The following is a 220,821-nucleotide window of genomic DNA, read 5'->3' on the forward strand; positions in this document are numbered from 1 at the left end:
ATCCAGCCACATCTCCTGTAGGCACCATTAAAATGGGAGATCTAACTCCCCAAATCCATACAGAATAGCTCAGTTTTTACTGCTGTGTGGAAAGACGTTACTTTCTGTGCCAGGCTAGAATTGGGGGGGGGGGCAGGGGAAGGTGATTCAATAAGGTGGGGGCTAGAACTGAGATGTGATGGGTTAGACCCTAAAATCTGCAGGCATAGTTTTTGCTCTACTACTGTTCTACTGCTTTTCCCCTGCGCCTAAGGTCTGGTCACACACACACACACACACACACACACACACACGGGTTTCTTCTTTCTCTGAATCGTGCACATATTTCAAATGCGTACGTGTGAATACATACATGCAGCAGGTGTCCAAAGCTATGAAAAGAGTATCAGACATTTCATATACAAGATCCTTTACTATCCATGTGCATACGCTGGCTGAAGATTGGAGAAACATGTGAACTAGTCCCATACTATCTGCAAAGACTGAGAGTGGAGATAAAAGGAATAAACTATCCAGTGCTCAGCACTCAATCGTGGTACCTGCTTCCACAGTAATGAAGGCCAAAGAGAGTTAGAAATGCATATGCTAGAAACGTTTTTGTCAGTCACCATCTTTTCAGCTCTCAGATCAATTCCAGAAAGATTGAAACTTGAGTGCAGATAAATGAATTTCTGGCAAAAATCCTTAAATTTTCATGGCACACTCATAAATTGGAACTGTAACATCCCTCATCTCTAAATGGGGTATTTCTCTTATGTCTATTTTCTAATGTTTTTCTAAATATATTTCTGAAAATATTAAAACAGAAACCAAATGCAGTTGTATGAATTGTTTTGTTTTCACTTTAGATGCTCACTGCAGTTGAATTGGTCTGCCAGTCCAATCACAATAAAATTTTATGGAATTTGATTTGTGTTTGAACCTACTACAAGATAAATGTGTTTTTTTTTTAATATTGCAGTTTGGGGAATTGCAAAAAAAAAAATCTTGATTCTGCAATCTTAATATATATTGATTTTATGACTTGATTCTGAGTATACATAGCTCTATACACTATGAAATTCTGGATTCCTTTAAAATCAAGGAACAATTGAACTAGATAATCAACTACATTACTCTGGACAGCTAGCAAAGTAAGCAATTGTACCAGATAAGGATGCAGGAAAATGGAATTCTCCTTGGGAATTGAATAGCTAAATGAATTGCGCCATTTTATTTCTATAATAAACCTTTTTCTAATGGCACTTCCAGGGCATATGAGCCTTGTATCAAGTGGAGTAACTATTATATTATTATGGTTGGTCACACAGTCAGCCAGATGTTTAGACTGGATTTGGCATTTTTATCCACCTATCGAATCCTTCCAAAGGACCTGGGATAGGCAGATGTTGTCTGATGGTGTTAAAGGTATCGTTGCAGGACATAAGCTGCTCCAAGTAAAGCTGCCTTTTGTAATTGAGTGATGGGGATTTTGTCAATGCCGATGGTGTTCAAGTGGGCTCCAGATGTTTTGGGATTGCACCCAAGGCACCTATTACTATTGGGACCATCTTTGCTTTCTTTTGCTACAGTCATTCTATTTCTATTTGCCGGTCTTTGCATTTTTGTAATAATAATAATAATAATAATAATAATAATAATAATAATAATAATAATATTATTATTATTATTATTATTATTATTATTATTATTATTATTTTACTTCTGGTCCTCTGAGTTAGTAACTTGTCAAAGGCCACCTAATAGGCTTCCTAAGGAAGCAGAGGGCTGAACTCCTGATCCAAGTTGAGCATCTAGATGTTGGCAAACTGATATTCTCCTGAAGTTTTCAACTATAATTCCACAGTCTCCAGCCAGCATGGTCAGTGATCATGGACTGAGAGAGATGTAGGCCAAAGCGTCAGGAGGACACTGCTTTGTACTGAGGGCCATATTTAAAGTAAAGTTGTACTACAGATAAAGAATCTATTTGGAAGACTGTACGTAAGAATACCTAAGCGCCGAAAACGAAAATGAAGGTCTAATTCGGTGCATACAGATTGGCACATAGAGGAAGAGGGCAGGGACAGGAGGGCGGGGCCAGAGGACAGAAGGATGTCTCTTTTCCCCAGAAGACAGTGAGCGAGTTTGGTTAGCTGCACTTCCAACTGTTGCTGTACAAAAGATGAAGAAGCATGTGCAACTTCTCTAGAATGTGCCTTGGAATATAAAGATGTTTCAAATAATTAAGATGCAAATAATTGTTTTTCTGCCCTACCCAATTTAATGACTTAAGCATAGTAAGCAAAACAGATCTAGCCATGCCCATTTTCAATTTTATAGCCTCATTTTGAAGAGCCTTTTTCTGGTGCTCTTGAGGCTGTTTCTTTCTTAGAAATGGATTCGTACAATAGATTAACATAAGGCATCTTTTCAAGGATCAGGATCTAACATTTTTCAAAGGCTGTTTCATGAAGAGCTTGACTGTCTCTTCTTCCCTCCATCAAAATGAATAAATATGCATCATTCTGATTTGACAAGAGGGTTGGTTTTTGCAAACACTGTTTAAGGGATGCCACTGTTGATATTTTTACATTAATATACATTATTGATCTCTACAGGGCTGTGAAAATGTAGGAGTTGCTTAGTTTAGGTGGCAGGAAGTAGGTATCTTTACAGGTAACTCTTGGAGATTTCATTGTGAAACAGAACATTTGAATAACGTCTTCCCATTTTTAATTTCCAATTCATTGTTGTAAAGCTGCAGAAGATGCAGGCACTGGTTCTCAGTGCTAAGGCTCAGTTTCAGAATATGTGAAATTGGTTTCTGAGCTGGTGCAGAGTGCATTTCCCCCTACCATCAAATAAGGGAGCCCTTATCAGCCAACCCTACCATACAGCAGAATGAGGCAGTTACCAAATGCCAGGAGGCTGCAAGATGGTGTTTGGTTAATGGTGCCATCCTCAAGCTGTGAGGTAATGGCAACATTAACAGTTCATGTGGGGTACTATCAATCTGTCATGGATGAGGATCTCATAGGCCAAGCACTCTGCCAGTGTTTCTAAATGTCTGGAGACTGCAAACCACCAAGCCATTTTTAAAACATGGAACAATCATCATCATCTTTTTTTAAACAAAGAAAATACAAATGGAATATTGAACAAAACATGTTTTAATAGCACCCTTCAGTTTTCATTCCATTTAAAACATCAGGTATAAATCTTAATGGGATGTAAGATATGCATATGCACATGAGACGTATTTCATTATTGTCTGAAATAAGATTTATTAAAGAAAGAGTCGGTTTAACACCCAGACGTTTTCAATATTTGGGACTGCTTGATATGACTGCTTTCCCAAAGAGATGTTGGAGGAAAAGGCAGGACCTTCACTATAGCTTCACTAAATCTCCTATTTTCTGTCACTGTTGATCCAATATTCTTACCATGATTAATGGGATTCCCCTACCCCGAACAATTACAGTGTGACTTCTGAAGAGAGATCTGCCAATATTTCTTCTTCATTCATTCACAGATTTTTTTTTCATTTTTTTGAAGAGATGAAAGCCCACCCAAAATTTTCTCTAGGATCTTTGTATCAACTGGCAGAACACCTTCAAGCAGGCAGAGGAACACTGGTGTTCCATGAGACAAGGTTTAAGGAATCCTGTGCTACACTGGCTTCTCCCTGGACCCAAGAGGCCTTTTGAAGTCACACAATTCCACGTTTCATCCATTTCTTGACATGCCTTCCCCTAATAAACTCGATGATGACTCGATACAAGTCAGAATGGTGGACTCCATCCTTTGCTGTATCTCTGGGGCAGTAGAAGAGGCTGTCTTGTTACCAGCATGGAAGAGGCATCAAATTGCTAGTTCAGGCACCTTTTCTCTCAGCATTTCATTCTTGGATGTGCTCTCATCTTAGTCTCTATCCCAGGCTATTTTCTGTTAGACCTGGATCAGGAGTGTCTGTGCGGGGTGGGGGGGGACCACAACCATGCAATTGAAGCTCTAGATTTTATTACATGCATCATGGTGTCTTTGATCGCATGGTTGTGGTCACCATCTTGACTTTTTTGACACCCCTTCCTCATTCTTTCCCTGTTGGAGAATTATCAGCCAGTTTCCAATCTTCCCTTTTGGGGAAGGCAGTAGAAAAGGTGGCTGGACAACAGTTACAGAGGATCTTGGTGGAAATGGATTATCTGGACCCGTTTCAGCCTGGCTTCAGGCCAGGGAATGGTACAGAGACAGCACTGGTCGCGCTCGTGGATTACCTTTGGTGGAGCCGGGATGTGGGTGGTGCACCCATCTTAGTGCTCCTTATCTCTCAGCAGCTTTCGATACTGTCGACCACATTATCCTTCTGGACAGGCTGCGGGGGTTAGGAGTGAGAAGCACTGTGCTCCAGTAGTTCTCCTCTCTCCTCCAGGGTCGGTTCCAGTCAGTGTTGACGGGACGGGGGGAGAGATCAGGTCCACGGCCCCTCACATGTGAGTGCCTCAGGGCTCGATGCTCTTCCCTCTCCTGTTCAACATCTACATGAAACCACTGGGTGAGGTCATCCGCCAGTTCAGGGTGCAGTATTATCAGTACACTGATGATACCCAGCTCTGCGTCTCAACCCCAAGCTGCTCAACCCCGAAGCTGTTAATGTATTGACCCAGTGTCTGGAGGCTGTTCAGGTCTGGATAGGGCAGGACAGAATTCAGCTCACTCCTAACCAGACTGAGTCGCTGTGGCTGTTCGGACCCTCTGGGTCAGGGATGTTACCATTCTCGGTTTTGGATGGGGCTGCAATCCCCCATTCAAGACTGGTGCACAACTTGGGGGCCCTTCTGGACTTGCAGCTACCGCTCGAAGAGCAGGTGGTGGCTGTGGCCAGGAGGGCCTTTGTCCAGGTTCATCTTGTGCACCAGTTGCGCCCTTTCCTCGACAGTCACTCATGCCGTGGTCACCTCACAACTGGATTACCGCAATGCACTCTACATGGGGCTGCCCTCGAAGACCACCTGGAAGATATGGCTGGTTCAAAATGCAGTGGTGCGAGCAGTAGCGGGCACCTCTTGGTGTGCCTATGTTTCACCACTGCTATGGGAGCTGCGTTGGCTGCCAGTCGGCTTTCGAGTATAATTCAAGGGCCTGGATATCTGAGCGATTGCTTATGTCCAATCCAGCAGAGTGGGTGCGCTCCAGGTCCCCTCCATTAAACATTGCCATCTTGTGGGTCGTAGGAAGTGTGCCTTCTCTGTTGTGGCCCCCACCCTCTGGAACAGCATCCTCCAGAGATCAGGATCGTGCCCTCTCTCCTGGGGTCTGGAAAGCTTGAAAACCTGGCTGTGGTCCCAGGCCGGGGGTTGATGTCATTTGTTCAGTGGCTCCTGTTTTGTTTGGTTGATTTTGCTGTCTATTAGAATATTTTAGCCTGGGCTGTCGATTTGATGTAATGTTTTTAGCTGTTTTTATGTTTTCTCTAGTTTTGTACACCACCCAGAGTCCTCTGGAGTTGGGCGGCCAATAAATTTAAATAATAATGATTCACCACAGAATATTCCGACAAACCAAGGATGAAGAGAAGGCTTTTTTAAAGGAAAGAAGTACTGAGTGTAAGATTTTCTCCCTGTGATTTATGGGGCAATCCATGTAAGTGTTGTTCTATCCTTAGCAAAGAAATGTATGTCTGTGTTTGGTACACTTCATTTTGAAAAGTTAACTAGATTTTCAAGCACTATTACTGGACAAAGTAAATAGTTGTAAATGTAGTCCCTGGAATATTACCAGATTGCAGCAGTTAAATAATTTTATGTGGAAATCTTAAAAATACTGTGTTTTCAAATGTTTTCATTACTGTGTGAAAATTCTTTTGGGGGAGCCAAACTTTGCAGTCTCTAAATTCCCCATTAAAGTAAATATGTATGTATAATATTAATAGAGTAAGCCATGGAGAACAGAAAATATGCCATTTTTGATTTCAGTGGGAGGGACAAGAGATGGCAGTGTGGGTGGGTGGGGACAAGGATCAGCAGATTTTAAGAACTTTTGAATCCAGTGAAGATGAAATAATGAAGAAACATTGCATTTTTAGAGTATTTGTAATTGCAAGATATGTGCAAACATATGTACAAAAGACATTCTAACACAATGGGTTTTGCACCTTTGACTAGTATTTCTAACATACAGACTCTCTTATTTTCAACCAAGCTTTTCAATATGTGATTTATCATGCAAAATCCATGTTTTGGAGACATAATCAAAATTGATCTAAAATATAATGGAGGAGGGAGGAGGAAGAGGATGCACAGGATTTCTACTATGATACCAATGACAAAATACCCTCTGTACTGAGTGACAAATCAGAAAGACTTCAGTTCAGGAGTTTCCTGAATTGTTTCTGCCCAAAATTCATTTGACCAGGGAGTTAGAATCTGGCCAAAGAGTCAGACTTGGGCAATTCTGCACTGCAGCCTAAGCTGCTTGCCTCCCATGCTGCTCCTTGCTGTTTCTTAAGCCAACTTCAGACATTCCAGTCTAGATCACAGTGGGCTGACAACAGGGCTGGGCTGCTGCTCAGTCTGGACCACGGCCATGGCAAGACCTGCTTGGTCATTCTTGCCCTTCCCATCTATTCGGGGAAGACAAGCCTTGCCGGCTAACTCCTGTATGGATGGTCTACTAGTGCCTGCCTTTTCCTCCTAGGGACGTCCCCTTCTCTCTAGTCCCCATGCCTTTCCCTTGCTTTCCCAGATGTTTACACACATGGATGCCTCCATACACACCCTGTCCACATTATCTCCTTTGACATCAAATCAGACCTTTTCTTCTTCTTTTTCCCTGTGTGGTACCATTATTGCTCTGATGCTACAATAATCAAAGTATAGTAATAAGGGAACATATTGTTTTTTTCATTTCAATATTCCCCTGTAGAAAGGAAACTTTGTGCCAAGGAAGAATTGATCATCCAGTTTCAAAGAAATGAAGTAGCAATGTTCCTACATTGCAACTTAAAGATGTGGGTGGGTGGGAGTAAATAAATACATGGAAGGGAATAGTTTGGCAGGAAGTGGGAAAGCAAAGGGGTCATGCTTTACCCAGCCTGGGTGAAAGCCAAAAGATACCCACTGGTAGATGGGTTGTATGGAGCATGAGCTTCTAGAATTGAGGATATTCATGAACATAATCATTGGATCAATTTCAGTACTATGAAAAAGCAGCAACAGCTGACCAGTAGAGAGCATGCAGCCAAGCAGCCCAGGAGGAAATGGCTGTCCAGGGTAGGGACCAGCTGCTGGAGGGGAAGTGGTATGCCAGGCACCAAAGCCAATCAGAGTTGTTCTGTGCCAGCACTCAGGAAGTGGTGAGAGTTGGGGCTGCTATTTGAATGGAATGAACTACAGGTAGTCCTTGGGTTACAACGGCAATTGGGACCGGAATTGCTGTTGCTAAGCAACATGGTCATAAAGCATGACATCATGTGACTGCATTGTTCCAACAGTCCTGGTTGCCATCATTAAGTGAGGACCACATGGGTCATTAAGCAAGGATTTCATGTGCTGTGACTTCTGACTTCCTGCTGGTTTCCCCATTGACTTTCCTTGTGGGAAGCCTGCAGGGAACGTCAGAAATTGTGATCACTATGACCAAGGCTCGTTGTGATGTTGTAATCATGAGCCAGGCACTGAGTGCCCAGATTGAGATCATGTGGCCACGGGGATGCTGCAATGTTCGGAACTCTGAGGACTGGTTGTAAGTCCCCCTCGTTCAGCACTGTTGTAAGTTTGAACAGTTGCTGAATGAATGGTTGTAACCTGAGGACCACCTGTAGAATGGAATGAAGTGCTGGAGACCAACTGCTTTGAAGGGATCTCCAGTGAAAAGACAGCAATTGTGAATTGAAGCTGGAAACCACAGGCATAGGGTGCACTTGCATGGGCTGGAAATGGGAGAAGGACATCATCATCTATTCCTGCACTCAGGAAGTGGTGAGAGGCCCGTACTGGCCAAGCAGGAGATCTGCCCTTTTTTCTTGCATACTTTTGGTTACCTGATGCTCATGTCCTGCACTCTCTGACCATCCTTCCCCACTCAGACAAAGACTAGATGGAAGGAGGCCATTCCTGCCTCCTGTCCTACATTCCAATAAAAGTTGTGCATTTCATAGGGCACAACAGGAGTTGCTGGAAGAAACCACCTTTATACTGTGGAGAATTCAGAATTTGATAATGTCTTGTCTTCTCCTGCACTGAGATGAAGGTGGATGGATGGCAGATGTACGGTTCAGAGAAGATGAGTTATTTGAGGCCCTGCAGATGAGGAGACCTGGTGGTTACATTTGGCTCCAGTTGAGAGATCTACAATCCCTACATCAATTATCTTATGCACACCACTGAGGCTTCATTTTCCCCTTTCCCAGTTCAGAGATTAAAAATACCTAGGTTTGCAACTTAGCTCTAACTATCAAGTATGCATTATTTGAAGGTTGCAAGGACAGAGTCTAGTTGGTCAGCATCAGATGCTAAATATATTATTTCTGAAAACCCAGATATATTTCCTTTAATGTTACAACACAGTAAATAAATTACAAGGATTATTTTCTTTGTGCTTGGACGAATTTTGCCCTCTCACCCAATCACAACTATTTAGGCAACCTTCCTTAAGCCCTGCTGAGACTGACAAAGGTCCTGCAATTGTTACAGCCAAAGGGCAGCCTTACTTGGGAATCATGGCCAGCTCTAGCCTAATGCAGAGTGACACAGCTGTCCCAAGTGGGAAAAGCTGATGATGGAGAGGAGAAACAGCTTGATATGTCCTTTTAGGGAAGCCTGTTGCTTAGATAAGTATTTTAGGATTGCACTCTGACTTGGAGCAAAGGCAGAATCCAGTCTAGTTTGGGTGGATTTTTCCTAGATGGGCAAATGACTCTAATTGGCTCTGTCCCAATTCAAATGGAGCAGAATTTTGGCAGTACATGAAATCAATCAATCAATCTAGGTCCCCATGTCTCATTCGAGAGCTCCATGCTAGTGAAAATGGCATTGCCATGACACATGGCAACTACTTTTAAAAAGATTTATTTTAGCCTCTACAGAAATGTTAATAAGTTGCCTGCCTGGAAAAGAGGGTTTAAAAAAGGCACTTGGCTGTTTCACAGTGGCTCTGTCAGGTAAATAATCGAGGACCAAAACACAATTCCTTGAGAGGGACTTTTAAAAAAAATGTTACAGGGAGAAACCTCCCAAAAACCACTAATCTCTCTCTCCTGAATCCCCCTCTGGAGGTGAGCTGCGTGTCTTCCAGAGCCTTGAAATGTCTTAGGGGGTCTCCACACAGCTCTAAGTTTATGAGTGATTCTCTATATTATGCGTATGTGTGGGATTGATCTACAGGACAAAAACAATTCCCAGTCAGCCAGTACAATCAGAATCCATTATTAGTTTGAAAAACATCTTCAACAGCTTGAAAGTTTTCAGATGCAGGGAGTAGCGCAAGATGGTTTCTTCATGTCACATGAAATCCAAAGGTAGCATTTTGGCCCAATGCATTTCTCAGTGCCTGCCGATTCAAGGCTTAAAAATAAGACGGCACATTGCAAGGAACAGGTTTCTTGTCTGCAGACAGCTACTCTTTGTTTCTTTGGTATATCTCACAAAGGATACCAGGTCTTTTGAAGTCTTGCCAGATGCTTAAACAATGCAACTAATTAAGTAATCAACATGTTTAAAGAAGTGTGTGCATGTAGGGTTGGGGGGGGGGGGGAGAATCCTGAACATACTCCTGACATAAAATAAAATATTTTAAAACTTGGACATTTGGAAAACACTTAGGATATTCAATTTCTAGGCCTGTATTAATGATAGTTTAATCCCACTGAGTTTCAGCTATAACAGTTTAAGTACAAGTGCGTCGATATGAGTGCCCTTGAATTCTCAGCTTCTTGTTAATTGCTTACACAATAGAATTACAAATCAGCTAGTTTTTTTCCTTATGTAAAGAAACTCTAGTTGTGACAGATGAAATGGCTAATTTTTATGCCACACATTGACCTTTTAATGAATGGACTGCTTAATGTCTAGTCCACCTGTCCCCATACATATTTAAAACCTCATTAAAACATTAACACACATTCATAGAAACAAATCTTTCTGCTAGTTACATCAAGAATCAGCTATTTCTTCCACTATCCTTTCTCTTCTATCTATATTGTACATAAAGCCATACAATGGTTATGTTTTGCTATTTATTCCTGTGCTGGTACAGTTTGGAATTTGCCATACGCGGAAGACACTCAACTCATTTAATTCTAACATTTAAGAGTGGCATGGAATGTACCACACCAGCACTTGGAAGAAATTATGGGCTAGGTGAAGGTCAATAATTTGAAGGGCAACCCTGATGAGACAAAGGAATTTTGGTAGATGCTTCCTCTAACCAGGTTTTTCAAGCTGAAAGGAGATACACTTTCTAAGCAACATCATAACTGTGGATCTCTACTGGACCTTGACCCTGAATCTGAGAAGCGATGGGTAGGAATCATAGGGTTAGGGTCACTTTGTCATAAGCCTCAGACCACATTCAGTTTTTGTTAGTGGAAATGGTTTACTGGGAGTTGTACTTCATGTGGCAGCTGGCTTGCCTTGATAGATTTGGCTTCCCATGACTTTCCCACTCAGCTTCAGTTATTCATTCTCTGATGACTTCTAGACAAATTTGAGCACTGTGCTTTTGAAGACATCCTGGAAGCTTCAACTAGTTCACTATGCTCCTGGTTCAAAAGGGAGATTATCTTACATCTATGACAAAGCTATTCAAACTTGTTTAACAATAATCTCTACCTTGGTTGAGAGAGCTTGTCCCTTAGCCATGCCCCCTCTAGTTACCTGCCTGGATGAAATCTAAGACTAAATTATTCTTCTTTTGCTTAAGTGCATCACTGTCTATTGGTCAAAAGAGGCTCAACTGTCACTCAGAGGCATCTTACTTAACTAGCCAAAAGTCCTTTATTGTTGCTCCAGTGATTCTAGTGTTCCTTTCCACTCTGCCTCTGGAGTCTCTATCTAACTAAACCATCAAAGTCCAGTGCATGGAAAGCTGTGATATCAGGAATCTGAGTTTATTGAAAAGAGAGCAGCTACTCAGTATCAACATCTGTTAGATCAGCTTTCTGGTATAAGACATTTAATTTTGTGCACCTAACTTTGTCTTGTCACTTCTTTTTCTCAATAAATCTTGACATTTGGTTGATGGTTGAATAGTGGGAAGTCTTAGCATCTTTACAGGACCCTTCCTCCCTTTGCCTAAATGGTTTAATTTTGTTTATAAAACTGTGCCTAAAGGAGATGAGTAGAAATAGGCTCGTTTTCCCCATTCATTCATTCCTAGGTAGATCCACAACTCCAGGATCAGAAGAAATGGTGGGTTAGTAGTAGCTTAGTAGTTAGCCTATACTTATCCTAGCTTATCTTGCAAGGAGCTCAAGGAACAGATGGAAGAATGAACTTCTGCATGCACACAGAATTTATTTTGAAAATTTCATTCACTTTGTGTGCTTCTGGAAACAGTTCAAAGCACTTGTGTTTTCCTTTACAGTCATGCTCAGAAGGGTCGATTCATGTAGGCTCAGTGATATCAGTGAACCCTTCCCAGAGACTCCTTCCTTTAGAGGCTAGGGGAATGGTGACCAGAGCGAGTGTCTTTTCAGGGATGCTACCTTGGTGGAAGGCTTTATCCTGATGCCTATTTAGTTCTGATAGGATGTCTGGTGAAAGTGTTCCTCTTTTTCAAGGCTGATAAAAACTTGCAAAGGTCTACTCATTTTTAAGCTATAGTTTGTTTCCTCTGCCTCTCTGTCTGTCTCTTTCTGTCCGTATTGTGATGGCATTGCTTCTATTATGGATGATAATGTAAGTTATATTTTTTATTTTTTGTAAGCTAGTCCTTGGAAGACCAATTTGCATTCAAAGGCGGGGTTCAGATTTAAGCCATTCTTCTTATTATGGCGGCTACTCGTGTTTTGTAACGGACTGTCAAAGCATCAGGGCGGCAAGATCTGCAAGCTACAGTTTCTCAGACAAGGTGGGTACTTGACAGTTGAACTGCGTAGACTTTCCTAGAACTTGAAAGAAATTAAGCTCTTCCCCCCTTTTTAAAAACTTTCGTTTTTACATCTATACTTTAAAGTATTATTAACTTTAGATGCCTGACTTGTATGTTGAGCAAATCCTGCCTAGATGTCAAAGTGAAAAAAACAACTCTAATGAGTGGGGTTAAAAAAAAGAAGAAAAAAAAAGGCTGGCCCCATTAGTTTAAAGACACACGGAAACAGCCAGGGATGACAAACATGCATAAAATTCAAAACATGATGGAAAAGAGAACAGGCAGCTGAACCACATAAATCAGTGTTTTGAATCTTATTTCTCGGTGGGTATAATTGTACCTTAGTTTCTTATAATGATTTATTGAGGTAAATATTCTGTATGGTTTAACAGCTACAACTTCAAAGGGTCAGGCACACAGTCTCCCTTATTCATGAAGCAGCTGAAGACGGGGCTTGTGAATTAGCTTCTGTGTTCTGGGACTTGGCAAAGTTTGTTTTTGAGATTCTTATAAAGGATTCATATTGATGCAGCTATTCAGATGTGAAAAACACTGTGCTGTAATGGGCAAAATAGAAAACCTTTATTGTAATTCCTGTGGAAAAAAAAGTAAATAGATGGAAATAAATGATGCAGAATGGCTTTTACCAAAAATAGAGGAATGCCCCAAAGTTGTGTTTTTTTTTCCTCACTTTGGTTGATGGGTAATAGGAAGACAGTAAATTTCTCAGATTTTGAAAAGGAAAGAGGAACTGCATCTGTCTTTTTCAAAAAGGTTCAAAATGGAAGAAAGAAACGGAGCAAAGCTTTAAGGGATAAGATTTGCCAATTGCCTTGAATGCCAAACCACATTTTCCAGTGCTGTCTGACCAGAACAATCCAGCCATTAACCAATTAAAAAAAAAGTTGTCCATGAAATATTGACATGAAATATTGATGAAGAATTTTAACAATTCTTCATATGTTATTTAAGAAGTCTATTTTGCAAAATATATCTCCTTTTCTGCTTATAGTTACACTGCAGGGATGGCAGAAATGATTTGTGTTCCCATAATACCAACAGCCACTAAAGCCATGAAAATGCAACGAGATCCAGCAGGCAGCCTTGCTGTTGCCAATTGTTGTCAATTACCCAAGATGTACACGTGCTGATGGTTCAACGTTTCTTGAACCCCAGGAGTCTCTATGATGCTTCCTGGCACATCACTGTCCCGCTCCATCTGTCCAGAGTGCCACTGTGACTTCACCATTGCAAAAGATATGAAAGGCTGAGAAAATGCAGCATATGAGTTCCTTGCAAGGTCTCTTGGCAAATAGGCTGTGTGCTTCATTAGAAAAGGATGGCCTTGATTTGGAAAACTCACAAAAAAGGGGACCACTTTTTACATCCAATTTAATATTGCTCTGCTCTAGGGCTTAAATGTCAATGTCTGGAAGGTCATATCAGTGGCACGAGTTAGAATGCATTCTTGGATCAGCTTTTTGTAACAGGTCCTTCCTATAGATCCAATGAGGTTTAGATTCAGCAGTGTGATGCAGTGGAAGGAAAGCAAGGGAAACTCCCATTACATAAATAGAAGCCTTCTCATGTGACTTTGGGTGTAGCCTTAGCAATTAAAGTTATGCTCTGTAATTGTTCATTATGTTTATCCTGAGTCTATAGCCAATCAATTTTGGCGGACAAACTCAACATCTAGCAGGATGAAATAAGTTAGTTTCGCCCACTGCATTTTATACACTTTTAACACTTTAAGAGGAATGATATGGACATGTGTGATATAGACATGGAGTACACTAGATTGAGTCTTTTGTCATGGTCAGATCACTGGCTGGTCCACCTGAGACTTGCTGCTGTCCATTTCTTCCACACATGGATAGACTCATTAAGATGGTCCAACCCAGGAACTAAATGGATCTGGATGGATTCCAAAGGGTACTGGTGTTGGGGGTTCTCCCAACAATTTGTCTAGCAGTTTTGTTTGACACCTGGCTTAATCCTGGAATCAGGAAGTGGCCAGGGTGTTTGACATGATTTTTCCAACCAACCTTGGGATTGAGGTTCAGAACTACCAAGGAGAAAACCACACCCCCACCAACAATGGCAGGGCAAGCTACTGTATATAAACAGGAAGCAAACCCCACACTCACTAGCATTGATGATGTTACCTAGTCAGGTAATGAAACATCTGCAAGCAAACAACCAAGCTCAGAGAGCACCAAGGACTTCACAGTTCAACCCTGAGCTACAGATTTTTTTTTTTTTCTATTGGAACAACCTTTCTCTGTTGGATGGCTCTTGATTTACTAGGAGAAGTGTATGGAGAATGTGACAGGAGAATCACCTACAGAAAGATAAAAGTCAGTATGAAAGAGCACAGGTACAAACTCATGTTCAAGCCTAGACCATGACAATCAGAGCAGCAATAGATATCTTCAGAACAGGTTCCTGGATGAGAAAGAATGTCTGCCTCTCAAACTGAACTGGAATTTCATTCTCTGCCCTTCCCTGATTCATAACCAACATAGATGCTTTCCTGTCTCATTCTCCCTACACATACCCTGGAACTTGGGGAGAGGGTTACAGAATTGGATTGCCTGGCCAGGATGTTGGACTGTTGAACTTCCACCTTGTTTGGGACTTCTGAAAAGAAAGGGAAATTTCACTCTCTCCTGACTCTGTGATACAGAAAAAATGGGGTAGGGAGGTAGAAAGGAGAAAATCTCCAAGTTTCTCTAGGGACCCGGAAGAGAGAGGGGGACTACAAGTGGGAGATAATGTAAGAGCTCCTTTTCACATTGATAAAAAAAATCTAACAGTCATTTATTTTATTTATTAAGCAAATTTATATAGCCAACCATCACTCCAAAAATTGTTTTTTCCCTGACCAAATTGGTCAGCTCTGCCATTTAAACAAGCTTTGTCACTTTTATAATCTGATCGTCTGCTGTGGGTAACTCATTATTCTTCCATCTTTGTACATACAGTAATCTTGCCACAGTTACCATATACAGTACAATATTACATATACAGCAGGTTCGTAGGGGCCCTGGCTTTCGGTTGCTGCTGCTTAATGCCAGGTCGGTTAACAAGGCCCCCCTCATATGTGACTTGATCACTGAGGAGGGGGCAGACCTGGCATGTATTACCGAGACCTGGCTGGGCCCCAAGGAGGGGGTGCCCCTCTCAGAAATGTGCCCAGCTGGGTTCACGGTGTGGCACTAGCCGAGATGCCAGGGCAGGGGAGGAGGGGTGGCTGTTTTGATCCTGGAATCTCTAGTGGCCTTCAGGGGCATTGCTCCACAAGTTTCTGGCTCTGAGACACTGTTCAAAGCTAGTGGAGATGACAGTATTCCAGCTGAGTTATTTAAAATACTAAAAGATGATGGTGTTAAAGTGCTGCACTCAATATGCCAGCAAGTTTGGAAAACGCAACAGTGGCCACGGGATTGGAAAAGGTCAGTTTACGTTCCAATTCCAAAGAAGGGCAATGCCAAAGAATGCTCAAACTATCGCACAATTGCACTCATTTCACATGCTAGCAAGGTTATGCTCAAAATCCTACAAGCTAGGCTTCAGCAATACATGAACCGAGAACTACCGGATGTACAAGCTGGGTTTCGAAGAGGCAGAGGAACTAGAGATCAAATCGCCAACATTCGCTGGATAATGGAGAAAGCACGAGAGTTCCAGAAAAACATCTACTTCTGCTTCATTGACTATGCAAAAGCCTTTGATTGTGTGGATCACAACAAACTGTGGCAAATTCTTAAAGAGATGGGGGTACCAGACCACCTTACCTGTCTCCTGAGAAATCTGTATGCGGGCCAAGAAGCAACAGTCAGAACCGGTCATGGAACAACCGATTGGTTCAAAATAGGGAAAGGTGTACGACAAGGCTGTATACTGTCACCCTGCTTATTTAACCTATATGCAGAGTACATCATGAGAAATGCCAGGCTGGAAGAATCACAAGCTGGAATCAAGATTGCAGGGAGAATCATCAACAACCTCAGATATGCAGATGATACCACCCTAATGGCAGAAAGTGAAGAAGAACTAAAGAGCCTCTTGATGAGGGTGAAAGAGGAGAGTGCAAAAGCTGGCTTGAAACTCAACATTAAAAAAACTAAGATCATGGCATCTGGACCCATCAATTCCTGACAAATAGAAGGGGTAGAAATGGAAGCAGTAACAGACTTCATTTATTTGGGCTCCAAGATCACCGCAGACGGAGACTGCAGCCATGAAATTAAAAGACGCTTGCTCCTTGGGAGGAAAGCTATGGCAAACCTAGACAGCATATTAAAAAGCAGAGACGTCAACTTGCCAACAAAGATCCGCATAGTCAAAGCTATGGTTTTTCCAGTAGTAATGTATGGCTGTGAGAGCTGGACCATAAAAAAGGCCGAGCGCCGAAGAATTGATGCCTTTGAACTGTGGTGCTGGAGAAGACTCTTGAGAGTCCCCTGGACTGTTAGGAGGTCAAACCAGTCAATCTTAAAGGAAATTAACCCTGATTGTTCATTGGAAGGACTGATAATGAAGCTCAAGCTCAGATACTTTGGTCACCTAATGCGAAGAGAGATCTCTTTGGAGAAGACCCTGATGCTGGGAAAGATTGAAGGCAAAAGGAGAAGAGGACGGCAGAGGATGAGATGGTTAGATAGCATCACTGAAGCAATGAGCATGAAACTGAGCAAACTCAGGGAGGCAGTGAAGGACAGGAAGGCCTGGCGCAATATGGTTCATGGGGTCACGAAGAGTCGGACACGACTTAACGACTAAACAACAACAACAACAACAGAGTCCCCCATTGAGGGGAGATGGGCGGGGGAGAAATCCAACAAAATAAATAAATTAAATAAATAAATAAATAAATAAATATTAGTTTCCCATATTTCTTTTCTAGTTCAGCATACATAAAGCCCAATAAAAATAATTCTGGTTTCATCATAATATTAATCCGCACTATCTTTTGCATCACTGTATGAATTTGCACCCAAAATTCCTTTGCTTGTTCACAAGTCCACCATTCACAGAAAGAAGTCCCCTCTTCCTTTTTATACTTCCAACACTTATTTGATATTCCTTTGTATGATTTTCTGATTTCCACCAGGAGCTGTCAGGAATTATGGCAGTATAAAAATATAAACTATAAATCGATCAATAAATGTTCCCACTCAGCCAGCCAAGATTTTTAAGACTTAGGAGTTCCAAGTTCACAACAGCACATCCAGAGACTATGTCCCACTTTACTCAGTGCTACTTCTTTCCAAGGAATTAGGCAGTCTTGTTTTCAAAACTCTCCATAACAACACTGTAAAAGCTGGCATATTGACTTACTTCGGCATGTTGGACTTCTCTGTTTTAAATATTTGTGATTTTTATCAAAGGGGTTATAAGTTTTGCTCTTGCATTTTACGCTGCTTTCCTCATTTTCCCAGTTTATATTTTTGTCTACATTAGTTTTTAGGTTTATTTGTTGTAAGCCACTCAGAGGATTTTATTTGATGAGGTAGTATTCAAATGTGAGGGGTAAGGAAGTAAATGAACATATGCCTTTTACTAGAACCCAGAATTTCAGTCAGATGACTGGCAGATCAGCCCTGCTAACAACTTTGCCAAAATCATCCCAGAATAATAAGAACAATACTGAATGTGTTTCATTTTATACAAAATAATATTCTTTTCCCTACAATTATTTTTATATTAGCATTTGTACTGTAGCACTACTCAGCAGAAGCCTGTGGTACAGTATGTAAAAGAAACCACATAACTAAATTAATGTCACTACCTTTATAGCAAGGTAAAAATGGAGGATAGGAGTCTATTTTGATCCAAAGGCTAAACAGATTTTAGGCAAGGATGTCAGAAGACCTGCCAATGATGTAAAGTGGATATTGCTATAGCCCAAAGAGGTGTATGCATTCCACTGCAGGCCTGAGATCTCAGTACTCTTCCAGTGACACACACACAGAGAAACACTCACCCATCACCCAGTCCATCACAGTTACTGTAGTCCCCCTTCCCTTCCCCTCCCCTCCCACTTTCCCCTCCCAAATACATACACACTCTGGAAGACAGAAATCCAAACTAGAGGTTTCTTACATTATTCTATGATCCTTCTCAATAACAGGTTGATTTCACATTGTTTATCAGTAGCAAAACACTATGCAGAGAATGAAGTTTTGCCCTAAATTGAAATAATATGAAGGTCAAACTATTTAAAATTGCAAAAGCCCAATACCATTTAAAAAATCACTTGGTTCAAATCCTACTGCAAAAGACACCTATATGTGTCAGGGAGATAGAAGAGATTAATTGTGAAGTTAATAGAAAGAGATAAGAAATTCAGGTACTAATGGCTCATCCCTTCTAAGTATGGGAAGGGCTTAACGACATGATATAACATGTAACTATATAATTATTATTGTTGTTGTTGTTATTCAGAATAAGTACAGTATCTGGTATCCAATCTGGATCAAGAAGTTAATGGCTCACCAGAAGAGGGAAACTTACTTTGTTCACGCAAAGAGGTCTCACATGGGCTGAAAAGGTGGGGTTGCACATATTTGGAAGACATTGACCATGGACCACAATATGCTCCTTCGGAGGCAAGCAAGGGCAACAGCATCAGTAAAGGCAAGTGAGGAGAAGTACGGATAACCCATAATTAGATTGGATCTCCAGCAACTGCTTTCCTTTTGAAATCTGCAAATATCTTTCTGCTAAATCAGCCATTCAAATGGAGAAGCTCAGCAGACGTATGAACAATATGAGATTGGAAAAGTCAGCTTTGGATTGTGTTTAATATCATTATATTAATGGCTTTGTCCTAGTCAAACATTGAGGCAAGCTGGAGGTGCAGTGTAGGGAAGGGGAGCAAATCAGGTAACAAAACTGTTTTACAGTTCAATATCACCTTCCCAACTTTGCCTTTGTTGTACCTTTTAACAAATGCTGAGAAACTGTTCAACTGGAACCACAACATAATGCTTCACAATATCCACACCCCATTCATGTATATTCCACACTACACAAACTCCTTTACAGGGCTGGGCAGCAATACCTGGGCAACAAAAACCCAGACAACCCCTGGGCGACAGGAAAGAGATGCATGAAAGTCTAAGTGTAGTTGCTGTCTGGATTTTTGCAGTCCAGAAGCTGTAGCATTTATTTACTTATTTATTTATTTCCCCCTTTATTTTATAATAACAAGGAAAGAGAAAAACAAAAAAGAACAAAACACAAAGATACAATTGCAATTGCTTCCAAATAAATGGAAAAAAATACAACAGAAAAAAAAAAGAAAATATAAGGTACAGTATGTCATTACAATAAACAGTTACACTTCTATATATATATTTATCTAATGCAAATAGTATGCGAGTATGTGTGTGTGCGTGCATAATGCAATTATATAACTATTGTGCTTTTTCCTAACCTACTGTATTTTGTATAAATGAGCCATATTTCATTATACTTGTCCATACAAAGTCTACATCTTTAGGCAATCTGCTCATAGGTGACAAGTGTAATCAGGTCTTCAATCCATTGAAGAATCGGGCCATACATTTATCTTTCCAGTGTTGCAATATCAGTCTTTTGGCCATGGTAAGGGCACAGAGAATCCATTTATATTGTCCCGTTGTCAAATTCCACATACTAAGTATGTAGTTCAAGAGAATGTTATCCTCTGAAAAGTTTAGCTTTTGTTGCACAGTCACCTTTATATGGTCCCCTACTTTCTCCCCAAACTTAGAAAGTACAGGACACTGTAAACACATGTTTTAAAGAAGCATTATCCTTGTGCTTTCATCTCCAACAAAATGCTGTCTTAGGCAGTCCTTTAAATTCTAAATATAGCTGTAGCCTTACTCTTGCATTATTCTGTAATCATTGCATTTGAATTTAAAGTCTCTTCCACCCCAATTTGTAGAACCAATCTAATTGCTTGGATGTATCTTCCACAGTGATAGGTTTCCTAGTTACTGCATCTGAGCTATAGGGGGAAAGACATACTCTTTGATTATTCTATCCAGCTGCGTGCTGTATCTTGAGAAAGACCTTTCCCCTTCTGAATTCTCAGAGGGGACTAGAAAAGAAAGGCACATTATTTTATATATTTTCCAAGCAAATGCTAGCGGCTAGCTCCGTGATCCAGAGTAAACTCTCACCACACTTCGAAACGAGGAGCGACAGAAAAAAAAAAGAATTCAGCCCCTGAAAAAAGGAAGGGAAAAAAGCCCTAAATTTTCATTCAGGGACCAATCGCTGTTCAAATTTCCTCCCCGCCTAATTCTCTTTCAACCAACCACAAGTGACGGGAGCAGCGCGAGGAAGGGAGAAGGAAGACTGCCCAGTTTCATGCCACAGAGGTTTCTGGGAGTTGGAGTCTCTGCCTTTCCGAGATATTCTACCGCAAACGTTTCCCTACCGCTTAGCGAGAGAAGAACTACAACTCCCGAGAGCCCTCGGTGACCCGAGCAGCCGAATGTTTTTCTCTCGCGCTTGCGCTGTGCAAAACCTTGCAAGAAGGCGAGAAGGAAGCAGCAGCAGTGGCGGCAGGAGAAGGCGAGGCTGCGCGCAGGGCCAGAAAGTGGCCGTTCAAGGGAGCGTGGTCGGCCGGCGGCGGCGGCGAGATGAGCGCCACCAGGGAGTCCAAACCCGAGCACGGCCACGGCGTGAAGCGGGCGGCCTCCCCCGATGTGAATAAGGGCAGAGAGAAGTTGGGCGCTGCGGAGCGGGGAGTTCGAAGGGGGTCAGGACGGGAGGGGCTCTTGGGCCGGCGGTGGAAGAAAAGAGAACCCTCTCCCCACCATCTCTTCTTTCTGCCCCGCCTCTTACGTAGGAGGATTTTCTCCCCTTGAGGAGTGCGATAGTGGTGGCTCAGTAGTACATCTCACTCAACCCGCCCCTACAACTCCCATACTGGGCAGAAGCGGAGGACTACAGTTCCCATGCTGTGGGGGCAATTGTCAACCAATGCATCTGGATAATAGTGGATGCGAGGAGGATAGCCTAGGTGGCCCTTTCCTTGCACATGGTGCCTGAAGGAAGGCCCTGGGGAAGCTCCGCTTCTTCCACTGGGAAGAATGAGGTTTCTCCTGTGGATGGAGACCCCTTGGCCCCCTTCCAGGACTCTGGGCTTCTCAAGGCAGCTTATGATTCATAGTGATAACTCCAGGCATTGAAAAACGCTGAGCATCAGCCTCTCAGGAGCAAGGATGCAAGCAGCCACCGCCCGCAGTGTGGATAAGGGTTGGGAGAGGCTGGACAAAATCTAATGTTGAGTGACCTGAAAGCCACCCACACCCGTAGCATCGCTCTTTTGAAAAGCAGGATAAAAATATTTGTAATTAAATAGTATTCAAAACAATATGTTGGTAGAGCCAAAATAGAAAAGGGGGACATAGTGGAAATACAAATCCCTCTGCCAGAACAGGTTAGTCTTGCATATTGTGGAGAGTTGATAATAGATTTTCAATAGAAAAGTCTGAGTTGCAATATAAATATTTACAACAGATTATTTCTGTAGAATCCTCAGTCTCATGAAACTTGCTTTTCCAGACTTTGAGATGCTTAGAGGTACCGTCCCAGTTATCAGTTTATTTGACCGATGCAAATAATTTTTTTAATTTAACAATTTCCTTAATAAGATGGATTGATTATTTTTTCTCTGTTCCAATAGGAGAGAGTATTTGTAGCTCAGGGTTGAACTACTGAGTTCTTGGTATTCTCTGAACTTGGTTGTTTTCTTCCAGATGTTTCATTATCTGGCTAAGTAATATTAGTCCCCCTCACACTGATATTACCTATCCAGATAAAGAAACATCTGCAAGAAAACAATCAACCCAACAATTTTCTCTATTTTAGCTTTATTAGATGTATTTTCATGTGCACTAGTCATATGGATACTGGGCTTGCTAGCAATTCTGCTTCATGTAGAGGTAGCTAAGCCCTCCCATTTTTGAAGAGGTATTCCTAAGCATTTTATCATATTTATATTTCTCTAGTTTTGTAAAAGGGAATTTATATGTCTCTTGCATTATTTCCATATTTTGTGTTTGGAACTATAATCTGTATTAGTCATTGGAAGGTGTCAGCAGGAAGCTGTTGCCAGGCAGTACTAGCTTTGCTGTTTGAGATCTAATGATGCCTGCTAAAAGTATATGATCCAGAATTAGAATATTTTCCTTGAAACCCATGACAGAATTTTTTTTTGACTGGCATTCATGTGAAGTAGATAGGCAAGCATGGTGTAGCCATATGGAGCTTATTGCATGTTTATAGTTGTAATGAAAGTTGTACTATAAATATTTGTACTATCTGTATAATCTAACTGGTTGATTTTTTCCTTTAGTGTGGCTAAAGACTATCTTCTGTTTTTCAGCTTGGAGCTGGTAGCTGGGAGGCAGCCGACTTGGGTAATGAAGAAAGGAAACAAAAGTTCTTAAGGCTGATGGGTGCTGGGAAGGTAGGGTTTTAACTTTCAACCTAGCAGTGTCATGATTATACAAGGGATCTGTAGTGAACAACTTTCAAAGCAGATTAGCTTGATTTTATTCAAGAATGCAAGGCCTTGTGGCCCATGTAATTTAAAATATTACAGTCTACTAAGTAAACTTTCAAAAGTATGACATAAGCAAAAAGTTATGGCATAAGCTTCTGTGGGTCAGAATCTGGGTAGCTGTGTTAAATCTTGTTGTTGTTGTTCCTTTGGCAGTATTATTTTAATCACTAATTCAAAGTGTTGTGTCATTTCCCAAATAAGAAGTGGTACAAGACGAGAACATAGGAATATAAGCAGTGCCCTGCTGGATTGGACCTCTGGCCCACCTAGTCCAGCAGTCAGCCAAGTGCACAAGAAAGCCCGCTTGTCTCCCAGCAGATGACCTTCAGAGGCAGTCACACTGCCATCAAAGCTAATAGCTGCTGATCCCCATGACTTCCGTGCATTGGTCCAACACTTTTTTGAAGCCTGCCAAGCTGGTAACCAGCACCATATCTCGAAGCAGATATCAGTGGTCACAGAAATCTAAAGCTGAGTAAGATTTGGTTGGTCAGTGGCATATGAAAGTCTTCCTAGAGTTGCCTGATGCTTATTTGAAATATAATAACATAGTGATATTGATAAATACTGCTTTGGGGAAAATGGTCTGCAACCTTGAAAACCTGTGCCAGAATAAATCAGTCTACAATAGAAAAATAGAACTATTGTGTTGGAATAATAATTTCTGTTTTCTTCTAGAAAGAACACACTGGACGCCTTGTTATTGGAGACCATCGATCAACTTCTCATTTTAGAACAGGTCAGTTTAACCAAAGTGTTGAAGGGGAGTAAATGTTAATTCAACACTTACTTGAATTAAACATAGGTGTTTTCTAGGGAGGTCTCCCTTTGTGATTGACATACCCACAGGTTTTGTATAGGATTTGATATTTCTCATGCTCAAAGCCACTTTTTTGGCCACTAACTGCTGCTGGCTCTGCAGCATTCTTCTGAAGAACCATATTGCCCCATGTGTAATGTAGCAGTGTAAAACCAAAATAGTCTCTGGCTTATTGTACCCTGAAGTGTCATGGTTCTGTTTGTGCAAAAGGATATCAGAAGGTTCTGCTTATGGGTGACATCTTAGTTTTGCCCTCAAATATTATTATTTATTATTATTTCATTCAATGTATTATAGCTGCCCACTAAGTTAAAACAATTAAAAACATAGACAAAACAAAACAGCCTGCACTAAAAACAGCCATTAATCATAGCACAACACCGCCCCCCCTCCACACACACACACATTTAACCCCAGGCCTGGGACCAAAGCCTGGGTTTAACGGCTTTTTGAAACTCCAGGGGAGTGGGGGCCATCCGTATATCGGGGGGGATGCTGCTCCAGAGGGTGAGGGCCACAACAGAGAAGTCATGCTTCCTAGGTCCCACAAGATGGTAACATTTAATATAAAGAACATGGAGCATATACACTCTGCTCTGTATTGGGTGGACATAAACAATGGGAGAGAGGTGACCCTGTGCCATGAAGGAATAAGCTCTGTTGTGGGCTGGATAAATTCATGAGTGGATTCTTATGGCTCACTTAAGATTTTGTTGATAATGTTCATTAGGGATCCATATCTTCCTTCATCCCTGGAAGCAGAATTTTTCTGAGGATAACTTTTACAAAGTCCTTCCCAATCATCCTGTCCAAAACTTTTAATCCATAATTAATTACTCACAAGACATTTTGATTCACTTGAAGTGCTCCAATTCCAAAAAGTCTTATGTTCCTCCTTTTTTGTTGGAATTCAGGATTTGTTAGTTGACTGTATGGTAATCAGCATATGTAAACATATAGGGGAAGAAGACAAGAAAATGAATGATGAGCTGGAGACTCAGTTTCAGCAAAGTATGGACAGCACCATGTCGGGAAGGAATCGGCGGCATTGTGGACTTGGTTTCAGTGAGGTAATCTTCCTTTGACTGAGGCAGTGACTCAAGAAGTCTTTCTTTGGGGACCAGACACTGTGTAGCACATGTATTATATAATACCATTTATATTGGCTAGTGGTTAAAAAAGACAAACTTTCACAAGTGTAAGTGTACAGATCTGCTCATTCTTCATTGCATTACATAGCTAGTAGGTATCACCCTTCATAGCCAGCATTGTTTTTTTTTTTCCTGTAGATGGTGATATTAGGCTTCTGTTGCTGTAGCATAGAAGAGTTCTGTACTACTATAGTGGCTGTTTTTGAAGATCCAATGGGCTTGATTAGATACAAAATGAAATGCCATTGTGGTTTCATAACAGTGTAATGTGGAGAGTGAGAATGGGGATATAGTAATTAATTAAAAGCCACCTGATCAGATCAGGCTCATAAAAGAAAGCTTTTGGACTCATGCCCAAGTTTACTCTTGAGGTGATAAAGATTTTGGGGGGAAAAACCCCTTCCAAAATACTTAAAATACCCTGGTTGCGCCTGTGGTGTTTTTATTATTGGGTAGTACCAACTTTATCATGATACTTGTAAAAGCTTGACACTAACCAAAAGCCATTCTGTGTTGATTTTAATGGCTCCAAACATGCTGAAGTAGAAGTTGGCCTTGACTAGTTTAGAGCAGATGGCAGGGTTAGGTTTAAGGTTAGGGTTATCTCTGGCCAAGTTAGTTTCATCTGTTAATCAATCTGGTTAGACTGTTTTTTTCTCTAGCTGGTGATTTCAATTTTAATATATGTGGTACTGAAGTGAGTATGAGCTGGTGATCATCAGACCAGTCCAAAGCAGTCTCACGAGTATGCATGGGGAGCTATGGAGAAGACCTTGGGGAAGCCATCTGGATGCCATTTGGACAGCAACAGGTGCAGAAGAGGCCTGTGTTAAGGGATGGGGAAGTATTAGAGACTTAGATTGGCTCCCTCCCAATTCCCTGGAGTATAGGAGGGAGGAAGAGAAAACACAGGCTTCCAAGCTTCTGTCTCAATAGAGTTCTGGTCTTCCTGCAGAGTTAGTTTCCTGGTCTATCTGATAGGGCTGACAAACATACTTTATGTTAGGTATTTAAAAAAATATTCTCAAATGCTAATCTGGATGTTTGATACGCATTAAATGGTCACCTGTAGGTTATATGGCAAAAGATCAAAGCATGATGATAATACTTGATATTAAGAACAATACACTGATTTCTGAGGAAGAAGGCTGCTAAAAAACCTGGTAGGTAGGATATGCCAACAGGGTCCTTTGCTGAAAATGTAAAAGCCTCATTATTTTGCAAGGGGCATTTTATACACTTATTGGCTGGGTTATTGTACTGGGTTAAACCAATCTGAGGTTTGTTTGGTTTTAACGTGGTTTATAGCAGGAGATACAACTTCTTTTGGCTTGAGGGCTGCTGCATCAAGCTTGGTGTGACATAACAAGGGCTAGACTCCAAGAGTAAGCAGAGCTGGGGCCTGTTTTGAGCAGGGTAAGAAAGGGGTGCCAGCACACTACATAGCTCCCCAAGCAATAGGCGCTCAGGTTTATGACTTACATTGTGAAAACCCATCTAACTCTGGCTGATTCATTAAACTGTGGTTAAGTTGCAATTTACCATCCACAATATATCAACCAGGCTGCTGTTTCCGTAGGTATTGATATTGGAGCACAACCACAATTTGTCAGAAAGGGCTCTGTTCAAAAAACAGAACAAAAGAAGCTCTCAGAAACTGTTCTCTTAATCTGAATCTCTATTTTAGTTGGAGGAGGATAAAGGAGCACCAGAGGAGACACAAGATTCCCTGGAGCCAGAAAGTTCAGAAGACTCTGAAAGTGATTCTGACTCTGAGCAAGATGAAGTTGTGGAAGAGCCCCCATCTGCTGAAAAGCACAGCAATGCTGAAGACCCGCAAGCCAAGAAAGATGCAAAAAGCAGCTATAAAATGATGTTTGTTAAATCCAGTGGTACATAGCTGCAGAATGTAGCTAACTTTAGGCAAAGTAAGCCTTATGGTTACAGTGCAAAGTATTGGACTGCTTACAGCACAGACCTTCCCTTGGTGGTTTTAATAAGGCCTTTTAGAGAAAGGAGTGTTTGCATTCGCAGCACCACACCAAGAAGCTATTTTTATCAGCATGACTGCCCATTTTGTTTTGTAAAATATGAAAATAAAAACAAGTGGGGTATGTACTTAGTTCTCAACCTGCTTTTAGATTCTCTCTCCATATTCCATGAAGGCTATTGAATCTTTCTTAAGCTTGTTGAATGACTTACTGAAATGGTATTTAATGTCTTTATGGATGTCTTATTTTTTAAGGCAGATTTGTGTTGGGGTTTTGGATGGTATAATTATTAAAAAGTGAGAATTGGAGCTCCTTTGTTCTGCTTGTCATCCAAAAGAAACAGCATTTTAGGATATGTCCTGCATTACATTTTGCAACACCAGCCTTCTGTTAGATGCCTAGATAGTGTCTAGATAAGGAATGGCAGAGCAATCTTTTAATGAGGAGGGGAATCTCTTTAAAGAGGCATTTATGGGTGGTTTGCGTTATGCCTATATAGAAACTCTAAACAGGTATGATCTTATTAAAGAAAATCTTAACAAAATAAGTTGATTTTCTTTTCAGTCTTGAAAAGAAAAACTTAAGTATTGTAATGTAAGTTACCCCAGTTTTCTCAGAATTCATTAATTGGTAGGTTCATTAAAATCCATTGACTTTAATATGGTTTATCCAAGTTGTTTTTAAGTACTACATAAGAAAGCATACATTCTAGGGTGTGCACCTGTGTGTGTGTGTGTGTGTGTGTGTTACTTTGGTTACAGCAATTTCCTCAAAACTAATGCCCTTCAAATGTGGTGGGGCTATTATATATCTAGAAGGTGAAGAAGCCACACTATAGCATTTGTACTGCTTTTACTATGATTTACATAGTAATATATTTTTGCATAATAGTTCCAGCTGACCCGACCAATAACATTTCATATTGTTTACTACTGTAGTTCTTCTCAGCACCAGTCTATCATATCTATTCACTGTCTTGCATAAAATAAAATGGGATTCCTGCCCTCCATACCTAATGCTACATGACCACTTGAATTAGTTTAACACCATGATACTGTGTAGTAGACAAATTTGTATCTGACCCAAAAGGGATCCCTAATTTATTGTTCACTTAATGCTTATGCATACCTTCTGTGCTACTGTAGGTATTCTTTCCATCTTGGGTGCTCTTCTGTAGCACCCACAGCCCTTCCAAGATTTGCTTTCAAAATTTGATGGTGCAGTAAACCTTAGATAAGTATTAAGATCTGACTTGGAGGCTATTCTTTAGAAAGAATAGAGGGGAGGTAGTTGGAAGCTTGTGGTCAGAGGGAGTGAACAAATGGGAACATGGTCATTTTTGAGGAAGTGAGAGCATAGATCTGATCAATTGTGAATAAGAATTGTCTGGCTAATTGGATGAGGTTATGTGCTTTCTCTGGCTGAATTGGGTATGTTGGCTTGCTAATTGAGCAATGATCTGAGAAGAGTTTACAGCTACAGTTAACTCACTGATCACGTGACTAGTACTGGGGAGAATCTATTGCTCAGTGGCAGCAAGCACTCGACATGAGGTTGAGGAGAGGCATTGGGGAGCCATAACCAGAGCCAGCAAAAGGAGGTCAAAAAGGAACAGGATATAACAGCTAGTCTTAGCTTGATAATAATCTTAGCTGTAGCATAATCAACAGGTTTAGGATGCCACTCCTTGACAAAAGAGAAAAGCTATTTCCCCTTTAAATTGGAAAACGGCGGGTGGGGGGGGAGCCCCAAACCTTGCTGCTTCTATTTGCTACATACTGATTAATTCACTTGAAATTAGAGGACTTGCTGGAAATCTTGTATTACTTGAACATGCTTCCTAAGAAATCATATTAATTGGCTCTTTAAGAGGCTTGTTCTTTGGGATTATCATTCCTAGTCAAGGTTGCTTCAAGAAAATTCTGACAAAAGTGCAGCTTTGTCAGGAAGTTAAAAGGGGAAGAGTAAACTACTTCGAGAGACTAAGCATCAGGGCAAAATTAGTACTGTCTGAGGGAAGTATGAGCTCCAACTCATACTGTATGGGCTATCTTCTAAGGTAAACAATTCCTAAAGAGAAAGAAAACCAAATATTACTAATAATTGGTATGATGAAAGAAGGGAAGCAAGGGTTACCAGTTATTGCAAGTATCTGACTATTAGACATAAGTTGTGAGTTTCTGCTTGGTGCAATGAGCTCCTGACTCTGTTTCCTTGAAATCAAGGTAGCTACATTGCAGAAGCAGGATCTGATAGTTTAGTCTGACATCCAGAATGACAACTGCTTTCAGGTAGAAAGTCCTGGGGAAGGAGGGCATATTGAGGATGAGTCAAATGTTCCCAGAAAAGGGTCCAGTCTTTGAGTGAGGAGCCCACATCATCTTGAACCACAGATATTCCTCCAGGGGGGCAGAGATCCTTTGGTTGTGATCTTTAGAAATGCTGAGAAAAAAAATTGTGATAGGCATCTGAATCTTATGAATTGGTTGCCTGGGGCAAAAGTTGCATTCTTCATGCATCATCTAGATAAGGTACTAACAGTTCTGTTGAAGAAGCAGCATTCATGGTCCACATTAGCACCAGTGACATGAGGAAATGTAGCTGACCAGTCCTGGAAGCCAAATTTCAGAGGGTGCCAGGTAGCAATTGAAGCCCAGGACTGTCAAGCTAGCATTCTTAGAAATGTTACCTCTTCCATGTACAGGACCCTTAATGGATTGATGAGGCAGCATTGCTGGGAGAATGGGTTTAGATTTTTTAGGTACCTGAGAACTCTCTGAGACAGTCAAATATATACAAGAGAAACAGGCTCCTTTTAAACCAAAATGGAACCAGGCTGCTGATGCATACCCTTAAAAATGTGACTAAGCAGTTTTTAAACTGATCCCAGGGAGAAGCTGACAGGAGTTAGGCAACATCTGATTCAGAAGAATGTGGATGTTGCAGCAAATACTCTTAAGAGAATAGGACCAATGAGGGAAATGGATTAATGGATAAAATGATGACCAACAAGATTTTTAAAAGGATGTCATGAATAGGTATAGACTTTCTCAGGGAGGCAATTGGAACAACTAAATGAACTGAGGTAATGAAAAGATATTCTAGCATATCTTGAGAAACTACACAGTTAAAAATCAAATGGTCTTGGTGACATCTAACTGAATATTTTTGTGATCTCTTAGCAAAAACACTGGAAGGTAGCCAGCATGACACTGATTTTTAAAAGCAGAAGTTATGCAAAATCCAGAAAATTACAGGCTGGCCATCTTAATGTCTGTTCTGAGTGGATTTGTAGAAAGGATAGTAAATGTATAGAGCAACAAGCCATGTTGAAAGAAAATCAGTATGGATTCTGCAAGGGTAAATCCTGTCCACCAATCTTCTAGAGTGTTTTGTTAACTGGTTAAAAACCATAAACAGAATAGTAATAAATACTCAGCTTTCTCAATGGAGGGAAATATGAAGTAGAGTCCTCCAAGAATCCTAGTTGGGATCCGTAATTTTTAAGTTGTTCCTAAATGATCTTGATATGGGGTAAGCAGGGAGCTAGGCAAATTTGTGGATTATATCAAATTATTCAGGATGGTGAAAACTCATTTATGAAGAGCTCCAGAAGAATCTCTTAGATGGACAAACAGTCAACCAAACAGAAAATGGAGTTCAGTTGAAGTGGGTGTAAAATGATGTACACTGGGGGAAATCAACTTTACTATTATTTTGGGGTCATACTGAATAGCTTAATGAAGGTGCTTGGCAGCTACAAAAAAGGCAAATGTCATGCTAGGAATCATTAAGAAAGGGATTGAAAATAAACTCACTGACGCAGTAATGCCCTTATACATTCAATTCTGGAATACTGTACAGTTCTGGTCACAACATTTGAAAAAAATATACTAGAGCTGCAAAAAGTAAAAAAAGGAAAACAAAATATTTAGTAATCAAACACCTGCCTTATGAGACCAAGCTAGAACATTTAGTACTTAGAAAAAAAGGCAAGTTAAGAGGGGACATGATTGAGGTATATAAAACCCTGCATGGCAAGGAGAATATGGGCCCTCTCTGAAATCACTAGGGATGAGCCAATGAAACCAATAAGAAGGAGAATACTTCACACAGTATATAAGTATCCTGTGGAATTTATTACAGCAAGATGTGGTGATGGTCACTAACTTGAATGACTTTGGAATGGAGAAATCAATGGAGGAAAAGACTCAGTCACCAATTTATCTCTGAATCAAGGATAGCATGCCTCAAAATACCAGTTTCAAGGAACCAATGATGGGAAAGGTGTAGCCTTCCATCATCTGCTTGTCAGCATCCCAGAAACATCTGGGCTGATGAGAAACAAAATGCTGGGCTAGGAGGGGGCTTGACCTAATTCAGAAGACTCTACTTACATTCTCAGCCTTCCTGGAAGGGCAATTTAATAGAACATAAGAGGTGACATTTTAATATGGTGGCATCCAGATCTTGGAACTTCCCTACAGGGAAGTGTGCAAAGGGTCTACAAGTTTTAAAGCAAGTTTCAACAAATGTTCATGTTCAGTTGCTTTTTCCTTGCTAAACCATGGTTTAAAATTGAAGAACACTTACACTTTTCGTAAATTATGCTGCTGCTGTACATATTCATAACTGGCCAACCTTAAAAAAACAATCTGCTATGCTTTCAATTTTAAATGGTACTTTAGAAAACTATTAGGAGCCACCTAATAGCTGGGATACCTGATCAAACTGTCATTTTAGCAATATGATATGTCTATATGTCAAGGTCTATTTCTTAAATGTTCTCTTTGTGCAATCCTGTTTGGAGTGTCCTGATTCAGAAAAGGATTCATAAGGCTGGGAAGGGAGGGAGGAAGGGGGGGAGGGGGGATCTCTTCACAGAAATAATTGTGAAAACAGAAAAGCAATTATCAGGGAGATTAGGAGCCTGATTTTTTCCTGTCAAAATCGTTTTCATGTGTTGTTAGGGCTGTGCTTTTATATAGTAGAGCAGTCATGTGTGTCCTGTCCAGCTATGGTATGAAATGCCACAATATGCTTAGACTTCTCAACATTCTTAATATAAGAGGAAAAATCAATTAAAAAGGAAAAATAAAAGGAGTCTAACAGTCAAGGGAAAACATGTTCTGTTGCATTTCATTATGGGGGGAAAAAAATCTCTATGGCCCCAGAAAATAGGATCTCATCAGGTGTTGCTAAGAAAGGAGGCTCAAAAGTTTATTTCAGAAAGCCCAATTTTTAGGCCAGCATCAAAGGCCACAGGTCCTTCTAAGGCTATGGTTAGGGAATTCACATCAAAGATCATGTGCATGTTAGTTCTCATGTCAAGGAGGGCTGCTGGTGGAAATCTCTTGTGGATTTACTACAGTCCCCTGAAGAGATTAAATTATGCACTGAAGCTGCCTCTATAACATGGAGACAAAGAGAATCAATGCCACGGCTGGGTTTCCTAATCAAAGCTTGGCATCATTATTTGCTTTGAGGCCTTATGAAGCATCGGGAGAAAAGTAGCAAGCAAGTGCTCAGCAAAGATAGAAAGGCCAGGAGATGTGTTTGGTTTGAAGAAAGCAATCTCCTTTTATCAAACTTTCCCCCGAAACTTCAAGCCTTTGCACGTGGCATCCGAAGAGGAGTCATATCCTTCTCCACAAGGTTGTTGGTACGTGTTTCACAATCATGACAAGGATATATTTGAAAGAATTAACCTGAATTAAGCTGAGGTAATAGTTTTTCTCTAAAGTATACCACTTTCAATTGTTAAAGAACAAAGGTTTGACAAACATTTAAAGTGTAGTACTTCCATTTAAACATATTGAAATACAGGCCAGAAACTCTTACCACCAAATTTAATATACAGGACCACTGTTCTGCATAACCATAATCTTCTGGGTATAACAAAGTTTTCAGCAATTTGAAGTTTTTATAAATTCTACAGATACTGGGTTTCAATATTTTAGCAATGTTTACCACACATTCCCATATTTTCCTTTCTTTCTCCTGGGAGTAAGCAAATAGGATTACTTCCAGATTAAATCTATATGATTTGCAGGGTGAGAGTTGTTTTCTTTCAACAGAATAATCTAGTCACACATATCCCCATTTCTCCATACAAGAATTTTGTCTCAAAACTGTCTGTACTGTACTGGTATTTAAGGACATCATTAATTGAAATGCCAATTAAAATTGGAAATCAAGAGTTCATTTTTTTTCCAATTCAATTTATGATTAGATATTAGATACTTCAGAAGTTAAACATGTTTTCTGTTAGGATCTGTGTCTCCACCTATGCATTCATGTGATTTGATGCAATATAATGGTTTACTTTAAATGCGAAACAAAGTTTTCTACTGCAGATGTGAAGTCTTTTGCTTGCCATAGCTGAAACAAGTCCTGGAAAAAGCATGTAAAGCATGCTTTAGTGAAGATCACAATGCCGTGAATTGCGATATATTTCTCAGGTACCTTTCTAAATGATTGTTCTGAAACACCATGCTAATGCAGCACAGAGTAGAACAAAGTTCTCTCTCAAAGCATTATGTGACATTTTTATTTATTCCACAGGTCAAAAGGTTTCTTTCCCTTCCCCAGACCATGATTCTGCTGTAATGCCTTCATTTTTCCTCCTTCTCAGACTTACCTGTAGTTTAAAACATTCAAAGTGTGGTTCTGGCACAGAATACCTCAACAGGCTGTATTAAAAATGCCCTTTAAAAATTCCAAGGCTTTGAACTAAAAGAAATATCTCAAGAAGTTTTCATGGAAAGTTCATTGCAGTTGGTTCAATTCAGCCACACTTAGATGCACCTTTTCAAATAATAGAAAAAAGTGTAAAGAGGTCAGACCCAATCAATACACTTGTTCAAACAGAATTCCAGTCACTGTGATGTATGTACATTTTGTGCTCTTCCTTTGTACTGAACACTCTGAAGAAAGGTTACTTTTGCTCGTAGGCAGTAAAAGAGTGCGTCTTTTGAATGCACCTCACCAATAGCAAGGTTGATCAGGCAAAAGCACACCACAATTTTTCTGTGCCTTCTCTGGGCTTCTGATAACTGTGTAATTCACATGCACACGTGTCATTTGCAAATGCTTTAAAAGACAGAAAGACAGAAGTCAAGGATACTCAAGCCTCAAAAACATGTTTTCCTGATCTCTGAAGCTGCGCTTCTCTCTCAAGGGTAGCAACATTAATGCATATATAGGAAGCCATTTCTATGAGCTGTTGTTTATTCTGAAACTAGTATAGCTCATTACCCCTTTTAAAAAATCTTTCTCAGGACAGAAAGCTGTGTTAGACACAGGGGGTAACTCATTTGCCGTAAACGGCCTGACAGTGATTAAAGTCATGAATTAGTTTTCAGTCCTAAAGGGAATGTTAACAGTATACATCAAGTAAAAGTATACTTCATTGTTGCTAATAAATGGGGATAAGCAGCACCACATTCACAGTGCACCTTAATCTGAACCCAGGTTATATTCAGCTAGGAAAACACTACTGAACGTACCTGCAAATGGGGAAACTCAGATTGGGGATGGTAGTGAACATTTACCAGAAACATTTAATACACTCTGTTCTTCTGGCCCAGCCTAACAGCTGGGAGGATGAGAGTTAGGATTAATAAGAAAAATAGTTACAACATTGGTGTATATTTCTGAATCCTGTGGAACTTTTCCTAACCCAAAACCCTTGAGATAAATTGATGTTTGCACAAATTAAGCAAAAGCTACATCCAAGACAGATTTACTGTACTCAGAAGTTTTAATATACTGTCACATTACACTGCCATTAAGAAGTGCAATGTCTATAATATAAGGAATCAGTTGTCAGCTGGACATATTTGCCAAGAAACTCAGCAACTTACATAAGTTCTATGTTACGGCTATAGGAGATGTGGAGTAAAGTCCTATGGAAGGAAGGCAGAGAAAAACTGTGATGTAATTCATTGTGGATCTGAGAACCAGGGACAATATTTTGACAGTAAAAAACAAATGCAACTCATTTGGCGCCAAACTCTGAGGAACAAAGGATGGAAGTCCAAAGGCAGATCAAGTATAATGTTAATAGTTTAATATGTACATATATTTTGTCTTCAAATTGTTACATTTCATTTAAATTAAATTTTTCTTGCAAAATATGTCAACATTTTAATAAAGGAAAAAAGAGTATCATTTTGACAAAATGTTACGTGCTTGACACTGGCAGTATTCAATTAAAATATATTGTATTTTCTAAATACATTTATCAAGAATAGTTTCTAAATATAGTCAAAATAGAATACAAGTTTAAAAAATAATTTTCAACATAGTTACCATTTGATAAGAGACCTAAGTCAGGTAGAAATTGTATCTCTTGAATGAATGAAGGAAAGGAAAATAGAAACGAACGTTTCTCTTTGTGTAATTTTTCAGCTGCTTGAATAAGTATGTCCAATTACATTTCTTGACCAATCTTAAGGGAGAGAATTAGCAATGCAGGCTTGTATTTGCTTGTGTTAATATGTCAACACAAGCAAATAATAAGTCTAAGGGAAAAGTTAACACTATCATTCTTATGAATTTTTCTTTGAGAGACAATTTTGCTGTAAAAAAAACTATCTATGCTATCACTTGGGATAGGTGAATTTTGTCCAAAATAAACCTGGACGACACTCACTGACTTTTACAAGTGTCAAAACAAGATAATACTACTTCATTCAGACCTGGTTTAAATTTAATAGCATCTTCCTCAGATGGAACTGTATATGCCTCTCAAAGTATTAACTTTGCCCATTTATTATTGGATATTTGAATTTTCCACATTTGTTTTAATAATTCCACTCCAGTCTGAAACAAATAATTAGGGACTCGTTTCTACAAATAAATACATAATAGGTATGGTCTGTAATAGAGAAAGTGTTTTGTTCGTGTGAATACTTTCCTGGAAACATGTTTTCATTGAATGGCAGCCGCAAGGCAACAACACAAAGAGGTTTTTAAAGTACTTCAAACTCTCAAAATTAGTTTGCTGCGTCGTGTGCTCCTGTCAAAGAACAAAATCAAATCAAAGACAACATGCAGCTCTGCAAATCTTATTGTGAGAAGCCAGCACAGAAGTGATATCCTGAGGTATTTTTTTCCGCACAGTAATTCCTCACATATTACACTCCCTCTACATTGATACAACTCATTAAAACTCAAGGATACCATTAATGGCTATGATCATAAGGATGTATGGAAAATCATGAACACAGACTTTGCTACCTGCGAAATTCTGTTCTCCATACACAAATGTGGTTTTTCACAGTAGATTTTAGGAATTTACTTAATCTGTCAGTTTTTGCATTATACTAAACAATGTATCAACCAGTTGAAAAACTACATGTTTCATCTTTTATATAAAAGACTCCGCCAATTTTACTTTTGCCCCATTTAAAACTTTGAACAATTGCACATTGATAGTAGCTACCAGTATGGATCTCTGCATCATTTACAGCACAGCTAGGTGTGGTGTGGAGTTTTCCTCATAAAGATAGTCCAAGGACAGAGGCTTACATGTAGAAATAATGATGTTATAGGTCCGTTTTAAGGCAACAACATCTATTACACATAGGCAACCTGTGGCTGCTAGAAAACTACAATGTAATTTTGTGGTGAATATCCATATTTGCACCAACTCGCTAATTTCAATCCATACCTCATCGCGCAGACTGTGTTGGACCACAGGTAGTTGGGGAAAATAATTCTTGTATGGCCTATTATCACCAGGATTGCTATATAGGGGTGAAATTAACTTTCACTCCCAAATCGACTCAATTTGCATTGTTAACAGCAAGGAAATATTCTAGCATTTGGCAGCTGTTTCTCTACCATGACAAAGTGGTGGGAGGCTTTTATCTCATCTCCCTCTGTGATCTTCCCCACAATGCAATGGAGGAAAGAAAGAGTTTAAAACTTTTTCATGTCCCTAGAGTAATCTTAGTAAAGCTGCTTTTTGCCTGCTGATATTACTGGCAGGAATAGAGCACATCAGATCACAGTTGAGGAGCAGGATTAAATCCTTCCCCCCTTAAGAGTGAGATGTATGGGGGAAAGGGTGAGTGTGTCACTGCCCCATCACTTAGCATAGGCCCAAAGAGTCTTCCAGAGGCCAATCTTGTCTCCAACCCAAATGTGAGCCCACCTTGGCTTAAATCATAAATATTCCAAATGATTAGGATTTTTTAAATATATATTTAGTATAATAGAATACTGTAATAGAAAGCTGCAATTCATTGACAATTTAGTGCTTGTGTGTGGGGGCTCACTTCTGCAGTCAGTATGAACGAAATACTAGACAGCTGCCAGCCCACATTTTGAATATCACACACAAGCCTTCAAGTTAAAAAAAAAAATCATTAGCTGCTTTTATTAGCCTGCTTTTTGCCCAGGGCCCAAGAAGAGATATTGTACTTCAAATTTTAGCAGTCTGGGCCAAGAGCTCAATCAGCATAGTAAATTATAAATAGTGGACAATAAATCATTTTTTGCTGCTGCTGCAAACACTGATTATAAAGAAAATACATATTTGAGTAAAATGATAAATCAATCGTTGTATTGGTCACTTTAAATATTTCATTTTAAAGTGGGTGATCTAACCCCGCTTTGGATGCAGGACCCTTAGATAGAGCACTTCCTAGAGGGATCGATAAAGAACAGCCTTCTTCTGAACATGCACAGAGATGGACACTGCAGTCCTTTTTTCCAAAAAATGAGATTTTGTGCGTAACTTATGTCCTCCATGTGACAAATGTGATGAACGTGTGAAGCTTGAGTAACAGATCCAGACATATGTATCTTAGGCTCCCGCTCTAACAAACGGGAAAAGTGCTAGAGGAGAAATTGCATACCAGTTGCATTTACATTGGAATAGGGACTGGACTGCATCTTATATATTTCATTGCCCAGACTCAAAGTTGATACAAAAAAATGGATTTGCTTTTACAACAGGTGGACAGTGTTGTTAGATTAGTGCCGTCACGTATTCACAGGAAAGAGGTCTATAATTATTCACAATTATAATAGGCTTACAATTTATTTATTAAAATGGGTCCATCTTTTGCAAGTTTTATATCTGGGTTTGGTATTTGTATGAGATCCAGAATGATTGAAATGTTGATTGCTTCAATAAAATTGCATCTGATTGTTAAACAGTGGTTACAAAGCCATTATCCACTCTAAAAATATATATTAAAACTCACTGTATATCTGTGTAATGGTATAATGGTTTTCAAAAATTTCCTTTCTAAAAACAAAAATCCAAAGGAAATAATATGCATCTTCGTAGTATGCACCCAAACTTTTAAACATATGCAGCCCTTGGGTTTAACAACGAATCTAATACATATTCTGTTTCTAAAAATTCATTGTCATTTAGTCCAGCACACTAAACCTGTGAAATCGATGAACATCAGCAGGACCTGAATACGCCTGACCACGTGGTGAATTATGGCCACTGCACACATTTTATATAGTAAATTAAAAGTTCTGTTAATTTATCTGGTTTCTTTTCTTATACAAAGTTGTTCTTTTTTTTTTGTACAAACATTCTCTGTATTTATTTCTAAAACATGTTCAAATGAGAACAATTATGATAGAAGGCTAACATGGGGTTGCCTCTTCCTTCATCCTGGTTGCATCTGTTCATTAGATGATTGTTACTGGCACATTCCAGGAATCACTGTTCAGTTACTGCTTTGGCTAGCATAAAGAAAAACAGAATGCAGTTAGATATCATTGAAACAACTTTACTAAAAAGTGTGCATTTTTCAATAGCTATTAATAACTAGTAGTGCATATTTTGGACAGTGAATAGAAGAGGCTTAGGATGGGGCAAGCAGATTAGATCACCATACTGTTACTTGGTTGTAAAGTTCACTGCTTCCCCTCTTCAACTTTTTTACATACCTGATATGTTACAGACGCTCCCCCGGAAAACCCAAGAAACAAAACAATCTTAATCAAAAAAGAAATCTCCCAAGCATGTGCAGTTCACTCAATTATATCATAGCATTATCATGAATAAAACACAATATGCATCCGATATTCTAATGCAAAACACACACTGACTTGGGAATAAGCATCATTTTCTTTTAAAAAAAAGACAATATATTTTAAACACAGAATAACCTTATGAAACTATGTACAAACTTGGTTCACTGTCAGGGCAACCCCCCCCCCCAAGTGTGGCAGGATTTGTTTCTGTGAGTATGATTGCCATAACTATTCTTCAGTTTATGACTTACGAGAGGGAAATGAAGGCTCTTATTTCTGCTATCAAGTATAATATCTATTGTATTATTTAACATTTATTTTACATATTGACATATGTAATATTTAGTTAAATGTTATTTAATATTTTAGGTTTTTACAGTTTCCATGAGAGATGGCTTGCGGCAATTCCCATTTTTATGGAGTAATCTTCAGTAGGCGGGTACTGCTACCGCAAAACCGCCTCTACGCATTTCACCTTAAAATAACATCATGATAGGGAAGTCAAAACCACCTGCAATCTCAAAGCAGTTCTTGACAATTTCTGTAAGTTTAAAGGTACCTTGTAAGAGTTTTTATTTTTCTTAATTGAAGGAGTAAAGAATCTTTAGGTCACTAAAGTTTGCATGCAGTCATTACATTTACAGAGAGCTCCAACAATAGCAAAGCACATCATTAATGGCAAAACAGGCAGCAAGAGCAGTTAGTTCTTACTTTCAAGGTGTTTAGACAAATGTGTAGTGAAATCCATTGCTTAAGGGGAGTGGCTGAGGTACAGAAGGTGAGGGTGCTTTAGATGGGTAAGTCAATTGAGGAGCTAGAAGGGATCATACAAAGGAATTAGGCACCACAATTCTACTTCGTGTTTTTCTCTCTCACACACAGATATCTATATACAGCTTAATGGGCTTGACTACAAGATAGCAGGGCCAGTTGTAGTACAAATCGACATGTACTTTCTGTACTAAGAAAATAGTACAGAATAGTCCTACAATACGAAAAACTACCAAGCCATTTTTATTTTATTTGTTGTGCCTGCTTCAAAAAGGAAGCAATGAACCAGAATCTGCCATGGATATTAATTTGAAGTGCTGATTTACTTTTTGAGAAGGCTTTTGCAACAACCAATTTTTAATATAATATTAAAAAAAATCAAAGGAATCAGAGAGTATTTAATGACATCATAAAATAAATGTTGACAACTTGTGATTTTGTATTGTAACTCACAACAGAATTGAAACTGCAATTGAAATCAATTAATAAAATAGAAAATCAACTGGGCAGGCTATCGATAATACTGGCCCTGCTATATACAATGAACATATTGTACTGTATTAGTAACATTTTGAAAAATTAAAGTACAAAGGAAGCACCATTTAGCAATGACAACTTCACCTGCTATTTCTGTATATACCATTAGTTTCCAAGATGAAAAACTTAAGCTAAACATATCAAGCTCTAGGAGGATTGAAGTGACTAAATTTTTAAAAATAATTTGCCAAGTCCAAGCCAATGACCAGTTCTAAATCTTGGAACAGTGCAATCAGTCAAATTTCAATGTTTTATTTTTATGAGTTTTTCAGCATTCTGACTGAAAAGCCTGAATGTGTGAACAGAAAAATAGATGAGATGTTGTGCAAGATATAATGATAAAACAAAGGTCTCAGGGCAAAGAGAACTCAAGTAACTGTCTTCCGATGCATTGTTGATTCTTTTGGAAATAGCCCCACTGAAGGCAGAGGTAAGTAAAGCACCCCTCTACTCAGCCAAGGATTGCCTTCAGTATGAAGACAATCCACTAAGCACAGCAGTTCACAGAGCAGTAAGAGGAATAAACTGCTGACTAATATTCCGTCTTCAAACTTCTACCTAATATTTTGTTCAAATTGGAATCTCTACCATATTGACATCTGCAGATCTTTCTAAATTTTTGGACTTTAAAAATGTTCATTTAATCTTAATATATGATGTAGCAATGGCAGACTTGGTGTACAGAAAATTTTGTGTGGCATAGTATCATCTTTCCTACTCAGATAGGAGAAAACTATGCTCAGCACTAACTACTGATTAGTTCAACACATTCATTGAAATTCAAATCCAGCGGTTCAGGTCCACAATGGAAGCCATCCAGTTAGGACGTCTAAACATAACATAAAAAGTCATGTCTTAGGATTGGCCCTGGCGCCTACAGTAGCCCAGAAGAAAGCTATAAACGCACATTAGGTAGCAGTGTAACTAAGACAATGCATTGTCACAGCCATCGCTTTATAAAAAGAGCAATATACCTGCCACCTCTTTGCTCCGCTGAGAGGCTTCAGAAGCCAGTGCGTATGAGATGGTAATTATGCGTTCTTGCTCATGTAGTTGTGAATCTAAATTAGAAGAGTTGTACTTGTCCTGACTTGGGGGCTGCAGGTTGTGCATACTAGGGTAAACATGAAAAGAAAAGAAGAAAATAAATACTGCTGCACTTAGGCACATGAGGTACTCTTTGTCGCCACCACTTTCCAGTACATGCTCATCATGGAAAGAAAAAGACTTCAGGATTATCCTGCAATTAGGAATCTGGGGACGTATAATAATTCCGTTTTTAAAATGCATTTACATAATTAGTGTATTACCAATTACGAATACCCTCTGAGTATTAAAAATACAGATAAGCAAACAGAAAAATATCAAAATCAACAAATGTGTAAGCTAGCTACATACATACCATCAGCAGCAAAAAAATATTACCACAGCAAAAAGCTGAAACACGGAGGAGCTTAAGACAAATTTTAAGTGCCGTAAAAAGTAGAATGGCTTCTAAAGGGCCTTGCTGGGAAGGCTACCCCAGGTAAGTCACAGCCCAATGCTCTCTCCAGCAGGTATCTGCAGCAACGGAACGCCCCTAAGAAGCAGTTAGCCATTTGGACTAGAGCCAGAAAAGGTTCCCTGGATGAAACATCCAGCTGCAAAATGTGGACAGGGACCCAGTATTTTACAGGTCTATGTTTAAAACATACATAAACAAGCAAGACTTACTGTTCTAGTAGCCTCTTCCTACAAGATGGCTTGAAGCATAGAGCTGTTTATATGCACATAATATGGCTTTTCATAATTCCTAATGTTACAAAGAGAATTATGCCCAGAGCCTTACCTTGATTTGGTAAGAATATGCCTTATTTTTTCTGCCTTACGGTGTCTTGCTGCTAATTCTTCAGGAGTGAGCGGGTCTTCAGGCTCCATCTCAACGTAACGTTCTGGAATTGCAACCTTTTCCGGTTTTGACAACTGGGCATGGGGGAGTTTAAATAATTATAGATATTTACTATACTGCATACAAAACATTACATTTGTACATTCAAATACACAAAAGGGAGAAAAAAGAAGGGCGAAACAAACATTTTAATATTTCCGTACATTCACTGCAAGGTTCCTATGAAACGTGTTATATAAGAGTGCCTGTCAACCAACAGGATGGTTCTTGAGAAACAGGTATTTCTTCTCTGCTCATACTTCATATCTGCTCTAGAAGAATGGAAAACTCTCTGAAGTAGATATAAGGCGTGTGTATGTGGAAATGCAGAAGTAGGTGTACCTGCGTAACGTCATTAGTATACCACATTGTTTGTTTGTTTCTTCAGAATAACATTTATCAAAAAGTGAAGTATTGGTACTAAATATAGGGTTCTAGCTAAAATCCACTAAAAGGAAAAATGTATATAATATCTAAATTCAGATTTCCCTTGTGCCTTCATGTTATCACAGATATGCATTTTTTTTAAGGAATGCAGAAACAATACTAGTGGGAAAAACCTGAGGGAAATGCTTAGGTGTAATTACTGTATAAGGAATAGACTTTGAGAATTCAATTTAAGAAACAATTTCCCATACTTCCTGTTATCAAGAGACCTTTTCAAGAAATCTTCAGAGATTAAACCTCAGATATAATGCAACCTTAATTTGGAGAACAAAACCCAAACCCAAACGAACATATCTAGAATTAATGAAGTCATTTTATTTTATTTGATTTTTTGTTAATTTGTCTTAATCTGGCCATTTATTCAGAAAGGTATTTTTTGTTCTTTTGCTATTCTTCGATCTTTCAGTGAAATAAAATATTCTTCTTTTAGGCCACAAGATGGCTCTGTAGGTTTCGAAATATATTGTTGGGGGAGGGGGAACCCTAAAAAATCTGATTATATTCTGCCTGTGATTTCCTTCCTTCCATTTCTAAGACTCTCAGCAGTATGCAAAAATGGAGCGTAAAACAATCATGGAACAAGAAACAAATAATAATCAAAACAATCAGGATTCGATCTTAAACCTGAGTGACTCAAAAAATTATATGATGGTATCATCTCATAATAAGATTTAAAAAGCCTCCAGAAAACTCCTTTCCAAAAGGTTGTTTGTGTTGAGGCAAGTCTAATGTCTGCAGTAAAGTTGTTCCACAATGGAGAAATGCTTCTTGACTTCAGCTCCCCTGACTTCATGAAAGTGGGGAATCACAAGCAACTTTTCCTGGGATTTTCAAATCGGACAGGCCGATTCTGGTTGGAGGGTGCAATCCTGAATGTACCATGATATGAAGTCATACACAGCTTTATAGTATTTTAAATTATACCCAGAAGCCTACTGGCAACCAGTGCAGGGTCTGAAGCACATGTAGAATGTGCTCTTAGCATTTAATCCCAGTTAGCAAGTGGGCCCTGCATTTTGTACCAGGTGGTCTTTAAAGATAGCCCCCTGAAGAGCACATTGCTGCTGTCCATCTGGGAAACAAAAAGAGCAAGTATTACCACTGAGAGATTCTCCTCCTCCAGGTAAAGCCGCAACTGGCACACCAGCCAGTTGGGCAAAGGAGTGTTGGCCACAGCCTCCAGCTACCCTTGCTGCAGTAGCCCTGAATCTAGGAAGATCTGCAAGTGGCAGACCTGCTTCCTCAGGAGCGGTGCTACCCCTTTGACAGACAACACTGGAGCCTGCAAAGAACCTTGATGAACAGAGAGCAACTTGCTTTTGGTTGAGTTCTACAGTACTTGGGCCTGTTTCTTCCCATTACTGGAGAAAACAGTGCAACCTTTTATACATCACCATTTGGTAAAAGCTGTGATTGATAGCCTTTTTGTGTTTACTTTTAATCTATTTGCTCTATTTTATCAGTGCTGTAATATTGTAATAAACAGTGGTGTCCACAGGGGAGGCAAGAAGGGTCAGAATGATGCAAGCAGTGTCATGGTGCCATGATATAATCCACATCCTTTTCTGCACAAGGGAATGACACCCAAAGGGCATGATGCTGTTTGTGTCCTGATGAAAGCTGTGAAATCCTATTAACTCTACAAGATGCATGGGCCAATTGTCTCTAAAACCATGCATTCCTCCTCTGTAGATTCAAACTTTTTAGTCACTTTCCTAACATAGCTTTTATGCCACTAGACACATACCAAACAGAAAAGGGCCCTATACATGCCTCAGGAAACTCTCCTACTTTGCTTAAAGTGTAACCTTGTTGAAAGGTGTTGATTAACATTAAAGAACACAAACGGAGAGAAAATTAGTATGTAAAGCTTGGAAAATAGTGAATATAAGACTTTATATAAAATACCAACAACTAGCCTTACCTCTTTGCTAATATCCAAGTTATAATCTTCAGGCTCTAGATCTGTCTCTGTTACTGCAACAGGCTCGATTTTTAACCAATTATTGCCCATTTTTTGTTCTGTACATACTGCTCTTTCCAATAACTGCAAGTCAAATTCTTGCTCCCGCTTCCACTAGTAACAGACAGGAAACAATGACATGTTTGAACATTATGAGTAATAAATTATCAGCAAGCGTTGCCTCTCATTACCTCAACCTCTGAGTAACTAGAATGGAAACCAAGGGCTAGTGTAATATTTCTTCCTGGATTCTCACTTGATGGCTGCCCTGATGAAGGCTGCAACCTTTCCAACCAGCAGGGATTAATCTAATGTCAGGTCAAAACTGATAGCAGATTGGAGTTAGAGTCTGACTTTACATGTTAGGAATCAGAAAGAACTAGATTTATCTATATTCCATTGGAGTATTCCTTGGGGAAAGCTCTTCCCAAATCTGATATCTGATAAGGGAAATAGGCATCTATTTTGCCTGTGAGAGGCACACAACCCACAGTTCTTGAAAACTTTGGGTTAGATGCAGCCCCAAGATCTCCAAAAGTTATTATCACATTGTAATTCTTTAAGTGAATGAAACAGGAAGTAACTACATTTAATTGCAGTTAAACATAAACAAAATGAAATCATTTTTTTGCTTTGAGACTTCCGGGTGGAGAAAATGACAAACACACACATTTCTGAACATCAGAGATGCTGCTGAGGTGGAGATTGGCGGCTGGGCAGTGAGCCCAGGCCAGCAGAGCTTTAAGGACACTGGATTTGCTCAAGACTCCACTTTCTACTGCACGTTAGGATTATAAAAATTTTAAAAGTTACAGAGATCTTTCAAGAAACAGAGTAACTAAACCACCTGGTAAGTGTTCCTTCGACCCAGGGCAAGATTAAAGTAAAAAGTGAAGAAACAATGATAAGGATTTAAAAACAACTGAAAGCAAAAAGCTTGCCAAGAGTTTGAACTATGAAAGTTTAAAACAGATTAAGGGGACAGCCAAATTTGGAATATTGTTTATTTTAAAGTACTTTTGAATTAATTAAATAAATAATACATACCTCCATGGGAATAAGGACTCTTTAAATTTCCTAAGAGGGTTGATTGGCTGGCTTTGTTAAACAAACAGATAAGGGAAAATTGTGAAAAATCATGTGACCATAGAACTACGGGGTGCTGAATGGGACTAAAGGGTTAAGGACACAGACAAGGGGGGGGAGCCTCTCTTTTACTTTTTACTTTTCCTTTCTGGATTATAAATTAAAAGAGAGAAATGGCTACTACCAAGAAAGCAGTGAAAATCACAGGTGGGAGGAGAGGATCATTAACAAAGCAAATAAGAGAACAGAGGATTATGCCAGAGATTTTACAAAGGATGTTTGAAGAAATGGGGAAGAATGTGACAGCATCAATGACTGAATCTGTTAAGAGAGGTTCGCAAATATGGAAGAAAAGATGAATAAAAAAATTGAAGAGTCTGTAATACAAATGAGTGGAGAGGTTAACAAATTAAGGAAAAAATAGCAATTTTAGAAAATAAGACATAAATAATAAACAGAGATGAAAAAAAATCTAGATAATGTGGCACTACTGGAATTCTGCTTGAGATTTGTGAAGATACTAGGGAGAGGGTCACTGAATCCATAACAAAAATTTTTGGAGTGGGATGAAGATATGGATGCAGAAGTAGGCAAGTTGTACAGAATTAATACAAGATATGCAAAGCTAAAAAATGTATCAAGAAATATACTTGTGCACTTTGTCAGGAAGAAGACAAGAGACCAAGTTCTATAACATTTTAATACCAAGCTAAAGATTAATAATTCAGATGTACTTCTGTCAAAGAAATACTTATCAGAATACTATGTGAGAGAAAAGAATATACCTTCCTGACTGACAAACTTAAACAGAAAAAGATACCATTCCATTGGGACAAATGGGAAGAAGTGATTTTAATTTTTAAGGAGCAGAGGTTTTGACTTAACTCAATCCAAAAGCCAAGAGATTTTCTTGAAAGGTTTAAAGAAGAATTGGAGAGACGCAAGTGGGTCAAAAGAAAGGAGCTATAGAGCAAATACAGCAAGAGACTGAGGAAGAGACTACTACATTGGGCGCTACACGTATAGACTTTTCTAAGATCACAACATAAATTTGGATTTTAAATGCCTAACATGGAATATAAATGGGGCAAATGCTCTACAAAAAAAAAAGTATTTCACTATTTGAAAAAGTTAAAACAAGATTGATTTGTTTATAGGAAGCACATATAAGAAAAAAGGATAAACATATTTGATTTATACAAATTTGGGACAAGAATTTATCTCAGCAGGGACAAGTTAGAAGAATGGAGTTGTTTTGTATATAAACCCAGAAGTATGACCAAAACTGATATTGATATTTATGATTACGGTAGATATGTGGGAGTTGAAATTAATTTGAATGATACCAAGATTATGATACCGGGAATATATGCCCCAAACGATAACAAAGTCACAACATTTAAAGGACTTATGGAAAAACTGATAGACTTGCCCTATGAAAATCGGTGTTTATTGAGAGATTGGAATGGAGTAGTTTGCCCACAAAAAGATAGAACCTCTGTGAAAGGAATTAAAACAATGCAAGGCAAATTACCAAAAATATTTTTCAGAATGGGTAAATTTGAACTTATAGGTACATGGAGACATAAAAATGGTGACTCTAAAGAATATACTTACCTCCCTGAAAGACACAGATCTTTCTCAAGAATAAATATGTTTTGTCTAAAAATCTTGTTACATGTGTTAACAAAGTGGAGATATTGCCAAAGACATTTTCAGACCATAACCCAGTGACTTTACCATATAAGAGGAGAGTTAGAACTTATAGATGGAGGCTAAATGAAACTTTGCTACAAAAGGAATAAATATTGGAGGACAGTAAAAGAAATTGAAAGAATTTTTTGAAAACAATAAAGGCACTGATATAAGGCCAGTATGGGATAGAAGAAGGGGTAGAAATGGAAGCAGTAACAGACTTCATTTATTTGGGCTCCAAGATCACCGCAGATGGAGACTGCAGCCATGAAATTAAAAGACGCTTGCTCCTTGGGAGGAAAGCTATGGCAAGCCTAGATAGCATATTAAAAAGCAGAGACGTCACCTTGCCGACAAAGATCCGCATAGTCAAAGCTATGGTTTTTCCAGTAGTAATGTATGGCTGTGAGAGCTGGACCATAAAAAAGGCCGAGCGCCAAAGAATGGATGCCTTTGAACTGTGGTGCTGGAGAAGACTCTTGAGAGTCCCCTGGACTGCTAGGAGGTCAAACCAGTCAATCTTAAAGGAAATCAACCCTGACTGCTCACTGGAAGGATCGATAATGAAGCTCAAGCTCAGATATTTTGGTCACCTAATGCGAAGAGAGATCTCTTTGGAGAAGACCCTGATGCTGGGAAAGATTGAAGGCAAAAGGAGAAGAGGACGGCAGAGGATGAGATGGTTAGATAGCATCACTGAAGCAATGAGCATGAAACTGAGCAAACTCAGGGAGGCAGTGAAGGACAGGAAGGCCTGGCGCAATATGGTTCATGGGGTCACGAAGAGTCGGACACGACTTAACGACTAAACAACAACAAATGGGATACCAGTACAGCCTTTATGAGAGTGCAATTTATACAGCAAAACACCAAATTGAAAAGACAAAGACAAGAGAAGAAGTGAAAGATTTTAATGGAGATAAAGATGAAAGAGGAGGAAGTAAGGAGATCTCCAGGAAGGAAAAATGTCTCACAGCAAATTAAACTTTTACAACACCAGCTTTCTGTGTTAATGATAAGAGAAGTGGAAATAAAAATGAATTTTGCAAAACAAAAGAATTTTGAGACAGCAAATAAGCCAGGGAAGTGGTTGGCATATAAAATGAGAAAGGAAAGTGAGAAGAAAATGATTAAAATTCAAAATGGGAAAACTACAGTAACAGACAATGCAAGTATGCAAAGACCGTTCCATCAGTACTATACAAAATTACATAAAGGAAAAGAAATCTCTCCAGCAAAAGTGGATGAATACTTAAAGATTTTTTTTTTAACCAAAGATAAGGTGTGAACAAAAACAGATGGTGAATGGACCTGTAATAATAAGTGAAATCTGTGAGGCTATAAAAAAGATGAAAATAGGGAAAGCTCCTGGCCCAGGTGGACTGCCAGCCTCCTACTATAAACATTTGGAAGATGAACTTTTAGAACCCCTTCAGAAAATTATGAATTCTATTACCCACAATGGAGGAATGGTTGGTGAAGATGATAGAACTTGCAGAGATGGCAAAATTGACTTGCTTTATTAGGGGGAAAAAAGTAACTACATTTGTCAGTAGAACAAATGGAAACCCTTTATGGGATTTTTGCTGAAAACAGAAAAGAAATGAACTTGCAGTGTATGGGTTTGATGATTAGAAACTGTAGAATATAGAAAGAAGGGAGCCATGATGTAACTATATATAGAGAGGATAAAATATAAACGCATCTATAACTGCTGTAAAGAAGATTGGAAGCCACTTCTTTATCTCTCTCTTTTTTCTTTTTCTTCCTTTTCCCATCTTTTTCTTACTTATTTACTTATCACTTTTCTTTTTCTTTAAATTTGTATTGTTTTTACTCTGTAAAAAATCTCGATGAAAATTAATTGAAAAAAAAAAGATAAATTCTATTCTAGATAATGGAAGGATACCAGACAGTTGGACATGTGCAAACACAGCACTAATTCCTAAAGAAGGGCAAGACCCGACCTTACCAAAAAATTACCAACCAATATCTTTACTGAATATTGATGATAAAATATTTACAATTATTTTAGCTGAAAGGATGAAAAATGCCTTGCAAGGCGTTATCCATGAAGGTGAATGTGGCTTTTTGCCTAAAAGGCAACTAAAAGATAACATTACAGATATTATTAATATATTAGAATATCTGGAGCAGCATGATGAAAAATAAGCTGCACTGATGTTCCTGGATGTGGAGAAAGCATTTGATAATTTGAACTGGACTTTTCTGTTCAAAATTCTGGAAGATATGGACTGGGGAAAATTTTATCACTGGGTGAAATTGTTATATAGTTCACAAATGGCACAAATTATAGTTAATGGGGGATTGATCAAACCTTGTGGAATACAGAAAGGAACATGGCAAGGATGCCCACTTTCACTGTTGTTATTCATTCTGGCCCTCAAAGTTTTGAAGAGAGACATAAAACATGATGGGAGAATAACTGGGGTAAATTTTAAAAAGGAAGCATACAAACTAAGGGCATTTGCTGACAACTTGGTTTTAATTCTGGAAAATCTCATGGAACGAATAGAAATATTAATGGAAAAATTAAAGGAATTTGGTATATTAGCTGGAGTTAAATTAACAATGAGAAAACAAAGATGTTAAAAAAAAATATGAGGGTGGAAGATCAAAAAGAATTGATTGCAGAATCTGGTTTTCAGATTGAGAAAAAAGTAAAATACCTGGGTATTACTATGACTAATATGAATTGTATGTTATTTCAAAATAATTATGTTAAGGCATGGAATGAAATTAAGAAAGATATGTTAAGATGGGAAAAGGTATGGTTATCACTGGGAAGAATTCTATGGTAAAAATGAATGCATTACCTAGAATGATGTTTTTATTTCAAACAGTACCTGTTTTGACAACTGATGCACCTTTCAAGCAACGGTGAAAAGATATATTTAGGTTCATATGGCAAGGGAAGAAACCAAGGGTTAAATATAAAATGCTTCAAGCTGCAAAGGAAAGAGAATGACTATGACTGCCTGATTGTATTTTGCAGCCTGCTGTTTGGATTGGATGAAAGAGTCAGTGCTGTTGAGAAATAAGAGAATGATACAACCTGAGGTTTGGATGGCATGGCTTTTTATGGTACAATACAGTTAATGCAGATTTTAAAAACCAATATGTTAGAAGTGTCATATTAAGAATATGGAATAGATATAAACCCAGGCTGCGCCTGAAAATGCCTTTAATGGTTTCAGCACAAGAAGCATTTTCAAAAAAGAAATAGCAGGCAAAGAGAATGCTTAACATATCAAGATTTGTTAGCACACAAACATGGAAAACTTAAGATGAAGTCAAGAGAACAATTGACTGCAGAGGGATATTGTTTTCAATAGTTTTCATATGCACAATTAAGATAGAGATTTAATATAGATAAAAAAGTAACTGGAACTGAACATAAGATGAAATTTGATTTTTAGATTATATACAAATGATGAGCATGTGATTGCTAAAATGTATAAACTTCTGTTGAGATTTGAAACAGAAGAAGAAGTTAAAGAATGCATTAAAAAACGGTCTAAGAATTTTGGTTATGATATACACATGGACCAATGGGAGAGAATGTGGCTAAAAGGACTGAAATTCACATTGTGTTATAATTTAAGAGAGAACTTTAAAAAAATGATGTACTGTTGGTATATGACAGCAGAGAAATTATCTAATATGTATGAGGGTACTTCTAATCAATGTTGGAAATGTGAAAAACATGAAGGGGCATTTTACCATGCATGGTGGACTTAGTGGTTAAGGCACCAAGCTAGAAACCAGGAGACTAAGTTCTTAGGCATGAAAGCTGGCTGGGTAACTTTGGGCCAGTCACTCTCTCTCAGCCCAACTCACCTCACAGGGTTGTTGTTGTGGGGAAAATAGGAGGAGGAAGGAGTATTAGGTATATTCACCATCTTGTTATTTATAAAAATAGTAAATACAGGTTAAATAATTGATAAAAAAGCGAAATTACTATATGCACAGAGATGGAAAAACACCAAAACATTGACAATGGGGGAGTGGATTGTGAAGATGATGGAACTTGCAGAAATGGCAAAATTGACCTGTTTGATCAGGGATAGAACAATAAGTACTTTTATAAAAGACTGCAAATCTCTTATGGACTTCTTGCTGAAAATGGAAAAAAATGAATTGGTGATTTATGGATTTGCTGATTAAAAAGGGTTGAATATGGGAAGAAGGGAAGCATGTAATGTAATTGTAAAGAGAGAGGAGGGATCATAAATTTGTAACTGCTGTAAAGAAGATCGGAAGTCACTACTTCATACATCTTTTTTTTCTATCTGTACTGTTTCCTGCACTTTTTTTTAAATCTTTTTTCTATTTCTTAATTTTTCTTTATATATTTTCATGTTTATCTTTTACCTATCTTAAAATATCTCTCAATAAATAAATAAATAAATACATAAATAAATACATAAATAAATAAATAAATATTATGTTTCCTTTTTGTCCTGGACCTGCTCACAATTTTTTGGAGGGAACCTGAAGAATTGGGAGAAGAAACTTGAAGCTTTGTATACTTACTCTAAGAACAAGCTAGCTTACCTAAATGGCTGAGAATCGTGGAACAAGTAAAAAAATGGTAAAGAAATGCTGTGGAATATCCTTTTAAGATTTTGTTTTGTTTAGGTTTGCATATGTGTTTATTAGACCACATATGAGTTCACAGAAAGCACTGAAACACTTCGTCCCTACACCTCCTTTTAAGGATGGATTGGCCTGTTCACATAACATACTTCTGGGATGACATCTTACCAATCACTGTAAAAGCAAACTGTACCCCTTTGTCAGTCATGGCTAGATGTCATTTTTAAGTGCTGCAACAAAAGATGATAGCAGACACGCAAAATCACATCATTAAAAAGAAACATTTGAAAGAAAAGTCTTAAATCACTAAACACATTAAATAATAAAAAGGGAGTATGTCATCCTGAGGATTAATAAGGTGTGATCAGAAGGGAAAAAAGGAGCCAGTTTCCTATGACTGAAGGGAATGAATCAAGAGGCTCCAAACAACAAAACTCCTAGACTTAGCTTCCTCCATGCAACAAAACAAACTTAGCTGAAACTAAGTCCTAATGAAGCTGAAAGGGCAAATTTTCCAGTTAGAACTGGGAAGTAAGAGCTTTCTTGCAAGGACTCATTTAAAAAGGACTAATTAAATAACTGCTGGTTGTAGAAAGTGTTTAACTCCTGCAAGCCAACCATCTAGGGAAAAGATTCTGCTGTTATTCTATTAAACTTCTTATAAAAATTATGAAGCACATCAACATTTCAAACTGGCATTTTGGATTGTAGTTTTGCTTCATATATTATGTAGTTTAGAAAACTATCTGCTAAAATTAAATAATATATGTCTGTCACTATGTTTTACATTTCTTACTATTTACAAGCACTCCATGCTAGAAATACATTTTAGCTTTTTCAAGAAGGGTAGAACTTTAGCACAATGTAAACTGACAAATTTACAATTGTTTACAGAACCACTGAATAGCTTCAAAATATGACAGAAAGGAATTAATTTCAGAATTACCATAAATAACAAATATACATGAAATGTGTTGATTACTTCCAATTTTATATTACTGTACATTTTTTTATTAGAATAATCTAAGTTTCAGGTGTCCTATAAAGCCATTCTCCAACTAAGATATGCTAACTATACAACATTCATACAGAAATAAAGTATTTCATTTATTTACAAGTATTTCAAAGGTATCTTTTACTATAAAATAAAGGACAGCCTGAATGAAATATGAGGGATTTTTGACATATAAATTTGCAAATGTGTTAAATGTATTTTCCTCCTCAGCTGCATTATTTCAATCCAAAGGCTACAGAAAACATCCCCTATGGAGCTGGACCTCCGGGCATTGGGTTGTTCAAACAAATCTTCTATCATGATAACTTCTGAAATAGGTAAGTTTCAGAATATGTTTGTGATACAACAAATAGGCCTTTGTTCCAAAGCAAAAGAAAGCGTAGTCTCATGTCTGCATGGGTTAGAAAACGCATAATAGCTCTTGGGATCACAGTCTGTTACAACTGGATCATTTACACTCTCATTCAATAACATATATCTTGTAAAGCCAGACAACAATATCCTATCTACTTGGACATCCTGCCCCACTTGTCATGAAGGCATAGCACTCGAATGGCATTAATATTATTGTTTCACTGATCACATAAAAATGTGTTACTGCATAAGCTTTCATTTGCACAGTAGAAGACCTTTCCCCCCCAACTTTTTGATTCAACACACTCTGTATCATGAATATCCAAGAACAGAATTCCACTCAGGATTTTCCCACTGGATGAAAAAGGGGGAATTGATTTTGACTGTTTCCTCCTTTCTCATGTAGCCCACATTTACAGTACTGAGATTCCTTCTAGAACAATGCAGGAGACCCAGTGGAGCTTACCTTCTCCCACTTACTCCAGCCACAACCTCCCTTAAGTATCAGTCAAGGAACCCTTCTGTTTGCACAAAAGCTACCTTGTGGATCCAGTCTAAATTGTTTTGGAGAAAAATATATTATTCATGCACAAGCTCTTGGTTTTTCACTCAAAACATACCTATATTTGTATTTGTTAGGAATAGAAGCATTTGCTTAATTCGAAGGCAACTGGACAAATAAAAATTGCAGACTTTAAAAAGGAAGAGTTTCTGGGGAAAAGTTCAATCATCTTCACAGTTAAAGCACACTGTAACCAGATGTCTACTCAATATTCAAGCCAGGCCTGATTGCATCCATAAACATAATATAAAGCAATATTAATTCTACATGTTATATTAGAAGAAATACATGAATTCAGTATTGGGAAGCAATTTTATTGGTGTTGATACGGAGTCCTTTACATCAAAATTAAATGACAATCCAAATATTCTGCTCAATATTTTAATGTCATACTACATTTAAAAATTGATCTTTTAAAAAAATATCAGTGCACTGTATTAAAAGTAGATTTACACATACAATTTATGTAATGTTACAAATTGTGCAATCTAATTACATATTTCATTTTTACCATTTTGGCTGTTAAGTTATTGTCATGCTGTAAATTGTGCTTTCAAACATTACTTTTTGTGCACTGGAGCCCTTTGGATAAATGAGGATTTGTTTTTTTTCCTGGGCTGTGCTATTTTTATTTTTACAGCAAGAATGAAGACCAATATGGTATGAAAATGTTACATTGTTTCAACTGTTAAAATGTTATGAAATGTTTGCATTAGAAATAATTATAAGTTTAAGAGCCATATGGTTTTTTAAAAATCAGGTTCAAATTCTGCTACTTAAGTGATATAGCGGGGCTTTATTTTTCCTCATGTTTTAATACTATTTCTTAAAAAAAATAACTGCAAAGGTAAATATCTGAATGCACCAGTTTCCTTTAAGTGTTTACATGTATATTTATTAAGTTAATGGCTCATGAGTGCCTTGTAAATTAGTGCAACCAAACAACTATTTAAAATGGGAACACAAAGGTGAAAAGTCAATAACCGCCAACAAAAACAGAAATTTAACAAAAAGGATACTAAAATGCAATTAAGCCTGGCAGAAACTGAGTTTAGTTAGAAATAGTTTAAATAATTAGAAGCTAAAAAAAGCCATTATGTATGATGAGTGACTTTAAAAGCAAGAGATCTTGTGCAATGAATTAGGCAGGTGATGAGCATAATTCTAGTATGCCAAAAAGAGAAGACAAAACAGTGATTGTGTAAACTCTCAGTTTTAAAAACCCTAAATACGAAAAAGTCTTATTTAGACTGTGGCACTTTAAAGACTAACTTTCACAGATCATAGCCTATCTTACAAACAATGAGGGAAAAGAGTAACATTATTTGCTTATTTTTTTTTAAAAAAAGATGAGACCAGTAAGTTTCTTCCCTGTTCAAAGTGTTAGGCCTTTAAAGAATAGACTATGAATGAATGGGAGCCACATGGTGTTGTGGTGAAGGGGCTAGACTAGGAGTGACTCAGCTTGTAGTCCTTCCTTATAGGCATGGAAGCTGTCAGAGCGACGATGAGACAGACCCTTTCTCTCAGCCCTAGCCTGGGAAGTTGAAAAACATCTATCTCTTGTACATCCCACAGTGGACCAGCAGGTCAGACTATGCCCACAACCTTTAATGAAAAGGCCTTCATCCTCCAATGGATTGATTCAGGCTGATTATGTATCAATAAAAAGAGGGAGACAATCAAATCAATGTGAAACACTGTTGTTTATGACACAGTGTTCCGAGTTGGTTCTTACTTAAAACTGGGAATGGGGCTATCTTACAAGAAAACGAAGAAGCTTCCCACTAATGACTACCAAAAGGAAAGATCTTCTTTGAGGATGGTACATAAGAGAGATTCTATCTGAGAGCAATATTATCATGGAAACTAACAATATCAGCCATTATTTATCCATATAACTGTATCAAAAGGGCAGATAAGCCATTTGCACTTCCACAGACTCATTCTATTTTTTAAAAAATATTTACATTCAGAATAGTCATTTCTGAGGGCCAAACTAGCCTCAGTTTTGTACATGTGTGTGAGCACATAGAATTAGATGTCTTCTGATAGGGCATTATTAGAATGGTCAGATCCTGATTTCTCTCTGTCATGCATTTCTTATGTAAATAATCAAAACCTGATATACTGAATACATTCTCATATTTAATGTATTATTTAGCTTGATTCTTAGATAATTATGTATTTAATGAACTGGCCTCTAGCCCCCAAAAGCTTATCATAATAACTTTGTTGTTTTTGCGGTAACAGACTAATATAGCTACAGTACTTCCAATTTTTCACAATCCAAAAACATGGCCTACTACCTTTTAAACTCCTAGGGCTATTTTAAAAAGTAAAACTTATACTGATGTTTTTGTAGTAAAATTTTTCATGGTTATAACTGGATAGTATGTTATTTCAATTTTAAATTGACTTTTTTATTTTTTGTAACTCCAAATTATAAAAGATGGAAGCATGCTGTGGTTTGAGGACAGAACAGGAAATCAATCCCACTGAATTTATCTGAGATCATTCCCTTATTTAGGAAAACATCTTGGTAACCTAATCCTAAATTTTACTATCCAAAAAAAGGCTTGACAGCTAAGTGAAAATGGCACCTGCAGTAAGAGCTTCATTCACTGCATCCATCACAGACAGTGGCTGTTTCTACAACCAACAACACCGCCTCTTTTTGGCAATTAAAAATGCAGCCCTAGTAATTTTCCATGGAATTGTCTCTCCTGCATAAACAGGTAACTTCTATGGATTATGGCTATTTCTTGTAAATGAATTATGTTACCGTTGATGGAATATTCTTTTATATAAATATATTTATTGTATATGTAAAACAGCAATGATTGCAGTGGTAATGACTATTTGCTTAGTTGCCAAAAATGAATAATTGTCAGTTTATACTTAATTTGAAATTATTTTTCTCTAATTGAATGGAGAGCTTTGCTAGAATATTGTTCACACCTTAAACATAAATGATCAAGGGGCATTAGCAACTATATGACTCCATTAGATATGTTCCTATGTTTAATAGTTAATATATAAAATTTCTGAAAACCTAAAATGAGAAACCTATGAAGTCTTTATTTAACATAACCATAGGTACTATGATATATGAAATGGGAATTTTTTTTTAAACTCTGCTAATATTGTCTATTGGGCTCTTTCTTTTATGGTGCAATCAGAAAAAAAATCTACTTTCATAACCTAGCAAGAAAAAAATGCTAAGACCAACTCATTATCTACATTGAAAAATATTTTTTCCTTCTCACTATACTTTTCTTATGCCAATTTATTTCCGACTTCCTATGTTAAACTATCAGTATATATAGTTAAAAACCATTTTCTGTTATGCACACCCTAGTTACTGAAATAACACCATAATATAATTAAATAAGACAAGGTGACATGCACTCTCAAATAAAAGTGCTTACTAGAGAAGCTACAAATCGTTTTATCTAGTCCTGTTAAGGCATGTCTAACATACTGAGCCTATGTCTGCAGAACCAGGTTGGACGAATGATCGTGATGAGACAGAGTGTCTTTCTCCTTGACCAAGAGTTCTTTTGCGTTCACGAACTATTGCCTTTTGATGTCGCTTCATTCTTTCTAGTTGTTCCTCAGCACTCATTTTTCCTCTTTGGTGATCTCCAGAGTATAAACGTTCCAAGGCACTCTTTGGTCTCTCCTTGAAAATGACACAGAACATGTTCTTAATGAAAACTTTTAAAGAAGTTACTATAACTCCAAACTACTTTTACTAATTTACTATGAACAATATTGACACAGAACTAGGTTAGTGTAAGAAGCTGAAGATGACAGAACTATCCTTTCACTTTTTTCTTTCAATGCACACTGCCCACGAAAAACTGTCAGCTTTGTTTGTAAAGTGTATAGTTTGGAAAAATATCTGATCAAATTTCTAGGATGAAGGATATCAAATAGAAAAATTGGCTCTAATTTTCCTCTGGACAATGGACGCGCTTTGGATGATTTACAGGTACCTAATTTTTCAGAAGAATATACAATTAACAATTACATAACAGAAGCTGTAACCTAACCTAAAATGGGGTCTATATCCACAAACTTATCTTGAGCTGTGAATAAACCAAGATTTAAGGTGCTTCCAGACAGGTGGCTATTAGGGCTACTATTCAAATGGTATTATGCAGCGATTCTATCTTTCCCTCCTTAAGAAACTTATTTTTCTAACAAGAAGGAAGAGGGAAGTAGCAGTGGGAAAATATGGAAGAATGACAAATGGGAAGGAACAGTATCTGGATCCCCAAGCCCCATAAAAAGCTGTGAATGCGGCAGGGCAACTCTTAAAGCAAACATCATCTGAATGATCCATCTAGGTGAATAATTTTAAACTCCAATGGATTATCAAATACTAAACCAAAATGACATCTACTAAGTGTTGTTCAAAACAAGGGGCATCCTTAATTAAACATATGTTACCTTGGAAGCATCTCTACGAAGTGTTGAGTATGATGAAACTGTTGATGATGACTGATGGAGTCTGGAAGTTGAACCAGATAATCCTTTAAAAAAAGAAAAAGAAAACCCTACTTAGAAAAAAAGTGCAGTTGGTGTTTTTTAAAGCTAGGTTTTGTGATCAATTCAATTCAAGTAGCAAGATTAGAGGATTACAGAACTTTTTATTGTAAGAATATTAGTTTTGTGTTCCACTGATTAAACTTTAAATTAAGTCAAACAATGTGTCCAAAGAAGTTTGGAGGACAATGCTTGTCTTCTTAGTGCTTATCCACGTACTCTTTTTGGCTCAGCTCTGAGATGGGTTGTTTGTGGAGAACATGTGCTCACAATTAAGCCTCTACCTCAAGGCCAGCCTGCTACTGAGGCAGGCTAAGGCCAGATCAGCAAAATCCAGCAGGAAACTGGTGTTTTCCAGCAGAAAAGTAACCAGTCCTTCTCTATGCAAACTTTCTACGTTGCAGGGAAGAGAGTGCTTGGTGACCTACAGGATTTCAATTGGCCTGCTGCAGGACTGCTCTTCCCAACTGTGCTTCCTTGGCCATTTCTGCTTTGATGTTGGAAGACATTTGAGAGTCTTGCTGACACCTAATTATTTTGGGGGACTCTGGTAGGAACAGTGAGCTTGTGGAATATACAACATGCAATCACTATTGCTACCAGACATCTCTGCCACCTCCTGCTACAGTGATTCCTGCCTGCACCCTCCAGCGTTCCACTCCTGACCTCTGTGCTCCACAGCAGCAATAGCCAGAGAAGATATCTCCATTTCTGAGGTTCAGCAAGAGAAATGCTGTGGGAGAGTCATTTCCCAAGTAGTATATTTTCCTCCTGTCTCAAGGATGGGTGGGAAGCACATTGCAAGGGGCAGGGGAGACAGCCTTTACTCATTGCTACAATCATATTCTTCTTTCCTGAATTTTTTTATTAGGTTGGAATATGCCCTATTCCCACAGAAATATATTTGGCCCAATTGTAATATATGAATATGGCATATCCAAAGCAGAGAGGAATCTAAAATGATACAGGAATAAAGATCAAGTAGAGTGAACACAGGAATCAAAATATATATTATGAAAAGTTATGAAAATAAAATCTAATTGGAGCAAGGAAAAATTCCATCATGCAAGAGGATGTCACTGTATCTAATCCATTATTTTTCATTTTTCCTATTATTATTATTATTATTATTATTATTATTATTATTACAGGTAGTCCTTGCTTGGTGACCACAATTGGGATCAACAACTCTGTTGTTAACCGCTGTGGTCACTAAGCGAAAAAACACATGACTGTGACAGGCTTATGATGTCACTTCCCATTTTGTTGTTAAGTGAGTCACTGTCATTAAGTGAAACATCACATGACTGTGACTTGTGATTTTACTTCTGTATTTTCCATTAACTCTGCTTGAGCAAGCTGATTGGGAAGCACACAAATGGCAATCACATGACCACAGGATGCTGCAACAATTGTAAATGCAAGGATTGGTCACAAAGCTGTTTTCTTTTAGATCACTGTAACTTTGAATGGTTACTAAACAAGGCAGTCGGTAAGTGAGGACTGCATGTATTTAGATTTATTGCCCATGTTTCCTCCAGGAGCTCAAGGCAGCATATGTGGCACTCCAATTTCCCCCCACAATTACAAATAAAAGCAAGAAGTGTAGCATATACTAAATGTTGGACAGAGCATTATGAAAACTTTGTTTTGGGTAAACTTAGTGTAATGTAATTGATCATGCCAACTCAGTCTCAGAATGAGAACAAGCAGCTGAGAGCTTGAGACCCTGGTGAGTGAACAGGACAGCAAACAAGAATAAAGGAGCTTTGTGTGAGGTCCTGTGAGGGAGAGGAGCAGGAGGAGAAACAAGCTGATCTCCCACCTCTAGAGATTAAGCATCAAGGTGAATTTAATAACTGAGGGGGAAGGCTATGATTTCAAAGTCTGTAAAAATATAACATAGAGGCTAGTTTTTAGGTCAAACAGTTCCTAAAGACACCGATAATCAAATTTACTAACAACAAATAGTCTTAAGGTAGAAGGCCAGCTGGAGAGAGGATGTTTTCCAGCTTATTGCACAGTGTCAAATGTATAACTGTCTGCATGTGGGGCATAAATTGTGGGTATGTCCTCATTGCAACAAGTTCCTGGCTGTCAGGAAACAGGTTTGTTCCCTTGAAACCAAGGTGGCTGAGCTAGAGATGCTTAGAGAAGCAGAGAGGTTCACAGATAAGGCCTTTGAGGATGTGAGAATTTCATCCTACACCCAGGATGGTAGCTTCCTTCCTGTAAGGGAGAATGAGAATCTTGGGGAAGGTGGACATAATATTGAAGATGAAGCAAATACTGTATCTGTATCTGTAAGAGGGACCCAACTTTTGGATGATGAATCCACATACTCTTATACCATGAATACTTTTTTGGAAGTCAGAGTACTTTTAACTATGAGCAATTTGACTGATAGAAATGCAGAGATGGGCTTGTAATGATGTGTAGATTGCACAGTGTGAAGGTTGCACATGTCATGTTCCATTTAGATAAGTTACTACATAGTGCTAGGAAGGAGGCCACAGTCACAGCCCACACTACCACTAAAAACATTGTGAAATGTAGTTGGGCAATCTGAGAAGCCAAATTGAAGCTGTTGAGATTAAGATCCAGGACTGTCACTGTAGCAATTTTATGGCCAGATATTACTCAGGGTTCTCAGTGTGGATGAAACAATGGAGTTAGAGTACTTGACTGTGGATGAGAACATAGATTTAGTGGGTATAACAGAAACCTGGTGGAATGGAGAGAATCTGTTGTATATAGTAATTCTTGGATATATATACTCAACAAAAAGGACAAGAAAGGGTACAATGAGGAAGACATTGTTCTGCATACTAAAGAAGTATAAGGTGAGAAAACATTGGAAGACTGGACTCTTCCTCAGAATTACTCTGGGTGGTAATATTTGGCAATAAAAGTAAATTAAACCTAGGGAAATGTTATTGCCCATCTGACCAAAGTGCTAAAGATGATGTTAAGAAAGTCAAATCAGGGAGGCTTGTGAATCAGAAATTATTGTAATGGGGAACTTCAATTACCCTCACATGGACTTGGGACATTCAAGCTCAAGCAATTACAAAGAAACCAAATGTCTAGGTACCCTAAATGACTATCACTTAGAATAGGTAACCTTAAAACTGACCAGAGATGAGGAAACTCTAGAATTAATCCTAAATAGCGACTATGATCCAGTCACTAGATCTGATCAGTTGTTGTGAAAGTAGGTCTGATCAGTTGTTGTAAGACTATGTCTTAGAATGGGTAACCCTAAAACTGACCAGAGATGAGGAAACTCTAGAATTAAACCTCTAGTGACCATGATCTGGTCACTAGATCTAATCAGTTGTTGTGGAACCAACTGGAAGCAATAATTTTAATGCTATTACTTTAGCATGCACACAATTTGGAAACTGCCAGCAGGGTTCAACACAGTCTCAAATATGAGGGAGCTGATGAAAATGAGACTAAAAGAGAAGTCATGAGGACCAAATCTATCCCTAATGCCTGAAGGCTATTTAAGAACATAATAATCTATGGTCAACTAAAATGTATTCCACACTGTAAGAAATGATTAACCAAGCTACATGGATGGAAGTGGCATTGTTGACACTGCATATGTGGATTTTCCAAAACCTTTTGACAAATCCCTCACCAAGATTCCTGAATAAACCTAGTGTTCATGGGATTGCTAACTGGTTAAAAAACATAAAGCAAAGAATAGGAATAAATGGATGATTTGCACAATGAAGATAAAAAGCAGAGTTCCTCAATAGTTTTTATGTTGTTCATTAACAATCCTGGCTTAAGCAGTGTGCTAGGCAAATTGGCAGACAATACCAAATGATTCAGGGTGTTGAAAACTAAAAGCAAGTGTACTCTAGAAGGATTTGGTAGATGAATGATCTACCAAATGGCAGATATAGTTCAATTTAAGTAAACTTAAATGATGTATATGAAGGACAAAAAACCCTAACTACATGTATACAGAAAGAGGGTCTGAACATTGGTGCCTGTTATAGCATCATGGCGCAAGCCCTTTGTGCATGTGTAAAGTGTCAAACTGCCCTTTTTGTAAATGTGGACAAAAGGTGTGTGGCTTGCTTTGCAGTGCCATGATGCTGTTTCAGTCACCCACCCCCACCTGGCCTCCCAATGGTCACTGCTGGGTCTGAGCTGCCTCAGGAAAACCAGAAAAAAAAACCTTGGGGTCATAATGATAGCAAAATGAAGCAGTTGATTCAGCATGCAGCAGTTGCAAAAAAAGCAATTCCACGCTACGGATTATTAATAAAGTGGTTGAAAATAAAACTGCCAACACTGAAATGCCTTTATATAGTCTATGGTATGTGTACATATGGAGTACTGCGTCCATCATTTGTATGGTAGAACATGGAGCCTAGAGCTTGGGCCAGCTGTAAGCTTATACACTGGGAATGTGGCAGTCTCCTTTCTTATGTAGGTGCCATTCTAGTCCTGGTACAGTGTCCTTAGGCCTGCTTCCTGAAGCTCTTGGTGCTCTGGACCTTTAAAGGGTGTGGGTTGGGGGTGGCTAGCATCCTGGGGCACCTCTCTGGATGCCAGGACTGTTGAATTTCTACAAGTCTGGGCCACCTTTCCAGCGCTAGTAGTCTGGACCACTTAGTCCAGTGCCTGGGCTACTTGGAGGAATCTGTCAAAGTCTTCAGAGATACTGTATGGATGTCACCGCTCTCCACTGCTGACACTGCCCTACTTGCACAGCCACCACTCTGCCATCACATCTTCTCAGCCATTGCAGCCTTTTCTCTTCACAATGCTATGAATCCCTACCATTTGGACACCTTTTTAAAGAGCCAATCCAACAGATCAGCAAGGGCGGAGCCTTTAAAGGCAGAAGTTGGAGAATGGATGTGGGCATTTCTATCGCTGCATTTCCTTCCTTCCATACTACAGTATGTCATGTATCTGAGAGATCTAAATGTTTTATTCAATTCTTCATTGAACTGTATTCATTAAGGCTTTAATAGGAATCACTATACTTATGATAGCTCTCTGCTTCCTGGATGCTGTAATCTGAATTATAGGTAGTCCTCACTTAACAACCATTCATTCAGTGACTGTTCAAAATTATGACAGCACTAAAAAAATGGACTTACGATCCATGCCTGAAGATATGGCCGTTGTGGGGCCCCCACAGTCATGTGATCAAAATTCAGGTGCTTGGCAGCCCGCCCGCATGTATAACCACAGGGGCGCTGCAACTCCCCCCACCCACCTAACTCTCCCCCAACTATGCCCTTTCAGCTGCATTGCACAGTGGCACTCGGCGGTGGCAGCACCAGGACTGGGGCTGAAGTAGAGGCCTGAGGCTTCAGCAGTCTCAGCCAGCTGCCACCACCCCTAGGCCATCGTCCCATTCCTTCCCAAAGCCAGTGTGCCATTGCCCATTCCTTCCCAAAGACACATGTCCCATACCTTCTGCAAGCTGTGCCTCTCGTTCCTTCCCTAAGAGCCAGCATCCCGTTGTCCTGTTCCTTCCCAAGCTGTGCATCTCATACCTTCTGCAAGCCAGTGTCCCATTCTCACGATCCTTTGGAAACCTTCTGGCCTTCCCTAGGTCTTGCAAGAATGGGATGCTGGCTTTAAGGAAGGAACAAGAGGCGCCGCTTGCAGAAGGAATGGGACGCATGGCTTTGGGAAAGAACAGGATGACAGCTTTAGGAAAGGAACAAGAGGTGTGGCTTAGGGAACGGCGCGAAGCAGTGAAGGCCAGTGGTATTGGGTTTGAGGCGACATTGGGGCTGAAGTTGAGCCTGGGGGCAATGGCAGCTGGCTGAGAAGGCCTCGGGCCTCTATTCCAGCCTCAGCCCCGGTGCTGCCGCCAAGTACCGCTGAGCAGGGTGGCCAAAAGGGCATAGATGGGGAGGGAGATAGGTGGGGGGGGGCAGTTGCAGCACCCTTGCAGTCGTAAGCACTACTGGGCCAGGCTGGGGCGACTGAGGCTTCCAGGGACAGCTGTGACTTTGCGCCGTGCTGCAGCACCCCCCCCCCCAACTTGCATGTGGCCCACACTCCTTACCTGGGACTCTGTCCACTTAACGACCCATGATTCTTGATAAACCACGGCAGCTGAGAGTGCCAGGATTGTGATTGCTAAGTAAAGCGGTCACGTGATAATCTGCTTAATGTCCACATTACTCAGTGACCTAAATTCTGGTCCGAACTGTGGTCGTTAAGCGAGGACTACCTATACATGGCTTAGTGTTTCAGGAGTAGGATTTATGCATATGTGAATATATACACATACATATAATCGATTCTTCAAACCTTGCCCTTTTAAGATATATCTGGAGTTTCAACACAGCTATGTGTCAAATGATATTATCATTTGGAAATGCAAAACCATAATAGGTATACTCTTATAAAATACAGAAACATCAGTCTCTTCACTCACCTCTGCTAGGTAATGTTTGGTATCTACTGTCAGTACCAAGAAAACCAATGGAAGGTTGGCTCAGATCACCGCCTATTGTTACCAATTCAGGTTCACTCACATATGAGCGGAGTTCTACCTACATGGATAAATATACAATTAAACTAGATTGCAACATTTTTCATATACTGCCTCCCTGCAATCACAGCATATTGGATGGTTGTACTAGAACTACAGTAATGTTTGAACTATATAAATACAGTATAAAACCTGGGATTGAATGCTTACCCTGTAATCTCCATTTATATACTGTCCAAGTTCACGGTCTCGTTTTCTTTCATCAGATTGACGTTTGAGACCACGCACTGACGTGTGCCTTATTACAGTAGCTTCTTTAGGAAGAGGTGGAACAGCTGGTGGGTTATCATCAGGGCTATACAACTGTGGAAGAGGAGGTCTTGGTGGTGCTTCATCTTCCTGATATAGCATGAAAAAGGAAACATGTGTTCATTGCTCCATGTGGAAAATAACCAATGCCAATTCTCCTGCTTTACTCACAGAAAATAATATATATGAATTTAACCCCAATTTAATTCCTTCAAGAGTTTTTCCTGGGATTTCCTCAGTTATAAGTCATTTATAAGCAGATTAAATCAAAGCTTCAATTGATCACAATCAAGAACATTGTAAAGAAACCTACAATATGTCATTTATCTGATATAAGTCTTCATTACTTCATGTTCTACACACAAGGAAAACCATTACCATTCTCAGTGCTTTTTAGGCCACTAACTACAAGAGTGTGGAATTACGAAATTTACAACCTTTGGTTTTAATTTTACTGGTGACTGGATTGGAGGTTCAACTTTTTTCACTTGTTGAGATGGAGAGAACATTCTGGGCTGTGTATAAGGCTGAGAAAAAAGTCTGACTTCCAATGAGGGCTTGATAGGACTAGATGGTGGACTTCGCTGAGTAGAAAGTTTGCTGTCAGTTGACATGAGAGTAGATGATGATGAAGGCACTAGAGGCTTTGAAAATGAAGGCACTGTTTTTCGTTCTGCAAAGAATACACATCACATTCAGATGTAGCACAGAAAAACGAATAACTCTTATCTCCATAATAAACAGTATGACAGTAAATCTAAGATTTAGAAAAGCACTTTAAGATATAGTGAACTGTTTTTTAGAAATATGCAAATACATATAGCATTTACAACACCCTCTCTGAAACAAAAGGCATCAGCAGGTTATTATGTAGGAGAGTTAATGATAAAATACCAGAAACATTGTGATCAGGGAGAGGTAGCTTAGATTTTCATTGGAAACATTATGAATGTCAAAAAGTGGGCCAAAGAGTTCCTTCTGTGATATAGATATCATTAGCCTAAAATACAAGATGGAAGCACATATAGTAGCCTAAAATACAAGATGGAAGCACATATATACTAGATTTCATTCAAGATTCACTGCATTTGATAATATTTTGGTAGCTACATTTGTAATATCTGTATTAAGATTTCTTACCTGGATTCTTGATAGATTCAATGATGACTTTATAGTTGGACTTATTTGCACTTAGGCCAGCTGTAACATCTTCAATTCTCCATAAATCTTTTTGCATTTGAGTTTTCTCCTAATGAAAAGGTTGGGAGAGGGGAGAATGAAAATCAGTATTGATTATACAAATAGAAAATGGTCCTTCAAACAGGAGCTTTCTTTGCTAGAAAACAGCACACAACATAAATATTCTTACATTATTCAGCATTCTAGGAAAAATATATTTGCATATAATCTGTGTAATTTGCTTCTGAAAAGGTACAGAGAAGTAAAACGAATGGGAAGTCTGTCATGCTTGCTGGATTGGGGTTCTTTGTTGGTTGCTTAAAGAGAGAGAACAGAATAGGGCTGTTTATAGGATAAAATCCCTAAGAATTTATCATACCGTAGTTTAAAATATAAAATAAGGAACCAAACTATAAAACTAAACAGCATTCAACATAAACATCCCTAAAAACTCCCCAAATCAGATGCCATCAGCAGATTACGCTTCATTTGACAGCAATAAATTAACATAATACAGATTGAAACAAATAAGTGCTGAAAGCTACCTAAATGCTAGATCAAAGGAGACCATTCGTATTTCCCAGGAAAATTTCCTTGGCAACTCAAAGATGTCTGGCTGCCTCAGAAAAAAAAGGTCCTGTTTGTGATTTTTGCCATAGCATTCAATGGTTGGCCAGAGAATGGGACATCAGATGCTTATCATAAAGATTTGGTACATTTGCATGTACATAGGTAGTTCTGGCATACTGTGATATAATACGCATGTGAAGCTTTTTTTATTCTCTACAGGAAAAAAAAAATCTCTATTCCCATCAAGAATTAGATCTCCCAGTGAGATGAGATCTGACTAAACCTTCAAACAGTTTAGGGAACTGCAAAGTGAAAAGATTGAAAATAGCCTGACCTGAGAAAAACACGATCTATTCATCTGTTCTTGCAGAGTTTGCTTCAGCTGGCTCACATCTTTTTCCAATTTCAAATATTCATTCCAGGCATTTTCCATTTCCTATTGGCAAAGACAACAAACTTGCTGTTGCCCTTTTATAAGCAATAAAAAGCTATAAAGCTGCTGGTTAATATAAATATTTAAGCAAGTACTTTATGCAAGCGTAAACGCAATTAAAAGTACTTTAGGCTGTAATATATGCAGACAGCTCTTACTTCAGAGTAACTCTCATTAAAGTCAGAAGGCTATATTTTTATTTATATATATAAATAAAACAATGGCATATAACATAAATGCATAGCTTCCTTTTCAACATCTACATGATACCACCAGGTGAAGTCATCCACTGGTTTGGGGTTCAGTTTCATCAGTATGCTGATGATAGCCCATTATATTTTTCAACTCAAGGCTAGCCAAGTGAGGCTGCTGAGGTTCTGTCCCAGTGCCTGGAGGCTATGTAGGTTTGGATGGGGAGGAAACATCTCCAACTCAATCCTAGCAAGACAGAGTGGCTCTGGGTGTTTGGGCTACCCAGATCTGGGGATATTCCACCCTTGACCTTGGATGGGGTAGCAGTTACCCCTTCGAGGTTGGTGCGCAACCTAGGGGTCTTCCTGGACTCACGGCTCCTGCTTGGAGAGCAGGTGGCAGCTGTGACCAGGAAGTCTTTGCACATCTGGCGTGCCAGTTTCATCCTTTCCTAGATCAGGGGGCCCTTCAGACAGTCCCTCATGTCTTAGTCACCTCATGGCTTGACTACTGCTATGCGCTCTACATGAGGCTGCCCTTGAAGACCACCCGGAAGCTTCAACTGGTCCAGAATGCAGCATTGTAAGCAGTGATGGGCATGTCTTGGTATGCCCGTGTAACACCTCTGCTTCACGAGATGCACTGGTGGCCAGTTGGCTTTCGACTGTGATTCAAGGTGCTGGTTGTTATCTATAAAGCCCTACGTGGCATAGGACCTGGTTACTTGAAGGGCAGCCTATCTCCCATATATCTGCCCAGCCATTTCCATCTTGCAGGGCTGGCACGCTTCAGGTTTCTTCAATTAAACAATATCATCTATTAGGACCCTGGAAGTGTGCCTTCTCTTGTAGCAGCGTCTGCTTCTGGAATGAGGCTCCCCTGAGAACCAGAAGCTCCCACGCTGCTGCTGTTCAGAAGAGCGGTGAAGACCCAGCTCTTCACCCAGGCCTTTGGCAAGGGAGAGGGAGACCACTCCCTTCACTCCATCTGGTCTGTCGTGCTTGCCGTCTTTTATCTTTTATTGACCTTATTATAATTTCTTCATTTGATTGTTGTGAGTTGCCCAGAGCTGATGGGAGTCAGGCGGCATATAAGTTTAATTATTTTTATTATTTACATCTAAAGATAATCAAATATGAGCACAAGATAAACCTTAAAAGAACAGGATTCACTACTTGTTTTGAAAATCTAGGTTAAATACAGTTAGCTAAAGCATACTGCACGACAAAATAGTTTTGCACTTTGACTTTACATATCAAAGTCAAAAGTAACATAAACAATTAGAGAGCAGCAAAGTTCGGTATATCATCTTTTGAAGCCCAGCATCATATCAAGGAGGATTCCTTCAGAGAAGGCACAGATAAACCTAGAACCCCACTCTATAACTTCTAGGTCCCAGGATATAGATCTCCCATCAGCCTCTGATGCAAGGATGATTCACTTGCAACACTTCCTACCCTTTAGCCATGTAAGAGTATGAAATTAGTCAGCATTCAACTAAGCTGTGGCCACTGAAGGTCGAGCCCTTACAGTCTTTTAAACCTTCATTTGATATCTTTTCCCATATCAGATGAAGGTTTAAAAGACTGTCAATTCTAATAGGCTTGATGTGGAAATTATGACTGTATATTAAACCATATTCTACTTACTGTAGATACTTTGGATATTTCAGCCCGAATATGTATGAGATCTTCCTGCAAAAGTTTCTGTTGATATGAAATTTTTTCTGTGTGTTGTGGTTGGTCTTTGTATTGTTCCATCTGTCTATGTAACACTTCCAAGACAGATTCCAGCTGATCCTAAAGAAAGTATTTTAAAAGTTTTAAAAAATAAACTCTGTACAAGCAAAGTTTGAGGAAATTTTAGGAGACCCCCCCCTTTAATTTAGTGTTTTTAAAATGCTAATTTTCTACAACAAACATTAACATATCTATCTGTATGTCTGTCTGCCTCTCTCTCTCCATCCATCCATCCATCCATCCATCCATCCATCCATCCATCCATCCCAGGGTCCAAAGATCTTGGATTTTCCCAGGGTCCAAAGATCTTGGATTTTTCAGACCCAGTCTTGGATTTGGATATTCAAGTTGAGGGATTTTTGCTCAACTAGTCTTATCTCTGGAAAATGAAGATCTAGTCCACACTATATACATCACATCTCAATTAATTAGTTTTATATAGGGAGACTTTCCAAAGAGTATTGGTTCAGAATATAGTAATCAATTTGCTAATAGGGATGGAGTTTACAGTTTGTTTCTGGGTGCCATTTAAAGTATTTGTGAACAATTTAGAACATCTAGTACAAATCTTTCCTCTTACTACAGTAGTCTTCTGAGGTTGTTTTGTATGTTCTACAAACCCCAAAGATATGCTTAATTGAGACTATGAAGAAAGTTTTTCAATGGCTGCAACCCAGCTTGAAAATCCCTTCCAAAGATGATACTTGTCACTTCTTTATTAATACAATTTCAGAAACTGGCAAAGAATTTCTTTTTTAAATAAGTGTTTTGTATATAATTTTAATTTTTTACTGGCACTTTGTCTCTAATCATTGGATATTTTAATTATTTTATTGCTCTCATGCTTTTATTTTCTGCTGCTGTTTATGACCAGTATTTATGTAGAAAATACGTTCTTTATTCAAAAAACAACAACTGTAAGTTGTTTTGAACTTTTCAAAAGAAAGGGTGTAAATAATTTTAAACATTTATTGGGGGAATGTGTATCTTAATCTACTTTCTCCCAAATACAGTAGAAACAAGGAAAACTGTCAAAAGCAGTTTTCCTTAAAGGCCTGTTGCTGAAAAGAAATCAAAGATCAATTATTCAGTTGACATACCACAAAACAGTTCTTTTCAGAGCTGACATGTGATGGAAACAAATTTCTAAGATATCTGGAAATTGTAAAAATTAATCTGATATTGAAATTCCAATCATTTCATGTTGGTAAGGCTTTAAATCCTGTTTCTCTTCTAATTATATAATCAGGAACATGACACAGCCTGAAACATCTCTGTTGTCCTTGCAGTGAATCCCACCTTTCTGTCTTAAACTCAAACAGGTATGAGGAACCTTTTTTACTGGAACTAACATGGCGTTTAAAACGGCAAGACTAATGGCTTCATTTTATAAAGCTTATATAACTTTGATGCCTTATATATACCTATATAATTAATTAATGTGGATAGCAAACTTTTTAACTGCTATTTTAGCTAAAAGATTTCAATCAATTTTGTCAGATATTATTCATCCATCTCAATTTGGCTTTTTACATTCTAGAAAAGCTTTGGATAATATATGCTCACTTGTTGATTGAACAATAACACAAAATAATTTAAATTCCATGGAAATAATATCATTAGATGCTGAAAAGGCCTTTGATATAGTTCATATCAATTTCTTGAAACAGGTTATGATTAAATATGGATTTTCTACATTCTTTCTTAGATGGATGTCAATACATTATTCTTCACCTATTCACTTTATTGCTAGAGTTATTACAAATCAGATAATTTCTGAACCATTTGAACTAAAATGCAAGACTTGGCAAGGATGCCCCCCTCCTTTATTTATTATATTTATTTACTTAGCCTTAGAACCATTAGCAGTACAAATGAGATCATCTGATAAAAACGAAACAAAAACTATTCTCTTGAATGTAAGATTTTTCTTTATGCCAATGATATGTTGGTTGAGCTTAGCAATTGCACTTTCTCATTGCCCACTCTAATGAGTAAAATTTAGTCATATGGCTCATATTCTCGACATAAGATTAATTGGGGTAAATCTAATTTACTTCTTTTAGGGACAGATGTCTCATTGGAATGATGTACAGAGACAGGATTTATAGTTTCTGCTAAATTTCTTAAACACTTAGGGATTTATATTTATAAAGATATTTCAACATTTGGCCAAGTTAATGTGTCTACTGTGTTGGAGCAAATTGCACCAGAATTTGATAGGTAGTATAAGATACCTTTGACTTTGTGGAGTAAAATAAATTAATGTAAGTCCTAGGCTTTTATACAGTATGTTTTAAGAGTGATATCCATGTTTATTTCAAAAAATGTACTTTGATCAAATTGATAGGCTTTTGAGAAAATTTGGGAAGATAAAATGCCCAGAATCTCTCTTTCTAAATTGTCTTTGTCTATGACAAATGGTGGTTTTAATATATTTTAGTATCAATATTCTACTGGAAAGAAATTATTTTTGATAAATTGCCACTATGGGCTAAATTGGAAAGTCATTGTACTTACCCATTTAAATCTTGGCAGCTGTTAGGTACAAAGTTTACCAGGAGTAATTTAGTGTTTCCAACTTTGCTAGTGGTAAGATGTATGTGGGGCCTGTTAGGTGATAGGTTTAATTTTGATACAGAATCTCATAAATACTTAACTCTCTGGAATACTTCTACTCTTAAATTCGCTGCAAACATTTTACTGGAGAGAATGGGCACAAAAGGATATAATTACATTATATCATTTATTGTTTAATGATTACTTCAAATCTTTTCAGCCACTGCAACTATTCTAGTTTACTATCAGCTCAATACAGACCTGATGCTTTAGCAGCTTTTAAAATACCTCATATATTATTAATACTGAAGAATTTAATTTTAGAATCTAAACCTACTTTCTTCTGTCAAAAATTAAAGGAACAGTTCAAAATATCTATAACAAATATAGAAAATCTTGGAATCAAGAATTGGAAACTGGTCCTTCCAAACTAATGGACTCAAGTCTTGAAGAATACTAAGTTTATGTCCTATAATTTAAAGTTGAAATTAATCCACTAAAATATTGTTTTTCATATTTATTGGACACTATCTAGAATGTTTCATAAGGGATGGACTAATGATTACTTGGGTTGGTGATCATGTTCTTTTTTTATACTCCTTTTGGAGTAATGTTATACAATAAGTTGACAGAATTATTGAGAAAACTTTGGTTTCTAAAGACATGCATATTGCATTAAATTATATACCAACTACTTGGAATTTAACATGTTCTGAACAAAGATGGGTTTTTCATGCTCTAGGATTAGCAAGAAGAATAAACCTTAGGAGATGAAAAAATACTGTAACTCCAGATATAAAGAATTAGATTTTAGAGATGTGTGATCTAGCAATTTTTGAGAAAATTATATAGACTGTCAATCAGATAATGTCACATTATCTCGGTCTTTGAAAAAAATTCTTGAATAGGTTTGGTGAATATTGAAAGCAGAGTTTTCCTCTTTCAAAGATGTATAAAATCAGGTGCATGTTTGTTTGCACCTGACAAATAAAAAAAAGAGGCTTCAGATTCTGGATGTTATTATAAATATGTGCAACAATATTTCATATTATTATAAAACAAGGATAAAAGTTCCCATTTCTTTATGCTACAGCAACAGTGTACTTTCAGGCACAAAGGAAACAATGAGATATATAGTTTGGCCAAAATTAAGTGGGTGGGTGAGTTCACTCTAAAATACAATATGTTTTGTGGATATCAGAAATCCTGGATCCAAAATTCTCTGGATCACTACCAATCACTAGCCATTTCACTATTTTCATGATTTTGTTTCTTTTCTTTTTTTCATTTTAACAAATACTTGAAAGCACAACAAAGAAAAAAGAGCAAAAAAGAAATAGAAAAGAGATTTATAAGCTATATAAAATTGAGTAAGAATTTTCAAAGTAGCATTCTATTAGTGATGCATATAAAGGTGATCTTACATTTAATTTAGCGCGTAAGATCTTTAAAACCATTATTAAAATCAAATCAATATTCAGTAATTTACAGAAGCAATTAATATAAGAATTATCAATGAGAACAAAAAAAGTTGATATTTAGAATTTGTTTCATTCTATTATTTTTTACAAGCTTGAAAAAATGATCCAATTTAATTGTAGCATTTGCAATAATTTTTTTAATGTGAATTATCTATTTTGGCAATCATCACTGGTGCAACATACCAACAAAAAAGCAATTTTTTAACCCATTTTGTCTGAGTAATATTCACAGTATGTTTGATATTTATCTTCCATTGGTATTCCCACTGTGGCCTACAACTGCCCTGTTCAAATTCTGCTTCCATTTAATCATACAATCTTTAACTTGTTCAGTTTCTGAATCACATTTCAGTAACAACTTATAAATAAGTCTCAACAGGTTTTCCAAATGTTGTGTTATAAGCTTTCAAAATTCAGTCAGGTCTCTGAATGTTCCATTTTGTTCTTCTCATTCCTTTGGACAAAACCTATCTTTCTACTATGAAAGGCATTATATTTCCTAGTTAACAATAGAGAGGGATGAATCTGAAGAAAGAAAAACAAAACAGGATAACTCTAGAAATAAAAAAAAGTATTTAAAATGTTTGATTCAGAATAGCCAAATGATTAGCAATGTTATCTTGAAATCAGATAACACCAGATCATTCCAACTTGTCTGAAGTCCAGCTCTCTGCAAACTAGGAAGGTGGAAATGAGGACAGATATTCTGGCATCATTCAGGCATCTTCCTAGGCTTTTTTAAAATGTCTCCTTCCAGTTGGGAAGTTATTTAAAACAAACAACTGGTTTGTTTGTTTGTTTGTTTGTTTATTTATTTATTTATTTATTTTATGAGCCATGGTGGATCTTCAAATCCTTCAGAGGAAAAAAACCCCCATATTTACAAATTATTTTATTTTAATAATGTATTCTATTTTAAAGATAATAGTTGAGCACAATATCCAAAATAAGTAATTGTAATATTTTCAGTGATTTATATGGAGCAGAAGTGTACAGCCTGAGGCCCAAGACTGCATATAGACTCTACAAGCATTTGATAATGTTTAATATGACAGAAAAGAAAAATTAGGAAATACATAATCTGAATGTAATTACAATACTTACGTTTAGCTTGGAATACATTTTTAATGTAAAGATAATTACATTTAAAGATCGAATTCTGGCCCTACCTACTACATACTCAAAATATAAATGGGGCCTTCAGGCAGAAAAGATTGCATACCCCAGAAACAGAGTATTATAAAAATAAGATGTTGTAATGAACTCCAAAAATGATTACTTTATTTTCTTTAAGGGCTCTTATTTTGTCTTCTAGGTCTTGCAGAATCCTGTCTTGCTCACAGAAGACACTTAGTTTTACCTAGAAATAAGAATATATAAACACAAGGTTAAATTAATAAAACAGTGAGATTTTGCAAGGATCAGAAAGATGATACTTTACACTTACATCAATATCACTTTCTCCAATTTTGATGGGTTTTGCATGTCGTTCTTTTATTGTATCACGCCCTGTCATCTAAAATATAGAAAAAAGATTTAAAAGTAAAAACATGGAAGTCATAAGATGTTAGTAGCAAACAAAAGCATCCTTTCCTCTGCAAAAAAATGATTTTTTTTTCCTTTTAGGAATGATTTGGCACATTTTTCTGGAATAGCTAAATTCTTTAAATAAGTATATATACCTTTCTTTACCAATTAGTCCTGATCCAAAAATATGTTACAGGCAAACTCTAGGTTTAAGTGGTTCCTTTAAATTTGGCCGGGTTCAATATGGCATATACATACAACTTGTATTTGTAATATGCATTTGCATGCTCTGGGTTTTGTCTATTAGGGAATGCCATCTGGTGGGGCCCAGGAAGAAACCCTTTTCTGTTGTGGTGCCCGCCCTTTGAAACACCATCCTCCTGGAGATGAGATTGGCCCCAACGTACTGGCCTTTCATAAGGCCTTAAAAACATGATTTTGCCACTGGGCTTGGGGATCTGGGTGTGCGGTAGAGCCTGTACAGTGGTAATGTTGAGTGTTGTTCAGTGTTTTTATACCTTGGTTATGGATTGTGTTATATTGTTTTCTTATACGGTTTAATATTTTTTTAATGTTGCTTTTAATTGTGGTAAGCCACCCATGGTCATGTATTTGAGATGGGCAGCTATATAAATAAATATGTATGTATGTATGTATGTATGTATGTATGTATGTATGTATGAATGAATGAATGAATGAATGAATGAATGAATGAATGAATGAATGTAGCTAGTAGCTTGAATAAAATGTTATGGCTTTTTATGGTGCTAAACCTCTGTGCTATATTGGACTGAAAGGACTTGTCCATTGGGAACAGACACAATCCCTTCTGCATTGTGTGAACTTGCCATGGTACCATACCCTAAATTCCAGATGGAGGCCTTATATTTTACAGTATAGATATAAATAAGGTTAGGATGCTTCTTAAAGGATAAGGACTGAGCTCTAAAGAGCAAGACTACAGAAGACCATATACAAAAATATCCTCATAATTTTAGAGTTTGAGAGATATAAAAAAACTTATGAAGATTTGATTTTCAGAATCTTTCAAAACTTCTAAATCAATGTTGTCCAAACTTGGCCACTTTAAGATGGCTGGGGAATTCTGGGAGTTGAAGTCCACTCATCTTAAAGTGGCCAAGTTTGGACAACACTGTTCTAAATAAACTTTCTTTATGTGCATTTGGTGTTTTTTAGGGATCCCTTAAAATATCAAGAGAGGCTTGAATCTTTGTTGGACTCTTTTTAGCTACTACAATACTGAAGCTCTACTGCAGGTCCCACTTTCAGTAGCTACATGTGATCAGAAAAGGCCTTATAATATATTATAAAAATATACAAGGAAATATATCATCCTAGACTTGCACACACTGTTCTATACATTATCAGTAAAAAGTTGGGAATCATTGTGCAGTTCTTGTTTCCATTACAATTTTCTTGAGAATTTATGTGATTTACAGAAAAGTAAAACTCTTGGCAAAGTGGTGACCATATTATCATGTAATATTATTTTACATTAGTTTACAAGCCAAATGGCTTATATTAAAGTTGGTGCCTCTGTTGGAAATCCTTCTCACTTCCTGAGCATATGCAGTTGGGCAAAACTTACCTGCATTTTTCATGTACAGGACATACATATTACACTAACTTGCAGAATATTTCATTCTGATAACTTCACTGTTTTTTCTTTTACTTCTTAGCTAAACATTCCTGCCATATCTCAATTAAAATTATATAGAATTGGACCACATAAACTTATTCCAGAAACAAACCATCTTGTGGTAAACAAAGGATTTTAAAATGCTATTCATTCTTCAGGAAGCAGAAAAGAAATAGTTAAACATGGGCAGTGAGCTGGGAAATCATCAGTTCAAAATTTACCTCATCCATTAATTTGAGTCTTCGGAAATTACTACCTGTGAACTGCAACTATATAGCTGAATAGATATAACAATGCTGAACTCACCTGAGAAGTCTGTTGCAAATACTGAGATAATGTATGTAAAGTGCTTTGAACATTCAGAAACTGTTATTTAAAAACTAGTATTAATACTATTATTAGTTCTATTTACCATTCATGACTATCTGTCCCAGCTCCATCTTCAAGTTTCCATCATTGTAAACTGATAAAACGGAAGCCAGATTATCAAATACAGGAGGGCTTATTGCCTTTGGTAAATAACTAGACTGAGTGCTTTTCATTGTGATAAAGTACTGTTTTTAAAACTGTTGCTTAAAATATTTTGTAATTTTAAAACTTTCTAAATCAAGCAAAAATGGAAACATACATATTGACATAACAGAATATAATTGATATAACAAATGTGCAGGCAACAAAACCTTTCTGAAACCTAGGGATACGCATTAAATCAAAGGAAAAAATGCAATTATATCACATACTGAGACATGTAAAATTACGTCATTGTCAAGGCAGCAAAATTAAAGCATAAGAGCATGCTTTGTACTTCTGTAAAGCTAGAAATGGAATCACCACCACTAGCTCCCAACACATGAGAAAATGAAACCAAGCACTATCAGGCCAGCCAATAATATTGCAGAAAGCCTCCCCAAATCACACAACTTGCAGAAAGCTCTGGTGGTATATATGTGTCATGAGACACCTGTGAATGCTTAACTATTTCAACACGGAAGGCCACTTGAAAAGCAATGGAATGATTACATTTCTGTTACAGGCACTCTTACATTTATACTGGATAGTAACCCTTGCGCTGAGCTCTTTAGCACTTTGTAAACCATGTTGATCAGAGGTCCATTATTTTTTATCTGTTTCAGACAAAAATTACATATACATATCTTGTTACAGAGGAAAAGGTGGCATCAGAAGACTATGAAAACAGAGAAATCAGAATACGGTATGATTTTTATTAGCATCTTTTTTCTTTGCTACAGTTTCATGATGCATATCGTAAACTGGAGTGGCAAGAAGAAAGGGTAGGGAAGGACAAAAGGCTTATCCTATGCTGTTCATGAATGTTATGCTACAACCCTAAACTCATGTGGTGAACACACGTAAAAGACCTCTGACAAAGATACTGTACCAGAGTAAGTAGAAAGATCTACAGGTAGTCCCTGGGTTAAGAATGCCTGGGTTACAGATGACCCATAGTTAAGAATGGAGTCTACTATAGCAAAATTTGAGTTAAATACACAATGATTTGAGTTAAATACACAATGGTTCGAGTTCATTACAATACTACTTATACAGTATTATACAATAATACTGTTCTAGCTTACGTACAAATTCGACTTAAGGACAGACCTTGAGAACAGAACTTGTTCTTAAACAGGGTAGTACTTGTACTGAATTCTGAAACAGTTTTAAACCTGCTGAAATTTTACAAACCGTACTTCCTGTTTTTGGCTTTGACAATACTAGGATGATACAAGTTAAACTATACAATATAACTGTAAATGGAGCACCGGATACTGGATTATTCACACAAAAACAAATAGAGTTTAGGCAATCATACTCAATGTTCCCTATGTATATCCAAGGTAAACTGAAACAATGCAGAATAAGATAGAAATCTAAACTAAAGCATTCCAATCCAATGGATACACAGATTCTTGAAAGAAGTACCTGAATTTCTGCTCCACCCTTGGTGTGGTATGGGGATCTGCAAGCTACTTGACATCTAACTGAATCTTTTAGGATACCAGAAAGAAGACTCTGAAGTCTATTTTTCATTTTTATCTAACCCCTGAAAAGGATGAGCAGATTCACTCATCCTACATTATTATTCTGATACTTCTCTATCCCCTAGATTCTCAGTCCACTACAACTTTGGAATCTGAGAGCAAATTTTGAAGTTGGGTCCTAAAGTCATACAGAAAGCAAAGACAGTAAAATTTAAATCCAAATACCATTCCTGTATAAAAATATGTATTTTAGAAAAACAGTCATGTATTCAATTAAACCCATTTTAATAAAACCTGGGCTGCCAGGAGAAGGTGCTTCTTTTTACTCTGTAATTTAGTTTGCTTTTTCCTGGATGAAAACCAAGCAGAGTCATAAGCTTGCATAATTTCTGAAATATTTATCAGGATAATGAAGTCTTGTAGCTTTAATGCAGCACCTAGCCAACTCTCGTTCCTGCTGAAAAGCTAGAAAGGATCAGACCTGGTTGCCAAGAAAAATACACGGATGTTTCTATGAAACAACTGGAAGTTAACTTCTAGGAGATACTTCCTGTTTTCTTTTTGGTGAAATGGTATCTTAAAATCTGGAACAAAAATCTTGAGAGTTGGATTCCATTAAAAAAAAAAACCACATAATGTGGAGACCTTATTTTATCTAATATCATGACAGATTAAGATGTTATTTGATCTGTATGCAGAGGGACAGAAGTTCCTTTAAGATACCAGATTCACCGCCCTGAGAGCCCGATTAAATTTGTCCCTGAATACTGATACCCAAATTGCATCACATTTTTCATTTAAAAAATGTGCCATGTTATTTCCTCTTGGGCAAAAATTATCTTTTAACAGTAACCTATGTCTTGGCAACCTCCAGGATTATTTACTACAACGTGCTCAGTCTTGTTTTTATCTGAAACACATTCAAAAACTTCAAATGCTATAGGATATAGTAACAGATTGTTAATGGAAATTCTTTTTACTAAATATACCATTCTAATGTTTAAAGATCTTTATTGCCTTTCTGAATATTTCTGGGTACAATAAAAAATTCAAAATGTCCTAAACCAAGAAGCACTTTCTTTTTAATTTATGAAACAGCTCATTATGCTGAGATTCTGTGACAGATACTTTTGACTTAGTTTCTTATTATCTTTGCTAATACGTAGTTATCAACTGCTTTACTCATTTTGTACATTCCTTACTGTAGTTAAGGTTTGTGTGATGTTTAGTTATCCTCGCCCTCGCCCTCGCCTCATAAATCATACTGCTGAATTTCAGCAGCAAAACACAAAAATGTAGTAGCACTTGGCAAATAGGTGCATCAAAGCTCTGCACATCTTGGTTTCCTTTAAATTAATACCAGAATCCCCAAAAGAATAAATGGGCCAAGCAACTGACTGCTTTGCTACACCTTCCTCACCATGGCTCCTAGAAAAGGGAGGAAAAAATAGAATTCTCCCCAAAAAAGGAAGTTGCTAATTCCTCAACTAAATGAAAACCAGCAGGTGTTCTTTTCTATGCTTTGCTTAACATTATATATGCTCCACTTATTTTTTCCTCTGCTAATAAACAGATCCTGAAGTCAGGGCTTTGTTTTTGGCTTCCAATTATTGGCTTGCTTGGGAAAAGCAAAGCAAGGGTTCTGGTTTGCAGGTAAAGCTGAATAAACCACAGACGGGGCTCCCAATATCTTGTGACATCACCACTAAAATGCTTATATAATTATATAATTTTATAAATGATTATATAATTGCATCCTAATGCCAACACGTATCTAAGTTGCAGCAGTTGTGTGATGATGATGTTATCACACTTTTTCTAATTTGTTCTCCTGCCCTAGAAATATTCATGGGGGCGTCCTATTTTGTTTAGACATTCTACTGCTAGAAGGAATCAAGCAATTTGGTAGGCATGTTTAGGCACTACCTTCACATGTTCAATCTAACACAGAGTAGCAGAGAGCAGCTGCTCCTTTAACTTAACTGGTAAGTTAAGAAAGATGACTCTATAGTTATAGCACAATTGTCTGAAGTGGGGGATCCACACTAGACTGTATGCTAACACTAAATTTTAATTATAATTACATTTTTGCCCTCCTTAGGAAACTACAAATTTAATTTGTAAATTAAATTACACTAGATTGGATTTAGACAACTGCAAGTGGAATGCTTTCTCACTTTCTTTTGTAGTATTCTTTTTGTTTTTCTATCTAAAAAGCTGGTTTGAAAGGTGGAGGAACAGCTGAAGCGGAGAGTGACAAAAAAGCAGAAATTCATCCTCCTGGTAATTAGGGGAAGAACCTTCAAATTTTTGTATGGAACTTCCTGGATCTCACTGAAAGAAACAGACTAAATTTTGTTTTCATTTTACAATGTATATTTTATTTATAATTTATTCTAGCTATATACAAAAGAAACCTAATTAACACGTAGTTTATAAGTTGGCAGTATAACATATACACTAGGGAAGTATATATGGAAAAAATTAAAAAAGTAACATTATCAGAATGACATTTTATGTGGATATGTTTTACCTTCAGATCCAAATATTCAAGGTCCTTCTTTAGCTGGATGTAGGTATCGTCAGCCTGCAAACAGAAGTACATAACAATAGTAAAATATAATGTACTGCATAATTAGACTCTGTAACTGTTTATCAAATACCTCTAGAAGTTTCTGCAAAAATATACAGTACATATTTGACAGAGAGATCTGGAGTGCAAAAATACTGATGACCACTATAGGGCAGCAAAGACTTTGAGCTTTCTGTCTTTCTTTGCTGCTGTCTATAATCATCTGAGGTTTTGCAGCTCAGATCTGATAGACCTAGTATAAACGAAAACTATCCAACAAGGAAGAATAGTTTGTTCTTAGCTTTTCCAAACTGATAGGTATAGCTGAATGAGAAGCGAACAAGTGAATCAATGGAAGCAAACACTCAAAATATAAAGACTTGTTAGCTACAGAATTGGTTAACATGCAGTGCTACATAGATCTGTACATCTGAAATTATTTTAAAAACAAAGTCACTTTTAGGAGGTAGGTTTAATACCACACTACTTAAATTCATCATGTGATACCACAGTCATCATTTTTAGCCACATTCATGATTTAAAGCATGTACTTTCCTTCAGGGTAACTTTATAATATGAAACCAAAAGAACCGAATGGTTGTCTGAGCATATGAAAAATGGACAGTCTGGTGACTACTGCTATTGCTCATTAGCATCCTGTCATGGAGCCAAATAGACATTCGGTTCTGGTCAGATGATAAGCAGAAACTGAGAGAATGAGTTAACTTGGTTTCTGATAGGAAGGTTTTTCCCATAGGAGACTGAAAAGGTAAAAGGGGAAAGAATGTCTGTCATAGTGCCAAAATAGCACCAAGCCTGCTCCAAGAAAATATCCAAATTATATTCTGCATAGTTCCCAAAAGAAAGTAGGAATGGTACCCATATAAGTAATTAGCTAGGAAGCAGAATCTTCTTGGACATTTGCAGTGGGAAAAATTTAGTGAGGCTACACCTAGTCAAAAGCATACCTAGAATAGGTTTAAAGGCCATCATTAGTTTCAAATCCCAGGGCAGAGACTGAAAATCACTGTTGCTATTGTGAAAAAGTTGTTATATGAAGTAATTATTGGCGCTGACCTGCCAATATGTAGACAACAGGTAGCTAAAGGGCCTACACTGCAACACAAACAGGAAGAAAAAGGAGCAACAGCCATGGCTAGAACACGAACAAAAATATTCCAAAAGCAGGAGAAAGTGAGGGGTAAAGAAGCATTCTCTGAAATCTTCCCAAGTTCTCATTAGTTTAGGAAAGCATGGCTAAACTGAGCATCATCTGGAGTTTTCTGAACAGCATCACCTGAGATTCATAGATGGCGCAAACTATCCAACAGATGCAGTATCAAAACATCAAGTAGATTGTTCCTGGGAATTACAGAGTACTGTGGGCAGTTTATGCCTTTTTCCACCAAAGCAAAAGTCCTTTACAGATTTAACTAAGAAGAGTGACCCTAATAAAACTCACTGGATACCTGAATATAAAAAAGCTATCCCAAGAGATGGCAACAGGAAAATAGGAACTAGCTATACACAGGTTTGAAATGGGTGAGGCAGAGGAGAGGCTTTTATAGCAAAATGGGAGGTGAATATCAGAAACCTCCAAGAAACAGACCCTTCTTCAGCAAGTTGTGAATGGGCAGTGGCCAACAATGAAAATGAATGAGTAGTGGATGAATGGGTAGAACATCCTGTTTTTGTGAAAAAGAGGGGATCCCCTCTGAAAAAAAAAAGTGTAACGAGTTGTAGTTCCACAGAGTTTCAGACCAAACATTCTAAAACTTGCCCATGAAAACCCCTTTTGCAGGTCACATGGAGCAAGTGAAAACACTAATCAGGCCAGGAATCACTAAAAATGTAGAAACTCATTGTCTATCTGCCCAGAATATTAGGTGAAATCCAAGATTCCCATGAAAGAAATCCTTCTGTTTCCTGTTCCATTCTCCAGAACTGCCACAGGCATAGCTGGTCCCATGCCAAAGTCAGCTGAAGACAACAGTATATCCTGGTAATTTGTGATTATGCAATAAGGGACTCTGAGGCGATATTCTTGCTCACAGTCCTTAACATCCTTGGATGGACTGGGAGGTTAAATCAGATGCTGAAAAACAAGTTAAAGTATGCAAAAGCTGATGTCTGGCTTCTCTGTATATTCTTTATATATACAAAAGTGCTCCAGGCTTCCTTAGGATTCAGCACTTTTGAGCTGCTGTGTGGGAGAAACTTGATGTGGTGAAGGAAAGCAGGACCAATTTGAGATCCAAAGAATTTATTTGACTGCATTTTCACACAAAGAAAAAAGTATCAAACTTCCCAGAGTCACTTCCAACGAGATGGGCAGCGACAAATTTGATAAATAAATAAATAAATAAAACTGAAGTTGACACAGGACATACAAAAATGCTGGTTTAATATTAAGACCAGAAAGAAATTTCTTGAAATAAGAAGAAGGAAAAGGGGGCTCCTGAGTTGGCCAAGGAAAGTGGAGTCTTGAAAAACAGAAATAATGCTGATGGAGGAGGTGTAATGGCTGATAACTTACAATGGATCTAGACAGTGTTGGCTGTTGCAAACTTCTTGTTGGTTGTAGTACTGAGCAATGTTGGCTGGTGAACTAGAATAGGCTGGTTGCAGGTTTGAGGAGAGCCTGAGGCATGTCTCTTGAAATGGGAGTGGGAGTGGGAGGATCCAAAGACCTTCTAAAGACTGAGAGACCAGTGTGGGACAGAAACTACCCAGCTCAGAGGACTCTTGGGGGCAGCCAGAAGATGCAGACAGGAGATAGGCCAAATTCTACCAGTCAGAGCTGAGCCAATGCAGCCTAACAGGAGAGAATGCCAACTGGTATAATTAGTCTCTTATTTCTCTCCTCTGAGGAAATCTTTGTATTGGAAACTAAATTCTCCTATGTTCAGCTTTTACTTATTGTCTGTCTGGGTTTCTGTGTAGCTATGGGAGGGTAAGGAGCTATGGGTAAAAGCAGGTCATCACAATTTCTCTAAACCATTATACTTGATTGATGATTGTATCATTATATGACCAAATACATCATGCTGCTTTTTTATTCTTAGCATCAAATTGCAGGTCAGTTGAATCCGCATATGTAATTCATAAAGGAATGCTGCAAACTCATGATACCATGATATGCTGAAACCTAGGATATGAGCCATACTTATGAATACCAACCCCTACATTCCTGGTATCTTTCTCTGCTCTTTCCTCTACTAGCATTTTTGTTTCGTTTTAGTATGACCTTTTATGTATATGACTGAATCTGCTATCTTGATCTAAAATAAGCTAAATTCTTAGGCTGATTAAATTTGCTTGAAGCACAATTTCTTAACTTCAAAACATACTGTGTGGATTGTCACAAATTTAATTACGTGAGGCCTGTTGCAATCAAGATCATGACATTTTATTCTAAGTCACAACTGTATCATGACTACGTTCTACATCTTTTTTATCTGCACTCAATTGTGATTGACTCATCTGCTTATTTTATTATTTATTTTTATCTTAGACACACATATTTATATTAGAAAACAACACCTGATAGACAAAGTTCTATCATTTCAACTATTATTAGAAAACTAGGGAAGTACAGTTCTTAAGATATGATTCCAAAAAAGGGCTCCAAAGCATGTAGAATGGCAAATATAGCACTTTTCGATGCAGCTGCACAATCCTGGGAACAGACACAACTGTTTTAATGAGTTGCTGACAACTGTAACATCTGCATTCCTGTACAGTTCAAAGCATCTCTTTAGAATTGAATCTGAAGCATTGCACAGCTCTAAAAGTAATTATAAAAGATGGCTACCATTTTCTGTATAATTTTAGTCCAAACTTCAAACTGACATTCCTTGCTTAACATAAATAGCAACTATGTGAAACACCGGTGAAAACTTCTCTGTGTTTAATTGTAATTGGTCTGTGAACTAATGTATGCATGAAGAAATGACATAATTCTGAAATATATACCATATTTACCCAACAGGAAGAGGAAAGGTTTTTTCCAAATAGATATCTGTAAATTGGGTCATTTTACATTTCCTGATTCAGTTTCAACAACTTCAGTTTTTAAATTGTTGAAATCAAAGGAATGAAAAAGAGGCAAAAATCAGCAACCCCCAGGTACCTTTAAAGATTAGTCTGAAAATTTCCTTGCTGAATTCAAACCTTTTGTAAAGGTTATCCTTTTGTAAAGGATAAATAATGGGCTTCTCTTTTTCCCTTCATTATCCAGTTACCTCTTCACTTGCCTTACCTCTGTTAGTTTTGTTCCACCATTTTCCCTCCCCTCCCCTCTCCTGTACAGTTAACTCTTTTCTTCAGTTCTATTGCCATCCTAATTTTCTCTTTCATCTGCAAGGATAACACATGTATGCAAGAAAGAATGGTCGCTATATGCAGGTGTGGACCACTTAATTTTGCAAATATAATTTACAAAGGTAAATGTAAATTTTACGGTTTACAAATGCATATTTTACAAATATAGATGTAATTATTAATTCAATTAATATGCATGTTATTTTATTCAGTTATAATATCTATATACTGTAATGCTCCTAGGACAACTGGACTATGGCAGTTCACCACAATCCAATAAATCATATTTTTAAAAAATATGCCATATTACAAATACTATATATTGTCCCTGCCCTTTTTTTTGGAATGGGATTCTGGCAGAATAGTTGTGGGTGAGATAGATAATAGTACAAGAAAGAGAATCTGTGTGAGAGAGAATGGTTGATAACAGCAGGATAAGGATCAATTAATTTTGTAAATTTGGTGCCTTATCTTACCGACAATTATTTCTAATTAGAAGTTATGAGTTCAGTTAATATCGTTTTTTTGGAGCGTGGCTTCTGGCAGATACACGCATACATTCATGTATAGAAATGTGTCATATACACCCACCCATACACTGGGTAATGGCAATGGGAAATCTTTAAGATTAGCCTCAGCTAGAACTGGACACCCCAAATTGACCCAGTGAGGAAGCCAGATACTGTGCAGGATTTTGCCTGGGTGCATCATATGCATTTGTTCTGCCTACTCTTACTTTTGGTGGGATTGTCTACAAGTCAGTGTCATCATCCTTTCAGGTAAATACAATATATAACTCTGCTGGTATACATAGACCTTGTATCGTTATTAAAATATCTGACTGAAGGAGAGAAAAAAGCAAGATGTAATCAATGATGGTTTCCACTGTAAATGATCAGAATGGCTTACTTTTTTCAGTCAAAATTGATAAACTGCAAAATAATAACTTACTTTTTAAATAGGTTTCTTTTAGAACATAATGCAGCATTCACAAAAATAACATCAAAGCAAAATAATAGCCAAAATGCAATTACTCATATGCAACAGCGCCTGTAGTTTAAAAATGCTGATACTTATTTGCACGCAGGAGCAAAGTAAAATTATGAATGATCCAGGGACTTGAACATACTGAAGAATGGGCAAGAAAGCACAGACTCAAGCATGGCACCAGAGAAGCACTTGCAGAGTCACAGAACATCATATACAGCACAGATGGGCCAATTAGCAGCTGACCTGGTAAGTGGAATTAGTTGGCAAGTGCTGTAGTAATTGGGCGATTGTGTAATTTCGTATATGAGCCAACTTAGCCTGATGTCTCCTTAATCGAATGAGAAGCAATGTTAGCTCTTCAGGCTGCAGGTATTTGGACACATTGTAAAGAGGAAATTAGCAGTTTTCAGGGAGAGTCACCATAGTTAGAATTCTTTACTTAACGTGCCAAGAAAATATTTATTTGACATGATTGAGCAGTTATCTTATATTTTCCTACTTTTGCTTGAATGCTGCAACTTTATGTTAGAACACAGAGAAACAAAATAGGGCCTATCCCTCTCCCTTCTATTTACAGTTCTGCTTAAGAGTCCAGTGGCAATTAAAAAAGGGCTCCATTAATGACAGGAAATTCAAAGTACTTCATTCCATAAATATGATAAGAAAAATCAATAAAATTTCTTTTGGATTCAGACATCCTTAGGAGTTCTATTAGACTCAACTAGTACACAGACAAGGAAATATATAGAAAATGCTTACCGATTTCCCATGCAAACTTGGAGCACTTACAGTATGCGTCATATATCCCATTGTAGGCATGGAACGCCTATCTATGTGTGCTGAGTTCTGTATAAATTGAAAGGCAGCATTAAAGAGACATTTCAAGAAATATTTTTCTAATCTTTAACATTTTAGAGTTCCTAGCCACTATACTCTGAACTGATTTATACAACTTTCTCCCTAAGCAAAAAAATGTTTAATTTGCTAATTAAATTACACAACACATTATTTTACAATACATGCAATATTTACTGTCTTTGTACATAAACGTTATATCATTATACAAAGTGGCATGGCCGCTGATTTGTTGCATGGTATGTCTGTTTAAAAAACTTCAGTGGAAACCTTTTGCTTGATAACAAATATTTTTGATCTAATTGATTAAATCCTGATTCAATGAGCTACATTTCCAAAAGTTTACTCCTGGACAATTTATAACTCATGGACAACTATTGAAATAAATGAGATTAAGTACAACATGCTTATAATCAGTGACAACATTTGTTTCTCATTCAGATAACTTTAATCTACTGAGCAATTAAGCCCATATTCCATTTTTCTAAACCTATAATTAGCCACATGCTGAAAAGCATGGAATTTGACCTTGATAAAAACAGTGGCAGTAGATAACTCAAAGCGGTTGACGGTACCCAATTATCAGTTAATCCGCAGATTAAGAAACACTGTAATTTAATTCCATTAATATTACCTAACTGATTAGTAAACTAGAAAAACAATTACTTCAATTTACTCACTTTTAGAGTTTGGTTTCGAATCTTCCGTGGTGAACCAACAAAAGGGTCTATTGCTTGTCTCTCATCAGATGGTTTGACAGTAACCCTTTCTGCGGGAGTGTGTGGCCTTCGTGGTATAAAAACTTTAGGTGGTCCTGGTGGAGGTATGTCAGATGGGGAAGGGGGAACAGAAACTGAACGTGGAACTTCTAATGAACTTCTTCCCTTACTACAATCTGTAAAGTCTGGAGAACTGATATAAACAGGTGCAGTTGGGCTCCCGTGTTTAAATTGCTTTCTTTGTTGCCATTCATAGAGCTGCCATACAGTACCATCTTTGTTAGCTTTTCTCTCATCATGAGACATCTTCAGGTGGCTTACCCGGTCTTGAGCATATTTGTAGTCACTTGGCAAATCACGATTTGCAGGAGGTGAGCTTCCTGAAGGCTGCCTAGTATTCTTTGGCAAAGTATGATAATTTTCAGGAAAGGATACAGAATGGCTTGGTACTTGGCGAATAAGAGTCTGGTCAGATGCAAGACTGTGTAAGAAAATTGTTTTGTTAAGGATTAAGCAAATAAACTGTTGTTATTAAGCCAAACATTTGCAGAATTGAAGGTTAGAACAGATTTTGGCAAACAGATTCTTGTAAATTTTGGAATATAGATAACAATGGGTCAAAGTGTATAATCCATGGGAAACAATATTTATCAGAAGTCACTCCATTATTTAAAAAATATAACTACCTCAAATTTGTTAAGTCTCACCACAGTTTTGTATACAATCACCAGGAACACTTGCCACTAGGTGGTGGACTATACCATTCAACAAAGCATTTTATCAACTTAAGTTGAAAAAAAGAAATTTCAGAGTTTAGCTACTCAATCAGTATGTATACACGAAATTTAAGTGAGGAGAAAGAACTCTTATGTATATATAATCATTTATTTATATTGACCTTTTCCTGGGGAAGCTATTGGTAAAATATGATGTTCATCAAAAACAAAAGAGAATAACTGAAGTTGCTGTCCAAGTGTAAACATAATTTCACTACTTGACTTCACGACAGGGTGACTGTTTATGGTTCAAGACAAAAGGAATTAAAAGGTATGACAAGTCATAAACTCATATAGTCTAATCTTTTGCACAATTAGGAGATGGTTGACTTAATATGTCCAGAAACTCTCCTGGGTTTTCTATCATGTTTTCAGAGAAAAGCTTTGACTTTATGCAAAGTCAAGGAAGGCCTTGTAAAACCTAACCACAATCAATAGTATACATAATTAAGAGTGATAAGCATGACCTCTTGCCCAAAGTGAAGTTACAGAAGAGTACAAGTAAGAATGGACAAAAATTATTGATCGCCTCAATAAAGACAAAACTACACAAAGTCTACACAAGCTATAAATTAATCAGCCCTGACCCAGAGCCAAAATGGATTGAAGAGGTAAAAGATAATAAGGTTCATCCCGTTCTCTTCTTTCAATAGTTTCTCAATCTATGATGATAAGTTAGATAGGAGATTTTAAAACTTTCACAGTTCTGGTTTTTCAACTGGACCATTAGGCACTTCTTTCTCCCACCCAATTTTACAAGACTTCATAATATGGAAATCACTGTTCTTCTTTTTAGAAGGATTTGGTGAAAAAATGAACAATTAAATGTTGTATGAATATATAACATTTGAGCATTGAGATGGACTGGATTTACACTGGTCTGCACATTCTAATTCCTAAATTCCAAGAAATATTATTCAAGAACGAAAGAGCAGAGGTCTATAACCTGAAGCTTCACATAGCCCCACAGTGCTGCCCCCAAAGTTGCTGCTCCTTGTGGTTGAAGGGAGAATTATGAGATCAGGAAAATTAACTGGGCGAGTTAAGAAAAGTACCAAACCTCTATTTTAAAATAGTGAAGCACAGAACAAACAGTCCTATCTTACTAACCTTTTTGTGTCTCCTTTCTGGAATTTTACCCAATGTTCTATGTGAGCCATGTTACTTTTCTTTTGTGTCTCCTTATTTTGTGTTGATCTGGGAATAAAGCCTCTTTTATAGAAACTGATACCATTCTGCTCTACTGGACCTGTATTTAATGAACTGGGAAGCATTCCATTCTTCTCAAGAGTCTGAGTTGCTTGAGGCCGAGAGATACTTGACGCTGGATTCAGTGTTCCACCAGGTTCTAACAGATGTTTAGGTTTCTCCCATCTGGAATCCACAGCATTCTTCCTTACAGTGTAATGTTCATCATCTCTTGCTTTTTTCATTTCTTCATGTTTGCCATATGCAGAGCTTTCGGGTGATTTTCTGTAACCTCTTTTTGCATCAGCAGGTTCTAACTTTGTAACTTCTTTGCAGGCATCAATATGATTAGCTTGAGGGACAGCTTGGTGATCTGTTTTTCCTGTTTCTCTAAGAACAGAAAAACCCACAGGCACTAAAGTCAGCACAATATTTTGATTGTTAAAATTCACTTATGTTCTGAAGAGATTTTATAATTTAATTGAACAGTTTTTTGTTTTATTGCAGAGGTTGGCAATTCTTTCTGGCCCCAGGCCTTCCAGTTCCTCCTCACCTTTCAACTCCCTCTCAAAATCTCATGTAATTGACATTCTCATCCCAAAATAGGACTTTTAAAAAATGTTTACATTTAATTTAATTTTATATAAGTTTTAGAAGTCTCCTTTGTAATGTTGCCAATCCCAGTGCACTGGCTAACAGGAATCACCATGTACAACAATATTAACACAGAGTATTAGTACGATATACAACAGCATTTGCAAACAAAACATTTCTTTGCTATAATGCCATATAATTCCCCCATAATGGGGGAAATGCCATATAAATACAGCTTCCCGAATTTATTTTACACATATTTCTTTGTGATCTACAGTCTCCCAAAGACAGAAATCTAAAAGTGTAAATTATTAAAAATATTCAGTTACTATATTCTTTAAGATCTCTTGATATTTAAGATATTTTCATGATTTTGTACTAAAAAGTGCATATTTTAATTTGCATATTTATTGTTCATTCTAGTGACTAAAACAGCTTACCCAAATTGATGCCTCCAGGCATGATAAGACTAGAATAACTAGAAAGTTACAAAATGTAACCTTTCCTCTCAATTATTAAAATCTCTCTTTTTTTTTTTCCTTTGAGTAATTTTTGACTCCTGGCGATTGCCTAAATTAGTCTCTGCAGATTTCTTGGCAAGATTTTGGAAGGAGTTTGCCATTACCTCCATCCCAGGGCTGAGAGATATTGACTGGCCCAAAGTTGCCCAACTGGCTTCATGCCCAAGGTGGGACTAGAACTCACCGTCTCCCGGTTTCTAGCCCAGTGCCTTGACTTCTAAACAGGAAAGCTGTTTTCTCCTGGCCCATGCAATTATTAATTTGACCAGGAAGGAAACTGAATAAGGTTACTCAGTGTTGTTCCATCATTACTGTCATCAAAATGGCTGCTGTTACTGCTTACCTTCTGACTGATCATCTTAAAGGCAAGGCACTTTGGAGTATTGAGGAAAAGGCAGTCAGGACTAGAGAACCTATTATCCTAACATATTGCTTGCATGGAAATTTAATAAAATGTCAAGTAAAACAAAAAGTTTTTAAGATCCACTTAAAAATAATTCCTAAAGTGACCATCCCTACTTCCTTAGGGAGAAAATTATTTAAATAATTGCCACAAAATCTGCCATTTTAAGGACTGGGAGGATTAGCCTGAATAAACATACATCTACAGATTATCTATTTTTATACTTTATTTTAGCAAAAGGAGAATGTTTAGGCAATCAAAGAGGAATTAAAATGTGAATATACAGAGAACTTATTTTCCATCCAGTAAATAAAAAGTTCTTATTTTTCTGAAGTTACCTATCTATGATCCTGTGAAGGTTTCAGATAAAGGGGTTTTAAGTAGTAAGAAAAACTGAGATAATTCCTCTCCCTGCAGTATTTTCTTTTGCCAGATGAACATGCTTCTTACTAATTCACAGGACCTAGAATCCAGCAGTCTCTGGCATTCACATGGTTAGCATAAAGATAACATAGTATCTGAACTACAACAACTTAAAGCAGTGTTGTCCAGACTTGGCCACTTTAAGATGAGTGGACATCAACTCCCAGAATTCCCTAGCCAGCATGGCTGGCTGGGGAATTCTGGGAGTTGAAGTCCATTCATCTTAAAGTGGCCAAGTTTGGACAACACTGACTTAAAGCATCTATTTAAAACAATTTGTAAATGGCTTAACAGAGTTTTACATGATTGAAAATACATATATTTACTATTTATTTAAAAATCTATTAAATGCTTTATATAAACAGCTCTAATGGAAATATGTTTCTGATTCTGAAAGATTCCTAGAAAAAAAAAACTTTGAGGTGACATTCACCTTGGCAATACAATAAAAAGTTCACTCAAGTTCCTGCTATTCTACCACTAATCCCAAATTCAATCTTTGCTAATACTTGATACTTATTATTTTTATGATATGTACCTTTTAATAATTATCTCACATCATTAAAGAAATCCTTTCAGACACAGAAATTACCACACCGAAAAATTAAATTTAATATAATCTTAGCGCAAGAGAAAGGGGAGAAGTTTTTAATTACATGGAGACCTCTGTGAGGTTGTTTTACATTTATATTTAATTTACATTTACATTTAGCCTTCAAGTCTGTATTGACTCTTGGCGAGTGCCGGGACTAGTCCTTGCAGTTTTCTGCAAGATTTTCAGAATGGATATTATTATTGCTCATTATTGTAAATAAATGGGCACAGACTTCTTCAGGTGGCAGTGACGTCTAATACCTTAAAAGTTAAAGAGTGTTTTTTTTAAAAAAAGGCAAACAATGTTTTTATAACTATGACTGAAAATATATTGTTCATTTAAAATATACGGAAATACTTGAACTTGCCTCTTTGGTGAAAAATGTGTTTGCATAAGAGCAGCTTGATTCATAGCCTGGATCCAGCCATTCATATCTTCTTGAGTATCTGCACTAAAGTAGTATGTGCGCATCCCTGAATGCTCTGCCTGAGAGCCAATAACAGAACTCTTATTATAAATATAAGCCCTCATGCCTGTATGGACAGCCTGTAAAGAGAGAGACAGAGGCATTTTAGGCAACGTTAAAGAAGAAAAGATATGCAAGATTCCATGCTTACGAAAGCAGAGCAGCTGTTTCAAATGCCGCAGCATGGCAAAATGTTTTAAATAATCAGTATGGCCTCTGTTACAAAATATAAAGTGATACCATCAAAATCACTGCAGTACAGCACCTGCTGTTTCTATGTAATAGGACAAATTTGTGGGATTTTTTCATATAATTCTAATGATATTACAGCTTGTTTCTGGCTTTTGCATCAGTCATTTTAATATTTTATAACATTCCGCTTATCTCAAGGAAATGTATGGCAAAGATTACACTAATAGGCCAGCAGAATTTACATTTGTTCCTTCCTTGGCTGAAATTACACATATTAGATTGCTGTGTAAAGAATAATTTATTGAGGAGAAGAAGAAAACTAAAAATCTTACAATGCCATCAGTTTTCTTTTAGAATTAATATTCTTAAAGAGTTGTTTTCTGTTTTTATTAAAATGTAAAGCAAAATTATTTAAAAAACGGTTGCTAAATACTGAGATTGGTTATGACCAGCAATAGTTTGAATAAAATATTTTACTGTGCAATACAGTTTTAAAAAGCGATAGTCAGCACCCTTTGGATCAAGTCACATTTGGGGCAAGTACAAGCAATGGTTTCTTATTTCAGGGGGTTTACACACCATGCTGCCAACAGCCACAACATGCAGTGAAACACGAGGCAGAATACAGTATTTTGAGGGAATCAGAACAAGAGGGAAGATCATACAAACTAGTTCAAATTATGCTACTACATACAGTACATGCTACATTAACATAGACAAGGAAGGTAATTTAATGCCACAACTAAAACTGTCTTGTTGTGGAGGCATAAAGTAACACTACATCCAACACAGAGCCTTAGCATGAGGGGAAAAAGTGTGGATAAATAAATAAAGCTATCAAGTTGCAACTGGCAGAATTTACAGAGTTAAAATCCATGGCCAAAGGAACAATTTTTATCTTTTTGGCAAATTCCTAACAATAACTTTCAGGTTGCGCATATATACCTGAAAACAAAGAACTGAAAGCAGCTCATCATCTTGAAATACTTGTCAAGATACTCAGGCCCTGAGTGTTACTTCTCCTTCTACAGGCAAACATACACACTTTGTAGTATTAGCTCTAGAATTACCAGTTATCCAAGTAATGGTTGGAATGACCAACCCTAACCCTGACCATAGCTGATCTAATGAGCCATTTGCAGCTTCTATTAGTATCGATAAATAAATTATATCTGTTATCAGTTATGGGTTTTCTAAATTTTAAGATGGGTCATACAATCATACTAAAGATTGACTGAATCCTAATGTAGCACACTATTCCTCCAGAAGAGTGACCATAGGCCAGCCACAATACAGTTTTTCTTTGATAGTCAAATTAAAAATAGCAGCAAGTAGAACTTTGCCAATATCCACATTCGGTAGTAAAAGAAAGCTTACACAATTAGAGTAAGCAACACATGTCATGTTATCAGCAGACCCTGTCATTAGAAAGACTATCTCCAGCATGTGTAACTGATAGTGTAAAACAGCAATGTCTAAATATATGCCAGTTATCTCTTAGCAGCACACCAAACAAGCAACATGAAAAGCTATGATTGTAAGTGCAGAGGCAATCAGTGACAGCAAAACACACACTGTGAGCCATAAATTAGGATACATAATTCTAATTCACAACCATTTTTAAATACAGCACACACACATTCACAATAGGGATGAAAAAGTAATTATTTGGTACCTATTCATGCATTCAGATGCCCTTATTCTGGAAAGAGGGAGAAGGAAAGGCAGTCTCTTTCCCATATTGCACAGAAGAAGAAATGGAGAACAAACCCAGAGCACACATCAATAAGAACAAAACAAGGGCAAAGTTGAAAAAGTTAAAAAGATAGAAGTCTAAATCATTAATAGGAAGTTGATGTAAGTTCAAACCTTTAGAAACAGCCATTCACCCTTTTCACAAAATGCCTATATAGAACTTTAACTTCTCAGAAGTTCATTTAAAATACCACCCTCCACAATTTTTCTCATGCAAAAACCTGGAATTGAAAAAGAGCAGGATTGCTAATGCTGATTTTTTTCATACACAATAGAGGACACCAACTAATATTACTCATATTAGCCTATGTAATGTAGGCTCTAGGCTTTCTGGCTACTGAATAAAGAATAAATATTAGATTCTGGCAGAGAAAAAAGTTTATTTCAGATAGATAGGTAGATAGGTAGATAGGTAGATAGGTAGATAGATAGATAGATAGATAGATAGATAGATAGATAGATAGATAGATAGACAGACAGACAGACAGACAGACAGACAGACAGACAGAGACAGACAGACAGACAGACAGACAGACAGACAGACAGATTTAGCAGCCTGTTTTTGAAACTAGCTATACTTCTCAGGTATGGAATGAGTTTGGTAACTTACATTAAATCTGGGGGACAAGACTCTCTAATTTTTAAATGGAAAGCCTGTAGTCATCGGAAATAAGTTGTATGTTTCACTTCTAAGAAAGTACTACTAACATTATTTAATAACAAACTATGTATTGGAATATTATCCATGAAATAAAGCTGAAGTTTAACAGGATAAATAATTCTGAAAGTAGTATTTATGACACAATAAACATTTGGAAAGGAACTGCCTAATTTTTTATGAATAATGCAAAGTATTAAGCAGAAGTATTTGACTTCAAAGATGGAATAATTTAAATTAATACATAGACTGATTTGGATGCAACAATGGAAAATAAATTACGCTGAGCTCAGGACTTAGGATACAGAAAAGAGAAAGGCACTGCATAATGACAACCGATCTGACAGATTGCCTTTAAGGATTCATTCAGATACTACATTTTCCACCAAAGAAATGGGAAAACTATTTGTTTATTTTGCAATTTCTTCCTGTGAATAGCAAATTATAATGTATGAATATACTGTTATTATAATTCATTAGCCATATTCACACCTATATCACCACCAGGAGGGACTACTGCAATGTACTCTCCATTGGGTCACCTTTAAAGATTACTTGGAAACTGCAACTGGAGCAGAATGCAGCTCCCAGAGTGCTGGAGAGTGAAAGCTACTTCAGCTATATTATCCATACACTGTACTGTGGGCACTGCATAGGCTATCTATAGTCTCCAGGTACAGTTCAACGTGTTGATTTTGACTTTTAAAGCCCTCTACGGCTTGGCTTCTAGGTATCTGCAGGAATGCCTTTTTCAGGGAGCACCATTCCATCCAATGTGTTCATCCCAGCTAGGGATATTATCTGTACCCAGTATGTGAGAATTTACGCTGGTGGGGGCCCAAAAGTCAAGTTTCTCTGTTATGGCCTCTACCTCCTCTTAGAAATGAGACTTGTGTCAACAGTAACATACTTCCATAAAGTAGTGAAAACTGAGTTATTTTGTAGGGCATTGTAGCTACTGAGCTACTGAGTATTCACAGATACCAATGAAGGTGAGGTTTGGCCGTCCCCAGGTTAAGAACATCCGACTTATGGGCAACTCATATTTACAAATGGGCTGCCTACTACTAAAAATGGCAGATGGCATTCTCCTTCCTCGAGTCGACAAACTGCTGAAGCCACACAGTGTTTTCATGATCTGCAGAAGCCACACGTTTTTACTATACAGCCAATTTTCAGCAGTTCATTAAAACATTGTGTGGCTTCAACAGTTCATCACCTCAAAGAAGGAGAACGCTGTCTGCCATTTTTAGTAATAGGCAGCCTGTCCATAAGTACAGGTTCCAACTTACATACAAATTTGAGTTAAAGACAGATTTAGGAACAGAACTGGTTCTTAACCCAGGGACTACCTGTATACTGATATTGTCTTTTTTAAACTGTTTTTGTTTTCACTGACTGCTATATTTTTATTTATTCTAGTTTTTATTTTATTTATTTGGTAAATTTATTTAGCCGCCCATCTCACATACATAACTCTGAGCAGCGTACAAAGTTAAAAACACAAAAAACAATATAACAAAATAACCAAAAACGTAACAAAAATGTAAAAAAATTAAAAACCATTAGAAAAATCACATGAACTGCTGGAGAGCACACTCAATTTCCCTAGCAATACAGCCACTTTGCTGATCCCATACCCATGTTATGGGATCCCCAGGCCGGATGGCAAAGCCATATTTTCAGGCCCTTCTGGAAGGCCAGTAAGTCAGGGCCAATCTGAACTCAGGGGAGATGATGTTCCAGAGGGCAGGAGCTGTGGCAGAAAAGGCTCCCCTCCTGGGTCCCAAGAGATAACATTCCTTCATGGATGGAGCCCACAACATGCTCTTCATATGTTGTCATAATATGTCATCATAATATAAAAACCTAAAACCTATCATTTTGCAAGATCTGCCCAAAGATGTTTTAGGTTTTCTTTCAGTTGCAAGTTGTCCCAATGCACTGGAAGGTCAACTAACTTTTCTATGACAGCTTTTCCAGGAAATACAAAGACTATGTTGAAAAAAAGAGATTTTTCAGTTCTATTCTTTCCATTAAATATATACTATGAAGTGAGACCTATAATCTCTAAAAGTTAATGTATTCGGTTGCTTAAGAGAAATCATATATTTTGCAAATACTGAATTTACCTTAAAGGAATATTTGCGATTTATATGATCTTCAGGTCCCACCGGTGAAATTACATAACTAGGTAATGGTATGCTTCCAAGAACAGATTCTTCTCTGCTGTCTTTTGAATGAAAGAAATAATCAGATTAACTTCCATTTTTCAATTAAAACACAATATACTTACAGCAGTTAACTTGTGTGGTACAGAAACCTAAATCTGGTAGGTGAAGGACTTACCTGATTCATTAGGGACTGAGGGGACTGAGCAAAGACACATACACACGCTAGTTCCACCAGATGATCAGAAGTGCTAAATGTTCAGCAGACTCAAATGCTACATTCCAGCTGAGATAATGAGCATTATAAAAGCTGAGAAGCAGTTATAGTTTAGTGGGGAAGCACATGCTTGCATGCAGAAGGTCCTAGGTTCATTCTTTTGCATTTCCAACAAAAAGAGTCATCAACTGTGAGCTAGAACAAAATGTTATCTATCCCTGTATCAAGAAGATTCCAATTTCTGCCCACATTGCTAAATACTCTGCAAATACTCTGCAGTATATAATTCCATGTAAATTACTTCCTAACAATATCAAAGAATATAATCCAATATCCTGTTTCCAACAGTGACCAGATCATCCTGGAAAGCTTAAAGCAGAGAATAGAATTTCCCAGCCACTAGAACCTATAGAGGCTTATTTATCTTGGAATTGCCTCCCCTCCCTTAGTAATTTTCATACCAATTCAAGTTCTTTGAACATGTCAATATCTAAATGATTACATTGATAAGTTCTTGTAATTCATGTATATATTTTATTAAACTACTATCATCCACTTTTCAGACAAAATTGCAGAGCTAACATTAGAGAAATTATGTATGTATGAGGAACACAAACTGATGCGTTAATAGTCCACTTCACATCTGAACAAGAAGATCAAGGCCTTTGTATTTTTCAGATGGTTGTGATTATTCATTCTTCAATGAGACTGTGCAACATTGTTCCCAAGGTTAAAAGTATTCAAAACAAAAAAGAGTGCCAGTGAAGATGTGTGCCACACTTGAATAAATAAACAGTAATTCTTACTTTCTCACTGAGATTATATGTGATAATTGATCTGTCAGTGCAATATCAGAAATGCATGCATATAAAAAGTAAATGTCACTAAGGATAACCTTTCCTTAAATGCCATATTCATCCAAACAAACGACAAGCCTAAATTCAAAATGGGTAAGCCCCAATTAGGAATAGATGGAGAAAAAATTATAAACACAGCAAAAGTCTTGTGCGATGCTTGTGCAAAAATCTTGTGCCCACTTTGTTAACCTAGGTTTGCCAACTCTATGTGAAACCAGTCTTGGAGATTCCTTCCCCCAACAAATGTGGATACATGACATACCAGTTTACATGTATGCACATACAGAAGCATGTATCTATAGCTGTTAAAAGCCTCACTCCAAAAAAGGGGAAAGGCCAGAACAAAACCAGTATTAAATAAATTTAATTAAAATGAATTGTCTGAAAAATATGTTATCCTTTTCTAGCATTAATTAATCCACATCTGCATATACTAACTTTTCTTTCAAACCACTCTCACAAACAAAAATAATAAAATAATACACCTCATTTCTGTTTTTTCTGCAGGAAGAATAAAGAAGGAAAAATAGTGGAGATGAGGAATGGGGAAGGAATTGGGCTGGGCTGGGCTGGGCTGGGCTGGGCTGGGCTGGGCTGGGCAGAAAAGACTAAAGAAGGAAGTTTGTACCTTACAAAAAGTTAAATTCTGGGCTGGGCAGAAAAGACTAAAGAAGGAAGTTTGTACCTTACAAAAAGTTAAATTCACTAGGTAAGCAAATCTTCTCAAGCCATTCTTCAGGCTTACTTTTAACAACATTTGTATTCATTTGCACCTCTACTATTTTTAACAGCTGTTTTTCATTCTCAAGGAATGCAATGCAGCTTCCCAAATTAATTGATACTTATTTGAGGAAAAAGCTTCCTCTTCATTTGTGGTAAATATGGTAAGTGGGAGGTAGGCATAAATAAAAAGCAGATTTCTATTTTCTCCAGAGAAGATTACTTTTTCTATTTATTGAACTGCATATTGAACAGAAGCAATATGCAATTAGTTCTCAGTTGCAGAAATATTTCTAAGCAAAGATTTATATTCACTAACCTTTGTAATAAAATAAACAGTAATCTGCTAGAACAAACCATCTTCTTTTCCACAATCTCATTCCAGAGCTATCCTGAAAACACAAATGACAATAGATATCTGGCATACTTAGAATAAAATAAAAGTAATATCGCAGAAATGTACTATATACAGTCATTCCAAATGTATCTTTAATGTATGAAAATATGCTAAAAAAGAGTCAGCTATCATAGCATATCATTATCAAGCCCACTTCTGAATGTTTTTACAACTCTTACAGAAGGTAGGGAAAGTTAGGAATTAGCATAAAGTAAAGCTCAGTGGAAGAAGAGCAGTGTCTTAGCAGAGATGATTAATGCACAGATGGTAGGGATGGAGAAGACACTCCTATGACATGGTTTGTCCCACTATTGTTCCACTGTAGTTTCATATCCATAAATTTGTTAATATATCATTATGAATATCAGTATGGTTTAACAGCATGAATGCACTTCTTAATTATACAGTATATCCCAAAAGGGGAATTTATCACTATGAAGAATTTTGGATTTACCAACATGGGTACAATAAAAAAAGTTTATCCTTCAACATGGCCCCAAATTTACAGTTTTGGATCGATGATGTGTGTGAACTGAGTCTCTACTGGTGTCATAGAAAGATTGATCGGTAAGATTCAGTGTGATTAAGGTTTAATGATGTGTTTAAAAAGTGGGTTGAGTGACTTTCCTCATAGGTATTATGTTTTTCTCATTTCCTTTCTTATCTTTTCTTGTTTAGTTCATTTCTTCTTTTCTCTCCCTTTTCTTTGCAAATTAAAGCAATTTTTGAAAAAATGCATAATACTTACTTGCTTATGAAGCCAGCCTCTTACCACAACAGGGACATTAGGATTCCTCCTTATAGCCTGATCCCTTTTCCCAAAGCTATGAACTTTATTGCCAGATTTTATCAACTAAAAAGAAAACATACATAGGATAAGTACATACAAAATATATTTAGGATTATCCACAAAGAAACAACACTGGAAAAATACAAGAATTGATATTCTACTATTGATTATATATTTTACTCTGTTAGTTGCCTAAGTACAGTGGTACCTCGGGTTACGAACGCCTCTGCTTACGAACTTTTCAGGTTGCGACCAGCTCCAGCCGCAAAAATTTACCTCAGTTTGCGAACTCTGCCTCGGGGTACGAACCGGATCCGTGGCCATTTTCCGCCGTGCCACGTGGTCCGCGGCCATTTTTCCGCCCGTGCCACGTGGTCCGCGACCATTTTCCGCCCGTGCCACATGGTCTGCGGCCATTTTTCCGCCGGTGCCACGTGGTCCGCAGCCGTTTTTCCCCCCTGCCGCGTGGTCCGCGGCCATTTTTCCACCCTGCCACATGGTCCGCGGCTGTTTTTCCGCCCGTGCCATGTGGTCTGCGGCCATTTTTCCGCCCTGCCGTGCAGTCCGCGGCCATTTTTCCGCCCTGCCCCATGGTCCGCGGCCGTTTTTCCGCCCTTGACGCGTGGTCTGCGGACGCCGGAACAGAATAACGGTAATTACATTGAACCTTATGGGAAAATTTGCTTCGGGTTGCGAACAAATCGGGTTGCGACCAGAGTCATTGAACGGATTAAATTCGTAACCCGAGGTACCACTGTACTAACAAAATAATTAGCAGAAGTAATTTCACAACTTTTCAGTCCTCCAAATTCAGTTGCTTGATCTCTGCAGACTGGGTAAAAAGAAAACTGCAGTGCAGAACCATGGATCCTTGGGGCTACTGGGTGCCAGTAGGGTGTCTTTTCCACGTCTGTCATTTTTTGAGATGGAACATTTATTTTTCCCTCTCACAGCTGCTGGAATGTACACATTTAGAGCAATAAAAGAAAGGGAAACCAAAGTGAATTCTATTTCAAGTCTAAAGTGAAATATATTTAGCGATTCCTCCAAAATTTCACTGAGTTAAACCAAATCCAACTGATAATACCTCCTATCCAAATCCACACATAGAAAATTGTTTCGAAAGCTGAATCTTACTTCAGCCTAGTGAAACAATAACCTCTACTATACTTGAGAGAAATAAGCTAGTATGAACAATTCTACTGTCACTTCAAGCTCCCCATCTCTCTATTCCTGAGGTGCCTGCCTCAATGTCTTATGGTAGAACCAAAACCGATGTAAACAAAGTAGTTCCATATCAAGAGCATAAAGCAGGTACCTGAAACTATATTTTCTCATCAGCACCTGTAACGGTCAAAGTACAGTGGTACCTCTACTTAAGAACGCCCCTACTTACGAAATTTTCGAGATACGATCAGCTCCGGCCCCAAAAATTTACCTCTACTTACGAATTCGCCTCGACTTATGAGCCATTTTCCGCCGTTCCACGTGGTCCGCGGCCATTTTTCCGCCCGTTCCATGTGGTCCGCGGCCATTTTCCGCCCGTTCCACGTGGTCCGCGGCCATTTTTCCACTCCTGACACGTGGTCCGCGGCCATTTTTTCCGCCCTGCTGCGTGGTCAGCGGCCGTTTTTCCGCTCCTGACGCGTGGTCCGCGGACGCCAGAATGGATTAACGGTAATTACATTGAACCTTATGGGAAAATTTACTTCGACTTGCGACCAACTCGACTTGCGATCAGAGTCACGGAACAGATTAAGTTCGTAAGTAGAGGTACCACTGTATTCAGAACTTTTGTTTCACCCTAACCCCTACTGGTTGAATGTACTGGTTGGGCCAGTAGAACATTCCCAAGTGGATTTATGCTCATAAAAATTCCCATCAATGGCAGGGAGTCAACTTTCATCTTTTCCCCCTTCCCTCCAAAATTTCCTGAGCTCTGGACAACGTGTTGTGAGGCTAGGGAATCCCCTGAAACAATACGAGTGTGAGATGAGAATGAAAGTTGCAGGGGAATCAAACAAAATTCCTTTATCATTTTGCCAAAGGGATTCTCTGCTGCTCCTATCCATGAAAGGAAGTGCTCAGTATTTAGACCTCAATTAGTTTATTTTATTCTGAATTAGAGAAATAATTTATGATATGCTAAATTATGCTATAACACATTCATGAAAGAGCTGGGGGGTTTTTTAAGGAAAAAAGCTCTTAATATGGGGCTTCAAATTTCCCCCCTACATTTTGGCACATAAAGGCCAAAAGCGCCCTAGGGGATGTAAGATTAAAATATAAAAATATTCAATTTGTTATTTTGAAATGCCTATTTCTCTTGTATAATAGGACAGTTATTCTTATTTTTTGTACTACCTATTTTCATTAAAATATTTATACATTGGGGTATAAACAGTGTTTTCCTAGAAGTGTCTACATCAAACTTCCCTACATGTACGAGATGCCTGTAACATTACTGATTTGGAATTTTTTCATAAAGTTACAATGCCCAGTAGAGTAAACTGGGGCCTACCACCAAAGTATACTGTGCCCAGCTCTTTCATGAATGTGTTATAGCATAATTTAGCATATCATAAATTATTTCTCTAATTCAGAATAAAATAAACTAATTGAGGTCTAAATGCTGAGCACTTCCTTTCATGGATAGGAGCAGCAGAGAATCCCTTTGGCAAAATAATAAAGGAATTTTGTTTGATTCCCCTGAAACTTTCAAAGTACTTATTTTCTGTACTACCTATTTTCATTAAAATATTTATACATTGGGGTATAAACAGTGTTTTCCTAGAAGTGTCTACATCAAACTTCCCTACATGTACGAGATGCCTGTATCATTACTGATTTGGAATTTTTTCATAAAGTTACAATGCCCAGTAGAGTAAACTGGGGCCTACCACCAAAGTATACTGAATATTTTAAAGAAATGCTTATGATGGGTAAATACTACAATGTGTACTTAGGACAAAAATGAACAAAAACAAAAACAAAGAAAACCCTTAAGGACACAGAAAATACATAACATGGGAATGTCTAAACTCATCAATGGTACCTCTAGGGATTTAATACAGCATAGTTAGCACAATGCCCACAAATCCAGCTCATTCTCTTAATATTCTTCATTTTTCAAATTTCATTAAAAACTAAAATTTACCTTGGATCCATGTTTTGCATCTGTAGTGGATGTAGTTACTGCAGTAGATGTTTCACTGACCATACTTGAAGGTCTTTGGTTTATCTGATGCTTGGACATATGTGAATTATGCCTGAAAGAAAGAAATTACAATTTAATTCCTTGTTAGTCTTGCTTTTTAATCCTCACGTGTAACTGTGGAACTAGGATAAATTGGTGTTGCAAACTTTTCCATGCTTCTAGCTCATCAGTTCAATAAATAGTTCAAGCTAGATACAACATCTTTCATATAATTAAAAAAGATAAAATCTTCAAATCAAATTTGACTCCTATACCATGTAGCTTTCTTAGAAGCAATATAGTGGTTTGCTATTGGGTTCTTCCAGCATGTTTTTTCAGCTTCCCAATTTATCTTACAAACCTGGGATTCTCTGAAAGTCTCTTAATTCTCTTTATTTCTACATCCTAATCAGGCCTGGCCCTGTTGCACTTCCAAGGTCCAAAAAAGATTAGTCAGGTGGTGCTGTATAATTGCATACTTGGCTTTCAAAAAGGAAAGTATAGGCCTGGGAATCTTCCTCAGATTAGGTCTGCTACCAGGAACAAAGACTGCACCTTTTACACCAAAATCTAAATCTAGAATGAGGTCCACAATCTCCAAATTTACTTTCTAAAACTGTTTCTAGAATACAATAAATACAGTCTTATCAGTACACCAAACTTGGAAAGGAAAGCATGCTTTTTTGCTGCTACTTCTCCCATAGATTTCTATTCCAAAGCATATTTATCTGTAAGAGAAACTTGGCTGGAAAAGAAGGATGATCAGAAATACTCTGGGTAGATAAGACTAAGCCAGTTAAAAAAATGTTGAATATACATTTATTGTTCAAATAATTTATTCTCAACATGAGCTTTTATACTTATAATTTATAATCAGAAGTGAATTAAATATCTCCAGTTATCACTATTTTAAACCACTGCATAATGTATTAATCATTCTTCTACTACACACATTTTTAAGTATGATCATATTATCACTTATTTCTTATATGAGCTTATTATTTTTCAGAGGTTAAACTACTGTTGTAAATCTTCCTTCCCTCAAACATTTTCACTGATATGACAATTTGTCTATAAATATTTCATTACAGAACAAATCTAAAACCTGCGCCACCTACAGAAATGACAAAAAGTCCGACTTTGGTAATTAAGTATAGAATTTTATTTATTTAAAGGAAGATTCTAATTTTTACCATTCAGACATATAAGAAAATCGTATAATACAATATCCTGTCACTAACATAATAAAGTTATGTAAAGCAGAATAATCACTATCATAATCAAACTTAGTATATTTTATTCAGGGTTAGGAACCTGCTAAATATAATGTTAATTTTTATATTCAGGGAACACAACCAACTAATCTTTCAAATGGAATATTTGAAACTTTATACAGAAAAGGGCCAGGACATAAGGGAGGAAATTTTTAAATACTACTATTAAAATCTATAGCCTATTACAAATATATATCATCTATGTGCTAAGTGGCTCCTTGTCTTGGCTTGGACTGAAAGATAACTGAGAGAAACAATTTCCAACTGCTGCCAAAACAATTACATGGATGAGTACATGAAGTCACCAGGTCGATACATGAGATTTATTTATTATATTGATAAAGAACTGTAATCAAAATTTAATTTTAATAAGGGAGGGGAGAGGTTACGTTGTTTGTAACTGCTGTAAAGAAGATCGGAAGTCACTTCTTTATACAGTATATCTTTTCTTTTTGTTCTATTTATATTTCTTTTCACACATTTTTCTTACTTTCTCACTTCACATTATTCTTTCTTCTTTTCCTTATCTTTAATCTTTATATTATTTCATGTTTATTTTTTTATCTCTGAAAATTTTTAATGAAAATTACACACACACACACACACACACACAGAGTATGTATGTATGTATATGTATGTATGTATGTATGTGTATGTATGTATGTGTATGTATGTATGTGTATGTATATATATATATATATAAAAATCAACTTTACTTTTAATATGCTAAGCACAGCTATCATACACAACTACTTCCTTAAGATACAGCCATACTATTTTTCTCACAGTGCAAGAAAAGCACACTATGAAATTTAGAATACAGTATTTTAACACTTTAAATTTCAATATACAAATAGCATCTTCAGTGTGTATGTGTTTTGAGGGATATGTCCTATTTCAATGATTTAATCAAAAGCTTTCATCAAGCAGAATTTATATCAGTTCACTTTCTAGACACCACCATGAAACTACACAATGTATATAAACATAAAGTGACTACAGGTGGTCCCTGGGTTAAGAATGCCTGGGTTACAGACGAACCCATAGTTAAGAATGGAGCCTATTGTAGCAAAAATCAAGTTAAATACACAATAATTCAAGTTAAATACATAATGGTTTGAGTTCATTACACAATACTACTTATACCGTATTATACAACAGTACTGTTCTGGCTTACACACAAATTCAACTTAAGGACAGACCTTGGGAACGGAATGCGTTCTTAAACTGGGATTACCTGTACTACACATAAACATCCATGCTCCAACTTCTATCCGCACATGCTACAAAATCTACTGTTCACAGTTAAGCTCTACAATACAACTGTACTGTCCTGACTCATCTGACAAGAACACCCAAGTAAGGGATTTAAACTGAATTCTCAAGCTACAAACTCCATCAATGCATTTTTTTATAAAAAGATCAATAAAGCCATACTGATTCTCAGGAATAATCTACTGCAAAACAAATCCAGGAATCTACCCAACAAAAGAGCTCTTCTCAAAATATTCACCTGAAACCTAAATTACCTAGGTGAAAACATTCATGGACTGTGATCCAATGTTATATTAAATGCATTAACCTTCTATGCTTTTGTTGCAATATAGCAGGCCTACACAACATGCAGCCCACCAAGCAACCTTGTGTGGTCCACCAATGTTTTTTTAAAAAGTTGTTTAATCCACTTCCACTGCCCCAAAGGACGTGCTGCTGAGCACCTCCAGGCCTTGCTGCCACTGCCAGCTCCAATGATACCACTGCTCTGCTAGCTGCCTATCAGCTCATCGTCATGCCAGGTATTTCTTTGCAGCCTAAAATGACTTTTAATTTATCAATGTGGTCCTTTCCCCTCTACAAGTTGCGCAGGCCTGCAATATAGTAACACAGTAATATAGTATTGTGAAAGACAATTTTAATATCCCATCTGAACTGGATTCTATTCGTATTCATTCTATCAAAGTTTCTAGTCCCAATTGATTGACTGAATTTATTTATTTACTTATTTATAAGACTTACATGGCTGCCTATTTTATCCATGATAATCCTTGGTGGCTCACAATGATATTCAATAAAAACAGAATAAATATATCCAACAGAACTTCACCACAACATCGTATATCCCAATCATAGTACCACAACATCCCACCAACTCTACATTTACATTTGATTATGTGCCATGCACTTGATGTCAACTCTTACTGACCACACTGATAAGATTTTCTCCAGGATGATCTGTTCTCAGTTAGGTCTTCCAATGGTGTACCCATTACTGCTATAATTGAGTCTATTCACCTTGCTGGTCATCTTTTTTTCTTACCTGCACCCTTTCCAGCATTATACACTTCTCCAAAGAGCTGGGTCTTCACATAATGTGTCTGAAGTAGGATAATTTGAGCCCGGTCATGTGTGAGAACCCTGGGTTGATTTGTTTGGTGATCCATTGGTTTGTTTTCTTGGCTATCCAGGAGATATTCTCAGGAGTCTTCTCCAACACCAAAGTTCAAAAGTGTCAATACTCTTTCTATCCTGCTTCTTCGAAGTCCAACTTTAGCTTCCACAGATTGTCATAGGGAAAACCATTGTCTGCATTATTCTGATCTTTGTAGATTCCACATCATGGCATCTGAATATCTTTTCTAAAGCCTTCACTACTAATCTACCAAGTACTAGCTTGTGGCAGATTGCTGGTTCCTTTACTCTTGATAGTCAATCCTAAAAGGCAAAAGCTATCCACCAGTCCATTTTAAGGCTGGCTGCCATACCTATTTTCATTAATTTGGTCTTCTTTATATTCCATCTTAGTTCCACTTTTTCATTGTGCTCCTTGACTTTTATTACTATTGCTTGGGGATGTTTTCAGATATCAGAGTATTCTAGGATAGGTTATTCTAATTGTATTTAAGCAAGGTCAGGGATTGAGGGGACAGAAAAGTGGGCATGATTATGGGTAAAATAATCAAGATAATGTTATGTTCACAGACTTTTAGCTAAAACCAATAAAACACACACTGCCACAATGACCAAAAGTTGTTTAGTAATATACAATATTAGTTACTTAATTATAAATATATTATGGAATAATTTTTATTGTGGTAATTTCAGGCACCTTGTGTCACTAGTAATTAAGAAAGGAAAAAATCACTCAAGACACATAAATATGGCTTAAATATTTGAAAACCTGAATTCAGCAGCATGAGTAATGACTCAACTTTAGATAATAAATATTACAATTTTTATGGCAATATAGTTGTTTATATAACATTGTTTATATAAAAAGCAAAGTAAAAACAGCAAGAGGGAAAAATCCAAAATCTATATTAAGATAATTTCTTAGTAGTCCAATTGAGAATTTATAAAATAGTATCCAAGCATGAAACTGAGCAAACTCAGGGAGGCAGTGAAGGACAGGAAGGCCTGGTGCAATATGGTTCATGGGGTCACGAAGAGTCAGACATGACTTAACGACTGAACAACAATCCAAGCTTTTGAGTTTCCACAAATACTTCATCATGCAAAATCAGGAAAAATATTTGATGGAGAGCTTTTAGAAATTTTAAACTTCGCATGCTATTCTATAAATCCTTTATGAATAATAAAGGTATTGCTTTAATATGATTTGAGAACCCCAGCCTCCAAGGTCAACATGGCTACTTTGGCTTGATACTGAATTGAGAAAATAGTAATTTCAACTATTAAATTGGGATATCTTACACAAGAGCAGGAACTGAATCATCTGAGTTAATATTCCATCCCACTAGTAGGTAGCCCTAACTTTATTGACTCTTTTTATTTAGTACTTAATACTTTTTCCAGCTTTCTTAATGTTATCCACTTGATCTCCCTTTTACTTATTTTAGCTGCCGGGTTTAATACTTCCAAAATGAGGAAGCAACTTTCATTTTTTTTTCAAATATAATTTTTATTAACAATTGTAATTATAGTAGTAAAAACTAATACAAACTAAACTTAGAGAAAGAAGATAGAATGAAATAATAGAAAGTGCAAGAAAAAAGAAAAAGAAATAAGAAAGAGTATAATAAAGAAAATGAAAATAGTGACTTCCAATATGACACAAGTTTAAACAAATTTACTAACTCTTCACCCCCTATAAGGTTAAACAAATATCTCTTCCTCCCATATCCCATCCCTTAGCTATAAGCAAATCTATAAAACATAAACTTTTCAATCCTGGTGTCAGCAAAAACTCCATAAAGGGTTGCCAGAACATTGCAAAAAATGTCTTATTTTAACCTTGATCAAGTAAACCAACTTTACATTCCTTTCTTTTACTTCTAACAGTCTTAATATTTAATTCAATCAAATATTGTCATAGGATTTTATTTCTCTTCAAGTCTTCTTTATCCCATTGCACAGATTTTTTCACGGCTCTAACAAGCCTCTTTTGTAGATCCAATAAAAAAAATGTTTTCCAGGTCATTCTCTTGGTTTATCATTTGTATTTCCTTTTTAATTTTTAAAACTTTAGGCAGTTTTTTTTGTATATCCAGTAAAGTGTCCTTTTCCAAATCATTCTCTTGACCTGTCATTTGTAGTTCCACATTCTGTACTTTTTCTATCTTGTCAGATAAAATTTGTTCCACATCTGTCATTCCTTCATTTGTATCTTTTAGACACAGTCTATCCATAGAAGCAGACATCATTACTGACAGTGTTGATATTGTAATTACTAACTCCTGGCTCCATTCTTCAAAAATCTCCTTTAATATTTCTGTTATAATGTTTTGTGTCATTTTGTAAGTCCCAGTATTAATTGACATCAGGCATGTTTTTTTTTCTTCTGCTTAAAATCTTTAGTTCCCATCTAGAGTCCAGTTTCTAAAATCATCACTTATCTTTTGTTATGACTTGCAATAACCCGGATAGCCAAAATAAGTCTGTTTTCCACAAGAAGTTCTTTATTTTTTATAGTTAATTCCAAAATCTTATAGTAAAAGTCAATATTCCAAATTTATCTGGACCCTTAATCTAACTTTCGTAGATCAAAATCTTATTTAGCTTTTTGCTGTTTATTTCAGATTCTTTAAGTTCTTAAGCTTGTAATTTTTCTTTTGTTCAGAGTTGAAGATAAACTCACCAGATGAAGACTTGTCAAACCTGTCATTCTGAAGGTCTCTAATAGCTTTAAGATAGTTAATAGGCAATTTCTGAAAGTGATTGGAAAGTAACGTTTGTGAAGTTAGTATCCTTTAAAAGGGTCTGCCACGGTTACGAGCAAGATGGCTGACCCTGTCATCTCCCAGTGCTCAAACCCGCAGAAAACTGTTGTCCTGCAGTCTCCTCATGAGGAGCAGCCATATGGAGCACATATGGGTGATCTCCCATCCTCTCCTTATCTGGAGAGTTCCAAGGATCCAGTCTCCTCACCAGTTCCTTGGTCTTTGCCATGGTTGTCGGCTCTGCTTTTGCAGAGTTATCTTCAGTTCGCCATACCTCTCTCAGAAGTCCCAAAATTAGGAAGCAACTTTTGGTTTGCTCTTTCTTCCTAGAAAGCTTCAGTAGAGTTCTTGGGCAAATTAATGCAACTTCTTTCCTTGATAGATCCAATCTTCACAGATATGGACCACTTACAGAATCCATCTGAGACTATAGTTTTTTTTTTTCATTTCCTTTCTTTTCTGCTTTTTTAACTATCTTGTCTGATTAAAAAGTATCTGTCTTTCTCCAGGAAGATCTACCTACAGAAATTTGGGAAGGCACAGCAGCAGATGAACTATCCAATGGGAGGATGTGGTACTGTAGTCTGCATTCCAGAGTGAATCCCTGACATACAGTTGCTAAAGCATACCTGTCTGGACAGCATTTTCTTAAACCAGCTTAGAATCAAGCCAAGATGAACACAGGATAGGAACAGTGTAAATGAGAGGTGCAGGTATGCCCTAAGATGATCCAGCAGGAGAACTGTTATTTTACATTTTGTTCTTAAGTATTTTGGAGACTCAGAAGGAAAAAAACAGATTAAAAGGACAGTAACTTTGAAGATCAACAAGGATGCTCTGTCTTACTAACAGAAAAATGTTGCTACATTAAGTTAATTATTTTCTGCAGACTCGAGTCTTAACAAAATCAAATTTAACTAAATATATTTATTTAATAAACTTAAATTGGGTTTTATATAGTATAATAATATTCCTGAATGAAGATACTCTTATGTATTGAAATAAATGTTAATTTAAGAGTTTACTTTTGCCTTTTAAACCTATGCTGTATTACAAAATAAATATTACATTGCATTTTAAGAGTATAATTTGTAACAGAGTTTTCACTTAATTTGAATTTATTCTTTTTGTTGCAGGAAAATCCTATAGCTTTTAAAAACTCCTAATATGGAATGTACGTATCAACCACTACTGCTATTTTTCCAAATTAAAGTGCTCGTGCCATATTGCATTTTAAATCTTCAGACAACAGCACAGGTTGCAAAAGGAAAGATGAGACTTAAATTAGCAACACGACAAACAGAATTTTCCATTGAAGGTTATGGATGAATGAAGCCATGGGATACAACATATTGCTGCACTGAAATCTCACTAGTCTTATCTAGCTCAACACAGCCAAATAAAAGGTCTGACAAATGGGATGTCCAGAATGTTTCCATTGTTGTCACTGATACTCAATCAAAGAATACATGAAAACAGGCAGCTAAAACAATTATTGGGTCATTGTTCATTATTTCTTTTATAAAAGAGCAAACTATCAGAGGAAAGCAGCTAGTGAAACCATGACAATGAATGTCATGGCTTCACTCAAGATAGCAGAAGGTTAACTGTCATCTATTTTGAATTTAATGTGTTTTCAGCACTCAACAATTTTACTGATTGTATATTTTTTTTACACAATATTTATTTTTTCCACAATTACAAAGCATCTGATTAAAGGTATAAAACGTTTTTAAATATCCCAAATACAATACTGTAGACAAATAATACTGAAAGCAGGATGATATACTATAATGCTCATAACGCTTTCGAAGAGGTGATCTGATACATCTAATAAGTGCTATAACAGCTTTTGTTTCCTTCTGTTTGCATCTGAGGAAAATATTTTAATATATAAACAGTTGCATTTTATTAGATTTTTTTTAAATCCTGCCTTTATTATTTTTATAAATAACTCAAGGTAGCAAACATACCTCATACTCCTTCCTCCTCTTCTTTTCCCCACAACAACAACCCTGTGAAGTGGGTTGGGCTGAGAGAGAGTGACTGGCCCAAAGTCACCAGTCCAGCTTTCATGCCTAAGGTGGGACTAAAACTCACAGCATTTGCATCTATCCTTGTTTTGGCACAAATCAATATTCTGAAGACTGCCTTTTTTTTGCTAACTTCTGCACTTTTTGAAAAGGGGTATACAACCCTTTTCAGGCTGAAGGGTTTATCTGGCCTTTGAATAGCATGGTGAGAACTGCCTTGGGAGACCAGCAGGACAATGAACTAAGCAGGACTAGAACAAAAACCAAAATAGATTTCATTGTAATTCAATTAATTAAATAATATGTGTATTATTATTCCCTATGCATCTAATAATTTTCCCCTTGTCACATTACAAAATATAATTCAGCAACAGCTTTTTAATGGAGACAGTACCCTTATTTTTGGAGCCTGGAATGAAAGAACAGTACAATGGGAAAAAATTGTTCCATCAGTCATTGATAAGCAATTGGAATGAAATAACAGTAGACACTAATGGGCAGTTATAGAGTAGGCTTATAGAACTTCAGCTACTAATTGGAGGTTAAGAATAGTTACTAGATGTGTAAGACAAATCAATCTACTTACTCCTCTTGTAAAATAAACTCCACGTTTTCTGGGGAAAATTGACCAGTCACTGGATGTTTAAATGTTGTAGTTTGGTGGTTGTGGCTGAAAGGAAAATCAAAATCTAGTTCAATACCAATGTAAGCACAAATATCATAAAGTAACATTCTACAAAAATATTATTACATCTGAATGGCTTTTGCTTTGCATAGGTATGTTTCTTGCAATAAGCTAGAGAGATGAGATACCAGTAGTTTCTTGAATGTATTACAGATCTACTACTGTTTATTTAAGTCTGTAACAAGGATCCATTTGTTATGTTCCCACTTTTGATATTTAAGAAAACTAAGCAATGCGTATTTCCATATTCACTTTCAAATACACTGCTTTTGTTTTTAAAAGATTAAATTATTAACATTTGTATCTCCTAAATCTTTGTAGTTGCACTTGCTGCACCATGTGAGTGTCTTCACCCTATGGCTTCAGAGAATCCTCCCTTGTCCACAATTGGCCAGTAAATAAGGGCAAGACTTGGAGCAGCAGACAGTTCAGTGAGAGGGCAAAAAAGGCAAAGGCCACCATGCTGCAGGATGGAACAAACTGATGGGAGGGCAGGAAGAGCACCAGGCATCATAGTACCTTGACTGCTGGAGGGATAAGAAGGGCATATCTCAGAAGTACAAGGTAGGCCAAAGAGTGAATTCCTGCCAATGGGCAACCACCCCTTCCACAGTTCCAGTGAAAACACTGCAAAACACTCTATTTTTACTGTGTTTCTTCTGGAGCAATAGTTGAGCTGATTAACTTTCAAAATTAATTGGATCAGGACCAATGGAAACCCTGTGGCACTGCAGGGACATAGGAGTAGTTAAACCCATGTCTTGGACTTCATAAAGCAGATTTATATGAACAATGACAAGTACAGTCCCAGAGCACTTTAAAAAAGAAAGGAGACTTGCACACCATTCAGTTAAATTCACAATACACACTAACATTTACTGAGGAGAGGAAGCTCAAACTGGTCTCAGTGGGGGTTGCAAACTGCAACTGACAAGGTAGGAGAACTGAGAAGAACCCAAGATTGTATTTAAAACCCATTGTTTGTCTAAACTTCTTCAGAGAGGGGTCATCTTAAATTTGGAGTCATTTTCCTAATCATTGGATACAATACATAACATACAAATGAAGTCAGTGAGTTATTAGCTTGTCCTGCAATGTGGAGTTCTGGTGTTCTCTGAGCTTGATTGTTTCCTTGCAGAAGTTTCATGCATGGATGATGGTACCTAGTTGGGTAATGAAATGTACACAAGCAAACTACCAAGCTCAGAAAGCACCAAGAACTCTGCAGTTCAACCTTGAGCTACAGATACTCTCTTCTGTTGGATTCATCCTGCAGTCTTGCAGAAGCTCTGCCACTGTTCAATTCTTTAAAAGTCATTGCAGTTCCACTTCACAATCACATTTTCTTTGCTTACTTACAATCTTGTCAGAATTCCATATCACTGGCCACAGCTTGATTATTGGTAGTTTCTTGTGTATTTCTAGGGAGGCTTCAGAGATAACTGGACAGTTGCTATGTACACTAGGGAAGCTGCCACTGTTGCTGTATTTATGTATATTTGAATAAGTTTACTTTGCCACAATACTTGATGCGTGGGGAATAGAACACTAGCTTCTGTTGCTTTATAGAAAATATATGCACACCCGTGTGCATGTATACACAGACACACACACATACTGCATCACGTAATTTGAACAAATATTTAAACTGGCTGAAGTTCATTTGAACAAGACACGCTTAGTTATGGAGGTCAGCTGTTCTTTTCTACCAGTAAGCTGCCTTGACATTCTTTCTTTGCTACCTGGTTAATTATTCATGCGTGGCTCAAGGTTAACTGTGATTTTCTGAAGACTGGGCTCTAATCAGCTTGAGTACAACTATTCAGAGAAAAAGGTTTATAGCCGGCTGTGCATATCCATGTTTTGACAGGTTAACTCCTATGTGAACATAAAAGTCCTCATTTGTTTTTAATATATATTCCCACATCCCTTTCCTTTTATCTGTTAGTTAAAATGTGAGGTATCCATCTAAAACAAAGTTTCTGATTTATAAAAATGTACACAGAAATATGAAATGAGATTCATCATGCTGAATTCACAGAATTAAATACAAAGTGCTGCAAGTCTATTCATATAAAATATTGTAACATAAGTTGGTTATTTAGAATAATCAAATTTGAATGATTCTGAATTATGTATAACAATTGTCTAGGGCCAAGGTCTAACATTCTATTTTAAGCAAGTTCAATTGTTCGAATGGAAATTTTCTTTCTTCTAACATTTCTTCCTTTGAACAGCACACACCTATATTATATACTGTATGAATAATGATCAGTGTTCTTAGGTTTTTAGCTATTTGCACCAAGACCATATTCAGAATCCATATGGCCAGTTCTTTAACTTTTTCTTCACTGCAAACACAGAAACTGTGATATAAAAACTATTTATATCAATAAATAGAAGCCAAAACTGATTATGTTTAAACTTCCAATTCCAAATACATTTGTCTTTAAGGTGTCACAAGACTCTTCACTGTCTTCATTTCTGTTGAATAAAATAAACTCAGGCAAAACTGCTTCATCATTTTGGATTTAGCTTTCCAAAACCAACTTCTAACTTCTCATGTAATTTAAAAGCACACATTATTTATTATCATGCTACCTCTCCCCAAAAGCCCATGCTACTAGATTCTGAAATATTGCTCCTATACTTGCACGCAATAGTGATTACAAAAACACAATCCGATGTTTACATTTTATCATACTTATGTAACTATTATTTTAAACCCTTTATGCCTATCCATGCTAAAATGTGTGTAAAGCTAGCACTGCTAGCAAACATATATTTGGGGATTAGGAATTCAGGACCACCCAGCCATGCCTGACAAAATATATTAAAGATTCATTTTTAAGGTCCATTTGGGAAAGTGGCAGCTGAAAGCTAACAGTGTTGCTAGGTTTTGAATATTTTAAATACAATAACTATGGGGTATAAGTATTAGCAGCTGATCCCTGTTTGTAGCCTTTCAACTGCAGCTACAGAATTATGTCTTTATCTATCATAACAATAGGCTGCATACCAGTAATTTTGGTACTTCAAGGGGTCATTTGTTCTGGCTTGGAGCCTCATTCGTGAATATTCTAGGCAAATATTTACGTGGGCAAATATTATCTTAACTACATATGCTTAGGACACCACCTCTTTATTCTCTTCAATTCTTTTCTGAAGGGTGTAGATTAGCATCATTTGGTATGATTGCCTCATTTTCTGCATTCAGTCTTAGATAACTTATTTTCAGTGTTCTGTTTTTCACATTTTATTTTCTTTCCATTCTGTGCAATTCACTTCAGGTATGCACAGTGGTCACTCAAAAGGTATGCACACATACATATATGCACACACATACACATACACACTCACTGAAGGCCTCAGATGCCATGATGTATCTATATCTACAAAGATCGGAATAATGCAGACAATGGTTACTGGAGTTAGGAGGACACAATTTGAGGTTTGGGTGGCATGGTTATCTATGGTACAATAAAGCTAAGGTTAGTGTAGGTTTCAAAAACCACTTGTTAAACATGTCATATTGAGAATATTTAATAGATATAAACCCAGGTTGTGTCTGAAAACACCTTTGTGGCTTTCACCACAAGAAGCATATTATAGAAGAGAAGTGATAAGTAAACACAAATGGTTACCAGGGAAAATTCAAAATAAAATCAAGAGAAGATTTGACATTAGAAGGTTATACGTGTCAATGGTTTTCCTACGTACAATTATTAGAAAGATTTAAAGTAGACAAAAGGGCTTTTCATTTTGAATACTCTAAACCCGAATTTGAAACAGAATGATGTACAAATGATTAACTTATTGCTAAAATGTATAAACTTTTATTGAAATTTGAAACAGAAGAACAAGTGAAAGAACATATGATAAAATGGGCTAAAATTTTTGATTATAACATACAAATGGAACAATGGGAAAATACAGTATGTGGATGAAAGGATTGAAATTTACATTATCTTATAATCTTAAAGAGAATTTTTATAAAATGATGTATCGTTGGTATTTGTCACCGGGAAAATTGTCTAAAATGTATAAAGGTACTTCAGATTTATGCTGGAAATATGAACAAGAGGGGACTTTGTAACATGTTTGGTGTACGTGTAAAAAAGCTAGGAAATTTTGGATCCAAATATGTATACTAATTCAGAAGATTTTAAAGATTAATATACAACTGAAGCCAGAGGTGTTTCTTTTGGGACTGACTGAGAAAAAGTTGGAAAAAACTTGTGGAACTTTGTTTCTATATATGATAACTGCAGGTAGACTTTTAAATGCACAGTGGTGGAAAGATCTGACATTGTTCAAAATGGAAGAGTGGATGGTAAAAACGTTGGAGCTTGCTGAGATGGCTAAATTGACAACCCTGATTACAGAAAAGACACTAATTAAATTTAATGTTGACTGGAAACCCCTTTTGGACTTTTTGTGTGAAACAAACAAAAAAAAGAACTTATGATATATGGGTTTGAAGACTAGAAAAAATTGTAGACGATAGAAAAAATGGAAGTTATGTTGTAACCACAGAGTAAGAGTTTAATTTAAATTTATATACCTATAACTGTTGTAAAAGAAAATTGGAAGTCATTTCTTTATATTTCTTTTTTCTTTTTCTGCACTTTTGGCTTTGTTCTCTTTCTTTCTTTACTTTTTTTCCCTTTCCTTTATCTTAAATATTAGTTTCTGTTAGTTTTTATCTTTGTTTAAAAATCTAATAAAATTATTTAAAAAAGGGAAAATTACTAGATTTTAAAAGTGTACCCAAAATTAATTTATCAGGAGTATTGTTGTAGCAGTTGAAAGTTTCAGCTGAATTATTCACATAAATATGTGGGGTTTAGAAAGGCTATATTATTTATTATCAGTTTTCCATGGAAAGTGGATTAGGGATAGATACCTAGTCAATATGTTACTGATTTGTAGACCTACATAAAAAAAGAGTCCAGAAATGAGATGGATTAATTTTTAAGGATTTTGTAACTGTTAAAGGAAGGATCTATGACTCATGGAAAAAAATACAACATATATTTATATATGTGTGTGTGTCTGTGTGTGTGTATATATATATGTGTGTGTGTATGTGTGTGTGTCTATGAATGATTGTTTTTTATTCCACCTTTCTTATTTTTATAAATAACTCAAGGTGACGAACATACCTAATACTCCTTCCTCTTCCTATTTTCCCCACAACAACAACCCTGTGAGGTGAGTTGGGTTGAGAGAGTGTGACTGGCCCAAAGTCACCCAGCCAGCTTTCATGCCTAAGGCAAGACTAGAACTCACAGTCTCCTGGCTTCTACCCTGGTGCCTTAACCACTAGACCAAACTGGCTCATATCCCCTATAAGTGTGCCCTACATTCTCAAAACAAAAACTAATTTGCTAACTATTACACAGATCAGCTGTAGCCATTGTTTGCCAAATGGACATCTATACATTCACATATACAAGGCAATTAGTACAAAACGCTATACCAGAACTTTTGGTAACTGAGATTTTGGTAAGAACCTACTCTCACCTTCTTGTACCATTCCCACAAACTGCCAACACAACCCCTAGACCCTAAGGCATTTATAGGAAAACCAGAACTGGGTTGTGTGAAATGACTACTCTTACAAGTAAACAATCTATAACTCTTTATTACATTTGTGTATTACATATGCAGAAGAATAGTAAGTTTACTAACAGATGGTTGGACAGGTGTTTCAGGACAATATTCAGGAAAGTGGTGTTCCCCCAAAGGATGCAACATCCAAATGATAATGTTTCACAAAACTGGGCACTTGGGACTATAGTACTATCTTTCATAGTTCCATACTCACATACAACAGCTGCTATATGGCCTTTATAGCTGTTATGCAATAGAAAATACCTTCTGTGCTAAAGCATATAGGAAAGACACAGCTAGACCCTGAGCAATAATCACAGTGACTCTTACAAATGAATCATGTGAAGTTAGGACAGAACACGAGTGATTATCTGATTCCAATAGACTTAACAGCTGAAGTAAAAATAGTGGAAGCACAATATCCTATGGCAGGTGAACAGAGACAATGGAGAATAAAATGGGTCTAAGAACAGAAAGCTTGCTAGCATGGAAAGCTGAAGTAATTCACTTGAGTGTGGAATAACTTTTAAGTATACGTCCTGGTATCAATTGATGCATATATATACAATCAACCAGATGGGACATGCAATCCCCCCACCAAACTATGCCTTAAGAAACTGTGATAAAACCTTCCCAGCACTTACTACAGGTATAAACTTAGCAAAAATGCAGCATAGTAAAGACTGGATCTCCAGAGTGATCTGGGCTGATTTTTAATGGATTATGGCAGGACCTTTGAATTTGCCATTCTGAAATACAGAGTCATGTGATATCTGCACTAATTTCAACTTTTAAAAACCCCATAAATTATATTAGTAGTGCTGCACTGACTATGTCAACTGATAATATCTAAAAGCATCATAGATAACAAGAATGTTTTATCATCCAAGTGATGACAGATGTCATAACTGAATATTCTCATGCAAACCAAAAGCGTAGATATGTCAGATATCTGATATAGGAAATCACAGCAACATTTTCCCTAACAGGATACTCTGTTTGAACAATATATTCTCATTATGCTGCACAGACAGATATACTCTATATTTTTATGGGGGGAACCCTCAATATTTTGTTAATTTATTTCTTTAAATTTTACCATATACTACTGACTTGGGCTGTTGCCTCTCTGAGTCAATTTCCTCTACACTTTCCCCTAAGGGCCTAAATTGCTAAGGCCCTTCTTTCATCTCCTTCTTTGCTATGGAGTTCTTAAGTAGCCCTGCATAGCACACACGACTAGCAGCAGGCATCTCTCCCACAGCATCTTTAGGCCTCTTTCTTTTTTCTTCCAGCCTTATTTCTCCAACTTCCCTCTTCTGAGCTCTCCAGTTTCGCTCGTCAAGCCAGTCAGCCAGCAAGCCCTCTTTTTAAAAAGCTGCATTCCTTTTAAAGGGAACAGTTCTCTTTTCTCCTTGGTGGGCTGCTTCTTAAGTTTTCAGGGGAAGGGAAGTGGGAGGAAATAGTACCGAGCTTCTTCCCTCACAGTTATCCTTTCACATTTACCTACTACAGATGTAAGAGAGGAAGACATTAAAGCAATTCTATGGCAAGCTGCAAGAGGTGTTAAACACAGCATCAGTAGAGGAAGCAGTACTATTAATGAGAGATTGGAATGTTTGGAGAAACAAAGGAACTTGGAATTATAGGAAGATTTGGACTGGGTAATCGCTATATTGCAGGAGAAGGTTTAAGAAAGCTCTGTAAAGAGAATTCTTTCAACTGAAGAGAGTATCTGTAGCTCAGGGTTGAACTGTGGAGTCCTTGGTGCTCTGTGAGCTTGGTTGTTTGCTTGCAGACATTTCATTACCCAACTAGGGAACATTTGAGTGAGTGTGCGGTTTGCTCCCTGTTTATATACAGTAGCTTGCCTTGCCAGTTGTGGTGGGGGTGTGGTTTTCTCCTTGGTAATTCCTTGATTGGGGTATTGTTTCCTGCTTTATTGTTTGCCTGGTGTTAATCCCTGCTTAACTGGGGGTTGGCTGCTGGAGAGGATGTATTCTGGTCTTTTTGTTTCCTTCTTAGCTTTTTTATTGTCTCTTTTGAATAGTGGGTAAATATGGCTTATTGATGGCTGATTTGTCTGAATGCCAAGCTTCCAGGAATTCCCTAGCATTTTTGAATTTAGCTTGGTCTAGAATGCTCAGTTTCCCAGTTGACTATGGACTTCCCAGTTGATTATGGACAGACTCAACCATAGTTTCAACTATGTTGCAATGTTGTGACACATATTTCATCACTTTCCTGCCATGGATGCCTCCAGTCAGAATATAAGATCAGTGCAAGGAACAGAATTAGCAGGCTTAATATATGCAAATGAGAACCCAAGGAACTATGAAAAGAGATAAGTGACATCACAAAAATTGAAACAGAAATTTCAAAGAGGTAAAGATCCAAGTAGCTTTCAGGACATGCCATCAAAATATTCAAAGTATTCATGATATCAAAGTAAAGTATAAATGAATCAATAGTTTTTACAATGTCCAATGTGAAAGCTGGACATTGAGAAAAAATGATGGACAACTGAAAATTATTAATTTGGAGAATCTGGATCAAAGACATTACTGGAATGTCCTTGGGTACGAATTATTACTAAAGACAGGTCAAAAGGTCAACATATTTGTCCATATGTTGCCAGGAATATGTCAGCTAGATGGTGCCGAACTACTAATGAATAGATATTCCTATTCCTTGTGAATAGAAACTGCTTTCTTGTATTTTTCCTGTTGAACAGACTTCCTATCTGAAATCTCTTTACAGTTCTGCTTATCAGGAATTGAATACTTTCAATGATCTAAGTCTTCTCAAAACATATTTTCTTTAGCAGTAAATCTCAAGCTAAACGTTTCACAATTGTGTTGATGACTGTAATTTTTTTAAAGTCAAATATAAGACTAATATAAAACAAAATCATGACAATTATTTTTCAAATACTTGGCAATTATGCCAAAAAGTACCACTAGATGCTATCTTGTCTCAAATGTACATAAAGCATCCAGCTGTACTTCTCTATAACCCCTGAATCACTCTTGTATTTTCAGAAGTATTGGAGCTGCTACTGCCAAAACTGTATTAGTGATAACAAATTTGGTAGCCCTGTTGCCCTGTTATCTGCTTCCTCTTTCTTGCCTGCCTCTGAGTAAGCAAGAAAGTGTACAGCAAAATTCTGTACACAGGTCTACCTACCATGGCCACCAAATACTGTCTACTTAATTTATGAGGAGGAATGCTCTGAGCCAAAGCTATTGGTGGCTGTACCTCTGAATCTAGTGTCTCATCAAGAGAAAAGATAGAGGATACAAGACAACACAGAAACTGTATGTGGATAATAGTAAATGTAATAATAGATCCATAATACTTTGTGGGAACTGATGCTACCTATACAAATAACACAACACAAGAGAAGAGATAAATAGACAAATAGAAAGATGAAGCCAAACTAAAGTACTGTATTAATTAAAATAATAACAATTATAATAGGAAGGATAAATGAACATGAACAAATTATTGGGGTTGAATTTATATTGAAAGTGTGTATTTTAGGGGAGAAGAGATAACAACCTGGGATGGAAACTAACAGAAAAAGAGAGAAATCATCATCTAGAATTATTTAAGATCTTAGCTTATTCTAGATTCTGAACAGCCAAATAGGAAATGGAAAATATGCAAATTGTAATGGGAGACAAGATAAAACTTGTACTCTTAGTGAGTAGGTGATTTTATGGGCAGGAGTTGAGGAACACAAAAATTATAGTCCCAGAAAGTTTAGTACCAAACATCACATGTTTTACTGGCTTTCTGATCTTACATTAAGGTTGTCTATGGGCCAAAACAGATAACAACAACAACAGTGTTGGCCTGCTTTTGTGTATTTAATAGGAGTTTGATATGCAAAGATTACCAGATACAATTTTTATGGCAGGTATAAAGGTTACCACTTCTAATTGCTATGGATAAAGACACTGCTAAAGTACCTTTCAAACTTTGTTATAAGTAGCGTTTTTACTTTACCAAGTCCTTCAAGAAGACATGACACAGAAATTAGGGATTTTATCTATGCTTTTTTATGGTAAAGCAGCCGCAGTATTTCAAATATTCCAGTATACTAATTCACAAATTTAATATGAAATTTTAAGAAGTTCATTAAACTAACATCCACATTTTCATTCAGCAAATTATTTTCAGTTTATTGTAATCATTCTTAGAAAAAAAAAATATTTACTTTTATATTGCCACTCAAGTATCACCATGGCAACTATAAAAACCTTCTGTTAACCAGAAAGACAACGGAAATTTTAATTACTGACATTCATTCTGCAGTTCAAATAAAAATGTTTTAAAATGTTGCCAAAGGTAAAATACAGCCAATAAAATTAAGATTTCAGTGCAACTGCACCATGAGTAAAATTGCTTTTCACGAATTTATTTTATTTATTTTACTTTTTATGAAATGTATGCCTACGCTATTTACCAATTTTTTAAAATTGAAATTATTTGTTGATTATTAACATATGAGGGCCAAAGTACTTTAACTAAGTTATCCCAGGTGCTCTTAGTAAAAAGAAAAAATCCTCTACTTCAGAGTCAAATATATGGTAGGAAAGCACTCAAATGCTTCTTTGAATATATTGTTTAAAGTGTATAAGGAACTTGTTTCATCTACATGAAAAACTCAACCAGGGGACGGAAAAAAGCCATGGGCTTCCGGGGAAGCAAAGGCGGATTGAAGATGGCTCCACACAAGCGGAGCTGACGGCCATGGTAGAAAGAGGAGCCAGTGAATGGATTGGCTCCTCAGAACCCCTCTCCGGATCAAGGAGAGGATTAGGATCACCCACGAGTTTGGTCCATACAGAGGCTTGCCTGTGAAGAGACTGCAAAATAGTGATCTCTGCTGAGTTTGAGAGCTCTGGGAGCCAGGGGAAAATCATTTTGCCTAAGCTGTGGTTTGGTGCCTTCAAATGGACATTGGGTTCACCCACTTCCTCTCTTAATTACTTTAGGAAATTACTTATTATCAAACTTTTGGATGTTAAGAACCTTCTGAAGTACAAGTTTTATCACACCGGGACAGCTTCCTTCTATCCTGGATGAAAGAAGTTTTATGTAAGTTTAAAGATTAAATAGAAAAATTTTAATTTTGAAGAAACAGCAAAAGGGGATCTAGAATGTTGATTTTGAAAAGTTAAGAGACCAGATGGACTTGAAAGAATATTTCAACTTGATTAAAATTTTATAAAAGTATATATGAAGATTTTAAAATTAACTGTAAGAAATCCTTTCATGGGAAACTTTTGCTGACTGGAGAATAAATATATGATAAAAGGGGTCTTTGAAGGTTGACTAGAGGGAACCAGAGAGAACTAAAGATTACAATTAAAGGAGAAGAGACCTATTAATACAATGGGACAATATTATTTAGCTATAGAACAAATTAAAGCTGTCTGGGAACAATATACTCAGAAATTACTTTCAAGATTGTCTGCCACTACAGAAATGGATATAACACAAGTTACAGAAGAGGAACAGACTTTACAACTCTACGACATAGAGACTGAGGCTGATTTGAATGTAGATTTGCAAATGGATTTTTTTTAAAAAGGCCAGACTACAAGGAAGAAGATGGTGTGGATTTGAAAATGGATTTAAAAATGGCAGACTATAAGAGTGACATGAGAAAAGATGCCACAGTAGATTTACAAATGAAACTGGTTGATGTTTTAATAACTAAAGGGGACATACCAATAATAAATCACAAGAGTGACTGGCATAGCTTTTTCATTTTGGACTTACAAAAGGGACCTGTTAAACTACTGAAGCTGTTCCTGAGAGGAGACAAAGAGAAAAAGATAAGAAATCAATTTGTGGGACACTATTTATTGGGATTAAAGACCAAGCTTTTTAAAAGTAAATGAAAGGACTACAAAGTGAATTTATTTGATCAGGGTTAAATTATATACTTTGTGGTTTCTGGTAGCTGTTAATGGAATTTCTTTATGACCAGGACTAAATGATGATACTTTAAAGATTTGTTTATAACTGGGGAGTGATTTCTTTTGCTTTATCTCTTAGAGAAAGTGATAAGCTAGGGCACAAAATGGATTTATTTCATTAAGATTAAAATATATATATTATTATTATTGGTAGCTCTCAATGGACTTTTGCTGAATAGAACTGAATGATGAGTCTTTATAAATTGTTTATTGATATGAGATGAGTTATGGGAAGAAAAGATTTTTTTTATTATTGAAATACTAGAGAAAGTGTTAAGTTACAAGAGTTGTTTATACTTGGTCTAAAGGAGGGGGAAGTCACTTTTATATTTCTTCTTTTCTTTTCTTTTTTTCCTTTTTCCCTCTCTTTGCACTTTTCTTTTTCTTTTCCTCACTTTTTTATATTACTCTTAGTTTGCACTACTCTTTTATCTTTTTATTTGTAAACTTTAATAAAATTATTGCAGGAAAAAAAAAAAGAAAAAAGCCATGGCAGAAGTGGAGCAAGATGATAGTGGATTTGCCATGTCCTCTCATTACCACTTTTTCAATTTCAGTCATCTTCTAATTTAATGTTAATGGTATAAGAAGCAAAATAAGTATCGCATGACCCATGTATAACAAACATCTAACAGTTATTGGAAGTATTCTTTATCTTCATATTTCTTACTGTTAAGAGGAAAAAGCCTTTTAGAACAAAAGAGGTAAGTAAATAACACAATAACAATCCAAAATTCAGATTCTATTTATCACTATGTCTTGGCTGAAGTCCTGAAGTTCAACCAACATTCCTGATAGAGAAATTAAGCACTGCACAGGATTTTCAATTTTTGTCTGTGTTTGGTTTATATGATTGTTATTTTTTGTCCACTATTCTTTTGGCTTGGGGGATTATCTTAAGTTCAAAGTCTTCTTTTGGGAGAAATATGGCAAGAGTGCTAAGCATCTAGATGGCCATCTTTCACCAATTCATGCTGCTAGTTACTTGAGGAAGTAAGAGAGAGCTATTCTATAGAATTCATGTTTAAGGATCAGAATTTCCTTTTTACATTTTCAGAATTTAAAAAAACTGCAGTCTTGATGGATATTTTTTTTTGCCTTGAACTACAAGGCTGTGTCTATAGCAGAAGTTAATCATTATGAAGACAGGAACCATTTACACCTTAGATCTCAGATGCTAAAGTTGATGTATAAATAAACCTTAGAAACTGCTTTGCCCAAAATGATTCTGCCCCTCCTTGCCAGATCATAGAGAGAGGTCCTGCTTAAGATCCTACATCCACATGAAATGCAGGGGATGTGAATTGGAAGGCAGGACTTTTCAGCTGTGGCCCCTACTTTGTGGAATATATGGTGCCCAGAGATAGACCTGACCTCTTAGCTCATGGCCTTCAGGAAACTTTTGAAAACTTCTGTTTTTAGGTAAGCTTTTGACGATATTAATTATTAGACCATCTGAATTTATATGGGAATGTGTTATTATTTAGTGCCGTTCTGGGGGAGATTACTATCTGAGATTCTCTGTACACTGCCCAGAGTTATTTGATTGGGACAGTTTACAAATAAATGATTTAATTAATAAATAAGCTGACAATAAAGACACTTTACTGAGGAAGCTTTTCAACTTCAATGGAATAGTTTACTTCTTAATTTTATCTGGAATCTTTGCAAAGTTCTCTCAGTATTACATATAACCTGAAGCAATGCGGCTAGAGATTTGATTTAGTAAGATACTATTTTAGACCTTTCAGTCCTCAGCTGTTGAGATTTCAATACACTGATCCAAAGATTTCTTATGAGTTGTTAGTGAAAAAATGGAATGTTCTCTGCTAAAGAGAAATTCTCTAAGATCTTCCAAAAACACCTGTCATTACTGTTTCCAGTAGGCAGAGGTGGAGAACTTACTACATCAATAGCAGCACAGTGTTCGTGACCATATTTGGGGCAAGATGACATGTTATTTTTTGGAGAGATGAGACCTCAATCTCATGAGATAAGATGGGACTGGACCGGAGGGGAAAAAGCCCTTCACTTACCAGGCTCCCTGAACAGAGATTTACAGAAGAAAACATTTTTTATTAATAATACAGAACAACCTTTACATACTACAGAAAAAATAGAAGATACAACTGTGGCAAGAGTATTATATGCTCAGAAGTGAAAAGGTTTGATGCTACCCACAATAGAGAAATGGCTGGTAAAGATGATGGAACTTGCAGAGATGGCTAAATTAACTTCCTTGATCAGAGGAAAGACAGTATCTACATTTATGGTTGACTGGAAACCCCTTATAGACGTTTTTGCATGAAACAGAAAAAAATGCACTTATGATGTGATTTTGATAATAGAAAATAATTGATAATAGAAAAAAATTGGATAATAGAAAAAACTGAGCTTTTTTTGTAATCATACAGTAAGAGATAACTTTGTAATCATATTTCCTGCAAAGGAAATCGGAAGCGTCTTCTATTTCTTTTTTTTTCCTCTCTTTTTTATTTTATTTATTTATTTATTAAATTTATAGGCTGCCCATCTCCCCCAGAGAGAGGGGCACTTTTTGCACTTTTGCTGTTTCTCTTTTCTTTATTCTTTATTAGTTTGTGTTAGTTTTTATGTTCTCTTTAAAACTGTTAATAAAAGTTATACCTAAAAATGGAAGATGAAAATAATTCCTATCATAATTATTTTCAGTACCAAACATTTTGGTTATTCAAGAGGCAGTATGGGTATCAGCCTTACAAGAAGTCCAGATCAGGAAACTGACAGAAAGACTAGGATTGTTCTTCATTGAGCTAGCCTATAATAACAGAATCTTGCAAGTCCCAGAAAGTTGAAAGGAATAAAACAGATGAGATGATAGTGAAAATACAGAGGAAAAAGCAAAGCGAGCCTGCAAACACAGAAGTTCATCTTAGAAGAGCAATAGGCTGCCCTTCATCTTTAACAGACACATCAGAAGACATGCTAAATAAAAGCATTGTAGAAGGAGAGCAGTGTTAACCTACAGTAGCCAAAAATTAGGGGCATCTGGTAGCACCTTTTATGACCAACAAATTTTACTAAAAGCTTTTGTGAGCTCACTTCATCAGATGCTCTGATAGTGTAAAGGTGCTTCCAGACTCCTCCTGATGAATAAAAACATGGCACCCAGGGAAAAATAATCCTAAACATTCTAAAAAAGTTAAACACTCTTTTAAAAAAAAACTTAAGGAAACTTTATATCTAAACAGTTCTCAGAGGTTACAGCATTTGAAATTTCATCAAATCTCAATGGCAAATCAAAGTATGGAATTTCTGAAGCTGAAGAGTGGGGTTCTCTCCTGTTGTAGAGCTTATTCTGAGGCAGTGGTCATGGCAAAAGTGAGGGAAGAAAGGTTTTCTTAAGAGCATGTCCTTGCATTTCTGTAGGAAACATGGATCCAGTTTTTCAGCCAGATTGGAATATATTCTATGAGAACACTAGAATAAGCAGCAGCCTTACTGAATTTGGGCAAAGCACTGTTTCATCAGGACTTCTGGCTGCTAATGCTGCTAAAATTGAAATGCCAACAAAAATGGATTAAATTATGCACATAATCAATAAGCATAAGTTCTGATTCTCGATAAACCTTAAGCAATTCTCCAAGTAATATTTTAAAAGTCATTATGTCATGGATCACTGCCTTGTCATGGCGAAGGGGCTTGCATAACTCAGTGAAGCCATGAGCTATACCGTGCAGGGCCACCCAAGACGGACAGGTCATGACAGAGAGTTCTGACAAAATGTGGTCCACTGGAGAAGGAAATGGCAACCCACTCCAGTATCCTTGCCAAGAAAACCCCATGGACAATGTTAAAAGGCTAAAAGATATGACGCCGGAAGATGAGCCCCTCAGGTCGGAAGGTGTCCAATATGCTACTGGGGAAGAGCGGAGGGCAATTCCAAGTAGCTCCAGAAAGAGTGAAGCGGCTGGGCCAAAGCCGAAAGGACGTTCAGCTGTGGATGTATCTGGAAGCGAAAAGAAGGTCCGATGCTGTAAAGAACAATATTGTATAGGTACCTGGAATGTAAGATCTATGAACCAAGGCAAGCTGGATGTGGTCAAACATGAGATGACAAGATTGAACATCGACATCTTGGGAACCAGCGAACTGAAATGGACGGGAATGGGTGAATTTAATTCGGGTGACCATTATATCTACTACTGTGGGCAAGAAACCCTTAGAAGAAATGGAGTTGCACTCATAGTCAATAAGAGAGTGGGAAAGGCAGTAATGGGGTACAACCTCAAAAACGACAGAATGATCTCAGTGCGTATCCAAGGCAAACCATTCAATATCACAGTCATCCAAGTCTATGCCCCAACCACTGATGCTGAAGAAGCTGAAGTTGACCGCTTCTATGAAGACTTACAACACCTTCTAGAACTAGCACCAAAAAGATGTCCTTTTCATCATAGGGGATTGGAATGCTAAAGTAGGAAGTCAAGGAGTAATCGGAATAACAGGCAAGTTTGGCCTTGGAGTACAAAATGAAGCAGGGCAAAGGCTAATAGAGTTCTGTCAAGAGAACAAGCTAGTCATAGCAAACACTCTTTTCCAACAACACAAGAGACGACTCTACACATGGACATCACCAGATGGTCAATACCGAAACCAGATTGATTATATACTTTGCAGCCAAAGATGGAGAAGCTCTATACAGACAGCAAAAACAAGACCAGGAGCTGACTGTGGCTCAGATCATGAGCTTCTTACTGGAAAATTTAGGCTTAAATTGAAGAATGTAGGGAAAACCACTAGACCACTCAGGTATGACTTAGATCATATTCCTTGTGAGTACACAGTGAAGGTGATGAATAGATTTAGAGGATTAGATTTGGTAGACAGAGTGCCTGAAGAACTATGGATGGAGGTCCGTAACATTGTACAGGAGGCAGCAACTAAAACCATCCCAAAGAAAAAGAAATGCAAGAAAGCAAAATGGCTGTCTGATGAGGCTTTACAAATAGCTGTGGAAAGAAGGAATGCGAAAAGCAAGGGTGAAAGGGAAAGATATAAGCAACTGAATGCAGATTTCCAGAGAATAGCAAGGAGAGATAAGAAGGCCTTCTTAAATGAACAATGCAAAGAAATCGAGGAAAACAATAGAATGGGGAAGACTAGAGATCTCTACAAGAAAATTGGAGATATGAAAGGAACGTTTAGTGCAAAGATGGGCATGATAAAGGACAAAAAAGGCAGGGACCTAACAGAAGCAGAAGAGATTAAGAAGAGGTGGCAAGAATACACAGAAGAACTATACAAGAAAGATCTTAATGTCCCTGATGTCCCTGACCTTGAGCCAGACATCCTAGAGAGTGAAGTCAAGTGGGCCTTAGGAAGCATTGCTAACAACAAAGCTAGTGGAGATGACAGTATTCCAGCTGAGTTATTTAAAATACTAAAAGATGATGGTGTTAAAGTGCTGCACTCAATATGCCAGCAAGTTTGGAAAACGCAACAGTGGCCACGGGATTGGAAAAGGTCAGTTTATGTTCCAATTCCAAAGAAGGGCAATGCCAAAGAATGCTCAAACTATCGCACAATTGCACTCATTTCACATGCTAGCAAGGTTATGCTCAAAATCCTACAAGCTAGGCTTCAGCAATACATGAACCGAGAACTACCGGATGTACAAGCTGGGTTTCGAAGAGGCAGAGGAACTAGAGATCAAATCGCCAACATTCGCTGGATCATGGAGAAAGCACAAGAGTTCCAGAAAAATATCTACTTCTGCTTCATTGACTATGCAAAAGCCTTTGATTGTGTGGATCACAACAAACTGTGGCAAATTCTTAAAGAGATGGGAGTACCAGACCACCTTACCTGTCTCCTGAGAAATCTGTATGCGGGACAAGAAGCAACAGTTAGAACCGGTCATGGAACAACCGATTGGTTCAAAATAGGGAAAGGTGTACGACAAGGCTGTATACTGTCACCCTGCTTATTTAACCTATATGCAGAGTACATCATGAGAAATGCCAGGCTGGAAGAATCACAAGCCGGAATTAAGATTGCAGGGAGAATCATCAACAACCTCAGATATGCGGACGATACCACCCTAATGGCAGAAAGTGAAGAAGAACTAAAGAGCCTCTTGATGAGGGTAAAAGAGGAGAGTGCAAAAGCTGGCTTGAAACTCAACATTAAAAAAACTAAGATCATGGCATCTGGACCCATCAATTCCTGGCAAATAGAAGGGGTAGAAATGGAAGCAGTAACAGACTTCATTTATTTGGGCTCCAAGATCACCGCAGACAGAGACTGCAGCCATGAAATTAAAAGACGCTTGCTCCTTGGGAGGAAAGCTATGGCAAGCCTAGATAGCATATTAAAAAGCAGAGACGTCACCTTGCCGACAAAGATCCACATAGTCAAAGCTATGGTTTTTCCAGTAGTAATGTATGGCTGTGAGAGGTGGACCATAAAGAAGGCTGAGCGCCGAAGAATTGATGCCTTTGAACTGTGGTGCTGGAGAAGACTCTTGAGAGTCCCCTGGACTGCTAGGAGGTCAAACCAGTCAATCTTAAAGGAAATCAACCCTGACTGCTCATTGGAAGGATCGATAATGAAGCTCAAGCTCAGATACTTTGGTCACCTAATGCGAAGAGAGATCTCTTTGGAGAAGACCCTGATGCTGGGAAAGATTGAAGGCAAAAGGAGAAGAGGACGGCAGAGGATGAGATGGTTAGATAGCATCACTGAAGCAATGAGCATGAAACTGAGCAAACTCAGGGAGGCAGTGAAGGACAGGAAGGCCTGGCGCAATATGGTTCATGGGGTCACGAAGAGTCGGACACGACTTAACGACTAAACAACAACAATGTTGTTATATATGCATGTAAAGGAAAAGAATTATGCATTAACAATGTGATGGGTTGCAACAATTTGCTTTAGATATTAATATACCAACACATTAAAAACAAGTAGACTGGCATTGGATGCTTTGGTATTTTATATATTTTTGGTAAGGGCTGTTTCTGTTGTACTACTGAAAAATATTGTCTCATCATACAAAACTATTGGAATATGTGAGCATAAAAGGCAAAACACATACTAAATACTAGAGGGGGGGAGGCTAATAATTTGTGGTTAAATGATGTGTTTGAACCGTTCAAAACCAACCAACAATTATAGCTCCCACAAATAGGAAGGGATTAATCCGACTTTCAGAGGTCAGTGCAGGATTTACAATACAGGATGAACCAGGATCTCTGTTTAAATACAGTTTTCTATAAATGTTTAGCTGAAATCTGTGCATAATTTTCACCCATGATTTCTAGTCCTACTTTGGGGAGCAACTGTCAGACCCTACAGGGCTTCCCTTTATGCAGGGCTTCCATTGAAACAAATCCAGTGACTTCAGATAGTGAAGAATACAGCAGCACGGTTAGTCGAAGGATTTCCAAAGCTCAGTTCTATCACCCCTATGCTCCAGGAGCTTCACTGGCCTCAAGGAGGTGCATCAAACTTTAACTAATGCCTTGGGACCTGTATACTTTGCTGAGCACTTCTTCGGCCCCACCCCCGCCCCCAATGGTTACTGGGTAGAAGTTCTTTGCCAGTTTGGTCTTCCCACCATGTATATTTCCTATTTTTTACTATTTTTTCCTTTGTTTCCAGTTTATCACATACCTTTAGAAGTTGAGTGAGTGGTGGAGTTTGGGGATTTGGTCCACCGTTCACATTAAGGGATAAAAATAATTATATTCCTGCAGTGTTGGGTTGTGGGAGATATGGCAGGGACTATCGGTGTGGTATTTCAGGAGAAAGGAAATCTCCCATTTGGTGATGATCTTGACTTCCAACCCAGTTGCCTCATCTTAGGGGCAGATAGCCAGTTTGCTAGTATCCTTGGCCTCAAAGTGGTTAATGCCAGGTTTGTCTGCAACAAAACCATCGTCATTCACAGTTCACTGTTGGATGAGGCTGCAGGCCTGACATGCATTAGCAAAACCTGTCTGGATGAAAGTGACAATGTTGCCTTGTCAGAAATCTGCCTAGCCAGTTTTTGGACCCTTTAGCAACCTTGATGCCAGGGTCAAGAAGGGACAGTGGCTCTGATTATGACAGACATCTTATCTGTGGTCACGGATTCTGCTACTCAGATAGCAGGATGAAAGTGCCCATAGATTGGGCTGCAGAGGCAAGCTTGGGATCCTGTTAGTGTACCAACTGTCCTACTGCCTGGCAGGATCCTTCTCCAGACTCTAGGAGCTCATCTTCAGGCTGGCATAGATGTTGGGGGACTTTAACCTGCCCTGAGGTCTAGCTCCAGCAAGGCTCGAGAGTTCATGTCCTCCATGACAACCATGGTTTGTCTCAAGTAATCTTGGGGCCAATACATATAATGGTTATGCATTGAGCCTTATTTTTGAGAGGAAGATGCTGTCAGTGTCCTATCCCGTGTCTGTGTGTGTGTGTCTGTGTGTGTATACACATACAGAGATACATACATACATACATATGCTGCAAAGGTCTGGATGGTAGTGAAACCGAAGTAATACAGAGTTGCTGTCAACTCTGTTGACATCAGTATTATCCCTAGATAGGCAGGTAGTATCCATGAAGGAGCAGTTTTGCGATTTGGGGGTCCTTCTGGATTCATGGCTCCTACTTGAACAACAGATAGAGGCTGTAGCTAGTGGGAGCTTCACCCAGCTTTAGCTACTGCACCAACTTGGTGCAGGAGGATCTAGCTACGGTTACTCATCCCCTCATTAGAACTGGTTTGGACTACTGCAACACATTTTATACAGGACTGCCCTTAAAGACTACTCAGGAATTACAATGCATCAGCCCCTTTACTTTCCATTTCTTAATATTGTGAGCATGTAACACTTATTCTGCAGGCTCTGCGCTGGTGGCTGATTGTTTCTGAGTACAATTAGGCACTGTTGTTGATCTACAAACCTTTTTAGGGCTTGGCACCTGGGTACCTGCAGGATCATCTGCTCCTACTGGAATTGACACGACCCATTAGATCTTTCAGGGAGAAGCTACTCATAGTCCCATACTTTCAAGAGGTGAAGCTAGAAGGTACTGCTTTTCATGGTGGCACTGATGCTTTGGAATAGCCTTCTGATAGGGATCAGGCTAACCCTCTCCTTACTGATCTTCAGGAAAATGTTAAAAATTGAATTATGTCGAAGGGCATTCTCCTAGTTTAAGAACTGTGCTATCATTTTTCCATTTTCGTTTTCTCATTGAAACAAATAAAGCTGATGTCTTTATTTTGTGGTCTTATGATGTTGTTAAATTATAGCGTGGATTTTTTTTTGTATAATATAATATGGAAGCAGCTAAGAGTTGTTAGATTATGGCATGGTAGAAGTGACACAAACACACACATAAATCTTACACTTATCTCCTCCTCTGTTCAGAATCAGCTGTGAAGAGGAAAGGCCCTGTTTGTTCAGTATCACTGACTGGAGTGTGGGGCAGCCAGAGTTTCCTCAATGGCAGTGCCCAAGCTATAGAATTCTCTTCCTGCTGAAGTCAGGCAGGCTCTGCCAGGTGGCCATTTCAAAAGCCTCTGTAAGGCTTTTATTTATTTAGGGATGTTAAGGTAAAATGTTTCATATTACATTATTTAAGAATACAATTACCGTACCATTACTATTAAAGTACTACTATTTTATTATTTTGTTTACCTTGTTAAGCACCTAGATGATTAGGCATTATAGATCGATCGATCGATCTATCTATCTATCTATCTATCTATCTATCTATCTATCTATCTATCTATCTATCTATCTATCTATCTATTGGCTGGATAGCGTAGTGGTTAGAACACCACCTTTGATGCAGGAGACCGGGGTTCAAATCCCAGCTGGTGCTGGCTTGGATGTCGCCCGGATTAACAAGGTCCGCGTCAGATGTTGCGGAACCAGGACAATCTGATGTTAAGTGGGCTACTGGAACAAACCATATATGGATGAGACAAGAGAACTTGGAATTGATGGAATGCTACTACAACAGCAGACCTAATGAGAGGGGATATATGAAACGTATGCGGCAACTATGGATAGACAGAAGGCCTACATCCACACTAACTGAGAAACAACTAGTTACCCAGCACTTCAACATAGTGAAGAGGAAGCTGCTCTCACAACTTGAGATAGACCAACTCCACATTACAACCTGGACTCAAGCTGGAATGTGACCACCACCTCCTCCATTAAAGGGCACAGCAGCAGATATGAGGCATAAGATCATGGATAAACTAGCTACAGTCAACCCTCGAGACTGATTACCAAGGCTCAGTGCAGAAGTACCATCAGATAGTATGCTAGAAGATGTCAACAGAGCCCTCCAGACAATTCCTACTACCACCATAAGTCAAACCAATGAATTGGTAGATGCTACAGCTGCTGTAATCCTGGAAATGCTTGACTACATGATCAAGAAGAACAGCAGTACATACCCACCCTGGAAAATGAGATTGGAGGCTAAGATCAAGGCAACTCAGAGAGAAGTCAGTCAGCTGGTGGAACTACAGAACCATGTGGAGATTAAGGATAACACTTGGCTACTGAAAACATATATGGGCCTGACTCCATCTGAAGTCCTAGAGACTGCTAAACAAAGGCTCACAGCACTGGCTGCCAGGCTAAGGAGATACACTAGAGAAGCAGAGGCCAAGAAAATAAATGCCCTGTTCTCCAAAGAACCATCCAAAGTGTACTCCCAACTGCAGTGCAACCACAGAGTAAAAGCTGAGCCACCAGCAGCAGAAACTGAACAGTACTGGAAGAACATATGGGAGAAAGAGAAGACATATAACAGCAGTGCAAAGTGGCTGCAGGACCTGAAAGCAGACCACAGCAATCTCCCAGAACAGGAAACAGTCACCATCACAGTAGCAGACATCCAACAGCGGGTCAAGAACATGAAAAGCTGGATGGCACCTGGCCTGGATATGATCCACATCTACTGGCTAAAAAAACAAACAGCAGTGCATGAACGCGTAGCAGCACAGATGAACCAACTGCTAGCTCCCACCCAGACTGGCTAACACAAGGAAGGACAGTGCTGATCATGAAAGACCCTCACAAGGGAACAGCACCATCCAACTACTGGCCAATAACCTGCCTCCCCACAACATGGAAAGTCCTGTCAGGCATCCTAGCTGCCAAGCTACAAGACCATGTGGGCCAGTACATGAGCACAGCTCAGAAGGGCATTGGAAACAATACCAGAGGGTCAAAACACCAGTTACTCATAGATAGAGCAGTCGCTCTATAAAGCAACAGGACACTAAGGACCTTCCAGTGGAAGACAAGACTGGAAGTCAACTCAAGACAGCTCACACAAGTGGCCATCAAGTGCGGCATTTACCAAGGTGATGCACTATCCCCACTGCTGTTCTGCATAGGCTTAAACCCCCTCAGCCAGATAATCACAAGGACTGGATATGGGTACAAGTTCAAGAGTGGAATCACCATCAGCCACCTCCTCTACATGGATGACATCAAGCTGTACACTAAGAGTGAACGAGACATCAACTCACTGATCCACCTGACATGGACCTACAATGAGGATATTGGGATGTCATTCAGACTGGAGAAGTGTGGCAGGATGATAGTAAAGAGAGGGAAGGTAGTTAAGACCGATGGAGTGGAACTACCAGTGGGCCACATAGCAGACATAGAGACCAGCTATAAATACCTTGGTGTCCTACAGTCACATGGGAACCATGATGAGGAGGCAAGGAAGACAGCAACATCCAAGTACCACCAAAGGACAAGACAGGTCCTGAAGACCCAGCTCAATGGGAAGAACAAGATCCATGTCATCAACATGTACACCCTGCCAGTCATCAGATACCCTGCCGGTATAGTGAGCTGACCAAAGGAAGACATGGAGGTTGCCGATGTGAAGACCTGGAAGCTCCTCACAATGTATGGAGGTTTCCACCCCAAGTCCAACACCCAGAGACTGTACATCAGCCGCAAAGAGGGCGGGTGGAGTCAAAGCCACTGTCCTGGATGAAACCCAGAGTATCCAGGAGTACATCAGTAAGATGGCACTGAAAGATGAGCTGCTGAGAGAATGCCTCAGGCAGCAGCAGACATGGGAGGAAGTTCAAGTGGAGGAAATACCATGGCAAGAAAAGCCCCTGCATGGGATGTACCATTGACAGATAACTGAGGTGGCTGGCATTGGGAAATCCTATCAGTGGCTGGAAATGGCCGGACTAAAAGACAGTACTGAGGCACTGATCATAGCAGCACAAGAACAGACAGTAAGCACCAGATCCATAGAAGCAGGGGTCTACCACACTAGACAGGACCCAAGGTGCAGATTGTGCAAAGAGGCCTCAGAGACAGTCCAGCACATAGTGGCAGGGTGTAAGATGCAAGTAGGAACAGCGTATACTGAATGGCACAACCAAGTAGTTGGCATTGTGTACAGGAACATCTGCACAGTGTATGGGCTAGACCCCCCCAAGTCCAGATGGGAGATTCCACAGAAAGCCGTGGAGAATAACAGGGCTAAGATCCTGTGGGACTTCCAGATCCAGACAGACAGGCAGGTACTGGCCAATCAACCAGACCTCGTGGTAGTAGACAAAGACCAGAAGACAGCAGTAGTGTTAGATGTAGCAGTGCCAAGTGACAGCAACATCAGGAAGAAGGAGCATAAGAAGCTGGAGAAGTACCAGGGCCTGAAGGAGGAACTAGACAGGAGGTGGAAAGTCAAGGCCAAAGTGGTCCCAGTGGTGGTAGGAGCACTCGGGGCCGTGACTCCTAAGCTGGGAAAATGGCTCCAACAGATCCCGGGAACAACATCCGAGCTCTCTGTCCAGAAGAGTACAGTGCTAGGAACAGCTAAGATACTGCGCAGAACCCTCAAACTCCCAGGCCTCTGATAGAGGACCCGAGATTGAGGAAGACATGTACCACCCATAGGGGTGAGGGGAATTTTTTTATATATATAGGCATGGCAGTCTTTGAGATATATGAAGATTGCTATTTTGTCTAATCTTAATTTTTTTTTCTCTAAGCCAAACAAATAGTTGAAAGATTCTTTCTAGGACTTTCTAGGACTTATTTTCCTAGTCCCTGTACCACCCTGGTTGAAGATAATATTCCAAACATAGCATAACTAATACAAAACAGGAGAGGAACTATTGTTTCTATAATCTGGAACTATGCACCATTTAATAGAGAGGTAAAAAACTTACACCCTTAAAAGCCTTGAAAATGGCCCCCAAAGACCACCAAAAGTTGTTACCTAACTGTAATGTGAAAGGTAAAGTAATTAATAATATTTAAAATATAATTGAATTTAAAGGGTGTCTTGGTTCCATCCACTACTTTTTGGCATGCAGTCTCTAGTATACTCAAAGATCAAATAAGGTCTTTGGCCAGAAAGAGCTGAGTAAACCTATGTCAATATAAACTAACATCATTTATTTAAATAATTTATATGGCCACCAATCTCCCAGTATCATATTAGATTTTAACTATCACACCATTGTTTTAGCTTTAGTTTATAATTAAGATGTCCAAATCCACTCAGCCTAGTGTTTCAACCCATGGAAATCCTTTTGCTCCTGTCGTCTATGATGTTGTCTAATGAGTCCCACTTGATGTCTATGAAAATTATCTATAAAAATGTTGAGCAATTCACAATCCAGAACATAATCCTAAAGACCTCTCTTTAGGTTGATGCCAACCCTTTAATGAAGATTTGCTGGGTACATGTGCATTGTTTCAAGAAAACAGAATTATGTATTAATATAATAGGAGAAATAGTTTATATATTAGAATAATTTTGACATTTGTGCAATTATTTTGTGATATATCTAATAAAAATCCAAAATGACAAGCTATCTATATGTTATGTCCTGCACAGTAGCTCAAGGTCTGAAAAATAACAATTTAATTACAAATATTCATTCAATTAACTGAATTTCACAATAATTCATGTCCCTCATCCTCTTTGACTTCCAAAACCTCAAAATAATATTTCAACATTTTCTTCCACTATTATTTCCCCATGTAGTGATTGTCTATTCTGAGGACATCATTACCTCAAGCAAAATAGGGCTAGTATTTATTTTCAGTATATTACTGCTTAGAAGTTATTTTTGGTAATGTGTAATTGTTAAATATGCTGCTTGTTCTATGTTGTCTAAATAAATGCTTACATTTTAACTATTTGCCAAATTGTTTTTCCCAAAATAAATCTTCTAAATTGTCAGGCAAAGATATTTTACACTGTCTAATTAAATTGCTCCTATTTCCAATAATGAATGTATTAGATTACATCACATTGCATTTTCATTATTTTTTAAAATCTACTATATGCATAGTATACCCATTATTAAGAAATGGAATTGTTTAGCAGTGGTAGAAATCATGCCCTGACCGCTCTAAATCTAACCTCCCCGTGGTCTATTTAATTAATGCACAATTTTCTCTGGTGACTTAATATTTAATTATTAATATGGTTGTTCATATTGCCATCCTTTCAGTATGAATCCTTTCCTCACCCCTCCAACCTGAGAAGTTTCCACCTACTAATTACTTAACTAAAATACTGCTGAAATTTCAGTCATGTATACTGCAGCTTGGTGAGTCTGTCCTATCAGGAATAGAGTAGAATTCCTCTCAGACTCACTTCTATTCTATGTTATACAGATATAGCAGAACTGGAATGAGCTGAATCAGAAATCGCAAAATCAAGTAGTCAGTAACTTGGGGACAAAAAACCCACAGCATATTGCTTAGCAAAATATACCAATGTTCAGCAAGGGCACTAAACTTTGGGATGATTCAGGAAAATTTCCTATCCCATGAACTCAAACTGACTCCCATCTCTTTTTGTGTTGATTAGAACAAAGCAAATGGTTCCACAACAAAACACTGTTTGGTATGTCTTATTTGGGGTTTCAGCCAGTTAGTATGAGAGTAATTATGTCCCCTTCTAGTATACTCCATTCTGTTTACCTCTCTGTTGGTTTTCTACTATGCCTCCAGCATGATACAGTCAATGAGCATACATAATCTTCAGTGATTAGGGAAAGGCTCCCTCTTATTTTATTTTTTTCAAGTATCCTGAAACCAGAAATATTTTCTTATACATGAGTCGGCAACCCTTGGCTCACATGAAGCCCTTCAACATCTCTTTTGTGGTTCCTCTAGCACCTCCAGTATGGATTGGACAATATTTCAGTTCTTTTCAGAGACACTAGAGTTGTGTGGCTTAAAAGTTTCATAAATTATCAATATTAATATTATTTTGAGGAGAACTGGGAGCTTAAGGGGCAAAATAAACATCTTCCACTCTGCATAGTCTTAAAGTATCTATTAACATCTTAAGATTACTGAAAATCCAAAAACAAAATTGGGCTTGTTGTTCTCATCAGGAAGGGGGTTAAGTAGCACAATAGGTGCCTTAAGCATCTACAAGGCTTAAGGCATCAATTTCACCCCTTAAAAAAAAATCCTAACCCGTTAGATCTAAAAATGTTAGACACATAGTTATTGATTTTGCTACTAAAGCGAGCATTAGAAGAAAACCCTGCTTATTACATCAAGCCACCTTGTTATCAGATTTATAATATGCAATAAATTATAATTACAGTATCATAATATTTGTTTATAGTGCAAAAATTTCCAAAACAAACATTTTTAAAAGACAAATATAAATGAACTACTAAAATAGCGCTTTGCAACATTAAAAATATTTTTTAATCCCCCCTCCCCAACTTTACCTAGCACTGAAGTTATGTGAAAGTAGCATCAGGCAAGTGTCTCTGGTAGATGGTATTATGCAACTGTCAATTGTCAAGATAGTTTGGCAGCATCCATTTTATTCCATTAACACATACACATTGAAATAATTTCTAGTACAGATCACAAAGACTTAGTTAAATATACATGAAAAAGGTAATCATTATGATATGCTGGGGCCCAACCATTAAGCTATTAAAGATTAAAACTGTGTATGAACTAGGCTTGGAAAGCGATTATCTCCATCCAGATATGGCCATATGCGGCATACAAAAGACACGCAGAGTTACCGAGCCAACTTGTAGCTTTAACGACATTACTGGATCAGCAAGATTCCAAACTTTAGCAGATTTTCTCATACTTTAGCAGAATATAGCACTTTCCAAAACAGCCTAAAGCTGACATCACTTACTATTTCTTTCGTCTTGTCTAGACTGAGCTTCAGATTATTACCTTGTTTCTCTAGTACATTATTATGCTCAAGCTCTGATGCAAGGCACACAAAATCTTGCCTGAATTTGATGAAAAAGACTAATACAGATATTAGTGACATGCAAGATCTGCAAACAACCCCTATAAGCTATAAAAACTGAGAAACAGTAGAAAACTGTTGATGAAGATTCTCAGTCATCCAGGTGGAATTATCTGGAGGTTGAGTCATGGCAACTGGACTTCTTTTCTTTTTGGTTTGATACGTTTCACTGCTTGTCCAAGCAGCTTCTTCAGTCTAGAAAGTTGGTTGGGGGGACTCCATAAATGTCTTCCAGGGTGGCTGCGTTTCTCACTACACATCTCCTGTTGTCCCTTCAACGAGCCCATCATGTTAGTGAGAAACACAGCCACCCTGGAAGATATTTATGGGGTCCCCCCAACCAACTTTCTAGACTGAAGAAGCTGCTTGGACAAGCAGTGAAATGTCTCTAACCAAAAAGAAAAGAAGTCCAGTTGCCATGACTCAACCTCCAGTAGAAAACTGCAAAGAAGTGTCCCCATTCTCAACCAGGCATCCAGATAGAAATGTAGCTGTTGCCAAATCCAGCAGCTCCTGATATATTATATAGTATCTTATATTAAATATAATATATAATATAATATATAATATAATATATTTAATATAGTTTAACAGCTTTATAGAGAAAAACTATCATGAACCATATTACAATTTTAAAATACAATAATTAAAACAAAAAGGAAAACAAAACAAAGTAACAGCACCAGATAAACTTTTAAATCACTGTGCATTAAAAGTAGTACAAAGACAATTCAAAATCTACCTTGGATTTCATGTAGTCACTGTTGGGCTCAATCTGAGACAATTTACTTTGCTTTCAAGGCTGCTTATCCCATTTTAAATCAGATATGAATATACCTTTGAAAAAATATATGTAGAGTCCTATTGCATACTGGTACCTCAATACTGATTTCTACCTCTTTTTCTTTCCAAATGAATACCTGTACTATTAATTAAAAGGAAAGTTGTTATTTAAAAGTCTTTTCTAAATCAGAATATTTTAAGAGGGGCCATACTGAGTCTTACAGTAAAAGAATCACAGGTTATCTCCCCAATCAAAGTCTAGAGGAACATAAGAGTAATCTCAAATGATGTTAATGTTACTGCAAGGCAGAATAGGACATATCTATATAGAAGGCTAGACTGAGAAGCAAAAAGGAAGTAGGAAATTGTAAACTCCTTCAACAACATTGCCAAGAAAACTGCACTGATAACATAACCAGGAGATAAACACAAACTGAGGTTGTCAAAGGCATCTTTCATTATTTAGTATCACATGCTTCCTTCTAAACACCTAATGTTTCTTTATTTTTAAATGTTTTAATAATTGTAAACCACTCAGAGTCGCTGCGAGTCAGGTAGCATAAAAATTTAATGAATTATCATCATCATCATCATCAAGGCCAGAAGAGCAAACTGTAGTATCTCTTTCTCTCTCTTTCTGGATATATTTGTCATCCTAAAGCAGAGTTGGGCAAAGTTTTGGTGGCCAGAAGCTGTACAACATTTTGGGGAGACAATGGCAGCACTGGGCTGAGCAATAATGCAAAGTGGATGGGGCTGTGTCATGGATGTTTTGGGTCCAAGATTATCATCATTTTCTTGGGGTTGGGAGGTGGAGTTTGGAATTAAAAAAAAATGTGTTAACATGAAAAAAAATATTTTAAGGCTTTCACTGCAATGTTCACTTTTTCTCACATCAGCATGATGCAAAACTGTACTATTGATTTTTGGCAATTGTAATTAAAGAGTCCTCTTCCCCCACCCCCGGTCCAAATGGAAGCAATACATAGCATTGAAGTCTCAAACTGCCCATCTTTTCCTTGAAATATTTAAATAAAAAGGAATGAGAAGTTAAAAATCAAATGTAAACATTTAACTAGCCACAGATTCATTGATTATTATAAGGAACCATTATCAGCTATGCTGCTAGACACTGCGTCCTTAATCAAAACTGGACAAGCCTCTTTCTGAAGTGATTTACAAGCCACATCCAAACTGGGCTGAGAAAGGTCTATCAGAGTTACTACCTACATCTAGATCAAACAATGAGTAAGACAGGTCAGTTTCCCAGTGCAGAACATCTTTTCATTCTCCAAGTGACTTTAGCACAGATGTAACTAACTGCTAAGTACGTCCCTCAACATCCCAAAGGAAATGCAGCAGTAAAGCCAGGTATTCCTGTTTCTGCCATCCAATGTGAAGTAGGAAGATTAATCTCAGACAGTGAGGCCACATTCCATACATCCTAGAAGGATATAGATTTCTGTAAGACCTTTCTGAGAATTCTTTAAAAATTATTATTTTTTATTTATAAATCTGTACACATCCATGACATGAGGATGCACCAATTATTTACTACTATCTTAGTTTTTGAGTCTTTTTCTAAACTGGTACAAACTCAGACTGAAGAGGAATGGAATGGCTGATTTTCTTCACACTGTACAACTGGGCAATGAACAACAAGGTACTCCATTCATGATACTTTTTAATGATTGCTTTATGAGACTTAATAAAAACTAACATAAGTGCAAACATTCTAAGTCCTATTGACAGATACACGATTGTGTTCTGGACACATTAATGATTAACTTGATTTTTTTTCTTCCTCAAACACATTTCAAACACATGAGTAATTGTACAGAAACTCTAGCTAAACTCTAGTTCTCACTTCTTATTTCAGTCTTGCACTAGAAAGAGACATAAGCATCAAATATATAGTAAACAAAGACTACATTCCTTTAGAAAGGTGTGCCAGAAACCCAAGATAGCTAGTGAAAGCTGAGAATATGACTTGCTTAGCTCCTTTTTGTTCTTTATTACACTTCAGACATCAATACAAGGAAAAGTCATTTCTTTAAGTCCTGAAACCTATAAGTCTTCTCACAACATGCCTATAAAAGGTATATCTGAAACGATTTTAAATATAATATTTATTTCTTGCTTTACACAAAGGGGTTCAACAATAATTCTTTATATCAACCTTCATTATTTTTCCACATAAAATATTTAAAGCCTATTTTGCTCTAACCTTTGAAAGTATAATCAAGTTAGTCATTGCAGAGCTGATTTACTGGGGACACGTAATTTGACTGAAGAGTTTTTTAGTGGAATAATGTAATAGATATATTTTTGCAATAAGGTGCAATGCAATAGCCTGACAAAACAACTATCACACATGCAATATATACCATTTAGAAAATGCTATGGTAAAAGGATCTCTTTTGAAGCAATTCTATTTGCAACAATAGAAAACAATGGGCTAGAACAGCTAGTCATGAATGATCAGCTGCCTGTTTAATATGTACCATTGTTTTTTTATTTAAAAAAAGCAACTAAAGATTAGCACAGAAATGCACATCAGAAATTTCCTGTTAAATGTTGCCTTTGTTCTTCATTCAGAGAGTTTTCAGGCAACTATTCATATGGCTCCTGGCAAAACAAGGCACCACAGCACAGTTTTACGAGGTTAAATTCATCAACAAAACAAAAACCTAAACATGTACATACCTGCAGGAAAACTGGAAGAATGGATGTTCTGGCTGAGAAACAGAGTTTGAAAATCCAGACTTACTTCCCATTTCATATATTGGAGTCACATTTCTTTCATATTCCATATATTAAAAGTGAAGTATTAACACACACATCCATCTGTACAGAAATCGCTCAGCAACCAGCCAAAGAAAACCCAAATGCATTCTGAGCCGGTCTTAGAATTCTGGCTGCATATCTGACTGCTTCTTCCTGAACAGCAAAATTTCCCACTATCAAATCCCTCCTAAACAGCACCCATCACAAAATTAGAGATGGCTAATTTCTCAAGCAGGAACAACAAGCATCTCATTTCCAAGTGGATAAAAAACCTTATGCGGTATTCTTTTTGCAAAGATGGGACACAGAATGCTGTCGTGAGAGAACAAGGGCGAGAAAAAGAGCGAGAAAGCCCTGGTATCTTAAACAGCAGTCTGGCTTGGCAGCCAGCCAACCACCAGCAGAACTTATTGCCAATGCTGCAAATCCCCCCTATCAGCTAATGAAGATCAAGACTGCAGGTGAAATATGCTTTTATCTCCAGGACAAGAATTCCCCTGGAAATAGAAAGACATATGACCTTGAATTTTTTTAAGGGAAATGATTTGTAAAAACAATAAATAAATTGCACCAGTGGTATACTATGTATGCTGTTGTTGTTGTCATCGATCTATTGTTTCTCATAACAATACAAGGATTCTTTCAACTAAACCAAGTATGTTTAAAACATCAGGCCTTCAGTCATATAAATCAATACATACATTTTTATGGATTTTATGTAAATTCGTGTTAACATTATTTATTTCATTTATTTATTTGGATTAAAATGAAGGTAAAATTAAGCGCAAAATTAAGCTTTGCCTACTTTGCAACGTCTCTATTTTGTACCTCTTCAAAGGAAAATAAAAATAAATTGAACTATCAAAAGAAAGTATGAGCAATAGCCACTTCTCCCTCTCCCCCAATCTCGTCTGCATTATCCACTGCCAGTAAAACTTTTGCATCACAGATATATTGGGTTACACAGTACATGATTACATGATATTAAAAGGGGCTGGATTTAATACGCTAAGTAGAAATACATTTTCAAAACATTCCTTACAAAATTAAACACAATACAAGTAGGAGGATTTATTGTAAGGTGGTTTGTGGTTTGAAAACAGCACACTTAATCAATTCAGATGACAATAGGTACTACACATATGTATAACAGCATATCTGCAACTCAGAAGAGCAATGGTGCAATGAAGACTATGATGTACAGCACTGAGTTTTCACACAGAAAGAGTTTGGTAGAAACTGGCATGCATGGCCTTCACATAGATATTCCCTGCACCCGATACATGCCACTGAACCTACAAGGTCATACTGTGGTATCATTTATTTGCACGCAGAGAAGGAGGAGACTGCATTGCCGAAAAATATCTGGCATATCTGTGAGTAATCTCTCTGGCAGGAATGACTTCACCTTCACATTCTTTTTCAGAAGTGTAGCATCTTTCCCATGCAGGTGAATAGAAACTTGCATAAGAAAAATGTCTATGGTGGAAATTTGCTTTTGTTGTATGTGTACTCTCTGTGTATATTCTGTCTGAAAATATTTGTGTCAGAGAAAAAGAGATAAATGTACATAGTTTCCACAGAGAAATAAATAAGGAGAAGCTATCTCAATATTTAACTACAACTATGTTGTGACTGATCATGCTCACAAAAGATCTATTTTGGAATATTTTGGTAATATTCAGTTTTCTTAAAATGTCAGAAGTGACTATGGGCCTAAGATTATTAGGGATCTGGCCTTAGTTTTCTTTCTGTCTTGAGATTTCACTACATACAATGTTCTGTCAGGGTCTTCATCTGGTCTTTTGCAATCAATAACTTCTCTGAGAAGGCCATATTATTTAGGCGTATCCAAGATAGAACAGGAAGTTGAAAAAAATCCCAGAAAATGAAATGGTAATTAATTTAATTAATAAAACTATCCAATTCATCAACCACTCTGGATGACATACAAAATTAACAACAAAGTTATAAAATATCAAACCAAAAAGAAAAGAAACATGGTGGAACAAACATCCACTAAAAGGCTGCAAAACCTCTCACAGAGGAAACCCACATTCCAGCCCAGCCCAAAGCTTGGGGAAAATCCAGGTCTTCAGAGCATGTTTGAAGGAAACCAGGACTAGAGCCATTCTGCCCTCTGGGGGAACGCTGTTCCAGATGGCAGGCACCACTATAGCAAAGATGCACTCCTGGATCCCATCAGATGACATTGCTTAACAGAAGGGACGCAGAGCATGCTGACTCTGTCTGATCTTACATTTCAGGCAGAAATAATGAGAGACGCATGATCCCTCAAATAAGTGGGTCCTATGCCATGTAGAGATTTGTAGGTGGCAAACTAGCACCCTGAAGAGCACCCAAAAGCCTACAGGTAACCAGTGCAGCTCACAGAGCAGAGGTGTTACATGGGTGTACTACAGCATGCCCAAAACCAATCACATCTTTACTTTCTGAACCAACTGAAGCGTTCAAGTGGCCTTCAAGGGTAGCCCCAAATACAGCATACTGCAGTAATCCACATGTGAGTTGACCAAGGCATGAGTAATGGAGAGAAGGGCCTCTGAATCCAGGAATGGGACAATTGATACACAATACAAATCTATGCAAAAGCCTTCCTGGCCCCAGCTGTTACCTGCTCTTTGAGCAGGAATCCAGGAAGACCCCCAAATTGCACATCAGTTCCATCTGAGGAAGTTCAACCCCATTCAAAACTAAAGATGGAAAATCTCTGGGCTCTGATGGTCCATATGCCCACAGCCACTTGATCAGCTTAATCCTTCAGAGAGCCCTAAAGTGAAGGGTGTTGCAGCTATAACTGGGAAGATTTCAAGATATTTATATTAAAATTAATTTGCAATTAGTCTGCCTCATAATATATAATGTACATTTGTACTCTATGTTTCCTCTTGGAAATGCATCCACCTACTGAAATAAATAAATTGATTTAACTCAACTCATTGCAATACGCTGATATTCTTTTGAAGGCATTATTTGCTTATCCAAAACTACCTAATAATTACTTTCAGATCAGGAAGGGCTATTGTGCTGATGGAAAGGAGGATATTCAGAAGGCATGACTAAAGGAGAAAGAACAAAGATACAAAACTACAGTTTTCTTTATGGATTCCCTTCTCTCCATTTACATTACTGAGAAACATCCTCTCTACAGGTAGTCAGCCAGTCTTGCATTTGCTGTAAACAAGGACAACATTCTTTCTGAACAATTATACAATTAAGAAAAGAATGACAATTTGTTATAAAGTTTATAAAAAATTCTTATTAAATGTGTTTCAAATAACTTTTACAAAAAAATAAAATTCTCTTTCATGAATTTGTTCAAATCATGAGTTTCTTCATGATCAAGATTCTGTTACTGTAACCCTCTAATAAAAGTAGTTTTAGTATACATGGCCTTGGTATTTAAGTCTGGTCTACCTCAAAGGGGTGACACCAATTTTGCAACTCTCAGTATGCCTCCCCCCTCCCTTGCCTTTATCCTAAAGAGAACTAGGGAGGGTCAAGTCTGAGCAGCTTTCTCAAATTCCATTCCTCCTTTGGGCAGAGATTTCTCTTATCTGACCGTTGCCTTGGCTGTGGCTCTTCCTCCTCTTCCTCAAGGTTATTCTCACAGCCCAGTACAGCAGCAGACCCAGCTGTGGTCTCGACAAAGTACCCCTTAGCCAGGCTTAGGACCAATAAATCAACCAGGCCACAATAGTGGCCATAATGTACATTACATCTTCTACCAGTGAAAGAAAGTGGCCACCTAATGCAGACTCAAATAAGATAATGAAAAGAGAGATTGATTACAGTCTGAATCCAATCAATTAGGAGGAAGCCTCTTCTAACTGTGGGATCTAAGACACTGCCCATGTTCTTTTGTAGCTGTATCTGTTATGGATAGAATGGTAAATTTTTCTGATTCACAAAAAGGTTCAAGGCTTCAAGGGTGAGTATCTCGACAGATGTGATGAATATCTCAATAAAGGCAACTGGAATGATGTGACCAGCAGCAGTTTTCCAAATATAGCTGCAAAGTTGTATAATGGTAAGAGCCATACACTTGGTCAATACCCATGAAGCTATTACCAAGCCAAAGGGAGAACTGCACGGAGTTGGTCCACTGTGAAATACAAGACAGGACACATCATAGCTTTTCCAGATGGAAATATTAAAGTCGGCAACTTTAAGGTCCAGGAAGCATATCAGTCCTCAAAATGAAGGAGGGGCAATGTTCACTTAGGTAATCATGCCAAAGTGTAAAGCATTTCTATTGTCTTTGCAACTATGAAATAGAAAAGTGATGGAACTGGACACCAGTGGTCCAATGCAGGAGGAGGGGGGCTGAATCCTATGGAATAAGCTTCCTGAATAATGGAAAGAATTTACTTTCAAGGATGTGGAAAAGGGAACAAAAGATGTCCAAAATTTGTGTAAGCCAGGGATAGGATGAATCAGAGTGACCAGATGAATACCAAAATGGAGAGATTCTTCAGAATGTTTAGCCTTATGGTCACTAGTGAACGTGCCTTCTCAAGGTGAGAGAGATAAAGGATTTCAGTGTACCTTTGACAATGGCATTTAGTCCTGAAACAGGAAATGAGTTAGATTTAAATAAAGTGGTCTTCCTATGCAGGCTGGACAAATTGGACAAATGTCTGAGTCACTTGGAGCCAGGTCCTTACAGAGGTATGGGCTGGAATACCCTGACTTGATCATCATGGGCTTCATGCCTGCTTTCAGAGGTGTAGAATTGGGACAATTGTTTTTGGTGACTTTGAGTGTGAAATTCTGGTAATATGAGTAGGAATCATAGATTTGGAAATAGAAAAACCATAAACGTTCCTTATGAAGCTGCCAGAGAAGCAGAAATGAGAACTAAGGATTTTTTCATTGTTACTTAGGCAGCTGTAGGAAAAATGTAAATCCATCAATATGACAAAGCCGTCCTTGGATCACAAATATTTGTTGATTTTCCATTTATGAGCTGGATCTTTAACAACATGATGGAAGGACTGATGAATATTATTTTGTATGGTCAAGGTTTAATGATTTGTATAAAAATTAAATTATATGTTTTGTTCTTTTCTTTTTTTAAAATCCTCTTCCTTTTATCTTTCTTTTTTGTATGTTTTAAACATTTTAAACAATGTAATGAACAGAGAATAATTGCCCATACCTCACTGATTGCTGGGTGTTTGAAGAATAAGCAGAAGGAAGGAACTGGAAGGATAAGTGTTGAGAGCCTGAAAGATACACAGAAAGGCTTCCATATGTCAATTGCTACCATGGAAATCACATAGCAGGCAGACTCAGGAACTGTAAGTCATACAAGTATAAAATCACTATAAGTAGTGATTCCAACCTATCTCACATACAGTGGCCTTACTATCTTATTTCTGCTATGTAAGATCAATAACATTTTATGCTAAGCTCACACAGAACTTAGAATATTCAGAAGATCATTCTTTTCAGATGCTTTTCATTACCTGTGATGAGAAATTTCTATAGAAACCTCTTGTTGACTGTAATCCCTACATACAGAGATTTCCTAAAGTCTGCTCTTGAACTCTCTTTTCAAGTGTTTGAAAGACCAAAGCTAGATAGTTCACTCAATCACAAGTAACTCTTATCCAAGTTTTTCTTTTTCATAGCCAAAAGTTTAAAATTTAACTTGGAAAACAGCAATAACAGAGAGATTGTCTTCTCCACATATATCCATTATCTGTTCCAACATTCAGCAAGAAAAAAAAGAATAAAGAGGTTAAGTAATATCTTTTCCTCCTTTTCCTCCATTGAAAGTCAGAGTTTGCTTTTGATTAAACAAGGGAAATGCCAATACATACATTTATTTATTTATTTTAACTTCACTTTTCTGCTCTGGCAAGCACTCAAATTTAAAAGCAAAAACAGAATATAAAAATTTGAAAATACAGCTTAAAATTAGCAATAATGTGATTGCTAGAAGAGCCTAACAATTAAAAGCATAGTGAAAAAAAAATGTAACTTTGCTTAAACCCTGAGAGTGTTGGGCCAAACCCAACTCCAGAGTGTTCCAGAGCAATCCAGGAAATGGCCTTCTCCTGAATGCCAGAAAAACAAACCTCTTATAGCACGGGCATTTTCAAGAAGGCCTCTTCTACCAGCTTGGTAAAGCAAGAGGTGTTTCTTTAGACATTTGGAAAGTTAATCTTAGATACAGGCAGCGGCAAGAGTCTGTAATAGAAAAGTGGAGTTTGTAACAGCACTGAGCGCTGTGGTACCTACCAACGTCCAAATTTTTAAAAAAATACATATAAAATATTAAACAATTTTAAAAATCTTGCAAGATCTCTGAATTCTATTAAGTTCTCTTGATATTTTGGTGTAATTTATGCATTCTAAAAAAAATATTTATTTAAAATACTGGGGGGCAACTATGACACCAATCAAAAAAATGCAATGATTCCTATCAATTATTGAACTCTAATGTTTAATATACAGTATTAACAGTTTGCAATTTTGGCTGAATTTCTCTGGTGAAATTTACTCTGCTTTCTCTTATTTGATGTACTACACTATACCCTAAGGAAAAAATAATAATAATTTACTGACCAAATTATAAGTAAAAATTAAGATGTATTATTTCAGTGACTTGACAAAAATCTCCAAATAAAATAATTTTTCTTCCTTAAAGCTAGAGCTGTTTAACCAAAGGAAGGAAATAGGTCTAAAATTTAGCTGAACTATTAAGAACCACCAGAGACTTCTCTAGCAACAGAAACAAGCAGGCCAAGGACGACAGTTTTAACATGACGAACATAAGACTCTGGACTTCCGGTGAGGCCAGGGTGAGCTACACATCCCTGCCACAGCGGGACTGCATTTACGGCGGAGATTGGCAGCCAGATGTGGGTCCTGGCTGGCAAACTCTCTCTGGAGAAAGCAGAGATCGTGAGATCGCCCATGCACACTTCAGACAGCCGCTTCTCATGAGTAGACCGCAGGAAACCAAGGTTTTTGCAGTCAGCTTAGGAGTCGAGCGGCTGGGAGTCAGGGATTCCATCTAAGCTTACAGATGCAATGCAGCCTTTATGGACAACAAGCTCAATCGAGCCTCATTTGTTAATTGCCTTTGGAATTATTTTCTACTGCTTCTGAAATATTAAGAACCTTCAGAACAGCAAGTTTTTATTGCATTTTATCACAACTGGGTGAGTTTCCTTCTCCTTAGCAAAAGAAATTTTAAATATGACTTTAAGACCTAGAAATGTATTACTTTTTAGAATAAACAGCAAGAGGGTGTTTAGAGTGTTGATTTTGGAAAATTAAAAACAGGCTGAGGGTCCAAATGGATTTGGAATAAAAAATTGAATTTAATTATAAAAATCCTTCCTGTGGGAAACTGTGGTTGTTTGGGTTCTTTGGAAAAAAACATGATAGGACAGGACTTTGAAGGTTGGACACTAGAGGAAACTAGAAGAAAATAAAGATTACAATTAAAGGAGAAGAATCCCTAAATTTGCCTTGTTAACAAAGAAAGGAGCAAAATACTTTACAGGTAGTCCTTGACTTATAACCACAATTGGGACCAGAATGTCTGTCACTAAGTGATGCAGTTGTAAAGTGAGACATCACATGACTGTATCACTTAGTGATAGCAATCTTATTACTCCCTGTTGCAGTCGTTAAGCAAATTCCACTGGTCATTAGCCAAGGACCCACCCCAATCCAAGCCATTCTGGGCTAGGTCCTTCCCAGCCCAAGCCTCAGTAAGATAAGAGACTGCCTCCAACTCCACCCACCCACCTATATCACCCCACATCTCTGCCTTTTTGGCCACCCCACACCCTGCCTTGTGGGTCGGCAAGCAACCCCAGAACTGTGCAGCTCTGGGACTGCTTGCCATGCCCTGGGAAGCTGCAGCCACCCCAGTCCAGTCCCAGCTGCAGTTGCCCTTGTCACCCTGCATTCCAAGACCCCTGCCACCCTGCGCTCCGCTGCCCCAGCTGACTTTCTCCATCTTCTTGCTCTCGCTGCTGATGAGGCATACCCAGCCTGGCTCTTTGCAAGGGAGCTGCTGGCCACATGAGACCATATTTTCCAGGTCTTGCAAGGAACCCACTATGTGCGACCTGGGGAAGAAAGCCCCACGAAGGGCCAGGCCGGGTATGCTCGGCCAGCAGCAGGAGCAAGAAGACAGCGAAGGTCAGCTGGGGCAGCAGAACGCAGAGTGGCAAGGAGCCAAAAGGGTACAGATGGAGAGGAGATAGGGAGGTGGGGGAAGCTGAAGCACTCCTGTGGCTGTAAGTGTGAGCGGGCTGCCAAGCACCCAAATTTTGATCACGTGACTGCAGGAGTGCTGCAACAGCTGTAACTTCATGGATTGGTCATAAGTCCCTTTGTTCAGCACCATCGTAACTCCGAACAGTTGCTGAATTAATGTCATAAGTCAAGGACTACCTGTAACAGTGGATGTTTTGAAGGATATTTTTGAACAGTGGACTCAAAAATTAATTTTAAGAATGTCTGCCAACATAGATGGATGGTGTGTTAATGATGTCACAGAAGAGGAACAAGCTATACTGGATAAGACTGAAATTGATTTGAATGTGGATCTAAATATGAAAAGTTACAAGTATGATATGAAAAATGATGATATATTGGACATATAAATGAAACCAATGTCTTAATACTTAAAGGGGACACACAAATATCAAACCAGAAGAGTGATTTGGATAACTTTTTTTTACTGGATGTACAAAAGAGATCTGTTAAAGTTTTGAAGGATTCTCTGAGAAGGGACAAAGAAAAAAATGAAAATAAATCAAATTCTAGGACATTATTTGAAGGGATTAAAAACCAAGATTGTTAAAAGTACAGAGAAGAAATATAGAGTTGGCTAATTTGATCAAGGTTAAAATAGATATATAGTTATATCTATAACAATGGACTTTTGCTGATAAATAATGAATGACAAGACTTCTGGATTTTGTTTATAGTTAAGAGATGATAGATGGGAAGGAGAGAGCATTTGTTATATTTTAAGAGATGGTGATAAGTTACTAAAATTGTTTTTACTTGTAATGAAGGGGAAGTTATTTCTTTATATACTTTTTTCTTTTTATTCTTTTTTCTTATCCACATTTTCTATTTATTGTTATATTTTTGTGGTTTGAATTAGTTTTCATTTTTTCTAATTGTAACCTCTAATAAAATTATTATTAAAAAAAGATGATGAACATAAAACTCTATAAATGTGTTTTGGGTCTGATCCAATTTTATGCTTCCTACGCTTTCTAATCTTATGTCTGATTTAGGAAGAGTAATGTTGTCCATAAGGTATATAATGCTGTTTAAAATCAAGTTCTAAGTTTTAAATCCTGTTTTATTTTATTTTAAACTTTCCTCGTCAGTTCTGGTAACGAAAAGGTAAAGTAATTGTTTCAGAAAGTAAAAATTATTGCCTTCTTTGCTGTCAGTACAATTTTAGAAAAGGAATTCATTTTCACAATTGGCAAATTTTGTACTATTTAATTTAGTTATATACTGTAATATATGAGGGGAGAAAGAGAGAGCTAGATAGATATGCGATTATATCAGCAACATATAATTTTATGTACCCAGAACAGCACATATAAACCTACTCTATTTCATCTCTGATTTCTAAAATAATCTTTTTTTTTTCTATTTCTATAAGGTATGAGAACTAGGATCAACTGACAAAATGCAACTGAAATTAAGGAGATTATCCAGCCCTGACGTAGTTCTTGGAAGCACATACAAAACATTTGTGCCTTTGCCTCAACCTCCAAGGAAAAGATGCAAGCATATACAAAATGCATAAAACAAGTGAGCAAACATTGCCTTATTCCTATGTAAGAAACTGTTCTATGAGTGAGTGAACAGGGAGAGCAAACAGGAGTTGGGCAATGGAGTTGGAGGACACAAAAGAGAGAGGAGAGCCAAAAAGAGATGAAGAGCGAAGGAGGGGAAAAGATTGCTGACTGTTTACTGCAGCTTTCTGATTGACAATTAACTGCTGCTGAGAGTTTCCTGAGTGAATGACCATGGTGTCTGATTGGAACACAGTTCTTGCTGACTTAAACAGTTCTAGGGGACACAGAACAAGTAAACAGGGACCACAAACTGGAGTCTGGCAAAGGAATTGACAGGGAAGTCGCTTTATTTTTTTAATTTGCCCTTTCCTTTTATTTCTTTCCCACCTTCTTCTTTCAGTCCAGGCTAGTCCTCATCCAACGAGACAGTTCTAGGAACTTATGGCCCAAGCAAGAAGAGTAGCTAGGGGAGTAGGCAGTGAAGGCTCCAATCAACATGGACAGCGAGGAAAGCATCATCATGACTTGAAAAATGTGTGCTATGTTTGTTTTCATGGATAAAGGGGATCCAAACTACGCTTACATTGAAAAGCATCAGGGAAGATGAGAGGTTCTTGGCCAGAACAGCTGAAGATCTCCAGGAGGGGCAGGGATCAGCAAAGAATGGGAAACGAAATGGCAGAAGCAAACACATGGAAGAAGATCAGAAGGCTCTCAATGCCAGTGGAACTCAGTAACGGAGTTACTGAGGAACTCAGGTACTACACTGTCCCTCTAGAAGATGATCACAAACCACCTGGACAAACTGTGCCATTGTAGAAAATGCTTGGGCTCCCAAGAATCTAAGAAATCCAAGAGGCACTCTGAAACAAAAAAGGTGTGTGGTGGTGGTGAGTGATTCCCTTAAGCTGAGGAAGTTGGGTGCAGACCCAATATGACATTATGAGAAGTGCTTCATCTTCCAAGTGTGCTTTTGCAGAATGTGATGAAAAGGTCATCATGTCTATTCAAACCCAAGCACAATTGTACTTTCCTCTTAATCCCCATGGGGATGAATAATACAATGAGAGGATACCTTGACTATGAGTCTTGAGCAGGAAGGTAAAGGAACCAAGGGCACAAGTAGTATTTCATCAAGCCTTCCAGCTGAGGGTAATAGTGCAGACAGAGAAAATAGGATTCTAGAAGTTAACAACTGGAAGTTCCTGATTGTATTTTATTCCCAGGTCTCCTACAAGTGATTTTATTGATTATGTTGTATGGTGGTACATTGTCATTTGTTTTTATCTCAACTTAGGGTGGTGGAATCATACATTGCTCAGAGTCAGTGCTGACTGAAGCAACCTATAAGCAACCTTGCTATGCAAATAGTGTTGCTGAGAAAGATTTGCCTTCTATGGCTAGAGCTATGTTACCTTCACAAAGGACTCCTGGAAAGAGACATGATATATATTACAAAAACCAGAAAAGAAGTGTTTGGCAAGCATCTTGCCAGTCTCATCAGGAGGATATCAGACTAGAACAAAAGAAATTTCCCAGAACCAAAAATACAGCCAAGGACTGGAACCAAGAAAATAAAACACAAAGAAGGCCAGGATGGGGACAGTTTTGCAAGACACTACCACAAACACACCAGTAGGCACTAATCAAAGTCTCAAACATTTCTACACCAGAGTTGAAATACAATGAGTATTGATTGGAAATAACCAGGGAGAATTAGAGGTCCCAATTCAGAAAGATTAACATGTGTAATAGGCATCCTGAAATGTAGTGGGATGATACTGAATACTTGGTGGGATTGGCATACCATAATGGAAGGGTACAATTTATTCAAAAGGAACAGACCCAAGAGAAAGAGTAGGGTATTGCGCTCTACATAAAGAAAAATATAGAGATTGAGGAATCAGAGCATGGAAATCCTATTGAAAGTATTTTGGTAAGAATAAAAGGAAAGAATGAAAAATGGGAGAAATCTAAAGAAGCCAGTGTAGATACATGAAGAGCTCTAAAATGTTGAAGAGAAAAGGGGACATGTATTGGATAGGGAAGGAGGAGAACTTAACCAAAGAAGAATTCAAGGTAGTCTCCGGAAGCTGTAGGCTTCTGTCAAAAATGAGATGAGGCTTATAAGAGATACCAAAAATAACAAACCAAGGTTCTTTAGGTATATTAGAAATAAAAAGAAAATCGAACTGTAGGTTCATTGGAAGGAGAAAGTAATGAATCAATAATGGGTGATAGTGGGAAGGCAGAACATCTTAACTCCTACTTTTATTCATTTATTTTATTTAAAACTATTTATTTATATAGGCACCCCTCTTATGTACCATAATCCTGGGTGGCTCACAGAACAATAAAAACCATAAATAACACAACAAAAATTCCTGGCACCCCAAAAGCAACACCTCCCCATACATCCACATTCAATTGTACTGGGCTCCAACCTCAACCTACCCCAACACTTGTGGAAACAGCTTCAAGACCTTCTGGAAGGCATCTATCTTCTTTCAGAAGTGAAATGTAACAACATGGATAGGTATGCCATAATTAACAGGATCCAGCATGAGGTTTTGCAAATTAATATGATCTCCTTTTTCAGTAGAGTTACCAGCTTAGTAGATTAGGGCCATACCAGAGAGAAAGTGTACTCCTTAGCAAAGCCTTTGACAATGTTCCTCATGATATTCTGTTTCATGGAATGGTAAAATATAGGTTAGATGATACTAGATACATTCATAATTGGCTGAAAGAGTGCTCATTAATGGTTTTGTATTAATTTGGAGAGAAGTTTCATAGAATTCCACAGGATAAGCCCCGTGCTGTTGAATGTTTTTATCAATGACAGGTGAGGGAGTTGAGGTGACACTTATAAAATTTGTAGATGATATAAAACTGATTACAAATTAAGCAAACACTATCCAGACAAGCAGTTATGGATGCTGGATAGCAGCAAATGGAATGGAGAACTTGAATTGCCAAACCCCTGAGTTAGTTTACGAATTTAGATTTAAGATCAAAAAAAGCTCAATACAGATATTAATTTTGGTCTTCACAAAACCACATGCATGCTTCCAATATTCAAACCATGTATTTGTAATGGAAAAGTTTTAACATTTTGTAAGTAATAATCCACAGGTGTCAACAAGTATTTACATTTTAAAACTGAGTTAAAAACCTCACTGAAATGTTGACAGGCCGATACAACTCTGAAAGTTTCCTGGACATAATGGGCTGATAACAAAAGAGCTTCCAAAATTAGTTTTCCTTATTAAGGCTTAGGAAACTGTTGGCTGACATTCAGCTACCATCGGTTCTGCAAACAGTCTAAAATATTCCTGATAAAATTTCTGAAGTACTTTTACTGCTTGGCTCCAACCTTCAAGAGCACACTGAAGGTCATTTTAGCCCATAGGAAAACAAAATCTCAAATAGATATATAGATATAGATATGTAGTCCTCGCTTAACAGCCCTAATTGGGACCAGCAACTCCATCGCTAAGTGAAGTGGTCATTAAGCAAAACATCACGTGACTATGTTGACTTACAATGGCAGTTCCAGCAGTCCCAGTTGCAGTCATTAAGTCACCCACAGTTGTTAAGCAAAGCATCATGTGACCGCAACTTGCAACCTCCTGTTGCCTTCCCCATTGATTTTGCTTATTGGAAGCCAGCTGGGAAGGTCACAAATGGCAATCACATGACTGTGGGATGCTGCAACCATTGTAAATGTGCAACAGTTGCCAAGCGCCCGAACCACAATCATGTGACTGTGGGGATGCTGTGAAGGTTGTAAGTGCAAGGACTGGTTGTAAGTCACTTTTTTTAAGCACCACTGTAACTCTGAACAGTTGTTAAACGAATGGTGGTTGTTAAGCGAGGATTATTGTACTAGAATATCAGAAAGAAACTAAAGGCATTTTTAGAAGAATAGCTTTAAAATGTACATGCTCTTCTAGGTCATGACTGCTTTAAATTGAAATTGGTTCAGTTATTTTCATAAGCATTAGCATACAATCAATCAATTAAATTAGCCATAAACTTACTCTGTATTGCTTTTATTTTCTATAGAGAACAATATGTAGCATCACATTTCATTTCACGTGACATTTTGGCACTACTGCTATGTTATGAAAACAAACATGAATACCATATTGCGTAGTGTCCCCAAACCAGTGGGAATGTGTCTGGAAAGAAAAGCCCAAACAATTCCAACGCAATTTCCTTTCTTAGTTGCCAGGCTTCTCACTCTTCCCATCCCTGTTTTATTTTAGACCTCATCTCATCCCTGCTTCAGTTTATGTGTTTCTAAGCCACATAAGGCAACATTTTCTGTGGTTGAGGCTACACTTATGTTAGCAATATGTTATTTCAATACTATGATATTTATATATTATACTTTGATTCCTAATATTTTCCAATTTTGCAAATAATATGTAGAATCTTATATTTGATATTTAATACAGATGAAGGAGTCTTTGTTTTCTTAGTCTCCAATTGTTTCAGAAGATCAACATATCTAATCACCGGCAATACTGTTGGATAAGTTGGAAGAACTAAATCTGACATATCTGTGGTGACGGTGAATCTAGCCAAATTTTGTTCTTAAATTTAGAACAGTTTGATATCTGAAATGTATCTTTTATTGTCCAGTAGCCTTGTGCAAGCCTCTTCTTGCACAACCTCTTAGAAGTACCTAAGGAAACCACAGAATTAACACGAAGCAAAGCAATGTGGTGTGAGCAGAAGGGGGACAAGTATTCAAAGCACTATTGAAAGAAGTACCATTCAAGCTCTGCAAAGCCTCAGTGTTCACAAAAACCTAAAACAGGCTATATGCAACAGAAATTTTCTCTAGTTAATGAGTCATCAACAACCAGAATATTTAATTACAGAGCTCTACGCCAAATAATTTATGTACCATAACAGAGAACCAGAATTATTTTATATACAGAATTATTGTGATGACTTTTAAATTCCTTAATTATGGTTGGTATACTGGTTCGCTACAGAATGGTTTACTGAAGAATTAGGATAAGAAATAAAATAGGGAAAAAAAATATATCTTGAACTGAAAAGTTTCCTGCATGTTACTCAGAAGCTATGTTTTATCTACCATAGACAATAAGCTGGACAGGAATGAATGATATGAAGCATTTTTTAGAAAGTTATTCATAACCTTCATATATTTGCCTAGTCACCAGGAAGAAAGAATTTTCTTTATGCAACTAAATGAAGGAGACCTGTACGAAGGATGATTCTCAACTTACCCCCCCCCTTCCAAACATTTTAAGGCTATGAGTAACACATATGGGAAAGTGGGCTAGTAAGATTTGTAGACCAATATAGTTCACGTGAAGCTGCATTATACAACTGGAAACCAAGGGGAAAAGCTCCAATATTAACAAACTAAAATTAGAAAAATAGCAAAATTAATTTCTATAAAGACTATATGAAAAAGCTCTCACTAAAACACAAGAAAAAAGCATATAATGCATAACGTTATCTAACCTTCAATAAGAAATATGCTGACATTATGCATAAAACATATTTGTTCAAATTTACCCTGAATACAGTACATACTAATTATAATAGACACTGTATTTTGTTACTTTTTTCATAGTAGTATATGTACAAAGCAGTAATTAGCTCATGAACGTTTTTAACTTTACACTTTGATATTCAACCTGAGAACTTCCCAATAATTTAAAAAGTTTATAAATGATACACACATTTGTTACATACTTCAATTGCCCCAGCCACCTCAATTGCCCCAGCCACTTTCAGATTGTACAGTGGTACCTCTAGTTACGAACTTAATCCATTCCGTGACTCTGGTTGCAACTCGAGTTGGTCTCAAGTCGAGGTAAAGTTTCCCATAAGGTTCAATGTAAATACAGTTAATCCGTTCCGCCCTCTGAATTTGGTCGCACCACAAGGCAAATTTCTCCATAAGGTTCAACGTAAATACGGCTAATCCACCCTCCGAATTTGGTCACACCCCGAGGTAAATTTCCCCCATAAGGTTCAATGTAAATATGGCTAAACAGTTCTGAAACATATGCATTTTATTTTTAAACCTCAAAAACATGAAAAAAAGTACAGTACAGCACAGTATGAAGAGGGAGAATGGGGTGGGGAGGCAGTTATTGTTTGGAGGGAGAGTCCCCCTCCAAAGGGACATCGGGGAGATCTCCTTCAGGGGTTTCCTCTCTTCTTTGCCTCTTAGCTGCAGGCTCAGTTCTGGGGAAAAACCTGTCTAAAGTCAGTTGCCAGCCTGCTCTGCATTTTCTTTGGAGCCATGCTGACAAGCACACCAAAAACCTTCCAAACGCCACAAAACACACCACAAGCCTCACCGAATGTCTCCTTGCTACCGCGATCTCGCCCACAGGAAGCCGCGACCGCATGGCAGTAGGGAAAATGGCCGCAGATCCGGTTCGTAACTCGAGGCAGAGTTCGCAAGTAGAGGTAAATTTTTGGGGCCAGAGCTGGTCGTATCTCGAAAAATTCGTAAGGAGGGGCGTTCGTAACTAGAGGTACCACTGTATTTCTAAATAGATCTTAATTTTTCCCCATTACATTCCTCTGAATCATAGGCAGTGATTTATGTCTCCATAAATATAGCTACAAAATAATGAATAATAATTTGATCTTTCATTCTCATCCTCAAATTATTCTGACATATTATTCATGAAAAATATGCAAGAAAATTTATTTTTAGACACTTTCCTAATCTTTTAGATAAATAATATATATTCTCCCAATTAAAAAAGCTGTATCTTCTAACATGACTAGTAGCAAGGAATGTAATCAAGCTTTTTGATTTAGATAAAAAAAGGTTTACCTTACACCTTTTATGAAACACACTGTAGCCTTTTGGTTTAGAAAAAAAAATATGTAAAGTATTAATGTAGAGATTTATAAAAAATATGTACTGGATTGAAATAATGCACAAACAGCATTTTTTTTTCTCTTTCTTACAATATTAGAACCTGGGATTATCCCACGAAGCCAAAGGGTGATAGATTCAGGACAGCCAAAGCAAAGTGTTTATTTATCCAGCATATGCTCATGCTGTAGATGACTACAAATTCTACAGTTTAAGTTTTGGAACGTGGATAAAATTATGAATGCTTTTGAACAGGAATATGTAACATTTTTCAGATTTGAACTACTGTAAATGTAAAATAGATTTTGAGTGCAAAATACTTGCAGCAGGCCGATTCACACACAACAGTCAAATTGCATTATTTTACATAATTTTTCAAATCTAGCTCTAGTGCAGAAAAGAGATCTCAGATGGGAGAGAATAACTGATAATGCTGTTCTTTTCCAATCTGTTACTGTTTCCCCCAACTCCAAAGGTGAACTAACATGAAGAACAGGAAAAAGTATAGGATGGTTAAATGTGCACCTGCAGTTATATGAGGGCTGCATCTGTGAGTCTGAATGCACATATTTGGTTATGAGAGATTCTGTGCATATTCTGTGTGCATAAATTCAATGGGATTCACATTGAATTTACAGAATACACAGTATTAGTTTATTCATTCAACACATTCAGTTAGGCTAATCTTGTAACGTGCTTTGAGGCTATAGAGGCAAAACCATCAGGGAAAAATAGAACGAAATTAGGTTTGTTTTTTAAAGTCCCACTAATTTTAATGTGTTGAAAATTACTTAGGATTACCTTTAGCCTGGCTTTACATTTGTTATCATTGTGGGCATCATTCTATCTGGCTGCATTTGGGTATGGAGCAACTGACCTTCCCTTGCCATATCTTTGTTCGCTCTTTACATCCCTCTTTTTAAATCATTCTTTTGGTATGTCTTTTGGTTTTGCTAGCAGCTCTCTGTGGCTACAGAAGAGGATTTAATCCAAAGGAACAGACCTAAGTCTCTCAACTGATAAATACAGTCTTCTCCATACTCTTTCAAAAGTAATCCTCATAGCTCTCCTTCTGAGTATGTGTAAACTGCTCTGTTAAGTCTTGGGTTTAGAGACTTACAAACATTTCTGTTAATGGCTGAAAATGTTAATATGTTGTCAAATGTATAGAACATTGTCACATAGAGGTAGTCCTCGACTTACAACAATTGGGACCAGAATTTCTGTCGCTAAGCAATGCGATCGTAAAGTGAGCTATCACATGACCACATCATCTAGCGATGCCAATCCTGGCATTCCTCATTGTTGTCGTTAAGCAAATTCCACCAGTCGTTAGCCGAGGACCCACCGCAATCCAAGACATTCCGGACTTGGTCCCTCCCAACCCCAAGCTTCAGTAAGGTAAGGGACTGCCTCCAACTCCCACCCACCTCTCTCTCCCCCCATCTCTGCCCTTTTGGCCACCCTCCACCCTGCCTTGTGGGACAGCAAGAAGCCCCAGAACCATGCGGCTCTGGGGCTGCTTGCCATGCTGTGGTTCAGGGGCTTCTTGGCCCACCTTCCTCCTTCACTCGATCACATTCACTGTGCCCTCCTTCCCTCCTTCGCTCACTCAAGGACTCTCCAGAGTCACTTCCAGAGCTGAAGGAGCGCTCCAGGGGCACTTCCGGGTGCTGAATGACTCTCCAGGGGCACTTCCAGTGCATGCTATGCAGCTCATGTTGGAAGCTGCTGGCTGTTTGTGATGCTTTCTCCCTCCTCCTGCAAAGCCCCAGAGCTGCAGTGCAGCACAAAGGGGGCTTTGAGTGAGTGAGTGTGAGTGAGCAAAGGGGGAAGGAGGGTACTGGTGCATGAGAGTGAGCGAAGGAGAGTGCGATGCATGCCTGTGAGTGAGTGAATGGGAAAGGAGGGTGCAGTGTGAGGAAGACTTACCCGAGCGACTGACGACCTCCCCACCAGCTTCCCCATTGACTTTACTTGTGGGAAGCCAGCAGGGAAGGTTGTAAATGGTGATCACGTGACCATAGGGTGCTTGGAAACTGGTCATAAGTGCAAATAGGCTGCTAAGCACCCAGATCATGATCACACGACCACGGAGGCACCGCAATTGCCATAACTTCAGGGATCAGTCGCAGTCGTAACTTCAAATAGTTACTGAACAAATGGTCGTAGTTTGAGGACTACCTATATAAGATGGTAAACAAGTTCTTATATTCTAGAATTATAGATCTAGAAAGATGACAGTATAGATATACACATATGTAATTATATACCTTACCATATTTATTATCAATGACAAATGTAAATTCTGAAGGATAAGCTTTGCTTATCCCATATTTTCAGTACAGTATACTTTTATATCTTTCATTATCTTGTCTACAATAGATGGTAACTGATGCTAACTGCTAGAATAGTGGGCAAGGTCATTGGGCCAGAACTAACTACATATAGTTTCCATATAATTTGGGCAGGACAACCATTTAGGCTGCTTGGATATTACAGATGCCCTCCCTGGATATGCTTGCCTGGATTCATGTTATTTCTATTGGACTGGTGTTGTTCATTTCCAAGAACAATTTTTAAATTTCTCACAGAAGCTAAGAAAAACCAAAAGAGCTTTTACTGAAATTATATTTTTAATAATGAACAACATTTGGAAAGTAAGCATACATCAATTTGTATAAACTGATAAGCTCTTCTCATTGCTCAATGTATAGATTTAGTCACATAATCTAGAAAAAGACAATACAGACAGCGATAAGATAGCAATCCAAATGAAAGCATGCTTTCAAGGTTAAAACATTTTGTACTTTCCATATGGGCAGATTAAAAAACCACAAAAGATTTAACTTCAGAGAGGAACTAAATTTAAAATGTGAATGCAAAGAAATGAGGCAGGTGGCAGAATTGTATCGCTGTGTGTAATTGGAGCTTTGAGACAATGGATTAAGGATATTGATATTCAACTAGATCTGGCATCTTTTCCTAAGGAAATATTCCTGACTAGCTCCTTTAGCCTCCTTTGACCTGCCAGGTGTTTAAGCCAAATCACAATCCCTAAACATAGGAGGGCACTCGCCTCCACAGAGAACCGGTTTGGTGTAGTGGCTAAGGCACCAGGCTAGAAACCGGGAGACCAGGAATTCTAGTCCTGCCTTAGGCACGAAGCCAGCTGGGTGACCTTGGACCAGTCATTCTCTCTCAGCCCTAGGAAGCAGGCAATGGCAAGCAAGACACTTCTGAAATCTTGTCAAGAAAACTGCAGGGACTTGTCCAGGCAGTCACCAGGAGTCAACATAAACTCAGAGGTACTCCTCCCCACAAAATCTGTTTGGCACAATGTAATGCCTTAGCTGCAGCAGTTGTATAAGGGAGACAAGGGCATTCCACTTGTACTAACATTCTGCCCATGCGGTAGAGGGGCTACTGAAACTATAAATCACGTTCTATTATGTTGGTTTTATGCTGACACATGCTTACAGTTGTTAATCCCAAATTTAAATAAATTCTCTGATCACCCCACCAGTTTTATTTGTAATTTTTTCTCAGATGCATGTGTTCTTTATTTTAAGGGTAGCCAAACTTTGCTATGTTATATGTAAAACTTATCAATGTGGTTAGTTTTACAATTAGCACTTATCTCTGTATGTATTGACTTGTTATATTATCAAGTTAAATTATGTACTGCTCATTGACTGCAATGAAAATTACATATATATATATATATATATTTATTTATTTATTTATTTATTTGCTGCGTTAATTTTTTTTCTTCCTAGCATTTTTCCTAGCATTATATATAATTCAAATAACCCACAAAAAGAGTTATTGTGTATAGAGATTATTACTGTTATATATTCAAACATCTGAACATAGTAAATAAAGATATCAAACATCTTTTCTGCTATGTACCATATAGACTAGGAAAAAATGTACAGCCTAGTTAATACTGAGGCCTTATTTAAACGGTTACTCATGGTATTATCAGATATCAAATAATCTTTGCAATTCTAGAAGAAAGAACTGGACAGCTATGGAGAACTCAAATAGAATTTATTTAAACATGGCGGTGGTGCAAATAAACAGGATCACTTTACATAATAGGAATAATGCTACATTTTTACTTATCCTACAGATAAATTTATATAATTACAGATCTATTGGGGGAAAAAACTGAAGGTTTTTATATGCAGAAATTTTTTTTACATTAAAAAATGGCTTGACATCCAGATCTGAAAAGATACAATTTATTCTACCACCTCCAGCTGCCCAATCTATGTAGATTCAAAGACTTATTGCACTTTGCACCTGAACACTTTTAATAAGTTGATCTTTAATCGTTCTGACAAATTCTGAACAAATACTATAAGAGACAGATGTATGACTGAATACTTGAATAACTCACTTTATGACTTCACCCTAATCTTAGAAACTGAAAAATATATCCTTTCAAATTATTTTCTGAAGTTTCCAAATTAAATGGTTAGCACTTCTGTATATAAAGTTTGCACAATGAAGACAGCAGACACATAGTTTAAAGGTATTATACATGTTATATTTAGAATATTATAAAATTACATTATATAATTACTTAGTAGTATACAATTATAATACAGGTAGTCCCTGGGTTAAGAATGCCCAGGTTACAGATAACCCAAATTTAAGAACAGAGCCTACTGTAGCAAAATTCAAGTTAAATATACAATGGTTCAAGTTAATTACACAATACTACTTATACAGTATTATACAATAATACTGTTCCAGCTTACATACAAATTCAACTTAAGGACAGATCTGGGAATGGAACTCATACTTAAATTAGGGACAATTATGTATATAATTACATATACAATAATATATAATATAGCATTATGTATAAATTATAGATATTATATATGAATATGTGTGTATGCGTGTGTACTTTCTTCCTCTCTCTCTTTTCCCAGTGTTACAGAGTTGAACTGTTCAGTTCTTGGTGTTTTCTAAACTTGGTTGTTTTCTTGCAGGCCTTTCATTACCAGGCTAGGTAACACCATCAGAGTGATGGAGAGAGGGGTCTGTTGGCTGTTTATATGATAGTTTACCCTGCCAGTTTGGTGAGGGTGTGACTTTGTCCTTGATGGTTTCTTGATTAGGGTATTGTTTCCTCTCTGATTCTTTATCTGGTGTTTTTTCCTGCTTTTACTGATACATAATTTATTTTTATAGCTCTTTAATCTATACTCATTTAACTTCTTTTTGAATGATAGAATATTGTTTATATAATGCTCTCTAGTTCTGAAGTGTTCCCTTTGCTGTAGAAATGTAACATGAATTTTTAAAACTTTCAATATGGGAAACAAAAATCAATAATTACCAAACTGATTTTAAAGAGTAGTATCTGGGCTCAGAAGCTAAGCTGGTTGGTTGTGTTTAGTGCTAGGATGGGAGACTTTGGGGACTGTAATTACAGTAAGAGGTCAAATAAATATTCTAGAAGAATCTTCTTGAGTCATCTAGCGCACTGCTGAAAATTATGCTAGGTACTAATACCTGCAAGACTGATATAACATCCTAGTTTATAATAGCTAATGGAAAATAGAAACTGCATTCACTACAAAAATAGTTTGGGCCTCAATATAAAAAAGTTTGGATATGCCAGTTTTGACCAACTCAACAACCTTGAATTTATGCTGTTAGTCACCCCACACATTAGTGCTGCTCCAGAAAAACATGGATCCAATATTTTAATTACTTATTTCAGCCCCAATATGATATGGGAGTCATCATCAGTTTTGGCATTTCTGGGATGATATAGAAACCCAGTATCCTGGCAGGATGTAATTTTTATGTGGGCTTTGGGTCAAATGCAGTTTGGAGATGCCACTATTTTAGCAATCCACATTTCTCTGGTGTAATGCCACTGTGAGTTGGGATTTATGGCACAGAAGAAGCAAAGTCATTTTTTTGCAACCAACTACTGTTGCTACAAATGCAGAAGTCTTTTACCAGTGTTTCAGCATCTCCAAGGAGTGGGGCAGGAGAACAGCTGTTCTTCTCAATGCCTTTGTAATCTCTGTCCCTTCTCTGAAGTCGAGGGAAGAGATAAACACGTAATTACCTCTTCTGACACTTTCGCTTTATAAGAATACCTTGTTCCTGCTTTTCGGTGTTCTTGCAATGACTGGGACATTGCAGACTTTATGGATAGGTATTCAAAGATTCAGCAATGAATGCAGCAGAAGTCTGCACCTTACAAACGCAGTGGCCTTGAGGGGCAGGAGATGGAATGACAGCTAGCAGAGGAAGTCAGCACTTTTACCTCCTCTCCTTGCACAGAAATTCTTCCTTTTCTTGTTTCTATATAGCATGTCTCTTATTAGTCAGACTGATATTGTCAAGACTGTCATCACTTCCCTCTCTCTTCTTCAATGTTCTCTTTCTCACTGTTAATAGAGAAACACCACACTCTACTAAGATACGGATAGGCCAACCAATTTGAACTCCGCTACCACAACGCCACTTCCTAAACAGAAGTTATCTTGCTATTATTTTCTTTCATGCAAGCACTGAGTCTGCAAGATTCCTTCTACAAACATTTTTTTTCTCATTTTATCTTTTCTCCCTAAAGACACTTCATCACTGTGGAAAACTACCTGCCCACAGAAGGATGTTACTGGAAGACCATTTAGTTAAAAAAAATGCTGTTGGGAAGCATTTGTTGCTTCAGTGAAAAACAATATTCAGAAATTCAGGATTATCACAGCGGAAAGATACTCTTTAGACCCCAGATTTATGTACTGAAAAAGAAGGGATCTAGAATACCAATTTTTGTAGCTCAAGCTTATTTATTTTAGTAGACCTACTGCTCAGGCTGCTTAGTTATCAAAACTACCAGAAATTGTGTCTATTCTCTCAGTACTTTTCTTTATTAAATGGGCAATCAGGCATCAAATCTGCAGCTCTAGTGACAATCGTGTAGTTCCAAGGGCATTTGTGCTGTATAAAATTCAATTAATGATAAAATTGAAAAAAAAGTTCTGACCAACATTGTGAAAATATGAGAGCCCTGGCCAAGCATATCTATTTCTCCCTATCTCCGTTGCAAAAATATGCTCTGAAGATTATGTTTCCTGTCCACAGAATGCTTCTCAAGATGAAGAGAAACACTGGAGCTAAAATGTAGAGCTTCTGTTTGCAAATATAAGGCCCAGGTCTAATCTCTGTCATTCCAGATGCAGATCAACAAGATCAACAAGACAGCACACAGTTAGTGGAACTTCTATGTGCCACACCAACCTGGATATGTGAGTAACCCCTCAAGAGTAGAACCACCATCAAAACATTATCATCCAGGATTGAAGGTAAATGTATTTATTTGTTGCATTTATATTCCAATTTTAATCTGGGAGCTTAATGTGGTGTACATGGAGATTTCCCTTCATTTGATCCCCCAACACCTCTTTCGGGTAGGTTGGGCTGAGAGAGAATGACTGGTCCAAAGTCACACAGTGACCTCATTCATCCTCATTCAGCAAAGATCTGAACCTAGATATTCTTGATTCCTTCAACTTAATTAAAATAGTGGTTACAGGCACAGATCATAGTACACCTGCTGCTACCCAAATCAGTCTGAGCAGATAATGGGAGTCCCAGTGTAGAAAGAAGCTTATCAGAGGACAATATGCCAACAAGACCCCTAACCTGGATCTAGTCCATTCTAGCAGAGATTAAATGTGATATGCCTTGATCTATATTGCAGAAACCCAGTTGGATTAGAACTGTATCTAAATTACTGAGAAGGCAAATCCTTAGTATTCAAGGTGTCATTTATGAGCTGCTGGCTCAAAACAAGCAGTAGCAGTACACTGGCCACTTTGGGATAAAAAGCTATAGTGCCTAAATGTGTTACCTTATTAAAGCCGCTTAAATATATGAAATCATTAAAACACAGATACTCAATTTAGTAACAAAGCAACAGATACTGCAATTAATGCTTCTCTGCAGAATGGGATGGGGGCTCATTTTGTCATTTTGTGACACAAGGGTTTGTGCTTCCTCAAGGCTTTTACAGTCTTTAAACAAAACTCCCATCTTCATCTCAGAATTTAATCACCATTTTCATAAGAAGTTTAAGAACAATATAGTATGGGTTAAATAATTCTTTATATAATTATATATGTATCACTCAATTTAAGAATCATAACAATAACACCAGATTTTTAAAACACCATGACTTCAAAGAAACTGTAATTAAATCTCAATACAAATTTGAAATCATTTTGACAGAGCAACTCTCTTTAAAAAGTATGAAAATCAGTTTAAAGTTAAGGTTCCTAACTTCAAGCTCAGCAAACTGCAGAAGAAATACAAATAGAAAGTTAAAAGTATTATGAAATGTTATACTGTTATCATAAATTGCAGGCTCACTTCCCATGAGTATAAGGAGAATGTTCATTAACAAACTTAAGTAAATACATTGTTGTCATAGCCCATCAACTGTATCCCTACAAAAGTGGCATATTTTTACCAGAAAACAAAAGTAGTGCCAACACTAGCAGTAGCGTACAAACACGATTTTAAAAAACTGAGCAAACACATAAACTGGTAAAGCAGTGTGTTATCTTGGCAGAAGTTTCAATAAAAACTATAGGAGTGTACACAATCATTGGTCAGTTACTCTTGAGATAATTACTGAAAAGCCTTATTTGTTTGTTGAATGTATATTGCTGCTCAACTCATAATTTATGGCTCTGGGTGGTATACATCAACAAAATAAACCCAAAGCAATCAGAACCTAACCAATATAAAACCAATATAATAAACATACTCATTACACTCACAGCCAAGGCTGGATACAAAAGACATTCCCACCCCAATAGAACAGGCTCAATTACCATCCTGGTCCAGCGCACAACAGAATGAAACACTCCATATTTCCCTCACTATGTTTTTGATTAGGAAAAAAAGAGGTTGTAAATATGAGTTCTTACATTTAATAACTCTTAAGGGCAATTGTAGCAAAAACCATTCAAGAAAAGAAATGGGCATTAACTGAGTTGAACAAAAGTGGCTCCCAAAACATTCTTAACAATAGCTTTTTTCAAAAATACCATGTATCAACCATTAGCCTAATTTGTATATATTCTCTTTTCACATTATCATTACAAATGCTGGTGTCAAGGAAGTTTTCTCCTATTGTCTCTTTGTCTTATTGAAAGAATCAGTCATAATACATGTCTGGCAAAAATCCCAAAAGTGTATAATTAAGATACTGAAAAATATTTAATGTATTTACTATTTTATAGCTAATAAACATCTGGTAAAAATTGTGGAGAATAGAATCTCATCTAATGGTTAAGGCACTGAAATAGGAACAGGGAAACTTGAGTTCCATACCTGCCTTAAGCATGGAAGCCAACTGGCTGACTTTGGGCCAGTCACTCACTCAGAGCCCTAGGAAGAAAGCACTGGCAAACCACCTGCATGAACTTGTCCATGTACTTACCAGGAATCAAATCTAACTCAAATGCAAAGAAGAAAGAAAATCATGTGAGCACAATTTAATTTTAAAAACTCCTATGTGATTTTTGGTATCTACCGTATGTCTGGATCTAGAGGTGTGTTTCAGAATTATTTCCAATTAAATTCCTACCAGCTCCTCTTGAATAAATAAATGGTTTGTCCTAAAAGTGTTTCATTCTTTTTTCATTCTCTCAGAAGTGGATCTTTTGATCCTTTCTTTCTTCAGTTTGCAATACAGTTGATCTAATGTTTTATAAATTCACTACTGGGCTTTTTCTTATTAGGTGGTTCTTATCTGGCCCAAATACAGTGTTTTGCTTCTACATAACTTCATATCTTGGGGACAGCTCCCCTCTACAATGTCTTTCCTGTTTTTTCCCCCATTGATTATAACCCGGTTGCATGAATAGAGTTTGTGAGGCACACATAATGAATCTTAATTTGTCTCATACACGATCTGTTTTTCAATTTATGCACAAACTGTGTTGATTACAATAGGTTCAGAATTTACAGCATCCATGAGGTGTAAGTAGTAATTCAACACACTGAGGTCATGAAAGGTAAAATACGGAGCTAACTAAAAAACAAGACAACAATTTGCATTCAAGTTTTCAGTGCTCAACGCCCACAGTAGTCTATTCCAACCCACATCTTGATCCATAAAGACAACATTGTTAGATCCTGGGAAGCGATTATTATATGCTCCAAATGAAAGATGTAAATATTTTTTCTGTCCAAAGAAATGTAATTTTCCATCATCTCTTTTTAACACACATGGCAATATATGCAATAAAATCTTCATTAGGTGTACACTTTTTCTCTGTCACTCTAATTTACCTTATGGTAATATAACCATATTTTAAAAATTATGGTAGCCTTTGAATTAACAAAAAAAAGTTTTGCTTTAAAAGCTAAGAAGCACTTATGGTTTAAACAAAACTTGCTAGCTTGTTAGAAGACTATTAACTATATTGTCACAAAAGTGCTTTGGATAAGTGAGGACATTGCAGCCCTGACATGCCTCACTTTTCCAGAAAAATCTTGACTCTAGGAAGATTCTTTCTTATCCAAAGGCCATATATCTTGGTGTTTTACAATGTTGTGGTCCTCTGCAGTAGTAAATTACAAAACCAACTCTTGTATGGTCTCTTAAATACTTTGATTTCAGTTTTGCTGTCTGTCAAGTATTGGGTATAAATTTGAGCTAACAAGGCACACTAAATTACCTATTAAGTTGGTTCAATAAGTGGAGCCTCGTAATTCTAGTTCATAATACAATTGCTAAGAAAAGAGAATATGATGATGGGGAAAGGGAACAGTTCAATAGGAGTTTTAGTAGGGGGAGTGAAACAGATCATGCTAATGTTAATAAGTGCTTCAGTTATTTAATGCACTACCACTATTGCCCCCAAAATCTCAAAATTTCAGTCTTTCATTGGGTTATATATGACACTGTGTAAGTTGCAATTCTGCTTCTAAAAAAGTTGAAAGGAAGTGAAAACATTCTCATTCCAACAGCTTGTACAAGTCATTAATGTTCAAAGTATTATTGTTGTTTATAATTTATTTTACAGTGATTATATTTTTTATTATTATTAATTGTAGAACCTCCTTCAATTTGCCATTCTTGTGAAGATGGGTCACAGTAGTTAATATAAAGGTATGATTTGTTAATGAACAAACAACCAAGCTTTGTTGTTGTCTTCAGGATGAGATGAAATCTGCATACAAAAACAGTTGCAGGGAGATTAGAGCTAAAAGCCTTTAAGTATTGATGTTTAAACTGTATATATTACAGAGTTTTTAAAAAAATAATTTGCACAAAATCATGACATTTACAGACCCCTTCATTGGGGGGAGGGGCAACATAGCCTAGCTTTTTGCATAAGCAAAAAACACACAGTGAGGGGGGACAAAAGGTTTTCTAATTTCCCCTGTTGCTTAACGGGTAATGTCCATGAAAACTGCAGACAGTGTAGAGATGCTCTTAGGAAAGAAACCTGTCAAATTACAAAAGAAGTGGTTCAGGAGTTTGGGAACTAAATAACTTTACATTCTAATGTTTTAAAAACAACAGAGATGCCTATAACTTTTCTTTTTGCACAAAGTATGCAACATTTGCAAGCCAATGTCTCAGCAATCAAAGCATTGTGATTGGACAGCCTCTGATAAATCGTTTCCTGAAGTTAGAAGGTGGACCTATTCTTCAACTTTTTTTTTTCAACCTTTTCCCCAAACTGCGGAATTAGAAACTGATAGTTGTTACTACAGACAGAGCTTTTGTTTTTCTACAGTACTTGAAGGCATTTAACAGCTCACAAATGGCGCGAATGTGGCACCATTGGGATCCTACTTCACCATGTGAAGGGTACAATGGAAACTATCTACAACAATTCAGTTTGGGATTCAGCTACATATTGTGCCTATCCCAAGAGATATTTCCCCCCAAAGTTAAATACAGTTAATAAATTATTAATCCAATTCAGTGATTATTTTTACTCTTATAAAATTCACTGATATTCTTAACTGCATGATGTAACATTGTACCTAAATGTTTTACATTTAGAATTTCTCTACTATGTTAAGAAGTTTCTTAATTAAAGAAACTAAAAATGTAATTTATATCTCATTTTTAAGTGCTACCTGTTTATCATGCTTACAGCAGGTGGCAGCACTTAACTAACACGCTGATCTCGAAAAAAAATAAGCAAGATCTCTTTAGTACTGGACAGGAGACACCAGGAAATCCAAGGGTAGTAGCTGGACTGGAAAGTTAGGAAAATGTCCCAGAAAAAGGCAATGATAAACTACTTCCCCTACTAGGGAGTGTTGGGCTTCAGGGTTTAGTGACTGTGGTCAAAACAGCAGCTTTCTTGACGTTTTGCCAGCCACTGTGGCTGGCATCTTCAGAGGCAAGGTGGGCTGCTATGCAGACCACAGGCAACTGAGCAGGGACTGACTGGGCCCCAGTTTTTACAGCCAGGTGTCCTGACTACTGATTCGATCAGCCCAACAGATACCAGCCATGACTGTATGAGGATGGACTTGAGCTCAATAGGAAGAAGTCCTAACCTTTATGTGGATGTAATATGGGGACATCATCATTTCAAATGGGTTACTCTAACTGTACATACTTCATGGTTCATCTAAGGCATGCTCATTAAGTGAGATAAAAGTTTGTCTGTAAATTTTAACAATACAGTTCTGTATGTTTATGCAAAGTCAGATTTCAGTTGGGCTTGTTTTAGTTGGTTGTTTAGTTGACAACTATTATATATAAATGTGACTAATAAATAAATAAATACATTTACAGGTAGTACTTGCTTGCCAACCATTCGTTCAGCAACTGTTCGAAGTTACGAAGGTGCTGAAAAAATAACTTTACAGCCCATTTACGACCTTTGCAGCATCCCTCAGTCACATGATCCCCATTACAGTCAGTCTTGTGCCTGACCTGTGGGTTTTTTTCTTTTTCCCTCTTGCAGAGCAGACTGACTGGAGAGAAAAGGATTGCCTTTCTTGCCGCTGGCATGATGGCATTGCTTTCGATGTGTAGAAGAGCAAATGGCTTACTGTCTTGAAATCCCTCTCCAATGTCTCTGCTTTGGGGGCAGGGGGTGAGTCCTTCAAACCTGTTCCAAGAGGCCCAACACTTGTACACAGAAATATGTCCCACGTAGTTCAACAGGATTTACTCTTTACTGAATATAATACTGAAACATCAGACATTTCAGCCATTTTTTTTGTGGGCAATAAGAGCCTTCCATTTGTACTCAGTTACATTATTTAGTAGTATTTAATTAAAATGCCACTATAAGCAACTTGATTAAGTTTCAAAATTATTTGAATATTCAAAATATTCATTTAAACATATACCATATAGCTATATAAAATATTCACCAATTATATTTTTAAAAGTTACATTTCATTTTAACATTATCATTATATGTTAAATCTTCTTTGACATTTTTTATTACATTTATTTGCACATTTCAAAAAAATAAATTTGATGTTTAGAACAATCATATAAGCAATAGGCTATCTGGATATTAGTCTACAACTCAGGAAAATTCATTGATCGTGGCACAAAAAGGCAATAAGTTCACATATTTTAACAAAGCAAAAAGTGTGTGTCTTCAGCAGTGGAAAACATATTTTCACATTGAGTCATGCCAAATCTGACAAGAATGTTGTTAAAAGCAGGCATCCAAATTATTCAACTGAAGTAGCAAAACCTGTTAGGATCACTTAATTTGAGGAATCTGGATTCTTTACTTCAGTTGAGGCACAAAACATTTGGTAAACATTTCACATTATAAAGCAGAACAATAAGGATCTTAATATACTTTAAGTTGAGTTTTTCTCATATTACCTTAGCCATATCCAAGACCACAACAATGCTGGTCAAAATACTGTTGACATCTCAGTTACTCTACATAACTAAGGCAAGTGATTGATACTGTAAACCCACTAGAATATTCACTGATTAATATGAATCCAGCAGATATAGAACACATGCAATGCTATACTTGATTTTTATGTAATTTATAGCTAAATGGCAGTGAATTTGGAATAGCTGTTGGATACAGCTAGATTGTTTAGTCGTTAAGTCGTGTCCGACTCTTCGTGACCCCATGAACCATATTGCGCCAGGCCTTCCTGTCCTTCACTGCCTCCCTGAGTTTGCTCAGTTTCATGCTCATTGCTTCAGTGATGCTATCTAACCATCTCATCCTCTGCCGTCCTCTTCTCCTTTTGCCTTCAATCTTTCCCAGCATCAGGGTCTTCTCCAAAGAGATCTCTCTTCGCATTAGGTGACCAAAGTATCTGAGCTTGAGCTTCATTATCGATCCTTCCAATGAGCAGTCAGGGTTGATTTCCTTTAAGATTGACTGGTTTGACCTCCTAGCAGTCCAGGGGACTCTCAAGAGTCTTCTCCAGCACCACAGTTCAAAGGCATCAATTCTTCGGCGCTCAGCCTTCTTTATGGTCCAGCTCTCACAGCCATACATTACTACTGGAAAAACCATAGCTTTGACTATGCGGATCTTTGTCGGCAAGGTGACGTCTCTGCTTTTTAATATGCTATCTAGGCTTGCCATAGCTTTCCTCCCAAGGAGCAAGCGTCTTTTAATTTCATGGCTGCAGTCTCTGTCTGCAGTGATCTTGGAGCCCAAATAAATGAAGTCTGTTACTGCTTCCATTTCTACCCCTTCTATTTGCCAGGAATTGATGGGTCCAGATGCCATGATCTTAGTTTTTTTAATGTTGAGTTTCAAGCCAGCTTTTGCACTCTCCTCTTTCACCCTCATCAAGAGGCTCTTTGGTTCTTCACTTTCTGCCATTAGGGTGGTATCGTCCGCATATCTGAGGTTGTTGATGATTCTCCCTACAATCTTAATTCCGGCTTCTGATTCTTCCAGCCTGGCATTTCTCATGATGTATTCTGCATATAGGTTAAATAAGCAGGGTGACAGTATACAGCCTTGTCGTACACCTTTCCCTATTTTGAACCAATCGGTTGTTCCATGACCGGTTCTAACTGTTGCTTCTTGGCCCGCATACAGATTTCTCAGGAGACAGGTAAGGTGGTCTGGTACTCCCATCTCTTTAAGAATTTGCCACAGTTTGTTGTGATCCACACAATCAAAGGCTTTTGCATAGTCAATGAAGCAGAAGTAGATATTTTTCTGGAACTCTTGTGCTTTCTCCATGATCCAGCGAATGTTGGCGATTTGATCTCTAGTTCCTCTGCCTCTTCGAAACCCAGCTTGTACATCCGGTAGTTCTCGGTTCATGTATTGCTGAAGCCTAGCTTGTAGGATTTTGAGCATAACCTTGCTAGCATGTGAAATGAGTGCAATTGTGCGATAGTTTGAGCATTCTTTGGCATTGCCCTTCTTTGGAATTGGAACATAAACTGACCTTTTCCAATCCCGTGGCCACTGTTGCGTTTTCCAAACTTGCTGGCATATTGAGTGCAGCACTTTAACACCATCATCTTTTAGTATTTTAAATAACTCAGCTGGAATACTGTCATCTCCACTAGCTTTGTTGTTAGCAATGCTTCCTAAGGCCCACTTGACTTCACTCTCTAGGATGTCTGGCTCAAGGTCAGTGATCACACCAGCGTGGACATCAGGGACATTAAGATCTTTCTTGTATAGTTCTTCTGTGTATTCTTGCCACCTCTTCTTAATCTCTTCTGCTTCTGTTAGGTTCCTGCCTTTTTTGTCCTTTATCATGCCCATCTTTGCACTAAACGTTCCTTTCATATCTCCAATTTTCTTGTAGAGATCTCTAGTCTTCCCCATTCTATTGTTTTCCTCGATTTCTTTGCATTGTTCATTTAAGAAGGCCTTCTTATCTCTCCTTGCTATTCTCTGGAAATCTGCATTCAGTTGCTTATATCTTTCCCTTTCACCCTTGCTTTTCGCATTCCTTCTTTCCACAGCTATTTGTAAAGCCTCATCAGACAGCCATTTTGCTTTCTTGCATTTCTTTTTCTTTGGGATGGTTTTAGTTGCTGCCTCCTGTACAATGTTACGGACCTCCGTCCATAGTTCTTCAGGCACTCTGTCTACCAAATCTAATCCTCTAAATCTATTCATCACCTTCACTGTGTACTCACAAGGAATATGATCTAAATCATACCTGAGTGGTCTAGTGGTTTTCCCTACATTCTTCAATTTAAGCCTAAACTTTGCAGTAAGAAGCTCATGATCTGAGCCACAGTCAGCTCCTGGTCTTGTTTTTGCTGTCTGTATAGAGCTCCTCCATCTTTGGCTGCAAAGTATATAATCAATCTGGTTTCGGTATTGACCATCTGGTGATGTCCATGTCTAGAGTCGTCTCTTGTGTTGTTGGAAAAGAGTGTTTGCTATGACTAGCTTGTTCTCTTGACAGAACTCTATTAGCCTTTGCCCTGCTTCATTTTGTACTCCAAGGCCAAACTTGCCTGTTATTCCGATTACTCCTTGACTTCCTACTTTAGCATTCCAATCCCCTATGATGAAAAGGACATTTTTTTTGGTGCTAGTTCTAGAAGGTGTTGTAGGTCTTCATAGAAGCGGTCAACGTCAGCTTCTTCAGCATCAGTGGTTGGGGCATAGACTTGGATGACTGTGATATTGAATGGTTTGCCTTGGATACGCACTGAGATCATTCTGTCGTTTTTGAGGTTGTACCCCATTACTGCCTTTCCCACTCTCTTATTGACTATGAGTGCAACTCCATTTCTTCTAAGGGTTTCTTGCCCACAGTAGTAGATATAATGGTCACCCGAATTAAATTCACCCATTCCCGTCCATTTCAGTTCGCTGATTCCCAAGATGTCGATGTTCAATCTTGTCATCTCATGTTTGACCACATCCAGCTTGCCTTGGTTCATAGATCTTACATTCCAGGTACCTATACAATATTGTTCTTTACAGCATTGGACCTCCTTTTCGCTTCCAGATACATCCACAGCTGAACGTCCTTTCGGCTTTGGCCCAGCCGCTTCACTCTTTCTGGAGCTACTTGGAATTGCCCTCCGCTCTTCCCCAGTAGCATATTGGACACCTTCCGACCTGAGGGGCTCATCTTCCGGCGTCATATCTTTTAGCCTTTTAACATTGTCCATGGGGTTTTCTTGGCAAGGATACTGGAGTGGGCTGCCATTTCCTTCTCCAGTGGACCACATTTTGTCAGAACTCTCTGACGTGTCCTGTCCGTCTTGGGTGGCCCTGCACGGTATAGCTCATGGCTTTTCTATTCTCCATCAATAAAGACACCAACAAGATGAGGTCCTGAAGCTAGAAAAACTCCCTTGGGATTGGAACAATGGTTCTGAAAAGGCACTGAGAATTTTAGCGAAGTTTTATTTGAATCTACACACACAAAAGGAATCAATAGAACAAATACCTTGTATATAAATATAATCATTCAAGAAATCATGCCTTGCTTTCTTATGGTTTGATGACAAACTTGCTTGCTTATATGGCCATATGTTGTCATATTGCCTGATCAAGCCACCACAGAAGAAATCAACTATGCTATTGAAAAATAGATGAAAAGTGAACTACAACTTCTGAAGCTGCAGGCTGTCATATTATTTTGACACAATAACCTTTGTGTTGCACATCAAGACTTACTTCTTCAGCATTGGGTTCTCCCTCAAATCTGGAGATATATGGAATTCACAAAATAGCTGAGCAATGAAAATGCAACCATACAATTTTAAAAGAATATCATGTTAAGATTCTGTGCAGCAATTTTGGGAACAGAGAAGAAGCTATCCCACAAAATACAAGGAGCACTGTAAAGATATCAGTTCTCATACAGATGGCCTAGTTATAATGATGTGCAATAAAGGATTTTATTTTTTGTAATATCAAAACTGTTCAAATTATAATAGCATTTGACCAGCTGCACTGTGAACAAAACTTCTAAACATGATTAGGATTATCAAATATAATTAATGATAAAAAAAATACCACCAAAAACCAAAAATGGGAAAGGGAAAAGAATTATGAACTGGAAGGTAAAAATTTCCAGCAGGTATTTTAATTCAGTCACTTCTTAATAAGCAAGTTGTTCTGGACAACCTCTGATTCTTCCTGGTAACATTTATGGTTTCAATAGGGCTCTAAAAAAATGAGTGTATTACAGAAGGATAAATAAAATGGTGACCTCAGTGGACTGCAGATTCATAGTAGTGGCTGATTGTTTTTGTTTTTGCTGTTCAACCAGCTTATCATTTTATCTCCTTAAGAAATGGTTGGAAGCCAGGAATTTTAAATATTTTTCTAAATCCAGATTTGTAATTCCTGAGCAGCAAGCACACTTACCAATCCATTTCTTTTCTATTTAGCAAATAAAGTAATATCTAGGAAACACAATAGTGAAATATCCTCTTAAAATAGTTTGCTATTCAGTGATAAAACATGTTCCTGCATTTCTACTGATGCCAAAATCTCTTTAAGTCTATCTGCCAAGACAACCGTACTGAAATTTTAAAGAAAACGCCATCCTAGCTACATTGAGGATTTGTAAAAAACAATACTTATAAATGGTATGTGCATGCAAAAACCATGAATTTTGCCAATATTATGGTAATTCAGCTAATATTATGGTAACTCAGTAATATATAGCTGAATCTGTGTATCAGATTCAAAATACCTGACCAATAAAGAATAATTTCCTCATAAACTGAGTATATTTTTAATCTTCATTATATCAATTTTTATCTATCCCAAACCTTTATAATGTAATATCAGTTAATGAATTGATATGCAACAAATCATTCTGACCCTTTTTTTGTTGATTAACCATGTCCACTGGGAAATTATATTGCCAAATTACTACTGCATCAAAAATACCCTTCAACTATTTAACAGTCTAATCAACTTTGGTAACTACTATTTGGTTCTATGGGTTAGTAGCAATTCTGTGATATGCTCACAGTAATTAAATTATGAATTATAGTACAATACATTGAACAGTTTTAATATCTAAAATTCACTGAAGGGAAAAAATACAAACTTTCTGCATACCTCAAGATATAATAAGCACTGTACAACAATAAGCACTGTATTATAAACAAAAACTCAAATCTGAATTTATTATAACATTTACATATATGAGCAAATATATGTAAAAGCAAAGTTCCAAAAATGCAAAACATAAAGAGATAAAATGAACAAAAATAAGAATGGCTCATTGCATAAAATTAAACTACTTTTTTTGCCTTATTTAATCCTTATTTACAAATCCAACTGAAAGGGGAAATACCTTTTCTTAAATAAAGAAAGCAGTATGGAAAGAATCAGTAGGCATTTGACCAATGAGAAATACTTCCCATTTTAAAATGGTTAACATTTACTTCTTGTTGAACCAATTAACCAGACTGGAATGGCCAGATTGTACTCTGCACTGACAACATTATGTAGTTGTTGGTATCCACTGATCATTATTGTGCTGGGGAGGACTGCAAACAATGATCTATGTGAGTGTACAGAAAGAAGAAAAGCTTAGGTAGAGTCTGGCTATATAAGCAGAACAACATCGCAGAATGTGGTAGATCTTCTGAACTATAATAAGTCAAATATTATGTTGGGCAAAAGCCGTTTCACATTTCAGGGAAAAGAAGGTAGAGTAATGGAGACCATTTAGTGCTATCTCCTCCCTTAATTTTGAAGTCATTCATAAAGGTTTTGAACTTGAGTGATACATACTGTATATTGTTGTCTAAACAAACAAACAAACAAACACATTCCAACAGATTTCTGTATGAATGTAGGGTTGATGCCATTGTGCCATCTTTTATTGATGGCTACCTTTCAGTTTGTGCGGCCTGAGGACATAAACAGAATCATTGGAGAAGAAAGGTACAATGTGTGTGTTAATCTCTTGTTTGTTCTAACTGGTGAAAGCAACCTAAAGAGGTTTGGAGATATTCATTAACCAAGACTATTAATGACTCAGCATACAAAATTGTACCAAAGTAGTATAGTTTTGGCTTCTGTTGAAAAACCTCAACTGTACTACACAGATTTGACTGGCTGTCTGTTGATCGCTAACATGCTGATTCTTAGGAAGTGTCTGATGGCCTTGAAGTTCCACTGACTCTTGGATTAAATTATTTATCTATATCTTTTTCAAGCTGTTTTCAAGCCTGGTTTTGATCATCCTGGAAGATTATCTATGCTGTGAACCAAATATGGAAAGCCCATTTGCCTTCAAGGCCTTTCCTGGCATGAGGAGAATCAGGTCCAACTGCTGTTGCCTGGCTTTCACTACCATTGACCACAGTATCCTGTCTTGTCCTCTTGAATAGAAGGAATTTCTATATATAGTAATTTTTATTTTTAAAAAAATCAGTTTGAGGAGAGATTGGTGACAATGCCTTCAGCCAGAAATCATAGAATCTCAGATCATAAGATCTATTTACTTTTACCATGTAGAAAAAGTTGAATTTTTGCTTGTTTATTTCTTGTTATAGCAGCACATACTCACGCCTTTATATCCTCCATAACTGGGTATTTTAATTAATTTGAAGCTGCAAGTTCCCAAAATATTTGGAAAGCTATAAAAAGGTGATAAGCAATCAAAACATGTTGTATCAATGTTTATTGTGCCTGGAAAGATGGAGAGAGCTATTAAAGCATTATGTTATATTTTGCCCTAACAAACCCCACAGAGTCTCTCCTCCTTATTATGACTTTTTGGATTGGCCATAATGTAAATGTCTCACAATTAGAAGACTTCCTCTGGGGGGAGGGAAAGACTTTTGATATAGTAAGAAAATCCTGCAGGTACTCTTCCTACACTCTCCCACATTCCATTGTGAAGGACTGAATTTTTTTTTTTTATTTAAAGTTATGTATGATGCAATAGCCAAGAATAATTCTAAACATTTCCATCACCTAGACAAAAAAATATTCTCAACATAAAATGTTGTTAATTGGGATATATACATTCAAAGAGAAGTGGCAGCAAGCAACTTAAGCCTAGATGTACAAATACTTAGGATTCACTGGCCTTGAGAAGAGTGGGTATGATTTTTAATTTATAGTTACAGAGAAACAGGTGAAGGTACTCCTGCAGGGCAAAATATGCATGAAGTACCTGTACAGCATCATAACCTGCCCTAGCCTTACATAACAGTCTGCCCATCAATGTAAGGATGACCTCTTCCCTTTTAACTTTCAGGAGGGAAATGAAAGCAATCCCTTTGGATCATAATTTTGGAGGTGGAGGGTGAGAGCGGAACCCTGCTGCTGTGTTAAGTCAGTTCTGTTCACTTTTCTGCAACAGATCTAGCCATAATGGGCATCCTCATGATGCCCATGTAACACCTGTGCTTTAAGAGCTGCACTGGGACAGTTCAAGGTGTTATTTTCCCTTTAAAGCCTATCATGGTTCAGGGTCTGGATATCCGTGGGATGGCCATCTCCCAATCCCTTCTGTCTGTCCAGTAAGACTGAGCAGAGCAGGCACACTCATCTCCCCTCTTCCAGGGACTGCCATCTGCAAGGATTGTGAAAGAAGAGCTTTTCAGTCCCAGTCCCCCACCTGTGGAACAACCAAGATATCTGAATGGCCCCTTTCCTCATAGTTTTTAGAAAACCTGTAAAACATGGCTGTTTTCATCAGGACTTGGGGGCAGAATGTTATATCTGCTCCCTCTGGTGTTTTTAACACTAGGCTCTTGGCTGCTGCATATTTCTACTTTTTAAATTTTATTTGTTCTATGGATTTGTTGGATTGTTATTATTTATTTATTTATTTATTTTGTTGCCCTCAGGCCAGTGGTGACTCCTGGTGACTACCTGGACAAGTCCCTGCAATTTTCTCTGCCATTGCCTTCTTCATCCAAGGGTTGAGAGAGAAGGACTAGCCCAAGGTCACCCAGTTGGCTTCGTGCCTAAGGTGGTACTAGAACTCCTGGTTTCCCAGTTTCTAGCCTAGTGCCTTAACCACTACACCAAACTGGCTCTCTGGATTGTTATTACCTAATAATAACCTGAATTATGAAGATGGGAATTATATACCATTTAGCATCATTTTGACTGGAATCACTTATATGCCTTCTAAAATAAATAAATAAAATTTAGTGTTGCTCTTTTATTAAATGATCTGTTGTTTCTCATCAGTTTTATTATGTAAGCTTCCCAAAGTCATATGACTAGGGTAGTATAGCAATCTTGTAAAACAAACAAACAATTCCTGGTTCCTTCAACAGCCAAGTGATTATTTTAATACAGTATAAAAATGAAGTACTCCCAATTTTCAGAATTTTAGTCTTCATGTCTAAATATTTGTTATTTTTGCTATTACCATTAGTTTATAGTGTAACTGCATGATTGTAAATTACTGTAAGCTACGGTGAATGTTTTTGGAAATGTAAGAGATAATCAAGCTATAGGCTGAGTTCCAACATTATGTTAAATCATTGTTAATAAATACAGTTTGACAAGATGACTAACTTGACAACCCATTCTTCCCAATAAATCATAAACTAGAATCAAAATTTATGTGCAAAATAAGTGTATACTAACTATGACTCAGTATGACATTACAATGACTGAAAATTATTACTTGCTGTGTTTCACAATTTTTATGCCACCACCAAGCATACAACTCTGGGCATTGTACAGCAAAACAACAAAACATAAGTAATCTAAAGAATCCAATGAAAAACATAACAAATAAATGACTAATAATTAATAAATGGTAACTAATAAATGATAAGCCCCCATAGCCTCACTCTGGGCCAAAGGTCAGCTGAAATTAAACAGTCTTCAGGGCATTTCTAAATCTTGAGAAGAATCAGGGCCGACCTTAACTGTACTTCCAGGGGCAGTATGTTTCAAAGTGTGTGGACTATTATTGCGAAAGCCTGACTTTTTGTCCAAGCCCGTTGCACTTCCTGTGGAGGAAGTATTCTCAACAGGCCTTCTTTCAATTACTGCATGGGTTAGTCAGGGCAGAACCGTGTTTAGAAAAGTGTTCCCTGATACATCCTAGTCATATACCATATAGCAGTGTTGTCCAAACTTGGCCACTTTAAGGTGAGTGGACTTCAACTCCCAGAATTCCCCAGCCAGCCATGCTGGCTGGGGAATTCTGGGAGTTGAAGTCCACTCATCTTAAAGTGGCCAAGTTTGGACAACACTGCCATATAGGCAGCACTTTCCTTTGAGCCTTGAAACTTACTGGCAGCTAGTGCAGTGGCTTTAAAATGCATACACTTCTGTTGTCATGGGTGTCTCCTGCAAAGAGCCTAATCACTTCATTTTGCACCAGCTGCAGCTCCCAAGTTGTTTTCAAAGGCAGCCCCATGCAGAATGCATTCCAGTAGTCCAGTCACATGGTGACCAGTGCAAGAGTCATTGTTTTGAAGAGCTTCCTAGTCCAGGCAGAGCTATAACTGGTACATTGGATGCAGCTATGCAAAAGCCCACCTGGCTATGACCAACCTTCTTGGATGCTTATTAATGAACAATCTTAGCAGGGTTTAACCTGAGTTTACTTCTCCCCATCCAGTTTCTTACAGCCTCCAGACACTGATTAAAGTTTTCCACAGCATCTCCAGCTCAGGCCAGGGCAATGATGTATAACTGAGTGTCATCATCATATTGATGGCACATCATTCCAAACTGATAGATGACATTTCACAGCAGTTTCATATAGATGCTGAATAACATGGGAGGGAAAACCAAACTCTGCCACACCCCACTTTGGAGCAGCCAAGGGCTTGAATACTTCTCCCCCATAACTACAGATACGCTTCCTCTCCTATCTGAAACTACCTACTCAGGCAGGAAAGGAACCACCATAAAAGTGTCCCCCCTCCCAGTTTTTGCAGGCAGTCAATGACATCAATGCCACTGAGAGGTCTAACAGGACCAGGAGAGACACACTGCTCCAATCCAGGTCCCAATGACAGTCACCCAGGAGGGTGACCAATGACCATGTCTGAACCCTGGCTAAAAGAATCAAGATAATCTGTTTATTCTTGGATTCTCTGTAGCTGATTTCCCATCACCTTTTCAACAACCTTCCCCAAAACAAAAGATTGGGCAAAGGTTGTAAAATACAGCTGGATTGAGAGATGACTTCTTCAAGAGAGGGCAAAGCCACTGCCTCTTGCAGACGCACACCACCCTCCCTCAGAGAAGCATTAACCACCTCCCAAATCAAGCCATCCATGACCCACTCTACAGCTAGAAGGTACCAGGAGGGACACAGCAGGTTGCAGAAGTCAGGCTACAGAAAACCCTATTTATTTCCACGTGTTCCAGAAACTCAAGAGAATTGCAGATCATCACACAAGATTTTGCTTTGTTTACATTACTTGGCTCTGCCCAAATGGTGTACACTTTTTTTATTGATTATGTGCCAACAGGTCAGTTTCTATGACTTCTCCTAGAAACCAGACAGATATAGATACAGATATAGATAGATAGATAGATAGATCACATGAATTGAAAACATAAAATGGTATACAAGACAGAGTACATATGAATTTATTTATTCACAAGAAAACTACCACAATCATATGGATGACATGCAGGTGGCTTGTCATTTCCCTCTTCTTATAAGAGTTCAGATTATGTGGCCTCTGCAGAGGATCAGGGTGCTCACAATCCATAATTTGACCAGAAAATGATGTGACTATGGCAAAGGACAGATGTCAGAATCCTTCATATCCAGATCATATCTCATCTGCTCTAAAGTAAAGAGCAGACCGTGTGTGTGTGTGCGCGCACATGCACCTACTTTTCTTAGAGTTGCAATTATTTGTGAAAAATATATGGTCATCATGGAGGCTATGAACTCACAAACCACTCTGGAATCCCTCCTAGGGCAAGGAAATTTATAACAAATCACATTTGGGGATTTCAAAACCAGCTTATGAAGGGCCACTGCCAGGCAGCTAGGCAGCCAGTACATCACTAGTAGCTCAAGCTTATCTCTGCAGCCCAGTTTAACACATGAGCAATTGCAATTAGTCACTTCAGGGGTAATGCTACTGGTCATTACAATAATCTCACAAATTATCACAACCACCCTTCCTCTCTGATTCTGACATTGTGGCTGCTGCAAGACCTGATATCCCGGTGGACAGATTTCTGACTGAGCTATGTCCCCATTGCTGCCTGGCTTAATCTCAATAATACACACCAGGCCTGCACACTTACCAACAGCAGCCAGAGACCAAGGTGCCTGACGATTCAGCCATCTAGGCTCAGGATAGGGGCAACTAGCTTAGAGCACAAAATCTGCACTATCATCCCCATTCTCCTGTAGCGGCCTATTTCATAACTCTCACCATATTTTTCTCTCCCATCACAGTCCCAATATAAGATCCCACTGTAACAACTTCAGCATCCTACACTGACTCATCCCCCAATCCCTTTATGGCCCTCACACATCACATGGCTGCTATGAGGCAGGCACCTCTGATGGCCAAGCCTGGTTCTCATACACCCCAGCTCACTCCAACCCAAGAAAAGTCACTGAGACAATCTTCCAATCAAATAAATCTTTCTGTATGACATATCCCTCCCTTGAAATTTACAAATGCTCCATTAACCTTCTAGCCCCATCCCTGCTAACCATGCACCAGCCTAACATGCAGTAAAGAGGACAGATGCTAATTCTACTGCCCCATTCTCTCATTACAGAGAGGAGTGCTATACCTCAGAACTTCCTAATCTGAGAGGTTAGATCTAAAAAACCTCAGAAAATCCAAGTTTGTTTTCTCTGGGTTTTTTCAGCTGTCTGCTCCATCTATTCACCCATTGCTGAATCATTCCTGACCAGGCATTAAAAGCTGTTATGCTGCCAACAGCCATTCCAATTTCCTGCTTTCCACCACCCTTCATATCCACTCCTCTGTTCCAATATCTTTTGATTCCTCATCTCTATAACTATATCTCTCACTTATTCTTTCTAAGGCAGCCATCCCCAGATTAAAGCAGACTCTCCGGACAACTCAATGTCTTCTTTACCATCTCTGACTTGGTAATGGTGGCTGGCACATTGCTCTTCCATCTTCTTGCAGCAAAGTGTGTTGACAGTGCCATAATGCAGCTCACTGATTGTCACCAACCCCAGCATAGTCTTAGGACTCTGAGAGTATTGTGTACTTCCCAGTCAGGTCTGGGTATCAATCTCATTTGCCATTTCTCTTCTCCAGTTTGTAATTCTATTGACATATTTGGTCCATCCTAAAGATCCCTTTGCCTCCTCCAATCCCTCTACATCCAATACTTACAGTCGTGTGAAAAAGAAAGTACACCCTCTTTCAGTTCTATGGTTTTATGTATCAGGACATAATAAAAATCATCTGGTCCTTAGCAGTTCTCAAAAGTAGGTAAATACAACCTCAGATGAACAACAACGCATGACATATTACACCATGTCATCATTTATTTTACAAAAGAAAGCCAAAATGGAGAAGCCATCTGTGAAAAACTAAGTACACACTTACTGCTTCCATAGGTATGAAGAGGCTAAGTAGCAGCCGGGTGCTGCTAATCAAATGCCCTTGATCAACTGATCATCAGCAAGTGTGACTACCTCTATAAAAGCCGAAGTTTTAGGAGTTTGCTGGTCTTGAGCATTGAGGTGTGTGTTAACACAATGCCAAAGAGTAAAGACATCAGCAATGATCTTAGAGAAGCAATTGTTGCTGCCCATCAATCTGGGAAGGGTTATAAGGCCATTTCCAAACAATTTAAAGTCCATCATTCTACAGTGAGGAAGATTATTCACAAGTGGAAAACATTCAAGACACTTGCCAATCTTCCCAGGAGTGGACATCCTAGCAAATTCACCCCAAGGTTAGACCATGCAACGCTCAGAGAAACTGCAAAAAATCCAAGAGTTACATCTCAGACTCTATAAGCCTCAGTTAGCATGTTAAATGTTCATGTTCATGACAGTACAATTAGAAAAAGACTGAACAAGTATGGTTTGTTTGGAAGGGTTGCCAGGAGAAAGCCTCTTCTCTTTAAGAAGAACATGGCAGCACGGCTTAGGTTTGCAAAGTGGCATCTGAACGACTCACAAGACTTCTGGAAGTCTTTGGATAGATGAGACCAAAGTGGAGATGTTTGGCCATAATGCAGAGCACCACATTTGGTGAAAACCAAACACAGCATATCAGCACAAACATCTCATACCAACTATCAACCACATTGGTGGAGGGGTGATGATTTGGGCTTGTTTTGCAGTCACAGGACCCAGGCACCTTGCAGTCATTGAGTCGGCCATGAACTCCTCTGTATACCAAAGTATTCTAGAGTCAAATGTGAGGCCATCTGTCCGACAGCTAAAGCTTGGCTGACATTGGGTCGTGCAACAGGACAATGATCCCAAGCACACCAGCAAATTTACAACAGAATGGCTGAAAAAGAAAAGAATCAAGGTGTTGTAATGGCCCAGTCAAAGTCCAGACCTCGACCCGATTGAAATGCTGTGGCGGGTCAAGAGAACTGTGCATAAACAAATGCCCGCAAACCTCAATGAACTGAAGCAATGTTGTAAAGAAGAGTGGGCCAAAATTCCTCCACAACAATGTGAGAGACTGATAAAGTCATACAGAAAACGATTACTTCAAGTTATTGCTGCTAAAGGTGGTTCTACAAGCTATTGAATCATAAGATGTACTTAGTTTTTGACAGATGGCTTCTCCATTTTGGCTTTCTTTTTGTAAAATAAATGATGACATGGTGTAATATGTCACGTGTTGTTCATCTGAGGTTGTATTTACCTACTTTTGAGAACTGCTAAGGACCAGATGATTTTTATTATGTCCTGATACGTAAAACCATAGAACTCAAAGAGGGAGTACTTTCTTTTTCACACGACTGTACATCTTCAATAATTTACCTAACACTCCCTCTACTTTTCTTATATTCCTGTACCTTCTCACTATTCTGCCAGGCAAATCTTGGCTAAACATCCCTAAAAACAAATTATACTGGCTAAAAACTATCTCTAACTGGGGGAGCTATCTTTAAAAGAAAAACTATTAGAATTGTTGTTCAGACTCTATACATGATCATACTATGGAAGAAAAGTAAACAGCAAAAAGGATGAAATTTCTGAACAGTTTGCCTTGAATCATTGTATAGTGAGCATTTATATCAAATTTGACAAATTTATGTATATATTCTTATATATATTTAGATACAAAGATGTACAGTTCAGATTGGTCTTTCTCAATTAATAAAATTTTGCAACTCTAATACATGTCTAAGCAGATTTTTGTACTAGCAACACTAAACCAGTTGAGATATTATAGAATTATTACTGTATATCTTCTTGGGTATGAAATATAGCATTCTAGTTTGAGACAAAGGGACAATGAGGGGGCCAAAATCAATGCTCAAAATGTACTATACATGTAACCTTAAGATAAAAATAGCTGCAGTAGGTAAACATATAATACTTGCTAAATGGAAAGGTCCTGCTAATTTATGAATAGCAGCAAGACAAAGTGACAAATACAGCTTCTAAAGTCAAGTATGCCAATCATTTTCAACCCCCAAGTTTCCATTTACACTGTATTCTGAACCAGCAAGCTAATTTATGAATAGCAGCAAGACATCACGACAAATACATCTCAAACTCTTTTTTAAAACCCACATAATACAATTTCTAAAATCAAGTACGCCAATCACCTCCAACCCCTATTGTTTTTCAACTGAAACAGCCTTCATAGGCATCAGTTTATTCATAAGATAGCCCTAGTACAGCTCATGGGAATTCAATAATTTTAAAACAGTATTATGTACTGAACAGGTAGAAAAAAATAATCCTGCACATATATTTGTCAAGATGAATGCAAGCTTTTATAAAATGACCTTCCATCAAAAAAAAAAAAAATCATGGGAAGAATACTTCTTTTATGTAATAACATGGCAGAGACAATGTGTCTCTCTCAACTTTTTTAGACAATTATACATGTAGGAACCAAGCCTCGTCTCCATCACTAACAAAACAAAAACAGTTTTAATTTCAGTGCCACAAGGAAGCTGGTTGCAGTAACACAAGGCAGTCACAAAGCAAAGTAATTCCAGAGGTTCAGCTCTATATAGCAGCAGAATAAGTAGAGTAAGCAGCAATATTTCGGCTTTATTCAAAACAGTGAGATTACTGAACAGATATAAATATGAAGACATCATGTCTTGCAAAATGTTACTCTCCAAGAAAACAACCACTTTCCTTTCTGCAGTACAGAAGCTACAAAATCATTAAGTCTCTTTTGTTTTCTCCTAAATAGGCTACTGTAAGAATTTAATTACATTATTTCCCCCAGCAAATGGGGGAAATTACTGAGTTTTGTTATCCTATCCTGTATCTTCAGCATGCATCTTGTAATATATCAGAATGGCTTTTATTATGCTTTTAATAGCTTCTACCTTTAATTGCTCTAAACCCTTTACTGGCATAAAAAAGGACAATCCTTCACATATGGAAGACCCCGCCTTCTGCCAATGTCCCTGCAACACTTCATTCAAGAGTAGGCAACAGGTTCTAGCCAGTGTGTTAGTAAGTCATTCTGCCAAGTATGGCTGACATTTAGTCCACAAGTCCCTACAGCCCAAAACCTAGAGGCAATATAAACAACCACAAAGGTGAAACCTGTTGCGTGTGTCAGAGAACACAAAAGAAGTTTCAAAGGAAGGAACCTGCGCACCTGAGGTGCTAACATTAAAAAAAAAAAGTATCCCTCGACAGAAGTGCCAGAATCCATACTCCCCTATACTTAACAAAAGCAGTATTTCTTTCACTTCGGCAACACAGGACCCTCCCCCCACCCCCCACCCCTGACGTGGAGACAACTGAACGAAAGTCCGATGTCTGGAAACCGAACAAAATCTGGCACGATTGTCCTTTTTTCCTACTACTGGACGCTTTACTCCCGGGGGAAAACGAATGCTTCGAAAGTGAGAAATACTCACTCAATGAAATAGCTGGCTCCCTCTTCCGAGAATCCCTCCTCCCAGCCACGGGGCAGATCTAAAAGAAAAAGAAAAAAGAAAGACGGGGTGGGGAGGGAGCAGGGAAAGAAAGTGGCCCAGAGGAGGGAAGTGAGATGTTTGTGCCCTGGAGACAGACGAGCGTAATTCCCAGCCACACAAAGGTCGTTATCCTCCCCCGCACTCCTTCCCCAGAGAGAAAGGCAAACACAAACACCCAGCGCGGGGCGCGCGAGGGGGAGAAACGCGCGGGGGCCCGAGGAGTCCTTTCTCCGGGAGGACGGGGTAGGGCACCCACCTGAGCGGATCATGTGGCCTGAGTTGACGGGCTCCCCGGTGCGAGGATGCAGCCAAGTAGTTGCGCGGGTCAGGTCGCTAAGAGGAGAAGCGGCAAACATGCACCTGTTAGTCCAGCCCGCGGAAGGAGAAGTCGATAGGGAGGGAAAGGGAAGCGCGGGGAAAGGGAAAGGGACGAGCTGAGCGGCAACCCCGCCCCCCCGCTGCCTGCCTGCTTTTCCCGCCCGGTGTCTTACTCGATGAAGAAGACCCGGCCGTCCCTGCAGACGCCATAGGACCAGTGTTCAGGTAGAGTGTCCCGCCCCACCGCCTTGGCCGCCGCCATGTTCGCCGCGCGCCCTGCCTGCCCGCCGGAGGGGGGCTGCGGGGGAACGGAGGGCAGGCCAGGCCAGGCGGGCGCCCGATGCCCCGGTGCCGCTCAGCAGCGCCACCGGGCAGCGGTTAGCAGGAGGCGCAGGCACACGCCCCGAAAGCCGCGCAACGTGTCTCGCCTCCCGCTGCCCTTGGGCGTGCGGGGAGGAGAGGAGCACACGCAGATTTCCCCGGGCACGGGCAGCCCGCACGGACGCTCGTTGCCCGCGCCGCAAAGCCACGAAGCCTCCCGCAGGCGCGTGGCGTTCGGTCGCCCGGAGCGATCCCGGCAACAGGTTCTGTCGCCCCCCCCGCCCCCTTTGTTGTGCTCTTTCATCTGCAAAGTTTGATACTCCCAAGTGAAGTCAGGGCGTGATATAACGCAGCGAAGGGAAATGTTTCTCTCCGAGCACTGAGAGCTTTTCCAAGAAAACAACGCGTAAGGTCTGAGTCTTCATTGTTGTTGCCGCCTTCGGCTTGGAGTTTACCCGGCTGCCTTTAACTTCCAGTACCAGACAACACTGCCTTGGGTGCAAAAGTATGCCGGGTCGAAATTCCACACAGGTTGCATAATTTAAAAAGAGGGAGCGTTCATACTGGCGGTGCTGGGAATGACAAAGCTGAGCTGAGCCATTCGTTTCCTGCCAGCGGGGCTCTGTCGATATGCTGAACCCCAAACTGCACCGAGTGTAGTGTGTTGCATTTAGACTTTGTGTCATGCAAACCCAGAATATTGGTTTAATTGAATAATCAAGATTTAACAAATGTTTTGTGAGAAGATAACCTATATTCCTTTTCTTGAGTCGCTTCTGTAGCACTAAGCATAAACACTTATCTAAACAAAACATGACTATATCCTACAAGAAAGATTTTCAGTTTTAACTAAACTTCATCTGGTCTTTCCAAGAGGGCATTATGACCCTGATTTTTATCCCATAATGTGCTGAGTGGGCAATATTTAAGAATTTGAAGTTCAGACTCAGAATATGCTTCACTGCCTGCAGTGTGGTCCATGTGGTAAAGTTATGATCTCATGGCTCTGTAACTTTGTTGTTGTTGTTGTTGTTGTTGTTGTTGTTGTTATTATTATTATTATTTTAATATTAATAAATAATAATAATTTTTTATTATTTAATTATAAACCTTGTTTATGAAGTCGGTTTTTCTGGCCCTTCAAATATTTCAGTGGACTGTTCCAGCCTATCAAGCATGAATTCCTAACATATAGACAAGATGATACACAATTGTTTTGCTTAAAGTAAGTTGACCCAAATCTACAGGAGCTTCTCTCTGGATGTGACTTGTTCTTACTCTCTATACATTATTTTGCTCTTGCTTCTTCTGTTCGTGCTGAAAATGTTATATATAAAAATATAGGGGGGGGAAACCAAGCATTAGACTTGGAGAAATGGGGAGTCAATATAACTTTGTTTCATTCTTTCTTAAAACATAGGATAGCTGAAGCTCATTGAGGGAACTGTCATCTTGCCTGCAGACTTGGACTTCATTACAAATTGGAGAAATGGGAGACAAAGAGTACATTTTAGCGGATACAATTTGATGTATATCTTAGCATTTCTAAGTTCATTAGCAACTAATCACATGTCTAGTAGTTTAGTTTTGTTGAAATGTTCTATTATTTTAGAATATGACCCAAGAGGACTCTTCACTTCCTGTGTTATCTTTGTTCCAAAAAGCCTATTTAAATTTTAATATTTCTTAATATTTCAAGAAAAGAAAAATACATTATTGACATTTGTCTATCAATTCAGATTACAAAGAACATGCATCAGCGCAACCATTTCTTACAATTGGCAATTCAGAAATCTTTGCAATAAATAAATACATTTATGCAGCAGATAAGCTCTTCATCCACGTACATATGATCATTTAGAGATATAATTTTAAAATAAGACTATCTTTCAAATATTGGTCCTGTATAAAAATATCTTACATTTTCTATGCAAACAGCATATACTTTTATTTTTTTCATTTTATATAAGGTTAACTTCAATTTACTTCCAATATAATTTATTATTATAAATCATATAGGAACTGCTATTAATTCCAATACTTCCTATATAATCCAGTGTTTTAAAATTAACAGTCGATTCCATAATAAGTAAATTATGTAAACAATAAAAATAATTAGGAGTGTTCATCACACAGAACAAAATAATTACTTTGTTCTGAACTTTTTTTCAGCTCTACCACTAATTCATGATTCATGTAAAAATGAAATTGAGCTCAGATCCTGAGAACTTCATGCACATATCTATGCAGTTTTGGAAGGCTTTCTTCCAGGGTGTATTGTACTTTCGAATATAGTTTACAGCCTTAGGGCTCGTGATCCACACTTCTTGCTTGCCCCAGTACAAGAATGGGCCACCTACCACTTTGGAAGGCCAAATCTGATGACATTGTCCTCAACCTACTCAACCCGCTAGAAAGATAACCTCCATCTGAATTTTTTCACTTTGTCCCCAACTCCAGGCCCATTTCTTTCTTTCTTCGTTGTTCAACTGGGAAAAATTGGCAAGGCTTCTGCCAAGTTTCACCTTCTAGCTAGAATGAAAGGAAGAAATGTAAAACTTATTTTCACCAGTTGTCTGAAGATATGTCCACTGAAGAGAAAGCATTTTTGCTTGTTTTGCTTGTTTTCGTATTATGGGTGAAGGAGGGGAAAAAAGACAGGAATCCACTAATCAGAGTCCAGGTTGACTGCATTTCCAACAGAACACCTGGCTAATCACCATGGCCAGAGTGGAGGAGTGAGTTGAAATCTGGAAAAAGGTTCCTTAAGCTGGCTTCTTTTCCAGTTTGTTCATGCACAGGAGACAAACTGAAGGCTGTAGTGAAGAAAAGCCCTTACTATTCCTTGTTATTCTCCCATCCAAGAACTAATTAAACCCAACCATGTTTGATTTTTAAAACCCAGACAATATTTTAAAACCCCAAATATTCCTTCTACAGGAATATACAGAATTCCTTCTACTCCTCTAACCTGTATAAGGTTTTTGCCTTTCCCTTTAAAACCATCCATGGTCTTGACCTTCCCCAACCTTATCTGTCTACTCTTTTATACCTCTCCACTTCTTATGAACTTTCTTTGCCTAGCCTCACTACCCCACTTAACTAAAAATGAAATTATATGAAATGATTGCTATTTTTTTTTCTGCCCTTATGGATCTGATCACTTCTCAAAATACCTTTGCATTTCCATATCCATTTATCTCAATTGTGTTCTCAAAACTCTTTTTATTTTACATCACCCTTCCTCTTTTAACCATCTTTTATTTTCCTCCCCTGTATGTGGTATTTTCATTTGCCTGCTTCTTTCAATTATAAGCCACAGTGCATAGGGACCTGTTGATATTGTTATTTGTAAGATAATGAAATAGAAATAACAAATTATAATACTGTGTATGTACTAAATAGGGAATGAGCCCCATCAAACTCTCTGGGATGTACTTTAAACAAATCGATAAAGTTAATGGATGGGAAGAAATGCAGAAAATTAGCCTTTTTTAAAAACAAAGTAATGATAAACCAGAGAAAGAATAGGTCAATGGCTGGAAAAAAGACATGAAACATGAGACAGCAAGTTCATATTTTTATGTTCACATATTAACACAGGACATATTTCTCCAAATATGTCTGTAAATGACACTTCCGAAAATAAACCTTTCTGAAGCTTGAATGCTTGTGGAAGTTTAGCTTGAATGCTGTGATAGGGAAAAGCTTTTCCAATACGATCTTGGCTCTATTCCAAACAAAACACATATTAACCAAGTATATCTGAAAGCCAGTTTGGTGTAGTGGTTAAGGCACTGGGCTAGAAACTGGGAGACTGTGAGTCTTAGTCCTGTCTTAAGCACAAGGCCATCTGGGTGACCTTGTGCAAGTCATTCTTTCTCAGCCCTAGACAGTGGCAAGTCACTTCCAAAAATCTTGCCAAGAAAGCTACAGTACAGGGACTAGTCCAAGCAGTCGCCAGGAGTCAACACTGACTCAAAAGTCCCCCCCCCCGCAAAAAAAGTATACGTAAATAACGGTGATGGTTAAGGGTGTATAAAGGAGTTCCCTTGTATAATACCCAGTAATGGAAAAAAGTAAAACATTTCCAAAGATGTTATTGAAGTAATAGACTAAATCACAGTTACACTTTTAACTATGATAAAGAAAAGAATCAAAGGGAAGTTTGGTGGTGACTTGTGCAATATGGCTTCAGCTTGAATAATAAAGATATGGAGAAAGTTAGAGACAAACAAAAATAGGATTTCTGTTTTTGCATGAGAAGAGGCAATAATCCTAGTATACAAGCTGGATATCAGGTAGGAGCACAAACACTTGGAAAAGAGAAATGAAAATCTCAGTAGAATAGGATGGAGGATTTAAAAAAAAAAACAGCACAGGAATTCTGGGAGAATGAAAAAGGGAGAATATGGTTAGAAAGCTATATGCTTGAATATTTAATATCTTACCAAAAGAGGAGGAAGTCTGGACCGGTGCTTTGCAGCAGGTTTTTTTTAGGGTTTTTTTTTTCTGAAAGGTTTTGTCTTAATCTTGATTGGACTGAGTAGTAATTTTTTTCCATGGGTATTTAGTACTCAGTTAATTTGATGATGGTATTGTCTTCTTGGTTATTTCTGGTAATGTATTTTTCTTTTACAAGTCTAGAAAGTCAATCATTGGGAGATTTCATGAAACTCCAGTCAGATTGAAACCATGCATAGATAGATAGGGCAGTCATAGTTTCCAAAGATCCCATATCTGATGAATCAAAAGATAAATATGTGCTCAGGTTGAACTCAATGGCTGGTGACCACACCCATGCAGTATTAGAGAAGTGGTTTCTCACTCCCTTCTTCCACCAGGCTTTTTAAAAAAGCTTCCCTGTTTGGTTCACGGACCTGGAATTCCAAGCAGTCTCAATCCAGTTATTAAACAGGGCCAACCCTGCTTGGGCTTCTGAAATTGTTCAAGGTCACCTGAAACCTGCCTGAGAAATAGGCCATATTTATACACTTAAAAATCAATTTGTCCTTTATGACCAATCATCTACCTCATGGTTTCTTCAATTTTTCAAGACCACAGATTAACAAACAATATTTGTTTTATGAGGAACAGCTATGACTATGTCTTTTTAAAAAGGAAAGAATAAAAGGAATGTTGAAGATGATTGAAGATATAGTCTGGTACTACTTCTACTACTTCTTCAACTATTTGCAGTACGTAGGCACTAGCCGTTGATATAATTTTGGTTTTTTGCTGTGTAAATAGACACGAGTTAAAGTAGACAATGAAATACATGTTGGTGTAGTATGAAAAGAAGTAACTGGTGAATCAATCAGTTATACTAAAAGTTAAGCTATAAGAATTTTTCCCTTTTAATTTCTTTTTCATATAATAGGTCAAAAATAGATTCTGTGCAGGAGTTTTTTGTATAATGGAATAGATCAGTAGGGTGCAGAATTCTGTTCTGTAATTTAGAACACTTACATACATATTTCACTTTTCATTTACAGGTAGACTGTAAAAAACAGGCATGTCAAACTGATTGACAGTATAGACTACTTAATAAATAAACGTTTATTAATACTGACACTAAGCTGTCAAAGGGTTTTATATTACTTTAATTAAAACATTTCCCTGCTTAAATTGTGCTGCCTAATTTATTAAAATATGCCCCTCCTTATATGCTATAGATGACTTGAATATTATATATTCAATTAACAAGTACTTACCTATACATGTAATTGTAACCTTCAAATGAATATCATCAGTATGTTATGTTGTAACATACACACACATACTGTATATATGTATGTATGTATGTGTATGTATGTACACACACACATACATAAGTACAAACCTACCTTCTACAAATACATATATACACACACATACACACACAACACATAAGAACACACAAATACCTTCTACAAATTAGAATAGCTGTAGTTTGTGTTGAGTTCTACCTAGCAGTTAATCTTGAGGACCTTATGTCAAGGGATGCTTAACAGAAGCTTGAGTGATTACATGCTTGGGATGTTCCATTTATTTAAATGGACAAAACAGACGTTTATCTACAAGGAAATGTACAACGACGTTTGACATTGAGACATAGAAATTTTATAAATTTCTTACCTATATTTACATATTTGTATTGTTTCAAAACTATTTATAACAAATTATTTTGATTATTAATATAGACATACACACATTTAAATAATAATGTGTCCTTACAGCATAATTAAAGCTTATTAATAACTCTTTTAGATTCCTACACAGAAAAATGGAAAAGAAGAAAGACCTGTGTGTTGGCACCGGTAGCCAGTCAGTAGTCAATAGTTTCTAGGATTCAGAGACACTAGCCTCATGCCAGGGTGAATGCCAAAGAGATTGTATTGAATATAAATTAATAGAGTTACAGAAAAAATGTATGGCAGACTATGTCCTTCAGCTTGTCAGGAACCTCCCAAATGATAGTAAGTTGGCTGACTGCTGCATAACACTTTCCTGAGCCTGCAGTCTATGCCAAGATTCAAAATGTCAGGTCTCTTGCTACTTTTTATACTCTTTCAAATGACAGGGGGCATAAATAGCACAACATCTGGAGGTGGTTCTATGACACAACTTATCAATGGCTTGGTTATAGTTTAGACAGTTGATTGCCAAAGTTATCCTAAGTGACACATCATTTTTAGCATGCCACTGCTCATTTTCTCTGCAGGTGTTGGATTAGGGAGTACACATTGTTCTTTCAACTTTACAAGTTGTAATACAGATGAGAAGTTCAAAAGTGAAAATGATTATGCAATTATAAGATACAATCTTGTAAAGCTTGTTAAGTAACTCTAAGCATGGATATGGAGGAATTTATATTATATTTGTAAGGAAAGAAAAGTGGACCACACCATTATACTTCTTTGCTATTTCTTCTGGGATGGTACCACAACTTGGCAAGTTGCCTAACACTTCATACTTTGTTTTGAAATATTGTAAAATACTATATTTTTTCAGTGTCTCCTCAAGTTTAAGTTGGATTTGCCTATTGAGTCATTCAATTACAATGATAATAATCAAGTGAAAACTTAATAAAGCTAATTCCATTTGTGCAGCAATAATTATTCCTCTATACTCTTGTATAGAGTATAGAGAGTTTTACATTATTTGTTTCTCCAGTAAAATGTCTGCATGCTTATTTGAGCCATTAACCCCTATTATGCGGGACATTGAATGTTTCACACTATCACTTATGAGATAGTGCTTTATAATATTACTACAGGGGATATTCCTAATACAGAGAACAGCTAAAGGCTAGCAACCCAAAGCAATTTATTAGAAATATGGCTTAAGATCCAAGTACCAAATCAGTTTTGGGGATTTAAAGGAACTTACTATTTGTAGCATTTGGTGGTCCTTTATGAAACTAAAATATTTCTCATAAGATACATTGAACCCATCTCTCCTTTTTGCAGTGTACACAAATAGCGCATTCCGTTCCGTGCTGGTCTCCCTACGTAACACTACGAAGCAGATAAAACAGACTATCATGAGGATCAAGTGTCTATGGGCAAGCCATCCACCTTCCTCTATGCATTACATCTGGAGTCAAAGAAAGCTACTTTATATAAATAGCTTTAGAACACAGATGTGTAAGAAAAAGCTATAATGGTTAAATATTTATAATGGATTGATGTATAATATAAGCGGGCAGGAAATGTACTAAATTAATACTGGTCTGACTGAAGGGAGTCTATTTGTCACTAAGCAACCTAGAAGAGGAAATAGGGGATGAAAATAGGTATAATTTGCTTTGTGCTGGTTTCATGCTTTCATTTGTTTCTAGAGTTGGCAAAGATGTTTCATATATTATATGTTGTGGGATATCTTATTTTTATTGTGGGTCTTTCATTTTTTATATATATTTTAATGTCAAAAGATGAGATATAAATGCAAAAGTTAATAAATTAGGAAATATTAAATACCATTAGGTTGGCAGTCTGCTGAAATGGTTTCTCCCATTCCCTCATATCAAAGAAAAGCAATGAAATTATTAAAACTACAGGCAGATTAGATCTCCTGTATCTCATCATAGGCGTGTTATGAGGATTCCACCACACAATAAAAATAAGCACTTAATGCAAATGTGTGCCACCTTTCCTAGGCTGAGGGCTGCATTTGGTTTTCAATTACATATTGTGGTTTGCATTCTAAAAAGCAATGGCTATGACTAGGACAAAAACTAAATTTAATTTGATTTCACTTACATTTCATTAAAATTAATAATTTTATGTGCATATATGGAGGGAATGGTGTCCTTCAAGCTTTAAAAGATCTTCATCGTCATCATCACCACCACCATTAAAGTTTATAATATCTTTCCTGTTCATTTCCAAGTGGCTGGTGTATAATTCAGGGGAATATAAGCATCTACTAAAACTATTAAGTCCTCCAGAATAAAATTAGTATGCAAAATAACAGTTATCCCAAAGGGAGCCACTATTACTCATAACCATAGCATTTGGACCAATGCTGCCTTTTGAGACTACATCTTCAACAATTAGCTGAACCTACCAGGATGGCCCAGGAGACAATTTCCAGAAGACAGAATTAATGGATGCAGAATATGCCATGTGACCAATGCACCACAGTGTAGTGTCCTTATCCAATGTGTCTCATGAGCCACAGGAAAGGTGTGTTTCTGTAGTTTTGTATAGCATCTTAGAACATTTTTGTACATGCAATGCTTTGTTCATAATTAAAATGAATAGCTAAAATACATGTAATGCTTTGTTTAGGCATCTCTAGGATTAATAGTGGGTGAGTATTGAGGAAATCATACAACTGTCTTCAGAAAGCACAGAATATCCATGATGTAGCAGGTCTGGAATGTAACATCTCAATGTTTATCTCTATCTTCTCATTTTAATCCAGGATAATAAAAAAAAAATGGGAACAGATACATAGACATTTAATGGCATTTCATATGCATTTCAGCAGAGGAAGGTTTTTCATGAAAGATTAAGCAGACCATCTACAATTTTTTAGCAACTGAACAGGATAATACGGGTAGTCCTTACTTTGTGACTGCCTCGTTTAGTGACCGTCAAAATTACAACGGTGCTAAAAGAACAGCAATCAATCCTCATACTTACGACCTTTGCACCATCCCTCTACTCTTATTTTCACTTGCTTATTTACCCCATACTAAGATATACTCAAAGACAAAGAGAAAGAACCCCAGTTCAGCTGAAGGAAGTAGCAAGAAGCAAAGAAAAACTGAAGTAAAACTGTAAGCACAGTTGCGGTTATGTGATTTTCACTTAGTGACTGCTTCGCTTAACAACCCAGTTGCCAGTCCCAATTGTGGTCACTCAACAAGGACTACCTGTAGATTTCTTGTGTTGATAGAAAGTAAAATTCCAGAGTCGCTTTTGAGTGAGATGGGCAGTGACTAAATTTGAAATATAAATAAAATTCAGCAATACAAGTGTAAACAGTCTGGGATATTTATCAAGCTAGCTACTGCATTATTAAAATAGCACTGCAAAACATTTTGATTTGCATCTGGTGACATTTTTAATCTAATAAAACTGTCCCATCAAAATAAGTATCTAACATTTTGCTGCCAAATGACTGCAAGGGTACAGTAAGGGACCAATTCAAATAAATCATTTTGAAATTTCAGAAGGAAATGAAAGCCACTTGGAGTAAACATTTGCTAGCAAAACTGTTTGACATGCCTTATATGCAGTCTCTATCTGACAGCAGACATAGCACATTACATGCAAAGCTATCAGCATATTACCACCACCCCCCACAAAAAAAACTGCTGAGAAAATTAAGCATAATCCTATTTAATGATTGAAGAAACATGGAAGACAGAAAGTGTAAGGGGTCATATTGTCTAGGGTTATCTGTATTTTCTTATCAGTTATTAGCTGTATTGTCCACAGTATTGGGGGAAAAAACACATAAGCATGGATTATAATTAAAATTAAAGTATTACCAATAATGATGAGCCAAGCAATAATTAACAGGAAAAAACCCAAGATATATGCTATTAGTAGTATTTTTATTATACTTAAGCCATTGTAGAGTTATATTGCTTCAGAGGAACTGAGCCATTAGTTGCACCTTAGAAAGCTGCTGAGACACAATTCCAAGTACATTTTCAACATCAGTATAAATAAAGTCTAGCATACATTTTTTCATGAAAAGTCCCATGTCCAGTTGAAACAGACTCTAAACTGACATGCTTGCTTGATGTGGGATGTAATGATTGCACATCATGGATGGAGTCTTTATCATCATAACTGTTTAGCCAAATGAAATTGCCAAGAGATATACAGGTAGATGAAAAATTAAACATAAAAAACAACACATTCAGTTATTTTTAACAACAAGGAAAGAGATTGTAGAGATCTTTTTGAATCTCTGAGCTGAGTGCCAAGTCTCCACTATTTTGTTATTTAAAGATACCATAAAAAAAAAGAGAAGAACTACTAAAACATTATAGGTGAATATTTAGTTTCTAACTTCCCCTTTGTTGTACTCTGACTGATATATAATATTTATAAACATTTAACATTTTCATGTATTTCTGATTTCAGTTCTTTGGTCAATTCTTTCTCCCCTTTAAAAAATGCTCTAAATTTGCCTTGTTGCGTGATATGTAACATGTATGGAAGCCATTCTTGCTTAAATTTGGTCAAGCTTCTATTATGAATATATGCTGTTAATTTTGCTGTTACAGTATATTCTCCAAGTTTAAGTTCCCAGTCTGATATCACAGTAATCTATCACTTTTCCAGTGTTGTGCTAAGTTTATCCTCACGGACGTGAACATGTAACTCAATAAACATGTAATATCTTAATAAATTGTGATTTTTTTGTTGATATATCTTGAAATTATGCCTAGTTAAAAAAAAATTGTTTCATTTCAGATATGATTTCTTAAATTCTCTGAATGGTGCTGTGTATTTCTTTCTAGTACTTTTGAGGTTTTTTACATGTCTACCACATATGATAAAATATTCCTTCTGTCTCATTGCATTTCCAGCATTTATTACTACAGGATTTGTCTACCTTGGCAATTATTGACGGAGTTGTATCCCATCTTTAAACATTTTATACCATTTTTCTCTTAAGTTATAACTTGGGGTAAATTTTATAGATTTGTTCCATAGTTCTTCCCATTGTCGTGTTGTGATTGTTTCTTTGAAGTTTTGGAATCCATTTTATCATACTTTTTTTTTTATTTGTTCTGTTTCCGTGTCATATCTAAGTAACAGTTTATATATATGCCCTAATAGGTGTCTATATGAGCTTTTCAAATTCTGTCATTTTTCTTAGGCTTAGTCAGACTTTATACCAAGCCCAGCAGTAAATCTCAACATTCCAGATACCCAAGCCCATATTGAAGAACTTACTTATAGCAGAAGATTCACAGGAATGACAAGGCTACATAAGTTTCTTTTATCTATGTAGTCACTTAGAGTCGACACCTTCTTGATGGCACATAATCAGTTGCAAGCAAGAAAGAAATCAGATAGGTACAGAAGATCTTTCCAAGTCAGTGACTTTTTATTGTCCTTTTCCCAGCCTTGAGTGGTGGATATATCTATTCAATGGTGTCATAATGATTCCCACCTTGTGAGTTTCAACCCTTGCATCAGAATATACTACAATACGTTTTGTGTTGATGTTTACAGTACAATTTCTGTGACCAAAGGAAAACTTGACTGTTCCCTTAGAATTACATCTTCACATATCAGTACACTGAAGATCTAGGGAGAACTGCAGTTATTATATATGGGTTTGCTATACTGAAAATTCTCAAAAGAAACTCTGGCCATGATTATTAATTAAATATATTATCAATTTACCCCAATGAAATATATTTTCATTCCATTTAGCCATTTTCATTCCATTTCATACCAATAATATAATCCTCTCTCTGTGCATGTTGATAACTACACTCTCTCTTATCTTGACTCAAGCTGCTCATGTAATCTATTAGATAAAATACACTGTATAAAGATGCAGTGTGTTAGTAAAACAAGGGGCTGCTAGCTAGTTTCAGATAAAACTGGTTAATACGTCAAAAAACAGATTAATACCTGTAAGAATGATATAAGATAAAGTTCATATAATATACAGAACTATATATACAGTATTGTGTGGCGCTGTAAAGACTGTAATATGAATTACATTCAATATACAGTGTCCTGTGTGCAGATGGTATGTACCAAATAATGTTCCCAGTTTCTTTGCCACTAAGAGGAGATCTCTCAGTTAAAGGTAAAGTTATATTGCAGGGCCTTAGAAAGCTGGTGTTGCCTTATGCATATTTGACAGTGGAAAGGATGGTTGTAGCTGAATTGTTTTTTCTTAAAAAATGTATTTTTCATTGTGTTTTTAATCTGCATTTTATGTTTTTAGAGTTCTAAACAACCAGGAGCTATTGGATTCTGGTAGCTTGTAAATGAGAAAAGTAAATAAATACAGGGGGAAATGGAATCAGAGTAGGTTGCAGTTGTATATATTTTCAGTAAGATGGGATTGGAAAGGAAACGACTTTGAAAAAATAGCCATAAAGCAGCATATTTCCCTCACTTCCCCAAGTATAGATTAGTAGTAGTAGGTGTTCCCCATCTTGAAGCACCTTAAAACATTGAAAATTGAAGAAGGGAAACTAAATAATTAAAGCCTATACACATACACCTATGCAGAATAAACTAGCCCCGAGTGCTCCCTGGCGGGGTTATTTATACTTGATATTTGAAAATCCATCAGAAACAGCAATGTTAAGGAATCTTTATGGAGATTTTGTAGACTATAATGCAGCATCGCTCATGCCATACCCCAAGAAACCTGAAGGTGACAGGGTGTATCCATCACCCCAAACTAATTAAAAAAATATTGTGACAATAAAAAAAAGGAGGAAAGAATAATCAATATGATTGCTAGGCAATTGGTTCAGTTCTTTTTCAGGGTGTCGTGAATAAAGGGTATATGATAGACTTGCATAGTGAACAGAGAAAAAATTTCTATATTTCTGCTAATATTAGAAGCTCAAATCATCTGATGAAACTGAATACTTGGTGACTCTGTTCAAGGGAGTGCTACCCCATCAAGAGTTAAAGATGGTAATTCTTCGTGTCCAGGTCACCCCAAAACCCAGAGCCACTCTGCCTTGCTAGGGTTGAGTTATATCCAATTCCTCCCCATCCAGACTGTCACAGCCTCTAGGCACTGAAGAGCGTCACTTGTCCTGCTTGGGGCAGAGATGTACAACTGAGTGTCATCAACATACTGATGATACTGCACCCCCACTACCAAAGGTGGCTTCATGTAGATGTTAAAGGGAAGTGGTGAGAGAATCAAGCCCTGAGGCACCCCATATAAGAGGGGCCTGGAGCTAGATTTCCTCCCCACTAGCAACACCAACTGGAACCAGCCATGGGGAAAGGAGGAGAATCACCGCAGGACAGCACTCCCCACTTCTTAGTTCAAATACATTTTGTATAGTTATCAAAAATGTCCCCATCCAGACAAGTGACCAGAACAAATGTAGCCTAATTTTTATATATATTTTTAATCTATCAACAAAAGGTAAGTTTATTTCATATTATTTAAGCATTTTATTTTAATCAACTGATCTGTTCCTATAATTATTTTTATTTATAAAATATCAAAATAAATCATAGGTGATTCTGCTTTTCTTGAGAAAACTTCCATGTTTTATTACTTTCTGAATGTAATTCCCCAGAGAAGGCATACATTAATGAAGTCACCATTATATTGAGCAGGGATTTAGAGAGTGGGATTTTTCTCCTAATGGTTGCACCACCCTGGTTGGAACCACACATCCACATAATATATTTTTAATATGAAAAAAGTTAAGTATTTGGCTCATAAATTAGTCTGGAAAAATCAATATTGGTTTGCTTATTTGTTCAAAGTCCTTATGACTGCAAAAACAGTGCAAAAAGTATAAATGCTATCCCATTTGGTGTGGCACTAAACAAGATTTCTACAGGTCAAAAGAAAATATTTTTAAAACTTCTGTTTTTCTCCACTGTTAGGATAAAACTTCACAGTGTATTATATACAGTAAAGCGATTTCTTATATAACGTAAGTTTATTACATAAACTGTAGTAACTGGGGAGAAATCCTAAAGCCTCAACATTAAAGGAAAACTTCAATCTGATCTGTGACTCAAGCCTAAGTCTAGATCAGCGTTTCTTAACCTTGGCAGCTTTAAGATGTGTGGACTTCAACTCCCAGAATTCCCCAGCAAGCATGCAAGAAGTCCACACATCTTAAAGTGGATAAGGTTAAGAAACACTGGTCTAGATAGTGGGCAGAGATCATCAGAGACTGGGAAAATGGAATTCTGAAGAACTAATCAGCAGTGGAGATATTCCTGTCTCAGGTGGGCTTTAGAAAAAGGACAGGGCAGTTCAATTTTATCTTTGCTCTGTGTTTTCTTCTCAGGCAGTGAGGGGACATCTTTCCTCGCTGGCTAATTAATTTCCATTATTTATTCAAACTGAAAACTTTTGTTTACTTTGGAACAGAATCCCCCTGTTTGTCTTCTGCACCAATTACCAAGCTTGTCGACTGGCTGACCACCCTCCATGGTGTACCTTAAACAAAATAATTAGATAGTGCCAGATTCAGTCCATTTTATACAAAGAATGTTAGTCATAGTGACTTAAAAAAGACAAGCATGACCAAAAAAAAAAAAAATGAAAAAACTGGTTGCAAGCCTAGAAAAATCCCTGAATACAATAGTTGATGTTCGTATGTAAACTGGTTTCATAAGGCGATGATTGCAACGCAGCACCCAGTCAGGTTGGTATAACTCAGTCATTCTACTGCAGTGCCATTTTGTTATGTCAGGATAAGCACTATTGGCTGTCAGGTGGCTGATCAGGATTATGCCGACACACCCATTCGTCCATCTCCCACAACACACATTTCAAACTATACACATAGGAGATCAAAATCTTTATTTTTTAATTAGAATTGCTAAACCTTGGGGGGAGGGCTTTAATTGTGGAAGGAAGGGGGGGCAGTGTGCTGCCCAAAGGAACAAATGTGTTTCCAAAATAAACACTTGTATATATCCAGGGTTTAAAATCACTGATACCACTGCCGCTTCTCATGCTTCCATATGTTTCCAATTCCTTTTTTGTTTGTTCCAACTTCAGAATTGCGAACAGGATTCCTTTCCCCCATTTTAAAACATTACAACATTCAAGACTAGCAAGAATTGTGATTGCAAGAGGTAAAACTAGGCATACTATTTCTGATCTGCAAACATCCAAATGACCACTAGATGGCAGCAAAGGCTTACAGGTTTTTGTATCTCTTTGCTGCCATCTAGATTTCTAGGTTAGTCTGGATTTCTGCATCTCAAATGTGATCCACCTATACAACACCAGCCCAAACATCTAATTTCAGGATATGTCAGGCAGACATTGTTTCCCAAAGTAATCTTAGCAAATGTTGGTTTCCCAACCATTATTCTACAAGTGCAAATAAGCACACATGTCTGAATGGTGGAACTATGATTATCTCTGATAACAGATTCAAAATGGCTCCTATCAAACATGGTGGTCTCCTGAGCCCAACTCTGAGAAAATCCAGCTGTGTCTAATTCTAAGGATGGGTGGGTGGTTGCACATAACAACCCCTCCATCTGCTTCTATTACTGAAGTGCAGTTGTAACTTGTTTAAACTTGAATTAGTTTAAAAATAAATGAGGTGGTGAAATAACATTTGTCTGGTTTATATATTTATAAAATATATGTCTCAAAGTTGGAGGGAGGATGAACTAAGTAAGTTTACGCAGCACATTTATTATCCTATCTTCCAGTTTCTACTTTTAGATACCAGCATGATCATTTTTTATAAGTACAAGAAATGCTACTTACTTACCTAAGGAAAAAAATGAAAGGCTATGTCACTGCTCTGCAGATTAATAATACATGTCCACAAGAACATTTCCCAAAGGAATGTGTCTCCAGAGGCTAGTTGGTCATGATAACTATTTGGCATTCTGTAAAAATTCCAAACTACCTCGTTGCTATTACATGGCTCCACTATCAGCTTTTTAATCAGGCTGCTGGTATTTGTACATCAGTCATTATAAGTTCATAATTTAAATCTGAGAAATTGAGAAATTGATCCACATGAATTACCGATCAATCGTTCTTTCTGTTTTACATGGTTGGGACAAAAAGATCTTCATCCCGAGAAGAAGAGAGTACACTTCTGGACTTAATTATCTTGATTCAGTATTGCTCTAAAATGTTATACATACCTATCGTGATATTCCCATTCAGCCAAGCAACATTATGCAGGGCACAGAAAAGGAGTAAGAAACAGTACACCAAATAAATGAAAGGCATAAGAAATAAGATTTCCTTAAAGGATAACAAAAAGAAAAGGAAACATAATTAAATCCAGTGTATAATTCACTATACCTCTCCTTCCCTTACATCCTTGCTTCCACCACCAGTATACACTGCAGTATATGCCACATTTTGTTCATTAAATGATCCTCTCTTTTTTGGGATCACATCAGTCCCATCCAACAATGATTTTCTCAGTCTTCCCTTCTCAACCCATTCACTCTCCCCCCCATATATATTCAATCACCTCAACATAGTTCTTTTGTAATAGCTACTCCAATCCACATTCGTTCAGCACCCATTCATTCTTGACCCATCTCTTTTACCACATGCACTTCTTAAGCACTAAATTCCCACCTCATTCAACTGACATATCCAACCCTTAGTTCCACATAGCAAAATTGGCAGAGCCATGCTCTTATACACAGCAATTTCACATCTCTCTTTCCTCTTTCCTATCTTTGAAGTTGTTCACATTCAAATGAATGAAGAAAGTATGTGAGAATCCATTTTATGAAGAAAAATATGTAAAAATGTATATGTAATGTTCTCCATATGTATATGCATTTTAGATGGGTAAAAGCATTCCCTAATTCAGTAGCTTCAGATGTTTTCAACTGCAACTTCCAAGATTCTCTGTCATGTGTATATTGCTACTACAAGGTATACCCTCAATATACTACATGTACTTCTTAGTTGGTGGGAACTGAGCCACATTACATTGGCTTGCAATTTAGTCTCTATTAATGAGCCTAGGTGACATAGAATTGTTTGAGGATGATGGGGGTAAAATGTACCTAAACCAGTAACTATTCCTTACTCTGAGCAGAGAATACTGCATGGAATACTGGTATGATTTAGGCTGGTGATCTAGTCCATGCCATCTCTAATTGATTTTAAAAAATTATCTGAAAGCCTTGATTGAGCAGTACCATGAGGGGCAACAGCAGTCACTACTTATGGATCCATCTGGTGATGACCATGGCACATGGAAGATGGCAACTTGGAGCATTAAGAGGAGTAGATACAAATAGCGTGAATAAAAATAAAGAGAAAATGTTTGTATATCTGAAACCAAGAAAACAGGGAAGAAAGCAATAGGCCTGATCTTATGAGGTAGAATTGGTGAAGTTACAGGTTTAATTGTGAATGAAAGGGCCAAAATGTATGTCAGAAAGTATGAATTGGTGTCATCTTCCTGTAGGCTTTTGTGGGTGCATATCAAAAGAAGAGGAGGAGGAGATTTATTACAGCCAAAAGCCAGCCAGACAGAACACTTAACGATACTAAGCAATAATACAAAAACATGTAAATCTGTTATTAGAGAATATACTTGCATAATCAAGCTGTGCACACACAGACACACACATTTACATTTACATTTACATTTACAATCTTAAACCACTCCAGGACAGACAAGATAAAAATTAAACTCTGATCAGCCAATAATGAAATAACCAATTCAGAAAGGTGATCCAGATATAATCTTGTGCCAGATTCTACATACTGTACTTCACTCAAAATTTTTCAACATTGTATGTAATGAAGTAATTTTTGTCTGACAGTAGCAGGGAAACATATCATTAACATAGATGTGAAAGAATACACATCTAAAAGCATAACTGATTTTATTGTTTATGGGGAAAGATTGAGTTCATTACTGATGGATACTACATGAATTCTAAATGAGGGATACACCTTTATTTTGGTAGTGTCAAGAATGGCTCTTGGGAGAAAATGAATGTAGAAGAAAAGGAAAGAAATGAAAAAAATGAGAGTGAAACTAGAATGACTCCAGGAGATAAAGTAAAATTCTGTATGAAGAAAGTATACTTACTCCTTTCGACATAATGAATGGAGAGTGAACAAATGACCAAGCAGGGCAAATATTTTGTAGCTTGGAGTCACATTTAATGTTTGGGGAGATCTGAAGTACACGGAGAATGATGCAGTGATCAGAAGTGGAAAGAGGTGCACATTAGTGGGCGTAGGATTTTCCATTTTTTCATCTGGGGCTATAAAATGGTAAAAAAACACACCATGATTATGCTAGTGAAATTAAACAGCAAGGTTAGAAAGTGCTCTGGATCCTGCCCCCCCCTAAAAAAAGTGCTTAATCCTTGATTTTGGGCCATACAATTTGGTTAGTCATTTTGATAGATAAATTTTGTGGGTTAATTATTCAATTATCACTATTTTTGTGGAAACTGGATTTCAGGTTTTCTGGCAACAGTACTAAGGTATGTTATATTAAACTAAATGTCACTATACTAAACTATACTAAATGTTACTGTCCTAACATTTACACATTTATCTGTTTGGAAGAGTGTGTGAAAATTAAAAGAAAGCAGGCCTTAGATCCAAATAGGAGGAAGATTCTTGCAGAATGGGTGAGGAGGCATTTTTCACTATTTCTTTTGGTCCTGAAGCCCTTTGCACCATCCCATTAAATCTAGAACTGACTGAGGTAAGGAGTAAGATATAAGAGAATACAGAGGGAACAGGAAATAAAGATTAGAAGGGAGAATAAAATAATTATGAGAATGCTAGATGAGCGGTATCCTGTTTATGGGAATCTAGGATTCAGGTCAGTATAGCTATTTCTATTTTTCTATGTGCCATTTTATAAATATATTTATGCCAATAATTTTATGCAATGAAGTCCCTCATAGCAGTATGAAACGTTAACATTTTTTTAATTTACTAAAATTAAAAAATTCAGCCTATTGAGTCAAAACCTAAAATATACGTCACACCGTTGTCTCTCGTTTAACTTGTGGTCAGCAAGAACGTGCAGGTCCCTTTCACATATGATGCTGCAAAACCAGGCCTCTTCTATTCTGTATTTGTGCTTCTTATTTTTCCTTCGGAAATGCAGATTCTCCCTATTAAATTTTCATTTCATCCCACTGCTCAAGTCTGTTGAGATTTTTTTGAATCCTCTCTTTCATTTAAATCATTCCTCAACCTTGGCAACTTGAAGATGTGTGGACTTCAACTCCCAGAATTCCCCAGCCAGCATGGCTGGCTGGGGAATTCTCGGAGTTGAAGTCCACACATCTTCAAATTGCCAAGGTTGAGGAACCCTGATTTAAAGTACTAGTCACCCCTCCCAGCTTTGTTTCATCTGAAAACTTTTTAAGTGTCCCCTCATCTCCCTCATCCAAGTCACTGATAAAAAGTCGAACAGTGGAGGGCCCCTGACAGAACTATGTGGCACTCCGCTCAATACGTCCCGCCAAGCTGAAGTGGAGCCATTAACAAGCACCCTATGGGTGAGGTCATTCATCCCACTGTGAGTCCATCCAAGAACAATATTATCTAACTCATATTTTAGCACTTTATTAAGGAGCCTATCACAGGCACTCTGTGGAAGGCTTTGCTAAGAACGAGGTACACTATGTCCACAGCATTCCTTTGATTTACTAAGCCAGTTACTCTATCAAAGAAGGAGATAAAATTAATCTGGCATGATTTATTTGCAACAAACACATGCTGGCTCCTGTTAATTGCAGCAGGTCTATCCAAATGCTGACAGACATGTTGTTTGGTAATCTGTTCAAAGACCTTGCTTGGTATACAGTAGATGTTGAGCTGATAGGTATGTCATTCCCCCACTCCTCTTTCTTTCCCTTTTTGAAGATATATGACCTCCTCTGGTCTTCTAGCCTTTAGCAGTCCTCTAGGATTTCTCAAAGTGTACCTCTGTTCTTCCTTCAGTACCCTAGAAAGTAATCCATCTGGCCCTGGAGACTTGAATTCAATTAGTTAAGTTCTCTCTTACCCTTTCCTTGCTTATCCTAAGTTGTAGTTCCTTCCCTCCCTCAGTGGAATGACAATGACCAGGTAGGGCTTTGTTTCTCTTCTGAGAGAAGACAGGTACAAAATAGGAGTTAAAAGGTTCTGCTTTCTCACCCTCACTCATTACTAATTCATCATGTTCACCTCACAATGGACCTAAACCCTCTTTGACTTTCCTTTTAATTCTAACCTACCCAAAGAACCCTCTTTTTATTATTTTTAGTATCTCTTGCGAGCATCAGCTCATTCTGAGGTTAGCCATTCTGACACAGCATTACATTTTGTAGAGATTGTTTTCTATTTTTCTTTTCTCCTTGCATCTCCTGCACGTCTATACACTGTATATGTATAAACTAATGATTTAACAAAGACTTTTTTCAGTATTAAAGAAAGATGAACCTGTAATGCATTCCATATTTACTGTAGGGTGTATGGTGTTACATTGCACAGCACCAAGAAGGAAACTGAAGGCTTTGATTGTACATATTTTCCATGTTATAGATAAGAAAAAATATTTTGGTCAGATATTCAAGTCTATTTTAGTGTCAGTATCAAATGTACTAATGGAGCTAATAGGTACGTGTTGTCTTATTCCCAAGCCTTTAGCCACGCTTTACAAGACCACATAACTTTGATTAAATGCAATTAACTATTAATTACTTTTGTCATTCTTGTTATGTGAGTAGTTGCAATATATATACTGCATATCATTTTCCAAAAAATACAGTGGTACCTCGGGTCACGAATGCTTCTGTTCACGACCAATTTGGGTCACGAACAGCACCGTTCGCAAAATTTTGCTTCCGTTCGCGAACTCCGCATTGGGTGACGAACAGGATCCGCGGCCATTTTCCCTGCTGACAGACGTGGTCGTGGCTTCCTGTAGGGAGGGGGACTCTCCCTCCAAACAATAACCACCTCCCCACCCACCTTCCTGTCCTCCACACCTCAAGCAAGGTTAGTGTTCTCTCTCTTCATACTGTACTGTACTGTACTTTGTGTCATATTTTTGTAGTTTAAAAAAAAATACATATGGTTCAGAACGGATTAACCGTATTTACAGTGAACCTTATGGGAAAATTTGATTCAGGTCGCAACCAAAATCGGTTGGCGACCAAATTCACAGGGGTCAGAATGGATTAACCGTATTTACATTGAACCTTCTGGGAAAATTTGATTTGGGTCGTGACCAGAGTCGCAGAACGAATTAAGTTCATGACCCGAGGTACCACTGTATAGAGTGGCAGTATCTTCACTTGAAACACTTTTTTTGTCTAAATATGGTTTTGCAGCTCTCTGAACTCTTTCTGTTATTGGAGAATTCAACACGCCCTTTACAAAATAAAAAGCCTGTAGTTGCTATTTAGAAATGGTTGTTAGAATACTGTACTCTAAATTAGTTCAGGTGCGCAGGGCGGCATGGAATGGAAGACCACATTGGCCTTTATCAACTACATTTCAGTAGATTCAAAATGGTGATTAATTCTCAAAGATTATTATATTGTATCTACTGGACAACTGTGCATCTTTGTAGGAAGTATGGTAGATTCAGCTACTAATTGACAAGAAGGTACTTAAACAGCCACACTGTTTTTATCATGTAAGGATATGCTATAGAGACTCCCTTTTGGACCAAAATTATTTGTGTTAATTATTTTGGAAGATTCCTTGTCTTATGTAGATATTTATGTTACTTTGAATTATGTACTAACAATTTGGAAAATAGCAGGGGAATAATGGAAATAGAGATTTTATGTTTTTAAAATTGCAATTTTTACTATAAAGATGGAAGGATATTTATTATCCATCAATTATACTAGATCTCAAGAACTCATCTTTCTGTATTTGAACAAACATTTTACCTCCAGGAGTCCCATTCTGGAGGACTGTTTTGAAATTGGGACAGCATATACTAGCAGATATGCCTAATTTCCCATTTTTTCTATTATTTAGATGAATGACTTAAATTAAATAATTTAAATGTGGGATATGACATGAATATATGTGTCTGATTTTGTTTAGCACATAAGTGATGCTTGCTTTTGGGTTCTTTTTTTATTTAGCCTTTTTTTAGCATGCAAACAACTTTTAAAAAATTGAAAGTACGCAATATATCAGGCTGCTTGGTGGGAGAGTTTCAAGCAACTGCTTCATACGTAGGGAACTATCGGCAGTTTCTTTTTTTCCCTAAAGGGGAAAAAGTTTCAGCAGGGGAAAGCAAGATGAGGGGATTTTGTTGTTACAGGATCACTTCCATCTCTTTCTTCATACATACCCAAGCAAGCTTTAACACATGTTCCTGGCGCCTACGTGCAGTGTTGTTCAGAAGTTATCACCTCCTATCCCCCCACTTCACCAGCTGCTTTAACCTGCAACCAGCATTAGAAGCTTTTAGAAAATCACATGCTTGCAAAATTCATGTCATGTGGCTGTTAATGACATTTTCAGTAAAACAGGAATGCCGGTCTGCTAGCCAGCCCTTACAAACACTTTGAGCTTGCTTGCTTGCTCACTTGCTTTGCAAAGAACAAGACAGACTAATCCAGCATGTAAAATATGGATGGGGAAAATTTTATTTCCAGGCCCTGAAGTAATTTGTGGTAGAGCACTAAATAAATTATATTTTTGTGCTCTCTTGTTAATTAAGTAGATGAAAGACATTATTCAGCTCACAGTGTTCCTTAACTATTCTCTCTGCTTTAATAGCTGGCTTCACAACTATTTGGAGGAAATGGGAAGTGGGAATTATACTGTATTGGCACTCATCTACTTTAGTGCTGCCTATTGATTCAGTGCCTGCACAATCCTACTTGAGAAATAAAACTGGATGTTGTCAGCAAACTCATAGTCCGTTATCCCAAACTCCTTGATTATATCTCCCAGTAACTTGATTAAAAAGCATAGGGAACCCTTGGAGATGTTTGGAATGGAATGGAATGGAATGTTGAGAGATGGTATAGCATAATTGCCTGAGTGTTGAGCAAAAGTCTCGCAATGCAATATTTTGGAAACAATCCTGTAGTGAAACAAACAAACAGCTTCCAGATATCAACAGAAAATCCACTTCCGCATTTTGGGGCACCACATTTAGGAAGGACATGGACAAATTGGAATGTGTCAACCCAAGTGATATGGCCTGGAAGAAAGAACCTAAAAGGAACAGTTGGAGGTATTGGGTATGTTTAGCTCAGAGAAGAAAGTAAATAGTAAGATTTAATTGGATATTAAGAAACAAAAAGTCCTAACGGTAAGAGCTGTGCAACAATGAAAGAGACTGCCTGGGGAGGGGAGGGACACTCTTTTGCTGGAGGTGTTTAAACAAAAGATGGCTGTCTGTCTGTCTGTCAAGCATGCTATAGTAGGATATACCTGCAGTGGATGGGGGTTTGGATCAGATGATCTTCAGGTATATTCCAATTCTTACATTCTATGACATATCTTAATCTAGGCATCTTTAACAGTTGTGTAGAAGACAATTGTAGGCAACGTAGCTTGTTCTCCTTCTGCATGTTTTTTTTTTCCCCTCTAAAGCCTGAAGAAGGCTAAAGAATATGATCTCTATGACTGGATTAACCAGGTAAATTAAAGATTTAGTAGCTGTGTGGATTCACAATAATAGGTTTATTAAGCTGTGAATATTTGCCCATTCAATCCACCTTTCTCCTTGTCATGAAGAAAATAGGATGATTGGTAATCTTTCTATCTTTCATTTCACATTTTCTAAGAAGTACTTTAAAATTACATTATTGAAGATCAATACAAGCACCGTTTATGGTGATCCAATATTTATAGCAATTAAGCATGCAAATCTTCAAAGTATGTTTATGTCAGTGGTCTCATTATCTGATGCATTATTCTTCATCAAATTTGTTTGCCACTTCAATTGCCCAGTCCTGGTGATTGTATGTTTATTTTTATGCTGAAAGTATAGGCAATTATGACTAAAAACTAGCTGACGGCCTTAAACTTCATGGATTGGTTTAACCCACTGTAATGGACAGAAGAGATAACCTTGAGGAAAAGGAGGAAGAGCTGCAACCAAGGCAATGGTCAGATAAAAGAAATCTGAGTCCAGGGCAGAAATGTAATCTGAGAAAACACCTCAGGCATGACTCTCCCTAATTCTCATGAAGATAAAGGGAGGGAGGGGTGAAGTGCATTCAGACTTGAAAGATTCTGTTACTGTAATCTTATAATAAAAATAGTATTAGCATTCATGACTTCGGTTTCCTAGTTGGGTCTACCTTGGAGGGCTGACACCCACTTCCAAAATTACCAGACTTTTCAATTTTATTTCTATTCTTTGTCCAGAATACTTTAAAATGCACTTTCAAGAAAAATTAAAAGCTGAAGAAATCATACCAGAAAGTCTCCTAATAAGTACAGGGAGACACAGGAAACAGATCTGCCCAGTTTTAAAGTTCAGCTGCCATAATGGCAAAAACCTAATAGAATCTTAAACTTTTAAATTGCCCAAGATTGCTTTGAGCCTTGAAACAGACAATCCAAAAGCACTAATTCTTCAATACTCCCATGCTGCTTTTTTTCCAGACTTCTTCATAATGATGGATTTCAATAACTGAAGAAAGACAGAACTTTTGAAAACTATTCAATTGGGTTGTACAAGTTAAATGGATCAATCAATGTATGTAGTGATAAAATAATGAAGGAAACAGGCCTACTTCAACTACTGAGGATAAACAGCCACAGTGTAAAGGGATCCCTTGAATTGGAACCTAGAGTCATTCACCCAAATCTGAGTTTGTGGCTGATGCTTCTCCATGCAGTATTGCAGGCTGATGCATAGCTAGTAACTTTGGGGGTTTTTTTGTTTTTGTTCTGGTTTGGTTTGGTTTCTTTGAGTCAGTTTTCCTGGCAAGTTTTCAGAAGTGTCTTGCCATTGCCTGCTTCCTAGGGATGAGCGCGAGTGACTGGCCCAAGGTCACCCAGCTGGTTTCATGCCTAAGGTGGGACTGGAACTCATTGTCTCCCAGTTTCTAGTTTGATGCCTTAAACACTATACCACACTGGCTCTCATAACTTTGTATTTCATATACCAAAACTGAACAAAAATGCTAAATGGGAAGCTTTGGTATGCGCAGAAACTGTTAACATTGGTTAGCTTTCAAACCCAACTGGCTCAGGAAGGTAAATTAAAGCCTGTGATTGACGTAGGTTCTAACAGATTGTAAGGAGGAGCCAAACTGAATCAAAATGATTGTAGTGGTACTGAAGCCTTCATCTAGGAGGAAAGAAAGGCCCTGTTTGCATGACACATTGAACGGCGTGAAAGGGGACGATGGTATGTTGTATGATCTGTAAAACCCACTCAGCAGTGGGATTAGAGAGACGGCTAACTTGCCTTAGATGCAAAGCAGGGGGTGAATGGAGAGTTAATCTTCTCATTCAACTGCTAACTCAGAAACAAAGTCCCAGATTAGCCTAGCAAAACCCAAGCTGCTTTAAATACTCTTTTTCCCAGGAATGTCCACAGGAGGGGGTAAAAGAAGTCAAGATGGCAGCCACAACTTTGCAATCAAAGCCACACCCTTTTTTACATACATCAGCATCTTTCCTTTTTTTACCACCTTCCTGTGGATGCTCTTGCTCTTTCATTTTACTTTTCATACACACACCCCTGCAGCTACCAGGAGAGGGACTGGCGAAACATGGGAGCGAAGGGATGGGAGGAGGTGAGCTTCATTTGACTGACCCCACTCAGATCACTTGAGAAGTCTTCCTGTGCCTGGGAATCATACCCCCCAAGCCACCTTTTCTAGGAGCTGTTGGAGATGGAGCTCTCTCTTGGACTACACCAGTTGTGCACCGTAGTATATCCCCTAGGACAGCAGCTTACTGGTTCAGCTGGGTCATGCAGGGGGTGGAGGTGGGTAGGAAAAGATGGGGGCTGAAAAAAATATGCTTACCGTGCAGAAAGGGTGGCTGCACGAACGATGGCAGGAATCTACAGATAAGCACATAGGTTGTTCTCAGGTAAAGAGATGCTATTGAGGCATTATAAAGTCTTCTCCCATGACTTTGGACAGAAGAAATGAGCAACTAATAATTGCTCCTTCAGTTCTGGAAGCACAGTGATACCTCATTTTAACAAAACGAATTGGGGGGGGGAGAAAAATGTTCATTATTAAGTAATGTCTGTTAAATAGGAGAGCAGTCACCCACAGCTATTTGCATCATCACATCATTATCCAACTGTCATTAATCTGATGGAAAATTGTACCATGCAAAGTACATTATAGGTAGGTTTCGTAACTTAAGTTTTCACTGTATAAAATCTGGCTGCTAATGTTCCATCTCACATCCCGAGGATGATGAAAAACAGAAGAGAGATCAGCAAGGCACTCCCTATATTCAAAAAGTAGAGATAACTTTAAAAGCTGTATTTAAAGAGTTAATAGAAGCCAAGCCAAGCAAAACTGCCTAGTGATTAGAAGCCGTGCAGCAACAGAGAATATAGGCACAGCAAAAAATCCAGTTTTTTTTCCAGTCTAAATTTGTTGATTAAGTAAAGCCGTTACCGTAGTATGCATATGCTTATTTCCATGACCAATATTTGTTACTTCTACTTTTTGTGGAAAAGAAAACAGGCAGTGCTTAGTTCTAACTTTACTGTGCAAAAAAATAAAACCTATTCTTCTTCTTATCAACATATAGTTTGCTTTTGAAAGGGGAAAATATTCAGTTTAAATGTCACATGGAGCCACCATGCAGTACATCAGTTAGGGTGATCGCTTCTGAGTCACAAAGCAATACAGAAAACAATAGCATCTGGGGGTCATCTAAATTTTTGCAGTCTAGATCAGAAGAGGGATGCCAAAACTGGGGCCCATCAATCCACATTTGTCTTGAGCACTTCTGGTAAGATCAGATCACCACCAATTGCTTTACCTTTTTTGAACTGCATAATAAATTTGGAAATCTTCAGAGGAAACATGGGGAACCAGTTTGATAAAGTTGAGACAGAGATCCAGTCAAGTGGAGACCTTAGACACATTACTGAATCTGGTCTGGAAATATCCAACCCACACCTCAAAGATAATCAAGTAACGAGGCTTGCCAGGAGCTTTACAGAACAAAGCGGCAACAAACATACCAGAGAATAAAGTGTAATCCTTCCCTCTCGCTATCTGTCGGTTGTCCCCGTGGGCCTCTAACTTTCTTTTTGATAAAGCTTTTTTTTTTTTCAAGGACAGTTACTTGCAGTTGGCGTGAACTGGAGGCTAAATAGCACCCTTAACTTTCTTAGTCTAACTCTCAGAACCCTTAGCCTAGGGAATCATGTTCAACTTGTGCTAGCTAGAACACCCAGATCCTTTTCAATGTGCTACTGTCAAGCCAGGTCTCCCTCATCCTACACTTAGCCTTTTCATTTTTTCTCCCCTAAAAGAAAGCTAAAATATGCTGTGAATGTTTTAATTCTTGAATACATAAATTGATGATTATGTGCCATCAAATCATTTTCAACTCCTAGAGACCACATAGGATCCCCTGGCACTAGGGAGCCTGCATGCTGGTTATATTGTATGTAAACGTCTTCCTTCTCATGGTCTTGTTTTATGTTTGTTTATCGTTTTAAGGGGTTTACAAAATGTTTTAATTCTTGGTTTTATTGTACACTGCCCAGAGTAACTTTGGGTGAGATGGGTGGCCATATAAATTAAATAAATAAATAGATAAATGAGATTTTCTGTATGACAATCTATCCCTAAACTGGTCTTTTGGGTCTTTCAACAGTGTACTCATCACCACTGTACTGAGTCCATCCACCTTGCTGCTGGTCATCCTCTTCTCTTTCCTTCCACCTTTCCCAGCATAAAAGCTTTTTCCAGAGAGTTAGGTCTTCACATAATGTGTCCAAAGGAGGATAATTTGATCCTGGTCATTTGTGCCTCAAGTGAGAATTCTGGGTTGATTTGTTCAATGATCCATTGGCTTGTTTTCTTGGCTGTCCACATTATTCTCAGAAGTCTTCTCCAACACTAAAGTTCAAAGGCATAAATACTCTTCCTATCCTGCATTCACTTACATACAGTGTCACAGGGAAAACCATCTCCTGCATGATTTTGATCTGTGTAGGTATAGGCACATTACAACATTTCAGTATCTTTTCCAAGGCCTTCCCGGCTGCTCTGCCAAGTGCTTGTCTGCAGCATATTTCTTGACTGCTTGTTTCTTTACTGTTGACAGTTGATCCTAAAAGGCAGAAGCTATCCACGACTTTGATATGTTCACTGCCAGTTCTAAAGCTGGTTGTTACTTTGGTCTCCTTTGGATTTAATTTTAGTCCCATTATTTTCACTGTGTTCTTTGACTTTTGCATTTTAGTGTCATCACCATAGCACAGGTTATTGATGCTTCTTCCTCCAATTTTAAAACCATGCTCATCTTCTTCCAATCCAGCTTCCCTTAATATACAGTATATTCAGCATATAGAATACATAAAGGGTTGCATTTAATATGGAAAAACGTATTAACCCAAATCAACTAACTTGTCTGAAGATTATGCCTTTTCCAGGGATAATCCTATACAACTCTATTTAGAAATAAGCCCACTGAAGACAATGGGATATGTTCTTCGTTAAATATGCATAGGATTTCAGCCTTTATATTTTAGTGCAATAAGATTTGCTAGAAGCAACACAAACTGAATGACTGACATTTAATCACTTTGATAATGTTATTGCTCTAGCATCAGTACAGCATAGATGCAATCTGCTGATTCAGCCACATGAATAATTATGGGTCTCTTTGATGGATATGAAACTCTAAAAAATATGTAGAGGGCCAATAAATATTACTCAGTTTGCCAAAAATTGCACCCCTGTCTTTAGAAGAGAGTATTATTTTTAAAAAGGCCATTCTTAGGAAGAAAAGCTAATAATATTCTATTATACTTTTAGTGGTTCAAG

General features: G+C 37.5%; 2 protein-coding genes and 1 long non-coding RNA gene across 11 annotated transcripts; 2 read left to right on the top strand and 1 right to left on the bottom strand.

Annotated features, from left to right (window-relative positions):
* Positions 1–20,585: 20,585 nt before the first annotated feature.
* On the top strand, positions 20,586–26,734 carry CUNH11orf58 (chromosome unknown C11orf58 homolog). The gene is made up of 5 exons (XM_007440283.3): positions 20,586–20,780; positions 22,466–22,549; positions 23,324–23,384; positions 24,426–24,535; positions 26,304–26,734. The coding sequence occupies exons 1-5, from the start codon at positions 20,715–20,717 to the stop codon at positions 26,514–26,516; spliced, it is 534 nt and encodes a 177-aa protein (XP_007440345.1). The 5' UTR covers positions 20,586–20,714; the 3' UTR covers positions 26,517–26,734.
* A 7,922-nt stretch (positions 26,735–34,656) lies between these two features.
* PLEKHA7 (pleckstrin homology domain containing A7) lies at positions 34,657–191,969 on the bottom strand. Of its 9 annotated transcripts, none has more exons than XM_088146002.1 (28): positions 191,539–191,968; positions 191,304–191,380; positions 190,988–191,045; positions 167,007–167,084; positions 112,732–112,815; positions 103,623–103,734; positions 100,424–100,528; positions 99,598–99,670; positions 97,446–97,546; positions 92,610–92,788; positions 89,629–90,096; positions 87,704–88,223; positions 86,928–87,014; positions 80,817–80,870; positions 74,544–74,612; positions 74,376–74,456; positions 68,967–69,116; positions 67,027–67,128; positions 66,084–66,192; positions 65,378–65,616; positions 64,845–65,033; positions 64,578–64,695; positions 58,055–58,137; positions 57,081–57,281; positions 44,226–44,378; positions 41,756–41,889; positions 40,902–41,041; positions 34,657–38,325 (listed from the first exon to the last, which is right to left on the bottom strand). In XM_088146002.1, exons 1-28 carry the CDS (start codon positions 191,625–191,627, stop codon positions 38,303–38,305), a joined length of 3,876 nt encoding a protein of 1,291 aa, XP_088002128.1. In that variant the 5' UTR covers positions 191,628–191,968; the 3' UTR covers positions 34,657–38,302. The 9 variants fall into 9 exon arrangements, 8 of the variants coding, with proteins under 8 accessions (XP_088002128.1, XP_088002136.1, XP_088002135.1 ...); XM_088146009.1 differs by lacking the exons at positions 34,657–38,325; positions 167,007–167,084 and adding exons at positions 38,332–39,433; positions 77,327–77,407 and having other exon boundaries at positions 191,539–191,969; XM_088146010.1 differs by lacking the exon at positions 167,007–167,084 and having other exon boundaries at positions 191,539–191,967.
* On the top strand, positions 191,429–202,712 carry LOC112541609 (uncharacterized). Its single transcript, XR_003085599.2, has 3 exons — positions 191,429–191,590; positions 192,840–192,911; positions 199,138–202,712. It is a non-coding gene; the product is annotated as an uncharacterized LOC112541609 (long non-coding RNA).
* The last annotated feature ends 18,109 nt before the right edge of the window (positions 202,713–220,821 follow it).

The sequence above is a fragment of the Python bivittatus genome, unplaced genomic scaffold (genome assembly GCF_059951505.1).
Source record: "Python bivittatus isolate LINGU-HERP-01145 unplaced genomic scaffold, Pbiv_v1 ctg000480_np1212, whole genome shotgun sequence".
NCBI lineage: Eukaryota > Metazoa > Chordata > Lepidosauria > Squamata > Pythonidae > Python > Python bivittatus.

Coding starts and splice junctions, on each gene's coding strand:
- CUNH11orf58 (XM_007440283.3), top strand. CDS start 20,715: ATGAGCGCCACCAGGGAGTCCAAACCCGAGCACGGCCACGGCGTGAAG. Junction 20,781..22,465: donor AGCGGGCGGCCTCCCCCGAT/GTGAATAAGGGC, acceptor TCTGTTTTTCAG/CTTGGAGCTGGTAGCTGGGA. Junction 23,385..24,425: donor AACTTCTCATTTTAGAACAG/GTCAGTTTAACC, acceptor GTAAACATATAG/GGGAAGAAGACAAGAAAATG.
- PLEKHA7 (XM_088146009.1), bottom strand. CDS start 191,627: ATGGCGGCGGCCAAGGCGGTGGGGCGGGACACTCTACCTGAACACTGG. Junction 191,381..191,538: donor GGCCGGGTCTTCTTCATCGA/GTAAGACACCGG, acceptor TTCTCCTCTTAG/CGACCTGACCCGCGCAACTA. Junction 67,129..68,966: donor AAATATCCAAAGTATCTACA/GTAAGTAGAATA, acceptor CTTTGCCAATAG/GAAATGGAAAATGCCTGGAA.